This window comes from Glycine soja, chromosome 18 (genome assembly GCF_004193775.1).
Source record: "Glycine soja cultivar W05 chromosome 18, ASM419377v2, whole genome shotgun sequence".
NCBI classification, from domain to species: domain Eukaryota; kingdom Viridiplantae; phylum Streptophyta; class Magnoliopsida; order Fabales; family Fabaceae; genus Glycine; species Glycine soja.
This window is the reverse complement of record NC_041019.1, coordinates 55,720,315-55,960,356: the sequence shown is the minus strand read 5'-3', so window position 1 is coordinate 55,960,356 and position 240,042 is coordinate 55,720,315. Positions and strand designations below refer to the sequence as shown.

General features: G+C 32.1%; 25 protein-coding genes, 3 long non-coding RNA genes and 1 other non-coding gene across 41 annotated transcripts; 13 read left to right on the top strand and 16 right to left on the bottom strand.

The window, feature by feature from the left end:
- Window positions 1–4,821: 4,821 nt before the first annotated feature.
- On the top strand, window positions 4,822–5,513 carry LOC114394589 (protein MEI2-like 4). The gene is made up of 3 exons (XM_028356214.1): window positions 4,822–4,894; window positions 5,019–5,198; window positions 5,359–5,513. The coding sequence occupies exons 1-3, from the start codon at window positions 4,859–4,861 to the stop codon at window positions 5,491–5,493; spliced, it is 351 nt and encodes a 116-aa protein (XP_028212015.1). The 5' UTR covers window positions 4,822–4,858; the 3' UTR covers window positions 5,494–5,513.
- Window positions 5,514–7,426: 1,913 nt separating this feature from the next.
- On the top strand, window positions 7,427–13,436 carry LOC114394587 (probable disease resistance protein At5g63020). 4 transcript variants are annotated; one of them, XM_028356209.1, is made up of 6 exons: window positions 7,428–7,586; window positions 7,691–7,705; window positions 7,812–8,053; window positions 8,633–9,421; window positions 9,751–9,828; window positions 10,525–13,436. In XM_028356209.1, the coding sequence occupies exons 3-6, from the start codon at window positions 7,822–7,824 to the stop codon at window positions 13,194–13,196; spliced, it is 3,771 nt and encodes a 1,256-aa protein (XP_028212010.1). In that variant the 5' UTR covers window positions 7,428–7,586; window positions 7,691–7,705; window positions 7,812–7,821; the 3' UTR covers window positions 13,197–13,436. The 4 variants fall into 4 exon arrangements, with proteins under 4 accessions (XP_028212012.1, XP_028212010.1, XP_028212011.1 ...); XM_028356211.1 differs by having other exon boundaries at window positions 7,427–7,705; window positions 8,636–9,421; XM_028356210.1 differs by lacking the exon at window positions 7,691–7,705.
- A 3,849-nt stretch (window positions 13,437–17,285) lies between these two features.
- On the top strand, window positions 17,286–19,216 carry LOC114397440 (protein MEI2-like 4). Its single transcript, XM_028359476.1, has 5 exons — window positions 17,286–17,314; window positions 17,489–17,573; window positions 17,960–18,034; window positions 18,159–18,338; window positions 18,499–19,216. The coding sequence occupies exons 1-5, from the start codon at window positions 17,286–17,288 to the stop codon at window positions 18,646–18,648; spliced, it is 519 nt and encodes a 172-aa protein (XP_028215277.1). The 3' UTR covers window positions 18,649–19,216.
- A 6,952-nt stretch (window positions 19,217–26,168) lies between these two features.
- On the top strand, window positions 26,169–30,222 carry LOC114395126 (ethylene-responsive transcription factor ERF113-like). The gene is made up of 2 exons (XM_028356834.1): window positions 26,169–26,525; window positions 29,285–30,222. Exons 1-2 carry the CDS (start codon window positions 26,378–26,380, stop codon window positions 29,863–29,865), a joined length of 729 nt encoding a protein of 242 aa, XP_028212635.1. The 5' UTR covers window positions 26,169–26,377; the 3' UTR covers window positions 29,866–30,222.
- Window positions 30,223–32,029: 1,807 nt separating this feature from the next.
- Window positions 32,030–35,131, bottom strand: LOC114395014 (N-alpha-acetyltransferase MAK3-like). The gene is made up of 4 exons (XM_028356704.1): window positions 34,856–35,131; window positions 34,635–34,755; window positions 34,322–34,377; window positions 32,030–32,577 (listed from the first exon to the last, which is right to left on the bottom strand). The coding sequence occupies exons 1-4, from the start codon at window positions 35,042–35,044 to the stop codon at window positions 32,350–32,352; spliced, it is 594 nt and encodes a 197-aa protein (XP_028212505.1). The 5' UTR covers window positions 35,045–35,131; the 3' UTR covers window positions 32,030–32,349.
- Window positions 35,132–36,331: 1,200 nt separating this feature from the next.
- On the top strand, window positions 36,332–38,353 carry LOC114395337 (60S ribosomal protein L30). Its single transcript, XM_028357088.1, has 5 exons — window positions 36,332–36,432; window positions 36,569–36,674; window positions 37,060–37,161; window positions 37,928–37,996; window positions 38,085–38,353. The coding sequence occupies exons 1-5, from the start codon at window positions 36,412–36,414 to the stop codon at window positions 38,123–38,125; spliced, it is 339 nt and encodes a 112-aa protein (XP_028212889.1). The 5' UTR covers window positions 36,332–36,411; the 3' UTR covers window positions 38,126–38,353.
- A 1,875-nt stretch (window positions 38,354–40,228) lies between these two features.
- On the bottom strand, window positions 40,229–42,023 carry LOC114395149 (DNA-directed RNA polymerases I and III subunit RPAC2-like). The gene is made up of 3 exons (XM_028356858.1): window positions 41,820–42,023; window positions 41,289–41,365; window positions 40,229–40,681 (listed from the first exon to the last, which is right to left on the bottom strand). The coding sequence occupies exons 1-3, from the start codon at window positions 42,002–42,004 to the stop codon at window positions 40,536–40,538; spliced, it is 408 nt and encodes a 135-aa protein (XP_028212659.1). The 5' UTR covers window positions 42,005–42,023; the 3' UTR covers window positions 40,229–40,535.
- A 1,488-nt stretch (window positions 42,024–43,511) lies between these two features.
- On the bottom strand, window positions 43,512–48,307 carry LOC114395585. Its single transcript, XM_028357408.1, has 5 exons — window positions 47,695–48,307; window positions 47,560–47,604; window positions 47,160–47,441; window positions 46,891–47,057; window positions 43,512–44,072 (listed from the first exon to the last, which is right to left on the bottom strand). The coding sequence occupies exons 1-5, from the start codon at window positions 47,915–47,917 to the stop codon at window positions 43,875–43,877; spliced, it is 915 nt and encodes a 304-aa protein (XP_028213209.1). The 5' UTR covers window positions 47,918–48,307; the 3' UTR covers window positions 43,512–43,874.
- Window positions 48,308–51,878: 3,571 nt separating this feature from the next.
- Window positions 51,879–59,057, top strand: LOC114395476. The gene is made up of 2 exons (XR_003663025.1): window positions 51,879–52,251; window positions 58,528–59,057. It is a non-coding gene; the product is annotated as an uncharacterized LOC114395476 (long non-coding RNA).
- Window positions 54,681–55,464, bottom strand: LOC114395475. The gene is made up of 2 exons (XR_003663024.1): window positions 55,144–55,464; window positions 54,681–55,019 (listed from the first exon to the last, which is right to left on the bottom strand). It is a non-coding gene; the product is annotated as an uncharacterized LOC114395475 (long non-coding RNA).
- A 515-nt stretch (window positions 59,058–59,572) lies between the features above and the next one.
- LOC114394448 (allene oxide cyclase, chloroplastic-like) lies at window positions 59,573–61,434 on the bottom strand. The gene is made up of 3 exons (XM_028356024.1): window positions 60,932–61,434; window positions 60,687–60,808; window positions 59,573–60,241 (listed from the first exon to the last, which is right to left on the bottom strand). The coding sequence occupies exons 1-3, from the start codon at window positions 61,173–61,175 to the stop codon at window positions 59,840–59,842; spliced, it is 768 nt and encodes a 255-aa protein (XP_028211825.1). The 5' UTR covers window positions 61,176–61,434; the 3' UTR covers window positions 59,573–59,839.
- Window positions 61,435–66,545: 5,111 nt separating this feature from the next.
- LOC114394485 lies at window positions 66,546–67,175 on the top strand. Its single transcript, XM_028356069.1, has one exon. The coding sequence runs from the start codon at window positions 66,552–66,554 to the stop codon at window positions 66,879–66,881; it is 330 nt and encodes a 109-aa protein (XP_028211870.1). The 5' UTR covers window positions 66,546–66,551; the 3' UTR covers window positions 66,882–67,175.
- A 19,409-nt stretch (window positions 67,176–86,584) lies between these two features.
- LOC114395665 (transcription factor CYCLOIDEA-like) lies at window positions 86,585–88,547 on the top strand. The gene is made up of 2 exons (XM_028357496.1): window positions 86,585–88,103; window positions 88,207–88,547. The coding sequence occupies exons 1-2, from the start codon at window positions 87,047–87,049 to the stop codon at window positions 88,260–88,262; spliced, it is 1,113 nt and encodes a 370-aa protein (XP_028213297.1). The 5' UTR covers window positions 86,585–87,046; the 3' UTR covers window positions 88,263–88,547.
- Window positions 88,548–98,830: 10,283 nt separating this feature from the next.
- Window positions 98,831–98,902, bottom strand: TRNAE-UUC. Its single transcript has one exon. It is a non-coding gene; the product is annotated as a tRNA-Glu (tRNA).
- Window positions 98,903–99,805: 903 nt separating this feature from the next.
- On the top strand, window positions 99,806–105,939 carry LOC114396525 (translation initiation factor eIF-2B subunit delta-like). 2 transcript variants are annotated; one of them, XR_003663311.1, is made up of 7 exons: window positions 99,806–100,509; window positions 101,763–101,912; window positions 102,274–102,623; window positions 103,928–104,672; window positions 104,763–104,859; window positions 104,932–105,005; window positions 105,435–105,939. XR_003663311.1 is itself a non-coding variant. In XM_028358542.1 (7 exons), exons 1-7 carry the CDS (start codon window positions 100,059–100,061, stop codon window positions 105,495–105,497), a joined length of 1,911 nt encoding a protein of 636 aa, XP_028214343.1. In that variant the 5' UTR covers window positions 99,810–100,058; the 3' UTR covers window positions 105,498–105,939. The 2 variants fall into 2 exon arrangements, 1 of the variants encoding a protein (XP_028214343.1); XM_028358542.1 differs by having other exon boundaries at window positions 99,810–100,509; window positions 104,951–105,005.
- Window positions 105,940–111,659: 5,720 nt separating this feature from the next.
- Window positions 111,660–118,307, top strand: LOC114396449 (protein CROWDED NUCLEI 1-like). Its single transcript, XM_028358425.1, has 8 exons — window positions 111,660–112,154; window positions 113,536–113,745; window positions 113,919–114,172; window positions 114,264–114,534; window positions 114,625–114,708; window positions 115,046–117,177; window positions 117,295–117,463; window positions 117,694–118,307. Exons 1-8 carry the CDS (start codon window positions 111,948–111,950, stop codon window positions 117,940–117,942), a joined length of 3,576 nt encoding a protein of 1,191 aa, XP_028214226.1. The 5' UTR covers window positions 111,660–111,947; the 3' UTR covers window positions 117,943–118,307.
- Window positions 118,308–120,991: 2,684 nt separating this feature from the next.
- On the bottom strand, window positions 120,992–126,320 carry LOC114397439 (probable disease resistance protein At4g27220). The gene is made up of 3 exons (XM_028359475.1): window positions 126,074–126,320; window positions 123,001–123,717; window positions 120,992–122,901 (listed from the first exon to the last, which is right to left on the bottom strand). The coding sequence occupies exons 1-3, from the start codon at window positions 126,318–126,320 to the stop codon at window positions 120,992–120,994; spliced, it is 2,874 nt and encodes a 957-aa protein (XP_028215276.1).
- A 3,801-nt stretch (window positions 126,321–130,121) lies between these two features.
- LOC114397748 (probable disease resistance protein At4g27220) lies at window positions 130,122–143,940 on the bottom strand. Of its 3 annotated transcripts, none has more exons than XM_028359934.1 (5): window positions 143,890–143,940; window positions 142,601–142,887; window positions 133,545–134,354; window positions 133,055–133,135; window positions 130,122–132,864 (listed from the first exon to the last, which is right to left on the bottom strand). In XM_028359934.1, the coding sequence occupies exons 2-5, from the start codon at window positions 142,875–142,877 to the stop codon at window positions 130,256–130,258; spliced, it is 3,777 nt and encodes a 1,258-aa protein (XP_028215735.1). In that variant the 5' UTR covers window positions 142,878–142,887; window positions 143,890–143,940; the 3' UTR covers window positions 130,122–130,255. The 3 variants fall into 3 exon arrangements, with proteins under 3 accessions (XP_028215735.1, XP_028215736.1, XP_028215737.1); XM_028359935.1 differs by having other exon boundaries at window positions 143,782–143,893; XM_028359936.1 differs by lacking the exon at window positions 143,890–143,940 and adding an exon at window positions 143,086–143,167.
- Window positions 143,941–146,958: 3,018 nt separating this feature from the next.
- On the bottom strand, window positions 146,959–153,999 carry LOC114395680 (proline-rich receptor-like protein kinase PERK8). Its single transcript, XM_028357511.1, has 8 exons — window positions 152,111–153,999; window positions 150,699–151,109; window positions 149,588–149,674; window positions 149,218–149,288; window positions 148,972–149,048; window positions 148,490–148,637; window positions 147,644–147,805; window positions 146,959–147,531 (listed from the first exon to the last, which is right to left on the bottom strand). The coding sequence occupies exons 1-8, from the start codon at window positions 153,147–153,149 to the stop codon at window positions 147,289–147,291; spliced, it is 2,238 nt and encodes a 745-aa protein (XP_028213312.1). The 5' UTR covers window positions 153,150–153,999; the 3' UTR covers window positions 146,959–147,288.
- Window positions 154,000–166,566: 12,567 nt separating this feature from the next.
- LOC114394528 (protein trichome birefringence-like 19) lies at window positions 166,567–169,660 on the bottom strand. The gene is made up of 2 exons (XM_028356134.1): window positions 168,627–169,660; window positions 166,567–167,605 (listed from the first exon to the last, which is right to left on the bottom strand). Exons 1-2 carry the CDS (start codon window positions 169,536–169,538, stop codon window positions 166,829–166,831), a joined length of 1,689 nt encoding a protein of 562 aa, XP_028211935.1. The 5' UTR covers window positions 169,539–169,660; the 3' UTR covers window positions 166,567–166,828.
- Window positions 169,661–175,248: 5,588 nt separating this feature from the next.
- On the bottom strand, window positions 175,249–180,470 carry LOC114396480 (protein trichome birefringence-like 19). The gene is made up of 2 exons (XM_028358482.1): window positions 179,734–180,470; window positions 175,249–176,178 (listed from the first exon to the last, which is right to left on the bottom strand). Exons 1-2 carry the CDS (start codon window positions 180,250–180,252, stop codon window positions 175,372–175,374), a joined length of 1,326 nt encoding a protein of 441 aa, XP_028214283.1. The 5' UTR covers window positions 180,253–180,470; the 3' UTR covers window positions 175,249–175,371.
- Window positions 180,471–187,300: 6,830 nt separating this feature from the next.
- On the top strand, window positions 187,301–188,185 carry LOC114395812. Its single transcript, XR_003663116.1, has 2 exons — window positions 187,301–187,592; window positions 187,678–188,185. It is a non-coding gene; the product is annotated as an uncharacterized LOC114395812 (long non-coding RNA).
- A 9,536-nt stretch (window positions 188,186–197,721) lies between these two features.
- Window positions 197,722–204,364, bottom strand: LOC114397493 (protein FLX-like 2). Its single transcript, XM_028359548.1, has 5 exons — window positions 204,230–204,364; window positions 203,573–204,107; window positions 199,818–199,963; window positions 199,621–199,718; window positions 197,722–198,437 (listed from the first exon to the last, which is right to left on the bottom strand). Exons 2-5 carry the CDS (start codon window positions 204,103–204,105, stop codon window positions 198,000–198,002), a joined length of 1,215 nt encoding a protein of 404 aa, XP_028215349.1. The 5' UTR covers window positions 204,106–204,107; window positions 204,230–204,364; the 3' UTR covers window positions 197,722–197,999.
- Window positions 204,365–206,288: 1,924 nt separating this feature from the next.
- On the bottom strand, window positions 206,289–216,109 carry LOC114394452 (cell division cycle protein 27 homolog B-like). Its single transcript, XM_028356027.1, has 16 exons — window positions 215,880–216,109; window positions 214,782–214,854; window positions 214,475–214,584; window positions 214,137–214,183; window positions 213,067–213,164; window positions 212,457–212,758; window positions 212,046–212,201; window positions 211,009–211,225; window positions 210,179–210,405; window positions 209,959–210,024; window positions 209,098–209,217; window positions 208,227–208,303; window positions 207,641–207,760; window positions 207,327–207,546; window positions 206,924–207,205; window positions 206,289–206,730 (listed from the first exon to the last, which is right to left on the bottom strand). Exons 1-16 carry the CDS (start codon window positions 215,982–215,984, stop codon window positions 206,680–206,682), a joined length of 2,271 nt encoding a protein of 756 aa, XP_028211828.1. The 5' UTR covers window positions 215,985–216,109; the 3' UTR covers window positions 206,289–206,679.
- Window positions 216,110–216,979: 870 nt separating this feature from the next.
- LOC114397580 (probable 2,3-bisphosphoglycerate-independent phosphoglycerate mutase) lies at window positions 216,980–221,661 on the bottom strand. Of its 3 annotated transcripts, XM_028359683.1 has the most exons (7): window positions 221,506–221,648; window positions 221,371–221,408; window positions 220,684–221,087; window positions 219,521–219,666; window positions 218,967–219,243; window positions 218,184–218,456; window positions 216,980–217,709 (listed from the first exon to the last, which is right to left on the bottom strand). In XM_028359683.1, the coding sequence occupies exons 3-7, from the start codon at window positions 220,990–220,992 to the stop codon at window positions 217,224–217,226; spliced, it is 1,491 nt and encodes a 496-aa protein (XP_028215484.1). In that variant the 5' UTR covers window positions 220,993–221,087; window positions 221,371–221,408; window positions 221,506–221,648; the 3' UTR covers window positions 216,980–217,223. The 3 variants fall into 3 exon arrangements, with proteins under 3 accessions (XP_028215484.1, XP_028215483.1, XP_028215482.1); XM_028359682.1 differs by lacking the exon at window positions 221,371–221,408 and having other exon boundaries at window positions 221,506–221,661; XM_028359681.1 differs by lacking the exon at window positions 221,371–221,408 and having other exon boundaries at window positions 221,501–221,648.
- Window positions 221,662–223,535: 1,874 nt separating this feature from the next.
- Window positions 223,536–224,299, bottom strand: LOC114394792 (late embryogenesis abundant protein 1-like). Its single transcript, XM_028356466.1, has 3 exons — window positions 224,154–224,299; window positions 223,971–224,039; window positions 223,536–223,845 (listed from the first exon to the last, which is right to left on the bottom strand). The coding sequence occupies exons 1-3, from the start codon at window positions 224,208–224,210 to the stop codon at window positions 223,771–223,773; spliced, it is 201 nt and encodes a 66-aa protein (XP_028212267.1). The 5' UTR covers window positions 224,211–224,299; the 3' UTR covers window positions 223,536–223,770.
- Window positions 224,300–225,439: 1,140 nt separating this feature from the next.
- LOC114395346 (DNA-directed RNA polymerase III subunit RPC6) lies at window positions 225,440–228,399 on the bottom strand. 2 transcript variants are annotated; one of them, XM_028357104.1, is made up of 2 exons: window positions 228,302–228,399; window positions 225,440–226,695 (listed from the first exon to the last, which is right to left on the bottom strand). In XM_028357104.1, exon 2 carries the CDS (start codon window positions 226,691–226,693, stop codon window positions 225,974–225,976), a length of 720 nt encoding a protein of 239 aa, XP_028212905.1. In that variant the 5' UTR covers window positions 226,694–226,695; window positions 228,302–228,399; the 3' UTR covers window positions 225,440–225,973. The 2 variants fall into 2 exon arrangements, with proteins under 2 accessions (XP_028212905.1, XP_028212906.1); XM_028357105.1 differs by lacking the exon at window positions 228,302–228,399 and adding an exon at window positions 228,104–228,260.
- Window positions 228,400–230,569: 2,170 nt separating this feature from the next.
- LOC114396584 (protein YIF1B-like) lies at window positions 230,570–234,954 on the top strand. 4 transcript variants are annotated; one of them, XM_028358645.1, is made up of 6 exons: window positions 230,571–230,746; window positions 231,639–231,732; window positions 231,820–232,007; window positions 232,571–232,669; window positions 232,780–232,931; window positions 234,265–234,954. In XM_028358645.1, the coding sequence occupies exons 3-6, from the start codon at window positions 231,825–231,827 to the stop codon at window positions 234,650–234,652; spliced, it is 822 nt and encodes a 273-aa protein (XP_028214446.1). In that variant the 5' UTR covers window positions 230,571–230,746; window positions 231,639–231,732; window positions 231,820–231,824; the 3' UTR covers window positions 234,653–234,954. The 4 variants fall into 4 exon arrangements, with proteins under 4 accessions (XP_028214449.1, XP_028214446.1, XP_028214447.1 ...); XM_028358648.1 differs by lacking the exon at window positions 231,639–231,732 and having other exon boundaries at window positions 230,570–230,661; XM_028358646.1 differs by lacking the exon at window positions 231,639–231,732.
- A 1,314-nt stretch (window positions 234,955–236,268) lies between these two features.
- Window positions 236,269–239,461, top strand: LOC114396694 (proline dehydrogenase 2, mitochondrial-like). The gene is made up of 4 exons (XM_028358795.1): window positions 236,269–237,083; window positions 238,054–238,699; window positions 238,937–239,177; window positions 239,276–239,461. The coding sequence occupies exons 1-4, from the start codon at window positions 236,541–236,543 to the stop codon at window positions 239,313–239,315; spliced, it is 1,470 nt and encodes a 489-aa protein (XP_028214596.1). The 5' UTR covers window positions 236,269–236,540; the 3' UTR covers window positions 239,316–239,461.
- Window positions 239,462–240,042: the final 581 nt, after the last annotated feature.

Below are 240,042 nucleotides of genomic sequence, written 5' to 3'. Positions count from 1 at the left end.
TCCATAAAAATCTAATTTAATTGAACTGGACAGGATCATGAATTGATCATCCACTTACACCTGGATTAAATAATATGATTAGTCATTCTTAAAACACAAAAAACATATATTCATCGAACAAATTATAACTTATTTGTTTTGTATAAGGGATATAAGCATAGTACACAACAAAAATGTGTTTTTTTATGTCTATTAACTTTTGCACCTGACGTACATAATAAAAATTGGGCTCCGTTGTGTATTTTATCCATGTAGAAATCAAGATCATTTTATTGAATATGCTTAAGGGGGTTAATTAACAAGTAGTTTTTTCTTAAAATATGATAAAAATAGATCGATACTATTAAATATTATATTGTTTCTTATTTATTAAATAACATTGGTTAACATTCTTGTTATTTTACACTTTGTTCTAAGAAAAAATAATAATAGGAGAGAAAGATAATAAAAGAATTCAATTAAATACACTTCTTCATTGGATTTTTTTAAGGATTTTGTTAGTGAAAAAGATTGATTATTGTTTATTGTACCTTTTTTTTCATCTAAATAAATTCATGTGACCACCATTTCTTAAAAATAAAATTTATATCTTCGATAATAAATTGTTTTTTAACAATAAAAATAACATTTCTCTAACACATAAAAACATCATAATTAAATGAAAAATAAATAAATAAAAGTGTGAATAACATGAAATTTTCTAAAATTTTTTACTATTAAAACAAAATTATGTATATGACACCATAAAAATAAAAATAAAAACTTAAAAAACCCACTTAATTTTTTTTATTAAAGATGTAAAAAAAAAATCCATCCATAATCAAAGTGTAATTCAACCCGTACTCATGGATAAATGAACAAGTGTGGATAATGGTTAATCAGCTGCTCTTTGAACCCGTATTGACGCCGTTATAAACGAAAAAAAAAAAAAAACCATCTCTCCGTCCCTGCTCACCGGGAAACTTACAGTTCCGGCGAGACCTCCCAAATTCCGTTGAAGTTCACAAAGAAGAAAAAGTGAAGGTGAGAGGAGTTAGTAACGTGCAAGGCAGGGAACGATAATAGGGTGTGAGAAGATTTGGATGGAGGATCTTGCACGCCACACAACACATTCGTTTTCTCTCACCTCTTTCCATACTATTTAACTCATTCTCACCCCTTCCATTTCCCACAAGGTCGGTGTCTTCCTTTATGTCACCCCTTTTCAGGAGCAACGGCTCAAGACTCAAGGACTTAAAGGCTTAAATGAAAAGCCTTTTTTATCTAATCATACAATTTCTTTTTTCTTTGTAAATTTATGATATTAATAAAGAGTTTTTGTTCTAATTATTAGTATGAATTAAAAAATTAACTATTATTTATAATATTTTAATTAAAATTTATTTTCAAATATAATTTTACAATAAAATGTTTTTTGAAGCATATCAGTACTAAAACAAATTTTGGGATTTTTTTTTTGTGACTTAAGCTTTTGCTTGGATTGATTGGGTCTTAAGCCACCTCTGCCTTTTCACTCTTCAATCGTGGGTTTTTGTGTTCGCGTGAATTCGTATCTGTTCTCAAGTTTGGATTTTTCACTTTTATGGTTTTAGAACATTCAACACTTCAAGTGATTTTTTATTTTTAATTTTTAAGATGTTCAAGTTGTTTGAAATCCTCTTGATCGTTCAGAATGTTGGTGGATTTGCAATTAATGCCGTGTGTCAATTTGGGACTGTGGGGTTGAAAACTGAGGAGAAATTATTAACATGATGTTGGACTATGTGGTCAGCTCTACACCTGATAAATAACCACAAATTTTCTGTTTATGGAAAGTAGCTAAAAAGGTATTACCCAGAAATTGGTAAGTGTCACACAAAATTTGGTTGTGATCACATCTCTCACTTTAGTAGTACATGATATTTGTCTTAGTTTAATGGGTATTAATTTTTCATAATCTATGGTAACTGTGAGTTTTTAAGTTTATAAAGTTTTATATTTTTCATCGTGTGTGGAACTTGGAAGGTTTATAATTCCTCGTAGCTTTCTTGCTTGAGAGGTAAAATGTTAAATTTTAAGTTGACTGTCATGCTATGCTGTGTTCAACAGATATAAAAAGTTAGGAGATTTTCGTTTTTTGGGATATATACCTGCGTATTCTGGGATTCATCATGCCTTCTGAGACAACGGATTACAAGAGTTTTTCTTCATCGTTGTATTCATCTGAAGATATTTGTTCTTCTAATGAGGTATCTTCTCGTTTCATATTATATATATATTCGATTTTGACCATGGTATTAGGGGTATTTTGGAAATTTAAACAATGTTGGCGGTTTCAGTCCTATTTATTCCTGTTTTCTCTTTCTCTTGGCAGAGCTTATGGCAATTTTAACAATTTATCCAATCAATCATTACTAGAAGAGCTTGGACTTGTCATGTTTGAGTGCTCGTGTTTTGTTTTCTTCAAGCCCGAAAGGCTTTTGCATGATAAGGTGTGTTGAAATTTGAAAACCATTTCTACCCTTGCATCTGACACCATAAGCTTTTAGGTTAATTTGTTATCAATACCTTAAACTAATAACTTATGACATTACAACATGCAAAGTTGGAACGTTCCAACTCATGCCAACCGTAAAAGAGCAAAAAGCAACTCAGAGATGCGTTGATTGTCAACAGAATTAATGGCAAAAGCAAATTTGAGTTTGGTAGTGACTCCTTGCTTGTGGCACAAATTTTATCAGGATAGTCCTTCCAAGAAAGATATGAATCAGGGCAATCTTATGGTCTTTTTGCATGATTCATCTGTCTCACATAATCAACATCACCGTATATTTAATGTATATGGAGAAATCAAAGAGGTGAGTTTGGTTACCAATTTGTTTGTTGCACAAAGATTGATCTGAATAATTTATGTGTGGTTGACTAACTGTCTTGAACTGCAGATTCGTAAAAACCCACATGATCAACATCACAAGTTAATTGAATATTATGATGTTTGAGCTGCAGAGGCAGCTCTCCATTCTTTAAGGTAGAGATGATACTATCAGGAAGAGGCTAAAGGTTGAGCTAAGCCGATCTGAAGACTCAAAACAGAGGTAGGGTATGTTTGCAAATTTCAATGCTAAATTGTGCGTTTGAATGCATAAAATGAGAAGTAAAGATTCGTTGCTTTGGAAGTAACAGTATTTTTGAGCTCATTTTCGTAACCAAGGGGACCTAATGTTTCCTAGAAGAAACCATATGATTAATTCAATTGAGACTCACAAACAACATACCAGAAGCTGCAGACATGAAGGCTTATCAAACTTGGATGACAAGAAACAGTATGAACTTGATATTGACCGCATAAAGAAGGGAGAAGATAACTGAACAACACTAATGATAAAGAACATTCCTAACAAGTAAGTAGCATTGTATATATTAAATTAAATAATAGCCTTTTGTATTTAATTTTTCATTTTTGGTGATGCAAACATTTGTATATTCATTTGGTATAAAAAAATGGTACATTTTGGGTTGTGCTTTTACTTTAAAAGAAATTTTGGAGTTTTCAGCCAATCCTGTTAGCCTAGGATAGATGATTCGTTAAGCCAGTGATGATATGGAAAAAAGTCACACCACAACTTGGAACTCTTGTATGAACTTGAAGCTTAAGCAAATTTACTCTTAGTCTCTTAGTTTGCATTTGGCTTTGCTCTAAAATGTCTTCATTTATGATACTAGCTTTCTGTGGAAACTTCTTTTGGAAGAATCACTTTTAGAAAAATCAATTTTGGTATGTGATCAAAGAAGTTCTTTAGTTTTAGCCTTGTAAAATTTTGGTTAAAGCTGTTTTTGTCAACTTCATTGTTTTCTTATTTTTTTTTTGTTAGACTTGGCAGTAGACAAGCTTCTATTTCCCGCCTTTTCTCAACAATAGTAACATAGATTCTGATGTCATATGAAAATGATTCGATTGTGGTAAAACATATCTTTACTTGAAAGTACTTTGATGTTATATTCACATCATAGTTAAACAAACTTTAGTAGGGCTTGAGATTTGACAAATTGTTTCCTAATTATTTTTTCCCTTTCAGCTGGGGGTTACTGATCAGTTTAGCAGACAACATAAATCTATAATTTTTGTATTGCTATCATTTACTTGCTTTGCCAATGTTGCAATTAGGATGGGATTGGTGAATGGCTGTGAATATAAGTACAAAATTGAACTTGTGATTCTTTTCATTGGTTTTAAGCATATATGAAACCTTTGTCATTTATCGTAAATAGTTTTCGCTGAAAATGAAGAATTCTATTTCAGTTCTACACCTCATTTACATCAATTTTCCTTAAACTTCTCATTTTCCTGGACTGATTTGTTATCTTGCAGGTATACATCCAAGATGCTGTTAGCTGCAATTGATGAGTGCCATAGAGGAACTTATGATTTTGTCTATCTGCCAATTGATTTCAGGGCAAATGCTTTTCTCTTTTTAAATACTTGGAGTTTATGGTCCATTTGTTTTATAGAGAATAACTTTCTAGAAAAATTTTGTTGTACTTTCTCTGTTTTGTGCCACGGTAGAAGGAAAAAACTTAGTTTTTTGCATCTCAGTAAAGGAGGGGGAAATGATTTGCTTCAAGAAATGGAGTGTCATTTTCCTGAACAATTAAGAAAGTTTAAGAAAATGCATAATTTTTTTGTTAAAAATTCTCTCATCTGATTTTTTTTCTGTAGGAAAATATATTTGCTTGCATGAAAATGTCTTCCTTTTATTGAACATTTCCACAATGAAATTTAATTTTACTTTAGTATTCCTTTCTCTCTTTTGCTTAATTATTCACATGGAATCAACATTAATTGCAGAACAATGGCAATGTGGGATATGCATTCATCAACATGATCAATCCTGGCTTGATTATACTATTCTATCAGGTATGCTATACAAAATGATGATGACAATGAAAATGATTGCTGTTACACTTATAATCACATAACATTCACAGACACACGCATACACACTGTACTAATAGACTAACTTATGATGCATTTCTGGCAGGTGTTCAATGGGAAGAAATGGGAGAAATTCAACAGTGAGAAAGTGGCATCACTAGCATATGCTCGCATACAAGGGAAAGCAGCTCTCATTGCTCACTTCCAAAATTCAAGCTTGATGAATGAGGATAAGCACTGCAAGCCTATCCTCTTCAACGCCGATGGCCCTAATGCCAGTGATCAGGTGTAAATTTCCTCTAAAATCCATTTATCAGTTACACTGCTAGTATTCTTGCCTGCTTCAAGCATAATATAGAATCTTGGCAAGCCATTTGAAATTTGCACTTCTCTTTTTACCAAGAGATGAAGCTACAAAATGGGTACTAACTTTGCTAGCAACACAGGTTCCTTTCCCAGTTGGCATTAACATTCGCAACGAAGTTGGAAGAGTGAGAAACAATACTCAGGAGGATAACCTGCAAGGAAGTCTGCCAAATTTTGCAAACTGTAATATTTCACAAACAATTATTTATTTTTAATATAATTTATTTTTCTAATATTTCACAAACAATTATTCTGTCTCCCAAAACATATATTGTACTTTCTTATTAAAGAAAAATATAATAATAATAATAATAATAATAATAATAATAAATATTTTAAGAAAAAGGAATAATAATAATCTATATATATCTGTATTATCAACAAAGGAAATAAAATATTGGTGTGTTCACTTTTTTTCATTTTATTCCTAAAATTACCTTTTCAGAGAAATAAAATCTTGTAACTATTCTCTTCAACTAACCCACACCTTACTCACATCCTAAAAACTACCCAATATTATTTTTAGTTTTCAAAAATTAAAAAAGACATGGACTATCTTTTTCCCCTAATTAATAATATCTCAATTTAGTGCGACATTTTTATTGAATAATTTATTCTTAAATAACTTCTTAAACTTATAAATTTTGAATCTACAGTAACTTCTCATTGCTTTTATATTGTTAGATTTTTTTTATGCTGTCACTTTCTATTTTATTTTATTCATTATTTAATTTTTTTAGAAAGAGATGAAATGCCTCTCTTTTCCCAGTAATAATAATAATTTCTTTTGAAAAAACAATACTACACATAGGTGTAACTTTTTGTATGTAAATACTAAAAATAAAAAATAGACAGGAGAAGACGTAAAACTACCACACGGACTACTAATTTACAAAAACAAAAAAAAGTATATTTGAAAAAATTGTATAATAATTAAATTTAAATTAATTATTTTTAATTTTTAATTTTAATTTATGTAAAAAAATACTAAAAATTCTGTACGAATTAGACTTAATTTACGTCATACTATTTTTTATATAAAAAGTTTGATCCAGTAAAATTTAAATGATATGTTAACATTATTTCGGTCAGGATATTGCTTGTTACACAAGTCAAATTACAAAGTGAATGAGAAGAATAATCTTAACGGAACAGGTAACAGGGAGTGGTTTTTTCCTTATCTGTACACAACATAGGAGTGGCTATTGACTTGTACCCCAATTTTTGCTTTTTGCTCCCCAAAATTTTCAAAATTTTAAAGGAAATTCTGAACGACATAATTTTCTGTCTTCCACTAAAAATAATATAGTTTTTTTTTTCTTTTGATACAAATATTTTTATTTTAAGTTTCTTAATCAATATTTTTAAGAATTTTTTTATCGACAAAGAAAATCATTGATATATATATAAGGAATACCCTATAATTTACCAAAGCCTTTAAATAAACTATGTTCTCACCCAATCTGTCCTCATATAAGGTTACACCATATTTAAGTAAAAACAACTACACAAATATTATGTTTGATGACATGAGGAGGAAATATTCCATCAATTAAAAAGATAAAACTTGATTAGCCAAGTCAGCTTGCTTTCACACAGATAGTGACCCGTTAAAAAGAAATATTATTGACTACTATATTCATAATGTACAGAGGATTAAGTGGCCTTCTATAATAGTTTTCAATATACCACTCATGCATGAATTGCATTTTATAACATTTTTTTTGTATAATATTCTTAGTTAGTTGCATTCATTTGTTTATATTTAATTTATACGGCTTAGATATGTTCATAATTTTTCCTTCCTCTGTTTTGGACTTTGTTATGTATTCTTGTGGCTTTGTTTTCACTGGTTAATAAATTATTCCGTTGGAGGATATGCTATTGCAGTAGGTTTATAAACGGTCATTGTAGTTTAAAAGGAACATTAAGATTAAAAAATAAAAAATAAAAACATCAAACAAGTTCCACTTTAATTTAGTATAGATATAAATATTTTTGTTTGGCAAATCTGATTAGGAAAATTTTTTATTTGAATTTTATGAGTAAAAACAACGTGATTAAAAAATAATAATAACTAAGCCTTGAGCATCTTATGTAATTGACCATCTATTCCCCAAGTTGAGGAAGAGAGGGAGCAAGTTCGAGTAGTGAATTCAATGGTCTTCATTCCACACTAAGCTACCCCACCTCCGTACTCTGAAATTGTGTTTATCTTGCAAAGCCAAAGTCTTTGTAATTTGTAAACAATGTGTTACAGTACGGCGACAGCCTGTATAACAACCACAAGCCATTCCCCAAAGATAAGGTTAAGACCAAGTTCTTATCGCTGAGCTTCCAGATCTAATCTCTCTCTGTTTCTTTGTAGTTCTCAAATTTATTCATAAAACTTTGTGTTTCCACAACTACCAGGGAAGCCATCATTCGGTAATCCCTTTTTGATTCTCTAATTATTTTGAGATTTTCTTTCACTTATTATATATATTTATCTAGTTTAAAGATAGGCCTATATTAAAATTATTGTTGTGTTTAGGGAATAAATCATGAATGGGGCTAGTAGCAGTAAAAGAAAAAGAAAAAGGGGAGGTCGGCCCAAAAGTAATTACTGGAATGAAGTTGAAAAAATAGGTGACATGTGGAAGTGCAACCATTGTGAAGGGGAGTTCCATGGAGGTGCTACAAGAATTAAAGAGCATATCATTGGTGGAGGAAAAAATATTAGAAAATGCCCCCACTATCCTGCTTCCGGTTCAATTACACGGAATCAATTACAAGGTAAGTAATATGCTTAACATTTTTTGAGATAGCAATGAAAGTTGCCACCTTTAATTTTATATAATGCTTTCTTAAACTTTAGATAAATTTCTGTTTTTTTTTTAATTCAAATATTCAATATTTTACATTTTTTTCTTGATTTTGTTGAAGTTTACAAATGGTGACTGCATTTTTTTTTTATGTTTGGATAATCTTAAACCTTAAAGTTTAAATTTATATTTATGAATCTTCTTGGTGTTTAATTTTTATATTTTTATATTTTTATCTAATGTATAACTTCATTTGATTGAAAAGGATAATATAACGATTCTTTAACAGAAGAACACAATACATATAATAGTAGAAGTACCACATAATTATAAAAAAACGATCCTCATAGGGACCTTCAAAATAAGTTAGCATAAAAAAAAGTCAGTTACTAATATTACCAACTAGGTGCACAATCAAGATTCTTTAGGTGCAGTGTTACTTGTGTTAGACAGTAGTTACTTATATTTTATTTCTTTCTTCCCTCGTAACAAAATAAAAAAATCAAGTCTAACATTTTCTTTGATTTCTACTTCAACTTCAATCCCTCAGAAGATGTGGAGCATGATTCTGCTGCATTTAAAAGCAATGACATGGAAAAGGCAATTTGTTATCCAAAGGGGGACCCTGATGCTATTTACATCAGGAAGAGCGATATTGAGCTTTTACAGCCTGAGAAATGCCTTAATGATAATATCATTGACTTTTATATAAAGTATTTGATAAATAATAAACTCCCAAGTGATAAACAGAAGAGGTTTCACTTTTTCAATTGCTTTTTCTTTCCTAAGCTTGTTGATTTAAGCACAGATAATCGTTCAATTGCTTGTGATGGTAAAGCAGCATTTCAGCGTGTAAGCAATTGGACAAGAAAAGTGAACCTTTTTGAAAAGGATTATATCTTCATTCCCATAAACTATAGTCTTCATTGGAGTTTGATTGTCATTTGTCACCCTGCTGAAGTCATGACATGCTACAGAGATGAAGAAACTAAGGGATCTCCCAAAGAAGCTTGCATCTTGCACATGGATTCCCGAAAAGGAATTCATCAAGATCTCCACAATGTTTTCCAAAGTTATCTATGTGAAGAATGGAAAGAGAGGCACAACAATGTGAGGGATGATGCTTCTTCTAAATTTTTAGATCTTCCATTCGTGCCACTTGAGCTGCCTCAGCAACAAAATGCATACGATTGTGGCATCTTTTTGCTCCACTATGTGGAACGTTTTCTGGAAAAAGCTCCAATCAACTTTAACCGTTCCCTGATAACCAACTTCAGTTCTTGGTTCCCTCCACTAGATGCTTCTCTGAAACGATCTCATATACAGAAACTATTAATAGGTATGAATCTGGTTACTTACCAATTAATTCGTTGTGTTCATTTCCTGCTCTTTACACTTGTGTTTTTTATTTCTTAGGTGATATAACGAAGTTTGATTTTTATTTTAAAATTCTCAATTTTATAGTTTGTGCGTGAGAGAGAAAGATTTGCCCTATCAAACTTTCCTTTATTGTTAGCATTTTATAAGTACCCTATCATCTTTAAGATATTAGGTTAGTATTAATAGTATTAGAATGTTACTATTTGACATACTTTTTCTTGATTTTTGAAGTTTGAAAATGGTGACTATATTTTGTTTTGTCTAATATCTCTTGTTGCATTGAAACAGTTGAAGGAGGCAACAAAATGATTGATGGTGATTCAGTTAACTCTCAAAACAATACAAAATTGTCAGCTTCAGCAGGAGGTACGCATTCTAGTTGTCATTCCAATATGTTCTTAAATCTTACCCTCACCAATTCCTTTATGTGCTTTTCCTTCTTTACACGGATGTCCTTATTTATTTATTTATTTAGGTGATACAATATATATATATATATATATATATATATATATATATATATATATATATATATATATATATATTTGTTTTTAATTCTCAATAATCACTTTTATCATTTCAAACAAAGAAAGTTGTTAGTGCTTAACATTCCTTTGAATATTAAACTAAGTTCAATTTTTATTTCTTACCATTAGCGTGACATGAAAAAATAAATTTATTAATTCCAATATATATTGGTGGTATAAAGCACTTCCATATATGATTGGTCACAATTTTTTTTTACTTAGATTCCATCTTCATTGAAAAAAGTTAAAACACATGAAAAATTAATTATTTCAGTTAAATTAATTCCTTTCACTTTTTAAATATATTCTTTATTTGGGTAAAATAATTCCTTTTTGTTATGTGTGAGTTTGAAATTCTTTTAATTTAATATATTTGTAAATAAATTATTTTGACCTAATATATTGTAAATCAATTCAAAAATAGAATTTACTGTCTAAAGACTCATTATTCAACCAAACGAGAGAGTTGTGTTATTCTATAGTGACGGAGCAACAGAAAGGTTAAGAATGTAGCATAACCAAAACAATGAAACAGGTGATGTAGAAGATCATGCTGTGAACGGAGGTAGCAATGGCGATGATGCTTTGACTATAAATAAGTTGCTATCCGATCTAGCAAGGCAAGAAGACTACTTTGATAAAAGCTTACAGTGGCGGGAGTTCCAGGGCAAGAAGCGCAAGAGACAAGATGACAATTGGTTGGATAAACTAAAGGACCTGAAAAAAAGAGCCATTGATGTGAAAAACTCACTGCATCAGTCTGGGTCGACTAATGAATTCCCCAAGCCTTCTGAATTGGGTGATGAGTTTTTTTATTTATCGATAGAGAAGCGTTGGGCGTCGCGAGATAAAAAAGTGGAGAACATGTGGGATCTTCTGGAGGATGAGGAAGTCTTCATTATTGGCATAGATGGAATGGGGGGAGTTGGAAAAACATTCATGGCAACTCATATCAAGAATGAGATTAAAAGAAAGGGGACTTTCAAGGATGTCTTCTGGGTCACTGTTTCCCATGATTTCACCAATTTCAAATTGCAACATGACATTGCAGAAACAATACAGGTTAAGCTTTACGGAGATGAGATGACTAGAGCAACAATTTTGACGTCAGAGTTGGAGAAAAGAGAAAAAGCACTGCTTATTTTGGATGATGTTTGGGAATATATTGATTTGCAAAAGGTGGGGATTCCTCTTAAAGTGAATGGCATTAAATTGATTATCACAACTCGTTTGAAACATGTGTGTCTACAGATGGATTGCCAACCATATAATATAATAACAATATTCCCCTTTGAAGAAGAAGAAGAAGAAGAAGAAGAAGAAGAAGAAGAAGAAGAAGAAGAAGAAGAAGAAGAAGAAGCTTGGGAGTTATTTTTGCTAAAACTTGGACACCGTGGAACACCTGCAAGACTTCCCCCTCATGTACTAGAGATTGCAAGATCTGTTGTAATGAAATGTGATGGTTTACCACTTGGAATCAGTGTGATGGCTCGAACCATGAAAGGGAAAAATGAGATCCATTGGTGGAGACATGCATTGAATAAACTTGACAGATTGGAAATGGGAGAAGAGGTCTTAAGCGTACTAAAACGTAGCTATGACAATTTAATTGAAAAGGACATCCAAAAATGTTTCTTACAGTCTGCACTGTTTCCTAATGCTGATGAAGGGAAATGGGCTATGATGATTGTTGAGAGTGGGTTGTTAAATGGAAAGGGGAGTTTGGAGGAAATATTTGATGAGGCACGTGTCATAGTGGATAAACTCATAAACCATTCTTTGTTGTTAGGTTATTGGAGTTTACGAATGAATGGTCTGTTGAGGAAGATGGCGTGCAATATCTTGAACGAGAATCACACTTACATGATAAAATGTCATGAAAATTTGACAAAGATACCTCAGATGCGGGAATGGACAGCTGATCTGGAGGCAGTTTCTTTGGCGGGTAATGAGATAGAAGAAATAGCAGAGGGCACATCACCTAATTGTCCACGCTTGTCCACCTTCATCTTATCTCGTAATTCCATCAGTCATATTCCCAAGTGTTTTTTCAGACACATGAACGCTCTAACACAACTTGATTTATCATATAATCGTAGATTAACATCTTTGCCAAAGTCGCTGTCTAAGTTGAGGTCTCTTACTTCTTTAGTGCTCCGCCAATGTTCAAAATTGAAAGATATACCTCCACTGGGAGATCTACAAGCATTGTCAAGATTGGACATTTCCGGTTGTAATTCGCTCCTCAGGGTACCGGAAGGCTTGCAAAATCTAAAAAAGTTGCAATGGCTTAGTCTTTCCCGCAAGCTGAATTTATCATTAGTACCGTTATGCGTACTGCCCGGTTTGAGCAATATGCAATATCTGGATCTCCGCGGTTGGTCTGGTATAAAAGTAGAAGATGTAAAAGGGATGACTATGCTTGAATGTTTTGCAGTAAGCTTTCTCGATCAGGATTACTACAACCGTTCTGTGCAAGAAATTCAGGACACTGGTTATGGACCTCAAACCTATTTTATCTATTTTGGAAAATTTAAGGATTACACACTTGGATTTTCTGAGAATCCTATTTATGGTGAATTCAAGCATCGAAGGGTATGTTTTGGAGATTGCGATGGATTACACTATTTACTGCCAAGAGACCTTGCATTATTACTTGTAAGTGGCAATGATCAATGGGAATGCTTATGTGCTCCTCTGTCATCTAATGGTTCTCTATCTTTAAAGCACATTACCATTCGGGACTGCACAAAATTGAAGAGTTTATTCTGTGTATCTTGTCCCTTATGCACTAATATCCAAAACCTCAAATCTTTGACACTTAATAATTTGGATAGTTTAAGTGTCATCTGCAAGGAAGATGTTGCTGGTTTAACACAATCTTTATCTCGGAGGGGGGTGTTTTCTCATCTCAAGGAATTGAGTATCAGTGGATGCCATCAAATAGAGAAGTTGCTGACGCCAGGGTTAGTGCCACAACTTCAAAACCTGAAGTCTATATCGGTATCGAACTGCCAATCAATAAAGGAGATATTTGCAGGAGATAGTTCCCACAACATTGCACTTCCCAATTTAACCAACTTGCAACTATACTGGTTACCAGACTTAAAGACAGTGTGCAAAGGAATTTTACTCATTAACTCTGAGGATATATTGCACATCAACAATTGTCCCAATTATGAAAAACCCAGAATTAGTCGTGTATGATTGATTCTGTTGATTCAGATTATGGTACTTATTTTATGTGGCTTAGTCTTTGTATTCGTAATTCTTGCAAAGAAAAAACAAAATCATAATTTGCTTTTTGAAATAGTATACTGGCTTTTATTGGTACCATTCATAATCGGTTCGGGGAAGAATGTATTTCCGGGCATTGCAATTTCATATGGTGGAGGGAGGTTTGGCAAGTATCCAACAACTCCCTCTCTGGTCTCCACTCTCTGTTAATTTACTCATTTTACCATTACCCATTTATAGGCTAACATTTCCGTTCCATGACTGAGAGCATCTTGGTGCAAGCCTCTGATCTATAAAGTGCTGACTGATACATATAGCTGAAAATTTCCAAACCCAAAGAATTGATACTTGATATCATATACTGCTAGAACTAGGTAAACTTTAATATTATATGTTACAAAAATCTTGATTAGAGTAAATATCCACCAAACACTAGAGGTAACCAGAATTCTAAAAGTAGTATACAAAATAAAACTAAAATACTTAAATCAAATATAATCATAAAACATAAAATTGTGTTCCAATAAATTGAGTTGGGTTTTGGTTAAATTTAAAACTCCAAACCTATCGCCTATCATAATTGGTTTTATTAAATTAAAATCAATCTAATAATTCAATATAATTCATAAAAATCTAATTCAATTTAATTGGACATGTTCATGGATTCATCCACTTACACCTCTAATAAATAATATGATTAGTCATTCTTAAAACACAAAAAACATATATTCATTGAACAATTTATAATTTATTTGTTTTGTATAAGGGATATAAGCATAGTACACAACAAAAATGTGTTTTTTTTATGTCTATTAACTTTTGCACCTGACGTACATAATAAAAATTGGGCTCTATTGTGTATTTTATCCATGTAGCAATCAAGATCATCTTATTGAATATGCTTAAGGGGATTAATTAACAAGTAGTCTTTTCTTAAAATATGATAAAAATATTGTTTCTTATTTATTAAATAACATTGGTTAACATTCTTGTTATTTTACACTTTGTTCTAAGAAAAAATAATAATAGGAGAGAAAGATAATAAAAGAATTCAATTAAATACACTTAAAGCATCTTCATTGGATTTTTTTAAGGATTTTGTTAGTAAAAATACTCTTTATTGTTTATTGTACTTTTTTTTCATCTAAGTAAATTCATGTGATCAACAACGTTTCTTAAAAATAAAATTTATATCTTCGATAATAAATTGTTTTTTAACAATAAAAATAACATTTCTCTAACACATAAAAACATCATAATTAAATGGAAATAAAAAAATAAAAGTGTGAATAACATGAAATTTTCTAAATTTTTTTACTATTAAAAAGATGATTGATACTCCCTTTTTACAATTTCCCACCTTTCCTTATGCCCTACTTTATTCGTTTTCTCTCACCTCTTTCCATACTATTTAACTCATTCTCACCCCTTCCATCTCCTCTTCCATTTCCCACAAGGTCGGTGTCTTCCTTTATGTCACCCCTTTTCAGGAGCAACGGCTCAAGACTCAAGGACTTAAAGGCTTAAATGAAAAGCCTTTTATCTAATCATACAATTTCTTTTTTCTAAATAAATTTATGATACTAATAAAGAGTTGTTGTTCTAATTATTAGTATGAATTAAAAAATTAACTATTATTTATAATATTTTAATTAAAATTTATTTTCAAATATAATTTTACAATAAATGTTTTTTGAAGCATATCGGTACTAAAACAAATTTTGGGATTTTTTTTTTTTGTGACTTAAGCTTCTGCTTGGACTGATTGGGTCTTAAGCCACCTCTGCCTTTTCACTCTTCAATCGTGGGTTTTTGTGTTCGCGTGAATTCGTATCTGTTCTCAAGTTTGGATTTTTGACTTTTATGGTTTTAGAACATTCAACACTTCAAGTGATTTTTTATTTTTAAGATGTTCAAGTTGTTTGAAATCCTCTTGATCGTTCAGAATGTTGGTGGATTTGCAATTAATGCCGTGTGTCAATTTGGGATTGTGGGGTTGAAACGTGCACTGAGAAGAAATTATTAGCATGATGTTGGACTATGTGGTCAGCTCTACACGTTGATAAATAACCACAAATTTTCTGTTTATGGAAAGTAGCTAATAAGGTATTACCCAGAAATTGGTAAGTGTCACACAGAATTTGGTTGTGATCACATCTCTCACTTTAGTAGTACATGATATTTGTCTTAGTTTAATGGGTATTAATTTTTCATAATCTATGGTAATTGTGAGTTTTTAAGTTTATAAAGTTTTATATTTTTCATCCTGTGTGGAACTTGGAAGGAGGTAAAATGTAAAATTTTAAGTTGACTGTCATGCTATGCTGTGTTCAACAGATATAAAAAGTTAGGAGATTTTCGTTTTTTGGGATATATACCTGCGTATTCTGGGATTCATCATGCCTTCTGAGACAATGGATTACAAGAGTTTTTCTTCATCGTTGTATTCATCTGAAGATATTTGTTCTTCTAATGATCGTTTCATATTATATATATATATGTATATTTGATTTTGACCATGGTATTAGGGGTATTTTGGAAATTTAAACAATGTTGGCGGTTTCAGACCTATTTATTCCTGTTTTCTCTTTCTCTTGGCAGAGCTTATGGCAATTTTAACAATTTATCCAATCAATCATTACTAGAAGAGCTTGGACTTGTCATGTTTGAGTGCTCGTGTTTTTTTTTCTTCAAGCCCGAAAGGCTTTTGCATGATAAGGTGTGTTGAAATTTGAAAACCATTTCTACCCTTGCATCTGACACCATAAGCTTTTAGGTTAATTTGTTATCAATACCTTAAACTAATAACTTATGACATTACAACATGCAAAGTTGGAACGTAAAAACCCACATGATCAACATCACAAGTTGATTGAATATTATGATGTTTGAGCTGCAGAGGCAGCTCTCCATTCTTTAAGGTAGAGATGATACTATCAGGAAGAGGCTAAAGGTTGAGCTAAGCCGATCTGAAGACTCAAAACAGAGGTAGGGTATGTTTGCAAATTTCAATGCTAAATTGTGCGTTTGAATGCATAAAATGAGAAGTAAAGATTTGTTGCTTTGGAAGTAACAGTATTTTTTAGCTCATTTTCGTAACCAAGGGGACCTAATGTTTCCTAGAAGAAACCATATGATTAATTCAATTGAGACTCACAAACAACATACCAGAAGCTGCAGACATGAAGGCTTATCAAACTTGGATGACAAGAAACAGTATGAACTTGATATTGACCGCATAAAGAAGGGAGAAGATAACTGAACAACACTAATGATAAAGAACATTCCTAACAAGTAAGTAGCATTGTATATATTAAATTAAATATTAGCCTTTTGTATTTAATTTTTCATTTTTGGTGATGCAAACATTTGTATATTCATTTGGTATAAAAAAATGGTACATTTTGGGTTGTGCTTTTACTTTAAAAGAAATTTTGGAGTTTTCAGCCAATCCTGTTAGCCTAGGATAGATGATTCGTTAAGCCAGTGATGATATGGAAAAAAGTCACACCACAACTTGGAACTCTTGTATGAACTTGAAGCTTAAGCAAATTTACTCTTAGTCTCTTAGTTTGCATTTGGCTTTGCTCTAAAATGTCTTCATTTATGATACTAGCTTTCTGTGGAAACTTCTTTTGGAAGAATCACTTTTAGAAAAATCAATTTTGGTATGTGATCAAAGAAGTTCTTTAGTTTTAGCCTTGTAAAATTTTGGTTGAAGCTGTTTTTGTCAACTTCATTGTTTTCTTATATTTTTTTTGTTAGACTTGGCAGTAGACAAGCTTCTATTTCCCGCCTTTTCTCAACAATAGTAACATAGATTCTGATGTCATATGAAAATGATTCGATTGTGGTAAAACATATCTTTACTTGAAAGTACTTTTATGTTATATTCACATCATAGTTAAACAAACTTTAGTAGGGCTTGAGATTTGACAAATTGTTTCCTAATTATTTTTTCCCTTTCAGCCGGGGGTTACTGATCAGTTTAGCAGACAACATAAATCTATAATTTTTGTATTGCTATCATTTACTTGCTTTGCCAATGTTGCAATTAGGATGGGATTGGTGAATGGCTGTGAATATAAGTACAAAATTGAACTTGTGATTCTTTTCATTGGTTTTAAGCATATATGAAACCTTTGTCATTTATCGTAAATAGTTTTCGCTGAAAATGAAGAATTCTATTTCAGTTCTACACCTCATTTACATCAATTTTCCTTAAACTTCTCATTTTCCTGGACTGATTTGTTATCTTGCAGGTATACATCCAAGATGCTGTTAGCTGCAATTGATGAGTGCCATAGAGGAACTTATGATTTTGTCTATCTGCCAATTGATTTCAGGGCAAATGCTTTTCTCTTTTTAAATACTTGGAGTTTATGGTCCATTTGTTTTATAGAGAATAACTTTCTAGAAAAATTTTGTTGTACTTTCTCTGTTTTGTGCCACGGTAGAAGGAAAAAACTTAGTTTTTTGCATCTCAGTAAAGGAGGGGGAAATGATTTGCTTCAAGAAATGGAGTGTCATTTTCCTGAACAATTAAGAAAGTTTAAGAAAATGCATAATTTTTTTGTTAAAAATTCTCTCATCTGATTTTTTTTCTGTAGGAAAATATCTTTGCTTGCATGAAAATGTCTTCCTTTTATTGAACATTTCCACAATGAAATTTAATTTTACTTTAGTATTCCTTTCTCTCTTTTGCTTAATTATTCACATGGAATCAACATTAATTGCAGAACAATGGCAATGTGGGATATGCATTCATCAACATGATCAATCCTGGCTTGATTATACTATTCTATCAGGTATGCTATACAAAATGATGATGACAATGAAAATGATTGCTGTTAAACTTATAATCACATAACATTCACAGACACACGCATACACACTGTACTAATAGACTAACTTATGATGCATTTCTGGCAGGTGTTCAATGGGAAGAAATGGGAGAAATTCAACAGTGAGAAAGTGGCATCACTAGCATATGCTCGCATACAAGGGAAAGCAGCTCTCATTGCTCACTTACAAAATTCAAGCTTGATGAATGAGGATAAGCACTGCAAGCCTATCCTCTTCAACGCCGATGGCCCTAATGCCAGTGATCAGGTGTAAATTTCCTCTAAAATCCATTTATCAGTTACACTGCTAGTATTCTTGCCTGCTTCAAGCATAATATAGAATCTTGGCAAGCCATTTGAAATTTGCACTTCTCTTTTTACCAAGAGATGAAGCTACAAAATGGGTACTAACTTTGCTAGCAACACAGGTTCCTTTCCCAGTTGGCATTAACATTCGCAACAAAGTTGGAAGAGTGAGAAACAATACTCAGGAGGATAACCTGCAAGGAAATCTGCCAAATTTTGCAAACTGTAAGCTCTCATCTGATGGAGATAGTCATTCATTGGACTCAGACTAAGGAAGCCATCTTTCTCTCTTCTTCCATGTCATTAATTTTAGTGGGTGCTAACCTTTGGAAACCAAATGATCTAGTCACATTAATAAAGCTGCTAATGCTTGGAGCACATAAGTACCAACACTAACCTTAAGACGAGAAATTTTCTAGTTCTTTTGGCTTTGGATGCCAAATCCAAACATGGTTGAAGTTTATGTTTCAAGAGGGGCTGTCAGAAATTTTCATATGCAAGAGTACTATATAAAAAAATTACACATACAGGAGTTTCACATTGGAGAGTGGAGAAGCTTGTAAAAGTGGTTTGAGGGGAACTTATTAGTCTGTATCAATTTTATCCTTTGGTTCCCCTCTTCCTCTCCTTGTTTTTTCTTCAGGCATCTTTTTTTTTTTTTTTTTGTAAATTGTTGATTTTGGAGTCCATCTCATCCCAAACTCATGAAAATTTTGATGAACTGTTTATGTGCTGTGCCAAAGCCGTCTTTGGTTGTTCATCATTGTTAATGTTTGGTGTGCAAGCATACTCTTGTATTCACCTTTTTCCTTGTAAAGATATAACTGGATTTCTAAACCACTACTACATCTCGAGTTATATGCTACTTGAGGAGACTCAATCTAGAAGGTTTCATGTCAAATCTGATTTATCAAAACTGCCAATTTCTGATTTTGACACGCTATTTTTCGCTTGCTTAAAATCAAAATCATGTCGAAAAATCTTTCAAAATTAAAAAGGAAATGAACAAAGTGTTCATTGCTCTCTTTGACCCGAAGATACTAGTGAACCCCAATTACCATAGGCTTAGAATTTATTTTTTTGTGACATATGAGAAAAAAAAAAAACCCAAAGGCATAGAAATAGATTGAATGGGATTAAACTTTACGGCATTTTAATTTGACTTATTTCTCAAGTTTAACCTTCTTATTTATATATGTCCTTTTTTATATAAAAATTGGTTTGGTTGTTTAAAGACTTGAAAACTTACTTAAGAGTTTACTTTATGAATCAACAAACTTATTTCTAAATGAATTAATAAACTTAAATTTATTTATTAAAATTAAGAAATTAAGAAAATTTGAGAAGTTAAGATACCTTTTAAGATATGGATATATAATTATAATATTCTTTTCAAGTGAATGCATATACAGTATGTTGTATTTTTTTCTTTGACTATTGGTCTGTAATTTTATTTTTTAGTTTCAATTTGGTTTTTTAAGTTTAATTTTTTTTACATTGGTCCTAATTACAGTATTTTTGTTAAACCAAATTTGTCAGCCTTTGTCAGATTTTCTTTATTAGCTATGTTAATTTCGGCTTACATGATAAACGCTCTGTCTCACATAACATCTATCACAATTTGTATGTATAACCAAATTGACAAAGTTAATATAAGAATAGTTTAAAAGAAACACTGTAATTAAGGAATTAAAGCGATGAAACTAAAACTAAAAGAAATAAGATGATCAGAGACAAAAATATGTTTTAGTCCTTTTTATTTTAGGTTGAGAAAGAAAGAGCTAAGGAAAACTACATTTAGAGGCTATGACATGCTTCATTAAAAAAATCATATATATGAATATCATTCTTTTTGTCTTCTTATTACATCATCTTACATAAATATATTTGTATTTTTATCTCTCTAAATCTCATTCGATCTCTCACTATAAGAAAAATAGGATTGAGGTATCTACCAATATTTCCTCTTCATATAATTTCTTATCTAATGCTAAAATTGGGTGTCTATCGAGTGAGGAATTGTTGGCAACAGAATCTAATACTTTCTAGGGGGGAAAAAGGAAGAAGAAAGAAAGCAGCAGCTTCTTTTGACATTACCTAGCTTACATATCTAAAATGAGAATAAAGAGTATCAGTCAGACTAGGTTTGAACTAATGGGCCAAACTAGGTTTGAACTGACAAATATTGGCGTATCGCTACAGACAAAATAGCTTCCAAAAAGTTAATTAAATTCTTATTATTATATTTATTTTACTTAATTTATAATAAATAAAATCAAGTCTTTTATCTTAAATTTCGTCTAATAATTATTAAAAATATAATTAAGAAATTTGACATTAATTTATATATGTTGATAGTTTTTTTTAACCAATATATGTTGATCAGTAAAAAATATATAGTAGAAATCAAAAACAAAGAATTGACATTATAAGTACTGTTTCTGAGCATATTTTTTTATTTAATATTGTATGAATTTCTTTTATTTATTGTGAATAAGTACTGTTTCTGAGCATAATTATGCTCAGAAACTCTTAATGTATTCTGGTTAATTATTAAATAAAATTTAGGTAAATTAATTCATTCTGATAATTGGAAATTTATAAGGACTAAATGCTAACAGTCACACACATATATATGTTTTTATTCATTTTACAAAATAACTTAAAACCTACTATTCATTTCTAAATCGAACATAAAACTTCATTTGATACTAAATTATTCAAAATATGTTAAAAAAAATTGTGTAACTAACACTACAAAATACATCCTTGATAAAGGGTGAGAATTTTCAAGCAGGGGGAATGGGTGATCGGTTTGATTAATTAAGTTCGTGACATTTTATTACCTGTATCGATTAATTTTGGATAAAAGGTTTCTTAATTTGGTCTCTCATCCGAACTAAACCATACTAAGATCAGATTGGTTCAAATTAAGTCATTGGAATTATTATTAAAATAAATTAAAAAAAAATTGATTGTAAAGTGTGAATCGAGTGCATGAGCATGACTGTGAAGGATGGAAAAAATTAAATGGGCTCGGCTAAAGCCCTAATCTACAAAGAATAATATATAAAATATTATGTCATTAGGTGGGGGATATTAGTTTGGGTTCTCAAAATTAAAATTTGAGACTCGCTGAAAAAATTAGATTTGTATTTTTTTAAATCGAAATCAAACCAATGATTCAAGTTAATATGAATTTTATTTGTTTGGATTCATGGAAGTTATAGAATTGATTCAGATATGTGATCATCCCTAATTAATCTCAAAGTTCTATGAAAAAATAAAAAATTCCAAATAAAAGAAATGTTATAAAAATGTATTTTTTTAATAATTTTTTTCTAAAACATACTTTAATATTGGTTAAAATTTATCAAAATTACACATGACAATGAAATTTAATTAATAAGAGAATATTTAACAGAGTAATAGAATGTATATTTCTAAACATATGTCTCCTACTCTAATTACAATAGTTAAAAAGAAAATCGTGTAACACTAACAATTTTTCTTTATAATTTTGGTGGTAGTGTGAGATCTTGGAAGCATGCATGTAAGAGTGATGTTGACATATAGTGTATAATTAAGGTGTGAAATGGCACATGAAAGGACGGCCATAGCATGCGAGCTAGCAGCAAACTGGAAGATAAAGGGAAGAACAATCCTGTCGTCAGGCTCACATGCAAATGCATGCGCACATTGCATCATCTATATCTATATAAACTCTTTAGCCTTCTCATGTGTTTAGAATGGGCAATTTCCACTTTTTTTTAATGTATTTTATTTTTATTTTTTTAAAAATTAAATATTTTATTTTATTATTTTTTTCTCTAACTTTTTTTCCTAAAAAATATTGCTAGGGTTCCAATCCGCTACATATCTGTATCCCATGCAACTTTAATTCCCCCCTTTGCTTTGCGGCTCACATATGCAACTTGGATCAATATCAATCAATTATCACTCACGCCGACACCTTTTTTTTTCTTCAAATCTTTTCTTTTTTGTCATCAAACTTGTTTTGCTTTAGTCCTGGATTTCTTATTTGTTTGATGTGACCTTCACAAATTCGTTCATTGAATGTTACCTGAAAAACATGTAATCACCGTCTAATTTTTGTGCGCGCTTACGCTATCTGCTTCCATTATTTTAATTTACTCATAAAGCAAAATATATATATATAGGTTGTGTCTCAACTAAAGTATTAAAGTAAGATCAGCAATCATTATATGGATGGGATACGATTAGGAGTGAAAAGTTCACGTACTGGTTGTTGATGCTGATTGCTCACTGAGGATGTGACCCATTATTAAGCTATAGGGATGTTGGTTCGGTTTAGATCGAAGCTAGTGTTAGAATTAGAAACGAATTGCAACATCATAGTTGGATTTGGATGAAATGAGGTTGAAAACGAATTGCACCATATACAGTTATAAATCCACAACATACTGGATTTTCTAGCTTACTTCTAATAAAAATGATGTTTGTTTAACTTCATTTTCCTTTGGGGTATAAACCCCCCTCCACATACATATTTTAAGGAGAAAATTTAAATAATAGTTTTGTATATTTTTCTAAAAATAAGAGAGGGAGAGAGAGAGGTATGAAATAAAATACAGGTGATAGATAGAGGGAAAAATATTGTATGTATTTTTGTACAAGAATTTGTTATATGAATAATATTTCTTTGTTAAAGTTAAATTTACAAATTTAATGAAAATTTTATTTTTATGAATATTTAAGTGCATGAACAATGATAAATTTGATTTGAAATAAAATTTTATTTCTGTTAAAATTGATTTAAAAGTAATATAATTTATTTTTAAATATTTTCATTGTAGAATCAAGTTATAAATAAAATTTAATATAAATTTTTTAATCCAATGTAAAAGTTACTTAAAATTATTTAACTCAAAATCAATTTTAAAATTTTATACGACTTAAAATCAAACATACGAAAATATGTATTATTAATTTTAAATTCAAACTAATTCTTTAACAGTAAATAAAACACACTAAATCTTCTATAGTTTATTATTTATTTTTCTGTAGAGGTTAGTAATTTCTTTAAGTACTGACACAGTTGACTCTTAGACAAGGCTAGCCAAGTAGGTATCTGTAGGTGGCAAAGCCTCCCCATAAAGCAGCCAAATACTAGCCACATGACACGCAAAACAACTTCATATATGTCAGCCTGTGTCAAGTGATAAGATTCAAACCAGATTTTATTCCAACAAGAAAGGTCCTAGAACGTTCACCACAATTTCCAACCCTAAAATTTGGAACTAACACAATGCTAATGTTGACACACACACATGACAACTACCTACGCCAAAATTTCATCATAAGTTAAACTCTTGTTCTTGTAAACTGACGTATTATTTTGTTAGCTGTAGAAATCACAACGATGCAATGTTGTTTGAGGTGATAGAATTAATTATAATGGTTTTTCCCCTGAATGTTTATTATAATTACATACTCGATCAAAATTTGAACTCACACACATGAGGTTATTAGTAAATATATAATGTCTTTTTTGTTTCGATTTCTTTTTTTTTTGCTTCGGAGAAAATATATAATATCTAACAAGTCATAGGTAGAAATATGATTTAGCTTGATATATAATACAACTGAGGTTTTTTCCCAGCAATAAATATATTTATATGTATAAAATTAACGGACATCAGAAATGCCTAACTGAGATATGATATACGATTATATCAAATAATATTTTGTATTTTACCACATAAGATATGATATATAATTAGATAATAATCTTCATAATTCATTAATCATAAATCAAGCCATTAATATTATAATATTATATAAAGCACTGGTTTTTGTTAAAATATAAAACAAAATTATTTGCACATCTTTTTTTAATAATTTAACTTTTCATGATTGTTTGTTGTTTGATGAAATATTTGTCTTTATAACCAAATAATTTAGCGTTTAGTTGACCCTTTTCATTTTTACTTAAAAAACATTTAATTTATTGCAAGGTAGATAAATTTGTGTATTACATACGTTGTAAGTAAAAATTTCTTGTATAAAGAGACATATTTAAAATATAATACATAAAATTATTCATGAATTTTAATATATATATAGTTGGATTGATAACACATCTTTTTCTTCTTTAAGAAAACCACAATATCTATTATATATATTAACCACATTTCCTCACTTGTACTTATCTCTCTTTTCTGTTTTTTTTTTTCACTTACTATTTGAATGAAAGAAACAGCTGTCACAAAACATGGCTCAGATTGTGTTTAGGATTGATGAAAATGAAATGAATGAATATCGTACATATGTATAAAGATAGGAATTCAATCATGGGATGACGCTGAAAGAAGATTATATTGCATGTGATGATGGAAGGACCAAAGATCATGCGTGAATTCAATCAGGGACGAATGAGGACAATGGTACTATATATGCATGCCTGCTGCGTACAAATTAAAACTTAGGGTGGTGCATGCGTGCCTTTCATCTACGACTCAACTTTGTGGATTAATATTGAAACGAAATTAAACTTATTAATGGAATTATAATGGATATAGACAAGTGAATTGAAATGATCGATTCTTGAAAGTTGAAAGCAAATAATTAAGTCACGCTGCAATATTAGGAGACAAACAATTATCAACATTCAATGCAGTATTATATTCTAGCTGGTTGTATATCCATTGAGAAACCACGCCAGTGTGTGAAGATTGCCTTACCAACCTAAGTTTATGAATGGTGAGCAAACGTCATTGACAAACTTCTAATTATTTAAAGTTTATTAAAATTGGTATATATATATATATATGTAAGGGAGTGTGTCAAGTCTACAGCATGCATATATAAATGGATATGTATGTAAAGATCATATATATCAGCTAGGCATATGGCCAAAATAAACGTCAATGAAAACACTTTATTTATTTTATTTATAAAATAGAAAATTTCACAGCTATCCCAAATACACGAATTATTTCTCAAATTTTGTTTTTCTAAAAAGGTGCTGAAATTTCTCAAAGTTAAGAAAAAACACCCTCAAGGACTAATCCCACACATCAATGAAGGTGTTGAAAAAATTTGTAATTTATTAAAAAGAAAAATAACCTATAATAATTAAAGAGACGTGTCTTTCTTTTAGTCACTTATAATCGTGTCACTGTCATTATTCTTTAAACGTTATGAAGCCACTTGTTCCAAAGACAATTGGTGTGGAAGAATATGGCCAGAGATATGGATTTCGTCTAGCAATTGATGAGATGTGAGAGCTGTAAAGGAATGTGTGAATTATATACATACTACCGTAAAGTGAACATTCCAGTTGTAATTTTCCCTCTTTTTAACTTAAAAATATATAAATTCCTAACTACGGTAAACTTGCACTCATTCCTAATGCCGTTAACATTAAGAGAGGAATAAAAAATTAAACAGGTATTTTAACAAAATCAGAAGACTTTACTACATGCTGATGAGTGTATATGGAACCACTTTAAATAACATTCAAATGAGTCGATCATAGTTAATTATGAAGAAAAAAAATTGAGAGAGGAAAAAAAAAAAGAAAACTTGAATTAATTAATATGTTTGAGTAATTATTAGTTATTAGTGTGAAATATTTATTAATAATTAATTTTTATTAAACAATTTGATTGATACTTTAAGTGAAATTTTTTCTTCTAATCACATTTATTTCATGATAAATTTGAATTTAAAATCTCACTTTATAGAATCCTCCTAACAGCTTAACATTTATTTTTAGCTTGGTTTCTCAGCCCTTAAATTTACATGGTATAAATGGGTTATATACCAGCACTGACATGACCACAACAAGATCACATTTCATAACATAAAGAGTATAGAGCAGCAAACGTAAAAGTGGATCCAAGAAGGCTACATGGCAAGCTTCCACTATCTTCACAAGCATCAGAGGAGAAAGAGGACACAGTAGAAGAGTTTGATGCTTATAATAATTATGCATCTTGGTCTTCAGAAACTGACATGTCTGAAATGGTTTCTGCTCTTGCTCAAGTTATGGGAACTACCAATCGGAACCCATACATGCCACAATCAACCTCCTTTCCTTTCTCAACTTCCGTGGTCAAAGATCAACCTCAACCATACCCATCTCAACCTCCTCCAGATCAAGGTTTGTTAGCTATCTTAATTTATTTTAATTAATTAGCATTTTTTTTCTTCTTTTTGTGTGTTTACCATCTGCTTATCAGAATCCTACTTAATTCAGAATTTGGTTAGAGGTAAATAAAGTCACATACTATCCAATGATTTAATCTTAACTTTGAAATATTAATCATTTATGTCTAATTACTTGGTTATTAATTAGCATGTTTAATTTCCAAAAATTGATAAAAATTTATATGTTATATATAGTGAGAATCCTCATTGTTTAGTTTTCTTAAAAAAACACTTTAATTTGCGTATCTTTAAATTCCAATTAATGGAAATGGTGGATGCGTGATGTCATCATAGAATCAATTTGTTTTCGATCAAAAATTAAAAGTAAAAACATAATCCATTGTTTTTCTGAGTTTGCGATACATTCTTGTTGTATTATGATCTATCCTTCCTTGTTAAAATCAAACAAGTAATACACTCATAAATTTATGAAAATGTCCTAGACTCCAAGCCACAAACAACGATCTATGATCTTTATTGTCAATAAATAAAAGGTAAAATACTTGTTTTTTCAAAGGTACTCAAATTACTCTTTTTTATCCCCAAAAATTACACTGTTTTTCTCTCGTGTATTTTGAAAAATATTATATTTTAATGTAAATAATTTTTTTATAGTATTGAATAATTAGGAATGAGTATTTATATATGACTGCTAGCCAGTATTATTAGCAGCTAATTGTAAATATACATTATTAATTTTAATCTTTTAAGAATATATAATTTTAAATTAACAAAACCTATCGACTTTGAGATTTTATTTCTGCAAAAAATCATTTTGAGATTTTATCAATTAAAATCTCCATCTCATTTTTTAACATTTCAAAGTTAATAATTGAAGTCCAAAATTTCCTATAAATAACATTGAGATTCTCATATATCAAAAAATTAACCTTAAAAATCTTAACTCATTTAAATAAAAAGGAATTAATAAGATATAAGACACATAGTTTCAAGTAAGAAAGAACATATAACACATATTTAATTTGCCTTTTATTTTGATCCCTGCGTCTGTATATAAATATCACGTTATCTAGCTTTTGGACGATCCACATAGTACCGCGTAAATGATGCACAAAAATTATCTCATACGAAATAATTTATACGTTGCTTTATCACTTTCAGGAAATAGAAAAATAAGCTATTTTTAGAAAAGAAATGTTTCAAAAATATTGTAATTAAGTCAAGCTAGTCACTTTTCACTGAAATAAAATATAATTTTTTTTTGTCTCATCACATATCTTGTTTAGAAAAAATCAAAACCAAAGAATGCCAATATTAGTATAAGTCGCATGAGGACAACTAGGTAAATAAAGAAATTCAATGCATGCGTCTGTCTTTATATTCAAGTTGTGGTGAGTCGTGACATTTCTTCTTTCTTCTTATTTATGCATTTCTCATCTTTTGACCAATGCCGAATGAAAAGTAAACATCAAGGGGAGCTAAAACATGAGACTTTCTTCACGTAACAGAATAAAATATAATATAAGTACTTTTCCTATTCCCCAGCTGCATACTCACATATATTTTTCTACATAATACACCATATTTTTTTTTTTTATATTTACATGCATGCTATCCCTAATTTATTTATCTGTTACTCCCATTGCATTATTTACTCCCTCACATTCTCGTTATTACTCTCTTTTTACAGTGGTAAATGCAGTCCAATTAATGTCCTATGATCATTTTTGTACTTTGTATGCATAATGCATGGGGTGTGAATTTGGGAATTATTATTTATAATATATTGGTCTAGAGTTTAATTTCTCATGCGGTGACCATATATATAAAGATAAACGTGTATACTTTTTTTTCTGTTAATTACGTAGATCAGTAGCATAGCGAGGATATATATAAGTAAATGTAAGGTTGTCAAACTCGTTTTATTTATGTAAAATCATGAAATTGTAAGAGTGTATCAGTTAACTCCATGTTTGACGACCGTGGTTTTACGCACTAGGAAAACATAAAATCTGTACCTACATCTTTTTTGGACAAAAAATCTGCACCTACCTAAACTTTGCTAAATCGGTTTTTACATTTTGCATTCGATATGATCTCCTTTATTTTAGTTTGGACAGTAGCACTTTCAGTTCTCTATAGTCAATTACATTATTATAACCACTCGTGTTTTGAAATGTATCCATTTTCTGGATTACATACATATACCCCACATTTATAATTGCATGTTCTGTTCTCAGAGTCAGTCTTGTAGAAATAAATCATAACTAAAAAATTTGACTACAGACCGATAGGATTTGAATTCAAATACCATTTAAACTATTCAAACCTTCCCACTACTAAGGTAATCTTAATAAACTAGCTGTTCTTCTTACCATGACATAAGGAGTTAATATATTTTTAGACACTAGTACTATCTCATATATCATATATTTTGTTATTGTACTTATTTTTAAGATGCTATACCATGATGACTAACAATGGCTTTCAATCTATATTTAGATTATTAAGATAGTCTAACTTAATTAAGTAGAATGTACGAATTATTGTAAATCTGAGTACTTATTTTTTATCCCTGCAAATAAAAAATAAATAATTCTACATTTAGACAAGTACTGTAAAATTTACACATAGAAATAGACTTATATATATATATATATATATATATATATATATATATATATATATATGTAGAAAAGCACATTAAATTGAAAGAACCAATCTCTTATTGATTTGCATGTGTTGGTGTAGAGGTGACAAAGAAGCCACACTACAGAGGAGTGAGGCAGAGACCATGGGGGAAATGGGCAGCAGAAATCCGTGACCCAAAAAAAGCAGCCAGAGTGTGGCTAGGAACCTTTGAAACAGCAGAGGATGCAGCACTTGCATATGACAAAGCAGCACTCAAGTTCAAAGGCACAAAAGCTAAGCTCAATTTCCCTGAAAGAGTTCATCAAGATGTTCCCTTTATGCAACAACACCAACAACGTTCATCAAACAGAAACGTTTTTCCCATCCATGCAACTTCCACCACTAGTAGTGCTACTGGGTCTGTTTCTTCTGTTGATGCTGTTGCTCCTCCTTCGTTGTCCACTCATGATCAACATGGCCACCAAGTTTTCCCAAATCTGTATCAATATGCACAGATTCTTTCAAGTGATGATGCACAGTTACCTTATTTCACATCCCATCTTTTCAATCAACAACAACAACAGCAACAGCAACAACCTTTCAATTCTCAATTCTCTAGCACTTTTTCTTCAACCTCATCCTACTTCTACAACCAGCAACAACAATATGATCAACAAGGACATGATCACTCAAACCACTAGCATGATACTATTAATCTCTGTGATTTCCAACCGTAACATTAAAGTTTTTCAAGTCTTAATTAATTTGTAATCACAGTGTTGTAACTGCAATATTGACAACATGCATGGGCATTAATTAGTCGTCCACAATTTTCCTTTTCTCAAAAGAGTAAGATTTTTGAGGTATGTAACGGTGGCGGCAATTTAGGGGCAAAGCAATTTTAAAGCTTGAATAGCTAGTTAGTATATGCATCTGTCAATTTGTTGTAGAATATTGAGTCAGGGATCAATGTATGTTTCTTTAAGCGTGCACAAGACATGGATCCTACATTTAATTTCCAATTTAATTATGGATATGGATAAACTTTTTGTTGGAAAGTACATCGTGTCATGTTTTTAATTATTAAATTAATTTGTATGCTTTTGAGTTGTTTGATGATGCTTAATTAAAAGTTATTGAATTATAATCATTTTCATTAGATTCTTTACTTTGTATTTATTTTTTAATTTTTAAACATCTAAATTAAAGGAGCGAGAGGTGGAAAAGAAAAAAAGTAGTGAGAATTGATTGAAGTATCTTTTGACCTGTTCCTTTTGCATGCCTCCTTAATCAATTAGTGTTTACGATGAGAACAAGTACAGGAGAGGACATTGAAATAGAAATTTGAAAGGATAAAATTTTCGTCCATTGTTACACCCGTTTTTCGCAAAGCAAATCATGTCGCATGACGCATGCTTCATATAGAAAGTTCCATAGTATATATGGCTTTACGTATTTGGAGTTCCTACGTGCCACCTACCAACAACTTTTTAATCTTTATTTATTATTCGCGTGAGATGTTTTTTTAGTTGTTATGTTATAAAGTGTCAAATATTTATCAATTATATTAATAACTAATCCATAGGATGAGAAAGACTCAACATGTCCACAAATTTAATCTGGACCGAAATTCATTTGGATGAGTTTGAATTTTAAAATTAAACTCGATATGTTTTTCAGGCCAAGTTTGGATTATGCTTATTAAATCCATCCCAACTCGATTTAGTGTACCCAACATCTTTTAGAAATATTCTTTTTTTATATAATTATGTATTAATAATAAACTTTTACTCAATAGATAATATTTTGTATAATACGATATTATATTTAGAATGATATTAAAATATATCTAATTTAAGTTTTATATTTTTTTTATTCTATGATTTAACTATACTTAATATTAATATTGGTATATTATGTTAAAATGTCGGATTGACTGATTTTGTCCCATATATTTTGAATCTTGATCGGATTAGTTCTATTTCACATAAATAATCAATCAAAATTTCAGACCAAATAAGAACATAGATAAATTTATCCCAATTCGTTTATTGCTCACTCCCAATCAAGTGCATCTCACATACCACTTTTGTAGTATGATTTTTGGTTGTAGTCATAAATGATGGTTGTTTAAGGGTAGCATTTTATGGGTTAAAATTATATTGTGAGAACTTGTAGAAACAAAATGGTATCATTGCCATAAAGCCTTAAACATGTTAGACAGCATAAGTAGGCTTTAGGCTTGGCCCTCAAACAAGTTAGATAAGGCGTTAAAATTATACAGTATTGCCATAAAGGCTTTAGGCTTGCCATAAAGGCTTTAAACTTACTTCCCTATATTTTTATTTTTATAATTTCTATTTAATTATAGAAATAACTCTACACAAATACTTACATAATAAATATTTATTCAATACGCACTAGATTATTTAACCAAAGAAATCAGTAAGTTTGGTTGTGTTATGTCACGACTCAATCAACCTACACCATGAGAAAAGAGCCAAAATTAACAAGTTTAAAGTCGCTATGAATCACTTTAAAATGATAGCAATTAAACATTTTAAAAATTATGGTTTGTACTCTAGAGTTCAAGTTCTAGAGTTGTTTATGATTCGCATTACTTCAAAGTCTCGAGAGAAAGAGTGCAGTTTAATATCCTAAAACTACCCATAAAATATTTTAGTGCGTAACAAGGAACTGGTGAACTTAAATTAAAAAGGATGACTTGCTTCTCCAAAGTTGGGAATAAACAGAAAATTCTAGCAAATATGCATTCAGCAAGTGGAGTAGAAATAAAATGGCCACTGAGAACATAATTAACTCATTACTTGGATCTACAAGTCTTGAAGATTGCAGCAAACTTAATTAAGACATCAGGAAATAAATCCTCTCTTACGTTACGTACATAGTATACAAGGTTCAAAATTTATGCTTATTTCTCTCAATAAATATTGAACATGTTGTATTCAAAATTTGAACACGACCTTCTCGTATTGATTCAAGTCATTTGACTTTTCATCCCCAAAAAAAGCTTAACATTGATCCTAAAGCACTTGATGTTTTTTCTATATAGATAGTCATTTCACATAAAGGAGTTATTCTGCAAAAAATTGTACAATAATTGATATGCGTGATTAATACAACAGCAATATGCCCAAGGTGTTTCCTCAAAATACAGAACCAAATCATTCTTTAAATGGTGCATCACCATGATCACTTTGCATGTGGCTCTCGTATTTATCTGCCATCATAGGCAGAGATGGGTGCAACTCTGAGCGGGGAAATAAAAGTTTCAGACGGAAAGCATCAACTCCATTCAAATAGTAGTGAAAGAGCCGCTTGGCCCTAATAAAGCCAAGGCGACCATACAGTGCCAGTGCTCCTTTATTTGTCACTTCCGCTTCTAATGTAACCTATACAAATGAATAACCATTAAGTTTGGTCTCTAAAGCCAAATTCTAAACAATTTAGGCTTAAGCTACCTGCACAAATTTATACTAGTCTTTTCACTAAATGAAATGAATCAAAATCTTTCATGGCACCATGGCAGTAGGATTGATTAGTTACTTCAAAATGAATTAATCTCCTAGCTAGCTGTTAGCACTCAGTAAGGAAAAATATGCCACTCCAAGAGTGCTTTTACCAAACAAAATAGAAGAGAGCAGAAAACAAGAACAAAACTGAAGTTTTGGAGGCAAACAAAAAAGAGGCACAGACACTATCATAATCCAGGTTTAATTAATGAAGATTGTAGAATCAGAAAATGCAGGGCATAGTTTCATAACATGGGCCTGTTCTCACTCCTATATCTGATTCAACTTTAGAAACGGAAGTTAAAACAAACATCTTTCCATTTGCATATAGGTAGAATTTTAGTAAACCTGTACTTTGAATCTTCCTTCTCAACTAAATATTTACACATGTTAAATCAGCAAATAATTTTAGTCTTGTCTTTAAGCCATATACTAGTATTTAAAGAGGTGCATGCTTGCATGGAGAAAACTGCAAGGAGGAAAACGATTTTGATATTCTAATCTACATTCAAATTATGGGCATGTACTGCTCTATATCACAGTGCCCATACCTTGTTTTCTCATGTAAAACAACATCCAAGTCAGCAAAGTTAAACAATAATCACACATAAACTCTTGGTACCAATTTCAATTTCCTATCAGTTTTTACATTTTCTCTATTTGCAATAATATATCATAATGCAACTGATAGATAAATGACATAAAACCAGGCTGACAGTAAGATTGTGAGCCATTGACCTGCGTATACACAAGGAAAGGGAAGAAATGAAAAAATGGGCCTTTAGGTGTGCCAAAGAAGATGAGAAAAAGGGGGCCAGGATGGAATTTGATGAAAGAAGGAAGAGAAGGAGTGGAGAAATCGGTTGGAAGAGGGAAATGCTCAACAGAAAACACAGCTGGCAAAAGGAAATTGGGAGGAGAAAATTGGAGAATCATAGGAGTAATGATGAGGGAATCAATAAGGGAGGGGCTGGAATGTGAGGGGATGAGCATTGTGGGTAGTGAAGGTGGCCTTTGGCCTTAGGAGGAGAGTGCACTATCCTATATGGCATTTTGGGGCTCTGTTCTCTAGTTCATCAGAGATTGATATACACCGTAAGGATCCGTGCTCCATTCCTTTAAGCTGAATATTATCCAGAATTTACGTTTTATATTCACAAGAGTAAAGTTAAAGGTAAAACAAATGAAAAGGAAATGAAGAAAAAGGAGTGATAGACAATGAAATTGGAAAAACTAATTCTCTGCTCCGCAGGTAAAGGAATAAATATGTCAATCATATTAGGGAGTTTACCATTTTCATCCCATCAACCAGGTAGTAATTATTGGATCAGTAGTTCAGTACACCTAAAGCATTTTAACTAAGATGCAATGATCATATAAAAGCACATTAGTCATATGATAAATACATAACAATGATTCCCAAATCCCGGTCCACTGAACTTTTATTGTTTAAGATGAAGCACGGTGAAATTCACATATCCAGTTGTCAGTTTTTCATACCAACCAACAAGGAAACTCAAAGCTTTCTCTGTCTATTTCTCTTGACCTTCACTCCTTCCCACATTCTTAAACTACATAACACTGCAATACAACCACACATGGTTACATAAATACGCATACATACCTCTTCGCAACCTGATTCCATCATCACCTTGATAGACCTAGTAACAAGCTCCGTAGCTGCAGAAAAAAATTAAGGAAAAGCCAAATCCCAAACATTTTTAGCATTTGGCAGCATAGCACCAACCCTTTGTTAGAATATCTAATAATAACATCACAAAACAGGAAATTAACACATAAATTCGTTAAAATTTGGTGCATGATTGAGAAGCTTTTATTCTCAAAAGCCCTTCCAGGAAGTTGACAAAAATAAGTAAAACCAAATACACGCACATTAAAAGTTTAGATACTTCTTTTTTTAAAAATATGGGAATTACCAATGCCTCTTCCTCTGTAGGGCTTGATGACAACCAGCATAGCAATGTAGCCTCTGAAAGTGTTACGGTGTTCCCCCATCTTACATACCACGGTGCCCACGCATTTACCCTTGTGGAACGCCTAAAACCAATAGGGAAATTATAAAAAAAAATCACAAATCTTTAATGAAATATAAGTAGGGAAAACGAGAATTAGATGAAAAAGTGAAGAGATAAGGAACCAGGAATGAAAGCTGAGGCCAGAGATAGACGAAGTAACGGTACGTGAAGATGGAATAAGGTTCGCTGAGTTCTTGGTCCACCAGGTTCATTACGAGAGGGAGGTGATGCTCGCCACCGTAACTAACGTACTCAATCTCAGAAGCATCGAATTCCACATTCTCCATGGTTTCTGCTTCGTCTCTGTCCATTACTCCCTCTCTCTTCTCTTGCGCAGCACCAAGGAAAGCGATGCTAGTTCCTTGGGTAATTCTATTTGGGCCTTACTTCAACACACTGTTTCGATGGAAAAAAAGGAGACGATTGCTATTTGTACATCTTTTTTATTAGTATGGGTGAATGAATACCGCAATTGGTGGTCTTCAAAAGTATGACTGTATGAGTTGTTGTCACTTATCACTTATTCTCCTAGAAGTAACAAATTTAAAATAACTCACTATACTATCACTTTAATATCTAAACTTAATTATTTATTGCCACTTTAATTTTTTAAAAGTAGGTTAACATTATCACTTAAGTCACATATTTTTAATTTTCATAAATAAAATGAGTGATAGATTGTACTTTTAGGAATCCTTTTTTTATAGTTTTATTACATTTGTACAATCAATATAAAGAAAAAAAAATGTATGGTCAAACACTTTTTTTTTGCCAATCATGGTTTTGGTACAAAGTAGTTTCATTAGATAAATACAGTGATTAAATCTTCATTGGTGACAACAAGTGCACTCAATGTGAGTATTTTTCTTCCAATATGATTTATTTCATACTCAATGATCGATCAGGATTCAAACTTGCACCACTTGGTTAAGGAACTCTAGCCACTACCATTTGTGTTAGTTGGTCAAACACTTTTTTGGTCTATGGTATAAAACATTTAATAAATACTGATTTTTTTTTTATAATTGCATATGTTGGCCAAATTTAAAATTAATGTTATGATACTTAAAAAACTATATTTCATGTCTTAATTGCATAATAGAAAAATATCTATTTTATCATTTTTAAGTTTTTTTCATTTGATGAATCATATGTTTATCTTTATAATACATAAAAGTATGATTATTTAAATAATATAAATTGTCAAAATAATATCTATGTGTTAAAATTCAACTAACACAAGGGTTTTTCAAGCTTAACAAGTAATATTAAATTTGAGTCTTACATATACAATTACGTTAAATACTTATAAGAAGAGTTTAGTTTTGTTTTAAATAATAATCCTATTTGACTTCAAATAATTTCTACAAACACAAAAAATAAATAATTTAAACTATAATTTTATGTTAATTTTTTACCTTTGAAAAATAAATAACAATTATTATTTAATAAAAGCAAAACATAACTCATCATGTCAAAGAATAAATATTACTTTTTTAGGATATAGAATAATAATATGAAATTATGAAAACTGATCCTAAGGCCCGGAGGAACAAAAGGGCCCAGCCCAACGTGGGAAACTAAGTGCACTCACTATATCTAACGAAACAAAGACAAAGAAAACTAAACCCTAGTGGCAGTCTTGTCGTCGTCTCTCTTCCGGTTCCTCTTCGCAACAATGGTTGCCGCCAAGAAAACCGTAAGCTCTCTCTTCCTCTTTCTGCAACTAGCATTGTTGATTTGTTCGTGTTTCACTTGGTTTCAGATTTGGGGTTTTCAATTCCAATTCGATTTTAATGTGTTTCTGTTCTGTTTTTCTATTTGAATAAATGCAGAAGAAGACCCATGAGAGCATCAACAACAGGCTTGCTCTTGTCATGAAGAGCGGCAAATACACCCTTGGTTATAAGACCGTTCTCAAATCTCTTAGGAGCTCCAAAGGTATCTCTTTTCTACACTTTGTCATTCTCTCTTGTTTTGGGGGGTGGGGGGCATTGTTTTTATACGCTTGTCTCAGATCCAGAACTGATGAAAAATGGTGCATTGCATTTCATACGGGTAATGGACCCTGGATATTAAATAAGATCAACACGAGAAATTTCCCTCAACAACAGAAAATGTGTTAAAAAAGCATGTTGCTTGTATTATAGTTACAAATGCATTTGATAATGTTAAAGTTCCTTGCAGCCGCTTGCCTAATTTACTGACTAATTTGATCTCTAAGGATGATGTAATTTGTTTTAAATTAATGTGGATGTTTGCCTTTGTTAATATTTTGGTAGTTGTTTGTAATGATGATTTATTGATATTCTTGAATTCTCTGCAGGGAAATTGATTATCATTGCTAACAACTGCCCCCCTTTGAGAAAGTCAGAGATTGAATACTATGCCATGTTGGCAAAGGTTGGAGTTCATCATTACAATGGGAGTAAGTTCTTAATCCGATGCTTTTCTTCCCATCCCCATGTTTTTTTATACTAATTTTAATGTTAATTTGCATTAGATGAGAGGTTGAAAAATCTTCTGTTTTTGATTTGATAGTTTAAGTATCATGCCGTGCTGAACTATTTTGATCTATATGGGGTGGGATGTGGGTCTGCAGACCAAATAATATCTAGGTCGATTTAATCTTGTTGGATTTAACTTGGGATATTGTGTTAATGATACTTGCTTATCTGTTTTGTGTTAACCTGTTGTGGTTTTTATCATGCTTATGTGTGTTGGCTATACGTGAGCTACTTTTTTATGCTGAGCTATTCTGTCAATTCAAGTCAATGTTTGGTTACATCTAAAGGAGTTGTCTATATAAATTTTGGAGTCACTGAGAGAGCTAGGGTCGGCCATATGTTTGAATGTCCTGCATTAAAACCTTAATTGTGGTTTTATTGGACTTGTTTTTGAAGCATCTGGTGATTAATTATCTTCGTTGATGAAATTTATATGATCTGCATTTATAGCAGCCGATGGAAGTTTTTAGCTATAGCTATTTTGATAATACACATATGATATAGGTTGCTGACCATATACATTTTTGGATGTTTTGCTTGTATAAATTATAGCACAAACAACTGGATTGTAATTTTAACTATTGATGATAATTGTTGAATGCTATGATGCCTGGTAGATATTGTCATTTAACACTTTTAAGGTTTCTGTATATTTTTGTCTCATTAACGATATTTTGTTGTTTATAGACAATGTGGATTTGGGCACTGCCTGCGGCAAATATTACAGAGTGTGCTGCCTTAGCATTATTGATCCTGGTATCTGATGCCTCCTTTCCTATTTCAATATTTGAAAGTAGTTTTTTTTTTTGTTTTTCTAATACTGTTTTATATTTGATGTTTACAGGTGATTCGGATATCATTAAGACACTGCCTGGTGAACAGTAAAGTAGTGTTGAAGTTACTTGTTATTTTCTGGTTTTAGTTGATTCGGACTTTGAAAGAATATCTTGTTGAGTTGTAGACTTTGGTGTAAGGTGCAAGGTTTTTGTGTGTTCTAGCTAGCTGAGCATCAAGTAATTTTGACTTTTCAAAGTTTTCATGTTTTATTGTGCCAATTTCTAGAGATGATATAATTATATTATGATCGCGCGTGCTGGTAATGCCTGGGTTATCGACGTTCGCTTGCAAATGGATCTTGACATTGAATTTGCGTGGTAAACCCCATAATTAAGAAACTCTAAATGGGTGGAATTTGTCATAAGACGCGTCCATTATGTATATCAAAACAACTGAAACAAAAATCATTTAGTTTTTTAAACACAATTTATGTGGGTATATTAAACGCAAATTATGTAATATTGGCACAATTTAGTTTTCTATGCATTGAAAAAAAATAAGGGACAACACCATGCTACATAAGAAAAATGTTATTCTGGCAAAAAGAAGGGATGTTTTATTGTTATTTTGCTGAAGCTGCTGTGATGCTTTTTTTTTTTTAATTCTCGGATACTTTTATACTAAATTGTGATTATAATATGACTTATATTCTGTTTTAACAGCCAGTTATTCACTTAATTTCTTTCTCTTTCTAGAACAAAAGGAACTTGTGTATTTTTACTATTTAGAAAACAGATAACATTGGGGTATTTAGAAAGTGTTACCTGGCAGTGTCCTAACAGTAGTGCTACCCACCCCGACATCGTCAGCAACAGTTTTCATTTTCTTATAAAGAAAATAAAACCACAATTAGTTAGATAAAACAAAATTAATTGTATGAAAACTACTTTTGTGAATAGATTCATTAGAACGTTGAAGCCATAAAACGGCAGCACAAATAGTCGGAGGGGAGGGAGGAGAGGAAGAGGCGGCGGCGGGAGCGAATAGCTGGAGTGGACGACGGCGAGGAAGCGGTTGCGCGGGATATCGACTGCGAGGCCAAGGAAGGAGACGTCGGCAAGAAGGTCAGTATCGGAGATGAAGGTTTCAGCGATGCCGGCGTCGGAGACGGCGACGATGATGCGCTTGTGGAGGGATCCGAGGAGGAAGTGCTGCTTGTGTGGGTCCCACGTTAGGGATTCCGGGTGGAGGTTGGGTGATCGGGAATTGATGACGTGGGCGTTGCGAGCGAGAATTGGGCCTGGGCCCAATAACAAGAAAATAGTGGTTACGAGGAAGGGTTGTTTGGCTGATGAGATTAACATTGTGCTTGAAGAATGTGAAGTGACTATGGTGGTAAAATTAGGGTTAGCTTAGGCAGTGCATTGTGGAGGGGAAATCGGAAACATGAAAACCAAATCAAACTAATATAGCATTGATGGGTAGACTAGACACTTGAGTTTGAAACTAAGTTGAGCATATTTAGGGGTTGACTAAGATTTATGTTTGCAACGTCTATAAGAATTGGTGAATGACATGATACTTAATAAGAAAGTCATTCAAATAAAAGAAGCTGGAAAACAATGTTACAAATATAAATTAAAATTAACTATACATTATTTGACAGCACAAACTCAACCACAACACCATTCAAAACCGTTAGTTATACATTCTCTCCTTGAATGTCTTACGTGTGATATTTATATTTTTATATGTACAAAAGAAGGTCCCATGGAATGTAGTTTCACAATAATTTTGTGTCCGCTGTTTAACTAGTTAGAGGATACACTTTTTCACTGTAATTCAAGATTGCTCTTGTTAGAAAGGCTAAAAAGAGTTATTCGAGGGGTAGAAACTTTGAGCGTATTTTACAGACAATTATGTTTTCTTCTTTGAATAGTATGAATGAATGAATAAAGAAAAGAGTTAAACAGTTTATATATAATCTCGGAATCTCCTCATCAATAATTGTTGGTGTCTATAGGTTGGTTATTTTTCTATAGTTTTCTATAGAGCTTTGATAGAATTAGTCATAACCGAGAGTATAACTTGTTCTCATTTTAGCGATCAATTAAGCCATTCATCCACATGTCATCAAGATCGTAATGACTCAATTAAGTACACAAATTCTGTTATTTGATTCTCTTTGTATTACACTATGAGAGCATGCTATAATCTTGAATTTACTACATGATCTATTGTATGTATGAGGTTGTGAAAGTGAAACTTAACAAATGCATCGTAAATTCAAACCAAGACTGAATGAAATTTTAGTGTCTGTTTGGTTCCATGTCCCATGAGCAAAAATGGGTGCAAGTATTATCAGACGTAACGGAAGACCAAACCAGCTACTAGAGTTTTCAGGAATGAAGTTTCCTTTCTAAAAGTAAATTTAAAAACTGATAATGAACACTAGTTTGGCACCTGCCTTTTCCTGCTCATCATATTTCAGTGTATAGCTGCTACGCAGGCAAAATATTTACTCGACATCCATATCCTCATTATTCTTCCTAGCCTTGCTGATTTTAAAATCACTGACTGCCTTATCAAAAGTGCTCCTAACATGCTGGCACATAAGCATCAGATCTTGACATGCATCTTTTAACACCTCGCGTGATGGATCGCCTACAGATGCAGAGAAATCGCACATTCAACAGCAAAATACTAATGCAAATAGACAAATTTAGAGCATAAAAATACAAGAAACGTAATGCAAATACCCATATGGGCATTAATTAATAGTCATGCTATACATGATGTAAAACTTATTTGTGGATGATCTACATCAGTACATCCTACTATGTTTTTTTATTATAGAAGAAAAATAATTTTGTATAATGTTTTTGACTGCTTAATTATTTATAGATGCACTGTCTAAACTCTAAACCTTATAATGTGTTTATATCTGAACTCTGATAAGAAAACTTCTTAGTTCAACAGAGAATGCCATGCAATGATAAGAAAAGTTTTTAGTACCACAATGCTGTGATAGAATAGTTGGCTTACAAAAGTTTGGCTCCTATTAACAACTTCATATCGACCAAAAGTAACAAATAGTAAGTGAAGAAAATATTCGAGATTGTCTAACAAAACACGAATTTCGTAGCTAAGTATACACTACTCTTGTGATTTTAATACAAAAATAGATTCATGAGACTAGATTGTGGAAACAAATTTGCAAATCAAAGTCACAATCACATTATATCCACCACGATGCTGCATAGTTACTTACCTGTTGTCTGGACTCTGATATTAACACGATTATCTGAAGGGTGAGGAATGCTGTAGCCACAAAATGACACTCTTGGGCTGCAAGACAACATCAATACAAAATCCATCAAACTCCATTTAACATAAATGCAAAAATGGATTAATTAATCATGCACAACATAAGGAAACGAAATCAATATCAAGAGGGAGGGGGATCTGTCAATAAAAAAGATAAAGCTGAACTCAATTATGTTGTGGTGAGCATGGATTCCTACTTTGGAGCCAGTGTTGTTGAATAGTGGTTTTTTTGCCAACCTCCCTAGGCAATTTGTGAAGGGAAGCCTGCAATGGCATGTTTATAAGGCGGAATTGATAACACTGTTTGGAGCAGTGTTTCTTATGGCAATTATGGGAAAAGCTAACCTAATTACCTAACCTAAATTGTTTCAAGCACAGAGACTGCAACATTTAGTTTCTCAAAAATGAAAAATCATTTCCTATCATATATACTTATTATGGAAGAATCATATTCCTAGAGAGTTAAAGGACTTACTCTTGATTCAAGGTGAATCTAACAGCGTTTGCAAAAGTATGATCCTCATCTACGAGACTAAATGTTGATTTACTCTGATCAGTGTATGAGCCGTGTTCCATCGCTCCACACCAACGATCAAAGGAATTCGGATGCTGCGGCGGCGAGGAGCTAGAAACTGGAAAGGGAACAGCAAGATATATCATGGACCAAGAAACCGACGTCGTTTTATACAAACAAATTCTAATTCTTCTTCTATTCTTATAAAATTCTCGCGTAATTATTTTACTTTTTACAGCAAGTCATTTCTCTATGTTTATGATGGGTAAATTACAACTTTATATATTATATTATACGTCAACGCAATTATTTTTTGATATCACTTATCATAATCATAATTCTTTTCTCTTGATAATGCACATTGAAATGTATTCCTCCCACCAATCACAGCCTACCACACTTCATACCTTAATTAATTTCATTCCAGCTATTATATCACCTATATGACAATTATAAGAACCAATTAACTCATGTTTAAATTAAAAATCATAAATATAATAAAAATTACGTGAAAAATAAATATTATTATTAAAAAAATCAATTTTATTTTTAGTTTTTTTATTATTCATGAGACTTATTTTATAAAATTTCCACTTTTTATGTTTTTTTTTCTTAATATTAATTGAATTTTATAATTTTTATATAGATAAATTTAATGAGATAAATTTTACATATTAAATCAATAAAAAAAAGTTAGAATCTCAAGTAACATGTGGCTTTTATTGCACACATATTGTTCATAGATGTGTTAATAAATCAGAGAAAAGAAAACATTTTAAAGTTTGAAATGAATGTAGAAATCGAAAAGAAAAAATTGAATTTATTAACTCTTACATTTTCTTTCTTCTTTACTTTTCCTTTATTATCTTTTCAACGCAGTAAATATAAAAATAATCTTTTGAATTTTAAAAACTTCCTTTATACCATACGGGATAAATGTATGGACAACCACGTCAATAATTTTTTGGTGCAAAATGTTCATATAACCCCACCACATATATTTAATATATTTTCATATTTATTTCTTCAAGAGCTATATTCTTTCTCTCACATGTACCATCCTTTGAATACAAATATATAGAAATTTTATATCATGAGAACAATAATCATATACATAAATTCGTATTAAGGAGTCTAATCTCATTAGTTAATAACTAAATTGTGTATAAATTTTTTAATACATATTTTTATTTCTTATGGATAAAAAATTAAATAAATTTGTAGGAATAATTTTCGTATTATCAATTAGGTTTTTAAACTATACTTGGGAAATTTTTTTTTGTTATACATTAAATTAGTATAAATTAAAATATTGGGGGGGGGGGGGGTAATTCCCCCCAGTCACTGCAAAAAAAAAAAAAAAACTTACGTATTGATGAAAATTTTAGCTATGAAAATTGGTTTTTCATCATTAATTCAAGCATCACAAAAAATTAGTTACGAAATTAAAAAATTACATGTAAATTAATTTTTCACTAATATATTTTTTTATGCAGTGAATGTCCATCAGGTGGATCCGTTCTTGTTCAAACTTCGGAAATAATTCTATTTAAAACGTTGTCGAACACTAAATATGGAAAAGCTCTATTTTCATATATCTGCATATAGTATTTTAATTATATTATTCATATTATCATTGATGAAGTTTGCATCAACAAACTAGTAAATATCCAATTGACCTGTAAGACCAAAAGGGATAAGAACCTACGGATTCAAAATGCAGAAACAAGGCATGCACGTGAAGCCCAAGCTGTCAGCCAAATTTCACCACAAGAACACAACATGCCATCACTTATATACCATTTTACATAAAACACAAAAAAATGGACCACGAGAGAGAGAGAGCGACACACACACCATAGTCTATCCCCTTCATAATTGCAATTTGTAATTTGCCATGGCTCTTAACTATTCTATTTTCAGTAAAGCACTGTTAAAATTGCATGTGTGTGTGTGTGTCAAAGAGAATCTCAACCAGCATGCACGTACACCCTTTATCATTTTTTCAGCCTCTCTTTATCTTTTGCTACCTTTGAAGTGAGTGAGAAAGATGTTATTCCTTCTTTGTCTTTCTTTCTCTCTCTCTGCCTTTTTTTTTCTCATCCACGAAAAGCACCCACTTAGTTTGCAAAGTTGCTCCTCTTGCTTCCTCCACACCTTCTTTTCTCTTTCTGTTTCTTTTGTCTCCCATGTTTCCTTATCTTTCTCTTCCACCTGCACATGCATTTGCCACTCTCACATCAATGTCATGCTTTGTATATATGATGTACATGTGCTTCTCAACCCCATTAATCAGTTCGGAATGTTGCTAATTTAGGAAACATTAATCAACATGAGTTCAATCATGTGTCATCTTTTGTGGGAAAATATTCGTTCATGAATTTTTTGACATGAAAGTTACAAACCCAAAGGTTGATTCCAGTTTGTTACATTTGGTAATCTGCTCAGTAAATTGGTATTATCTATATGTTACATATGTATGTAAGCCAATCTTAGATACTGGCTACGGGTGTTGTAGTACAATGCAGATTCGTCCATATTTAAGCATATATATACTTTTATGAACCTTTTCCTAAGATCAAGTGCAGATCATTTAAGCATACACATAAATCAATTGAATTTTAATTTTATGACATTTTTTAAATTTTAATTATAGCTGTAAAAAAAATTATTTAATTGATTTCTTATTTTAATCGAAGGAATTTATTTATTTTAATCTGGAATATAGCTTTTCTTAAGTAGCTATTATTTTAACAAAACACAAAAATCGAAGATAATGTTACACTGCCACTTTTAATTAAGGCCAAACAAATTAGTAAAACTGATTTATAATCAAACCAAGTTTTGATTGACGATACGTCTCGAAGGAAAACACCTAGTTTCAAGTAATCCATTTTTATTTTCAAAATTAATATTCTCAAAGTAATGTTTTTTAAAAAAAATTCCTTCATTTTAATCTTAAAACGAAGAAAATAAAATGAAAGAAAAAAACAATTTAGAATGAGTGGGTCATTTGAGTACGACTTTTCATCTAAAAGAGAATTCGATTCATTTCTTTTCAATTATTCTCTCATCCCTTTTTGAATTTAATTTGTCTTTATTATATATATATATATATATATATATATATATATATATATATATATATATATATATATATATATATCCCCTCTATTTTGAAAACTTCATAAATTTCCATGTCTGTGAAGGTTTACTAAAAAATTACAAAAAAAAAATCATAACAACTGGATCAATTCCTTAATCTTATCAGGTTTCCCCACACCCTAATGTGAAACTATTAATTAAAGTCCCGGTAAGCACAGTGGCAATTATTATGTTTCTCAATTTTATATGTTAGTATTTGCATATACATTAAGAATGGAATTGAATCGGTGCAAACACAGTATATAGTAAACCAATTAGCCAAACCAGATGAATAATATTTCTAAATCAAACCAAATCCACCGTCGGTAATAAATCAACAATTTGATTTAATTGTAAGAACAAAACATCTATATTGAAACAATTATGCTTACATTTAGAACTAATCCTATCTTAATTAATATCAATGTTTTGAAGGTTAAATTAGAATAATGTAAAATGAAAATATTTTTTATTTTTATTTTTTGGTATAGAAAATATTTTTGATTTAATGCACCTGCGCAGTGTAACTACCTAATATGACAATTTTGTTTGGAATTTACGAACCGACAGTTTCTTCTGACACAGAGAGAGGTAGACCAACTTATGGATTGCAAAATTTACATAAATTTAAACTGAAGCAGGATATGTTCCATTTGAATATGTAAAAGACAAAAGATCATTATTTATGATCACTAGCTTACGTATGAAATAATAATTCAATCTCTAACAACTTTGTTGACTATATCATGTTCATGTGTGTGACATCTGCAAAAACTATTAAAATATTGTAGCATACTTAGTACAACAGTTACGGGAACCATTGCATTATCCTTAATTGAAATACGTATCAGCAGTTACCGTTTCCCGTGCAATATTTCCTTAATGCGACTATTCTATGATTTTATTATTTAGTCTACATTCTTTACTCTATTCCTTTGTATGTAATCCTAATGAAGGATTGGTACGTAGCATGACAGTGAGTAGACATTTTGTTTAAGTACCCAAGAAGATAAAATAGTGTACTTGGGATTCCAGAATCTTCAGTGCCTTCGTATGAGACAGAGGGAAGAGCTATATATGTTCAAAAAGAACCACATTGCTGCCATATATGTTTAAATCATTCAAGAAAGGAGAACAAGGTTTGATTGAGGAGTTATGAAAATTTTGACACTTGCATCTGAGATAACACTTTCATGAGTGGAAAATTGATTCCCAAAATCACAGACAAGTGCAACTGTATGAGTAATAGAGAGCAGCCTCCTAGGGGGGGAAAGTAAGTAGGGACCAAAAACAAGAGATACACTTAAAACATGAAATACGGTAGGACAATATAACTATCACTGCCCCACATTTGAAGGTTATAATCTAGACAACAGATTTGATTCTTTAATCTTGGAAACCGCACTATATTGTTCTCTTTCCTTTCCTTTCTATTTGAATAATTTTGAAAAAATTGAAATCAACTGACTTTTGTATCTCATTTTTTAGATACTTCTTTAGATACGTAGATATTTATGCATGTGGATATTAATACATGGTTGTATAAATTTTAAAGTAATTATTATAAAAATCAACAAATTTATTACACATTATAATTATTATGTGATTTTGGATTATATTACAGTGTATGCACAAACAAGGGAAAAACAACCAATTAAGTACAATAAAAGAGGCACAAAACAATCACGATATTCTAAAAAACGGGCAATTTTTTGTGTCCTAGTGTTTTCTCTTCACTTAATGGCATTCATAATTGAGGACCAAAGAAAAGGGAAATATGAATTGAATCTAAAGTGTTTGAGGTCTTAATTAGAACGTATATAATAAGATTCTGAATTTCTGATATACTCATCAAAGGAATATACGGTGAAAAATTTGTGGCACATACCTCTTCCTCGGATTTTGTTTTTGCATTTGAGTTAGGCGAGTCAGAAACTAGAGGTTTTGATCTCTCTGTGATGGATGGAGTTGAAGCAGGGCTGGGACTGGTTGAACTAATATAAGGAGGTGTACTTTGAGTACCAACATCTCTTGTCATTCCCTCTTTCTTCTTTTCTGCATAGAGAGATACAATGTAGAATTGGGAAGTAACTTGAACTGTGTCCTTGCAAGCAAAAAGGAAATAAAGAACATGGCTTGCTAATTAAGTGTGTGAACCTGGATTGGGAAATTGAAGAGCCACTTCTTCTTGTGTGAAAGTTGCTGGCTTTGTTGGAATGTGCTTTGAGGAATAAACTAGAGGAGCAGACATGGCAATTCTGTTTATTGAGTTTCTAAAAGATCTTCCACTAAGAGTTTTTGCAGATAAACACTCCAATGGTACCTCCCCTGAGAGAGGGTTGCATATATACCTTTCTGCTTCGTTCCACTTTGAATTTAAAGCAAAACCATCTGGAGATAAGCATTCCCAACTGTTATAGCTTGACCTTGCTTGCAATGCTGCAATTGACCCCCACCATCATTTAATTGATTCAAAAAATTTAAGCACACACAAAAAAAATCACAAACCATGCTAATTATCAATGCAATGTGCTTCATTATTCACTTGTAGTTGTACCTTTAAGAGCAGTAGTGAAAGAATATGTTGAAGGGTCTATTTCATCTGCAACAAATGAGAGAATTTGAGGTGAAAAAGAAGTTAAGACTTAAAACAATGAACTCCTTTGAATTGGAGTGAGAGAAAAAAATGTACCTTTTAAGAGGTATCCGGGTGAAGAAGCAGTGCTAGAAATGGTTATGTTTGATCTAAATGATCTTGTGTCTTCTCTAAAGCTTCTCATGTAAGATCCTGAGTACCTTCTGGAGTTGGTTCCCTCGCGGCTGATTCGAGCTTTCACTGCCCATTCTCTCAAATTGAACTCTGACTCATCTCTTCTTCTTGAGCTATAAGGAAGTGGCTCAGCTGTTGAGGCCATGAATTCTAGTTAGAAAATAATTCAGCAGAGTGGAATGTTGTTGTAAATGTTGGTTCAAGTCACTCTCACTCCAACTCAAACTAGCACAGGTTTGAAAGTGGGTGCTGCAGGTTCAGACATGACAAAAAAAGAGTGTTCTGAAGTTGAAGCTTTTTGTCTAGGTAAGGTATAGGTAGGTGGAATGTGCCTTTGGTTTGGTATCAATTTCAAGACTAGGCATGCCTAAGTAGTTCTGTGAGGAGTGTTTGTCTCCCTGAGTTTTGCTCTTTCACTTTTTGAATCTCTATGGTGCAACGACATAGCCTCAAATATTATCATTCTATATTTGGTAGTATGTTATTTCTTTTTTTTGGCCTCTGCATTAAATTCATTGGACTCTCTCAGTAACTTGTATTATTCTTTTGACCCCTAATATCCTAGACCAGTAGGTGAGTTTAAATCCTCAAGTGAATCATGGGACACTAACTATTAGTCCCTATTTTTTTATGTGATTATTTGCTGAAGAAAGACAAATTGAAATTTGTCCATCTTTAATTTCCTTTCTAGTTCCATAAAATTAGGATGCTGTAATTAAGGCCAAAATGTCGTGGATATCACAATCCATCCAGCACACAATTCCACATGGAGACAATTTTAAAAGGTTATAAAAAGGAATGGATTTCTCATTTGTAAGACATTTCATGGTGAATTTTCATTTTATTCACATTGCAGAAAACAACACGAAATAATGCATTTGTCCTGTGTCCTTGCATCAACATCACCTTTGAGTGATGATAGCTCCTCATATTTTATGTAGGGGATTGTCACAGCAGCACCTACTTGGCATACCATAATCTAAACTCATGAAGGAAGGATTATTTTGACCAAAGAAAGGAAAGAACAAAACAATACTCTAACTATCATGATGAGACTCATAAAAAGTTAACACCTAATCCATCCTTTTAAGAAGCCAGGTTCAAAGGGCAAATTGAACTTAAAAATATTTAAAACTAGATAAAAGTTAAAACCAAAGAAAGCTAAATAAACCAATAAAAGTATGTGTAAAGTCACGAGACAGGCAATATTTTTTAATTAAACAATTTTAAGCCTAAACTTATATTGCAAGTTGCAACTTCTAATTTTGATTGCCAGAAAAGTTATCCTTTTAGCTTTTCAAATTAATTTTCATATCAAGTGATTGAGCACAAGTAATTAATTAATTGAAATTAAGATTAAATTATTTAGTTAATATTTAAGTTTATAATTCTTGGCCAAAATAATTTTTGGGAAAATTTTATTTACTTTCCGATTAAACTTCGAATAAGTTAAATCTCATTTTTTGCATGGACGGATAGTTAAAAAGAAAATCCCATTTCAAATGGACATTGACGTGGCCTTCACTTTGTTGATGTGGATTTTGCATAACCGCATATCATTTTCATATAAGTTGGTAATTAAGTGCTGCATCACCAAATTATGTCTTGCTCACAAATGTGCAAAGTTCCTCAATTAAGACAACACCGAATTGATGTGTGAACTTAATTGCATCGACTTAAAAAGTTCTTTAATATAGCTAATATTGTATATCAGGCCAGAGGATATAAGATTGTGTAGCGCACTGCAATAAACCCTTCTGTTTACAAGCTTCCTTTTCTACTTTTTGAGTATGAGATTAATTAAAAAAAAACTTCGTACCCCATTGCCCGGAGGCTCTTCGCTATGCGAAGGTATAGGGGAGGGATGTTGTACGCAGCCTTACCCTTGCATATGCAAAGAGGCTGTTTCCGGATTCGAACCCATGATCAACAAGTCACCAAGGCACAACTTTACCGCTGCACCAGGGCTCGCCCTCAGCCTTACCCTTAAGTATGAGATTAATTACTAATTATTAATTATTACTCCATTATTCGTTCCTCTAATATAATTGAAAGAAGAAATATAATTAATTGGTTCTTCTATTTAAGCACCCAAATGTGATTTAGAAAAAAGTTTTCATATACCAATAGGTTGAATTAGGGGAGTGGTCAGAACCTCCATTAGTCATTATCGGATCCACCTTTAATGATCTCGTATTATGTTTAATTTAAATGGTCAAAGTAGGTGTAATTTGGAATGAATTTTCAATTCATTATAATAATTTCCTCTCCTAATAGGGTTGGATGCTTGAAATTGATTATTTGCTCATAGTCAATATATTTGGTTACAATCACACACGAGGACGAGGTTAATAACATGAATGATTAGGTTAGATGAGGATTTAAACTTTTTTTCTTTTTGTCGAGGATATAAACAAGAAAGGTTAAACTCGTTACGACAACTCCTTAATTAATATTATGTTACCCTGAGGTACAAAAGAAAATAACAATTCGTCCGGTACATATATATAAATAAAAAATGATAATACATTGTACCCAAGATCAAGAAAAGAGAATGACCATACATTTAGCAGGCCAACATTTATTGTAATTATGGCAATTCGATTGAGAGAGGCTGGCACTGATAATGCACCAGGCTCAACAAATCACTGATTTCTGTTTGATAGAATACAAGTTTTTTTCCTGATACCCAACCCAATTCAGGAAACTCCTCCATTGAGGTGCAAATGCAATCAGATAAATTATATGCTTTTTCACTAAATAAATAAAAACGCATAGGAAAAAACAAGAAGGAAAGTATGCGGGAATTAAGCTTCTAAATCAAAGACAGAAGAATGCATAATTGAATTAATGCTTTACTCTAACAAAAGTTTCTTTTCTTGGAAATTTGAAGAGATAAATTTGAGGTACGTACATTCTTTAAATTTTAATAACAACTAGCTAGGAAGGCTAAAGATATAGGTTAGTTAATTTTTGCATCTGTCAGTACTGAACATATAGCTATATAATATTGTATAATTTTTTAATAAATACTTATTTTTGTAGTTTGTAGGAAGTTGATGCTTGGATTCTTAAAATACTTATTTAAAACCATGAAGTGAATGAATTAGTGGACTTGTAAAAAAATTGAACTAGTAGTAACCTAGTGAAAGCCCAATGGGGGTGAATGCATATCAGAGTTTGAGTTGAGGATATGGTTTTCCAAAGTAGAGAATGAGGTATACTGCGTAGCATCATAAATAATATCATGAGTTTGCACTGTTGGGTTGTTTGCAGTGTAGGCTGGATGTGGAGATGAAAAGAGTGGTTGTCAGCGCATGCAGTGTTGGAGGGAATGGTGTTGTGTGAGTGAGAATGTCTTTGTGTCCTGGTTCAGCATGTGCATGTCACACATTCTTGTCGTGTCCCTGTGACAATGAGTGAGGTTGGGGCCCTCACATTATGGAAACCAGGACTAGGGTCCCACACTGGACCTCATCATAGCCGTCAGTTTTGTCTGATGTGTATGCAAGGTAGGTATCAAGAAAGAGAGAGGCTCTGTTACCCCCCTCAGCTCTGGGCCCCATTTACTTCATTTATTTTATAAAGTTTTTCTACTTTTCTATTCTAGTTCTGGGAGATATATTTTGTCCCCACTGACTACTTCCCAGTGAAATGTGTCATTGTCTCATCTTAATGCAACTGAACAACACTTTCATAGCCAATGCAAATTTCCAAGGACTCTTTTGGGAAACAATTAACATTTAATTGCACATCAGGTTAGGCCATTCAAGATAATTGGTTTAGTTTGTATATAGATAATTTTGAAAAAATTGATTTGATTAAAATTAATTTGAAAATGATGTAATTTATGTTGGATATTTTTATTATAGAATAAGTCAAAAGTAAAATTAAGTACAAATTTTCTGATTCAACGTAAAATATGCTCAAAAGTTAATTCTAAATTCAGAATAAATTTTAAAATTTTCTATAACATGATATCAAACATTTAAAAATAAATCTGAAACCAATTTCACACCTAGAATTAATTCTTAAAAGTCAAATCAAACCCACACTTAATCTTCACCTCTACATTAATTAGTCTGACTTTAGTATTTTGCACTTTAGAACTGAGGAAAATGTAGTAATACATGTCTAATATGATGATAAAAATGCCTTGAGACATGAAAGTGGGTATATAAAGATGAGGGTTCATTGATAATTCATTTCTCTCCCACAATTTTCTTTCCATTTCCACTCCTCTCCATCCTTTCTGATAAGCATACCCTTAATACTTCAACTGTCTGCTCCTAATTGACCACAATCAAAATCTATACAGCAAACGACTAGAATGAGGAGAATCTACTTGCCTTTTTCCCTTTTTCTATTCCACAAATTCTTTCACAAGTTTCCCGCTTCTGCCTCGGTCAAAGATTTCATACAGCCAGAAAGTGCATAGATTCATCACAACCGTCAAGTCATGTCAATAAAATTTAACAGGTGAGAATTAACGTTCGTTAACATGTAAATATCGTGGATCAATTGATGTAATTGTTCCACTTTAATAAGTGATATTGACTTTGTTGAGTCCTGCACGAGTAGTTACATGAGAAAATTTAATTATCTATGGTGATCTTTTCTAGTTAAAAGAGAATTGTTTCTTATAAAAGATATACTCAGTCTTTGCCCAAGAAGAAAGTAGAGATGCCTTGTCTCAACATCTCTCAAAAATCAAAATAGTAGTATAGTGACTAGAGCGAGGAAAATTACAATTTCAAAGACACTATGTTGCAACAAGGAGAATAATACAGTTTGTCAAGATTGCCGCGGAGTCAAACAAGTTAACGAAAAGCCAACATATTCATATATTTGAAATCATGAAGGCCTATTCTTGCAGGCTGTGATAGACCTTATTCATGTGGTCTTAAGCTTTTGTAAAAGCTGATGAGCTCTACAAATATTTAACCATACCCATCATCATGTCAATTTCACATATAATGACAATATATAGCATTAGTAGGATTATCTATATATTTAACTATACCCATCGAATTAAGTTGTATTGTAGTTGTATATCTCAAATAAAAGAACCCTAAAAATTCTGATCAATTCGATGTTTCACCAACAAGTGTGGCAAAGTGGATGAGGCCACTTCGAGATTCAGCAATAAATAAATTAACAAATAAATCAACTTATATAACAAATCCAATTAAAAACTGAACTTTGAACCGTGTTTGAAGCATTACAATGAGTCGGAGACAAAATAATCGTCTGATTGTGTTTTTTTTTTTTTTTTTGTCGTGATATCTTTCTGAAATGACGTCAAATTATATCATTGATAACTTGATGTTCACGTCCAAGAACCCGTTGTTACCTGTACATATCCCTAGTAGCCATATACATATCTCCAAAATAACTTCAAAAGAGGTGAGTGCAATGCCACACAGGTTAGATCTGAGATGGTAAATGATTTACATATGTTCCTAGAGAATTATGTGTGATTTGAGGGGAAATAAATTTAACCTGATTTTTTATTATAAAAAAAGAGTAACTTACTTTTATCTTTAATATTTTACACAATTTTTATAAGAATCTTGACACGATTTTGTCGAAATACTCCATGGCAATTAATTTTTGCCAATGATATTTTTAGAAAAACACAATCCAAAAAAGTGGGGTGGGGGGAGAGAGAAAAAAAATACAATACAGGAGGCAAAAAGAAATCATGGACCGGTTTTGTTTTGCATCTATTTACAAGAAATCTAAGATCTAATAACAAGCCCAACTATACTTTTTGTGGGCCTCATCTTTTAATCTTCTACGCAAACTTTTTATGCCTCAGTTATTATCGATTACTTTATGTGATATTGGTATTTTTAGTGCCATGTTTGGATATTTTATAAAATTAAATCAAAATAGAAATTTATATGTTTAAAGTTAATATTTACATGTTTAGTTTTGTGTGAAATAATTGATTTTGAGTTAAATAAAAAATTATATTAAATTTTATTAGTAATTTATTTTTAAAATAAAATCATTCACTTCATTTCAAAATTATTTTTTACAAATATAATTTAATTTAAAATCAATTTTACAAACATTCACCCAAATATACACTTATAAGATTTGGCTGACGTGATTTTAACTTATTCATGAATTTTTAACATTAGTTCAACTCAAAAATGAAAATACAGGGACAACCAAAAATCTTTAGGGGTGGATAATTTTTTTTCTTATTTTATAATTATTTAAATATCTATCTTTTAACAAATTATTTAATAAATACTGACTTTTACAAATTAGTTTTACACATGAAATTAAAAATAAAAAAGGAACCTTGGAGTGGCTGTTTTAATTGTTTAAAATTTGGCATTACTTGGAGATGGTTATAACTTGAACCGCTCTCTGACCATGAATTGTATGTGTCTAATCAAATGTATTCAAGTAAATTAGTTAGTTTCCTAAGATTTTAAACGCATGGTAGTTATTTCTAAATACATTGACCGAAAAGTTGTATCCTTTGATTTTGTGTTCAGCTGTTCATGGGGATCCATGCTTGGTAACTTTGTCTGAAAATTATGACATATAAATTCCCAAATGCCCAAGAAGAAAACCAGCTGAGAGGGATTACAAAAGGGGGTGGGTGAGAGTGAAAAAACATAAACTTGTTGCATGGAGAGAGCATATTTTGGTAGAGGGATTTCATGTCATATATTATATGAGCAGTTACACTACTAATATATGCCCTGCCCCCATTAAAACCGTTCATGAAGATAAAGAAATGTAACTCTAGCCATTAATACAAACAAAAACATGTCATATGATATGAGCTATGGCTAACTGTGGGACACTCTGGAATCTAGATATATTCCTTTCTCTTGAAAAACAAACCGGTTCATAGCAGATGAAAACAGGGGAGAAGCAGAGCATGAAAAAGTATTGTAAAAAATTTCACATTTATGCTTTTGAATTAGTAAGTAAAAGCAATCACTCTCTCACATGGCTTTCATATCAAAGGACATTCACCCTCACATAACACCAGCAAACATTTCTAACTTGCTCTTTCAATGATTCCTGCAATGCAATTTCTCTGACCTTCCTAACACAACACAACAACAACAAAAATGAGAATTACACCAAATACTTGTAAGTCAACCAAATGTATGAACTGCAAAAGTTATTCTTTGGTGCCGAGTTTGCTCTTCTTTTTTTGTTTGAGCCAAGCCAGGCAGCAACTTCTGATATACAAAGGAGAATGAAAGCAGTACCTAGTTCAATATGGAGATACAAGTTTGACTTGGTGTTAAAGGGTGAATAATAGATGGAGAGTTTGAATCCCACTTAACAAAAATTAACAATTAACATTTATCCATAAAAACAAAAAAAACAAACCTGTTTCAACCCCAAGTCCTCTGCATTGTTTAATTCACTTCATTTGAGTTTTGTTCTTAGGCTTAAGGAAAGAGGATGTATCAAAACAGTACCAATGTGGGTTCCCGGGTAGACTGGACCATGTTGTGATGAGAATCAATGGCAGTTGTGGATTTATATCCTTCAACACCAGTTAGCCTAATGATATACTATGAGAAGAAGATTGAGGGGAAAAAATGTTTATAATGGGATTTTTTTTTCTTGGTGTCACTGCTGCCATTGATTCTCATCACAACTTGCTGCAGCCAACTAGGGGATTCATGACTTGCCTCAATGAGATGCAACCATTATATTGGCTGGGATTGGTAGATCTGTTACATGCAATATATTATTATTTATTATACATTGATTGATATTTGACTATTGTGGAAAATGCACTCGATGTAGTACACCAAGCTGCGTTGATTGGTAGTACCGTTTTGCTTAACAAAAAACAACACCCACACAACCCGTTGAGGTTGTACTGGCTTCATGTACTGGAATCCTGTACTACATCAAATCAATTGTTCTACTAATCAGTCGCTGCTGAGCTTCAAAAATTAATTTGAAGGGGCTAAAATAATTAGAATAATAATGTATAAATTATTCTAATCAAAATAATAGGTTATCGTCAGAATACTCCTTTTCTTAATAAATTTTTTAATGCTACATATATTGATTAAGGTTTGTCTTTTTTAAAAATGGTTAAACATATTTTTAGTCTCTCTAAATTATATATGAATCAATTTATAACATAAACAAATTAGTAGTTATGAATCAATAAAAACTGAGAATATTAATTCACGAAAATACAAATCAAAATTTTAAAAAAAATATCAACGTTTAGATATGAGAAAGATTTTATGATGGAATACAGACCTAACCATTAATCAAAAAGTGACGAATTATTCATTAGGTGGGATGGTGGAAATAATCAAAAAGCAATCCATTCTTTAAATGTATCGTGACTCGTTTTTAGTCCCTCTTGAAAAAGCTGACTTTTGGTTTTTCATTTTTGAAAATGTGTCATGACAAACCTCTATCATTGACTCTGTTAGTTGCAACCAACAATCATACTAATTTGTGATAACTTTTGAACATCACAAAGTATCCTTAATGTTGAATTATGAATTTATAATCTGTGACGATTTTTAACTATTCCATAGAATACCCCTCACCCTCAACAAGAATCTTCATACACCATGGCTGCAAACTGGGTAGTTTTTACTTTGCTCAATTAAGCTGCTTTGGGAATCTTTGAACCCCCATCGTCTAAATTTAAGAAAAGTATTTGACATCATTCCTTGCCAATTGTTTAGTCACGTATATATTCCTTTATCAGGACTACGCAAAATGAACTGCATTTTTGGAAGAGTTGCACACTTATCTGTCTTATCATTACGTGCAATATGTGTTTGATATTCATTACTTTCAGTAATAACAAATTATTATATACTGTACTACTTTATTTGTTATTTAAATTATACTACTAACTAAAACCCATACAAGATGGCTAACCTAAGATAAGAGAAACATTTGTTATGCCCAATTATTTTACTGTGCTGTCTTTTGGAGATTAGAAATTGGATGGTTTATCAATGTACACAGATAATAAAATCAAAATCTTCAAACACTAAATAGGCTAGTCCTTTCACATTCCTTTTGAAGATAATCAAACAAGAACATGAACTCATTGAAAATCTTGTTTGATCATGCAAAATCTTGAAAATCATATCTGATCATGCAATATGCATCCAAAACATCCAGAAATACAAAATTACAGACAATCATTACAAATTAGTAGTATTAACTAAGCATTTCCCCAAAGACTTAATGCATAAAAAAATGTATAAGGCCCTACTTATCTAATAGAACAAAGCAATCGAGAAGACAAGGAGTTAATACAAATCATTTGTGGACAAGTAACATTGCATCCTTGTTGGAACTGGTACCCAGAACCAAAGAGGGTAGAGAAAGATGAGAGAAGAATAATGATAAATACTGCGATGTTTTATTGACAAAAGCCTAACACAAGAATTCTCAGACATTTCAAGCCGCTGGCCACTACTAATCCTAGTTTCCTCCTTTTCTTCCTGGATACCTAAAACCCTAATTAAAATATCCAACTTATACTTCATTATTTTTCTACCTGTTAGGACCACTATTAATCATCCTATTTTAGTGCCCTACATAACTATTCCAGTTGTCAATGGCAGACAAAATTATATAAAACTACATAATTTTAGTGCCACAGCATGTAGAAACATTCAAAATTTTATTCGACAAGTAAAAAGATTAGTAGAAAGATGTATAGGAGAATTTTAAAGTATTCTTTACAAACTAAATTGTCCAAAATAAGTACATAGAGCACACATATTTTTATTAAGCCGAATATGTCAAATATTTAGAAATCAGCACTAAGATTCAACCCAGCAGGAAGATAATGCTTTAGACTGACTGTTTAAGAAGCACAAACAAATAATCCTGTTTGAAAGAATAAAGTCATGGAAAAGAAGAGACTTTCTCAAATCCCTTTCAAATATAAGATATCCCTTCCAGTCTTAGTTCAACCAATGGGAACTATTCTCTTAATCATTCATAACTCATGTCATGGCATATAGCAACCATTTTTAATTTCTCTCCATAGTAACTATGAAGAAAGCAAGGCATTGTATATATCTAACCCTGGTGTGAATAACATAAAACAAACTGAGCAACGAGAGCTTGAACACATAGTACAAAGGATCATTGCCTCAAGCAAGAAACTGCCATAGTCAAACTCATTCATTAAAAAAAAAAAGGACTACTAGCCAATGAAATGATAAGTCAAAAATAGAGTTTCTAGTTTGATACTCTAAGACAAACTAATGAAACGTCCCTAAACAGACAAACCCAAAACTTAGCAAGAACAGACAAACCCTAAACAGACAAATTTGACATTTAATTGCTTGTTGAAGTAAACAAATAATATATAATCAAAACCTTCCAAAATACATGAACAGGTTAGCTCTTTTGGTTACCTCCGGGTACCATTAAACGAGTAAAAACATCCAGTTTCGTTAGAAGTTTGACAACAAGTACTTTGTAAACAAGGCACTTACAATATTGCAAGCTATGATTTGCTGTATAAAAAAAAGCATTTAAGACATGGTACATTATAAAATTACAGCATACAAGAATCAAATTCGAATTAATCCTGTTTGTTTGTTGCTTTATTGTTTTCTTTGTTCTAAAAAACATAAACTAATAATGGTTACACTAAATTCAAATGTAATAGAGTTAAAGGGCCTCCAAAACAAAGATAAGAGATTAAATAGATTAATTATATTTAATTTCAGGGACATTTTATTACTTTTTTATTTTCAGGATGGGTTATGCACGGTCAGATTGGATGCTGAATCCAATTGCCTGTTTGGGGGAGGGGACGTGGAGTGTTGTTTGGAACAACAGATGATGAAGCTTTTTAAGGTGGTTCCCAAGATGGTATGATTTGTGATTTTATGCAGATGTTGGGCAACATATAGCAGAAAACGACAATTCTCTGCTGTCATGGCTGAAGGTATTTATCAATTTATGTATGCTGGTTTATGGAATATATATGAAGCAAATCAGCTCTTGAGAAATGATGAAGCATATAGGACAATCTGATATATGCACTTGTTGTGGCTTAAGTTTTCAAGTCTAATAAAAAATAAAGGTTTGCGATGGAATATTGGATACATGCTAGGAAGGCATTTATGCTTCTCTATTTGTATTTGGTCTATTACATTTGTTTTTATGTTAGCTTGTTGTGTTACAGGGTGGGGATTGTGGCAGAAATTTGCTACTGTCATCGTTTTTGTATTTCTGTGATAGGGTACATCTGGTACTCTATTTTAATAATATTTTGCTTTTAATTTTTTTTTTTAACTAACCATTACAATTTCAAAGAGTAAATTTTTAATTTTCTCCCAAATTGAGATTCAATAGCGAACTCCACAATGGTCAGAACAACGAACCCATTTCTTTAATTGGACAAATTAAAAAAATAAACTGATATATTCAAGGTCTGTTGATATCAAATTTTATTTTGAATTCTTAATAATTTTTTTATTATTTTGAGTTATCATATATTTAAATTTTTATTTTAATTATTTGTCGTAATTAAACCATGATGTAACATTATTATAACAGTTAATAATATTAAAAATATCAATTTATTAGATGATACATGTCTACTGACTCACAAAAATAACAACCCTGGATTAAAATATTTGCTCTCTACATCAATCTCATAAAATAACTAACTTTTTTAATAATTAAAAAGTATGCGACAACGTACAACTAATCAAACTTAAAAATGAAAAGTTAATATGATGATATCCATAAAAAAACCAACCATAGGCGTCGGCTTAAAAGGCACGTGTTTATAAAATATACAACAAATGATATTATTATATAATTATACAAACACAACCACAATTCGAAAATATAATGAAATGATGGCAAACATAATTATACTTCCTTTCCTTATTCATTATATTTGCTTAAACACCACTAACTGAATAATGTCAAGCTTTTCGTTAAATAGAAACTCCACCACTACAAAACCCATCATAGTCCCCACTTGTTATTATTATTCAGTAACTTAAATCATACTACTACAAAGGCCAAAGCAAATACAAAAAAAGTTGATGAATTAGTCGGTGAAGCCAGCAATGGTAGCATTGGGCTCAAGGGCCTTAGCAGCAGGGGAAGGTTCAACAGATGGAATTGGCTCAACAGTCTTGACAAGAAGCTCCTGAGGCAAATCCTTGATACCCTTTAGATAAAATGTGTACAAAATCTTGAAAGGATACACAATCTGACGCAGCTTCACTTGACCTTTAACACCCTCAAATATGCCAGACCCACCAGTCACAGCCAAATATGTGTCCTCATAGGTCAGGTAAGGTCCCTGCACTGCTATGTGACCATAGTCTCCAAAGTAGAAGCTGAAGATTGCTTCATACCTGTCCCCTTTCTTTTCAGCTTTGTTTTGGATCAAAATACAGATACCAGATGTTATCCCAATGCGCTTTTGCAAATCTCCAGTGTACAACTGCATAGTATCAAACCAACAATTACATGGAAAATTGAACATTTGCAACTACATCATTCGAATCATAACAATTTAACAACAGCAAATATGTACCCTTTACAGCTAATAAAGTTAAGGTTTGAACATAATACAAAACAACAAATAATTCAACATAACGTAAAATTCAGAATATTATAATTTTAAAGTAAAATTACCATAACAAAAGTAAATGCGTTCAAATGCAGCAAAACATTGAAGGATAAAACATATGTACAGTTTTTCTGAGGATTTTATTGTTGTTATCTAATTAGAATTGAAGTTACACTTTATTAATTTGCATAATGAAACTTTGCGTTAAAGTTCAATATAGATTATCTAGTTAAATTTCCAATATTCATTGGAGATCAACAATAGAAATACTTATGAAATTATATCTAAATTTTGTCCAAGAACGGAAGAAAGTTACCTTGTTGCTAAAGGGGACTAAATCACCAAGGGAATTGACACTTTTATAGCTCAATCGAAGATAAACGGGGCTTCCACGGTCACGCTCGTTGATCTCATACACACTTAGTTCTTGGACTTTTTCTACAAATTAATGAAGCAAAAAAATAAAACAAAAGGGTCAACGCAAGATCAAGCCAAACCCACTTTCATTCAGCCAAAAGAAAAAAGTGAAGCAAAAAAAAATTGAAAATTGGGTATGTCTACCTGAGTCAACAGGCTCAGCCTGGCTTCTACAAGTGAAAGATTTCTTGGGAACTGAAGACAAGCAAAAGTGTGGCAAAGTGGAGTTCAGCTTGAGATTTTTGGTGAGAGAGTGGTTTGGTGAGGTGAAGGGTAAGAAAGGTTTGGTAGGTGAAGGTGTGAAGAATGATGTTGGTTTGGTACTGACAGGCTTCACAAAGGAAGAAAAAGGGATGGTTTTCAAAGCATGGCTTGAGTAGGCTGCCATTGTTGCTGATCAATGTGTGCTAACTCTCACTAGGTTTTCTTAGATGACAAAACAAGAGGTTATGTTATGTGGGATGTGTTGAAGGCAAAGGTGATATATATATCATATGGGAAAGACAAATGGAGATTACTGGGTTAACGAGTGGACGGTGGAAGAGAGGTGTGAATCACATGGTGAGAAATGTGACAATGGGAAAGACACACGTTTGAGAAGGTCAAATGTTCAATAATGGCTAGAGGGATAGTGGACGGTCTCAAGAATAGTGCCTCATTTTCTTTTGTTGGAAATCAGAGTGACACTTGGTTTTGGAAGGGGAAATTATAATTTAAGGTACTAAAATTAATTAGTTAATGTGTTCATGAACAGAACCTTTTTATGTAGGCCTATGAGCTTGTGTTCTACAATATACTAGTATTTTATTTTATTTTGTTTCTTTTACTTTTGTCCAGATTTTTATTCTCTGTTTTAATCATGTTCTGTTCTATTGCAATTTAGAATTGGACAATGCATGCTGCATGCGTCAGCTTTGCATCAACTAGTGTGGAGCACATTTTGAAGAATGGGCATGAAGGAATAAAACAGTACTTTTTGAGGAAGATGGTTATGTCTAGCGTGAGTGGCGTTGTACAGGGAAAATCCCACTTGAATTAAGGACTTGACCTGAGAAGGATGTTGGAGGATTATTACTCTTCTCATTCTTCTAGACTTCTACTTATTTTTCTTATTTGTATTTTTATTCATTTTTTCGTGTGTATTTTTTATTACAATAGTTTTAGATAGACTTCCACTGTGTCAAAGTTTCTTGGTGCAACTTATTAAAAAAAGAAAAAAGTTTTCTTCGTGCCAATATGCCTTTGTTACTTACGTTTCTATCGTCGTTGAGTACAACAAATAATGAAAGTAAGCTTATTCGAATTTACTTTGCTATTCATTAATATAAGTTATATTTAAGTGTTTCCCTTAAGCTTAAGATATTAACTGACTTTAGATTGCTAACTCGTTAGCAAGTATGAGTCATCCGCAACCACATAAAGAAACTTGATATCATACTTTAACTCAAAACTTTAAGACTCAAGTTTATGGGTCTTCTCATCTATATGGTGTTTAACTTTTTTACTTTTACTCAATGTTGTGAGACTTCACCTTACAATTACAATTGTAGATCATCAAAGTTTTTTTTTTTTTCTATATTCTTTTACGAATGGACCAATAACTTGTAATTGTAGCCGTGTTTCTTGCAAATACAACTGAAATGTAAACGAACGAGGACTATGCAACCCAAGAATCAAATATGAATGAGTACCCATTAGCTACTTAGAACGAGTCCATCACTGGCATATATAGGATCTACTTGTTACTTCACAAAATTGGTATGCTCTATGCACTAGTTAAGGAAGATACATGAGAACGAAAAAATGGGCATCTCGTGCTGGACCTAATCAAATAGCGCCAAGTTCCAATTAAACTAAAAAGGGTAGGGCATTGCTACGTGAACCCAGCAAAATTACTGGTACACCCAATAATTTTACGATTTTCCCGTTTTATCCTTCCGTAAAAGGGATATGGATCAGCTAATCCATAAGCCTCATACGGATTAGCTAATCCACAAACTTCATATGAATTATGTAATTCATATGAGTCATATTGATTACGTGATCCGTATGAATCATACGAATTACGTAATTCGTATGAGTTAAACTCATACAGATTATGTGATTCGTGAGTGTTTTTTTTTTTAAATTTGTAAATTAATTTTTTTAATAGTAAATATTTTTTTATTTATAAAAAATATATAGATTAAATAATTCATATTAGTTATATCAAAATTAATTGTCACAAAAATTATTATTTAAATTTACATGTATATTAAATATACATTATAAATTTTTAGTGTTATATATAACAATATTATTTATTTTATAACATAATTGAGCTATTAGCTCAATTAATTAGAGTATTGTGTTAATAACTTAAAAGTTATAGGTTTGACTTCTATTTGAACCATTAATTTTAAATTAATTTATAAAATATATTTTTGAATAAAAACAAAAAAAAAAACTTATGGATTGGGCCTCAAACGGATGGGTTTATCCGTATCCCTTTATAAAAGAGTAAAATAGAAAAATTGTGAAATTACTGGGTGTACAGCAATTTGGCTGGTGCACTAGCAATGCCCGAAAGGGAAGTTCAAATAGATTGACCCAATATCCACTACAAAAACTTGGTCTAACAGTATCTCTCTTTCCCTTTGGGCTTTTTTCTTGTCAGCTAATTGAGACCATCTTTGGGTCATAAGGTAACTGCGTTAATATTCTACATACTCTAAAATGAATTTACGAATTCATTAATTTTATTATTAATGTAGATAATTTCCCATGTTATATATGACACTCGGTATAAATAAACTACGAATTTGAACCTAGACAGTTGTAGAAAGTAGAAACATCAATAGAAATGTCATATCGGTGAACGTAGAATTGCAACCAATGATATCACTTGGATTGGCGAATTTTAAATTTTTAATGAATATAAAAGTTTTTATAGGCTACTTGCAGTAACCTCTCTAGATATTAATACTAATTAAATTTATATCTTTCTAGTCGAAAAGTTACATCTATTTTCTCTTATTTATATAATTTTCTCAAACTATCATGTTATTTGTTTAAAAAATCATAGATACATCAGAATCAAAAAAATTATAGATACATTTCTTATTTGAATTTAAAGATTATACACACAATATCCTTAAAATACTAAAATAAGTAAGGAAATTCTATTTTTGTAGTCAAGGAAATGGTATAAGTGTAATTATTATTAATTTCAAAAGAAAACATGTAATTATCCCATTTTTATAAGAATGCTCTCTTAAGTCAAATTTAAAAGCATTTTTTTGCAAATATTTCATAGAAAATGAATATGATATGATATGACACAATACAATGTATATTGAAATTAAAAAAAATAAAGAAATCAAATGAGATGTTATATATAAAAAAGTAAAAAAACCTAACTCCGAGTTCCATATGTTGTTGTGTTGAATGGCTAAATGCTATTAAGATTCTTAATCTTAATCAAAGGTATGAGAAGGATTCACCGTAATAACAGATAATTCAGTAAGCTCTCCAAAGCCATATTTAAATCAAATTGCTAGCTAGCATTCTTTTTGTACATTGTCTTGTATGTAATCAAGGAAACCAAGTACACTGAACCTTACCAATGAGATATATGGTTATATGTGCATAATCTTTGATTAAACCAAGAAATTTACAAGATCAGCTATTCATTTGTTTTTATTATTTTACCTAGAAAAGAATTTCGGAATGTTAATGGACAATTAGGATTTTATAGAAACATGAAGTGGACAAGAGAGTTACAAATTTGTGAACGCCAAGCAAAAAATCAAGGTTTTGTCTACAGTATCAAAGGCAGTAACCATGCCCACTCACGAGCATTTCACGTGTTGGCATGTCTTCTTAGTGCGTTACAGCTTTGCGTTTTGGTCCATTAAGATATTCTTAGACGAAAGCCCGAAAGGAACATGCTTCAGACAAAGGCCTTCTAGACATATTTAAAGTTCCCATGTCCCTTATGGTTAGACCCTTCTTCCCACACCTTGGGGTAGAGCTAACACAGTATATGGATCAATTCTTCAGCATGAAAATCACATTTTAAAATCACGTCCATGCTCGTGAATACATACCAACCTTACATTACAATTTTCAACATCTTCTTTTTCTTTGGTTTCTTCTATTTTTCAATGATTTTGTATCCTTAACTTTTTTTAACGTGACCGAGGATAAATAAATATAAAAGATCCAAGTTTTCATAAGGATAAACTATCTTATTATGCCTTTAAATTTCTTTACTCTTTTCCCCCTAAAAGGATAAGCTGTTTTAAACATGAACTTATTTTTTATCGTATATAAAGAGGAAAAAAAGATCATTAAATTTGACATTTTGCATCTTGCATGTCATCAGGTAAGAGAAGTTCATGAGTTGAAGGAAAATATAGTGTTCCGATGATGCCACGGCTTAAGGGCCTAATGGAGCACGACCAAACTTTTCTTTATGTTTCCAAAGAGAAAAGAAATAAAATAAAATAGATAAGCGGCAGCTGCAATTCTAAGTGATATGGGTGAAGCACAAGACACAACATGTGGGATTATGATTGTTGTTAAATTAAGACGAAACCCTAAAATGTAGCAATTGCTAGGGTTTGAAGAAGTCTCTCGGATTAATTTCAGATTCAGCTAGCAGTATTAATTTTCTAGCTTTTATTACATACATTTTTCGGCTTCAAACTTATAGGCTAAGGCACGGAAGAAAGAAAGAAAAAAGTGTAGTACACGGTAGTGGATAAAAATATAAATAAAAATAAAGGAGTCATTAAATATCTTTGATTTTTTACTACATTTGTGGACTAACTTACAGAGACAGTGAGAGAATCTTGCTCATTGCCACACGATTAAGCACATTAGGCCATAACTCGTGGAGCCACAGCCATTTTACATTTATACTCTAATGTCCTTCAAGATAACCTTCTCTGACACACCCTTGTCTTTATATCCCAAATTTGAAATCACATGCCTAACTTTGACTATTAGCCTGCCATTACAGTTTTCGGAGGATCTAGTGTAAGATATATAGAAGAACTGAAGAAGGAGGCACATCTGTTAGTTTTGAACGAACAGGAACATGGGTAAATACCAAATTAAATTAGCTCTAGACCATTACTATAGGGTACAACCATGATTTTAAATTACAGTCTACAATTGCATTAATTAGGATAAGTAAAAAAACCTATTTATTATAAATAATTGCATAAAAATATGATCACAATTACAGTTATAATTGTATTGCGGTGACTAAAAATACTTTAACCCATAATATTAATGTTGTATAACTATTTTTTTAAAATCATGTGTACATGCAACATATTTTACCCGTGTTAAAAAAAAAAAACTATAAGCTCAAACGTAGAAATAATAAAGGTCACAAATCATTATAAACTTAATTATAAGTTAGAATGTATTCAAATAAGTTAGAAGTTCTTTCAAATGATTCATTGATTAAATTTTGAAGAGGGAAATTTCACACGGATATAGGTGTCACAAATAATTGGAGAATATAGTCAAAACGACATGACAAGCAAACTTCATTGTTTCTAGGCCTAATTATGAGGTTCTTATTATTATCGCGAAACCATGGAATGGAAAGCTCAAAAATCTAAGATAACATTGGCTTTTTACTTAGCATCACCTAAACATTACTATTATTTGTTAATTTTGCTTAATTCAATGGCCGACCACTTATCTTGGTGGTTGATGCCACATAAATGTTGGTGCAGAGAGAGAGAGAGAGAGAGAGAATGGGAGCATGAAATCTGAATTGGGGGGTCCTATAGACATTTTCTTTAGGAACCTTGGACCACACATTTCGCTCTATAAGAAGCCCTTTGGAGCCCCATTTGTATCATTGCTTCAAGGGTTTCAAGTTTCAACACACACACTGTCTCTGTACACTACAAAGTGTAAGTTGTTAACAAAGAAAGGAAGGAGCATAGACTCAAAGATGAGCAAAGATTCCATGAGAGGTTCAAAGAAGAAAGTTTTATGCAGAAGGCTTGGAGGGTGCCTCAAAGAGCAAAAAGGAAGACTATACATAATCAGAAGATGTGTAGTCATGCTTCTCTGTTGGCATGACTAGAATCATTCTCAACAACAAGCATTGTTTAACGTTCTTCTTTGCGGCTCATCATATCGTGGATCAGCACACTCTAGAGTCCTCAAAGCCATAGCCAAGGATCAAAGTTCAAGCACGCAGAAAAAAGGATAAATATTTTGTTAGCTCTTTATTATTATTATTCACTAGGTAAATAGCAGAGCAAGTAACGTTAGAGACAATTTTCCTTCATATCATGCCTAAAAAATGTATGTTCTCTACGTGCAAAAAGCTAATTGGTGAAAGTATTGAATCAAAATTTTCAGTTTCTATTCTGCACTTGGTATAGATCGATTTGTTTCTTTTGATTCTGAATCAAGCTAGAACTGATCTTTAATTAGTTTGAAAAAATTAATTATAATTGGCATATTTTGTTTATTTTGTATGATTTGGTACGCTACAAAAACCATTGAGAATAAGCTAATGATAATAAGGTGTTTCTACAGTTTTTAGTAAGTTTCAAGGTTTTCATCTTGTAGTGATTAAAAAAAGAACACTAAATAATTGAAGGTTTTCTCGATTAGATGGAGGAGAATGTTGCCTTTAAAGGTCAAGGTAAAAAGTTAAAAATGAAAAGCGAGGATGCATAAGACCTATATTTATATACCTACAAAAGAAGGACACAAATGGGTGCTTATGAGCTCATGAGTGTGTTGTGTCTTTTACGTAGGCTCTATTTGTTGAGGTCTTGTCAACTCAAAGTTACATTATATTGCATTGTGAAGAAGAGTTTGTGCATCACATGTGGTTGCGCCCGATGATATGACCCTTATTTCCATTTTTCTCATGGTTGCTTTAGGCATGATTTGTTTTTTTACCGTTTTATCCACTTCTTGATTTGTCTCCTCTGAGTCACTATTTCATAAGACTTTCTCATTGCATTTTTTTTTTCTTTCAAATTCCTTCTGAATAGTTTTGTTTCGGTAGGTTCTTCTAATGGTATGTTTGGACTGACGGTTAGGTGAATCAAGCAAATTCGATTTTAAAAATACGGTGTCTTTGAAATTACTTATAGATGTTTCAAAAAATTCATGTATTCTATATGATTTTGTTGAATTCATCACGATTTTGGTAATATTCAAACACACACTAGATGTTGTTACTGTAAGTGTTTGAACACGACCAAACAGTAAACAAAATGTACATTCTATGCGTAACAATACTAACTTCTGCATTAACATGGCAAAAAAGATGCTATTCCAGACACACTAACTGTTATTTCCACACTTTTTACCAGTGCAAATTTTGTCTTCCTTACCGCTGCATCATTTACTTGTAGGCTCTATTGTTAATCTCTTTTGGATCCCTTGACAACAATAATTGAGACAATCGTGAGAACTTAAGAAATGTATAGTATGAATTATTCCTAAGGACCAGCTGCTATATATGTGTGTGTGAAAATTTAGAGAAAGAAACGGATATGAACTAAGCTCTAATATTAATATTCCTATTTGACACTATTCAAACATAGAGAACGTTTGTGTCTGTGGCATGAGAAAAAAAAAATAGTCGTTAACTACGTAGTTCAAACTTTGGGAGCCTAAGCAATCAATTTATCAAAGTATTACTGTGTTATGGTGTGTTTAAAGGGTTATGTTACTCGCCTATATATACACACTGTTTTTACTTTCATTTATAGTGATGGGTTTGTATAAGATCTATCATATTTTTCTACTCCCATTAGAATTAGAAAAGAAGACCACCTACTCACAAGAATAGGTGGCAAAACTAGGTATCCATCCCAATACAGGTCCCGAGTTATAATGAGCTGGACCAAAAAGTCTATATTTAATTTAGGCTTAAAAAATTGAAGTCCAAGTCATTTCTGCAAAATTTTTAATATATTTTTTGTGCTCACAAAATTAAAATGCGTCATTTCTTGACTTATATGTGAGTTCGAATATTTACATTAGTTATGATATAAATATGATGTTTTTTATATCAATTATATTTACATCAATATATATATAATCGATATAAAATGTGATATTTTTTACATCAATTATACATTTAACTAATGTAAAAAACAATGCACGTAATTTCATATATATGCTTGATAGATATTGAGCTGAACTCGCAGTTTAGTGGCAGCGTTTTTCCTTCGTCTTTTTTTCCATTAATTGGCTTTCCCTGAGACCAATTTTGCTTCGGTAGGAGTTCTTGACTACAGATACAAAATATTCTTTTTTTATATAATAAAATAATTATTAATATGATATATTATTTATTGATATAAATTTTTAATGCCTATATTAATAGATTTAGTTTTATTAAAAATAATTATACTATCGAGAGTTGTAGTATCAATTTTTTTAATATATATTAAAAATATCTTTCACCCTCAAAATTCTTGTTGAATGTGCAAAACATGGAATCAGTGAGCTCCTAGGTCGATATTGTATTCTTTCTTTATGCCACTTTGAAAACTTTCCATTTAACTAATTAAGCTCGATTATATAAGAAATTTAAAACTTCTTTTTCTATTCTTTTAGACTCATAGCGAATAAACTATATGAAGTGACTGATTCATAGAATTTCTACGTAGTATACTATAGATTTCCATCGAATGTTTGGATCTAATGGAGTATTTACCAACATGGTTAGCTCTTCAGATTTCAGACATTTTATATATTTGCTGTTAGTGGCCGAAAGGGTAATGACAGAATATCTTCAGCATTTGAGGTTCATTCTTTTTGTGCACCGTTGTGCGGACTTGGTGTCTCTTTTCTGAATAGATGTTTCTGTATGAATATACTTGTTCTCTAAGTCTAGTCAGATTATGTATATATGTTGCATGTCCATCAATTCCTGTCCAAATAAAATAAATAAATGCAACATATGCAATGTGACTTTTTTGGTTATGAATTGTATAGTTGAAAAATAATCATATTTTTTAAATCTGTGATTTAAGATTTTGATTATGAAATTTATATATATCAAAAATATTTATCGTAAAAAATCAATTTTTAAATGAATTTTCATAACCTGAGAAATTAATGTATAGTGTAAGTGGTATTAAGTTGAGAGAACTAAAGATCATTAGTTCTCCAATAAAAATTAATTATCAACAATATTAATGAATATACTTTTTACCATTGTCACAATAAAAAAATAGAAAAAATAAATTTAACGTGAGAGTTTTTTTTATCATCGTGTCTTTTTTTTATACATTAGATAGTTAGAGCTTAATAATGTTAATGTGTATTTGAGAATTATTTTTTTATCCGAATGTGTATTTGAAAATAGATCATTTTACGAAAATAACTATTTTTTTATTTTTAAAATATTTATAAAATGATTACCCGAAAAACTTTATGTTTGAGGTCACGTAAATGTGAATATAAATGTTGTTAGCATCAAGTAATATTTTTCCCAACCACAACAACATTATTGGTATAAAAAAAAAGAATTTTTGGCAACAACAATGAACGTTATTGGCATTCATTAGTACTTTTTCTAGCAAAAACAAATAGGTCGACAAAGAAAAATACTTTTTTCAGTGGCAACAACAACATTGCCATAGAAAAGCAACTTTTTGTAGCAACAATGAACATTATTAGCATTAAATAGTATTTTTTACAGCCATAATAAACATTATTGTTGATAATAAACATTATTGTTAATGAGGTACTTTCTGCTATATAATAGAAAAACACTTTTTGTAGCACAAATTTTGTCATGATATAAGTATATTTTTTCCCTATAAAATTGACCTTGTTAACAAAAGAAAATCTTATTCTAATGACAATCAAATGTCACTGTGAAATATCTATCTTTACTAATAATTTAATTGTCAATATATATATAATTCATAAAAGATATTTACATATACTTTTAACGTATTTCTATTTTGTTTATAAAAAATAATTTTAAGATCACTTTTAAAAAAATAATAATAATTTTACTTCATTTTTAAAAATAATTAATTCATAATCAATAAATCAAAAATTAATTATTGTAAACAATTTAAAACAAATACGTATCCTTATTAATCATTTTGATATTGTGATAATTTTGGCTTGTCTTTTCACAAGCACTCCAATCTTGTCTATAGTCTCCGGCTCTATGCCAAAATAAACGATGATATATAAATATTTATGTTTTTAAATACCTAACAAACACATATCTTGTTTTATGTCAAATCATATTATTTATATTAGAATTGCAGGAATGGAAAAACCGCATACATCAATACGTAAAAAATGCTCTCTTTCTCAGTAGATGTTTATGAGCAAATTGAGTGTTGATGAATAATTTTCTATAATAAAAAAAACTCCCGTTCTTCCAACTTCTTTTTTATCAGCATTCTTCCAACTTTATTAAGCATGTAATGCGACAAGACTCTAGAGGGGGAGCAAAGAATTCATATAGATATAGCATCAAAGTTCAAACACAATTCTCTTGCAGTCATCCTCTTATAAATAGATTAATTATTTTTCTAAAATTCCTATATGCATTAAATATATATATATTGTTTGAATTGGTCAATCATTTAAAAGATTTCCTAAATGAATTATGTTATTCAAATTCTTAAATATTTTTTCTTAAATTATTAAATTTTTTAATTAATTTAAAATAATTTTAAAAAATAATTGACGGAATTACATATATTTTATTAGTTATAACTAAAAAGTAGAGTTTGCATGCATCTAATTTATTCTTTGAAATAAACAACTCGTGTACTCTCCCTTTCCCAAAAGGACCATTACACACCTAACACTGCATACACTTTCTTTCCAAAAAAAATTCAATACACCTAATACTATACTGACATTTATTGAATTTGTTGTTAAAATATCGGTGTAAGACAGTGTGTAGTATCAGAGATGGTCAGATTTCAAACAGTATTAAATTTCTCTCACTCTTTGCTTTATTTTATATACTCTTTGAAGAAAAAATATTTTTTTAAAAAATAATTACTAGTATATGTACATCTACAATTTAATAAATTATATATTTTTAATTATAATTAATTATTCATATTAAAAATAAAATTAAAAATTAAAAATACTATATCTGTAAAAGAGAAAGAAAAATCTTGAACTGATTTAGGGCGCAATGAACAGAGGGACCTCATGATTCAGTTAACTGGTGGCAAAAAGTTTCATTAGTCAAAGTGACAGCTTTATGATGCACACATGCACCCCAAATCCACATGCTTACTCACCCCAATTTTTTTTTTCTCTTGTATCTTTTCATCTCTTCTTATATATGTAGATTAACCAAAGTATCCATCAATAATTTTCCTTCTAATTTATCACGCACTGGGCAGACTCAGTTATATATGCTGTTATGGTTTGATGGTATTTAAAGATCTTCTAATTATTATGATTTTTGTCTTACTTTTGGTCACTAGCCAAACAATGTCTTAATTAATTAATTAATCTATACTATAATATTATTGTTAGATTTCATCTTAAAATCAATTGGCATTAAGTGAAGTTATCCAACAGATATATAAGCTGCACTCCAAGGGTTGAGGTAGCCTATGTGAGACTTAGATATTTCTCAATACACCTCTTTCACGCCCAACACTTATTGGGCTTGATACCATCTTAGAAGGTGAGTTTGAGTCTAACTCAACTTCAAAAACTAGTTCAAGGGGTGAGAGTTATCTCTCACTTATAAGGTTATATTGTTAGCCGATGTGGAACTTGAATTATTTCCAACACACCCCCTCACGCCAAGTACTTCTTGGACTTGATGCTTGAACAACAAATGGTGGGTGCTTGTCATCACAAGCGAGAGCTAGCGAAAGCGTGATCAGAACTTGTTCTGATACCATCTTAGAATGGATAATGTGAGAGCCCTAACGCCTTCCTTTGACTTTTGCACACAGGCCCTAGCACCTTCAGTCCCTTTCTTTTTCTTCTCCATCACCATGTCTCACTCAAACTCTATCTTTCACACTGTTCTTGCTGTCTCCAACATCAAGAATCATGTCCCAATCATTCTTGAGATGGAAAATGTTCAATACGTGACATGGGCTGAACTTTTCAAACCCCTGTGAGCCTTTTAGCTCGTTGTCTCTCTCAAATATATTCTCTTACTTTATCTCTCTCAAATCACTTCCCTTACCTTACCTTCCCTCCATCTCTTATTTCTTCTTCTTCTCACCGTCATGACAGACAATAAGAGTTCTTTACATTCGTCTCTTGCGGTTTTCAATATAAGGAACCATATCTCCATCACTCTTGAAATAGAAAATGTCTGTCGAAGAGCTGTCTCGTCGTTCAACTTGTTTTGGGTCTCACAAATGCATATCAAGGTGTAGGGACGTTAATTTAGTAGATTGATCATCAACCTCCGTTTTATTAAGCTCAGTCGATGCTCACACTTGAGGAAGCCGGATCCCAATACTCCCCCTTCACACCTAGCACTTGTTCGGGAAGCAAAGACGAGGTCTCATATCAGAGTCTGCTCTGATATCATGTTAGATTTCATCTTAAAATCAATTGACATTAAGAGAAGTTGCCTAACAAATATATAAGCTGCACTCTAAAGATTGAAATAGTCGATGCAAGACTTTGGTATTTCCCAATATTATAATATAATTAAAAATCGAAAATACAATTTGATCACACTGATTTTAACTTATGTAACATTTTATTAAGCAGAAACCGAATACAGCGACAGTTAATCACTAGTAAACTATCAAATTATCATATAGCTTAACTTTTCTTGTATGTGTGCCGTTTTTAAATTAAACCGTATTAATTGTTTCAAAGAGAAATATTTGCTCGTCCAAGTGTTTAAAATAATTTTATATTTCTTATTTAATACATGTATCATCCTTTTTTTTAAAATGAATTCTTATTCATATAAGGGTTTACTTATACTTTTAATAAAAATTGAACTAAAAATGAGTATGGAATAAAGTATTTTTAGTTAAGTAAAAAAGAAGAAGAAGAAAGATAATCATCATCATTGCTTACCAGATGGCAGTGACCTTTATACATGGCTCGCTTCCATGTTGTCTCTCATCGTTCCATCATCAAAAGTCAATATCTTCACCTCAAAAGTTGTATGAAAGAGATTTGCAGTTTGGCTAGTGACGAAAAGTAAGACAAAATCATAATAATTAGAAGATCTTTAAATACCATCAAACCATAACAGCATATATAACAGAGTCTGGGCAGTGCGTGATAAATGTTACTACAAATGTGTTGTTAGTATCAAGCAATATTTTTTTCCAACGACAACAACATTATTGGTGTAAAAAGATAATTTTTCATGGCAACAATGAACTTATTGGCATTCATTAGTACCTTTTCTAGCAATAGCAAATACGTCGACATAGAAAAATACTTTTTTTCAGTAGCAATAATAATATTGACATAGAAGAGCAACTTTTTGCAGCAATAATGAGCATTATTAACATTAAATAGTACTTTTCACAGCACTAATAAACATTATTTTTAATAAGTGGTACTTTCCCCATGAAGATGAACATCACTAGAATAGAAAAACACATTTTTAAGCACAAATTTTGTCATGATATAAGTAATATAAAAAATAATTTTAAGATCACTTTTTTTTTGAAAAAATAATTTTACTTTATTTTAAAAATAATTAGTTCATATTCAATAAATCAACAATTAATAATTGTAAACAATTTGAAGCAAATACATATCCTTATTAATCATTTTGATATTGTGATAATTTTGGCTTGTCTTTTCACAAGCACTACTGCAATATTGTCTATATTAAATACCTAACAAACACACATCTTGCTTTATGTCAAATCATATTATTTATAGTAGAATTGCAGGAATGGAAAAACCGTATACATCAATACGAAAAAAATGCTCTTTCTCAGTGGATGTTTATGAGCATATTGAGTGTTGATGAATAATTTTCTATAATAAAAAAAAACTCCCGTTCTTCCAACTTCTTTTTTATCAGCATTCTTCCAACTTTATTAAACACGTAATGCGACAAGGCTCCAGAGGGAAAGCAAAGAATTCATATAAATACAACATCAAAGTTCAAACACAACTCTCTTGCACTCGTGCAGTCTAGTGCAGTGTGTGTAGTATCAGAGATGGGTCAGATTTCGAACAGTATTATATTTCTCTCACTCTTTGCTTTATTTTATATACTCTTTGAAGAAAAAATAATTTTAAAAAAATTATTACTAGCATATTTGCATCTACAATTTAATAAATTATATATTTTTAATTATATTTATTTGTTCATATTAAAAATAAACTTAATTTTTTTTTTTAAAAAATACTATATCTGTAAAAAAAGAGAGAAAAATCTGGATCTGATTTAGGGCCCAGTGTGAACAGAGGGGACCTCATGATTCAGTTAACTGGTGGAAAAAAGTTTGATTGGTCAAAGTGGTAGCTTTATGATGCACACATACACCCCAAATCCACATGCTTACTCACATCTCCACATTGACCCTGTGGTCCCTTTCATCATACCACACCCATTACTCTCTGTTTTGATTCTTTCACAATACAAAAAGGATGCGCCCACTACTTAAAGATGTAGGCCCCATCTCCAACCCATTTCATTTCTCTAAAATAAAATCATGGACTCATGAATGCCTTATCAAAATAACTTTTTGTGCATAGGATAAAACAGGGAGAGTAAAAAAATCATCAAGACATAGTAACTACCAGCATGTAACATAAAATGATAGAACACAATCATCTTGTCGTACAAGATTAGCTGCACCTAATATAATTGAAATGGTTTTAATTAAGGATGTTGGTTAACAAACGACTCAAAGTATATTGAATTGGCTTTTCATTGCTAATTACTATACTCTCTTCCTCTCACACGTTTAGGTATTAACCATTAACTGAGTTTAATGAAAAAAATGAGAAATTGATGATAAGAGAAGATCGAGTAGAAGAAAAATGATATCAAGAAGTTTCTATTATTTTCTTTGCCAATGTTTAAAAAACACTTGTTAACATTCTTGTAATTTTAAATCCTACCATCCTTTTTTTTAATTCTCTCAATTATTAACTAAAAACATATTGAATGTTTTTAATATTTTAAAATATGAAATATATTTATCTTTTATTTAATATTTTATTCATAGAATATTAAGTGAAATATTTAGGTGATATTATAAAATATAAGACTCCTTATACTTGCATGAAAACTAATTGTAAACGATTAATTGTACCCAAAATGATAGCTATTCTTTTACATTTGTATTTGGGTAAATAACTTAACTAAATACTTATTCATTAAATTTTAATTACATGAGAGCTTAATAAAGAGGGAAAAAATGAACCAAAGGAACAAAGGCAATGAAAAAAAAAAAAAAAAGAGCCTAATAGTTGTCGTTATTCATCGGTTAAAATAGGGTCTTAAAAGACAAATAAATGGTCAACATCAATGGAGGTTAGTTGTCAAGAGATAGCTCCCTCTTGAAAGAAAAATGGAACTCAAGTGAAGGCCCAATAACCCTTTGCCTACCAACCTCCGCATGTCTCTTCTATGCGTGCAAGTTCACTGATTTGTATAAACAAGTACAATCTATGATATAATTATTTAGTATTTTATTTATATATATATATATATATATATATATATTAAAATTGACCATTTTTATATAAAAATGAGCACTCTTTAATCACATATTTATAGTTGTTCAATTTTGACAAAATAAACAATCAAAAAACAATATCATTCATAGTTAATGTAACTCATAGCAAAGTAATTTGATCTCCCTTACGCACACAAATGAAATTACTAAACTGAGATCACTTGGTTATTAAAAAATCCAAGAGTTGTGGACAATATTTGGTTATGAAATTACATACACACGCATACTTGTTCTAATTGGTACACTTCTACTCCCAAATGGGAGAATTCAATTAATGCAGAACATTTACACGTCCTACAGCTGGAGTTCCAAAGTATTCTTTTAATAGTATGCATTGCATTCCACAATATTGCCTAGAGGAACCTACCTAACTACTATATATAGTTGTGACTCACTCATAGCCAAGTACTACGAATAAGCCAGTACGTAACTATTGCTACTCTATTGGGTCTAATACGAACTTGAGTATGTATATCAAAATATTTTGTAAGTATTTCCTATCATTTTTTCGAATGGAATCTTATCACCATCCAAGTTAAGACACAACATTACTTTGATTTTTCTTAAATACTCATATTATTATTCAGTGAACACGTAGTTATTATCCAAAATATACAACTAGCTGCTCATTTTAGTACATGCCATATATGAAATCAACAACTATTTCGACTTCGCCGTTTCAAACTGCTCCACTTTTGTTGGTACATTGGGCCAAGGCCACTATTAGTTTTTACTATTTACATACCCCCTAGCCTCTCACCTTGGGCCTATGGCTATGCTGGGACATACTTTGTCTTTTTGGTCAAGAGGCTTGGCACTTGAGTCATTTACTCATGATAATCCACGGAACTTTCAGATGATAGATTGATAGCATGGTAATGCTATTAGCCCTCCCATTTCCTCTTTCTAACCCCATTTTTTTCTGCGCTTTTGTGAAATTTATATTCTATCCCTCCCCATCCCCTCTTTCTATTCTACCCCTCTTTTTAACAAGCCCAATTTCTGGACCCTTTCCCATAACGCGATAAATTCACATTCACAAACTCTAAAATAATGGGTATATATGTACCTGGACACCCCACCCCACAAAGCGGCCCAAATAATAAGGTATGTACCTTGATTTAATACATATATACATAAATCCCTTTTAATTTAAGCCTAGTTAATAAAAAGAAATAGTGTAGGAACCAAATAAAAATTGAATGATTAAATTACACTTGGATAAAAAATTTATAAATGATGGTGGTGTTTAAGTGTTCAAAAGCAGACGGAGCTTTTATTAAGCTTCAGTATCGAAAATTAAGGACCCTACCGCGCGTGCACGGGCGCACCATCGGTGGAGGCGTGGGGCTTCTAAAGTAATTGTGTCTCCAATCTGCATGCATTAGGCATATTTTAGATATTACTTCTATAGAGTTTCTATTTTTACGGTGTTTAGGGTAATTTCAAAGATTTTGATACGTTTAGTTTTTTAATCAGTCAAATTATATATGGTATTTTTTATTAGTAATCTTCTTTTGTTTTTCAAACTATTACTTAATTATTATTTTTAAAATTGAAACTTTTTTAAATTGGAAAATATGTTTAAAGATGATTTTAGAAATCTGAACCCTAAAATCTTTTTAATTACTTTCAACACTTTTATAAAAAATTTTGGGATTTATGATTTAAAAATTTCTTATTATTGTTTCTTGAACATATGTTTTATAAAAAAATTTGAAAATAATTAAAATATTTTTTGATTCAGACTTCCAAAGTTATTTTTAATCATATTTTTCTAATTTAAAAAATTTATAATTTAAAAATTTTTAAAATAATAATCAAGAACTAATTTGAGAAAAAAATAATTAACAAGATCACATATAATTTAATTAGATAAAAAATTAACAATATCCAAACTCCAAATTGTTGGGGGCTATAGAAACTCTTATTACTACTATCATGACTGAGAATGTTTCTTTGTGGACAATATTTAAGAGCACACCATTCTTAAAATAATGAATTCAAGAGGAAATTATACCGATTTATTTTGGTGTTAGTGTTAACTACTTTATATCTTTCTCATTTTAAAAAATATTTTTTCTCTGTTTTTTAGTATTTTCTAGGAGACTTTATGTATAGTGTAAATAAAAAAAATAAAAGAAATAGTATTAACTAAATAAAATAGTATAATTATTCTTAAATTTAATTTTGTTCTACGCTTTTTATTTGAAATTAAGAAATTGTGAACTATTTTGTTTTTTCATCGTTATTATCACTATTAAGTCATAGTCATTGTTATTGATATTGTGAAGGGTACATTATGTTTACATTTTCTAAAGTTTAGTAAAATTATACTTTTAATATCTGTTTTTCTTATCCTATATAGATTTCCTCTCAATTTGCATTGTAAATAACAACGTATATCCTTTGTTAATGTAAAACTCCCCTTCATTTTTTATGTCTTTACATGTGTTGAAAGAGGTTGTTTTAGTGTTGAAAAGGAGTAAAATATCAAATAGTCTCTCCAGACTTCAATATAAACAAAATTATTTTTTGCTCTACTTAAAAAGTTAGTTAGCATTTTCTAGTTTTATATTAATCACATTAAATCTTTTTACTAAAGTTATTAGAAATAAAATCTCAATTAAAAGATACTTTTGGAATTATATTATTAAATAAAGTGAAAATAATTAAATTTTATTTATATTTAAATCTGTAAAACTTTTTTTTGTTTCTTATAATTAAGTAGTAAGAAATATAATTTATTAAATTTAAATAGATTGGATATTATTTATTAAATGGCTAACTATTAGCTATTATTTGTTATTGCATCATTTAATTATCATAATCAACTTTAAAAGAACTAATAACGGTTTTCTTAGGAGGTGATTTGATTAACGAGAGAAAATTACAGCATAATTTTTTTTAAAAATAACATAAATTTCATTTTTTTTTTCTTTATACTTTAATTTAAATATATTTTTAATTTTTTTTTTCACAATCAAACACACTTAGTGAAAGATGGTATATTTTAGCCACCACCAGGTAATGTTTCTGTTAGTCCCTTTTCATCTGACTATCTGCAGGGAGTAACGCAATGTCATGATCATGACCGCCACTGTAACTTGGAGTTGAAGGCCATTGATCTGCTGTCATCTGATAATCATTGCTCTTTACATGGAAGAAATTATGTGGTTGATCAATTTTAGATCACTCATTTTTTTATAATTAATTAACATATTCTGTGTTGGTGGGCCTTCAATGCTCTGATAATTTTTGTCCCAGAGATATCATTAAATGCTTTTCGGAACAGTTCTATTTTTTATTGTAATGATTTTTATATTTATCTTAATTATAATTCTTTTCATCATCCCATTTATTATATTGTAATGCTTTGATCTCTTACAAGGTGTTTATACATGTTATGGACTCTTTAGATCTTATCAAGTGATCTACGGCCCACAATAATAATACAACGCACTGTATCATCAGTTGACTAATACTATACAGTAATAATATACAAATTATTCTTTGTTTTAAATATTTCATTAATATCTTTTCTTAATTTTTTTAATTATATCAAATTTTTTAATCTCTTTTTTTCTCCTAATGTTAGATAGCACATATTAATTAGTGTCATCCATCAAACATTTTCCACTACTAGATAAGAGATTTTATACTTACAAATATGAAGCTAAACTCATTATACATATTTTTAATACTCTTTTAACTTTGACATCGAAATTGATGTGCAAGTGTTTACCATTCTCTCCGCATCTACCATGTTCAAAAATAAAACTGAAGAATATATATATATAGAATGTAATGATAAGACCCCATTAAATGAAAATTTGATGCGAGTCTATAACCTGGTAATTAATTATGCAGGTAAGGCAAGCCAGCTAGCATGAATGCGATGAAACAACTACCTGACACTAGCCAAAAGTTCCAACGTACCAAACTGTCTCCAGATAATGAGAAATGCTTTTTCACTGCACATGAATACTTGTCTGGTGGGGGCATGCATGGCAGTGGCAACAACAAAGAGATCGATTAGCAGAAGTTTGGGTTATGGGACCGCTCATAGAACCAAATTAATAATCTTAGCCATAGCCACATGACATGAAACGCACATAAAACCGTGCTTCTTTGGCTTCTGCTCTGCATATTCTAAGCTAGAAATTAAGAACTTCTTTCTTTCCCGTTAACACTGTCTACCACTTGTTCTCTTCGTTGCACTCCCAAGGACCAAAAGGTACCAGTCGCTTTCAACCAATGTCTCCATAGATCAGTCATGAATGACTTGTGGGACAACTTTCATTTGGCTTGGTTAGGATTATAATTAATACACATACTTTTCTTACGTCTATAAACATGCCTTTAAAATATACTAAGATATTTAAAGTGTGTATATATCAAATGTCAATAATTAATTACTTTGTCAAACTTGATATATACGTTGTCGTATTATATTGTTTATATATAATTTGTAACATTTTAAAAATTATATGAGTATCCTTCAAAAAAAAAATTATGAGTAACTATAGCTAGCGGCGTTATTTCAAAATTTCAATACCAAATTGAATATGTTTCATCATAACAAATACTCACGATCCAAAAAGTCCAAATTGTAGTAAGTCTAGTTCTTATCTTTTCCGTATTTGCATATCTTTTAGGAGGCTGTTGGCTTTCCTTGTTAAATTCAAAAGGTAATCAACTTAAAACAAATATTCTAAAATTTTCCAATCAATAAGCATTCATAATTTTTTTAGTGGGCATTCATGATTTAAGATATATTATTATTTTCTTTAATCTTAATGAATTAATTAATTAAATATTATAAATAAAACAAATAAAATATTTATTATATGTACATAAACCTAAAGTTAATGTATACATATATGTTATATTTAGTAATTTATACTTATACCTCCTGAATTTTTTTTTCTGGTTACATATAATACTCCTCCTTTTATTATTCCTACACAAATTCTTTTAATTTTTTGAAAAATAATACACTAACACTTTTTATATATTACACTAATTAATCCCTTAATTGTTTGAAAATTAAGAATTTCACTGTGTATCCTCATAACAAAGGTTGTTGTAAACATTTAAAAAAAAAAGGAAGATTATGTGAATTCTCATAAAATCTTAAGGAGTGCCAGTATAATTTGTCATAGATATAAGATGAGGTTCCCGGGGGATAAGGGAAAGGTGATTACCTCATATCACTAGAAGTGAGAGATCTAGAACCAAACACATACAACTTGGTGAGCTTGCCACATAAACCTAAAACATTTGCCACCAAAGAAATGCAAAAGCCACTAAAGTGTCATCATAGAGATTTTACACTACCATCTCCACGACCTCAAGCAAGGACCACCTACAATGAGCATTAAATGATGCCCAATCCAAGTCAACTTTTTTAAGGTGAAAATGAAATCAACTCAATAAGGTTATGTTGAGTTTGAGGATGAGGGAACTGACATAGACAAGGAGGTAGCTCAACACTGAGAGGAAAAGGTACCTTAGCATAAGGAAGAAGTACTTGAGTAAGATGAAAAACTACCCCAGCATGACAATGAAGCACCTTAGCAGGGCAAGGATAAATATAACCTAAACTCACTCAACCTTTTACGGGGCCAAGGGGCCAAAGCCACCTCGACTCGCCTCATTGTCCAACCTAAGGAAAACACAAAATGATCATCTAAATTTCCACACAATACACTTTGCTAACCATAGGTGGGTGAGTTTTGTTAAAGCTTGTGAGTAAAACCATAATTCGAAGAATGCCATCTACCAAATGAAAAGAAAGCAATGTGTCTAAGAATGGGGTATAGTGGTCATGTTAACAAACCTCATGAGCGGTACTTTTACTTATCCTTTTATAATTTATTATATATGTACATAGATTCTATTATAATTTGAATCAATGAAGTTTAGTATAATAGAAAAAGTCTTTTACAAAGTGATGGATTATGGTTTGAAGTAGAGATATTTCTATTTCTTGTTCAATTGTGTATCCAATAAGATTATATAGAATATACTTGTACAAAAGGACAAAGGTTCAGTTGGAATATAAAATTTTAAGAAAATATAAACATTCAATCATGACAAGTTTAATTGTTAAGCAATAAAATGGCAAGTATCATCTCAAAAGCAATTTGACAAGTATTAATACTGATAATTTAAACCATTTGAATTTTGGAATTACCAACAATAATATAATTGCAATTTACACAAATCATGGTTGCCATTATTGCTACAGAAATAACGGCTGAAAAAGGGTGGGGTCGTCTTTGGTTATAAGGTATGCTTATTCAAACTTTCAAATGTTCAAATTATCAAATATGGTTTTAAGGTGCCTTCAGAATCACTGGTTAAATTGTACAAGTTAGTGTCATTCGGTGCACTGAACGGTGGTTACATTTGGTGAAATTGATCCCCACGAGCTTTTGATAGATATGAGCTCTTTAGGTACAGGGAAGGACTCTCATATAGGTTCAAATGGTTTTGCTTTCTCCAATTTAATTTAGTCCCCAAGTGTTTGTTCCTTCTTTGCTTATTAATACATTTTGGGTGTGTCTCTTTTGATTTTAGGAGTTGGAGCGCCAAGATATATAGTTGGGATTCCTTTCCCTAATATCATGCCTTAGCATACTTTTTTGATAAAAAAAAGTTTTTTTGATAATGAAATTAATAATTTAATCAAATTCTTATTAAATAAATGTTTTAATAATTAAAAAATCCAATGTTGTAGTGAGACATTAGTGATTTAACTGTCAACTTTTTTTTATTAACCGTCAATGTCCTGAAATTGACGTGCAGTTAAATCAAATTCTTAATTTTTTAAAAAATAGAGAAATTAAATGTTATTTAAAAAAAAAAAGCGACAAAAGTTTCAAATTCAGTAAAATACATAAAAGAAATTAAATGTTTAGTCTACAGAAATTTAAGTGATCACAAAACATTATATGAAGATTTATAAAGGTTTAGAAATAACGAAAAAAGAGGTTAAGGTCATACTTCATTTGCTTCTCCCGTTATGCAATCAATTTAAATTTATTTTAAGTTCTTTATTTTTATTTAATGGTCCAATATGATTTTCTCTTTTAGTTAAGATATTTTTTTGTAACTTTTTTTTAGTTGAGATCTTATTGTTTAATACTTTTTTTATCAGTTAATGGTTAAGTATATAGTTAATCCACTGTAATTAACAAATTTAAATCACTTATAATGTAACCTAAATTGAAAGAGAAAAATTGAAGCGGGGCCCTTCCGGACGCTACCGACAATGAAATTGAGTATATTTTCAACGTCATTCAGCCCTAGAAAGAGAGAATACTTATTGAGGGTCGCATCTAATTAGGTTCAATGATCCGATTTGTATTACGTCGAGTTGTTATCAGGGACCCAACCAGTTTATGTATTTTTTAAGGAGCAGTGCTTATTCATCCTTTTTATTTCAGTGTAGAAATTTTGAGAAGAATAAATTAAAAATTAGATAACACAAAAAACTTTATTTTTCGTTTTTTTTTTCTCTTTTCTTTTTCTCCCACTTTTTACCATCTGCCTAACGTAATAGTGTCAAAGCTAAAAGCTGAAAAAGGCCTCACTGCTGAGCATTACATATCAGCTAGAGGGCGCGTTTTGGTTTTCTTGGTTAATAAATAGTAGTACCACTCGAATAGAGAGAAATTTGTTTAAGGAACGATTTTGTTTTACCTTTTTTATGTTGCTTTCTTATTTTACTTTCTATTAGTTAGACATGACAACAATTCAAGATAAATTTAGGGTCAGGTTTTGGAGAAATAAAGATAAAAATTTTATACTTGAAAACAAGTTTACTCAATGCACTAATTTTATGTAACTCAAATAATTTTAAATGATTTAAAATAATTTGATTTAAATTGTTAATACTTTATAAATTTTTAAATCCTTCCATATAGACTGGTGGTTGAAAACTTAGAAGTGGAAGAATATTAAGAAATATTTTAATGGTTGATTATCACAAAGTTATTTTAATAAATTAATAATGATCATGTATTATATGAGAATGATATTTTTATGTGAAAATAAAAATGATTATTCTTATCTGTTAAATTAAAATAAAAGTTTAAAATTAAAATATATCACCATTGTTACAATCATTACCACCATAATCATGGTCAAGATCATTCTAGCCTCCACCACCAAAAGAAATAAATGCCACTTATAGTTACTATTATGACGTGTAGTCTTAAATTGCAATGTTATTCAGACTATTACAATTCAGAAACAGTTGCATGAAAAAAAAATTTAACTACAATTTCGAGCTTGTAAAAACAAACAAAGATTTCAAGACGTTTATATAGAAACAAAATATTGTAGTAAAACACTTTTTCAAAATTAGTTATGCTAAATTTCAAATGTGCTATAGAATATATCAATTACTTTTTTCCGGGACATTCCTAAAATAAAATAGCTTACATTATTCGTGTCACTTTTCTCTAAAAAAAATATATAATATATTATTCTCTCTATTTTTCTCCATCATAAATATATCAACCATTTTATCTTCTTTTATTTGTTCTACGAAAAATTAATATATACAAATATAATTTTTTTTAATTACATCTTGGAAGTAAATGAACCATGGCGCGTGCGTGCGTGTGAACTGTAAAGCATGCAGCATGTATATGTGTTTGTTAACCTGAAACCATGCGATAGCTGCATGCCTTTAACAGTGAAGAGTGAAACACTGAAGTGAATAATGGTGAAAATGCGATTACTAGTTTACTAAAAATGGTAGGGAAAAGAATGAGGTCAAGAGACAGCTTACTTTAATTAGGTAGTTGGGGTTTTAGTGCAATATTGGAATCAAAGCCTTAATTAAACCTTTGCTTTTGTATCCGCTCAAACATATTTATATTAATTTATGCCATTTACTAATGCACAGTGGTGATTTCATGTTGGGATACAAAAGTACCACCATGTGTATTTCCTTTCTCTTTGGTGTTGATGAAGGACAAAATCAAAATAAGTAGCTTAGCAAAGACAAAAGGCCATCATCATTTGATTCATTTCTTATTGTGACTACTATTTCACTAGTAAAAAATATTCGTAATTTGTGTCGAGTGCAGAGAAGGAAGAAGTAACCCCCACCCCACTGTGCAGCAAAGCAATGTATGCGTGTCAGACATTGAAAGAGCTTTCTAGCTAGATTGAAAATGACAGTAGGTGATACTACGACCCAGTCAAAAGAACACAAATTTTTACAATTAGCGACTTTCTTTCATTAATTAACAATGATTTTCAACACATTTGACGTTGATTAAGGCAAAATTGTACAAGTACCGATTAAGTACTAGTTGTAGGACTCGTGAAATGCACAGAAATGTAAAGAGTTAATACATGACTATTGTGTTAAGCTATATATTGAATAAAATTTAATTGCAACCTTTTTGAAAACATATTATCTTTTGCAATCTGTGACTCAGCTGTAATGTTTATTTGTATATTTGTAAAAGTATAATATTTTTTTGACATCTATACCTGCATCTCCTCCAAGTAAAAAAATAAATAAATAAAAATAACAAAACTGTTAAAAAAAGATATAATAAAAGTAAAGGAAAAAATAAAATAAAAAACTTTTAGTTTGATAATAATATTTTATATCTATTTTTATTATTAAGAAAGAGATAGGAAAAAAAATACTAGTATAACAGAAAAACACAAATAAGTGTTACAAAAAGTGTTATATAATATAGAGTTTAAACTCTATGCATGGTAGTGTCATGGCTCATGATTGTTTACGTAAATCTACTTTTAAATTAATTTAGACTATATTTGAATTTTTATTTAAAATGCGGTGTATGAATTATAAGAAAAATTTAATGATTCGCAAATTTAATTTTACTCAAAGAAGAATCTAGATGTTTTTATAAATATCATTTTACCCCCAAAATTCTATTTATAAAAATAAAACAAATGCATTTAATCTCATTTCTTCAAAAGTCTCTGCAAATCAAGTTTAACCCTAAACCCAACGCATCACACCCATACAATACGTATACACATATATTAACGGGCTCAAAAGCTTAATGATTTGACTCTTGCTTACGTTGCTTTTACATAATGAGGCACACAATCCACCAATTATGTGTCTTATCCTATGTGTTACTGTTACTCATACATACGTATACTCTTTCTCTCTCTCCAGTCCCCACCCCTGTGAGCATGGTCCTGCACCGGCACACACACCCTGATAAATAAATATATATAGAGCTGTATTCCCAGTCTAATGGAAACTGTGCAAAGCAAACCAAAGTTCCATCATTGGCCTAAACCCATCATCACTTCCTCAAACCCTTTTCTTTTCCCTCCTCGTATGTGTTCTAGTATATGTTAAATTTAGAAAAATAGTTAATTTCCCTTGCAAAGAAATTTTTTTTATATATATATATATAAAAGTGTATTCCTAGAGCTAAGGAAGCAAACTAGGAAGATAGATAAGATACCCTCTTCCTGCGTTTGGTGTGGTCCTCATTATTCCACAGAACCTGTCTAGGGTTTCTGTCCATTGGAAATTGCAAAATCTGCATATGTAAACATGTTCCCTTCCACTAATTACACCTCCTCAGGCTCTTACCCTCGTTTCCCTTCATCTTCTTCTTCCACTTCACCCTATCCTTCTTTTACTCTCCTTCATCCTGAAAATTCTTCTTCCAGCAACAACACCTTTCTTCATGATCCACTTGCTCTTACCTACATACCCTCTCATTACCATGCTCCAATCCCAGAAACACTAGCCAATTGGGCAGTTGCAGATTGTGCAATACTGAATCAGGATCTAGGTGGTGCCCTTTATGGCATCACCAAGAAACCAATGAAGAAAGCAACTAAGAAAGACAGGCACAGCAAGATTCATACTTCTCAGGGTTTGAGGGACAGAAGGGTTAGGCTTTCCATTGAGATCGCACGCAAGTTCTTTGATCTTCAAGATATGTTAGGGTTTGACAAAGCCAGCAACACCCTTGACTGGCTCTTCACAAAGTCCAAGAAGGCAATTAAGGAGCTTACTCGAAGCAAGCACAGTGTTGAAAGCTTCGAGTTCTCCTCATCTTCTGAGGGTGAAGTAGTTTCTACTATCCAGCAACAAGACCTACAACAACAACATGGGATAAATTTGGAAAATGGGAAGTTGAAAGAACCTGCAGCTTATTGTGTTAAAGCAAAGATGAAGGAATCAAGGGAAAAAGCAAGGGCAAGAGCAAGGGAAAAGACTAGTAGCAAGGTATTGTGCAACACAAGTGGCGAAGGGAAGGTGCAAGAGTTGAAGAAAAAGTGCCCTGCAACTGAAAACCCTCAAATCCTGAACCAGTTAAGGTCAACCCTTCAACCTCCTCATCCTCAAAATGTGGGTGGAGAAGTGCCAAGAGATGATGACTTCAACGTTATTGAGGAATCCATTGTCATCAGAAGAAAGTTGAAACACACTTTGATGTCTTCCAATATTCATCATCAAAACGCTGTGATCCCTAAGGAAGCAAGTGTAAACAACAGTGACTACCACTCCTTCCCCAATTTGTCTCCAAATTGGGAAGCTAATAATGGTGCCAATGGACGCTCCACCTTTTGTGCAATAGCCAGCATGAATCTGTCTACAGGTAAGTGTTTCTTTTTCATGAACAAGTAGCTGAATTTTTTTTTTCTCTTGAAATCGCTTTGTGATATCTTTGTGATACTTACAATCCCATGTATTGATTTTAGGGCTTCAAATTTTTGGAAAATCTTGGGAGGAGTGCACCAATCCTCATCCAAGCTAATATGTTAGCTTTCAGTATTATCCGATGATTGTCTCTAGTGTTTTGCTAAGAAACATCATGGTCATGGAGGCATCTTTCTGTGTTTTTCTACCTGTAACTTTTTCTGTCCTATATTTCCTTTCTACAATGTACTGATTTTTTGTTGTTGCTCTATATCAGCCAAGAAGGGCATGTGACAGTTGGCAAAAAAGGATGCTTCGTGTATAATTTCTGACCAATATTTTAAGTGTGGCTGATATTATAAGGGTCAAATATATTTATCAGGAACCGTCCTTTCTTTTGCTAGCTGATTTCAATTTTTATATAATTAGTTTTTGATCAATATATATTGATTAATAATTGTTGAAAACCTTTAAATTAGCTAGCTATATCCTTTGGTCATTGTAAGAGAAGGATGTGCAGAAGAAAATTCAAGATATTTTAGCTTTGATTGAAGTACAGAACTATACATGTTAGGCATACATCTGCTAATCTTCCTGTAAGAAAGTTTCCGTTTTCAAAATTTTTAGACAATAAATTCATATAAAGCTATTCATAATTTCATATATATAGTATAACACTGAAATATACATGAAACACACATGGAAGAATGTAAATTGTCCACCTTAAATTTTCACAACAGATACAAGAAAAATCGCACTGGAATGTCGTCCAAACCTAGAGTTATTAATTTGTACAATGTAAGCTGCTTTTTTTATATTTCTTTAATTTTGTACAAGATGCTTTTTGCTTAATTCAAACACACTCTTTTGTTCTAACAGGTTCAAGTTAAGAACCTCTGATAATTCTTTTTGTTTCCCTATTGTAAATTTATTCATCTTAATCATTGTCAATTTATATAATATCTAAAGGCTAGCTTGGTGGTATAAGATAATTTGCTAAATGCATACACCAGTTAAAGCAATAGAGAAACTTCAACCCTAATATAATTCTTGAGCCTTGCTAACAAGTATCATAAGTATATTTATTAAGAATCCTTTAATACGCTCTATCAAATGTTTTCAATTACTTAGAAAACAAGTATTAAATGATTTTGATATTCTTAACATAATTTAGTTATTCCTCTAAAAAAAATATAATTTAGTTGTTTTTATTATTATTTTTATTTCCACCGCTGTCTTACATGTGAATCATCTTAAATCCATGCAATTTATAAGTCTTCATTTTATTGGCACACTTTCACTAAAAATTAAGAATATTTGTTTTTTATTAGAATTCTAAGATATCTATTGTGAGAGAAAATCGACAACAATATGTATTTCTTGATGGCCACATTGAGCAGGGTTAAGGATGATCTTATAACTATTTGTTTAAGTTTGCATTCGTTTTCATCTTTGCAGCTTATGTAAGACTTGGCTGCATCAAGTACATAATTATTGTAACATCTCTTTCTCACAGAGTGAACTGAATTTATGAACCACTATGATATATTGTCAGCTACATATTTTGTATTCTAACCAAATAATAATTATATAGGTTAGCACTTCGGAGTCCATGCGCTCAAGACTTAACGATGACTTTGTCAGAACGTTTTTAAACATTATGGATCGATATCCAGCGGTGGACAAAATAAATATCCAATCTGATTAACTACACTACACCCTTGACTGGCTGTTCACTTATAAGTACAAGAAAAAAATTAAGGAGTTAACTCAAGATGCAAGTATTCAATCTTTATTTTGTTCACTTTCTTATTACAACAGCAGCAATTCTGTCTACTTTCTTTTTCTTATTTAACTTCTCTTCCAATCATTAATAATAGGATGATAACTTCAAGAACTGAAATGTACTTAGATTGCTTTAGCAGATTACTGATGCGGTACTGATTATAGGCATTTGTATTTCATGTAACAAAGACAATTTAATGTCTGACAGGTCAGATAGACTACTTTTTATAATGCTGATTTTCTACCTACTGGCAGAAACTGGTTCATGTTTTAATTTTCTTATATAAAGAAATTTTAACCATCCCACTAATTGAATCTGGATCACATTCAAGAACTCTCAATATGGACTTTAACATTTCATTGTTAAGTACTTGGCCAAGCGTAACCAACTAAATTGTGGGGTTGATACAATAAGTTGCATAAATTCTTTGGTCTTTACATAGAAATTTCTAGCCATCTATCTGGTTTTTGTAGATCTAAGTAAAATAATTAAATCAGTGGAAGCCTTATCAAGTGGAAGCCTTATCGATAAATTTATCTACACCAATCTCCCCTGCATGGTAGTTGTAGTACTGAGATGCCATTTAATGGAAACTGCATAGTTCTAACAAGCAAAACCACTCTCCAATCAAGATCTCCTGTAATTTAATTAGAATAGTTTGCGTTTGATGGACAAATTAGGGCGTCCAATGAGCTCACAGGAAGCGTTCAAAGGGATGCCTATAACTTTTCTAGCCTCATACAAAGGTATTCTTTAAATTATTTATTTATTTACGGCAAAGGTATATTCAGAAATAAGACTAAGAACACAGAAAGTGGATGGTTTCTGTAAGGAAATTATAAGAGAAAAAAAATGTCTACACTTGAGAGTCAAACATGTTCTCTAGATATATCACAGCTACAAAGGTCTAATAAAATATTTTAGACAACCCTAAAAAGCCATAGAAGTTTCACTAGGTGGAAAATAGGTAGGATAGAATCTAGTATAAAGATTTTTTACATAGGTAGAACTCATGTCAATGTATATTCGTTTTTTGTAACTCAGAATTTTAGGCCAGTACACTTCAAAACTAGATCTGAAATTTTACTGAAATCCAAGAGAAAAGAAAATATATATAAAGGTTTATAGTGGACACTGCTCAAAACAGGAAATTTGCTTCAATAGTTAAAGTCTCAAAAGTGACTTATTAATATTTTTAGCACCACATCTATTTTCACTTTATCAATACACTTTATACAAGAGTGTATACAGCCCTGCTAGAAATTAAGAACAAGATAAATAAATAAATAAATAAATATATATATATATATATATATATATATATATATATATATATATAAGGAAAAGTTATAGAGATAAAAAGGAGTGTAGTGTGTAAAATAATTAGAATGCAAAAAGGAGTGTACTCTTACATAATCTTGAGGCATCCATTTTACTATTTTTTTGTTACTGATTTACGGTCATCATACTTGCACACTGGTGCTTATGTACTTATTTTTCACATTATCTCATAAATCATTGAATAACACTCTTGGGGTCTAATAAAGAACCCACATTTTTTATAATAAAAGAGAAATTTGACTATTATTAGAGTAGTACCGAAAGAAGACAAGCAAGGTATTTTCTTGGCGAATGGCAAGATATTATTGTCACCGAAAATCATTAGATTACTATTGCTGGCTCCTCACGTAAGTAAAATACTATCCTACCTAACCACCACCATCATCCAAATACAAAATGCACAGTTTGATTGTACTTTTACAATATAAAATCACACGCACACACAGAGGGGGAACGATAAACAGCAAATATAAAACCTATCACACGGGTAAAAACAAGGTCTTAATTAACTAATTAACCTATATTGTAATATTATAATATAATTAAAAATCGAAAGTACAATTTGATCACACTGATTTTAACTTATGTAACTTTATTAAGCAGGAAACCGAAGACAGCGACAGTTAATCACTAGTAAAAGCATACAACTTTACCAAAGTAACTCCTCTGCACAACTATCAAATTATCAAATAGCTTGTTCCAACTTTTCTTCCATGTATGTGTGCCATTTTGAAATTTAACCGTATTAATTGTTTCAAAGAGAAATATTTGCTCGTCCAAGTGTTTAAAATAATTTTATATTTCTTATTTAATACATGTATCATCCTTTTTTTAAAATGGATTCTTATTCATATAAGTGTTTACTTATAATTTTAATAAAAAATGAACTAAAAATGAGTACGGAATAAAGTATTTTTAGTTAAAGATAATCATCATTGCTTACCAGATGGCAGTGACCTTTATACATGGCTCGCTTCCATGTTGTCTCCTCGTTCTATCATCAAAAAGTCAATATCTTCACCTCAAAAGTTGTAAGAGAGAGATTTGCAGTTTGGCTAATGACGAAAAGTAAGACAAAATCATAGTAATTAGAAGATCATTAAATACCATCAAACCATAACAGCATATATAACAGAATCTGCGCAGTGCGTGATAAATTAGAAGGAAAATTATTGATGGATACTTTGGGTTAATCTGCATATATAAGAAGAGATGAAAAGCTAGAAGAGAAAAAAAAATTACAGATGTAAATATAATATAATGAGAAGAAATTATGGTGAGAACGAAATGAAAAATACACCGTGTTGATCTGCACATATAATTATCTAAATTTAAAATATAAGGTTGAGCAATACACACAACCATATATATATAATCATTCAAATATATAAATGATTTCTAAATTTGTAATATTTATTTTTCAGATTAAGATATTCTTCATTTCTTTATTTTTGAATGATGATAAAGTGTGTATTGGTTTAACAAGTGATATTGACTATTAAATTAAGTTTTGAATATACAATTATATTAAATATTCAAAAATAAAATTTTATTATTTAAAATAATATTATTTGGCTCGACAAGATTAACAGAGCACCATTGATTCTGATGAAAGAAATGATTATTATAATTTTAATTAATTTGATATGACACATAATTAGGTGTTGTTAAATAAATAAATTAATTGTTTTTTTATGAATTGGAAAACTTGAATACATTATATGTACAAGGAAATTACTTGAGGTTATAGGCTAGAACTACGTAGAGATGTACATGTGGGTTTTTAAAAATAAAAAATAAAAATGACAATGCACTTGTCAATTTCGTTGTGAAAGTGCTTTCTTCTTTATTTTAATACCCCAGCCAGGTTTTAAGAAACAACTTGAAAGGGTTTCATCAATCTTTCACATCATACAACTTGAAAGGGTTTCAACTTGAAATCAACAAAGAGTAAAGACTCGTACAGAAAGGGAGGGTGGGGTGGGGGGGATAACAATCCTCTTGTAATTTTGGATCCTTTATCATACACATCATACTGAAAATGAATGTTTTCAACTTCATCGATTAACACTTCATACATTATAAACAAAGAAACGAACATGAATTTTTCATCAAATCCCCAAATTGATGAAAATACCCTGGTAAACCCACATCCATAAGTAGAAAATGAGGCAAAATAAACAATGCAACATGATTGAACAACCAGTATGTAGTACATGATCTAACTATAGCCTCAACGATTAAGTCTTCACAGTCTCACACAAAACAAAGTAAAAAATAAAGTTCTTGAACAGCAATATACACATTGAAACATAGATCAGCTGGTACAATTTACCAAAGAAAAACAAATTAAGCGAAAAAGAAGTTAAAATGTACGTATGTAGTAGTTTACCTACAAGAAGAACTTGTTGAACAGAAGCAGCATATATAATATTCAGCATGGAAGCAGCTGGTACAGTACGTATAAATATCCTCAAGAGAAACTCCTGGAAAGAACAGTTGAAAAGTAGAACAGTGGCAATAACCTCGAGAGAGTGAGAGTTAGATAAAGATCTAATTAAGCCTCAGCACTAGTGAGAGATAAAACAAAGAGGGTACTAACAGTAGCAGGTATATAGCAAAAGAGGTTAGGTTACTTACTAATTGCAGAAGTGTTCGATTACAGCATGTTTTGGTACTCTCTTCTGCATGCTCCTTAAATACCATTACTAACTTAGGTTCTGGCACACCCTATATCATATACCGGAAAAAAAAAGTGACTGTTGTTAAAGAGAGTAATGGATATAACTAGGTGATGATTTATGGAAATTTTTACATAAACATAAAAAAACAATTATATATACAAATACATATATTTTCCTATTATTTACACAAATATCCAATTTTATTATCTACAGTATAAATTTGAGTTAAGAAAACCTAAATTTACACTATGATATTTAAAAAAATTACAAACCAATGTTGAGAATTTGAGTCCCTCAATCCAAATTCTCAGCATGTTTCTTTTTAAAAAAAATATTTTTTTAACAAATAAAAAATAATATAAATAAAAGAAATTAATTCAAAATAATAAAATTAAAAAATATATAAAAAAAATTCATAACATATTCAAGTGTTTTAAGTTTATAATTTATTTAAGTACATACATGATAATTAAAAAATTATATCACAATTTAATCTGATTATATTTATATCAAGAATCCAACGAAACAAAAATATAAACTTAAGAAATTCCACAACATCTTTACAATCATAGTAGGAAAAAAAATTGATTTTAACCAATAAAATAAAAATTCAATTGTATTAATTTTATAAGTTATTTAGGTACCATTGTGACAATTAAAAATTGTATGATAATTTAAACAAATATAAATATTAATTTATATCAAATAATAATTTTTTTATATTACACATTTTAATAAAAATCTTTAAAAATGACATAAAATAAAAATAAAATATTTTTATTATGTGCAAATATACATTTTAAAATATTGCTTAGAATTAATTTATCCTTATTTATCTTCTCTAATTTTATTATTTTGAATTAATTTTTTTTATTTATATTATTTTTTATTTTTTAAAATATTATTTTTTCTAAAAAAAACAAGTTGAGAATTTGGATTGGGAGAATATGAATTATCAACGTTGGTTTGCAATTTTCTTTTTCAAAATAATAGTGTAAATTCAGATTTTCTCAACTCTAATTTATACTATATATGAATAGTAAAATTATATGTTTATATAAATAATAGGACAATATGTATGTTTGTATATATAATTGTTGTTTTGTATGTTTCTCTAAAAATTTAATGATTTATAATGTAGTTTTTGCAATTTATTATTATTATTATTATTATTATTATTATTTTGCTTATATTATGATATTGATACAAATATTTGTCATTGATTATTAATATTCATAAGAGAAGGTGAGTGCACATAATAAACTGACTAATTTTCTTTCAACACTTATTTTATACTCAAGATCATGATTCAAATCTTAAAAAACTTATTTAAAAAACATTGGTCATTATCACTATTTATATTAACTAGTGTGGGCCTTTTGCAATTTATTATTACTAATTCAGAAAAATATATTTATAGATATCATCATTCATAATGATGATCAGTGCATGGCATGAAGATACCCCGGTACTGAACTTGTACGTATGTCTCTCTTTCTGTCTGGGCCGTATGTAACAGCAATAAAATATAAATTAATTTGCTGCAAAGTTGTTCTGATGAACACAGCTATGGCAAAACCCATTAATATTATATTGGGGTGAAAATCATCTTCTTAGATATTACTCTGACTAAGGTTCTTCATCAGAAATTTGGAAATTGGTACGTTTACATATATGCAGCACTGTCTCATTGGTTTGTGTAAGCTAGACGTAGTTCATGACCCATCCCTATCTTCGGCTATTTTTCTGGGTCTCATGTGAATTAGGAGAATGTGAAGATCACTAGCTCAGCTAACGTACCCCACCTTATATAATTATCACTCTTTACCTAATCCAGCTTACCTACCTACACACCTTGGTTAACTTTTACCTAGTGAGTACGGAGTTATTATTGTCACTCTTTTTTTACTCGAATTATTACTTGGTAAATATGCATTCCAGAATCACCTTTACACACAAATTTCCCTTGTTTACCATGTTTATCAATGGATTTTCAATCCACATAACTTTCGTATGTGATTGCTAATATTGAGATTTCGAAATCACTTGTATACAATTGTAAGTATTTGTTTTTGGCTTGAAATGTGCTATAATTCGAATCCTTAAATTATACGAACGTGACTAGAAAATTAAAAAAAGTGCATGATATTCATAAATCCCATTTTTGGTGTAGAGGTAGAAGGACTTATATATCTCTCTTCCTTTCAATTGTAAGAATTTGATATACAAGTAACTTTGACCAAAAACAAGAACCTAGCTGCTAGCCACCGTGCATATCCTTTATTTAATTTAATATGGACACCATTTTGTACATTAATTAACAGCAATTATATACTACATAGTAGCTTATTCTTCTTTGACTGTCAGAGAGACAATTTTGACCAAACCCTTGCATACGTTTTGCCGGTTTTGGTGTGCAATACAACCCTTTCATACGTTTATTAAATTTAGAAGCATTAACCCTAGCTGTCTATATTGGCCATGATGAAAATCTCCTTTAAGATTTACTATTAGGGAAGCCAAAATTAATTTAACCAAAACGACTCGTCTTTTTAACGGTTTTGCATTGGACTCTATATATTAAGAAGAACGCAGCAAAGCCATTGGACCATTCGTTACAATCATGACTGAGATTCTAGTTTGCAGCCAATACACCAGCACAATTTTACAGAGTGAAGTATATATGAATATGAGATCTAATCTTTTTTACGACAATTAATATTAGTTTTTTTTTTTTTGGATTTTTGCTGTCAACTAGAAAAAAAAGTATAAAATATTATTTTACTAACTTAATTATTATTAAACACGCCACTAGTCAAAATTAATAAATTTTAATTTTACTAAAGAACAATGATATACCTACATAAATAAGGAAGAAGATAAGAAAAACATAGGAAGAAAAAAAAATAGAGAAAAAAGTAATGAATGTGATAGGTGATATAATAGAAAAAAGAAGAGAACTGTAGAGAAAAAAAAGAAGGTGAAAGTGTAATGAAAAAGAAAGTGAATGAATGAGATCATGAGATTTTTTTTTTCAAGAAAACATGAATTGTCATGCAATTGTTGGGATAAGAATGCAGGAATTTCTGTTTGCACTCCTTTTCTCTCCATGTACATCCCTTTTTTTTGCAATCTGAAAAATAATTTATGAAATATACAAAAATAATTTCAATTTTTTTCCTTAATATGTTAAAAAAAAGTGGATGGTGTAAAGCGGAGGAAAAAAAATAGAATCACCCTAAATATGCTGTTGGTAAGGTCCAGTAGGCCGCATACGCACTAGAGCCTCAATCCAGAGAGGGCATCCTAGTAATCCTGGCCTTTGACAAGTAATATAAGGTCAAAGTCAAATCCAACTATGAAACGGTGGACAAAAGTGAAAATGACATAATTTTTTGGCATAATATAAGTAAAAAAAATGCAACAAATTAAACCAACTAACAACTTCATTAAAAAGTACTACTATAATATAATTATTAATCAGTCTAAAAATATAATTATTAAAAAAATTAAATAAATAAATATCTCTTAACTTATAAAATAATGTATAGCATATATATATATATATATATATATATATATATATATATATATATATATATATTTATGAGCTAAAAATATTATTTTGGTGAAGTTTAAGCTTTTAATTTGTGTTGATGGATTAGTCTTGTGTTTTCTTCTATGGAAGATCATTACACAAAAATTTGCTTGAGAAATAAAATGGTCTTCATCTACACAGTATGATAATGGACTTTAGTCAACTAATTAAAGACCTTCAAATAATACATTTTTGTGTAGTCTTCCATGGTAAAAAATACAAGATTAGATAATGGTCCTATCACATATTAATGATTAGAACATATTCAAATCTTATCTAATTTTTTTGAAGTTTATTATCTAAACTTCATTATTTTGAAGGGACCTATCGGTTTGATCGAGAATTAGTCACATGTCATATTTAACATTTCTTAAAAATAAATGTGTCGTTTATATTTGTTAAAAATTATTGAGCCGAGCAAAAATTGATAAAAAAAACTCAATGAATTAACGGGTTTAACCATTTTCATTTAAAAAAAATTAAAAAGAAATTCAAAACAACACTTTTTAGTTTTTTTAAAGAAATATTATAAATTATGACATTTAAAGTGAAGTTTACTTTTTATTATTATCAATTTTTGCATATTATGTTATGTTTGTCTCAATATAACATTTCCAATCAAACCATTCTGGATTTAATTCCAATCACTTTGAGCTTTAAATAAGTGTTTTCACCTATTCAATCATCCGGTCCTCGGAATATTACTAAAACTCGAAAGCCCATTCTTTTTCCTAACAAATGCACCACTATAGAACCTTTCCAAGGTACGCACCACTGTGCAAAATCCTCTTGAGATAAGGTATGACACAACAGGAATCATGTGCCTTTTGTTTGGAAGATACATAATCTTCAACCTCTTTATACCAATAATTTTTTGGTAGTTCTTTCACACCCTTAAATAATTTTTCTTCAAAAAGAAAGAGCATTCTTTTAAAATTTTACATTTTCTCTATCATAAACAATGCCATAGGTCAATAACACTTTATTCACTGGTTGAACCAAAGTAATTACCTGCTACAGGAATTGTAATTTCGACCTGTAAAATGTGAAAGTAAGAAAATAATTTCTTCTCTTATATAATTTGACATTACTGCATGGCTCCGAATTCATATTATTACAATCCATTATTTTCCCAATGACACTTCGTTTATTTGAATAAGCCAGTACGTGATGTGAAGGTGTAATTCTGCTATGAATTTATTCAAATGTCCTCTTTTGGGATCTCAAAAGACAAAAACTATTACAATGGATTGAAAATACAAAATTAAAAAATAGAATTCCGATGCCGGGAATCGAACCCGGGTCTCCTGGGTGAAAGCCAGATATCCTAACCGCTGGACGACATCGGATTTGTTAATATTACTTACATGACTTACGTTTGTATAGTATAAATTAGTATTTAACTTATCTCTTCTATTTTTTATATTTTTATAGCAAAATAAATCCTTCAATGACCGAATTAAAACCAACTAAAACTTTTAAAACATGTTCTATCTATCTTTTAAATTATTTTTATAGGATAAAAAATGTTACTTTGATCAATTAAATATCACTGATACAAAATATCACATTAATTATGTTTTTTTTGTCTAAAACCAACAAAAATTACGCCTGATGTGTATAAATATATATTTTATCAGTTAAATTTTCATATAAAGTATTAATTTAATCAATTAATTTTTTTTCTAATCCACATATATCTTCTACAGAGAACAATATGTATTTTTTTTTTTGTGTTAACCAAAAGTATCCAGAGTGTTTTATTTGACATTCAACTCATTATTTTCTTTTTACAAGATCAATTTATTTTAGTATAAAATGATATCTCTAATTATGATTCTAGCCATTATAATTTATTTTCAATTATAGATTTAATTATTATCTTTTTGCAATTGAGAAATGTAAGAAACTTTTATTTGACTTTTAACTAATTTTTCTTTCCTAAAATTGATAAATTTTGGAATGAAATGGTATCTTTCACAGGCAATTTAATTATTTATTTCTAAATAAACTTCTTCTAATACCAACAACTCAACTCATCTAACATGTTTATAAGATTACTTTACTTTAATTAGAGATTTGGAATTCTGAGTGTGCAGATAAACTTCCCCTAATAACAGAAAACAAATTTGAGTGTTACAGTGTCTGTTACCTCCATTTGGCATTTGCTTTTTTCGAAAAGAAAAATAAAGATAACAAACTAACCCATATTAGACTGGATGAGTGAGACTCCAGAGTCCAGCGTGATACCCAAGTTGGAAAAACGACAAACAATTTCCTATTTTTTCTTCTTTTATTTTTTTTTCTTATAGTTTCTTGCCTGCTTCAACTTTCCTTTCCAACATCAAATCTCGCTCAAAAAAAATTTCCGAGAAAACAAAAGAAAAGAAACCCTTCCTTCCGTTGTTTTTTTTTTTTTTTTCTTTTTTCTTTTTTCTTGCCACCCCAACATGATACCCTCCGAACATTATTAGACCCAAACAAGACCTAACCACTTTTTCGGTCATGGATGCGCGTCGTGCTCCACGCGCCGTCATTGACCCTAAGGTCCGTAGGGTCGGGTTCTTCGCTCCACCCGAACCCGACCCGATCTCATTCGAAGTCTCTCCCTCCGCCAACTCCCTCTCGCCGGTAATGATCCCTCCGCCGCGGCATTCGTCGGAGAATCTCGGCCTCCACACTCGTCCCGCCGCGACTTCCCCTTCCGCCCAAGAATCCTTTGCAGCCGGGAGCTATTCCAGCTCGTCGGACTTCTTCCCCGCTCCGATGTCGCCGGCTACGTCGCCTTACTCGAGCAGGATCGTCGGCGGCGATGGAGACTTCTTCGCCGGCGGGAAGGCGGCGTCTTCGTTTCCTCGCGGCGGGTTTGACTTGACGGCGACGATGGCGAGTAGCGTTCCAGCGAGCGAATTAACCACGGTTTCGGTGGTGAATGCTGCTTCCCTTTCGATTGGCGGTGAGGTTTTGCTTCTTTTGCATGGTTCCGTTATTTGAATTGGTGGATATGCTTTGAATTGGAAGTTTGGAACTTCATTTGTGAAAGTAAAAATGAAATTGCAACTTAAGAGCGTTGGTGGATTGATTGAGGTTTATGTCAGCTTCTTTAATTCTAGATTTAACTTTTGATAGGTTCTTCAGTGCAACTCAGCTCTACAGTGCTTATCAGTAGCAAGAAAATTTTACAGTATAGTGTAGCTTACGCCTCATCGGATAGGCCTTTAAGTCCAATTTTGTTTAGAGTTATCATTTGATATTTTCAGTTCGTGCTTGACTTCAATGATGCATCACAAAAATGTTGTTTGATTCAATAATGTTACAATTTTGTTTAATATGACCACATTTTTTATTGCTAGTTTATTTGGCGAAAACAATTCTTGACTAGGCTTTACTTAGTTCTCGGCCAAACTCCGGATTAGTGACCGTCCCTTTCCCCGATGAACCAAAGGATTAAAAGACAAAAAAAAGTCTTCTAGATAAAAAGAAAAAAAAAAGAGCAACAAACAAGGTTTTAATACAAGTATAATTCAATATCAATGAATAACATAACTTAGATAAGTAAAAATACGCAAAGGGAAATAACAATAATTGGGTATGTGGTAGATGCCTATTTGTTGCTATCTAAATCTAAAATGGTTCACAAACAAAACTAATTAAAGCTTTTGTAGTGAAATTGGATCTAAGTCATGTCCAAGTGAAACCCAAAATAAAAGGGTAAAGTATAATGTGACATTCATGTAAGCAAACTATAGCTATAGTAGTACCTGATGTTTTGTATGTCCTGTCCCTGTGGCTACTTTCCAGGAGTGGCCAACACTTAGTGACTCAAATTATGTTTAAGAAAATATTCTCAAAGTCCACCTATTTCTGTGCCATGCTATTATTAGTTTTCTGGTTTTTGATACTCTATGCTCACTAGAAAAGATACAGTTGTTTATAAAAAAAGTTGCTTGTGTTTTTCTTTCATCTGCTATATTGTCCAGTCGGAACATATGAGGAATAATTGACATATCATTCTGACTTACTTGCTGTCAATGTATTATTGTATTATTTGTGGATGTCATCATAAGATGCTCCCTCTGGTTGTGGTCATCTTTTATTTTCTTCCTTGTATGATTTTTTTGAAGGAATCTTGGACAATCAAAACTTATGATTAGGCATGGTTTGGTTTGGTATTTAAGTATTTTCTCTACCATTTTCTCCCCCCATTAGAAAGAAAGAAAGCTGACAAAGGAGGAGGATCAGCAGTGGAAGTGAAAGACCAAGTTCTGAATACTAAACAGCAGAAGAAAGAGAAGACTTCAAAGGCTGAAAGACGAGCTCTTCAAGAAGCTCAACGAGCTGCTAAGGCTGCTGCAAAAGGTGTGTATTAGCATTTAACATATACTTGTTTGAATGGGATTAGTGCAATGTTGATCTTGATTATTTAAGGCATAAAAAACTCTTCAGCTAGAACTCTTGAAAATTTTAAGTTTCTTTGCAAACTCAAAAAGTTAATTGAAACTTGTACTTATTATTTTGCATTTCCCATTGAAATGTTACCCTTCTATTATGTTGGTCCTTGAACCTAGTTTCTTCTTCAGACCCATTGTATAAGAACTAAAACGTTTTTTAGCAAGCCTGAATTGGGAATTTATGATGATATTTCGCTACTCTTCTTTTCTAATCTATTCACTGTGACTGACACCGCTAATTAGTTTGTGCTTTTATAATGTGTTGTTAGCTGAAGGAAACAAGGCATCTGGAACTCTGGCTTCAGTAAATGTAAAACCAGCTAAAGCTGCAAAGCCCCCACAGAAAGTTGATAATGCTTCGGTTGCAGCCTCTGAGAAGAAAGGGGGTGATCGTCCACCAGAAAAAGATAGAAAGAAAGATGTTCCTCAACCACGTCTGCAATATGATGATAAGAGCAGAGTGGAGAAAGCCAAACGGCGTGCTGTGGTAAAACAAACTGAAGCTAAGAACAGAGTTGAACTGTTCAGACATTTGCCCCAGTATGAACATGGGAGTCAACTCCCAGATCTTGAGGCAAAGTTTTTCCAGCTGGGTCCTGTGCATCCTGCTGTTTATAAGGTGGCTATGTTATTCCACTGTTTAATCTTGTTACAATTCATCTTTCTTGTGTGCTCAGGTTGGGATCTATCATTTCATAATATATGTGATGTTCTTATGGCATTCTCATAGCTCAACAATTAGATAATACCACATGATAAATGGTGTTCCTTGCCCTATATGAAGTTGAAACTTGAAAACAGAAGGACTCAGCACCAAATTAATTTAATTAAACAGTGTTTAATACAGACTAGAGTGAAAAGGTGCCAAAAAATTCAGCATATGAGAGGTCATTTATTGTATTCAGTTGCAACACTTTCCATATTTAAATTATTAAATGGAAATGGGTGCTTTATGCCTAGCCTTGTGTACTATATTAAATTATAATAGTTTCATTTAGTACAATTTCAGCACTTAAGTCTCTTCTAACGTTTCAATTTCTTGCTTCAGTTTTCAACCTTTCATCAATAAAAATTCATTGCTGAAATTTTAATGCATCACATCCACTGCTAGGGTAAATTCTACACTATCTCCAAGCATTTAGTTATTTCACTTGCGGTTAAAGTTTCAAACAGTCATTTACATAGTATCACATGGTTCGCAGGAGTCTAAACATTTTAAAGTTGACAGTTGATAAAAATAAATAAATCCTACTTTAATCTGTGTGGTTTACAATGATGGCGGCACAATCTCTACCACATTGGTTATATTTTGGACTGTTTCCAACACTACATTACTGCCTTCATTTCTTTGGTGTTGATTTTGACAAGAGGGAGTCAAGTGGAAGGGAGGAAGGGGAAGTTAAATACAAACCCAGTACTACTTGATTTAGTGTAATTGTATGTTTGAAGCAAAACTAAAGGTTAAAGCAATTATCTATTCCATGTTTCATATTACAACAAATGGTGAAAATATGTTCTCTTCTGGTTGCAATGCTTGTTTACTAGGATGGCTAGACAAGATGAAGAATATGAAATAACATGAGTTACAGTCCTTAAATTTGTTCCACTCCTTACAAGGCTCAAAATGATTTCATGCCTCTTTTATTATTATTGCACTGCTTTGTCTTGCCCATTATTCTACTTGAAAGTTAAGAAGTTCATCTTAAATGACATCTAAATTGAAAACAAATTGTATCTAGGAACCTATTGTATGCATGGAGATACTATGAGCTGAATCATGAATTTATCACTAAAATTTATTTATGGTGTTGCATTGGATACTGGATAGGTTAGTCAATAAGACCTGGTTCAATTTGTTTTTGAAAATTTGGCCCTTTTATATGTATTTTCCTTAACCATTGTAATCTTTATGTTGATTATCAGGTTGGTTTGCAGTATCTGTCTGGAGATATATCTGGTGGCAATGCTCGTTGTATTGCTATGCTTCAAGCATTTCAAGAGGCCATTGAAGACTACAGGGTTCCATCCGAGAAGACTCTTGTGAGAGACTTAACAGCAAAAATAAGTAGTTATGTTTCTTTTCTCATCGAGTGTCGACCACTTTCTATCAGCATGGGCAATGCAATTAGATTTCTCAAAAGTCGAATTGCCAAGCTACCTTTGACGCTGTCTGAGTCAGAATCAAAAACCTCTCTTCAATCAGATATTGAGCGTTTTATATATGAGAAAATTATACTTGCCAACAAGGTGATAGTCAAGCATGCTGTTACAAAAATAAGAGATGGTGATGTTCTTCTTACTTATGGGTCTTCATCGGCGGTTGAAATGATACTGTTACATGCACACGGGTTAGGGAAACAGTTTCGAGTTGTAGTGGTAGACTCTCGTCCAAAACTTAGAGGGAAACTTTTGCTTCGTAGGCTAGTGGAGAAAGGTCTTAGCTGTACATACATTCATATAAATGCTGTTTCCTACATAATGAATGAAGTTACTCGAGTCTTTCTGGGTGCTTCATCAGTGTTGTCTAATGGAACAGTTTATTCAGGAGTTGGTACTGCTTGTGTTGCAATGGTTGCCCATGCATTCCATGTCCCTGTTTTAGTATGTTGTGAGGCTTATAAATTTCATGAAAGGGTACAGCATGATTCCATATGCTCAAATGAACTTGGTATGTAAACAATGACAGCTGACGAGTATTGTACCGAGCTCTTGCCTTATGTCTGGAAAAAAGGTTGATGCTTCTCTGATTTTCTTACAGGTGATCCAGATGTCATTTCTACGGTTCAGAGTAGAGAGGATGTCAACCACTTGGAAGCTTGGGCCAATACTGAAAATCTGCAACTTCTAAACCTGATGTGAGGCATTTTTATTTACATAACACAACGCCAATTTGCCAAAATTGTCATTTCCTTACTCTGACCCTGCAGTTCTCTATATTGATGCCAGCTATGATGCTACACCTTCAGATTACGTTTCCATGATAATCACAGATTATGGCATGGTAAGTGCTGGAATTTAAAGATTTATTTAGTTGCTGGTAGTAGATACCTAAAGTGTGCTTTATACCGGGCACCCCTATGTTAGATTGTTAGTATGGATTCTGTCTCACTATTTTTGGTAGAATGACATAATCTGGACTAAGATAACAACAGTTTAGACTCTAAGAAAACCAAAAGGGTAAAATAAAATAAAAATAATCCTAAATATTAAAACAAGAAATAATAGATGAAAGAGGTACATAAAAATAGTGGACGACAAGAATCTAAACTAGGTTAATCCTCATAACAATAAAGCCCTCTATCTGTGGTAAAATAATGTATTGTTTGTAGTCTTAAAGGAGCATTTTTCTTTATACTTTTAACATTTAGTCACAATTGTTACTATTATACTATTACTAAATATAAAAGATTTAACAATTTAATCTTGGCAGGTCCCACCCACAAGTGTACCGGTAATTGTAAGGGAATATAGCAGAGAACAGGTGTGGATATGAATGCTTCAAATGTGGATCATCTCAATTTTGTGTGCATGCAGCGAATCCCTATTTTAGCAATAATTTTTTTCAAAGTTTGGGATGATGCATCTTTCTGTATCATTTTCTTGTCCTGGAATAATGTAACGGCCCTCTTGTTCTTTTCGAAATTTTGATCGCTTGTCTGGATTCACCTGTCGCAGTGAAGAGTGTGGATTGTCGCCTCTCCAGACAGATTTTGGCCATGCATTCTCTGTAACAGTTTTTTTTTTCTTTTTCTTTTTTGTTCTAGTGGTCTTCAAATTTTGGATAGTTGTTCGGTCAGTTTTGGTGGTTATTATTCTATACCCAGTTTTTTATATCTTTGATTATAAAAACCATCACCATCACCACGAGTTACTGGTGAAATTGTCACTGAATAATTTTGTTTCATGTGAATGCTTTAAGTGGGATACGTAGAAAAGGATTGCATGAAAACGTTAGCCAAAGCTGTGACTTCAACTAAATCTGAAATTTGTATTAAACTCATTGCCATGGTATATGGTTAGGATGGATGTTGTTTATTGCAATTCCATATTAGCTTGCGGGGATGCAAGCATACGTGGTATAATCACATCATCGTAATTTCTAGCTATACCTACAGCCATAAATATGCCTGAAATTATTAGCTATACCTACGGCCACAAAGTGCTTAAATTATCCTGTGGGAAAGTTACGTCGAAAATGAAATGATTGTTATCGACTCATCAGAAAAGACTGCGAGGCCACCTCTTAAATTCATTACCCATGTGAGAACGAGATGCGCAACTCCATGTCCAATCACTCACTGTCACAATGGTTGGAGTCGCTATTTTTCTCCATCTAGGACTAGGAGTCTCTGTAATAAAATGGTTAAAGTTATGACAACTGTACTGGGTTTAATTGGTAAGTGTCCAGTTTTGTACAAGTTGTTGATGGTTGATGTAGCATCAGGTTGGATACTCGTGGCACTGCCTTGATTTTGGAACGCACTGGTCTGTTTTTTTTTTATTAAATAATAATATCAAAACAAGTGTTAGAACTTAGAACAAAGAGTGCCCTTAATTCATGAGTGCTCTAGAAGTATAAGTTAAAGAGTATAACGCATGTCAATAATAAATTATTGATTTTTTTAATTATTTAGAGAAATATTAAATATTTTTAAGTTCTTAAGATATTAGCAAAATGTAAATTTAAGTACATTATTATTTTATAGATTTTCAAATTTATTTCGCATATGTTTTTTTATTAATTAAATTAGCATGCAATTTTTTCCCAAACAACATTTTGTTGGGATTTATTTATCTTGATGAGACACTTGTTAGTTATCTCCTTTAAAAGTTTCTATTTGTTGGCAAACTAATAAAGGCTGCTCAAATTATTTTGATGTAGGTTTAGGAGTGGAGAAAGGGAAGGGAATGAAAGGGAGGAGAATATTTTTTTTCTTTGCTTGATTAAACAATGAAGATGATAACTTCAATTTCTTATATGGGAACTGAACCACTTGTTGGTTTGAAACACAAATGTCAACCACCAAGTCTTCATTTTGAAGCTAGTAGAGGAGGAAAAAAATTCTTTTAAGATTATGAAACTAGATCCAAATGTTTATATGTAGCTACTTATATACTATAAGCACTAGATGTATTTCTGATAATATAATTATTATTTAGATAAAAAAAATTCCCCTGTAATTTTGACAATTCCAAGAAAGAATTTTTATTTGAAATTAAAGGGAAAGAAAATAAATGATTTTCTCCCTTGTGTTTTTTTCCTTGTCCTTAATAATAAAAAAATCACTTAAATAATGAATAATTAATAAGAGTAATTTTCCCCGGGTTTTTTCCCCATTGGTTTCCCTCATTTTCCGCATCCAAAATAATACATAATACATACAATACATTTGAATTACTAGAAGGGAAAAGTTAAATAAAAGGTGCGAGTTTATCTTTCTTGTACTTCATCTATAAGTAAGCATCTATTCCTTTCACTTTTATTGGTTTAGTCTATTTTCAAAGTTTTAGAAGCGGTGACATTAAAAGAAAAACAAAAGTTTTAGAAATGGTGTTCATCGTAAATATCTAGAAACAATTGTCTTATAATTTTATACTTTTGGTATCTTATTAGTTAAATATTTGTTTGAATACTTTATTTAAAAATCACAATTATTTTTATAACTTTAACCAAATACCTTTAACTTTTAATTTAAGTACATAATATGATAAAAAAATAAAATGAAATTTCCCTTTATTTAAACATATTTTACACTATCATTATAAAAAAAATTTACTTAACAACAATTCTCCATTTAAAAGTTAGTTCAATAGTTTTGTTTGTACATCATACATTTTTAAAAAAAAAATACTTAACGTGGGAAAGTCATTTAATATGTTAATGTATTTTTTTTTCATATTATTTGTCTATTAGATAATATATATTTCTTAATAAAATTATTAACTGCGCAAGTTATTATAATAAAACGATATTCATTAACAAAAGTGAGAATCTTATGAAAAGAATTAAAGTATAATTATAAATTCATTTCATTATTTAGAGAAGATACCAGAAAATCAAAGTATTATTAAAAAAATTAATGTTTTCTTAAATGAAAGATATTTTAAGGAGTAATAGTATATCCTTTTATAGCTGTACCAAAAAAGAAATCCTTTTATAAATCCTCCTACCAATTTTCCTATTGTCTCATAAAGAAAACAGTAGAAAATAAAAAGTACAAATAGTAATATTTAATGTCCTAAAAATACAAAACACATTCAATATTTACTGCATAAGAAAGTAAGAGATTGATAGGAACATGTAGTAAGAGAATTTAAAATTATTACTGTTATCTTTAAGAAGACATAATATGAAATGAAATGAGTAATAAATGCATTAATTGTCGAACATATGTCAACTGAACAATAAAAAAAAGACCAGCTAACATTTACTGTCACCGAAATTAATTCTATACGTAAATACAGTTGAAGTATATTTGTGCATTTCCGATTAGGTAAAATTAATACTCCTACATGAACAGTCAATTTCATAATTCCAGGTATACTTATAATCATAATTGAATTAATCCATCCATATGTTTTAATTTGTTTTGAAATATTTGTCATTTTTATTGAGAGTTTAATTTAATTGGTTGAATAAAAATGTATAAATTATTATAAAACTTTTAGTACTTGTTTTCGAATTATATGATAAAAATTTACCATTTTTATAAAAAAAAGTTGTCAGTACAATATTCTTACCTTCTTAATTTTATAATTTTCAACAATTTTTAATAAATACTCATTTTGCCACAAAACTATTAAATTTTTAGCTTTTCTTTTCCTTCTAAAACTATATTTTAGGGAGTATTTTAGATAGTGTGTTAAAAACAGCATTTTGGGTATTATTTGGCAAGCACTTTATTTCAATTTTTTTAATATTATATCCATTTATTGATATTTCTTTAAATGTATTGGCAATAACTATATTTTAACTCTTTCAACGAATATATTTTTGTAAAAAAACATTTTATAACTACAACTTATGCATTTATATATATATATATATATATATATATATATATATATATAATAGTATTATTATTAGTTAATCCTTGACATAAAGATAATCAGAAGGTAGTTCTTTTACAACGTTGTTATAACAGAAAGCCACGAATGCATTTATTTCAGAATAATGATACTTCAAATGACGTGAAATGATTACATAGAAGAAAGGGATAGCATAAGAAAAATAAAGTACACAGTGTAATGAGTGATAATATACCATAATATAAAAGAAAGAGAGAAATGATAAAAAAAAAGGAAGAGTGTAATAAAATATATAAAAAGAAAGAGATAAAAGATAAAAGAAAAACAAAACCACAGTTTTATGATTTTAAATCTGAATCGAACGAGTTAGTATAGATAACATAAATATAAGTATATGTATTAACTGGAACATAAGTTTAATAATTAATTATGATAATTTAATGATAAGTTTATTTAATAAGAAATTTTAGGTCTTTCTTTAATTTTTGAGTGTAGCATATTTTTATTTTGTATTTTTATTAAATTTTATATTTTTTTAAGCTATAATTAATTTTGATTCAATTGATTTAAGTGAATCGATATGTTAGTTTAACTATAAAATCAATCGTGTCAACATATCACACTAGATTAATTACATAATTACATGATCAATCTGATGAACAACTTCATTTTGTTAGAATCTGAATTTTAAAACTATGACCAAAATTATTATTCATTTATTTTTGCATAAAAATCTGGAGTGAATGGGTAAGCTTCTTGGTAGCACAAGCTTTACATTGTCATTTTTATGTGAACTATTCCATACTCTATGCTACAACCGCTCCCAAAAGACAAACGGTGCCTTCCTAGTAAGTGTCAACATGACATATCCTTGATGTTGCTCACCTTCCTTAGATTTTGTAGCCTTTTTTACTTTTCTATTTTCTCTTCCAATATCAACCCCAAAGTGGCAACACTAACCAGTGCCAAAAAAAGAGTGAGATTAATAGTAGTAGTGTAGTACCACATTAATCCAAAATCAAATCTTTTTGTAATTTGGTCAAAGACACATTACTATCATTAAGTGGTTTAAGAGTATACTAATTAAATAGTTAAGTCGAGTACATCATTATCCATTAAAGAGTGTACTTACCCATTCTCTTTCATGTGTAGTTTTCCTCGTGCATTGGCCAAAGTTCCTTATTTATTGATGGCTTCCGTTTCCCAAAGTCCCCCCCTTCTTTTTGTTGCATATGTTTTACAAACCACCAAACGACATAGTAACATAAAAGAGACATCGTTTTTTGTTCATAAAGTTTTTTTAAGATAGTCGAAGTAGAAAAGTAAACAGTTGTTGTAATGTTGTTCACTCTAGCACAATGATTAAGTGTGTTGCAAGCCAAATGGAACAAAAACCATGCTTATCTCAAAACCCCAATTGGCCAACTCTCTTTTCCTACTTAACAGCTCTTGCACACCGCGGCATTCCCAAGCGCATCTTCTCTTAAACTCAAATAACCTTTCATTTTACCAAAACACCCCCACACCCAATTCTCTTCCCTATATTCTATAATACAATTCTTTGTTAATTAAAATTCATTATAAACTGTTATTTTTATTCCTTTATACAGGTGTAAATAAACGAATCCATTTTTTCCCCTAATTATAAAAAACATGAATTCATCTTTAGAGTAATTATTGATTTTCTTCCATATTCTTGATTCATGGTGAAATTTGTTAATAAAACATTTATTCACTCCTCATGTAAAAATAGATGTATATATTGATTTATCAACACTATACAAGTAATATCATTAAACATACCACTATTGCATATTTAACTCTGAGTATTTATGAAATACAATTTAAATTTGTGATATTATTAATTTACTTAATTATTTTTGTTGATCTTAATGCATTGGTAATTTATTTTTTATATAAAGGATGGAAGAATATAAGGTTATAAGTAAAATTTATGAAATGAACGGTAAGACTTAATATAAAATTTTTAAATTTTTAATAAATTTTACTCAATAAAAAAGTTACGTATAATTTTGAGGAGTATTAAAAATTCTAACATGTTTATTTTAATACTCTTTCTACTATTAATTAAAACATATTAAAATTACATATTTTAATGGGCTCTGATACTTATTTAATGTATCTTTTTATAATTTTTAATAATTTTAACTAATAATAGAGAGTATGCTAAAAAAATTAGATTGAAAAGAGTATTGATGCATTTCTTAGTATTTTTAAGTAATATATATACTATTATCCAATTAAAATTAAAATTTTACCTTAACAATTTGTGCAATTTTTTTAATACATATCTTTACTACACATGTTATCAACGTAAAACCTCAATTTTAATTAAAAACCTAAATCATCATTAAATAAAGTGTTTCTTACTAATATTCTTCTTTCCATTATATTTTGTTACTCTACCAACCATGGGCAATACCGTCACGCCGAGAAAAATACACGAGAACCCACGTTTCGAACCAAAAAGCCATCGGTTCAATCCCGATATTACCCTTCTCAATGAGGCGCGACAATAACAAAGGAAAGGGTACTTACGTACATTCCACCACGCTCCCGACATTATTAAAACCATTAAAATAAAAACAAGGAACGTGAGCGATCCGCGCAAAAAGCACAAAAGAAGAGAGAGACAGAGAGAAAGAGAACCGTTTGAGAATTTTAGAGACGTTATCGGATTTCAAATCCACAATTCGCCGGAATTTGGGAACCGCGGTTGCGTCCGGAGCCTCGGTTAGTAGTTAGTTAGGGTTTCTTTTTTCTCTTTCTTCTCTTCCATTCGGTTTCAAATTTTCGCGATTAGCGATGGAGGAACGAGGCTGAGGCCGAATTTCAAGGTTCTGGTTTTCGTCGTCGCTGTGGAGTGAAGAATTCTGTGCTGCTGCTGGTGGTGATGTTTACGCCGCAGAGGGTTTGGTCGGGCTGGTCCCTGACTCCGAACAGGAGCGGGGTTCGGGGCGGAACCGGGTCGGGTTCCGATTTGGGTCCGAATTCGGGAGATGGAGCGAGCACGAAGGGAAAAGGTGTCGCGCTTGTTGAGAATGGTGGGAACTTGGATCGCGAAGTTTTGGTTGAGAGGGTTTCCAGCCTCGAGAAAGAGGTTGGTTAGTTAATTATTTTAGTTTTTTTTGGTTTTAATTTTAAGCGATTCGTTGTCGTTTTGCTGTTATACTGTGACGTAGGCGTGTGGATTAATTTAATTTTTTTTTTGTGGTGTTTCAAGTTTTGATAGCTTTTGGTTTTGATTTGAATTTCTTGGGTTTGTAGTACTACGGTGGAAATTGAGCTATTGCTACGGAAGTGTTTTTTCTAAAAGGATTTTGAATTATGGGATATATTCTGGGTTGGTCATTTGTTAAATTTGGGAAATATCTTCTTTTTTTTTTGGTTTTTGTATATTTGGTTTGGGCACTGAAAATTGAAGCTTGATTCTGGGGTGGTATAGCTTGTTATGTTTTGTTTCACAGGATGAGGTTTGAAGATAGTAATTACTGGGGATTTAGTTTCCGCTTTTTAATTCCGTCCTCTCCCTTTCTAGTCTTGTGATGATTCACATCAGAAGTTGGCGGTAAAGCTAAATGTGGTATTTTGTCTTTGGATCTGGCTGTTTTTTTAGATTGAGGACTGCTAGAATTTTCAACAATTAAATTTCAAATTTACGTTTAATTTGGACTATTTGAACTGGCTCATTTGGATTCTCTCAAATGCTTGACCCCAACCTAGACTCTTGAAGTGTCTATTTACTATGAATTCAATGAGATTGGGGATTTCGTTGTATTATAATTTATTTTGTTCTTGGCTTTGTCGTATCATCATTTTTATTGTTCTGTCATGGAAGGAAGGGAATATTTGGCATTATTGTAAATAATTTTATTTTTGATAGAGTATCTGGAGACTTTCATGATTGAGAATTAATGTGTTTGTTTGTGTGAATATGGCTGTAAAAGTAAATAGAAAAGAGATGCATTTCAATCTTCATGTTCTATTTTATTGAAGTTTATAATTGAGCAGCAATATTGTATGCATTGTTTATGTTGACCTATCATTAAAACTAGGGTCAGACTTGTAGGTTAGGTATAAACAGTAAGTTTTAGCTTATATGTTGTTTGAGTCAGTGCACTTTTATTTCAAAAGAAATTATCTCACAATTTTGGTAGTTCCAGGTGTTATTCTTTCATTTTCATTCACCCAGGGTTCTCCATTTCTCTAAATTTTTTACTGTGATGAATACTGATTGGCTTTAGGATGACTACGGGATGTTAAGAGGGATCTTAAAATGAAAATAAAATATATAGAAGGGGAGCTTAGTGAATAAGGACAATCATATGCTACTTATCTTTCTTTTCATTAATATTGGGCTTTTTACCAATGAAACACAGGAGGACACTAGATAAGCAAGTTTTCTTGTCCAACTTTAACAGTTTTATTATTTTTCCAATTATATTTTGTGGTTTGACCTGATTATAAGTTTTGTGGGCCAGCTTTATGAGTACCAATTCAATATGGGACTGCTCTTGATTGAGAAAAAAGAGTGGAATTCTAAGTATACTGAACTAAGTCAAGATTTAGTAGAAGTGAAGGATGCTCTAGATCGAGAAAAAGCTGCTCATTTAATTGCTCTATCCGAGGCAGAGAAGCGAGAAGAGAATCTGAGGAAGGCCTTGGGTGTTGAGAAAGAGTGTGTGCTTGATGTAAGTTTTTTGACATACTTGTTTACATATGAATCGACTTCTTCCTTAAATAAAAATGCACGACTCTTGTATGAATTCTTATTTATGGACAGTTTATTTCTGTATACTTCTATTGTCTTAACATTGAAATATGGTTATTTCTTACTGATACTTGGAAATTTATGCATCAACAGCTTGAGAAGGCTCTGCGAGAAATGCGGTCAGAGCATGCCAAAATTAAATTTACAGCGGACTCAAAGTTGGCTGAAGCAAATGCTTTAGTAGCTAGCATCGAAGAGAAGTCTTTAGAAGTAGAAGCCAAATTACGTTCTGCTGATGCCAAATTTGCAGAAATCAGCAGAAAGAGTTCAGAGTTTGATAGGAAATCACTAGACCTTGAGTCTCAAGAATCTGCACTTCGAAGGGATCGATTATCCTTCATTGCAGAGTACTCTTCTTTGTCTTTTTAGTTTAAATATCTTCTGTTCTCTTTTTAATTTAAATATTTCTTGTGGCTAATTAATTCTGATTTGTGGCAGGCAAGAAGCACATGAGAGTACATTGTCTAAGCAGAGAGAGGACTTGCGGGAATGGGAAAAGAAACTACAGGAGGGTGAAGAGAGGCTGGCCAAGGGTCAAAGAATTATCAACGAAAGAGAGCAAAGGGCTAATGAGAATGACAGACTATGCAGACAGAAAGAAAAGGACCTTGAAGAGGCACAGAAGAAGATTGATGCAACTAATGTAACACTGAGAAATAAAGAAGATGATGTGAACAATAGGTTTGCGAATATTACTCTAAAAGAGAAGGTACATTTTTGTTTGTGTTTGCAATATTGCTTATCTTTATTTTTGTTTATCTGGTGTAATGTATTAATTGGTCCATATCCTCTTATACAGGAATATGATTCTCTGAGAATAAACTTGGATATCAAAGAGAAGGAGTTATCTGCATGGGAGGAAAAGCTCAATGCTAGAGAAAAAGTATGTTCTTATACCTATTTCTTTCCTTATTATTTATTCTTGGAAATTTTGAAGATGGTGGTCAATGGTCCTATTTAATTTGCTGAATTTTATTGATTTATTTTTTTCCATTACTGTTTAGCAACTTGGTCCTATGTAAGTTGCTGAAATTTTATTCAATGGTCAATGGTCCTATGTAAGTTGCTGGAATTTTGTTGAATTCTTGGAATATTGGTATTAAATTTTCAGACTGATTATAAAATGAGTGTGTTGTGAGCATTTTTGTTATTGAATGGTATGTGCCCATACTCTTCTCCATTTTCTTTCTTCTGCTGAATTCAGATTGGACACTTTGCAGGTTGAGATGCAGAAACTTCTTGATGAACAAAATACTATTCTTGATGTGAAGAAGCAGGAGTTTGAGGTGGAATTGGATGAGAAAAGAAAATCCTTTGAAGATGGATTGAAGAATAAATTGGTGGAAGTGGAAAAGAAGGAGGCTGAAATCACTCACATGGAGGAGAAAGTTGTGAAACGGGAACAAGCCTTGGGAAAGAAAGCAGAGAAGCTTAAAGAGAAAGAAATAGAGTATGAACAAAAAGTCAAAGCTTTGAAGGAAAAGGAGAAGTTAATTAAATCTGAGGAAAAAAGTTTGGAAACTGAGAAAAGGAAAATAGAAAGTGAGAGAGAGGAATTGCTCACACATAAGGCTGAAGTTGAGAAAATAAGAGCTAACAATGAAGAAGAGTTGTTGAGGATAAATGAAGAGATTGATCGACTTAAAGTGACTGAGGAGGAGAGGTCTGAATATCTGCGCTTGCAGTCTCAATTGAAGCATGAAGTTGATCAGTACAGACACCAGAAAGAGCTACTTCTGAAGGAAGCTGAAGACTTAAGGCAACAGAAAGAGACTTTTGAAAGAGAATGGGATGAGCTAGATCTGAAGAGAACAGATGTTGAGAAAGAGCTGAAAAGTGTGGTTCAACAGAAAGAAGAACTATTAAAACTACAACAATATGAAGAAGAAAAGTTAAAGAATGAGAAGCAGGACACACAGGCGTATGTGCAAAGGGAGTTAGAAACTCTTAAGTTGGCTAAAGAGTCATTTGCTGCAGAAATGGAGTTGGAGAAGTCAAGCCTAGCTGAAAAAGCTCTAAGTGAGAGAAACCAAATGCTTCTGGATTTTGAGCTGCAGAAAAAGGAACTTGAAGCTGATATGCATAATCAGTTAGAGCAGAAGGAAAAAGATTTGATAGAGAGAAAGAAGTTATTTGAGGAAAAAAGAGAGAGTGAATTAAACAATATTAACTTCTTGAGAGAAGTAGCTAATAGAGAAATGGATGAAATGAAGCTTCAAAGAAGCAAGTCAGAGAAGGAGAAACAAGAAGCTGATGAGAATAAAAAGCATCTTGAAAGGCAAAGGATGGAAATGCAAGAGGACATAGATGTACTTGTTGACCTCAACAGGAAGCTGAAAAATCAGCGGGAAGAATTTATTGTGGAAAGACGACGCTTTATTGAGTTTGTTGAGAAACTTCGGAGTTGCCAGAACTGTGGGGAAATGATCTCTGAATTTGTGCTTTCTGATTTACAATCCTCTGTTGACATTGAGAACTTAGAAGTGCCTTCTCATCCAAAATTAGCAGCTGATATTGTACAGGGAGTTTCTAACGAAAATTTAGCTTCTTCAAGGCAAAATACTGGAGTGTCTCCTGCAACTGATCCTAAGTCACCTGTTTCTGGTGGCACTGTCTCTTGGCTACGTAAATGCACCTCTAAGATTTTTAAAATCTCCCCAATTAGGAAGATTGAATCTGAAGATTCTGGTACTTTAAGAGATGTTGTGACTTTGTCTGTTGAGAAAACTAATGTGGAAGATTCACCAGGAAGAATTCCTGATGCTGAAAATGAAGCAGAGTTGTCATTTGCTGTTGTAAATGATTCTTTTGATGTTCAGAGGGTACAATCTGGCAATGATATCGTCGAGGTTGAAGCTGACCATGAACCTTCAGTTGAAAACCTGAACAATGTTGACAGTAAGGCACCAGAAGATTTGCAGGCTCCTGATTCAAAGGTTGGGCAGCAGAAATCCCGCAAGGGAGGGGGAAGACCCAGAGTAAAGCGTACGCACACTGTGAAAGCTGTCATCAAAGAGGCCAGGGGTATACTTGGGGAATCTGCTGAAGCATTACCTGGGGAATCTGTGGATGATCATGAGAATGAGTTTCCAAATGGAAATGCTGAGGATTCTGCCAATGTGAATTCTGAAAGTCAGAAACCATCCAATAGAAGAATACCAGCGAATGTCAGGAAGCGAAACCGGGTTCAAACATCATCTCAAATGACTGTAAGTGGGCATGGTGGCGATGCCAGTGAAGGACATTCTGATAGTCTAATTCCAGGACAGCGCAAGAGAAGGCGACAGAAGGCTGCTGCTCCCCCCGCACAAACTGCTGGTGAATCAAGATATAATTTGAGACGACCCAAAATGTTAGTACTCTGATTTAGAACCATAATTTCCATTTTATTATTGAATATGATAGCTGCTAAATGTTTTTTTTTTGCTATTTGTGCACTTACTCATGGATGTGCACTGAATTTTTATAGTGGAGCAACAACTTCATCTGTTAGAGCTATGTCTGGTGGTGGCAAAGAAAGTCAGGGAGAGGTTGATCGTGTAAAAGATACAGGAGAGGGGATTGTTGACTCAAAAACTTCTCATTCACATTCGGTGGGCATTACTAATGAGAATGGTGGAAGCATACATCTTGAGCAGGTAAGCTTGGTGTAGCTTTTAAATAATGCAGATAGTTTAAGTTCTATACCTTGCCCCTTATAAAACCCCTCTGTGTATGTGTTTCTTATGAATCACTGAGTTATTGAAAATTGGTATTTTGATAGTAGGATCCGGATCTTGACAAGTTTTGAATTTCAGTTTAATGATTTTTCCCCTCCTGGTGATCGGTATGAAGCTAATCTTAAATCGCTTGTCATTATTTGTTTCAGTCTCTGAAAGGTGCGGAGACAAGGGACGGTTATGGTGGTGATACCATCGGGACCTTTGTCAACAATATGGCCTTGAGTGAGGAGGTGAACGGAACAGCAGATGATGTGGAGGAGAATGATGCTGAGTATAGGAGTGAATCCCATGGGGAAGATGCTGCTGGTGGAGTTGAGAATGAGGATGACGAAGATTACCTGCAACCCGGTGAAGCTTCAATAGGGAAGAAGCTTTGGAATTTTTTTACAACATAACACCACAAGCTTCTTGATAATGAAGCTGTGTCTTGACCTCATCAACTTTAGGGATGATGTCGGAAGTTTATCTTGTATTAACAATTGGAAGTAGATCTCTAAATTATAACCACGAGGGGTAGTACTTAGGAGAGGTGATTGAATTTCTCTAGTTTTTTTTTTCTTGTACGTTTTCATGGATGTTTGGATGGAACCTCTGGTATTTGTTGATAGTTTTAGGCATTCTCGATAGTGTAGCTAAAGTTTAGATATTGGATTTTAGCTACCTCCCCTTGGAAATTGATTGAATCCAAATGTTTGTATCTCTTCTGCTAAATGTGATTGTTTGAATTTAATGAGGGTGCTTGTGTATCCCGTTGTGTGAACTACTACGGGTGGCAATTTGGGTTTGCGAGTTGAGCGTGTCAAGGAGTGGGTAATTCCAACTGAGCACACTAATTATTTTAAGAAAATATATAATTGTCCTTCATAAAATTTGGATTATCATGGCTTTTGATGCTCATATATAGTTATAACATAATACAGAGTTACGCAGATTCATGATACAAAATTACAAATGGTGCGGCTGACATTGATTAGAGAAGTGCTAGGTAACACAAGTAAGGCCTGTAACTTTATTATTTCTTTTGTATATGACTGAGTTCTTGTAACTGAAATTTTCTTTTTTCATAATTGAGTGCAACAGTTGAGGACACGCCAATATTCGTCGCCGGCTTTGCAAACCTCTCATTGGAGATTATAGGATTTTTTGTTCATGTTTGTTCTAATCAGAACTTCTTTGCATTGGAAAACAATGGTCGCATTGATTGGAATTGGAGCTCACCACAAAAACAACAAATGCATTGTTAGTTGTTACGGCTGGGCTACGGTGCATGAAGGTCATGGGAAGATGCACTAAGTAGAAAGGGTGTAGATAGCACTATTAGCAGATGAATGAGAGAAAAGAAAGAATTTATGGAAAGAAAAGCTGACAAATTAGAGCAGAACCAAGGATTACAAAAGGGTGCACTAAACTAAATTTATACATGTCTTTTCCAATTAACTCTAAGTGGATGCTTTATTAGGTGAAAGTACCCCTTGCTATGACTCTTCCCCAAGTGTACTAAACTAAATTATGTACAAAAGGTTCTCTTAAATTTATACGTGTCATACTTGTTTGTGTTTCAAAAAGAGAAGATAAAGCTTAATTTGTTATTGTGTACGTAGCAGGCACAGTTGCCCTTGAATTAGGTACTCAGGGTTGAAACATTTCAACATTTATAGACTTGTTCGGTACAGTGGTATATGGAATTAGCAGTATTTGCAATTCTGTAGTGGCCCAAGACTTAGTAAGACGGGTTGGATGTTATTGTGTCATTGTCAAACGAGATACACTCAGGAAAATTGATTGAATGCCTCTCAAAGAATTTCAGAAAATAAGATTTCTTACAAAATGCAGGATTTTTGTAATGTAGTTTGATGCAGGGTGTATTGTTGTTGCTGTTATAAAGGTACCAGAGGTACCGAAAGAAAGTAAAAGAAAGAAACCCCTGGTTATGCACTATTTATCGCCTATATGCAGCAATAAAAAAAACTAACCAGAGATAGTGAGCCATGCAAAAAGACCAAGGCATGTGCTCGAGAAGCTACAAAAAAGCACCGCACCAATGTGTAGCATCCCCACATGATCTAAAGACTATAAAATTTATGTCCCCAACCCACCTTCTAATTTCTCTTTGAAACTGTCTATAACTATACTTATCTATCACCCAGTGTTTGCAGTTACAAATAGAAATATACAATATATGAAAGGGAAAAAGCAAGTACTACATGCAGCAATTTAAGTTGCATTTCCACGTACCCACCTAGTGCTCCCAACAAGCATAGTTCTGGCTGAGCTTGCCACGTGAAGAAAATAATATCTTGTATTAACCTTTGAAGATCAAATTCCTCCTGCCTAAAAATACAAGTATTTCTCATCTTCCAAATATTCCACACTATTGCCCCCCCAACAGAGTTCTAAGATCAAATTCCAATGCATAAAGCGGATTCTGGAAAAACAGAACACTCACTCAGCCACACCTGGTTGGAACAAGTACAGTGAAAGAGAACATGTTCCATTGTCTCTTCGTGAGGGTGGCAAAAAGGACATACAGTGAGTTTAGTTGTAACCCCCCTTCTTTGCAAGTTCTGTCTTGTTGGAAGCCTTTGATGTAAGCAGCTGGACCTTCGGCGGAACATGCATCCTCCAAATATTAGAAAAGCTTGACGTAGGTTTGCTTTCATCTTGATAAGCAAGTTTAATTAACTGAATAACAGTCAGTATTTTCATGTAACCAAAGCCATCCATCCTCACGGTTATTTTGCAACACCAGTACCACCTGATCATGTTTTCCTTGTAATTCCACTCTCAAAGTTTCCTCCCATGCAAATAATGATCTCCTCCACCCCAAGCACCACTTCCAAATACCATTGTCTCCTGTAACTACACTACTAATGCAGGGCGTATTGTGAAACTAATCTTAAACTCGTTTGATCCTATGTTTAGTAGTGAATAATGTGCAGAGCTAGGATAGGGAAAAATTCACTTATGTGATTATTCATGTCCCATTGGTAAATATCTCTCCGGTGATTATTTCTCTCGATTCCAGAGCACACCTCCTGCTGTCAAACATGATACACTGAAAGAAAGGTATAGAATCATCATGTCTTTTTCCCCATCTAATATTCAAGAAAGGTAGTTATACTGCAAGATTTTATTTTATAATTTAATATATCTTCCAAAATGAGTCAATGTTTTGATAATTGAATATATATTCCAAAATAAGATTCTTCTGTTGCTATGATGGAGATGTTCATTATGTCCAACGACAAATGCTAATGTGAAGGATAAAGAAATGACAGAGCATATATAAACCTTTTCAAATTCATTCTTCCCCAAACCCATTATGATTGGTAGTGTGGTACAAATAAAAGTCTGTATACTTTTTCAAAAGGTAAATTATAATTTTATTTTGTGTGTACAAGAAGTATGAAATTAAATAAGCCACATGATTAGTACCAGAATCAATCATACACGACGTATTCTATGGAGCTCTTCTATATTGGGACAGTCACGGATTTTCAATATATTCTCAGATGCACAGACTAAAATTCCTTTGCACACGGTCTTCAATTGTGGTAGAAACCCCAATTGCAAAGTGTGCAACTTGGGAAGTGTAATGGTGAAACTATCATCATCATCACCACCGCTGTAACTCACTGCAAATATCTCCTTCATTGACTTGCAGTTCCATACAGTTATAAACTTCAGGTTTCGAAGTTGTGGCACTAACCCTGGTGTCAGCAACGTCTCTATTGCATGGCATTCTCTGATATAAAATTTCTGGAGTTGAGAAAACACCCCGCTCAAAGACAAAGATTGTGTTAAATCAACAATATGCTCCTTGCAGATGGCAGTTAAACTTTCCAAGAAATCAAGGTGCAAAGACTTGAGGCTTTGGATATTAGTGCATAAGGAACAACATAAACAGAACAAGCTCTTCAAATTTGTGCATTTATGAATGTAAGTATTCTCCAATGAAAGAGAACCATTAGATGACAGAGCAGCACATAAGCATTCCCATTGATTATTGTCATGTACAGATAATTCCGCAAGGTCTGTTGGCAGTAAATAGGGTAATTCATCACAATCTCCAAACCATACCCTTCGACGCTTGAATTCAAGATAAATAGAATCCTCACAAAAACCAGGCGTGGCAGTCTTAAATTTTCCAAAATAGATAATATAGGTTTGAGGTCCATAACCAGTGTCCTGAATTTCTTGCACATAACGGTTGTAGTTATCCTGATCGAGAAAGCTTCCTGCAAAACATTCAAGCATAGTCATCCCTTTTACATCTTCTACTTTTATACCTGACCAACCGCGGAGATCCAGATATTGCATATTGCTCAAACCGGCTAGTACACGTCCTGCTATCAATTTCACCGTTGAATTCTCATTCTGCAACAGATCAAGCCATTTCAAGTTTATTAGATTTTGCAAGCCTTCCGGTACTCGGAGGATCGAATCACATCCTGAAATGTCCAATCTTGACAATGCTTGTAGATCTCCCAGTGGAGGTATATATTCCAATTGACGACATTCACGGAGCACTAAAGAAGTAAGAGACCTCAACTTAGACAGCGACTTTGGCAAAGATGTTAACCCATAATTTTCAGATAGATCAAGTAGTGTTAGAGCATTCATGTGTCTGAAAAAACACTTGGGAATATGACGGATAAAATTATGAGATAAAATCAAGGTGGACAAGCGTGGACAATGAGGTGATGTGCCCTCTGGGATTTCTTCTATCTCGTTACCTGCCAAAGAAACTACCTCTAAATCAACTGTCCATTCCTGCATGAGAGGTAAATCACTCAACATTTCATGACATTTTACCATGTAAGTGTGACTCTGGTTCATGATATGGCACGCCATGTTCCTCACCAGACCATGCATTCGTAAAACCTCAATTTCATCGAACAATAAACAATGGTCCAGGAGTTTATCCACTATGACATGCCCCTCATCAAATATTTCCTCCAAACTCCTCTTTCCATTTAACAACCCACTCTGGACAAGCATCATAACCAACTCCTCTTGTCTAATGCTAGGTAACAGTGCACAGAATAAGAAACAGTTTTGCATGACCTTTTCAATTAAATTGTCATAGCTACGTTTTAGTACGGTTAGGACTTCTTCCTTCATCTCTTCTCCCATTTCTGATTTCTCAAGATTATTCAATGCATGTCTCCACCGACGGATGTCATTTTCCCCTTTCATGGTCCGAGCCATCACACTGATTCCAAGTGGTAAACCATTGCATTTCATCACAACAGATCTTGCAATCTCAAGTAGATGAGGGGGAAGTGTTGCAGGCGTTCCACGGTGCCCAAGTTTTAGCAAAAATAACTCCCAAGCTTCTTCTTCTTCTTCTTCTTCTTCTTCAAAGGGGAATATTTTTATTATAGTATTTGGTAGGCAATCCATCTGTAGACACACATGTCTCAAACGAGTTGTGATAATCAATTTAATGCCATTCACTTTAAGAGGAATCCCCACCTTTTGCAGATCAATATATTTCCAAACATCATCCAAAATAATTACTGTTTTTTCTCTTGTCTCCAAAGCCAATGACAAAATTGTTGCTCTAGTTCTCTCATCATCTCTGTTAAGTTTAACCCCTATTGTTTCCGCAATGTCATGTTGCAACTTGAAAATGCTGAAATCATGGGAAACATTGATCCAGAAGACATGCTTGAAAGTTCCCTTTCTATTAATCTCATTCTCCATGTAAGTTGCTAGGAATGTTTTCCCCACTCCGCCCATTCCATGTATGCCAATAACAAAAACTTGGTCATCCTTTAGAAATTTCCACATCCTCTTTATGTTTTTCTCAAAATATTTACCAACAAATTCATTTGAGAACACCAGAGGCTTCTGTTCCTTATGACTTTGCACTTCTTCAATCAGTTGCCTTATTTCCAATCCATAAAGATCAGTCAACCCAAACTGTAGTTCTTGTAAGTCATTAATGACAATAGCTCTCCTTTTCAGTTCTTGTACTTTATTTAACCAAATATCAACTTGCCTCTTGCGCTTCCTGCCCCGAGACTCCAGCCATTGTAATTGTTCCGTAACTTCTCCTTCCTCGCAAGTTAGATCAGAAACCAATTGATTTAAGTTACTAATCTCACTTTCCAGAACACTATTAACATCGTTGCTTCCATTCACAACGTACATCGATGCCCAACCTGTTTAACACCATTCATATTTCATCAGGATCTATTGGTGTTAACCATAAAACAACACAACTCTTAATATTTGATGCACATATTGGTATATGATAACGGCTAAATAATTGTATTTTGATAATAGAAAATAAGGTAAAATTGTCTTTAAAAATAATTATTTAGCAGTTATTTGCGCTTAAATATTAAAGAATTGATGTTTTGTTGAATTTTGGCTACAGATATAAAAACTGGAGGTGTAACAAGCAAAAAGGCCAGAAAAATTGAAGAAAAGAAGAAAATCTGAAGCAGGCCCAGTCCAATACGCGCGCGTCACGCGCTAAGCCCATGATCTAACAGAAGCACGCGCTAAGCCTGCCACACGCGCGCTAAGCGCGCGATCTACACGCGCTGAGCGAGGGGGTGTCGCGCTGAGCGCGCCTACGAAGGCCCAAAGCCCACTTCAGCAGCTATAAATAGAGAGCCAGTCCAAGGGACAGAAAGACCACCACAGAACCCCCTCTCCTAGGGGTTTCATTTATTCTTACTTTCTTTCACCCCTCCTCTCATTATAAAGCCCTCATGACCATGAGTGGCTAATACCCCTAGCTAGGGCCTGGCAGGCCTAAAAAGCCAATGATGTATGGAGAATTTCAAGAGTTATCAATAAAAAGAGGAATTCCCTCCAGGTTCTTTATTTATTTACCGTTCTTTCTTTTTACATCCTGTATCTCTGAACTTGCTTTCTATTAGGGTTTAGTCCACTCGGGAGAGGGTAAAACCTAATTAGGGGTAATGAATGAATACTTGAATCTGTTTTAAGGGTTATGCCACTCGGGAGAGGGTAACGCTTAAGAGAACACTAAAAGGAGGAAATTATCGGGTTATCTTTTAGAGGGTTTTTCTTCCAGTATCTTTTATCTGCTTTTCTTTCTTGCTTATTCTGCATCTCGGACTTTGTTTCCTGTTAGTCTTTAGGCCACTCGGGAGAGGGTAAAGCCTAATTAGGGATAAGGAATGAATGCGTGAATCGGTTTTAAGGGTTAGGCCACTCGGGAGAGGGTAACGCTTAATAGAACAATTAAAGAAAGAAATTATTGGGTTAGCATGACTTAATGCCTCAATACCCTTGCTTTAGCAAAACATCTCGAATGTAATCTTAAAGCATCTTAGTTATTGAGTCTTCGCAAAGGGCATTTGGAAGATAGGTAATTAAGGTAGGCTTGTCATCATGAGGCATCAGGGGCAAGTAGATGGATAGATGTGGGACAGAATTAGTTCACTGGTATTGATAACAGACAAATCCAGAATCCATATATCTAGGCTAATTAGACTTGTCAGGTTTTAGCGATTTTAATATATAGATTTTAGTCCTTATTTTCATTGTCGGTTTTACTTAGAAGTAGTTATTCCTTATTTTACTGTTGGGTTTTAGGAGTAAGTATTTAGATTTAGTAGATTTAGATCTTATTTATTTGAATTTCTTAGAAGTAGTTATCTTTATCGCAATTTAAATATTTTATCATATCTTATCTTTAAATTTTTTATCTTATCTTATCTATTATCTTTATCTTCTATTTTGATCTTTCAATCTTTTATCTTCGAATTTTATCTTTAAATATCTTATCTTTTCTTTTATCTTCTAATTTTATCTTTAAATATCTTATCTTTTCTTTACCTTATCTTCTATCTTCTATTTTAAATTCTTATCTCTTGCTTTTAAATTGGGTTTGCATTAATCTAAGTACAAACAAAGTACTTGTGGATTCGACACTCGGACTTCCGAGAACTTTACTACTTGTAACGATTTGGTACACTTGCCAACGAGTTAACAGTATAATGACGGCAGTGAGGCAATTCTGCACGCATTATTCCCATCCTACTAATATTAAATATTCGATGCCAATGAACCCACCTAATAGTTTCAGAAATGAAATTGTAATCAAATTAAGTAAAAGTAATATTTGGGTATACAAGGTTGGTTCAATGGCCGGAAAAGGATGAAGGGAGAAGAGAAGGGGAAGAGGTCATGAGTTTGAATCTTCTGATTGATGCTTTTAACAAAACTAACAAACTAATATTTGTCGATAAAAAAAGTAAAATTGTTTAAATTTTCAGTACATATTAAATTGCAGCCTTACAGGTTGAGTGCATCCAAGTAAATTAATGAAATGAAATCAGTATTAGTAATATTAGTGAGAATCAATTCACGGGCACAAACAACCACCTTGAGCATCAGGACAACAAGTAGGGAAAGAAGTACAGATACAAATTAATCACAATTTCTAAACTTTGAAAAAAAATCAGCAATAGAGGGTAAAGCTATGTAAGACTAGTTTTTTTTTTTCTTCTTCCAGTGAGAGTGACAAAGTAGTTGTACCTTGTAATGGAGTCATAGCATTTATAGCTTCTTGCGAATGATTTGAACCGTATATGATATTGTTCTGAACATGATCATGATCAATGGAGGAGCATATACGAACGCCTTTTCCTTTTATTCGGTCCACATGTGCTTTAATTCTTGAAACACCTCCTTTAAACATGAGTCCACACTGCTTGCACTTCAATGAACCGTTTTCTTCTTTGGTAACTTGATTCCAGTAGTGCTCATCCTTAGGCCTACCCATGATTATTATATTTCCTGAACTGAACACAGACAATGAAATTTAAACAATATTTATGCACATAGTACACTATGTGTGAGTGTGACTCTATTAATCATGCAGTATATTTTTTCCTACAGAGAGATTATATATATATATATATATATATATATATTAGGAACAGGAGAGACCATGTCTTTTGTGCTCCTTTTAATAAGATAGGATATGGTTAACACTTAACCGTTAACACTTCAGAAAGAAAGTACACCTATGCGTATAACTGTAGCTTAATAATCATTAAAAGTATTTAGCAAAAAATAACAATAATTTGAATAATTTGCAAAACGCGTAAACATGGCTATTGTATGTATAAGTCTTCACTGCATAAGACAGTGTTCATGAGATGAATTAAGCAAGTTCAGAAGTTGAACTCATATTTTAATCAGAAAATTTCGATTAGAGATCGACAATTAAAAAAAATTAAATATACAAATACGAGAGTGGTTTGAAATTAGAGAAGTAAGTAAGGTGGTGTATAAATTGCACAATCAAATTAGAGAAGATAAAAAAGTATTGAAAATATCTAATTGAGAGGCTGAGAAAAGTAAAAATCTTATTCTCAAACTGTGTGTTCTAATTTACAATACTCAAATATCTTTCATCTTCTTGGATAGTTGATGTGGGTAAGTGTAATGTTGAAAACTAAGTCAAAATATATTAGCATAAGAAAAGATTACAGAAAATATTAAAAAAAAGAAGAAAAAACACAGAAACAACGATTATAATCAAATATGATATTGATTTAGATTTTCTATTTTATTTTAAAAAATGTAAGAAAAAACAAGGTGACCCGCAACTAAGAAAAAGTTGACATGTGAAGTTAAATGAATGACGTCAAAATCATCAAAGTCTTAACAGGCCATACACATTATGAATAATGTTTTTGTTCATATTAATTGGGGTTTATATATCTTCAAAGAGGAGAGATTAAAACAGAGGAGAGGAGAGAAAAGAAAAACGATAAATAATCCTAAAAATCAGATTATGATTGAATGCCTTTTTATGGTGCATAACCATTAAAATAATAATATATTACTACGTGATATGATGTAAAATTTAATAATTCTTCGCGGCTCACCTCAAGCACTGCAAAAAAGCACCGGCTACACGCCCTGCTTTCCCTGCAAACAAACACTTTATCTCATTTCAAACTAAGCACAAGAGACGAAAAACTGACAGAAAATTAGAGAGGAAAAAATAAAATTTAAGTGTCCTAATTAAGTTCTAGCACGGATGAACACTAGAGCCCAAAAATTGAGAAAAGCAAGTAATTCTGACCTTGAATCTATGTGTCACAGCACGTTGCTACCTTTTATATATAGACCCTTTGAGCCAATCATTTGCTGCTTTGGAGAATATTCTTCAATCTCACTTTGCAAAGTGCCATTGTCGCTTCTATATGGAAGAGATCAAGGAAAAGGTAGTCACACTAGCCATGGAGGAGATATTTTCACTAGGTTTTATTCAAGGGAGTTGAATTTATATTTTTGTAATGGAGTTAGTCTGTTTGAATGCACTGAAGACTGAAGACTAGGTTGTGACATGCAATATAGATATTGGCAATCCAATGCATGCATCAGTTCCACCTATCATGGAGTCATAATTAAACACCCTTTGATGTGTCAGAACAGTTGTGGAATATCAAACCAAAGGTTTTACTTTGACTGTGAGTGAGGTCATATTTTGCCATATAAAAGGCCAAGTCTAAGAACTTTGAATAATCACACTATTGACGGTAACAAATCAAGCTATTGAAAATTATTGTGCAAGAAAAGGTTTGTGTATGTAATTCTCCAATTCCAAGTCATCAGGCATTGTGTGGGAACCGAACTTGCCAAACTTCATTTGATATTTTTGTTTATTCTAGTTCCATGTTCCCACCTCACCACAATATAACAAATTTAGCAATCACAGTAAAAAATTATTATTCATCTTAGTATTGAGGATTAAAAGTTGTTACTCAAAGAAAATCATACCAAGCTAAGTCATCCAAAAGGATTGATTCCTACTAAGAATTTAGCTGAATTCTTTAACAATTAATATTGCTAATGGTTATGCTTGGATTTTATAATACGGCTTTGTTGCTGAATGCATTTTGGCTGTTTTGCTCAGCATCTGTAAATTCAAAATGCATCAACCAAAGTGGAACCAAGGAAGGGGAACACCCCGTTTCCTACTAAGCAAATTATATCATAAGGGAAAAGGCTAATTAAATGGCTTCAAATATAGTAACTGACGCTGTACTTGAGGCTGCTAACACTCGTCTTAAATGCTAACACGCAATGAGTGATTTGCATGCAGTATTAGAGTTATATATACTAGCTTCATGTGTGATTTGTAGTTTTCTCAGATGATAAACTGTTACATGGGAAATCATAATTATTCATTTCCTGGAGGCTGGATTAGTATGACTTGAGAAATTGTACGTGGTTTGCACTTTGCAGATTTCAAATACAGAACTCTACTGTTTGAACACCTTTGTAATATGCAGCTGACTTGCAAGATCTTTAACTTTTTTTTTCATACTATAAAATTATAAATTATTTCAATAGTTTTTTAAAAATATTTAAATAAAGGCAAATTTCAAAATTATAGGGGCTAAATCTTGGTCTAAAATAGACAATGTTATTGCCAAATAATAAAAACTATAGGGGTTAAATATTGTTGCTAAAAGAAAATTAGATCAAGATAAATTTTCATAAAAGATTAATCCCTTCTAGGAATTTAATTAGCAAATTCCTTAACACTGCAGCTGTCTAGGAATGAAAATTTTCTCAAAACTTACGATTCAATCTTTTAAGTAACAAAGGAATGAATGCCTCTCAAAGAAATAATAAGTGTAAGCCTTCAAAAGTTGTTTTCCCACAAAAGGCAGGAGTTTTCTAATATAGCTTGATGAATGGTATAGGGAAACTAGTCTAAAACTCGTTTGATCCTATGTATAGTAGAGAATAATGTGCGGAGCTAGGGTGAATTGGCTTTAATTAACTTTATTTTTAATTGATGGAATTTTACCCCTCTTGTCAAACATGATACAACATTTTGATGAACACTGGCACAGCCATAAAAATAGATTAGAGAGCTATAGGATCATCAAGTCTTTTTTCCTATCTAATATTAAAGAAAGGTAGTTATACTGCAAGGTTTTATTTTGTATACTACGTTTGGAATTCTGGTTACCTCTAGTTTTTGGTGAATATTTACTCTAACCAAGATTTTTGTAACTTATATTATTAAAGTTTACCTAGTTCTAGCTGCATATGATATCAAGTATGAAGTATCAATTCTTGGTTTTGGAAATTTTCAGCTATATGTATCAGTCAGCAGCGCTTTATAGATCAGAGGCTAGCACCTAGATGCTCTCAATCACGGAACGGAAATGTTAGCCTATAAATAGGTAATGGTAAAATGAGTAAATTAACGAGAGAATGGGTCAATGTTATGATAATTAAAATATATATTTTGTAGTAGGCAATGAAAGATCTATAGTATTATTTCTGCTGTTATGATGGAGATGCTGAGTTTTGTGCATCAACAAATGCTAATATTGTTGTCGAATAAGAGCAGTGGAGACCGGAGAGGGAGGTGTTGGATACTTGTCAAACCTTCCTCCACTATATGAAGTATTCCCAACGTGTCAACCATGCATGAATTTTTCAAAAGGCTGCATAACACTTTGGTTGATCAAATATATTAATATTAATTTCTTTTTTTATTTTTCATTTCAAAGAATGGTCATCTATTTGTCAAGACAACATTTTTTTAATCCGAAATTGCAATGCCCAGAAATACATTCTTCCCCGAACCGATTATGAATTTGTTTTGTCTTTACAAGAATTATGAATACAAAGACTAAGCGACATAAAATAAGTACCATAAAATAAGTACCATAATCTGAATCAACAGAATCCATCATAACGACCAATTCTGGGTGTTTCATAATTGGGACAATCGTAGATTTCCAATATATCCTCAGAGTTACAGAGTAAAATTCCTTTGCACACTGTCTTTAATTCTGTTAATCGGCTTAGTTGCAATTTGGTTAACTTGGGAAGTGCAATGTTGTCGGAACTATCTCCTGCAAATATCTCCTTTATTGATTCGCAGTCCGATACCGATATAGACTCCAGGTTTTGAAGTTGTGGCACTAACCCTGGCGTCAGCAACTTCTCTATCTGATGGCATCCATCGATACTCAATTCCTTGAGATGAGAAAACACCCCCCTCCGAGATAAAGATTGTGTTAAACCAGCAACATCTTCCTTGCAGATGACACTTAAACTATCCAAATTATTAAGTTTCAAAGATTTGAGGTTTTGGATATTAGTGCATAAGGAACAAGATACACAGAATAAACTCTTCAATTTCGTGCACTTTTGAATGTGAATGCCCTTTAAAGATAGAGAACCATTAGATGACAGAGCAGCACATAAGCATTCCCATTGATGATTGCCAATTACAAGTAATTCCGCAAGGTCTCTTGGCAGTAAATAGGGTAATTCATCGCAATCTCCAAAACATACCCTTCCACGCTTGAATTCAAGATAAATAGGATTCTCAAAAAAACCAAGTGTGTAATTATTAATTCCAAAATAGATAAAATAGGTTTGAGGTCCATAACCACTGTTCTGAATTTCTTGCACATAACGGTTGTAGTAATCCTGATCGAGAAAGCTTCCTGCAAACCATTCAAGCTTAGTCATCCCTTTTACATCTTCTACTATTATACCTGACCAACCCCGGAGATCCAGATATTGCATATTGCTCAAACCGGGCAGTACGCATCCCGGTACTAATGATAAATTCAGATTGCGGGAAAGATTAAGGCATTGCAACTTTTTTAGATTTTGCAAGCCTTCCGGTACTCTGAGGATCAAATCACAATCTGAAATGTCCAATCTTGACAATGCTTGTAGATCTCCCAGTGGAGGTATATCTTTCAAATTTGAACATCCACGGAGCACTAAAGAAGTAAGAGACCTCAACTTAGACAGCGACTTTGGCAAGGATGTTAATCTATGATTATATGATAAATCAAGTAGTGTTAGAGCATTCATGTGTCTGAAAAAACACTTGGGAATATGACTGATGTAATTTTCAGATAAGATGAATGTGGACAAGCGTGGACAATTAGGTGATGTGCCCTCTGCTATTTCTTCTATCTCATTACGCGCCAAAGAAACTGCCTCCAGATCAGCTGTCCATTCCCGCATCTGAGGTATCTTTCTCAAATTTTCATCACATTTTACCATCATGTTACCGATATGGTACGCCATCTTCCTCACCAGACCATTCATTCGTAAACACCCATGAATCAACAACAATAAAGAATGGTTTATGAGTTTATCCACTATGACACGTGCCTCATCAAATATTTCCTCCAAACTCCCCTTTCCATTTAACACCCCACTCTTAACAAGCTTCATAACCCATCGCTCTTTGCTAATATCATTACGAAACAGTGCAGACTGTAAGAAACATTTTTGGATTTCCTTTTCAATTAAATTGTCATAGCTACGTTTTAGTACGCTTAAGACCTCTTCTCCCATTTCCAATCTGTCAAGTTTATTCAATGCATGTCTCCACCAATGGATCTCATTTTTCCCTTTCATGGTTCGAGCCATCACACTGATTCCAAGTGGTAAACCATAACATTTCATTACAACAGATCTTGCATGCTCTAGTACTTCACAAGAAAGTCTTGCAGGTGTTCCGCGGTGTCCAAGTTTTAGCAAAAATAACTCCCAAGCTTTTTCATCAGAGAGAGGGTGCATTGTTATGATATTACGTGGTTGGCAATCCATCTGTAGACACACATGTTTCAAACGAGTTGTGATAATCAATTTAATGCCATTAACTTTAAGAGGAATCCCCACCTTTTGCAGATCAATATATTCCCAAACATCATCCAAAATAAGCAGTGTTTTTTCTCTTTTCTCCAACTCTGACGTCAAAATTGTTGCTCTGGTCATCTCATCTCCGTAAAGCTTAACCTGTATTGTTTCTGCAATGTCATGTTGCAATTTGAAAGTGGTGAAATCATGGGAAACAGTGACCCAGAAGACATCCTTGAAAGTCCCCTTTCTTTTAATCTCATTCTTGATATGAGTTGCCATGAATGTTTTTCCAACTCCCCCCATTCCATCTATGCCAATAATGAAGACTTCCTCATCCTCCAGAAGATCCCACATCTTCTTCACATTTTCATCTCGCAACGCCCAACGCTTCTCTCTCAATAAATAAATAAACTTAGCATTCAATTCAGAAGGCTTGGGCAATTCATTAGTCGACCCAGACTGATGCAGTGAGTTTTTCACATCAATAGCTCTTTTTTTAAGGTCCTTTAGTTTATCCAACCAATCGTCATCTTGTCTCTTGCGCTTATTGCCCTGGAACTCCCGCCAATGTAACCAGTCTTCTTCCCTTGTTAGTTTGGATAACAACTGATTTATAGTCAAAGCATCGTCACCATTGCTACCTCCGTTCACAGTATGATCTTCTACATCACCTGTTTTATTGTTTTGGTTATGCTACATTCTTAAATTTTTCTGTTTGTAGAATAACATAACTCTCTCGTGTGTTTTAATAATGAGTCTTTAGACAGAAAATTCTATTTTGTGTGAAGAAGAAAAAGAGCATAATGGAATTGGTGAGGGTAAGATTTAAGAACATATTGGAATGGCAACTAGAATGCGCACCTCCTAATAAAGCTGACAATTGTGTATTGTTTTGAGGGTTAACTGAACCACCAACAATCATTTTGTTGTCTCCTTCAACCGCTTCAATGCAACAAAAGATATAGACAAAACAAAATATAGTCACCATTTTCAAATTTCAACAAAAATCAAGAAAAAACATGTCAAATAGTAACATACTAATACTATTAATACTAACTTAATATCTTAAAGATGATAGGGTACTTATAATAATGAAATATGTCAAATAGTAACATACTAATACTATTAATACTAACTTAATATCTTAAAGATGATAGGGTACTTATAATAATGCTAACAATTAAGGAAAGTTTGATAGGGCAAATCGTTCTCTCTCACACACAAACTATAAAATTGAGGATTTTAAAATAAAAATCAAACTTTGTTATATCACCTAAGAAATAAAAAAATACAAGTGTAAAGAGCAGGAAATGAACACAACTAATTAATTGGTAAGTAAACAGATTCATACCTATTAATAGTTTCTGTATATGAGATCGTTTCAGAGAAGCATCTGGTAGAGGGAACCAATAACTGAACTTGCTTATCAGGGAACGGTTAAAGTTGATTGGAGCTTGTTCCAGAAAACGTTCCAGATAGTGGAGCAAAAAGATGCCACAATCGTATGCATTTTGTTGCTGAGGCAGCTCAAGTGGCAGGAATGGAAGATCTAAAAATATAGAAGAAACATCATCCCTCACATTGTTGTGCCTCTCTTTCCATTCTTCACATAGATAACTTTGGAAAACATTGTGGAGATCTTGATGAATTCCTTTTCGGGAATCCATGTGCAAGATGCAAGCTTCTTTGGGAGATCCCTTAGTTTCTTCATCTCTGTAGCATGTCATGACTTCAGCAGGGTGACAAATGACAATCAAACTCCAGTGAAGACTATAGTTTATGGGAATGAAGATATAATCCTTTTTAAAAAGGTTCACTTTTCTTGTCCAATTGCTTACACGCTGAAATGCTGCTTTACCATCACAAGCAATTGATCGATTATCTGTGCTTAAATCAACAAGCTTAGGAAAGAAAAAGCAATTGAAAAAGTGAAACCTGTCCTGTTTATCAGTTGGGAGTTTATTTTTCAAATAATTGATATAAAAGTCAATGATATTATCATTAAGGCATTTCTCAGGCTGTAAAAGCTCAATATCGCTCTTTCTGATACAAACAGCATCAGGGTCCCCCTTTGGATAAAAAAACGCCTTTTCTATGTCATTGCTTTCAAATGAAGCCGGATCATGCTCCAGTATCTGGTCTCCCAAATTATATTCATCTTCTGAGGGATTGAAGTTGATGTAGAAGTCAAAGAAAATGTTAGACTTGATTTTTATTTTTTTTAGGAAAGAAAGAAATAAAACATAAGGAACTATTGCCTAACATAAGTAACACCTAAAAAAATCTTGAATTTAGGCATCTTGTTATAAAATAACTTTTAAATAAATTACTATGAATGCTATTTTTTTTTAAAATATGAATATTATATTAAACCTTAAAACAAACATACATTGTATAAATATGATAGATTTGAATATTATAAAACATGATCTCTAAATTTCCACCTTGATCTTAGGCTTTAAATAATAATAATTTTATTTTCATAAATTATATATAGGTATTATGTAACATTCTATTTTTTTAAAAAATAAATTAAAAAGTTTATTTAAAAATAAATAGAGTTTTATAGAAATAATGAGATTTTTATAATTAATTAAATAAGAATAAATAATTTTATTAATTAAAATAATGGGTTGAATGAAAATAAAAAAAATTATTTATTCATTTGATAGGGAGTAAAATAGAATTCTTGTTTATAAAATAATAATAAAAAGGTTAAATAATAGGCTAAAAATACCCTAATTATAAATAACATATTAGGTCCCTCTTCTTTTTCCTTTCAAATTCATTTTCACTCCCCCCCTCTCCCAAAATTCTCTCTTGCATCTGAACATGTTGCAGTACAATTATGATCTCATACTTGTTAACCATTGAATTATCGTCAAATTTTAACACCTAATTCTGAACTCATATTTTCACATCCTCACCGTTGGAATTTTTGAAATAATACATGTGGTGAGAGAAATTTTTCTCCCACGCAACTTTCATTTTTTCGCATACACCCAAACATGTCCTAATAAAACTATGATCTTGGATGCTTCAACCATTGGATCGTTGTTAAATTTGATCACTAGTTTTTAAATTCAATATCTCACATCTTCACGGTTGGAATTTCAAAAATAATGTATGTGAAGAAAGAAATTCCCATCACACACAGACAGTGCAATAAAGGCACTAATCCCTTCTCCTTCTCTCTAGTATTTAGAAATCCTAGTAGAACAACCAAAGGAAAAACTTGGAGAATATTAGGAAACTGTTATCACTGCTAGAGTACACACATGAGCTCTCTTAGAGGTAAGGAATGAGTTAATCACAATTAGGGTTAGAATGAACCTGTGTAAGGATCCTTAGATGATTAAATTTGGGTTTGTTTTGAGATGCTTATTGAATTATATTTCTTCCTTTACTATTATAATTATGATCTCCTTGTGTTTGACGGACCAATTGATGTATAAATACGAATTGGTTGATAAAATTGAGTGTTCTTAATATTGTCATGTTTTTGGCCTATGATTTTAATTCCTTGATTTTAATATGATTATGTGAAATTATTTGAGGGGTTTTACTCTCCATGTCGTGAGAAGAATTTTTGTATAAATTGTTTGTATTTTGGATAAAATTTACTAGATTAACATGATAAATTGTTATTTGAGATCATGAAATTGTGATGAATTGTGAGATACATGTGTATTAAAATATTGTATGTATTGAGTTGAGTTATGAATTGTGCAATCACACAATTGTAAGATCATTTAAAGGCGATGAATTTTTACGCGACGAGTATTGTAATAGGATCCACTGTGGGAATCCGACGAGCTAAATCACTTTGAGGAACATGTTAAAATGATTTTGAAAATAATTGAGTAATTGTGTGTATTGCATAATTCATAAGTAAAGTCTATGTTTGTGCCATGTATATATTAATATTGTGTGATGTGTATATGATTCATGAGGTGTAATAACATGTTGCTTTGAGATTATACCATTGTGATTGAGATTGAGTGTATGTGATAAATTGAGTATGTATTGAATTGTAATATACATGTATATTGAGATGTTGTGTGTATTGAGGTATGAAATATGAACTATACAATCACATGATTGTAAGACCCTTTAAGGGTGATGAGTTAATGCACAACGAGTATTATGATGAGAACCATTCTGGGAACCCAATAAGTTTAATCACAAGCGCGACGAGATAAAATTATTTTGAAAATAATTGAGGATTCATGTGTTTTATAAAGTTTATAGATAGAGTTTGCGTGCTAAAATATTTTCTGGGTTGGACCTGAACCAGGAGAGGGAAGCCCTGGCAGACTCTACAGAGTCTAGACCTTGAGGGTAAATACACTCGATTTAAGTGCTCTTTTAAGTTTGTACCGATCTCACATGATTGGAGCATTATCACAAAACAACGTAACCTTGACTAGTCTCCTATGATTTTACCTAATGAGAGTGGTGTAACTTACCAATGTATGATCTGTCTTGTCATGTACTCTTAGGCGTTCGACGAGGTTTTTGACTGACCTGGTACCATATTGCATATAAGATTGAGTCTTAGTATCTGCTGTATAACATCTGTGTAATGACTATTGTGACACGTTACATGATGGTGAGTAATGAATCATGAGTGTGGGACATTGTGTTGTACTTGAAGTGTATTGCTCTGAACACGTGATTAATGTGAATGTGTGGGATGTGGTTGTGTGATTAAATCTTTGGGACAAATGATGTTGCGGAATAAGTGGTAAGATGATGCAAATTGTGCTAAGTTGGCATTGTTATACTTATATTAGATATATGTGATTTTGTTTATCTCAATTTGTCCAGGAATGTGATAACTCACTCCATGAGTGTTATTTGTATTTGAATCTTGTGATGATCTCGAATCTTGTGTTTATGAGAGTAGATGATTAGGTGGATGACTTTAAAGAACATCCTGCTGGACGATGTTTGATACAACGTTATGATAAGATATGATATTGAGACATGAGTTTCTATATTAACTGCATAAAGTTTTGGATAATTTTCTTTTAAGCCGAGATGATTTTATTATTTATTTGGACAAGTTCCATTATGATATTAGAAAAATAAATGTGAGTCTTTTACCCTTTTAAAATGCTTTTATTTAAATTATTCTAAAAATTTTAATTAATTTTATATTTTTTTCTTTTATTATTAGTACATATATCTGAGAAATAAAGGATGTCACATATTACATCATTATTATTGAAAAAAAATTATAATAAATAAATTTATTAATGTATACATGTTTATTTTTAATATTATTGTGTTAACAAGTTATAATTAAATATTACCTTAAATATATTAATGGTGTAGCTTATTAATCTATTAATATTATAAAATAAGTATTTGTATGTTAATATATATATATATATATATATATATATATATATATATATATATATATATATATATTATTTTGTCATATATATTTCGTATGTTCACTTCGATAATAACTATAAAATCTTAACCCTTCATTTTCAGATAGTTTTCAGACGCTTTGTTTTTCATTTTCTCAGTTCGCAACTAGTAAAGAATACGAGACAAATACTGCAATGATATTTTTGCAGCTTTGTTTGTATCTCTAAATTGGTTCCTCATCAGGATCGATAACAATTCAACATTCCAATGTATCTCATATTAGGGTAAGATAATTAAATTATATAAGGGTCAGATTATTAAATTTAAATCATATAATTAAACATAATTAAAATACTATGTAAATTTTTTAATTTAAATCTTGATCCTTCGTATATATGATTACACAGTTGAGACTTGATATTTTTTCATCAAAGACACAATTAACTTATTATAACTAGTAATCCTGGGAAATCCATTCATCAATAGCTAGAAAACATACAACTATACATGCATGCACATACTGACATACATATATACAGTTAACACAAGTGCCATTATTATGTTTAATACATAATTACCTATGACAAAAGTATGCCTTTTTAACACTAGCCTTTTTGGTAAGTCTCTTAATTTGTGTTTGCCTGAGTGATTTACTGGCTACATATGCACTCACAGAGGTAACCTTTTGTTCAATGGAAACTAAACTTGATAGATATTGATAGTTGTTTGCTTTCTTTAGTTAAGTAACAGGTAGTGAAGCTACATATGCACTCACAGACTTACAAATCAAAAACCCAAAAAATTTAAATGATGCCATCATTTGAGAGTTTTTTATGGTGTTTAAGATTATTTTGTTTCCTTAAGTAGCAAGCACATATAAATCCTGCTCACACTTTGGATTCAGCAATTGAATTTTATTCATTCAATTTATATATAAATATATAAAATATGTACAATTTGGATTTGGAAATTCATTTGATGGAAATTATTTATCTTTTGCTAGTAAAAGAAATTCTATTTCATGAAATAGAATTTTCAGGCCAGATGTAGTAACATTCTGGCTTTTTCAAACTATTTTCAGGCCAGATGTTTCTGAGCTGGAGTTGAAGTTTTACGAAGAATCAAAAATATTGTTGAATCTTCAACAAAAAGTTGATGACTTGGCATGCATCCAAGGTTTACTGAACTTCTCAACCCACTTCTTCTCTTTGATAGTTATATGTTATGATATCTATAGCTGGAAATAATCAGAAGCTTGAATTTTTATTTCTCTTACTTTTTCTTTCCAACGATTTACTAAATAACGACATGAACTAAATTTCTATTTGACACTGCATTATGTTTTGGTTTCCTCTGCAGATCTCTGCAAGTTGAGCACTAGTTCAATTGTCAGGCATTTGTTTTTGAGAACTACTATTTTGTAAATATTGTTGTCCAATTGTCATCTCATATTCACTGTCTCATGTTTTAAAGGTTCCTTTTTTCATTGTTTGCTATACAAATCTTTAAACAAAATGAAAACAAGGTGACATTTTTGTAACTATTTGTGAAATAGGAAATTCAAACAGTTTTCTCAAACCAAGCAAGCCTTTAAATTTTCATTTCTTGTTTTCTTGAGTCTCAGTTCCGATTCTTGCCATGTTTCTTGACATTGTGTGTTATTTTTCCGTTTGTGTCTTTTAATATCTTATTTTCTAAATCTTGATTATTATTTTTAAATGAACGAGACTTTGATGTCAACACATTTCTGAGTAATATTATTTTACTTATTTTGATACTGTTGCTACCATATCCTGTTTGTAGCATGCTTACAATCCAGATGAGGAGTATATTGAGGTGGAATCCCAATTGCGAGCACATCTGGAATCTTTCCTAGAACCAGCTAGAACATTCAATTTGATTTACACCAAGGTTTGATCATGCTTTGCTTGCTCTAATTTGTTCTGATGCCATCAGAGTCTGGGCTGATTTTACTGTCTGACTAGTATGCCTCAGAAATAAAGAAAGGACATATAAATAGAATGCTTATAACTATATGACTAAAATCGTTAATTTTCTTAGTCCTAGCTGATTTTGATAGATTTTGCTGATTATTAAAAATTAGTGCTATATTGCTTAACTACTAACTAGTCTTCTGGAAATGGGGTTGTAGAATGTTTTTTTAGGTTTTAGTTAATTTAGTATTATATATTTATTTTTATTGTTAATTATTAATCTATTTAAGTTACTTTTTAAATAATTATGCATAATCATTATTTATCCTTATGATGTTTAATTATATAATATTAAATTAACTAAAACCATAATATATAGTAAAAAATATAGTAAAAAAATTATATGTACTCATCATAATTAGTTGACAATAATAATTTTTAATTTTTCAACTATGATTATGATTTTAGTTTATTTCATATTATATAATTATGAACTAGTTTCGAATTATACGTACTTATCATATCTTGAATTAATTTTCTAATTAAGTTACATTTAAAATATTTATTAATAATATGTACTTATCAAATTGTTAATTAATTTTTTAATTATATGTACTTATCATATTTTGAACTTTTGGCAAGGACAAACAAGGAGATGACACTTGAGGAAAAGATGTTGCGGCGAGAATCATGATTGCGTAGTCAAGAGATGTGGATGGAACCGAGCACCATGTTGACGATATTCAAGTTGATCATTGACTCTTGATTATTATTTTTGTTTGATTATGTCATGTTAGTTATGAATTTGAACTATATTAAACTTTCACATTGTATTTTATTAAACTTTGAATTTGTACTTTGTTATTAGATGTATTTAAAGATTATGAATGTTCACTTTTATGAATAAGTTTGATTATATAGTTTAATTAAAAATTAATTATTAAACATGTTAAAATCTAATAAATGAAAAAATAAAAATAATGTCATATTTTCTTTGAACAATTGAGTTGTTTTCTAATTTATTTTAATTTAAAAATTAATTATTAAACTAGACCAAAAATATTTAAAATACATTTTAAACTAAAATTAGCGACCGAATTAGCAATCGAAATTATAATTATTTTTTAAAACTTTATTATTATTAGCCACCGAATTAGCGACCAACCTTTATTTTAATTTATTTTATAATTAAAATTTAATTTTTTACTAGCAACCGAATTAATAACCACATCCTATTTTAATTTATTTTATATTTAAAATTTAATTACTTGTTAGCGACCGAATTAGCTACCCCAATTTTTGGTTGTTGATTTGGTCCAAGCAAAATAGCAACCAAATATCTAGCGACTGAATTATGTATGCTTGCAACCCATTATTTCAGTGGCGAAATAACAATCGAATAGAAATTCGGTCGCTGAGAGTTTAGCGACTTGGATTTTTGCAACGTACATGATTCGGTCGCTATTTCGGTTTAGCAACCAAATTTAGAGATTTAGTGACCAAATCTGCCGGTCGCTAAATCATGCTTTTTTTGTAGTGTATGCATGCTTGTTGCCATATTTCATTAAAATAAATTCATTTAATATTAATTTTACCAATTATTTTAATTCTACACTATTAATTTTAATTTTTCAATAAATATTTAATCTTTTAAAACAATATATAATTTTAAAGTTAGCTAAAAGAACTCAAAAATAAGATTCCCCAAATAGATAATTTTTTCCTTTAATATAAACTAAGAAAAAAAAATTACTACTCATGTTCCTAAGCATAATTAAGATTCTCTTAACTACGATAAATGTTAAATAATCTCTTTAGGCCACTAGTTAAAGAAATAGTTAAAGAAATAAATGTAAAAAGTTTTCTATTGAGATGTGTAAAAATCATTTAGTTGAAAATTTTAATGAGCTCACATATTTTTCGATAAAACCTTTTTGTTTTTAATTTCTTAACCTAGGGCAATCGTTAGCAAACTTCTTAATAAAGATATTTAATTTAGCTAATAATATTAAACTTAACAATTAATATCATTCATCCAAAATTATTCTAAAAATTATTGACACTCAATATCTCACTTTTTATTCTTAATTACTCTAAAATTTATTTTTTCAAAAAGACTCCAGCCATTTTAATTGCCCCTTGATTTTGTCTTCTTCCCTGAATTTGTGTACCTGATCTTTATTTTTGTTTTATTTTAGTATCGGCAAAAATTATTTAAAAAAGACATCTATTGTAAAAATGACATAATTGTCTAATCAATAATTTTAAAATGATCTATATTGGATGATGTGACTGTTTATTAATTACATCACTAGTTAACAGTTTATTGATAATAAATAATTAAATTGAATATAAAAATATGTAAAGTATTAAAAATAAAAAGAAATGATTTAAAAGCAAGATTAAAATCACCTGTATTAACAAAACTATGTATGTTGTATCACCTGCATATAAAAAAATTGCCTACCTAATACATTAAAAAGTAAAGCAGGTGTTTAAAGAATGAAAAGAACACACTAGAATAGTAACTAGAATGTGTTCCTCCTAATAAAGTTGTTGATTATGTACTGTTAATTGAACCATCAACAATCTATCACTCCCCTAGAATCGTAGTAGGTAATATTAGTAACTGACTTCTTCTTATGCTAGCTTATTTTGAAAGTCCTTGTGAGGATTGTTTTGTTGTCATTATGTGGTACTTAATTCTCATACCTCTTTTTATTATATATATTATATTATCTTTTTCTGTTAAAAATAATTGCTTTATTGTCCTTTTCAATCAAATGAAATTATACATTACATAAAAATGAAAATTTAAACACTATATAAATAAGAAGATTTATAAACATAAACTTAAACTTCAAGGTTTAAGATTTTCCAACATCCAAGGCAACAAGAGATATAGATAACAAAAAATGCAGTCACCATTTATAAACTTTAACAAAATCAAGAAAAAATGTAAAATATTGAACATTTAAATAGAATAAAAAGATGTCAAAATTTATCTTTGAAGTTTAAGAAAGCATGATATAAAAAGTAAAGTGGCAACTGCCATTGCTATCTCAAAAATGTTAAGCATATTACTTACCTTGTAATTGATTCAATGTATTTAGAGCTTCTTGTGGACTGGTGGGACCAGAAGCAATAATGTTGTGACCTCCTACGTTGCCACTGTATTTGGGGCATTTTCTAATATTGTTTCCTTTGCCTGTGATATGCTCTTCAATTCTTGTAGCACCTCCACCAAACTTCTCTTTACAATGGTTGCACTTCCACATATCTTTTCCTATTTGTTCAGCTTCATTCCAGTATTTACTTCTCGGGCGACCCCCCCTTTTCCTTTTACTACTACTAGTCTGATCCATGGTTTATTTCCTAAAACACAAAGTAAGTTTAATATGTGTTTATCTTTAAAACTTGAAAGTATAGGTTATTAAAATAGACGGTTGATGTTTCTATTTTTTTAAATTCATAATTTTGATATGCTTTCAAAAAGTGACATGTTAAAATTACGAACAGAAACTTATCCAAAAAAATCATTGCACAAAATCTTTCTGATAAAAATTTACCCACCTAACTATGTTTTGGTTGCTTCCAAAGTTTAATTCACAGCCAAAGTAAGGAAATCAAATTTGCTGTAAAATCCTGAATCACATTAAACCTTCAACCATTAATAATAATGGAAGAAAAAAATAGTTATTGAAAAAACAATTTACTGTCAAAAAAGTTTTATTGAATTGATTGAGTAGAATATGTGAATTATTATAAATTAATATTGTCTTTTGATCCTTACAAATAAAAAACTATTTTCCTATCTTGAATTCCTGAGTGAAGAAAAAAATGACAACGGAACATAATGATTAAATGATGAAATATTACTATTTTTACTCTTATTTTTATCTATACAAGTATTTATTACATTTAAATTTAATGCACACAATTTAAATAAATTAATTCACAAACATCAATGTTTAAATTAAATTTTTAAAAATTAAAAACTTTTTTTACAGGAAAAACTAAAAAAATTAGAAAACAAGATTAGGAGTTAATTAGATTAAGTTACATCTAAACAGTTAAAAGTGTTTAAGCAACCATTCACAACACCCATTAATCTTGATTTCCAAGCTACCGAATATCCACAATTATCAAATGCAAAACTAGATAAATAAAGTAAAAATATATATAATAAGTGAAAGAAAATCTAAGGATAAACATTTGGTAGAGTGAATCATGAATCAAATTTCATTACAAAACCAAAAAGGGAATTACCGAATGATGCCTTTCCTTGTAGTTGTAAAAACAGAAAGTTTTGTGAATAAATTTGAGGAGTGATTTGAGAACTAAAAAGAAACAGAGAGATTAGGTCTGGAAGCTCACCTCGTCTTTAAGTCTTAAGTCTTAACCTTACCTTTGGGGAATGGCTTGTCGCTCTTATACAGGCTGCTGCCGTACAGTAACACGTTATTTACAAATTACAATGACTTTGACTTTGCAAGATACACGGTTTCTTCCAAATTTGGGATTCCATTTAATTTGGTTATATTGCTGTTGGGCAAATGCTAAGGAATGTTATAAGACCATGCATATTTTATTTCATGTAGTGGGATTCCTTTTGCTATCAGGTTATTTAATATTTGGGTAGTTGTTTTTACTCAAATAAAATATGATGTAACCTTATACGGGCGGATTGGAGAGAACATAGTTTATTTAAAGGCTTTTGTAAACTATAGGCTAGGTGTTCCTTATATATATATATTGCTATCAGGTTATTTAATATTTTGGTAGTTGCTTTTACTCAAATAAAACATGATGCAACCTTATACGGGGACGAGACGGATTGGATGAAGACATAGTTTATTTAAAGGCTTTTGTAAACTACAGGCTAGGGTATTCCTTTTATATAATGATTTTCTTTGCCAATAAACAAATGCTAAAAGTATTGCTTAAGAAACTTAAAATAAAAATATTTTTATTAAGAGATGAAAAATTATACTATTTTTCTTGGGAGATAAAAAATTATGTTGCCTATAAGTTTTTTTTTTTTTACAATCTCTTATAATTTACATCATAAATATTTTTTAATTCTTTAACCAATAAATACCTAAGGACAATAGTCAGCAACACCGATCTAGTAAGTATAGTAATTATTTGTGGGGTACAAACTACATAGTGTGGTTTGAGACTTTTTTTTTTTGTTTTTTCGATTCGAAAGCATAATATGTAATTTTGTTAAATGTAGATATTATAGTTGTTTTAATTTGACCCATCGGATTATGGTAATAAAATCATAAAATTGTGGGGGTACAAATTAAAGTTTGTTGTGGGTCTTTTTTCTTTATTTTATTCGAAAACAAAATCTGTAATTTTGTTATATAGTTATAGATATTATAGGTTATTTAATTAGACTCGGTGTTTTTTTTTTTTGGAAAATACATTTATGATATATCATTCAGAATCAAAGATGGAATACAAGAAGGGAACAAGGTAAAAGACATAGTTACAAGTATAAAATGGTCAAAGCCCTAATAAAAAAAATGCGCTACATTTTGCTAGAAGAACATGCAAGCAAGATATGCCAGTAGAAACATGATTGGTGTAGTCAACAACCATCTTACAATGCCTTTCGAAAATAACCTTTTGATAAGCCAAGTGAGATACCCATTGAATATTGCTTGCAATAAAGCCATGCTCTCCGCTTCAGCTGGTGATGGAATGCCTTTGAACAAATGTTTTTGCCTTCAGAACATGCTCGTCTCGGATGCATATGCCAACACCAAAACAGTTTTCTTCTTTAGATATAGCCGCGTCCATACGTTGCATTTCATGTAATCACAGCTTTCTGGTGGCAACTTCAGGAAAATGCCACAATATGTCCTGATGTTAAGTTTTATGTAATGATTTGATTATTAAGTTATAATATTTAAGGAATAATTTGATATTAAATATATTTTCAGATGATTAATTTGATATTAATTTATAATGTTTAAATATTAATTTGACAATAACAGGTTATAACTGTTACATATTTTACATTTAGAGACTAATTAATTATAAATTTTATCGTTGAAAGTTACCATTTATCCTTATTTCTATAATATTTGTATATCTTTATTATTTTTCAGAAAGTATAAATGGTGTATATAGTTAACGCTTTACTAAAAGAATTATTCGGAAAATGAAAAACTAAGAGAATCATTGCTTCATAGAATTAGTCGATTATTTATTTTATAAAAGCATGTTAGTTCTTTTTTGATTTTTTACTTCTCATTTTTTAATATTTTTTTTTGTTTTTTATTTGGTTTCATTGCACTTCAAGTCGTTGTATAGTCTCAATATGTAATTTTGGTCCTTTTTTGAAGAAAAAAAATGCCTATTTAATCCTCTAGTTATAAAATTAATCAATTTTGATCATGCTGTCATGCTATTATTGACCATTAATTTATCAAGAAAATATAGCTTAATTAATTGAGTAAAATATGTGAATTATTATAAATTATAAATTGATCATTAATTTTAAATCTTAACTTTAACACATCAAATTGACTATAATGTAACATTTTGATACTAATATGCACTGTTTACATATTGACGTAGAGATCTTATGTGACAGGATATGTGGTTTAGAAAATGATAAAAATGTTTAGATTTTCAAATAATAAAAGATTGACTTTACTTTTTGAGCAACTTCATTTCTTTTTTTTTGTTTTACTCTTTTAAGTAACTTGACCTCTTATATATATATATATATATAAGCTTTTTTTATAAAAGAAAAGAGTAAAATGTCATGCACTCAAATTTGTCAAGGAAAGATAGTTTAATTTTTAAGTTAAAAGGAATAGCAAGGGAAGAGAGTGTTATTTATTCTTTCCATTTTGTATTGCTTCGACAAACCCCTATAATAAAATGAAAAAATGTTTTTATTATATACTGTGAACAATGAAAAATATGTAGTTCAAGGGTATTTTTGAAAGAAAAACAAATACATACAAGCATGGAGGCTAACAAAGCCCTCATTATTTCCACCAAACTATGGTTAAATGGGTCTATTACTAGTTGATAGGTCCATTAAGACCACTCCTATGGGCTATTGCTTCCTATACTCTCTTTTTTGCATCTGTACTCCATAGTCCATAGCCCATAATCCACAGGAAGGTGAAAAGATTTGAATGGATAAAATTGCCCCCACAACCTTAGCCCCTCCTCTTCCTTATGTGCCGCTCAATCAACCCTCATTCTCCTTTTCTTCCACCTCCCTCCTTTGTCAATTTGTTGGAGAAGATCATCAGAAACTTGGAGAATACTACTTCCAATTTGACGTGGGTCTAACACATTGCAGAATTTGAACCAAACAAGCACATATATCACAATGAATTAGAAACAAAGTAAAAAGAAATGAAAACAAAGTGAATTGAAATACAAATTTTGAATTAAAATTGGATGTAAAAGTGTGAAACTCTTGTTATTTCATTGTTCATTTCTCTCTTTTTTACTCTCTTTCCCTACAAACAAAAACAATATAGAAGCATAAATTGTGATTTTAAGGGCAGTGTTGAATTCAGATCGATCATGGTATTATACATGAATAAATAAATACATTGCGTTATGTAACAAATAGCCCAATTTACAAAGAATACAAAGGGCCATAGCAAGCAAAATCATGTTAGGAAAATGAGAACAAAAATAGTAAAAATGAGATTTACACCACAGGAAATGCATTGACAGGTGGGTGCTGTGTGCATGCAATCCCTTAAAGAAAGAGTGAGTGAGTCATGTCACTCAAACGTTCCCATGCCCAGTTTTATTTTGGGAGAAGACAGTTGTTGGGTCGTGATCTCTACTCCTCCAGCTACTCTGAGACTCATTGAAGAAACTGGAACTATCTTGGCTCCCAAAAGCCATCCTCCTAAACATTCTGATTTGTGCAGATTGCTGCGCCGAATCAAACACCGAACTCTGTCCCGGTTTCATTCCGTTATTGAGATCCGTAAACTCATCCAAGGAATCTAAAGCTCTCACCACCTGGGAAGGAAGCAGCAATGTGCAAAGTATGCACAGTTATCATCTTCAAAATCACAACAAATATGTATGACCTGCATGGCATGGCATGCTCAAGTTCATAGAATAAAATTACCTGACTCATGCGTGGTCTCTTCACCGATGAGTGGCGTACACAGGCTGCGGCAGCCTCGATCATCCGAAACATTTCATTTCTATCGTAGTTCTTCCCCAGTCTTGGATCCACCAAAATTTCAAAGTCCTCATTGTCAAGTGCTTCCGTCAACAGAGGTCGAGCCTGGAAATAAGTTTGATAATTATGAAAATGAGCAATTTAAATTAATGTGCTTCGGATTCCATTCCCTTGTCTTGTTTCTTTTATATTACAACTAAGAAGATGCATGTGATGTGATTTAGTACTATTATGTGAACAAATAAAGGCAAGTACAAGTTCATCGTATAATTGATCACAAATATATATATCCTTCAGCAGTTCAACATTGGAAATTTTGGTAAAAAACCATTAATAGAATTCTATCTCTAGGAAACATGTGTGCCACTTCCTTGTCTTCCTCTTTATTTTTATTTTTTTCCATTTGGTCTAACCGTCAACTTCTTCAATTCGGTAAATTCACTTGCACGTTCCAGCTCCTAGGTTATCTATTATGAATGTCTCACAGCTCAAAGAAAACAAGGAAAAAAATTGTGATGTTTGGAATGCTGTGTCTAAATTTTCAATTCTATGTTTCCACTGATAATTGTAAAAACGTTACTTTGTTTTTTTATTTTATAATTTATTTCCAGTTTTCAAAAATTTAAAATGATGAAAACAAGATTTGTTGTTTTATAATATCTAAACCTACGAAGCCGTGTCAAATAATAATATAGGAATCCTTCACTGAACTACTACTACTACTACTAATAATAATAATAATAATCATAATCAAACAAATGTTAAGCGAAATATGCGAGTGCGACTCACCCATTCAACCAGGCTCTCATCACCAATTGGTTGAGATGCATCTACAGGCTTCCGACCTGTAATTAGCTCCAAAAGCACAACCCCAAAAGAATATACATCAGACTTTTCAGTAAGTTTTCCACTTGTCGCATATTCTGGTGCCATGTACCTGGCAATTCAGACCATTATTCCCATTAGGTATACTTAGAATAGGAACAGTTCATACTTGAGTGTTATCAATATCCAAAAGACTCTCAGCTTCATGTGAATCAAAAATGCCTTAAAACAAGGCATATTAGATCAAAGATCAATAAATAATATCCAAACAAGATACAACATGAGAGGGGAAAAATTAAGATGAAAAGGTTTCAATTTGATTTACATTTATTCAGATAATCAATACAGATAGTCTGAACACAGTAAAATTTAAGGGCTAATAATAGGATTCCGTTAATAAACACTAAATTATGTGACTCAAGCTACATTATAGACAAAGAACCTACCCAAAGGTTCCCATTACACGTGTAGTTACATGTGTATTTGAATCTAATGCCAATTTTGCAAGCCCAAAGTCCGAAACCTGACGACCAGATCATACCAAAAAAAATGAAGTCACAATCAAAAAAATAATTGAAGATGCCAATGAGCACAAGTTGGCCTTTAAGCATGAATCAATTTACTAAACAGACTTCATCAAAAATTTCAAAATGTATTCTGCATCAGAGGTACAGATTATAAGAGTAGCTTACTTGAGCTTCATAGTTGAGATCAAGTAGGATGTTTGATGACTTAATATCTCGATGAATAATGCGTGGATGACCTGATAAATTAATTAACAAGAAATAAGAAGATAAGCTGTGTAATATGCTATAAAACCCAAAAAGATAAAGTGTAAAAGCATGTGAATGTGCAATAAAAAATAATGCAACCATGTCTGCTGTTAGCATCTTAATTATGGTTGCAAAATTTCTACAGATCCCAGTGTACTTAGTTTAAAGAAAAATATATATTTTAAAAGAACGTCTCCAAGCATAAAAGGAACATGTAGTGCCATGGAAACACCTTGTCTTCTGTGGATAATTATATACATGAGAATACTATGAAAAAGAAGAAACTTACAGTCTTCATGCAAGTAAGCTATTCCACGAGCTGCACCAGCAGCAACCTTGACTCTGGTAGGCCAATCTAGAACTGGTCTATTTTCACCTGCAAAAATTTAAATTTACTGGTCACATTTTAAGATTAAATTTTAGATGAACTATTAAGTCCTTAAACCTAAAACATGGATTTATAACAATGATGGGAACTTACTGAGCAACCTACTTGGATTTAAACTCAGGAGCAACAACAATGGTGATAATGATGAATTCACAGAAAAACAATAAATCATGTGTTTCTATTACCATAGTGAATACTAATAAAATTATATAATCCATAATTTTTAAATATTCTTGAAGTTCATCACTGAAATATTAAAATTAAAATTTTAAAAAAGGAGGGTTCAAATCATTCGTGATCACACAAATAAATGAACTTTATTAATGATACTTCCATGATTTATCAAAAGGAGATATCAAACATATCTCCATAAAGCATGGAAACACCCTTTTGATGCCATGTACGTGTGTTGGACACCTGTTTGCTTGACACAACCTTAGTACAACACATTAATGAGTAATGACACATCCAACAAGTATGTGTCCATTTTATTTTGGCTTTGCAAGGTGGGGTGCAGCATAGTCGCATAGACATGACATGGATATATAAAAAGAAATAAGCATAGCTCTGTTATAAACTTTTAAGCAATTTTAAAAAATAAAAAATGAATATAAGGCAGGGGTGCTACTGTCAAACTAGTAAACTGCTTTGATTGAGCATGTAATTGTACATGGCTAGAACTACTTGGACGAGAGTTCATTCAGAAAATATTTTAAAAAATGTCAACAGAAATTATGCTCCATGTTTTCTGGAAGGGGGTTATAAAATAACAAATATCGGTACATGTGACATACATCAAGATTTTGTAAACGGTGAAGTTTATATATAAAATTATGATCAGACCTCATCTTCTACACCCCTCTCTAAAAAGGGATGTCAAACACTCATTTTCCTTTTAGAAATTGGTAGGTCCCTGTGTCAGTGTATATGTTTTATAGCTTGTGTTGTAAATTTGTGATGAATTAATTATTGTTGTCTATTCAAATTATTTAATCAGAGATATGTATCTAACCGTGGAGATGGTAATGAAGAGTATCGTTGGGAACATAGTCATATACAAGCAATCTCTGATGCTCGGATATACAGTAACCAACTAAAGAAACCAGATGACGATGATGTACACGGCTAATAATCTCAACTTCTGCCCTGAATTCGCGTTCCCCTTGCCCACCACCAATTTTGAGCTGTTTCACAGCTACTTCTCTTCCATCTATCAGCAAACCTTTATAAACACAGCCAAATCCACCTTCTCCCAACAAATTTTGTGCTGAAAACCCATTTGTAGCTTGAATAAGTTCTTCATATGTGAACCATGATCTTGAACTACTTACACCACCAGGCTCTGATGGAGAATATACAAAATCACTACCAGAGCCACTACCTAAAAAGTTGGCCGGAGACTGCGGCCTCAAGAATAAGGTACCTAGAAGAGAATATCAATGTTCAAAAGGATTATTCTAGTGTCCATTTACACATAAATTGTAGCTGAATTTATAAAGCTACTATAAACAAATGCCTGTGGTATAGTGCCATGTCATTTAAACATAAAGAAACTATCATTCCAAATTCTTTTAGAACAAAACAAAGTCTAACAAGAATTGTCCAGCTTAATTATTTTACTCGGCCAAAATTTGTCACAAATAATGTAGAAACCAAAGTTGCCACCAAGAACGCAACATAGATTTTTTTGTGAGGTGTTACAAGGACAGCATGGAGGTTTAAATGAATAAAAAGCTGTACAAACTACCCAAAGCTGTCACCACTAACTAACCCAATTCTAGTGTCTTGCAACAGAGATTGAGGGTTCAACAAAGGCATATTATTAATGAAAATAAATAGATCAGTAATTGCATTGATTTGATTTAAGCTGGCAATAAAGCAAAATGGAACAAAATAACAAAATGCAGAGTAAAAATGACTTCTAGACCAGTTCTAGGCCATGAAGATCAGAGAAGCATTTACATCTTTTATAGGCAACTACAAACACCATAAACTAAAACCACCCCTTTCAAGTATCAGATTAATTGTATTTACCCAGAGATAGCAAGCAATAATGTAATGCCCAACAATTATGGATATAGAGACATGCAAAATCAAATAAATGAACCCCATCTTAAAGGAAGAGAAATTGGTATTAGGTGGTAATGGAGATTGATACATTGACAATGGACTTCTGGTTTGGAGTCTTTAATGAATAATTTAAGACCTAGAATTGCAGGACTTCTGATGCATTATTGAAGTATCCAGGAAACAGAATCCATTATATCTGAGAGTATCTAATTCAAGTTTAAGCACTACTGGGAAATTCTTTTGATATTTATCTCAGTAACAAATTTTCAAGGTTAACAACAAACAACATTGAAGAACCAACAAGATAATACATTCCTAATGTAGTAGTTGGTAGTACATAACACGATGAAATACCTGAATTGTGGGATGAGGTAAATGGAGAAGGAGCAGCATAACTACCTCTTGATCCTGTTCCCTTCTTCTTTTTCTTCTGTGCAAACCACACAGCCATAACAAGAAGGCTGAGGACAATAAAACCAACTACAATTCCAATAGCCACAGATCCTCCAGTGCTCAACCCTCCAGAATGTGAAGGTGTGTTGTTTGAAGACATACTGTTAGTACCATCATTAGTAGGTCTAGCAGTGGGTTTCTCAGTTGGAAGAGAGGGTAGCGACACCTTCGGACCCCCCACCACTGTTTTATTAGTTGGGGGATCAGGCAAAGAAGCTGGAGGTGAAGATCCTGAAGGGTCTGAAGGAGGAGTTGAAGGCAATGTGGATGGAGGGGGAACATCAGAGGAAGGAGGTTTAGGAGGAGTTTCAGAAACTGATGGAGGAGATGCATGTGAAGGAGTAGTTTTTGGTGGATTTTCTTTCTCTGGAGGAGTTCTAGTGGTTGGTGGCCTTGGAAAATTGGCCGGAGGAGGAGGAGATGGCGAAATCGGTCGAGAGGGAGGTGGAATTGTTGTGGGAGGTGATTGAGGAGGAGGGGAACCGGCTGGTGGAGATGGTGGAGACAAATTTGGAAGGGAAGGTGGAGTTTCAGCTGGAGGAGGGGATGTGGTAGCTGGTGGTGAGGGGGGAGATGTTGTAACTGGTGGGGTTGGAGATGCAGGTGGCAATGGTGGTGGAGAATCAGGTGGTGATGGAGGGGGCAAAGTTGGTGGTGGTGTAGATGATGGTGGAGGAGACAGTGATATGGAAGGAGGAGGGGTTAATGGCACTGCCTGAGGAGGAGAAGGAGGTGGAGCAGAAGGGTCAGAAGGAGATGAAGGAGCAGGGGAATTGGGTGTTTGTGTTTGTGTTTGATTAGGCTGAGAAGAACTGGGAGGTGATGGTGGGGTGGAAGTGTTTGTTGGAGAAGATGAAGAAGGAGGTGGTGATAAAATAGCACCAAGTGCTGGAGGCACTGCAACAGGGGAAGCATTTGGGGAAGGGTTTGCTGAAGCCATCACTGCACAAATCTTCCCTCAAGAACAAAATGTACTAGTTAAAGTTAAACAATTCCGTCACCACTACTTTGATGATGATACTTTCCAAAACCACTCACTAAAACTCTCCAATTTCCGATCTTTTCCCAGAATCAAATTTCATCACAACACCCCATATCAAGCATCAACTTAAGATTTCAGATCAACCATTCCACTGGCAATGCTCAAATTTCTTCAGAGAAAAAAAAAAACAACAACACAACGACCAAGACAACCCAATTTCTTGAAAATAAAAAATAATAAAAAAAACTTAACTTTGGCAAAGTGCAAAAAGTCAATACCCACAAACTACTTTCAAGAAAAGCTAATGCTTTTGTAGGGTACAACACCTGACAAAAAGCAAATTCAGTGGGGGAAAAGAAACCCAGCTTATGAAACAAAACCTTTTTGCAAATCAAGGAGCATCTAATCTTCAAGCATTATTATGGCCCAGATTTGTCACTGCTCTAACACACTGGCGTTGCCAAAATGCAGCTTGCAACATACCCAGATCTCCGAAACTCACTAATGACCTAAAAATGCAACCTTCAGCAATATCGGCCAAGAGGGTCCTTGCATGTACAAAAGAAAGGAAGGTTCAGAACTCTACAGGAAAAAGCTCATTTTGCGGAATATGACAATAGTGGCACACACAGCACAGCACACCCCACAATATGCGCAAAGGAGAACGTGGAGACGACTTTCAGAATAGGCACCGTTTCACTCTCTCTCTATGTCAGTCCTTCTTCACTCACATGCATTGCCAAAGAAAAAAGGTCGTGTCCCAATTGAAAATTGGGACAAACAATCATTCAACCGTATATGATTTTGTTTTGTTTTTATTTTTTACTTTTTTTGAATTGGAGGGACGAAAGTGGTTCTGATGTCTTGCTTTTATCGCTTTGTCACTTTATTTTTGTGTCGAGAAGAAATCCCATCCCACTAACACACCCAAGTACATTCATACATAATTATTAAACTCATAATAAAATATGTTAAAAAAAAGTATCTTATTAGTATTTTTTCTCATTAATCATCTAAAAAAAGTATTTTTTTTGTCATTGAATAGTTAATATGCTGACATGAAGAGTATTAATTTTTTAATGCACTCAGTTTCTAATATTAATTAACAATGCTTAGAAATTAAAAAAATAACGGTTGTGATTCATTAAATAAAAAATAAAACTTAAAAACTTGTTATTTCTAATAATCAAAAGATCAATAAATTCGAGTGTGTTAGAACCTTTTTATAAAGTTTCTTTTTACCGTCGTGGTTTCCTTTTTTGGGTGGAATTTCACGTTTAACAGTTGTAAGTTCCTGTTTACAGTGTTAAGATTCTTTACTATTTTGGTGAGATACTTTGTGACATTCTATTCTTCTTATCGCTTCAATTTTTTCACTTTGTTGGCTCTAAAATAATAAAGAGTATCTCAAAAAGTTTTTGTATATAATCACAAAAAAAATAATAAATAAATTCATTTTTAATTATAAATTTCTTTATTTCATTATAGTTGTAACCTTATCATTTATAATTTACCCCCAAAAAATCCGTTGGGTGAAAGAATATTTTTTTGGCATTTTAATTCATTTTTCAAAAGTAGTTTTTTGTTTTAAATTATAATAAGGTGAGTACATCCTCATCCCCCCCAACACAACCAAATAAAATTTCGGGAATTAGTTAATTAAAGTTAATTAGAATAAGCAGTAGTCTACTCTACAATAAAAAATGATTATTACAAAAATGATTTTATTATAGTTGGAGAGTAGTGGCATAGAATGTTGCACTGATTGGCTATGATTGTGAGTTATGGTTGGCATTAAATATAAAGTCTAGTAAGTGAAGAAGCAAAGCAAGAGCATTAGTTGGAATTAATAGTCAAGAGGTTGATTCTAACTTCAATTTTATTCTATTATTGTATTCTTTTCTTGCATGTCATTCTTGCCATTGTCACAATTTCTACCAAAATCCATCACACGCACTGCAAGAAGGGAAATAGTTCTCAAAATCACAATTGCAATGACATGAAGTTGTCCAATCAGTGATGTTTATAGGCACATAATTCTTCAAAGCTAAGTTTACAGTTTGTTGAGCTAAAATATTTTAAATAGATGGCTTGCTTGGTGACCCATTAAAAATATGGCTAATAGCAGTGGCTTACTTGCTCTCTTTGCCAACTTTTCAATATGCAAAGAAAAAAAAAACAAAGAAAGAAAACTATTAATAACGTGTTTCGGTGTTTGATTTTCGTCAATAAGAATGACTAAACACGTAAATGAAAAAGTAATAGTTAATTAACTTTAGCGAATTTACACGAAGTTCTTTTTTAAGGAAAAATTAAACTAAATGCAAATTGACACTATTAACTATTAAGTAGTATGAACATCAGAACATCTTCATTTTAACCAGGAAAGAAATTATGCATGAACAATCCAATGATTTTTATCCCCTAAATATCGTTACATCATGGAAAAGTGGTGATACGGTTTTTTTTCAAAGGGATTAAAATATGGTGCTGATTTTATAAAATAGATCATGCTTGTTTTTTTTCTTAATCACTCGTTTCAATATTTGTACAATTTTCATCCTATGACTAGCAAAATCATCCCTAAGTGCGTAAACTAATCGATGGATGTTTTGTTTAACTTAATTAGAAGTCTTGAATTTCAAATTTTAGTTCATTAAAGTGTAGTTTGCAACATCCTCTTTTATTTGCTAATAATGTTATTGATTTGAGTTTAAATAATAGTATTGTAATTATATTTGTGCCAAATTAATGTAATTAAAAAGAGCCATAGAAATTAGCTTAGAAAACTATGAAAATTTAAATAAATTAAAGAATTGTGCATAAATTGAAATAAATTTTTGTAAAGCTTTAAAAATTTAATATGAAGTTTAATAAAAAGATTAGGTGAAGGTTAAATTAATTAATTAAACGAGTTTATCTCAAAAAAATTAATTAAATGTGTGAAAATTTTAATTAGTTCATTAGATTAAGTTATTAAATAAGTACGTTTATAGATAATTAGATTTTTGAGTTAGTAAGATAATTAGTTGGATTATTAGTCTTATTTTTCTTGTGGACCAAAAACACACACCCAGTCCAATTTGGGTAACACAGCTGCTAGCTTAACACGTTTTTCTTTTTAGCTTACTAAATACTCCACCCAATATAAGTTAATCCCTTTAAAAATGATCCATCGGATCAGGAGAGAGGAAGCGTCTCCACCATTGGATTAAAATTAGATTATTAATCTTCTCCCTCATTTTAACGTCACGCAGAATTGGTATCCAGAAGGTGAAAACATTAGAGAATTGAGTTTTTTTTTTTTAAAAAAAAAAAACAGATAATTTGAGAGACAAGCGTGAGGCAAAGAGAGAGAACTTGTGAAGAGTTTAGGAAAAGAAAAAACTAAAGAAGAAAAAAAAATGAAAGATGCATAGCATCAGAGAAAAAGAGCAACGAGATTGAGAGAAAACAACTGGGGACTTTTTCTCTTTTTGGTACTTTGAGCCGCTGAGTCCATTGGTCCAATGTAAGATTTTCTTTAAGAATATGGAACATTCAATTTGGGCCAACACATTTTGCGCTTCAGAAACACACACATTTATGTATGTTTATACATGCGAAATTCAAAATTAAATATTAAAAAATTTTCCCCATACATTTATCAATTTATCACCATACAAAAATTATATAATTTTTTTATACATAGAAATTAGAAATTAAAGATAGGAGTTATAACAAATTGCGTACATTATCTAGTTAGCCGAACTAGAAACTCTTAATAAAAAATTATATAATTTAAATACTTGTACTATTATTTTTTATTTAATAGAAGTATAAATATATATAAATCAATAGACATGTGTGACTAATTACATAACAACAAAAGCTTTATTCCTGAATCACATAATACCATTTGAATTAGTTAAAATCAAATCCTTCAAAATATTCTTTACTACAAGATCCTTTTCAATAATTTTCTCTAATATTTTCTCTTGTTGTCTCTATCCCTTTTCACATAACTAAAAACAATTTAATTCGCTTTCTTTTTTCATCTACGAGTCTTGTATATGTCAAAAACCACTTTAATTTATTTTTGTCATTTTTTTCTTTATGGACATCACATTAATGTCTCTCCATATACATCAGTTATGTACATTGTTTAGGGTATAATTGTTGGGAACAACTACTCTATTACTACTGCTAAGAAACTAATACTACTGCTTAGAAACTAAGAAGGAAAATTAATTGAGATAATTGTTTTGATGCTTTATTCATTTCACTACTTGATATGTTTATACTAATTGCTCTAACATAATTGGAAATGGTTATAACATAATTATCTTGTTTAACTAACTAGTGAAATGTTGTAACTAACTAAAGTGGAGGGTCTGCAACCACTTAGTGTCTGTTGTTGTTGATATTAACTTCTATGTTGTGGTCTGGGTTCTCTGCTGAATTGCTATCAACATTGCTATCATTACCCACTGCTCGAAATACAACCTTGTCCTCAAGGTTGGACAATAAAAACAAGCAAAAACAGGGGTGAGTTTAGGAAACAAAAGGTACGTAAGGGGAGTGGCTTTGTTTGTGGGCTAGTATGGGCCCAATAGATAATGTCATTGCCCCTATCAGGATTACATCAGCACAAGCTTGCAATGCCTCCATGAACTCCTTGGTCCCGAAACGTGCAATGGTACCCTAGTTGTTCACCAAATTTGCTTTGGTCATTTCAATGTCACGGTCAATAATGGAAAGAGTCTTGTTGGTTTTGTCGGGCACAAGACAGATGAAGAACTATGGTTAAGCATCAAGCTTGCTCTTGTCAGAATGATCCTCCATAATTTTTACTGCAACAACGGTATAATCTCCCTGTGGCGGTGGCTTCGGAGGTGGTGGTTGATATGGCGGCGGGCGTCGACGCCGGTGAGGAACAGAACAAAGCTAAGTCGTAGTAGTGGAGAGAATCCAAATCCAACGCGGATGAATTTGGTGTGGCAGCATCCCCGAGCACGATGATGTTGTTTCATAGAGGATCTTGCGGTAACAGTCAAGGGAGGCGGAGTTGACGTGGGTGCTGTTGTTGGTGGTGGTTGTGCGTTTATTGGGAATGAGTTGGGAGGATCATCTTCTTTACTGGGCATTGGCATGTGGGGCTTGCTGTTGGCGAGTAGGTGGACGGTGGAGGAAGGGCTTGTGTTTTGGTGTTCCAACATTGCCGTTGACACTGCAAAATCCATGGAAGGTGGAGTCGGCATGGTCTGCACAGTTTGCAGAGCTGGGGTACCACACAAGGCTAGTAAGCGGATTCGGGTACTCTTAAAATCAATCCTAAGGGATTGAGTTGGATGTACATAAAGAGAAGGTAGGTGCTGAGATGGAAGGGATGACTCCTGCAAGGGTGGTTGCGGGTGGATGGTTGTGTGAAGAGGTTGCAACCAAAAGAGGTGGTCTGGAAGGTGGTGTGTTATGGCATGGCCGGAGTAAAGGTAGAGGCAACCATGGGAGGCAGCCATGGACGATAGGTCGGACCAATTGTTAGAGACAAGAGAAAGAAGATAACTGCCTTGGTTCGAGGTCAAGGTCCCTCCTGAACTAAGCTAAGCTTTTACTCGAAATGTTTCTATGCTTTTATTCATGCATTCAATATCCTATATATACACTACCTTTATAATAGCTTTTAACAAATCAGTAACTAACTTTACAACCCTAATATGATAGTGCATGCATCTTCTTCCCACTTTTATGAATACTCTATAATGGTGCTTGATTTGAGTATTTTTAATTTTCATTTTTCAAAAAAAATAAAAAATTAGAATAAAAATATATTTATTTAAAATTTAGAAAATATTTTATCTAAGAATATTTTTAAGAATAAACCCAAAACTAAAAATAACAAAGTAATGCATGTTTTTTTATTGTCTTTTCTTAAAACATGAAAACTCGATAATACTTTTGAGTATTTTCTTCTCAAATATATATTTTCTAAATTTTAAAAATTTAAAAATAAAAATTATTTTCAAAAAATAAAACAAAACATAAACCCTCAAACCAACCAAGTGCAACCATTATTTTCATTTACACTTATTCTTATATTTTTCTCACAACTCATAGTATAATTTGACATATAATAACACTACACTTGGATACAATTCTAGAACAATAAAACGAGTAATATTTTTAGACACCCGAAAAATACAAATATTCACACTCCTTATTTCTTGACATCTCTTTCTTCCTCTCCTATAGTGAAACAGTTACATTTATCACTTCTCCATCTTTTATGGTTTTATTTCTTTTAATCTTGGATTGCAGATTGATTGATTGATTCCGGATCCTCTCCAGAAACATTGAGATGTCCAAGAAACACTATCATTATTTAAAGTAAAAACAAAAGTAAACAAGAAACATAGAACCTAACAAGAGAGAAAAAAAACACAAGTAGAGCCACATAATAACCCCGAAGATGAGGTAACCTTCACCGACTCAACTCAAAGGTTGTGTCCCCCAAAGGAGCGAAAAGCCCTTAACACCATAGCCACCAAAACAACAACGAATCCGCACACAAATAACAACGCTGCAGTAACGAGAAACAAAACCGTACCAGTTGGAATCCATATAGGGCTTGTCACGATCATCAACAGAGGCATTGAAAGGATGAAAACAGTGATGATTATGCCCGCAAGAAGAAGGAGCATGACGAGGCCTAGTGTTACAAAACGACGTAGCAAGTTCCACAAAGGTGTGATCATTAGGCCAAGTAACTGTGCTGGGGTGGGGGAATCTCGAAGCTTTCCAAGAAACGACGTCGCAAGAGATAAAACATAGTCCAAGAGGGAAAGTAGTAGGGTTGCGTTTAGTGCATTCCCTAGGGCATTTTTAAAAAGTTTTTCTGGGCTGTTCATAACATCAACGGCATTAGAAGGGTTTGAGATGGTACTTGAAGCGTTTTGGAGTAGTTTTTTTGAGGAGGTTGGTTTGGATTTATTGGCCGCATTTAAGAGAGTTTTTGATGATGAGGTAATATTACCAGGGATGTTGGAAGTGTTTGAGGGGATGATGGTGTTGGGAATGTTACCAGTGATCTTGGAAGTGATGATCTTTGAAGCAATTTGAAGTGGGTTTGGGATGAGGATGTTGGCCACGTCTTCGATAGTGTTGGAAATTCCTGACACTGTGTCTGAGATGATATCAGAAGTGTTTGAGGTGATTGTTTTGGTAACATCAGAAGCAATTTGGAGAGGGTTTGAGGAGGAAGCAGCAGCACCTGAGAGTGACTTGTTTGATGAGGAGATGATGTTGGAGACTTCTGAGATGGTGTCAGCAGTGTCTGAGAGAGCGTTCGAGACGATATCAGAGGTGTTCGAGGCGACGGTTTTGGTAACATCTGAGATAATTCGGAGTGGATTTAAGGGGTTGATTAATTTGGAAGAACCTGGGAGTGAGTCGGTGACGTCTGAGACGATGTTGGAAGTGTCTGAGAGTGTGTTTGTGACGATATCAGAAGTGTTTGAAGTTATGGTGTTGGTGATATCTGAGACGGTATCGGTGATCTTGGAAGCAATTTGGAGTGGGTTTGAGGAGTTTATTTTAGAAGCATCAGGAAGTGAGTTTGAGATGATCTTGGAAGCATCTGAAAGTGTGTCTGAGGGATTGATCTTAGGTGCACCTGAGAGTGGGTTTGAAGAGATAATCTCTGAAGCATCTGAAAGTGAGTCTAAGGGGTTGATGCTGGATGCACCTGAGAGTGGATCTGAGATGTTATTGGAGACATCTGAGACGATATTGGAGACGTCTGAGAGAGTGTTTGAGACTATATCAGAAGTGTTTGAAGTGATGGTTTTGGCAACATCTGAGACAGTGTCAGTGATCTTTGAAGCAACTTGGAGTGGGTTTGAGGAGTTGATTATGGAAGCATCTGGGAGTACTGAGTCTGGGGAGATGATCTTGGAAGCATCAGAAAGTGGGTTTGAGGAGATGATCTTAGAAGCATCAGAAAGTGATTCTGAGGGATTGATTATGTTGGAAGCACCTGAGAGTGGGTCTGAGATGATGTTTGCAGTATCAGAAAGAGTGTTTGAGATGATATCAGAAGTGTTTGAGGTGATGGTTTTGGTAACATCTGAGACGATGTTAGTAGTAGCACCTAGTAGAGTGTTTGTTGGAGAAAGAATATTATTGCCAATGGTGGGTGTAGTGTTGATTACTGGAATGGAGGGTTGAACTGCACTGGTGACACCTTTTGTGAGGTTCTTCAACATCTTCGCGAAGTAGTGTTACTGATGAATGATGAGAAATGAAAGAAGTACGTTGAACTACGAAGAAAACTGAATATGGTAGATGCTAGCTATAGCTGGTAAGAATGGAGGCTTTTTGTTATATTATATATACATATACATATTTGAAATATAAATTAAATCACTGAAGCATATAGTGTGGTGGGGACTTGAAATTGGAGGACCACCACCGGAGAATTAGCGTAATGCCCTAGCCAGTATCATATGTCTAATATGAGGTTATATATGCTTTAGAGAAATTCTATTTGCATGATATTTAGTTAGTATAATATTTTTCTATAAAGTATGTAACGTAATAGAAATAAATAATAAAAAGTATTCTAAAATGTGTTTATAATAATAATATATATCACTGTATCCTTTTCACCATTATGATGTACTGCTATATGGTAGTATAAAAATATTCTAAACGAAAGGATGTTTTTTTACTGCAAACGAAAGGATTAAAAGGCAGATATCATGCACCCACAGGTATCACTAAGGAGGGTTGGAGGCATTATCTTTATTTTAAAACTGAGTAAAATTAATTTTAAATAGTACTAAAACATAATTAAAATGTATATTTAAAAATAATCTCAATTTTAAATTTTATGTTGAAACTTTTTTACGTTGAGCTGAATCGACTCTAAAATGTTTTTCAGGACACTTTAAGGTTTTGAAATTATATTTTCTATAAAAAAATTTAATTAATAGACCAACTTCTTAACGCAAAAGAAAAAAAAAAACAAAGCATGTCAAGTTAAATATTAATATTCAAAGGTATCCTACACTTGATCTTAGCAAAAGGCCGAGAAAGGTATCCACTATGAAAATTTATCGTACAAAAATCTGACCCACGTGCATATAAACACATAATTAAAATGAAGAATTTAGTACAAAAATCTGGCCCACGTGTATATAAACACATAATTAAAATGAAGAATTTAGTACAAAAATCTGATCCACGTATTGTCCAACGTCAATATAAAAAATAGCCATTACAGATTTTTTTTTTTTTTTTTGGTTAAGGGGAATTTGATTTATTAAAGGGATAAATTGTTTTCTAATTTTTGTTGCATTCTAGAACCATCCATATTTAAATACTACATTAGTCATCTAATTAATTTAGGTCATATGTACAATCATTACAATTTGGTAAAACTCTTCATTCAATTTTTTAATAGTTATTTTCTCACAAGTATTCGCATTTAAGGCACAAAACCATTAATTAGTTAATCTACCTGTTTGTAGTATTTGATTTGTTTTGGTTCCTAAAAATATTCATCTATACAGATTAGCATTAGAGATAAAATTTTCTATAAATTAATAACTTGACAAAATAAACTTATTAGTAAGTATTTTTTTCCCAAGGAACTTATTAATAGTTGACACACTTTAAACAATCAGTTTAAATATATACACAAATGTGCACTTTCATTCAAATTTAATATTAAATTTATAAATTATAAAATTATGATTTACTAAAAAATTATACACCGTCTAAAAAATTATACACCGTTTAACGAAAATTTATAACAATCACTATTATTTCTTCCATACTCGTGCTATGCATGGGAAGTGGGGGGGACCATAGTTCTACTTGAAGAAACTGGAAATGGCATTAGTATATACAAAATACTCTTGGGGTAACTATGAGTATGACTATTGGGTAGTACTAGGGTCGTGTGATGTATTTGTCTCTCGTAATTGTCATTAATGACTCTGGAATCATATCAAATCAAATTCACTTTTATATTATAAATTTATATATATATATATATATATATATATATATATATATATATATATATATATATATATATATAATATTTAGAGTCTCTACATGTGTTTTTATTGACTAAAAAGGATAATGAAAATAAAATTGCTAATAATGTCATTAGTGACAAATTTTATTTGGTCGCTAAGTTTTTATTTATTTTTTATTCTCTTAATTATATATATTTTAATATTTCTTTTATATTTAAAGCGTTGTCTTCGTAATTAATCAAAATAATTCTCTCAGCCGCGCCATATCAAAGCATGCATTCTTAACAGTGTTACTTTTTTTTTAATTGTTATTTGTTAGAGAAGATAAAAATCCTCCCCAAATAATTAATGTATATGCATATTTATGTCTTCAACTTGAAATATTTAATCCCCAAACATGTATGTTTTGTAAAAATGACATAGTTATTATTATAAAATTTAGTTTATGAAAAGGATATTGTTTAGTTTTTTAGTCTAGAACTAGAACGATCGATATTTAAATATTACATAAGTCATTTAATTAATAATTTTGGTCATATTGATAAAATGATTACATTGTGGCATCTTCACTCAAGTATTAAGAATTTAATGTAGTTCAGTTGATAACATATGTAAAATTTGGGAAAAATAATTAACTTTAATTTTGATTTTCATAAAATACAAAAAAGAATGTTAAATGTGATTAAATCTCAATTATTAATGTTATTGTTAATAAAAAAAGTCAAATACTAAAAAAATAACAATTTTTTTATCAAATAGTACTTTTAGTACCTTAAAGAATTTGGATATGACACTCGTGGAATGCATGGGGAAGTAATATTGGAACCATGCATAAAGAAGATTAAAAGTAGATTTTGATCCAATAAACTGTCATGAACTAATGATGAGTTTCCAGTCAGAACCGTGCTTTTTTAATCGGATATGATTCGGCCGTAAGAACAGTGTGTATTAATATTCAAAGGTAAGTAATATAAAAATTAATTAAAATATTAAAATGTATTTTGTACAAATAAAAATATCGACCGTTTGGATTATGCAACGAGAAAATAAAAAATAACACAATTTGGTTTAAGGAAGGTATAATTTGTGTGTGTGTGTGTGTGTTTTTAAGTCTACAACCATCTATCATCATGTGTCAAAGATAGATATAATGATGTGTTAGACATGGACAAATAATTCAGAATTGGGATCATGCATGACAAATGATTATTCCAATGTATTTCAAGGTGATTTTTTTTTTTTATGAGCAAGTCAAATATGAATATATATACTGTGCCCCGGATACCGAAACCCATACACAAGAGTAAAAATAAGACAATCCCAGTAATAAACCCTTGTATCTGGTTCGTATTTATGCAGTAGTGTGGTGCATAAATATATGATAACCAGCTTCTTTACAAAAGTCAATTTTGGTTAGTCTATATATATATATATATATATATATATATATATATATATATATATATATATATAACGAAAATTGAGTGAGTTTTTCAAACCTTTGAGAGGATCCAACAAAGTGTTTGTGATTGTAGTGAGTGGAGACCAGACATTAAAAGTGTTAGAGATGATCTTGGAAACGTCGTGGAATCGTTTTGAGGATATCAGCAGTGTCTGAAGCGATGGTTTTAGAAACATCTGAGACAGTGTCAAAGATTATCTTAGAAGCATCTTGAAGTGGGTGGCTTGATGAGGAGATGATTTTGGAAGTTTCTGAAAGAGTGTTTGAGGAGACGGTTTTAGAAACATCCGAGACAGTGCCAGAGATGACCTTAGAAACATCTTGAAGTAGGTTTGAGGAGATGAGTTTGGAAGGATCAGAGAGTGAGTCTGGGGAGATGATCTTTGACACCTCTGAGATGGGGTCAGAAGTTTCTGAGAGAGTGTTTGAGGTGACGGTTTTGGTAACACCTGAGATAGTCTCAGAAACAATATTAGTAGCACCTAGTAGAGTGTTTGTTGGAGAAAGAATGTTGCCAATGGTGGGTGCAGTGTTGGGAACTGCAATGGTGACACCTTTTGTGAGAAATCGATCGATGAAGTTGAACTATGAGGAAACAGATGATGGAAGATGATATATATGCAAGGGGAAGCTGGAGTTGGTAAGAAATATAGGTTTTATTATGTACGTTTTATATACATATTTGAAATGTAAAATATTAAATCGTTGGACGCTGGGCCATATAGTGAAGTAAACAAAGACAAAATAAATTATAAAAAAGGTATATTCTAACATGTACATCTGTATACGAATAATATCATCATTCTTTCTATCTTTTCTCCATTGTAATTATGTAGTACACATGCAAATATATATTTAAATTAACATGTGCTACATAAAGGAAAACTGATTCTAAACGTTTTCCAAGACATTTTAATTTAAGGTTTTGATACAGTTATAGTATGTTAAAAGTCTCCCGTCACATTTAAGAGTTCATGTAAAAAATAGTTTATAAACATATTCTTCCGAGTGCATGTATCAGCTGGCTTGGGAGTTTTGTTTTTTTCTCACCATTAATTTGGCATTTGTCCTATTCGTTTTATACATGTGCTCTCATTTAGTTTTAATTTTTTATAATAATTTCTTTAAAATAAATAAGTTGACACACCTTCAAGAATCAATTTATATAAACGTGCACTTTCATCAAATTTTAATATTAACTTTATAAAATATCATAAAATTATATGTTCTCACTAAAAGAATAATTACTGTTTAGCGGAGATTTATATATTCTGTAACGACAAGTTTGCTATTGTTAAACGGGTTGATAGCTATCATGAGAGTTTGTTTTAAACAACACTCGGCCATGTACCATCCAGGTAAACGGATCAACATTTTTCTTCATAGTGATTCTTCATTTCGAATGAAAAATACTTGTGATTTATAATAATACAAAAATCTGATTCAATAGAGAATACTCATTATTTATAAAATAAATTCATACTTTCTCATTCCAAAATAAGTGATATTTAAATTTTTAATGTATTATTAATTATTTTTTCACTAATATCTCTAATAAGTTTCATTTTAGTTTTTTTAATATAATATTAAGATTAAGATTAATTTTATAAAACTATTATTCTTTTTAGTTTATTTTTTAAATTTTTTTATGTATGAAATAACTTAGGAAAATACTTATTTTGTAATAGAAGAAGTAAAAAAAAACATAACAATTTTAGGAAAATACTTCCATAAACTAACTTTCGGAAAGAGTGATTTTGGAAGAAAAAAAACAAGGAGGTACATTAATGAAAGAGCGAGGTAGAAGTATCAATTGCCAATGTCTTATGCCAGTTGGCCCAGCCCACATTCAAACCTGAAAGACAGCCATGTCTTACTTGCAAAGGAGTTTGGGCCTTAACACTTTCCAATTTGATAACGAAGATATAACAATGTGCAACTAGTACAATAAGATATATATGTATCCATGGTCACACATGGACCACCAAAAAACATTATTATACATGTACCCACAAATTGCTTTGCATTTTCATTAAAGAATCAACAGTCAAATATTGTAGCTAACTACATTATTATACTATGCCCATTGCAGCCCAAAGAAAATCATATGTCTATGGCAAATCTGTGATGTCTTAGACAAAACTCTGTAACTATGAAACAAAAGATTTCTTACTATGCATTTTCAACATATGGAATAAGAACTCATTCCATGTGTCAATAGGGCCAGGCAAGCACCAATGAACACAATCACTATGTGTAACATTTTGGTTCACTGCATGCCAGACATGGTTATTAGGATGTCCATCAGGCCTCCTTAACATGATTTCAGTTGTGTCCATCATCAAAAACTTCAAACCCCTCTTCCTTGCAACCTTTCTTGCTGTTCTAAACTCCTCCACTTGAGTCTTATATGTCTCAAAAATATACCCATCAAACCTCATTTGTTCCTTGCTATAAGGCCTTGTCCTCTCACAACTCCCTCCTTTATTCCACTCAGCATTCTCAAAGTGAGCAGGGGAAAATGTTCTCAAAAATGTCACCCCCCTGTACCCTTCGAGACTTGCTATGGTTCTCAATGCAGTTCTGAATGCTTTTCTGTATCCATAATAGTAACTAAGGTCTTTGATTTTTCTTCGTTCACACTTGTGGCACCCTACAATTTGTCCTTTTTCATAATACAATGCTGGCCGAAAGAACCATTGGCCAGCTGAGATAATGACAAAATCGAAGGTTTCAACCTCACTAGTCCACGACTCATCTGCCTTATCTAGATACAGTTTCGTGAGGCTGTTGTCAATATCGCTGGTTCTCACCAAAAATGGGGACCAGAGTGTCACAACCGTAAAATTGTAATCTGCATAGAACCACCTTCGGAAATATATGGGATCTGTGGCATATCTCTTGGTAATGTCCTCAGGATGAGCAACCTGAAGAGTAAATCATGGAATCATGTTATTTTTTTTTAGGATTGTGACTTTTCTTCTTATTGGAGATGATGCATGCATGTTTGTGTAATGTAATATGTACGGAACTCGTCCACAAAATGTTACTTCATAATAGCAAGTGAAAGAGAGTAAAAGTGGGACTTTTTTGTTCAACTTTGCCCCAGGGAGACACGAAGCCACTCTCTGGCTTTTATTCCTCAGAAAGGAATTAGTGTACTAGTACTTTTCTTGTTAGTTAGGAAGTAGTTTTCATGCACTACATAACAAAATAAAAAAGTAAACGTTAAAAGTAAGATAATTGGGATTGGAGAAGTTAGTCTCAAGTTGGATGAGTGGCAAGGAACTTACATGATTTGACGAGGGTAGATTTCAACTTGGGGTGAATCTGGCTGTCTCGGTTGCAAGTCAAAGACGATTATTTCAAAACACTAACATTCCTTTTAGAATTGACATATCTTAATAAATATTTTTTAACATATAAAATTATACTTTTATCATACAATTAAAGAATAAGATTAACTGTAATTGTGCCACGGTACTTAATAGATTTAAATTAACTTAATTGCTACCGTCATAAAAAATATATTTTGTGCATGATTTAAAAATAAAATAAAAACTATTTTATTTAAAAAGTCATTCTAGTGTATGATTTATAAAATTTTGAACTCTTTTACTAAGTAGTTTTTATGGTGTGTTTTTTTAATGGTATCAAAACCCTTCCTCGTGAAAATTTTATCAACAATTAAGCTTCATGAGTGGTGATGACAACATTGCAATATTTGCCAATGAACTAAACTTGAGTCTCACATCAAAAGTACGCAAATTTCATGTAGAATTAATAGGATTAATTTTGAACTCTAAAGTTACTATACCATGCTTGTAATTTTTTTAAGTGAAATATTTGAGTGTAAATAATGAGTATGATAGAAAAATCCAACATGAATTTCAGCTTTGAATAGAGGAAATAAGAACTGGTGCAATTGAATGATTAGTGATTACTTACATGACTTAGGAGGCACAACAAAGAATTCATTTGATTTCTTCCCACCGAGTCTCCAACAAAGGCCATGGACTTTCCTCTGACAAGCTCTAAGAAAAGGGTTGCATCAAAGAGTGGAAGCTCGCATTCATCGGGTTTCCACCTCCATTTCAGGAACTCTCTGTCGGGTCTCCCAAACTTCATGCAGTTTTGCTGGTCTATCATCAAATCGCAAGTCTCATTATCGTAGTAAGGTCCTTTACTGTACGGAATCCACTCTCCAGAGAAGATGTTGCATCGTTTCATTTGTGTGATGTTAAAATTCAAACTTTTTTTCGATTCATCGGAATATAAAGGTTTTGGTGAACTGGGTTCCGAAGACTCACCGGAATCCTTAAAATCCAAACTTTGTTTTGATTCATTGGAAAAGAAAAATTCAGGTGAACTGGGTTCTAAAGGCTGGACATGTTTCGATTCATTGGAATAGAAAAGTTTAGGTGAATTGTATTCTGAAGGCTCTGGAGAACCATTAATATCCAAACTCTGTTTTGAATCATTATAAAAGAAAAGTTTAGGTGAAGAACTATTAAAATCTAAACTTTTTTGGGAATCATTGGGAAAGAAAAGTTCAGGTAAAGTGGATTTTGAGAGTTCATTGGAACTGTTAAAATCCAAACTGTTTTTTGAATCATTGGAAAAGAAAAAAATAGGTGAATTGGATTGTGAAGGCTCACGAGGTTCGTTAAAATCCAAACTACTTGTGGTGGTGATGGTGGCATACATCTCAGGAGTGGAAAAATGAAACATTTTAGTAAGAGAAAATGGTAAAAAGATGATGAGCACAGTGAATGGAAGAAGAATAACAACACTCTTGAGAATATTTCCTGACGCCAACTTCCCATGCCCATTGGGAAGTCGTACGGAGGGGAGTTTCATGGTTGAGATGAAATCTGCAGCAGAAGGTTTGCTAGAACCGGCTTATTATATACATATACTTTCATGTTCATGTGTGGTAGGTGTAAAAGATAAAAACCTAGTTGAGTCGGCAACTAAATGCGCTCTATAGTGGCTTGGCATGCAATTGGCATATTGATATCATGGATTCATGATATGTCACAGTTTTGGGTATAGAGTAATCATTACAAATAATGATGTACCACGTGTTAAAAATAAATAAATAAATCTTTGTTTTCTTTGTTAAGTTAGCTAGGGATGAATATAAAACTTTTTAATTAATTTAGGATAAATTTGTAAAAAAAATTTAAAAATATAATTAATATAAAAAAATATTGTAAATGCAATTAAAAAAAATTTGATATAATAAATATAGTAGATATAAAAATATATCTAATATAGTAAATATTAAAAATAAAATTAATACAATAAATATAATAGATATAAAAAAAAATATTTAACATAGTAAATATTAAAAATATAATTATTATAATGAATATAGTAAATTTACATCATATTATAAGTTAAATACTTTGAATGAAAATTTTATCGTTTATAATGATCCTATCTAATTAAGGATATTTGTGGTCTATAAAAAAAAAATAGTATATGTAACATCCCATTATAAGCTAAAATGTTTTCTGGGTTGGACCTAAATCAGGAGAGAGAGACTCTGACGGACTCTTTGGAGTGTAGGCCTTGGGGGTCACCCAGTTTGAGTGCTCCTTTAAGCCTATGTTGATTCCATATGGTTGGAGTATTATGGCAAAACAGGGTGACCTTGACTGGTCTCCCTATGATTTTACCTAGTAAGAGTGACCTGACTTGCTAGTGTGTAGTTTGTCTTATCATGTACTCCTAAGTGTCCGACGAGGTTTTTCACTAACATGATACCACATTGCATATAGGATTGAGTCTTAGTATATATGTTGCATAACGCCTGTGTATTGATCGATATGGATTGATTTAGTGATATTGTGTTTTGATCATTGAGTACGTGAATGTCGTGAAAATGAATGAGACGTGTGTGGTGTTGTGATGTGATGTTGTGCGACGAAATGGTGAAATAACGTGAGATATGCTTAAGTAAGTTGTATTTTGTTTATATGATATTTATACCTTTATGTTGTCTGGTTTTTCTCTATTAGTTAGGAATGTGATAACTCACTTTTTGTGTGTTATCTGTGTTTGAATCCTGTTATGATCTCGAACTTTGTGTTGGTGGGAGCAGATGATTAAGTGAATGACTATGAAGAACCTTATAAGAGAGGACACGATAACACAATACTTTGATAGGATGTGACATTAGAGTATAGGTTTCTATATTAATTGCATGAAATCTTGGATGACCTTGTTTTGAGTCGAGATGATTTATTATTTATTTAGACAAGTTTTATTATGATGTTAGAAAGATGAATGTGAGCCTCTTACCCTGTTGAAAGACTTGTATTTAAATGCATTTTCAAAACTTTTAATTAATTTTGATTTCTTACTTCTTTAATTATTATTAGTACATATATGTGAGGGGTAGAGAGCGTCACAGTAAATATTTATTAATATCCAATATATTAATTTATAATAAGTATATACTATTTATATTTATTATTATTAATTAATGTATAATAATAATATTAAATATTAATAAATTAATATATATATATATATATATATTAATAAATTAACAAATATTAATAGGTCAAGCAACCTATTTAAGACTTACATTTTAGCTAGCATAATGCATAGCCTAACCTCATGACCTATTTATTAAAAAAAGGCCAGAGTTAGGCTTTTTTTAAAAAAAATTAAGTAAAAATTTCAAGCTTCATGTTTTAAAAATAAAAGCCTAGTAGGCTTGATAGGCCGAATTTTACATCATTCTTTTTCTTTTTTTTTGTATTCTTTCAAATGTTTCATATGGGTTGAATTTTTGCATAATATATTTTTGAAAAAGGATAATAAACTTTAAATGTAAATTTCAGATTGAAAATTAATCTCATAACTTATCTACATGATTGAAACTTGTAAAGATATATTAAGATCTCATTGAAGAATCAAATGTCCAATATAATTATGGTGATTAAAAAATGGAATAATAATTAAAAGAAATATTTATTTTCATTTTTATGCCTCTTGTTGATTAATACCCTGAATTATGGATTCTGATAAAAGTCTTTAAGATCTGAGTTAGTTTTTCATGCATTGTTGATTGATAACTTGAGTGATTGGCTCGTGTGTGTGTGAAACCATAACATTTGATCTTTTTGTAACGGGCAAAATATTTTGTATAAGTAAAATGGTGTGGTTCTACCATATGAACAACTGATTTTTTTTTAAGCATCAGCTGAAAGATTTCTTATGTGACAAAATACCCCAAATTAATCAATAATTTTTTCGTAAAAAATCCAAATCTATCCTAAATTAGTCAAAAAGCCAATGAATGTATAGTTTTTTTTATATATATAATCTGATATAATCCTATCACTTCTTTTTGCTTCTAGTAGTTCTGCTTAAAATGGTCCAATGTTAGCTTCTGCACATTTATTTTATGTGCATTTACAAGCTTAATGATACTTTTATTGATGTCTAATGGAGGGCATGTTTGGGTAAACTGTTTAATTAAACATTTATTTAATAAGTTTTTTATTATATGAATAAGGGTTCAAGTCATAAATTTGATCATAAAATTTATTGAAACAAACTAAAAGAATCTTTACCTATCTATCTATGTGACGTTTTAATGTGAATTTTTTTATATTAACATGTTAATAAAAGGTGTCAAAACGCAGAACAATGAACTCAAGTTCCCACTTCGCATGCATGTGCTAAACGTTAGTAGTTTCTTTTGCAGCAGTCTTTGTCGTGGTAGGAGCCAGTTAATTCCGTTCTCTTGAAGCAAAAAAGAAATAAGCATAAAGCAATCATCTTGAAAAGCCTGTGGCACTTGGCACCACCAATGAAAATACTAAACAGGATAGGTGATGGATTAAGGTGCGTGGGTGCGAAATTTTCGACATTCATTATTATTAAAAAATTTATTAACACATATATAAACAAAATAAATCGTAAAATACTTTATCGTGGATGTATTGATATGTAATAAATAATATATAAATATAATAATTGGACCACATAAAAAATTAATAATTAGAAAATATATACTAGTATTAATTAAGAAAAATAATTGTTTTTGCAATAGTTAAAAGTATGTGAGCCTCCCTCTTGCAATCACAGGTCAATTTATGTAGTTTTAGTTTCCATATGCCATTAGTATGGAATGGGTGAAGATGCGAAGTGGGTGCTTTAAGTCGAGAGAGCTTTTATTTATTTATTTATTTATTTTTTTATGCAATTGTTGAGAAAGCTATTCATATTTAATGATATGATTATTTCAAAAAAAAGTATGAACAAAAAAAGGTGTGTGGAAAAAATATAATTCATTTTTAACTTATTAAGTGGCATCAAGTTATTTAATTTGGAAACTACTTGATTTTGGAATAGAATTTTATTGAGGGGTCATAATGCAAAATTTGAATTTAATTGATAGTTAATTTTGATTAAGAATAATTAAAATTTATCTATTTTACTGTTGTTCTTAATGAAATAATGAAGAATTTAATATCATTGTAATTTTTACTAGCAGGATTTAAAAAAAGAAAATTTAAAGTATTTTAAAAGAAAATTGATGCAAAAACTTAAAGAAAAAGTTGAAGATTAAGATAGCTGATTTAGCGCGCACAGACCCAACGCGTCTCCTCTACTTTTGGTGCATGACTTATTTTATAAAATTTTTTACAACTTAGAATGATAAGTTATGATATGAATAATTACATGTTGGTAATTAAAAAACATATAGGATATAAAAAAAAAAACCAAAAAATAATATCGGCTTTTAAAAAAATTAATGTTGTTGTTTACTTATAACATTGGTTTTTCTAAAAACCAATATTGGTGAGAAAAAAATAACATATGTTTTTTTTATAAAAAGTGATATTGTTTTTTTGGTAAAACAACATCGATTTTTAAACAATCAATGTTAACGTTAATATTTTAATGTTGATAATTTTAACATTGATTAATAACTAATGTTAAAAGTCTTTAATAATTGATATAAAAAACTTATTTTTTTTAGTAGTAAGACATAAAATAGTATGAAGTGTAAAATTAGTTTAATTTAAAACCAATTTTAAAACAAATTCATTTTAAAAATAGCCTTTCAAATTGATTTTGTAAGAAAATAATTTTCAAACTGATTTAAGTTATGAAATAAGCATTGCTACACTCACAACTAATTTGAGTACAACTGAGAGCAGGTCCAAATATAAATAATGACTTTGCCTTATTGTTAATTATTATAAACAAAACTTTATAGAAAGAGGTTCATGATCCAAGTTGAGAAGAAGGTGGTGGGCTTGCCAGCATGGGAATATACAAGTCAAGCGAAAATCCAAAACGCCACCTAAGTGGTCCTCGATCGTGTCCAATATAGATAATTGTAGAACAAAATTTTGAATTTATTTATATATCTTTATTTCACCAAAATTCCAAAACACCAACATTAACCTGATCTAATTTATCTCACCAAATATTTAAAATTAATGTTGATGAATATATTTTAAATTATATAAACCTGAAAAATCTAAAAAGTCAAACTTATATATAAAGGTCATTTTAAGCAAGGTCAAAAAAATGAAGGCCTTTGGTAGACTAATAAAAAGCTTAAGACAAGATATTATAAAACATAAACTAGCAAAACCTAGCTTAATTAACCTATTTTCACTCATACCTGGAAAAGCAAAATTTAAGCTTGCTACGCATTTCCCTAGAGTGACATTCTTTTCATATTTGTACCTGTCTACTAGAAACAATAAGATGATAAAGATGTAGCAAATATAAAATATTTTGCTTTTATACGTATTTTTTGTTGCATTTCAAAGGGTTCAATCGATGACATAAAAGACAGTACAAGTGAATGCACGTTTTTGTTAAGGGGTCTTTTTCTGTATTATCAAGATCACGATAAGAAACCATCAAGCAAAGCTTGAATTTTAGCCACTTGGTTTGCTTTTGGTTGTATTAGCCTCCAAAAATTGGCACTATCAATAGTAATCGGTTGATTGCACCACTACCAGTCGATTTATGGTCCCCGTATTATTAATATTAGACTTCATACTAAAATAGTTATTTGACAAAATATATATAGACATATAAAATAAGAGGGTTATTAAATTTTTAATCTTTCAACCTTTTCATATTATAACTTTTGGTCCCTCAAAATATTTTTAATTAGTAACTTTTAGCCCTTCATTCGTTTTCTTCATCATTTTTAGTTTTTCTAAAAAAATTGTCTCTCATTTATTTTTATTTTTTTAAAAGTAATCTCAAATATAAAATAAACAAGAAACTAAAAATTGACAAAATAATAACTAATTTTGAGTAATAAAAATAAATAAGAGATTAAAAATAGAAAAAAATTAAAAGGACTAAAATTATTGACATAAAATTAAGGAAAGAATAAAAGTTCTAATTTTGAGAGACTAAAAATTGAAATTTAAAAAAGTTGAAGAATTAAAAACTTAATGTCTCTAACAAAAATTAATCATTATTATCGCTGAAGACTAAAACAAACATAAATAATAATAAAAAATAGACGTCTTTGTACCAACAAAATATATCAATGACATAAAAAAAATTATAAGCAGGGGTGAAACGAATTTGATCTCAATTAAAAAAAGATTTACAATGCACGCAAGGAAGTTTACAATTACAAGCAAGATTACGTAAAAAATTGATAAATGTATGCAATCAATTTCATTTGTCAATTTGAATGCAAATGAAGCCTCTCTTCAGCTGATCTCACACCCTCCATCTTCAACATTCCTAGTAAGAAATCGCTCCATGTGTCTATAGGCCCAGGTAAGCACCAATGCACACAATCATTGTACAGTGTCACATTTTCATTAGGCCAATGCCCATATCTACTTGGATGACCATCTGGTCTCAACAATGATGCTTGTGTGATATCAAATAGCCTATATTTCAAACCCTTCTTTCTGGCTTCTTTCTCCGCAATTTTGAACTCCTCCAATTGAATCATATAAAACTCCAAATTGAGGCCCTCTAATTGTGTCTCAGTGCTCTTAAATGGCTTAGTTCTAATGCAATTCCCACCCTCATTCCACAACCCATTCTCAAAATGAGATGGAGCAAATGTCCTAAGAAACACTGTCCCTTTGAAGTTCTCTAATCTATTGATGGCTCTAAATGCAGTCCTAAAAGCCTTTCTGTAGCCATAGTACATGGTTAAGTCAGGAACATTTTCTAAGAGGCAATAGTGGCATCCAACAATTTTTTGTTTCTCATAGAACACCATTGACCTTGTAAACCAATGTCCTCCATTGAGAATGACATGGTCAAAATCTTCAATTTGGGTTATCCATTTCTCATCTGGCTCATCAAGGTAAAGGTTGCAAAGGCCTGTTGGGCCTGGACCCTTTGCATCTGCTTCTTTGGATTTCACTAAGTGAGTTGTCCAAAAAGCAGCCATGGTGAAGTTGTAACTTGGGTACTTCCACCGCATAAAGTAGTCATCTCTTTTGTATGATACATCTATGGGCCATTCCACCTGAGAAGTTTAAAAAAAAAAATTGATTGGTGAATGCAACTTTGCTAAACAAATAAAAGTAAGGAGCAAGAATGGTCAGTGAGGTTGTTCATCAAATAAAGCATCATTTGGTACCAAACAAACTACATATGTTGTTTGTTTGAAATGTGAATTCTTGTTATTGTACAATAATTTGAGGAGATACAATATTTAACTGATATTTTTTTCGTTGGCTAACAACAACAACAATAATGTATCAAAATTTTTTATTAGCTTAAATTATATACGCTGTCTGCAAAAGAATTTTCAAACTTGAACAACTATTCAGATGCATTTAATTAAGAGTAACTAATGCTACTTTTACATAAGCTTCTCACTATAATTTTGCAACAACAAAAAAAGAGAAATATGAGATAAAATAAATAATATAATGTAGATGAACAAAAAATATACTATAAGTCGTTGCAAACTTATATGCAGTCGAGCAACAGGTCACTTCTAAAAGTTAAGTTTCAAAATCATATTCCTTTATGTGAGGAGTCCTCTCTTTCAGCCATCTTCGTACTACTATATGTACTACTTTTAAACTCCTAAACACTGTCCAAATTCTCAAATTATTCTATGTGTAACATCACTTTTAGAACCATTCCTTTTGGCCACCTTTATTATATATCTTAAGTCATGTTTTTCTAGATCTGTTCCCAGTGAAAAGATGGAAACCCTGCATGTTACAAACTCGGAGGATCCAGCTCATAGCTACATTGTTTACATGTGAACTTTTCCGCAAAAGACACACAAATGGATAGCTAATCTCATTAATAATGCATTACGCTAATGCCAATAATACATTATGACACATTCACTTTTGTATTTGGAGTAAATAAAATAATTGAGTGGTCCCATACGGTTCCTCATCTTGATTCCCTTCAAACACTAACTAATAAGAAATTTTGTCCATGCATATATGGATTTGGTTGGGCAAGCTTTAATTTGGCATTAATTTCATATTCAACCAATTAACGACTTAGTCCAATGCGAAGTCATAATATTATCAAGAGTATTTGACGTGCACAAAAGCATTTCTAGTTTTTCTTCTTTCAGAATACGTGACCTCTCAACCAGATCTATTATTTTGGTTGAGCTTCAACAATTATTGAACTCTCCAGCCAGACCACCTTTTGTTCCCTCTCTTTTTCTTATAGATAAAGTTTGATGTTACAACGTCCTTAAACCTATAATGGCAAATCTAACTGCTTGATTTTGTTAATTACCTTTGTTCTTCTGCACAAGACCCTCAATAATTTACATAACTTTAAATTATATATGCTAAAAGCTATGTAAATTTCATTCTCTTAATTTCTATCTAATTAACTAATGCATATCTACTTAAAAATATTTTTATAGAGAAATAAAGCAATTATTGTCAAAAACAATTTAGAAGGAATATTGTAAAAAGGGATGAAGACAAACTCAAAAGTGTTTTATAAAAACAACCAAACGTAGTATAATAATTTTACTATTCAAACAACCACTTTCCTAATAGCCCTACGCATATTGGTTGGAATGTCAAAAGACAATCTGACATAAAACAACAAGAAGCTGGGGCACCGAGTGTTTTCTTTTCCCCTGTGTCATTCAGGAGAAATGCTAGCTACTACTAATTACTTACCCTTTAACACGTTCTTTACATGTTAGGTACATATTATGTGTGCCATACTAAATTATTTCGAGTTTTTTATATTCTTTATTTAGTTTCTTTCATAAATTTCTCTTAATAATTAAGTTTTGACACCATCTTAATGTGAAAGCTCAATTCTCAACCATTTCTACTTTCTAGCTAGTTTGGCAGGACTTGGAACAATTATTGCAAACGGAAGTGCAAGTTGACATAGACTCTTCATAATATTCGTATAATCCAAAGCGGAGGCCAACAGAAAGAAAAATACTACTACCACCAACAGAAACTAAGTTATGTCAGAGTAGCTTCGTGCATAGGCTAATTTTGGGAGTACAACTGAGTATAGTCGAGAAATCAAAGTTTGGTATAGTAATTTTTTCGATACGAGAATTTCTTTTTTTAAATCTCGTTTTGAATTTTGGACTAATTTAAGTCTAGTTAGGTAGGTATACTTGAAGGGTCAAGAATTAGACAGACACCTTTTTTTATTTCAATATAGAATACTGGATCTCTTCTTTAGAGAAACGAAGTACTATCACTGAAGTGATAAACTTAGATGATTTTGGTGAAGGAATTTACCATCACTAATTTAAGGGTAGACACTTTCTTAATTTTATGTGGTAGAAACAGACGTGGAGGACAAGGTGCGGTGAATGTGATTGGCACATTTTCCCGAGAAAAAGATTCGATTTCCTCGGCATGCATGCATGTTACTTCCATTTGATCATTTACCTAATCCTTGAATTAGTTGAATATCATAATGGACTTAGGTGAACTAACCAGCTACAAGTAAAATGACAAGGCACATGTATTTATATTTTTCCTTGATAAAAATTTGTTCAATAAAAAAGAGATAAGAACAAAAAAAAAAGAAGAGGTATTTGATAAGATGATTGATGTGATGAAAAAATCATGATATTATAAAGTGTTATAAAATATTATTGTATGGATAACAACTCATCGTTATAAGAGTTGGGATAAAGACACTTGGGGTAAACCCAATATGTACTGATTAAGTGTATTACATAGCTTTAAAAAATAATAACGTTTAATTATCGGTGAAACTTAACAATATATATGCTGAAGATAAAGTTAAGATAGTGATTTATCGGTAATTTTGGCTAAAACCTTATTGACGTCTAATCTTCACGAGTCTACAGTCATTAGAAGAATAGTAATTATGTCTCTGTCCAAAGATTTGAAATCCCATCTACTCTACACTTCAAATTTAAAAATTTAAAAAGTTGCAAATCTTAGATTTCCATAAGTGTATTATTAATTAATTATTAAGATATTTAATATTTATGGCTCTGAATTTCAGGTAAAGTTTAGTCTTGTCATGTGATCAGATCCTAAACTAATTTTAAAGTTTATCCTAAAGTTTACAAGTTTAGTTTTTTCTTTTTAAGTATTATTTTGTCTGGTAGATGAAAAAATAATAATCTCTCAAACTAGATCAAGCGCTCAAATGAGATTCCTTCCAACAATATTATTTTAGTTCTTATTTTTAATTATTTATATAAGTTAATTAGAAAACACCGAGATAAAAATAATTCAGATTTTTAAAATTATAAATGAAAAAAATTCAAATTAAAAGATCCTTATTTAAAATAATTAAAAAAAAACCTAGCTAGCTGGTATATTATATATATATATATATATATATATATATATATATATATATATATATATATATATCAACGGATCAAAAATTGACTTCAGAGTACTCCTACCATAAGATTAAAAAAATACTAATTATGAAACAATAAAGCAAATATATTTTATAGTCGATTCAAAATGTTAAGAGAGAAAAAAGTAAAAAAAGAAAAAGTAGTTAAAGATATATAGAACCATGATGATCTAATTTTCATCGAAGTAGTAAGGCTGAAGAGAGTTACCCTTGATAAGAGGCAAATCATGGACTGCATTTGATTTCTGCCAACTGAGTCTCCAACAAATGCCATGGATTTTCCCCTCATTATCTCAAGAAACTGGAAGGGGTTGAACACAGGAAGGTCACATCCATTTGGCTTCCACTTCCACTTCATGAACTCAGAGTCTGTTCTACCATACTTCATGCAGTTTTGGTGCTCATGAATAGCCCAGCATGTTTTGTTTGTGTAGTATGGAGCCTTTGGGTTTGGGACCCATTCCCCAGTGAAAATGTCACACTTCTTTATGGAAGTTGAAGGCAAGCTTGCTGACTCATTCAGATCATCAAATGCTGATGATGGTTTCTTGGATAATTGCTTATTGCTCTTCAAAGATGATGATGAAGAAGAGTATCTAAACAAAGGGTAGGAAAGTGGTGTGACAGTGAATAACAGTACGGCAAACACTGCAAGCAAAGTCACTTTTGGGATCATTTGTTTTGGGGTGCTTTTACCAAAGAGAAGCTCTATAACTTGGAACTTCATTTTGGAAGGAGCTGAGGGAGAAAGAAGAAAGGGGTAGGGAGGAAATGGAGGAGTTTTGCTTATATAAATATCTTGTGTGTGTAAATTAACTTTAGAGAAACTTTTTCTTGTTATTATTTATTTGCATTATGATTGCAAGGACTTAAGGAAGTTTCTCCATACTCAAGGACTTTCTAAACTGGATGGCTCTCCTAGCTATAGCTAGTTACACTTAATTAAATATCCCTTAGGTTAATTTTTTTTTTCCACACATGCACGAGATGTGTTTTGAAAATTAATTTTGGATTTTCGCTTGTCCTTGATGTATCCATCACCCCCATGCTTTTTGCGCCATGCTATAAAATATTAGGAATTGTCTTTTTCTGTGTCCTATTATAATTTATAAACTTAATTACGCAAATACTCCATATATATAGTAATTAATTTATCAAAACTGATGCTCTTTCTTTTTTATTAAAGCATACGGGACAGGCTGCTTATTTCTATAACAACGTATATTAGACGTCTTGAAATGTCTTAAAGTACGTAAGTAAGCAATTAATTAATTAAGTGAGCAGGTAAATGATAGTCATTATAATATGTTAAATCAAGTGTTGACTTATGCTAGTACGCACTGAGTTTTGCTTTTATTTTGTTAATATAAAACTGAAATCTATATTTAAGACAAAGACTAGTCATATTTTCAATCCTCGCGAATTAAGGAGTAACGGGTAGAAAACAAGAGAAGAGAATTAAAAAAAAAAAAAAGAATTAAAGAATGTGTAACAAGTTAAGCAATAAACAATGTTAAGAATATTAAAATTACTACTCCTAAAAATAAATTAAATATAAAAGAAAAAGAGTTTAACTTTTATACGCGATATAAAATATTATCAATTAATTACAGTACACGTCAACTTTAAACCAAACTACATCTAGATATGTGATCATTCATCCAATATCATCTTTTCATCTGGGACTAAGTGTTGTTTGATTGTAGATATATATGAGAGATATGAAAAGAAGTTTTTAAAATTATGTATGAATCCCACACTATTTTTTTTCTATTTTAATTCAAATATTTTTTTTTCAATTTTTTTATTTTATTTTTCTCTTCTACACAACCAAACTTACTAACCCTAAGTGTAAATATTTGGGTTCTCTATTCAAGGGTAAATTAAATTAGGCAATTTATTTCTTAATTGATTCAATTCAAGACCTTCAGACCCCAGGTTGTCATTGAAAACTGTCAATATTCAGAAATACAATCACTCTTGCACGCCAGAGTTTTAGATCCAGATCTCTATATATTTTTGGTATAATAATTCTGAATTTTCTTATACCATCGTTTTATTGATTCTCATTGAGTATAGTTTATGTTTTTAAGATATTAAATATTTTTTTATTCTAGTTTTTTTATAAAATAAGAGAAGGATTTCATTACTAGAAATATATGATTTTCTTGCAGAAAAAAATTCTGCAAGAGTTTTCCAAATATATGACTATTTTTTGTGAATTAAAATATGAAGAATTTTTTCCTAGGAATTTCTTTTATTTTTTGCAGATTATCTTGTGAAATTAATTTTGCATGAAATATTTAATATTATTGTAATTAATCGTGATAAAGGTTGTACATAAGTATTCCGTGAATTTTCTTAGAGATTTTCCTCCTAACTTTTTCCCGGATAAGTTCCGCACAAGCAAAAACTAGAAAATCTAGTCAAGGATTTCAACATTAAAAAAAAATGTCAACATTCTGTATCATCATTTTGTTAAAAAAAAGTTATTTAAAAAATATTTTTAGATTGATTTCTTGTATAACCAATTTAAAAAACAACTTATACGCAATTGTTTACTCTGTACAAAAATATCACCACTATACGTAATATCACATCAATTTTCTAATAATCATTTTTCTAAGTAATAAGCATGCTATAACATCATTTTAAGGTAAGAGATCCTAACTAAGTTGACAGTCCAGACTCTATCAATCACCTGCATCACACCAGAAGTATAAATTAAGTACAGTAATTATAAATTACTTATGTAAAGAGCATTTTTACACAAAAACGAATTCTCCTTGAAATAAGTTTTAATACAATTTTATAGTACAAGCTGGAGTTTAATTATTGGTATGTTTATAATATCTTTTCCATTGAATTTTGTTGGTCGACTTGTTTGAAATTACTACTAACTCATGTGAGGTACTCATTGATTATATTGAGAAATTCCTATCCCGAGATTACCTAGCCTTGAAAAAATGCTACTAACTTATTAATGGAAGTTGACATGAATTGCAACGGCTTCTTATATGAGTCTAGTTCTAGAATAATTTCATAACAAATACTAGTACGGGTCAATTAGACAACTAACATCATCAATGGATTTGTAAGAGAGGAAATGGCTAAGAAATAGATCGATCTCGTTGATCTTTGTTCTGCAATCATAGAATATCGAGGACACACGTACGAATCACAAGTCATGATCAAGACTAGCATATAAATTTAGGCCTTATATAGATGATAGAAATTGAGTCTTATTAAAATTAAATGTATTGCTTTTTATTGTTTGACATGGTAGAAACAATTTTAAACTCATGAATCTTATAAATAGATGTTCAATTCATGTTTTTTAATAGCCACTACTTTTTTAGTTGAGACATATAATTGTTAAACATGATCACATAAATGAATGTATTTACGAATCTTATCACAGTACTTTCCGGTTTCAGGTTTATAAGGAGGGAAACAAGAGCCATGGGTACATTAGGTAAAAGATTGACCAATATTAATGCTGAGACCATTCGACTTCAATTCCAATTATTAGTATTATGTTACTGCTAGCTAGTAGTAATGTTCGGTCTTGTGTACTAGACTTCTAGCTGTGTACCTGACATTTCTAGTATATATATGTCATTTTTTTTTCATTCTTTTTTTATTATTATTACTTACATTAAACAATTTCTAATTTAAATATTAAATTTTGATAAATCATATCAAATCAATATACAAAAAACAATATATCTAGCTAGGTTCAAATTATATATTTCTATAATTGTTTCTTTATTGCAAAAGTTTTATCTCTTATTGTATTTTCTTTCTTCTTAATTAAAATATGAGATTTCATCATCTACAATGGAGTACGTGGATTAACATTAGTAAAATATATAGTTTGGTAGACCTAATTAAACGCCTTTTCATGGTATAGTGCCTCACTGCCTCTAGTTTGTGAATTGCGAGGTTACCTTTAATTTTCCTATCCATTTAATTTCATTAATGAGTCATTGCTCATTGGTCTTGTATCTCTTTCTCCTTTTTCTTTCTATTGTTTTCTGTGAAATAAAGTGGGGACTAATACATTAATAAGCGATTTGATATTTAATTAATCGAACAAGAACCTAACGAAAAGACAATTCGCGAGCTTATGAGCAGAATTCAATCGTAGAATTGTTTGATTTGTCATCTGCTTTTATTTTTATTTATTAAAAAATAGAAATATAATTAAGTAAAAAAATTGAAAAGATTTTCAACAAAAGATTCTGAAAATAGAGCTGAAAACAAAAGAAGAGACGTATTTTGTGTTTTCTTAATGACTTGAAAACAGAAACGATTAAAAAATATATATGGTGGCAAATTCTTGTTTTCTTTATGCTTTTTCTTTTATTATGTTTGACTGCTTTGTGAGGTTTTTTTCAGTAGAACAAGTTCAATAGAGAAGAAAGATGAGACTAATCGATACACGAAAATGAATACACAACAACCTTCAATAGTGCAATTCAGTGTCCTCTGTAACTGCCTTTGACGCCCACTCATCTTGAAGCTATGTGTTCATATCAATGGTGTCCAAGTCGTGTCTTTGTGCCAAACAATAGAGCGTGTTTGGATGGCGGGCAAAGTTGCTACCGCATGAAATATGAACCTCAACATAAAAATAAGGAAAATGTTTTCTAAAAATCTATAAATCACGGACACTTCAGTTCCTTGTCGTGTCCGATGTCCGACACGCATTCGTGTCGGTGTTCAACACCGACACAACACCTGTACTACGTTCTATATTTTAAACATTACAAGTGTTCACGTGTTCGTGTTCGTGTCCGTGTTGTGTTCAATGTCCGTGTCAGTGTCGATACTTCATAACTAAAAACAAAGGTTGAATGCAAATGTAGGTTGGAACCTGCAATCCAAACATGCACTACTTAGATGGCAATAACAGCACTTCGGAGACAGTGTAGGAAACAAGATTTGGATGGAACTGGACACGTGTATTTGGGTACTGGGACTAATCAGAAGATGAGACGTACACAACATTCAAACAAACTATACTACCTACGAAGACCAACGTAACGTAGGCAAGTTACAATTGAGTGCATGCACTTACCCTTAAATAAATCCACGTTTACATAGTTTTAAAAATTAAAATCCATTTAACAATTAACAAATTAAAAGGTTTACGGATTTTTAGTTAAAGATGTTTGTTTTAAGAATGAGAGCAAACTTTTACGAATTCTTTCCAATGAATACATTAGAAGTATAAGTACAAAAGGTCAAATTTATCATTTGACATATTATTAAAGTATTGGTAGGATTAACTAAATTTTTATTGCCTAAACTTTTATAAATTCAATTTTTAGTTTCTAAACTTTTATTTGATTGACTAAAGTTTTTTAATTTTTTTCATTTAGATTTTTAGTCCTTAAACTTTAGTTTGATTATTAATATTCCTCAATTTTTTTCTCTTAAGATTTTTAGTTTCAAAACCTTTCAAAAATTCATTTTTTAGTTCTTGAAATCTCATTATTTGAAAAAAATAATTTAATAACTAAAAACTTAGTTAATTCGTATAGGTACTTAAAAAGTTTACCTTCGGCCTTAGACTTTTCGTTTTTTTTTTAATCCCCTTAAATATAATATATATATATATATATATATATATATATATATATATATTTAATTTCTCCTAAGCAATAATTGAGAAGGAACGTGGTACTGAAGCTAATAATGAGAGAAATTTGAGCTTTACACCTAAATTAAGATGTAATATTTTTTGTTGCCATTCCCGGATTGAGATGTTGGTCAAGTCCAATAATTCAGGCCCGCCCGCCCAACCCAATCGTTAAAAGGATGCCTTTTACGTTGTCTCACATCTTACGAGAATGATTGTAACTCACCCTTTTATCATGATCCTTTACTTTATTTTATTTGATTTAGGTATGAAAATGTAAACAAAAGATAGTGAAAAAATGAAAGAAAAAAATGATATGATATGATATTTTAGGTTATTGGATTGCGTAAGATCTGGAAAGAAAAAAAATATAAACATGTATATAAATTTGCATAAATATTTGGAATAAAAAATATGTATAATAAATAAAGGTATTTTTGTCTTTCTACTCATTTAACTTTATCTTATTCTCTTTCTCTTAAAATTGAGAAGAAAAAAATATTTGAGTGGGTTCTACCATTTTTCTTCTCCCCTTGTTTTCTTGCATGTCAAATGAAAAAATCTTTTCAATAAATGTATATTCCTCCCAATTCTTTCCTTTTTGCTAGTTTTCTTGCCTTTCCAAATGGAGTTCTGTTAGATATAGAGAAAGGAAAATGTTAACTAATGTTGTAAGAACATTGGTTAAAAAATTAAAAGTAAAAAAACATATTAGAAAATGCAATAGTGCATTTTTATGATTCCTAATGCAATTCTAACCTGATTTGCAATGAAATTTTCATTTGTATTCCTTAACAAGTGTCCTTAAGAGTTAAGACAATAGTTAGTAAGATGTTTGCAGAATTATTTGTATTGATTGAGCTAAAAATCCATTGGATCTAAAGATTAAAACAACATGCACAATCTTAAACTATTCAATTATGATCTAACAGTCTATATTTTAATTTTCATTTCTTACCATAACAATTAACAAAACTTAACTTATTTGATAGTCTGCGTAATATATCATGTAAGTGACTGCACGTCAATAAGTCATCGTTATTTGTTATTATTCAAAATGGATTAACGACATATAAAATATTGAATTCAACACTTTAAAAATAAAATAATGGCTAGCCACAAATCACACTGAATTTTATATCTTATTTATAATTATGGAAAATCGTGGTTATACAATTAAGAGTTTAATTTATATATTCTATTAGTGTAAATTTTTTTTTGTATAAATATTTATTTTATCATCACGTCAATATGTCATCTTAATGAATAAAATAAAATATTCAAATTTTGTTATATGTGTGTAAAAATGTTTCACGTTGATAATATTATAAATAAAACTCTAAAAATAATCAATATTTGATTTGATAAAGCTATTACTTTAAAAAAAATTAATTCATTATTAATGTAAAAGTTTGACTATTAATTCATCATTTGATTTGATAAGTAATAGATTTTGTGTGTGTGTGTGCATAAATGTTCTCGATCGATAATCAGATGCAATTCTTTTCAAACTAGGTTTTAACATTTCTAAAGAAGTCTTCACCGTGCACATGGTGAGCCATACTTAAAACTCAACTCTTCAATAAATGTGTTAAGTTTTGTTGATAAAAGTTATACTCTATTAAAGAAAAAATGTATTAACGATTATTTAGTTTTCAAATTATTTTTCCATAAATTAAGTGAGAGACTAATCTTAAAGATACAGTAGAACACAAATGTGCTTTATTTATTTGTTTATATATATATATATATAATAGTTGAACTCTAAAATTAAGAACTTCACAACAACTTAGTTTATTAAAAGATTCGGCTCAATGATAAGTGAGATTTAAAATAAATTTTAACAAAAATATTTTTACTTTATTCTTAGGTTTAAAACCAGGTGTTCAAAGAATTGGAATTCCTTTCTACACTATTTGAGAGTTTAACCTCTTGCATAATGATTTGAAATATTCAAATTCCTTTGACAATTTAATTATACAATAGAAATAAAACAAAACAAATATAAAAGAGATTAATCATCTACCCATTCGAGAGAAGGCCTTTGTTTTCAATTAAATTATGTATTCTATCTTATTTCCAAATAAATACTTGAATGAAATTATTACAAAGAACTTGGATCCATATATTATATATCTTCATTGCTACATGCGTGGTTCGCCTTGCGTGATCTTAATGCTTACCATTCCACACCCATTCACACATTCACAACCACCCACCCCTTCAATTCATTCATTCCCTCGTCCTTACTTGTTTCCTTTCCCCACCCTCTAACATACACACATATACTATTTAACCATCATATATAGACCCCTTTATTCTTCTTTCTACAACAAGTATATTTTTTTTTTCATTTTTTGTGCATTCTCTACCAAGGGGAGTGGAAAGTGTTCTGTTGCCAAACAAAACAAAGCCACAAGGTTTGTTTCTCTTCCTCACCCTCATGTTTTTCACTTGTATTTTCTTTAACTTTTTCTTCTTTTTTTGTTCTTGTGCACTGCTTAGTGTTTTTAGCTTTCAACGTTTAATTTGAGCGAATTAATAAGCCAAAATGGTGATGCTGGGTTTGGGAAGGCTTGTAGTGACTCTAAAATCCAAAATAAGGTCTTTGAAACTGAAGAAACCTTACGATAAGATGGAGAAGAGTGACAGCATGAGAGTGGAGATAAGAAGCAGGAAGACCAGAAAGCTTATTGAAGAGACCCTCAAAATTGCTGATTCACCTAAGTCCAAAACCTTCAACTTATGATGGTATACATATGCTACCTTATGTTTAATTGTATGTATTGGTAAAACCCTTCAATAATAAAGGTTCTGCTCTTCATACATATGTTGCTTAAATTTCAATGAGGTAATTAGCTTTATCCTTTTTAACTTTTAGGCTCTTAGCCTTTCCATCAATCTTATGCACCCACCACATACCAAGTCAGTGCTAATTATGTTGTGCATAATATAAATCTAGAACTTTGTTGTTATCTTAGATTGGTATGAAGCATGCAAAGACTTTGCAGAATTAGTATGAGTTTGTTTTTTGAGGCCATTTGCTTAGATAAAAATGGAAGAAAAAAAAAACAGCAGCAAAATGGAAAGAAAAAAAGTAAAACTTGGGGGGAAAATATCTCTGTTTATACTGTGGATAGTAGTTTTTCACTGAAGCTTCTTTCGTTTTCAAATTTATTGCGTATTAACATCAGGTCTGGTTTTGGGTGGACCATCCTAAATATAGAAGAGTGCAGGGCATTTATGTCACTTTCACCTGCTTCTTTTCTATTGGTTCTACTGAATAGGAGAAATTTTAATATTTTGAAGATAAACAAAGAAAAAATAGTCTATCGTTTTAGGTTATAATCTAATTACAAATTCTTATGTTTAAGTGCATTTGTGGTTCAATGTTTTGAATAGTAGAAATCCAATCTGAAGCAAACATCCACAGCTTTTGAGTTTTCACATGAATTTGATTTGAAAATTGGAAAATATACGAATGTTCATTAGATGAAAATTCGAACAAATGAAAAATTTATTGACTTTTTTTTAATAATTTATGTAAAAATTATACATAGCATGAATTCTGATTAATTGATAGTATAACTTTTTTAAAGTAATAATACGTATAAATAAATTATACTCAATAAATAACGTAACATATATGTGCAAGAAGGATTTCATTTCTCTAAAACGAGAGAATGCACCTTAAAGAACAAAATACAATTACAGTTGTTGATTAAAAAAAATAATTGATAATTGTGATAAAATCAAATATACATAATAAATAAAATTAGTTAAAATCGATATTTTTTTATTAATGGGTGTGCACTTTTTAAATTTAATGGCTAAGAATTGGCTTTCTTAATACTATCGACATTAGATAACATTTGACCCGAGGAATGAATAATTGAATATTAGTTAACTGAAGTTTTTTGTTTCAAGATAAATATTAAAAAAAAATTATTGTATCAATGAATTAACTTTATATTCAGTAATATTTGAAAATAATTAATTATTTTAAAAAAAATCATTTAAGTAGTTAATTAAAAAAATAAGAGTTTTGATATACAACGTAAAGAAAAATTAATATACTATAAACTAATCAGAAATTATGTTTTATGACCTTTAAAATAATCATTTTTGATAAACTGAACATACTTAATTATAAGAGGCGTCCTTCTGTTGTTAACTATACACGCATAATACACCTGAGAAACAAAATTAATATATAGAATTCTTGAATAGTGTTTAAAGAATATATGTTATACAAGAGTTATATATATATATATATATATATATATATATATATATATATATATATATAAGTTCATTATGAATCAGATCAATGCCTTGCATGAAGTCGATTTCCAACATGTTTTATCTGATTTACAAGTAGTTTATTTTATTTATTTTCAAGAGATTGTAGAGTATGCTTTTGAAATGTAATTGATTTTAAGGGTAAAATGTTAAAGTTAATACAAAAAAATCATTTCAAACAAATCTTCATATACGGATAAATAATATAATTTATTCACATCGATCTATGTATAACATGGGGTTATTGCGTAGGTTTTCTTAATCAATTTTTTGAGTACAAAAAAGAAGGATAAGCTGAATGAGGGCAGAATCCTCTGATCTAGCTAAGGTCCAACAATAGATAACTATATATATAAGAGATAACTCATCAAACTGAACCACCATTTCCCCAACAACGGAAAACTATATATAATGTTACAAAGCTAATTCTAGGGTTACTCTAATTTACCTAATCAAAGCAATAAAAAAAGATAAATGAAAAATAATATAAATTTCATTCTTTACTCATTGATTGATTTTCGCATAAAAAAATATATTTATATATCCTAATTGATGCTAATAAATAAATACTATCTATCCATGTGTCAACATCTTATTATTTATAATAAAAATAATAATATATCAACTATATCTTATATAATCTTTTAACCATTTAATTTTAAAAGCATATTTAGATCTTCCTAGACTCATCCTAATATATATGCTCCCGATATATAGTTTTAAACTTATAGTGTAGTAAGGTACCAAACAAAATTGAGAAATTCCAATTGTTCATAATCATGGCAAGGATGAAAAATTGATAAGGAGAAACTACCCGTCAACACTCAGCTTTTAAGGTCAACAACAAAGTGAGAATGAAGATTGAGTACTGTGGGACTGCGTTAAACCATGCATTTGCAAGACAGCAAAATACTCCTTTAATTTCCACTTGCAAAGAGTTTAATTTTTGAAATATTAATATTGTAATTGTGCATATTATGAATGAATAATCAAGTAAAACTACTATATGTTAGATTTTCAATCAATTTTATTGAAAAATTAGTTGAATAATCAAGTGTCACATAGAAAAATAATGTATATATAAACAATTTTTCATAGTATCAAATAAATTAAACTTTATCATTTAAAGGACATCAGCCCGGAGCATGCATTAATTTTAAAAGATTATTAGAGAATATGTCACACTTAAAGGCATAAAAAGTGTACTTATTAAGTAACATAACTACAGAGCACATGTATAACTGAAATAGGGTCGTTTTATTTAACTAATGGTCTTAATTTTGAGTCTTGGACATCTGCAAAAAAAGTGTATTAAATTTGTAAATTAAAACTCTTTTAATAACTAGTTGACAACGTGTACTTATTAAGTGTACTTATTAAGTAACATAACCACACATCTTTTGCATTTTCTTATACCACTCCACAACTCTTTTTATTTTTTCTCCACCCTATAGTGTATCACATTGATTATTTACAATTAACACCCAACAAACAAGTGGATCACTTGATGTAGAATTATTCTAACTTAATATGTGTTAAATACTTAGAGGGAATATGGGGGCCATGAGATCACATGGGATGGAATTTGGATCATGATATATAGCAACAGACATTTAAAGCAAAACAATCAGCAAAGAGACAGAAAAACGCCAAATCAGGAACCAGCAGAAAGCAAGGAAACAATGGAAACTCATTTACATTGTGAATGTTCTCTTGGGAAAGTGGGGGCCATGAGACTCAACCAACATGTTCTCTTAGTTGGAATTTGGATCATGATATATAGCACAGCTCATGAAACAACATCCAATGTGATGTAACTAAAATGGATATATGCTCACTGATACAGACCCGAATGTTGTTGGGCTAAATGAGCCCTTGATCCAAGAAGAGGATGGTAAGAAGAGGTGGGGCAGGGTGTATGTGAGGAAGAAACCTAGAATGGGTGACGTGGCACACTAGGAGGGGTAGGTGGGTTAGAAGAGAGAGAAGAAGGGAATATTGTTTGTTTATAGAATCAGGGAGGAGGGATTGTATGGGGGACATGCGGATATTGTTATTTTGGGAGAAGAGCCTTCACGGTTGCTTCTTAGGAGCTTAGCTCTGGGCAGTAGGAATTTCCTTTCCTCCTGTATTTCATATTTCAATTAAACAGGATTAGTGTTGTCCTCATTTCATTTGCTTGTCTTTCTTTACCCGTATTTTAATCTCTATCATTGGTCCGACCTGCCGGATATTCGAAAATGCCCCCGAGGAAGAACAATGCTCCGGGAGAACCAGTGGCTGAGGAGAGTGATGATGCGAAGGTGGAGTTTGTCGCTGGTGAGGTCACGAAGCTCAAAGCCATTGTGGAGGAGCTGGTGGTTCAGTCGTTACAGAACCAGAGCCATATGGAAGCCTTACGAAAGGAGTCAGCCGAATCGATTGAGAAGGTACGTAAGGAAGCTGCTGAAAATCAGTCCAAATTAATCACGCTCCTGTCGAGTTTTTCGAAAGGAGGTGAGGAAGAAGGCGAGGGACAAGGATCAGTGAAGAAAAAGACACCAAGTTCTGGAGGGGTAAAATCTGGAGGAAATCCGAGCTTGAAGCAGCTTGACGGAGATGATTTGGTGGAATTTCGTCAGTCAATGAAAAAAATTGAGTTACCCTCATTTTATGGTGAGGACCCAGCGGGCTGGATTGCGAGGGCGGAGATCTATTTCACAGTACAAGAAACTCGCGAGGCAGTTCGTGTGAGTTTAGCCCAACTCTGCATGGAAGGAGGAACCATACATTTTTTCCATTCTTTGTTGAATGAGTATGAGGAGTTGAGTTGGGAAGATTTGAAGAGAGAGCTGTTGGAAAGGTATGGTGGAAGAGGAGAAGGCAGTGTGTATGATCAATTGGCTTCGCTGAAACAAATTGGGAGTATGGAGGATTATATCCGAAGCTTTGAGTGTCTAATTGCCCAGGTACCTAGGATGCAAGATGAACAGTATTTCTCGTACTTTACGCATGGGTTGAAGGACGAAATCCGTAATCGTATGCGAAGTTTGCATGTGGCAAATCCTCTGACTAGGGGGCGAATGATGAACCTGGCGAGAGCCATTGATGTGGAACTTTCTGGTAGAAGCAGAGTCTGGCAGGGAAGAGGTGAGGCACGTGGGGATGGCAGGACCCAGATTGGTGCCCGACCCATTTCAAGTATTGTGGGTCGAATAGGCCCACGTCAGAATAATGGAAGTTGGGGAGTAAATGGGCCAGGCCCAAATGACAAAAAAGATGGAGGTGAGAAGAGCAATAATAGACCTAGGGATAGAGGGACACACCACCTCTCCTATCAGGATCTATTGGATCGTAAGCAGAGAGGATTGTGTTTTAAGTGTGGAGGTTCATACGGGCCGCTCCATCAGTGCCCCGTCAAACAGCTTCGGGTCGTGATGCTAAATGAGGAGATCCAAGTTGAATGCGACGACATTGAAGAGGAGCATGAGGACGATGATGCATTGGAGGCGGGCGAGATAGAGGGCGCTTGTACGACGTTAAGTCTCTGTTCGATGGCAACGGGAGGTGATGCTCCACCGAGAACGATGAAGTTGCGGGGTAAAATAGGTGAGATACCTTTGCTGTTTCTGGTTGACAGTGGGGCAACTCACAATTTTGTTTCTCGAAAATTGGTTGAGGCTCTGGGATGGCAGTGGGACGAGACAAAACATATGAGGATTTTGATGGGAGATGGGCACAAATCTGTCACTCAAGGGGTGTGTCGTGGCCTCAAGGTGCAGTTTGACAAAGGGGAATTTGTGATTGATGCGTTCCTCTTTGATTTGGAGGACATGGATATGATATTGGGCATGTCGTGGTTGTCCACGTTAGGAGAAACAACTGTGGATTGGAAGAAACAGATTATGAAGATTAACACTGAACAGGGAGAAACAGTGTTAAAGGGGGTCCCTCGTGAAGAATCTTTATTGGTGTCAGTTTGTGGGGTGTTGGAGGAAAAGAGGAAGGGTGAATTGGATGATTGGAGTCCTGAACAGAGAAGTGTGTTGGAGGAGTTGTTGAATAAATTCAAGGAGGTTTTTGAAGAGCCTAAGGGGTTACCTCCGGTACGTTCAAAGGAACATAGGATCAACCTTAAACCAGGGCAGGAGCCTATTAATGTGAGGCCATACAGATATGCTTATCATCAGAAGAATGAGATTGAGAGACAAGTGAAGGAATTGATGGAGGCTGGTCATGTGAGGCATAGTCAGAGTGCATATTCCAGCCCTGTAATTTTAGTAAAGAAGAAACAAAACAAGTGGCGTATGTGTGTAGACTATAGAGCATTGAACAAGGTCACCATACCGGACAAATTCCCTATTCTTGTGATAGAAGAACTTTTGGATGAATTGCATGGGGCACGATTCTTCTCAAAATTGGATTTACGTTCGGGATACCATCAAGTTAGGATGAGAGAGGAGGACATTCCTAAAACAACTTTTAGGACACATGATGGCCATTACGAGTATCTTGTAATGCCTTTTGGATTAATGAATGCACCATCTACCTTTCAAGCACTCATGAATGAAGTATTTAGAACGTTACTGAGACGGGGTGTATTAGTATTTTTTGATGATATCCTTGTGTATAGTGGCAACTGGGAGGAACATTTGAAGTTGTTGGAAAATGTGTTGAATGTGTTGAGGACTCATAGTTTATTTGCCAACAGAGAGAAATGCTCATTTGGAAAGGAGAAGGTAGAGTATTTGGGACATATAATTTCAAGCCAAGGAGTGGCAGTTGATCCAGCTAAGGTGAGTAGTGTGTTAGATTGGCCTGTTCCAAAGAATGTAAGAGGTGTTCGAGGATTCTTGGGACTTACGGGGTATTATCGAAAATTTATTAAGGACTATGGGAAAATAGCTAAACCCCTTACTGAGTTGACAAAGAAGGATGGATTTGGGTGGAATACCAAAGCTCAAGAAGCTTTTGAGGCGCTTAAGAGGAAAATCACAACAGCTCCAGTATTGCAATTGCCAAATTTTGATGAGGAGTTTTCCTTGGAGTGTGATGCATCCGGGACAGGAATTGGGGCTATTTTAATGCAACGCAAGAAACCTGTGGCTTATTACAGCAGGGCGTTAAGTTCCCGTAATCTAACAAAATCTGCATATGAAAAAGAATTGATGGCAGTAGCTCTTGCAATACAGCACTGGAGGCCTTATCTCCTGGGGCGAAAATTCACAGTTTTTTCAGATCAAAAGAGCCTCAAACAATTATTGCAGCAACGTATCACGACTGGAGGGCAGCAGAATTGGGTGGCCAAGCTTCTGGGCTATAATTTTGAAATCATTTACAAGCCGGGAAAGGAGAATAGTGGAGCTGATGCTTTATCTCGGAGCAGATATGAAATAGAGTTAAATAATATGGTTTATTTCCCAGTTTGGTTGGATTGGCAACAGTTAAATGAAGAGATACATGCAGATGCGAAATTGAGGAAATTGATTGAAGAGGTGAAGAAGAATAAGGGAGAAAGAGTAAAGGCTGGATATGCTTATAAACAAGGGGTGCTTTACTATAAAAACCGTTTGGTGATTCCTGAAAATTCAGATTGGATTTCTAAATTTTTGGAGGAATTCCATGCTACGCCTCAAGGTGGACACTCAGGCTTCTATCGTACTTATAGAAGAATTGCTGCCAATCTATATTGGAGGGGAATGAAGGGGGATGTACAGCAGTATGTTCAGGCTTGCGACACATGCCAGAGGCAGAAATATGTCACCTCAGCTCCCAGTGGTCTACTGCAGCCTTTACCAATTCCAGAGAGGGTTTGGGAAGATATCAGTATCGATTTTATTACTGGTTTACCGAGATCAAGAGGGTTTGAAGCGATCTTGGTGGTAGTAGACCGATTGACAAAATACTGTCATTTTGTGCCCCTTAAACACCCTTATACAGCCAGGACTCTTGCGGAAATATTTGTGAAAGAGGTAGTGCGACTTCATGGGGTTCCTAACTCCGTTGTGAGTGATCGTGACCCCTTATTTATGAGTCTGTTTTGGAAAGAATTTTTTAAAATGCAGGGGACAAAGCTTCAAATGAGCACAGCCTACCACCCCCAATCGGATGGTCAGACCGAAGTTACCAACAGGTGCCTTGAAACTTATTTACGTTGCTTTATCACGGATCAACCTAAAACCTGGGTGTTGTGGATGCCTTGGGCTGAGTATTGGTTCAATACAACCTACCATGGGTCCACGGGAATGAGTCCTTTTGAAGCTGTATATGGGAGACAGCCACCTAAGATTGTTCAAGTAGTACAAGGGGAAGTGAAAATGGAAGCTGTCCAGAAGGATCTTTTGGAGAGGGATGAAGTTCTGAGACAGTTGAAGACCCATTTGCTTCGAGCTCAGGATAGGATGAGAGTTCAGGCTAACAAGCATCGTAGGGAGAGGAATTTCGAGGTAGGGGACTTGGTCTTTCTGAAATTGAAGCAGAATAGGCAACATTCTGTTATGAGCAGGGTCAGTCCTAAGTTGAGTGCTAAATATTATGGACCCTTTGAGGTTGTGGAGAGGATTGGGGAAGTGGCCTATCGCTTAAATTTGCCACCATCTTCAAAGATTCACCCAGTTTTTCATGTGTCCCTATTGAAAAAGGCAGTTGGGAAATACAAGGTTGAAGAGGTCCTTCCTACGGGGCTGGAGGATGATAGAGCAGAATTAATGATCCCTGAGTTGATCTTGGCTGCAAGAAGCAACACAAAAAGAGGGGAAACCAAGAAGCAAGTGCTGGTTCAGTGGAAGGGGAAATTGGCAGAAGAAGCTACTTGGGAGGATGAGGTTACAATTAGGAGCCAATTTCCAGAATTTAGCCTTGGGGACAAGGCTCTATTTCAAGAAGGGAGTATTGATACAGACCCGAATGTTGTTGGGCTAAATGAGCCCTTGATCCAAGAAGAGGATGGTAAGAAGAGGTGGGGCAGGGTGTATGTGAGGAAGAAACCTAGAATGGGTGACGTGGCACACTAGGAGGGGTAGGTGGGTTAGAAGAGAAAGAAGAAGGGAATATTGTTTGTTTATAGAATCAGGGAGGAGGGATTGTATGGGGGACATGCAGATATTGTTATTTTGGGAGAAGAGCCTTCACGGTTGCTTCTTAGGAGCTTAGCTCTGGGCAGTAGGAATTTCCTTTCCTCCTGTATTTCATATTTCAATTAAACAGGATTAGTGTTGTCCTCATTTCATTTGCTTGTCTTTCTTTACCCGTATTTTAATCTCTATCACTCACACAGGAATTCACACTGCTCCAACCTCAATTCATTGTGATGACATACTGCACAAAGCGATTAATAGCAGTCAGACTCAAAACTATTAACAAAAATATACGACAAACAAAAGCAAATACATCAAATAGGAAGATTCAAACAATTAATGAACATTTGGTTACTCCTTGTTGTACCTTGAAAAGGTAAGGCCTTGAAAAAATATAGGAATATGCATGTAACTAGATTGAAAGAGAAATTAGATTTGAAACAAGATTAAGAAAAAAAGAAGAGAAAATTAAGTTATCCCAAATAAAAGTACTCTAATTAATTGGTAGGGGTAGATTGTACCTGTTTTGTTACCAAACTCATGTACAGCAATTATACACAGTGAGAATGTATTTTTCACTATGGACGATGATGCATTTAATAAATATTTTCATTATCGACGATGCATTTAATAAAGTGGGTAGATTAAACTTGGACAAACTATTTGAACTTACAAACAGACTCAACCCAAGAGCATGGCCCTTCTAATTAGTAAATCTTCCTTATCAGCCTATCTCCAATGCTCAAGATAAGCCATATTTTGAATTATTGATACTAATGTATAAATGCATTACAATAAAAAAAAAAGAGAGATTTTTTATAAATGCATCATCTCACATTTGCATAGAATATTTTCTTCAACTCAATTTTTAAAAATTTTTTATAAAAAAAGTTCTTTGGAACAAAAATTAAACATATAGTATCCAACTTTGTGGATATCGAGCTATTTATTCACATATAAAATCCATATTAAACTTTCAACGGCTCAATTGCATTGCAATTGTCGGTATTGCAATCATGTAAGTCAAAAATCTTGAATGACACAAGTATCTCACACTGTACAATTTCTTTATAGAAAAATTAGCTAAAATCTAATTTAAAAGGTAAAGCCATGAAAATTCACAAACACGCAAAAAAAAAATTAGGAATACGCATGTAACTAGATTGAAAGAGAAATTAGATTTGAAACAAGGTTAAAAAAAAAAGAGAGAGAAAATTAAGTTATCCCAAATAAAAGTACTCAATTAATCGGTAGGGGTAGATTGTACCCTGTTTTACCAAACTCATGTACAACAATCATACGCAGTGAGAATGTATTTTTCATTATCGACTATGCATTTAATAAACATTTCTTTCCCTCGTCCACTATGCACATTAAATTATGGTAGGACAACCAGAAGTTTCAACCATTCAGATTTGAATGATTTGATTTGTGATTGCCATCAATGGCTTCTCTCAAGACTCAAGGTCATCATCTCCTAGCAGGGTTTACACCGCGAGCAGGTTCATATCCACCTCCACTACGAGCAGGCGGTGTTGTGGATCCATAAGGCATATTGTTCATTGGCCGAGCATGTCCATGAGGACCAGCAACCCCTCTTGACTGTGCATCATAGCCAGCAGCTCTAGGTGCATCATAAGCAGGTGCTCTCTGCATATCATACCCCGAACCTCTCTTGGAATCATAAGCAGATCCTCTAAATGCATTGGAACCAGTCAACCTCTGAGTGTCATAAGTAGCACCCCTTTGTGCATCATAAGTGGAACCTGTAGATGCACCATAGCCAGGCCCTATGGGAGCATCATAACCAGTTCCTGCAGGAGCTGGACCAGGTTGACCTCCGGCAGTAGTAATTGTAGTAGCGTTGCCGCCGCCACTGCCAGCAGCTGCTGGGAGGGGACCTCGTCCCTGTCAAACAAAATTTATAATGGAACATTATATACAATCCAAAAGGAAGATAAAGTAAAGTGGGTAGATTAAACTTGGACAAACTATTTGAACTTATAAACAGACTCAACCCAAGAGCACGGCCCTTCTAATTAGTAAATCTTCCTTATCAGCGTATCTCCAGTGCTCATGTTTTGAATTATTGATACTAATGTATAAATGCCATGATACACAACACAGACATTTCAGATCGGTATTGGAACCTGAATTTTTGTTTGGTTTTAGCTACTCTGGTAACTATAATTATCCCCAATTGAGGGAACAAATGCAATTACCCTTCATCACAAATATGGATATATACATGATTATGAGCTATAATCTTTTTCTTTTAATAACTGATTGTCAAATAGAATTTCAGGATTTTGAATATATCACATTTTGATGTAAGTTAATATCAATTTGAAATTTTAGTTGAGGCACTAATCTAACATGTTGCTTGAAAACCAATTATTAGTGCCAAAGCTATATGCAAATTAAAATATTTCATTTATTACATTATATGTTGCAGTGTTTTTAGAGGAGCAGATGTAAGAATATAACAATTGAACACAAAGCATCTATTATTACCACTGAATCATTCCAATCTTCTCTGCACATAAGTAATACTTCTAATTGTTATCATGCAAAGCATCTAGCAGACATGACAATGAGCATGATAATCCTATAAATTTTGAAATTCTTTATCATGGTAACCAAAACTGCTGTTTATGTTAAATTGGTACCATCAGAACGGTGATCATAAAAGATTCATAAGTAACAATATCATAGACAAATCAGATTAAAGTTTCTGAATACAGCTTTCTCCATATTTTAGGAGACATAAATAAACTACTGCTAGGCATTTAGTTGTTCAAAAATTCATCAGGCAGATAGTATAATAATCCTAGCAACACATCATTACTTATTGATACCAGAGGCAGATAGTCGTCAATTACAATATGCAAGCATTATATTTATATGTATTTTCTATATTTACAAATAAAGAATTTATAAAAATAATACAAATATGCAGAAAACATCCAGAGGTTAATTTTTATTAAACAAATTCGGAAATTAATGATTAATAATATTAGACAATGAACTAGAATGCTGCACTCCCTCCCACGAGAATCCCAAAACAACATAACACAGAGGCATCACACACCTGCATAACAGAATAACCATCTTCATATGCATTTTGTCCCACAGGAAGACCAGAAGCCTCATTCTCATTAGTTCCAGAGGTGCCACCATATGGCCCACCTAAATTTTATTACCATTGATCAATCCACAAATCATGAAAAATTGAGGACCAAGGGCTCTATTCTAAAACAGAAAACAGGTATGAAAGGAGATACATACTACTTCTCCGATCTACATTAGCAGTGTTTGTGAGCTCTGCTCGAAGTTTTTCCACTTCCCTACTCATGGAAACATAGTTCTTTTCCATCACCTGAAGTGACTCAAGGTGATCATTGTATAAGTTTTTTTCATAGTCAAAAGTGGCCCTGCATGACCAGAACAAAAGATTGTCAGGGGCACTTAACATGGTAGTCTGACACTATGCCACTATGTTTTAAGGAGAGAAAGCGAGAGCAGCAATCAATGGGTTGGGTTCATGATTTGCTTGAATGAATTATGGGTAAAAATAGGCGGATTGAAAGTTCACAAAGTGAATCTAAGTTAAGAATCAACTGGAAGTGATAAATGGGTCTAAAGGGTCACAGTAGGGTCACATTTGCAGCTGTTGGGATGCCAGATGGAAAGGCATTGGAATGAAAAATTCACCCATAAACCAAAATGGGAACCTATAGCTGCAAGACCTGTTTTCGACTTGTATGCCTACCAAATGCTGACCACCCTAGCTGAACCATGCCTGCCTAAAAAGGGAAGTATAGGTAGGTGCCTTAGTATCTCTTTGACTGAGTAAATGCCCTGGCTAGTAGATTGCTTGGCAAATCCATGATGTTCCTATTAAAGAGACTCCCATGAGTTTGAATCGAAAAGCCAAGGAAATGATCTCAAGATTCAAATTGCCAAAGGAAATTCTTCAAACACTCATTACAGTTCAAAACAAAACAAACGACCATTGGCCACAATGCACAATATACAGATTCCAACTACGGAAGTCTAGCAAGCATATTTTATATTCAAGAAATTAGGATTTTCAGTTAAACAGTTTCTAGGATAAATTCAAGCTAAAGAAATGTAAGATATTAAAATAAATTTTTAATGAAATCCAAAGTAATGAGGGTGAGCCCTGAAGCAGAAGTAAAGTTGTGTCTTGGTGACCTGGTCATGTCTTTGAATCCAGAAACAGTCTCTTTGCATATGCAAGGGTAAGGCCAGATACAATTGACCCTCTCCCATACCTTCACATAGTGAGGAGCCTTCAAGCATTGGGGTACGTTAGTTTTCTTTTTAATGAAATCCAATTCCAAAGTAATCAGTTATGAGAAATAGATATATTTTAAAGAAAAGAGTTTATTGTAGAGATGGAAATTACAATTAGGGAGACTAAGGGTAGAACTTTAGTAACTGATTAAGTTAGATAAAACAGAACACAAAAATGGAAGCCCAGTGCAAAAGCCTCCACTGTCATACGGTCATATGGTCATATGGACAAATGAAATGAAAACATAAGGGAGTTCAAAACCAAGAAATTAGGTACCAACCTAGGGTTTGATTGTACTGCACAACCAAGATTGATGGCGGATGGATAATATGGCATATATATAAGGAAAAAAGTATTACACTCTACTAGAATAAAGAATAAATATTAACCCTGTAGAACTGAGTGATGCAGAGGAGAACCCACTTCTAAAAGGTGAGCTAATGTAAACTATAAAGGGACTTCTTTAAACAAGAATTTTTATTATTAATCCCAGCTGATGTGCAATTCACAGACATTCATCAAATCAGTTAGATTGGAAAGAACACTCACACCAATAATAAACAAACCATGCTCCAAATTAGAGGGACAAACGCAACATTAATTAAAAAAAGTATACATAATACAATAAGGGAGCACATGTTCTAAGCTTGAGAAGCTCAATGCAGTACAATTTATGGATAAAGAAAACTAGAAGAGAAAACGATTCTGACTCTGTCATGGGTACAACTAGAAGGATGACAATAAAGGAACACTGAAAGATACTGTTGAAACTGTGCCTACAATAGCTGCATACGTGGATGCTTTAGCTAATTTTTAAAATTTAAAATTGTCTGTTGCTTAGGATATATTCTTTAGGAGTTATGATTCTGTTTTTATCATATTAGAAATTGTTTTAGTCATGCCTAAAAATAAGGGATTTCCTGTTTTGTATATTTGGCTCTATTTCTATTTAAAGAGCAAATGAATAACAGTTATGCATCCTTCGAAAATATATATGCTCTTCTCTATCTTTTTATCTAATCTTCAACAGATACAAACACTATAAGATTACCTTATAAAGACAACAGAAATGAAAACAATAACAACAATAAACAAGCTCATTGGACCAAATAAGCTCTCAAGCTCTTTTGAAGAAGCCTTATTAGAGTAGACTTACTCTGTTAAGAGTTTTTCATTCACTGTACAGCTGTAGTAATAGCTATCTGGATTTGTGCCAGCTGTGTTAACAGCTGTCAGTTAGTTGTGTGTTAGTTAGAGACTAGTGAAGGCTTAAACAGTCTAGTATAAATAATCCTTAGTAACACCGCATGAGAGTGACAAATACAATTTTCTCCTTACACAATCAAATCCAATTCTCTCTGTCTTCTAATGGTATCAGAGATCAGTTCAAACACTAGGCCGTGTTCATGGCTTCCACCAATGGCAATTCTTCTTCTCTAATAGGAGGTCTACAAACCTATAACATATTACTAGCATTAATCCTATATTCTTATCATGCACCACCGTTCAAGCAAAAGACCGGATCCTTAAAACCTGAAATTCCTTAATGTGGTACAAACTACAAATACTGTCTCTAGATGAATACACAATATCATTTTCAGAAAACATGTTATAAAAGACCCAAGCCTCCATCCACCTTAGGCCTAATTCCTACAATGAATCTCCCAACTAAGCATGCAGCCAGATGCAAAGCTTGGCATAAAAATCTTTCTTGCTCCAGTAAGGAATGATTAAGAATAAAATAATCTCTGTATAATAGTAATGGATTTTGAAAGAATTTGATAGGAGCCAAAGCTTCACTCATAAGTGAGGTACCACCACTCTTGCATGTGGCCTCTTTTCTTTTCTCCCATTCCAAACCAAGGAAAACCCCTCAGATATGAAAGAGATGTTTCTATCCCAGTAAACGAAGACAAAACAACATTTTGAAGAAAGGAGAGCATTTATAACATTTTGTTATTGATTAAGTGACAGAACCTGTATAGTCCATTAGTTCAATATACCATCACCTGTCTTCCAAATTGGTTCACCAATATTCATCTTCTCCAATAATCCAAATTTCTCCATTCTCTACTCTTCTAAGGAACAAATTCTTCACAATATTTTCCAGCAAATAAGTTACATACAAGTAAGGTCCAGATTTGCAAGTTCACTTCTCCAAACATAAGTTATCAGCTTATATCCCTCATTAGCCATTAGATATTGACAAATGTTAAGGAATGGATACAACTACCTCTAAACTTGCCAAGCCACATCTCCACAAAATCCCACCCTTCATCCCTTCTTATAAAGCCTCTAAAACAAAGCCACAAAAGCCACACATGAATTTATCGGGCATAATTACATCCCACAGAGACAGCTAGCATTCCAAATCACCTAGTAGGCTAGTCCAGATACCATAACAGAGGAAGCAATGTCTTTAGTTTAGAGACAACAACTTCTTACATTCATCATCACAACATTTTCCCTAAGACAATCAATTGCTCAGTACTACACATTTAACCCTATATGATATTCCTGTCTGAGGCATTCAAAATCTCAAACTACTTAGTCCACAGGAAGCAATGTCTTTAGAGAAAACAACATTTAATCAATGGTCTCATATAGGCAGTCCATTTTACATCATAATCGCAACAATTTCCCTAAGATAAATCCATTCCATTACGCGTTATGCAGTACTATGCATTTAAATTTTAACCCCAAACAAGAGGCAGAAGAATACCTGCAATGCTGATACTCCTGTCTGAGGCATTCAAACTCAGAGATAAGAGCAGGAATCTGAACAGCATCAGCATGGACCCTCTGAAGCTCCTGAGTCAAGTGCTGCGCTTTGGAAACAAGTTCATCCCTCGACACAACAAGGTTCTGTGCCTCCCCACGCACCTGCTGCAGCTCCATCTTCACGCTCTCCGAGCCCTGCGCCTCGCTTTCCATCTTCGCGATCTTCTCCATCTGCGCACGAATCTGCTGCTCCCGCTCCCCCTTCAGCGCCACCACGTGCCCGTGAAGCATCTGCATCTCATGCTGCGCCGCCGCCAGCTCCTGCCGCAGCACACTGTGCGTCGCGGCCAGGCGCTGGTTCTCTGTCGACAGGCGCTGCATCTCCGCGTGCTGCGACGCCAGCTTCTGCTCCATCACCTGAGGCGGAGGGAGAAAATCAAACGGCACCACGAGCGGGTGCGGCATTGCGGCGGGGTGCTGCGGGTGCGGCCGCCGCAGGTGAGGGGGCGGCGGCATGCGGCCTTTGCTCCCCATTGCTGAAGAGAATGGAGTGATCGTGAAATTAGGGCACAGAGGGAATCGAATTTGAAAGGAGAAATACGAAATTTAGGTAATAAAGAATTGGACAAAGGAAGGAGAATAATGAGGAAACAAGTACCGTGAAATTTAGGATAGAAAGAGATCGTGAATGTGAATCCAGGAGGGTTTCGAAATGAAGGAACTGCAAAAACCCTAACCCGATGATGAAATTAAGCAGGTTGGTCACATGCAGCCTGCAATGTATAGTTGCAAATTTGTTAATATACTTTCGTCCAATGCCTAAAACATTGACAAATTCAAATTCTAGTATTCATTAGTAAAAAAAGTGGAATAAATTAAATTCATTCATTAATCATTTGATGATAGAAATTAGGTGACACATTAATTTCTCAGCATTTTATACATGTATTCAATATATTCATGATTAAACATAATATTACAATAAACATTAAAAAAAATAAAAATAAAATAATTATAAATTAAAACAAATATAATAATAAATATATTGATCAATAAGCATAATATATTTATTGTTCTAAAATTTTTAATGTTTATTAATTAATATTATACTTATTATTAAATTTCAGAATAACAGACACATTATATTTATTAATCATATTTATTGTTATATTTGTTTTAACTTATATTTATTTTTATTTTTTAAAAAAATTATTTTAATATTATACTTGCAACGATTGAAAAAAGGAAGATAAAGATTAACTTAATGTAGAAAGCACTTGTAGATTCATCCCTGAATGAATCACATAAACTCTTTCATTAACAAAAATAAACGAAAGTTAGGTTAAATCAATTCGGATTACGAGTTAGGTCTTCTAAACCTAAGACCCAACCCATCTTGACTTGCTAACAAATAAACTAAATATGTTATTATTATCATTTCCTTTATCAAAATATAATTAAACATGTGCACACCTACCTCACCTAAAACGTAATTTTCTCTTCATGCTTCATTGTCATCTTTTGTCGTCTACACCACATTGACATTGTTGTCATCATAATAGGTCATAATGGTAGTGCCCCGCCATCAAAGCTTCACCATGGTATCTAGTTGTCTTCTAGGTCAACAAATCTTTCATCAATATAAAAGTACATACAAATTTTATTTTCTTCCGTGTTTTCTTTTGATAGATCTTTTGTCTCTTCATTGATATTGTCAAAGTTCTCATTGTGTGTCTCTCTTCCTAGATCGACAAATCTCAAGCTGAATTAAAAATAGACCATGAAAGATGTTACATTTTGCCTAATATGATTTTTCCCCCCTAATCCCCCCCCCCCAAATTTTGTTAAGTAAACTTCAAACCAAGATTATTAAACTCAAGAGTTTATGTAAATTCGTGCGAGTTTCATAGACTTAACTCGTAAACTCATGAGAATTCACTTCATATAAAAATAATAATAAAATATATATAAATAACATATCAATTAAATATTTCAACAATATAATAAAACAAAATAATAAATCATGAGTTTCACAATACTTAAATAACCAAGTCTAGTAATATATCACTACTAGATAATAACTTGCAAATGTTATAGTAGTAGTAGATCATTCTCATCAAGGATTTCATGTTATTAGAGAAAGAGTTTGATGTTATTAGAGGTGGAAATTTTTCGATTCAGAAACAACACATTAAATGAAGGTATGTTGAACACTAAACATACAGAAAATAACCTAAAATGACCCTTGTTTTAGTCTAATTTTTTTAACTTACTGACTAAGTGGTAAACTCGAAAGTTTACCGAATTTACTTAGAATTTATTGAGTCTATCCAGAGTCTACTAAAAAAGAAATCTATACACGAGTCAACTCATAAAGAATAACTAAACTCGTAAACTAATAAGAATTAACGAGTTAACTTAAGAATTTGATGATCATGCTTGAGACCCAACTCAATTTGATCTAAATTTAACCAAGTCGTGTCAATTCAAATAGAAATTACACTAAATACTAAAGAAAACCCAAACTAACCTAAGTCAATTTATTTTACCCAATTCAATTCCTACTTGTCTCTAAATCCAACTTTTGTTCACACCTAGTAAAATGTATATTGTCTGACATGTGAATGAGTGAGTCAATTAATGCTAGATTATTCTCACTCATAACCTTTATCTGGGTCCCAACAAAAAACGCACATCCTTACAATTTATCAATAATCTTATTTATTAAGTTATAATTATCTTATTTATAAAATAATTAAAAATATGAAAGTGTGTTGAGACTGAAGCTGTGATTTATCAACAAATGAATGGATTAACTAATGATACACGTAGATTTTGTTAACACAACTATTCGTATAGGTATAGGAACTTCTTGGCACCTTTGTTACATCATGTCCTCCTATTAGTATGTGAATCTCCTACAAAACTCTGGTCACTTGAAAGAGAGATCCGTCGCTTAGATGGCTGCATCAATAAATACTCCTCAAGCAGTTGTGCTGCTTCAATGAACAATTTTGCCGAAAGCACAAGCAGAGCCAAGTCCCTGTTATCAGGGTTTAAATGCGGGTAATTTACACCAAGTTAGCACTTTGCACTTCATACATCTAGCTACAAGTTGTCTTCCATCTCATCTGGTACATGCAATTTCTCAATGGCAGCCTGTTAAAGATGAAGTTTCAAGTTGAATTAGTAAATGTGACAAGTTCCAACACTTAGTAGCCAACAGTTTATGAAATACAAAAGTAACTGAACTTTCACCCAACCAATCAGAAAGCATAAGGATAAGCAACTGTAAATTGTGAAACTTGTTGACCATTTTAGAGCAAAACGATTGCTGTTAGAAGCCAATCACCTTGATAGCAGCAGCATCTGTTGCAGATGGTTTCAAATCTAAAGAAATACCATAATGAAGCATCGCTCTCTCATGCATGTTACGCCTTTTATAGATCCTGCCCATCAAAGCATAGACACTACTTTCACAAGGAGCATACTCTTTAAGCTCCTCTAGGACTTCCAATGCCTCGTCAAACTTTTCCAAGCTCATGAGTATATTTGCCTTCTGATACATTGGAAGGGGATTTTTCTTATCTGCTAAAATAGCCTTCTCCATTACCATCAGTGCTTCCTCGCTTCTCTGTCAAGCATATAGCAAGTGTAACATAATTTCAGAATTCTCGAGATACAAAATACAAGCCAAAGACAAATGTAGTTGATATTTGTATGTACAACTACAATTAGTGTAACAAGAGACTAACCTTTAAAGCATGCAAAGCTGTACCAAGGTATGACATTATAACAGATGAGCGTGGATTGATATGGAAAGCCATCCGAAAATGATGTTCAGAGAACTCAAACTTTTCTTGGCGAAGATATACCATTCCAAGTCCATACCAAGCATTATAATGCCTTGCATCAACGGTGAGCGCACTCTGGTAGCATTTGATTCCATTCTCAAAATCTTCTAGTGCAACATACCTGTAAGTAGCAATGAATTAGAAGACCATAAAAAGTTGCAGAAGGTGACATACAGACACTCATGTATGTAATATAAACAAAAAGACTCCCATACTCATGTCCACAAAGGGTGTGTGCATATGCAAATCTGGGATTCAGTTGAACAGCTCGTTGAAAATTCTTCAGTGCAGTTTCATGATCCTTTTGCAGGCTATAGCAATTACCCATGGCACACCTGCCAGAGCATTCGACCACAATTATAAACCCAGATAAAATGATAATAATCAGAATAGAACAGCCAAATAGCAGGTAATGTTAATGATATAAATATACTTCATGAAAAGTTTTTGAAAAAAGATAGCTCATGTAAGGAAAAATAGTGATATACACAAATGGGCCAGATATGGAAGACTTTGTATCTCAAATGGAAGTAGTTAAGAATATAGACACAAATGTTATCATATAGATGTCTGGAATGTGGCATCAGCCAACAACAAATGCACTTGCAAACATACAACACAGTTTTGGCTCACACACATGCATACATGCCTGCAGAAAGCCATGCAGTTTGAACCACTCTGATAAAGTAATTATGGACAATAGCAAGTAGAAATAACTTTTAAGGGAAACAATTTTAAAACAGAAAACATAAAAATCAGTACATTGAATAATCAAAAAGAAGTTCAATATAATAAGCCTACCAAGATTGAGGAGCTAAGCGATCAGTTGATACCAGTTCCTGAGCCAGGTAACTTAACTTCATATCTTCCTTTAAGTGCTGCACCAGAGATAAGTTAGTCTTTTGGTCAAGCATTAAGCATGCAGATATGTATTCAGCAATTAGACATGAAATAGAAGCAGGAAGCTAAAGAAAGACAATAAAGTAAAATAGCTCTAGAAGGCTATGCCGCACATCAATTTTCATGGTGCTTTTGTAATTCGTAGATGAGTGCCATAAAACAAGGAATTCATTTATATAAATAGCCTACAACATCAGAGAAGCCTTAGCCTCGAACATTCTCAGGAGTAATTTTACTGGTTAGGCTGTCATTAACTATAATACTTTCCCCCAAAAGGTCCATCAGACTAATAAGTGAAATCAACTCTCTCTTTGGATTTAATCCTCAGTTCCCTTGTATCATAAATATTCCATCATTGATAACGGCATGATTTTTCTACCAAGAGGCTTTACTAATAGAACCAACCACAAATCTGAGCCAAAGGCAACAGAGGAAAAAAAAGTTACATGCTCTGTTCATGCTAGAAACTTAGTATATCAAGAAAAAATTTCATTTTATAATTATTATTGTACCTTGGTATATTTTGATATCTTGGATGATCTCTTAAGAGTAATTTTCATATATATTTTCTTATTTAATTAGGATTAGGATTATTTGTATATTGTGTTTTGTAACACGTTTTTACACACCACTACTATCCCAGAGTTTGTTCTATCTTTTCATTCCTCTCCACCTGAATCCCTCCAAGTTCATCAATTCAAAGAACTTCTATTATTGCCTATACAATACATGATATATTAATAGAAACTGATGAAATATAATATAAACTTACATAAAGGACTGTTGAGTATACATCCATTCCTTCCAAACTGTAAGGTGTAATCTGATGAGCAAGGCCAAAGGCCTGCTCAGCTTCTAAGTAATCAACCAATTCAAAGTACACTTTTCCAACCTGCTTAAAACATCCAAGCATCATATTACAAAAAGTCAGTGATATGCATCATAAAGAATTTCTAGATCAATAACCACCAAGAATGCTGATAGTACTACACTAGTACTTGAAAGTATCAAATATAAATTAAACATACTCTGGGTGTTTGAGCTTTGTATTTATCAATAAATCCAATTTCACTATTTATCAGTATTCCTATTCTCTTTTACTCCTTTTCCAACTAGACCCCAAATTTTAACATTATTTGACAATCTTGAAAATATCAAACAGTTCAAGTGCCATGCAGAACTATGCCAATAAAGAAATTGATTGAAACAAGATGATGATGGCCATGCACAATGAAAGGAAGACGAAGATAATGAACAAGAGAGAATAATTTCAGTCAAAAGTTTCACTCTAATATTTGAAAACTATTTTGATTAATACTCTACAAGACGATAGAAAAGTCAAAAGTTTCACTCTAATATTTGAAAACTATTTTGATTAATACTCTACAAGACGATAGAAAAAGATCACAATCTCAACAACGGAAGATGAGAAATTCTAGGAAACTAGAAATAAAAGCTAATACATCAGGTAGGGAACTGAAGAAAGTAACTCCATCAAGGAAAAATCTTTCTTTTCTAGGTACAGCCAACAAAACATTGCAATATAGCATCATAAATCTGAATGTACTATAATGCAAAATTAATACACAGCCTATGAAAGACCAGAAATTGCAAGCTGAGCAACCAAAATTACCTGGGAAAGAACCCAGCCAGTACTGTAATGCTTATGTGGAAGTTTCATATAGGTATCCAGTGCATCCTGTTTCAAAAATAAACAAATATTAGAAAACTAAATGCAATTAAGGGCAAAGGTATCTTGTTCATTTCATTATTTCTTTCTTTGTATAAACAATAATAATGAATAGGTAAATACAAATTATGCTTTTTCCCAAGAAATGATAATTAATTAATACCTGGCACCTATACAAGTAGGCAAGTCTACAACCTTCACCAAAAATTCTAAGAAGGGTCAGTATTTCTGAAGCACCAGATATGACTTTTGAACCACTCACTATTTGTCCACCAATTGGAAAATTTGCTGCTTTTTGCTCATAAGATTTAGCTTCCATGGTAGGAGAAGAACTAGAAGTTGTTGATGTGACATTTAAGCGAGAATCATCTAGAACATCATTATGAATCCCTGAAGACAAAAAGGAGGACTCATTAAGTATTAGCTGTTCAAAAATATATCATATTAGAAATTTGGAATTAATATTATCATGCTAGATCCTAGAACTTAGGAGTCTTGTTATGTTAGTAGAGCTAGTATAACTTGTAAGTACAATATCAGTACTAGATTAGTAGAATAAATAGCATGAGGTTACTATTTAATAATAGATATAACATATCAAAATTGAATGTTAGTATCAATATCAATCATTTAATTATCCATACTCTATACTTATACAAACTCAGTAATTATCGATTATTATAGAATATAAACTATTTATCTAGTATCTCCAATATATTCAGTGTAGCCACCATCCCGCTATAGCATTTTTGGGGTAAGCCATTCTGAAATGCTATCTAGGATTGATAGCTTTGCTTCTTATAATCATTTTGAAAGGGCAATAGCATAGAAGATAATTGCAGAAACAAATACAAAATCATTAGCTGGGTTGCATTTCTGCACGAGAGAATTAACTACCACAGCATCAAAACAATCATCTTTACAAAGTATAACATTACAAAAGACACAAGAATACAGTAAAATAGTGATATGCTATATATAGAAACCCATCACCTTCATCAGCATTTTCATTGGCCCATGACTGCCCTTTACGAACTGCCATGGAACGAAATGCCATAGTGCTAAGCTTTGACCCTCCAAGATACTTAGATGAGTTATTAGTTCCATTTCCAGATACAACTGTTGCATTAGCATTTGCATTTACACTTGCATCACTCGAGAGTCTTGAACTACGTCGAGAACCAGAATCGGAAAACAATCTTCCAGAAATCTGAAGCAATTAAACAAAAGTACAAGAAACAGTACGAAGTGAAAAAACAAGAATAAAATGCAATCTATAAAACTCAAGCATCCAACTGAGAGTATCAATCATAAGATTTTATTTCCTGAAAGCAAAATAAACTAATCCAAAGTCCAAACACAAGCTAAAAGTCTACAACCACATAAATGAGAACCAATGGTAAAAAGAAATCAAAAGATAAATTAAAATGCAGTTTAATAAAACTCATGAGTCATGACTAAATAAAACAATTGTGATGTCAACTAAAGTTTCAATAATTAAGCTTGGCTTTCTTATGATGAAGGGCACTCCGTAGTCTGTACTAAATGCTTGGAGGGAAGACTGTAAGTTTACTCATCGTTAACAAAATTTTTACTCTAACATATCAGTACCAATACTGCCCAAACAGAAGAAAAAGAGTATCCAACATTGTCATGGTACATTACATTAAGCTACTCAATCAAATCAATTTCTATACAACAACAGCCTAGCCTTGCCCCACTGAGTCATTGTATAATTTTTTTTTTCTTTTTTGCTTACAAAAAGTTTAGGTGAGTTGTGTCTCAGGGGCTCACCAAGGTCAGAGCATACCTCAAGGCTCAACAAGTGCTTATAGAGGTACTCAAAGTTCGCCCACCAACAAGGTCCTTACATTAGGTGAGTCATTGTATAATATAAAGCCTTTAGACTCTTAAAAAGACAATTTTCAGATCAATGCTTAAAGACATTAAATGCCAAGCTAGGAGCTCAGTTTATTTGGTGATGCACAGGAAGTAGACAGCATAAGTCTTATAGCAATAAGGTCCCCAACCTTCCGTAACTTTCCTTCATCCACGAACTTTCTTCGAGGGGCTTGAATGGTAGAGTTCACTGTTGACTTAGGAGAACTGTCAGCATTAAGTGAGCTCAGATTTTGGCCATTAGGCTGCACATTCCTACACAAAGGGGGTGGAGCAACACCTGACAACTACAGAAGAGGGGAACAAAAAATATCAAATGTTGTAAAGAAAATTGGGCAAGAAATACATATTCAATAAACCAAGCAACTTGCATTCATATTTATGGAATAATAGCACACTTTTGACTAATGTTTCTGATTCTGAACGTAGCAAACTATTTTCAAAAATCAAAATTACAGAAATTATGACTCGAATAGTTAAGCTTATCCAAAATATTTAATAAACATTAATGTGTACATGATATGAAAATTAGATGCAATTACCTGTGCTGCCATTGGAGATGGTGTGTTATAAAATGATATGTTAGACAGACCACTATTATTTGGTTGAGCAGTTCCTCCCAAAATAGATGCCCCATGATGATTTCCGGGAAAATCCTTCATGCCCTGCATGAGCTTCAGTTGCCTAGGACTTGTGTCTTCTGAGACAGAGTGTCTAGTGTCAACTATATTACAATCCTCAGCTGATGAATGCAACTTAGGAGAGGTCGTGCAATGTAGGTATTGCTTTTGTATACAAAGAGCAGCTGCTTCACCAAAAACTGCAGTTGCATCTTCAGCAGCACCTAAATATTCAGGAAACAGTATAGTGATAATTGATGAGGATAAGTCACACAAAGGTGAAACTTGACACATAACATCAATAAATGTTTAAATGAATATATTGCCAAATCTCAAGAGTCAAAAAAGCAAAGGGAATATAATCAATTTCTAAAGCATCAAGATCCAAGGCCACTTTTTCAAGTTTTCAGTCCATCAGCCAAACAGAATGCTTAAATGATAACTGATTTTGTTATTCTGATATCATACATTGTCTATTTAAAGGAGGGTGGCAAGCTTGCCCAGTGAGCAAGTTGAATATCATAATACAAACCTAATATGCACAACTCCTCATATGCAGCCCACATTAGAGGATCCATTGATAGTGCCTGCTTAAAATTATGTATGGCACTTTTCCTTCTGTCAGTGTATCTGAAAAAGAGAATAACAACCAAAGAGAATTTAGAAAGGTGGATTTATCAAATGTGGCAAGCTTGCATGACATCCACACATACATACATATATACATAAATGTGTACTCACACACACACACAAATATATGGAATTGACTCCAGTTACAGTATCCAATGTCTTTTCAATGATTCAATTGTTGAATTACAACTATCTATCATTTTGATTTTTCATGTCAACCTTAGAAAAACTAGAACATCAATAAGAATGTAATCGAACAGATCATATTTTCATATATTTTGAATGTACAAAACTACAAATCATATATTATTAAAAGGAGTATAAAACAGTTTCTGATTTATGTAAAATTTAGTGGGTATGATCTACATGATTAAAATTTTCAATCCAAAAATGGATTTTCTGATTAAGTCCTTCCAACAAAAAGTTATTTGATTATTTCTATTCAAGAAAAGTCAGATTACAAATAATCCATTTTTTCATAGAAGTGTACAAAAAAGTCCTTAACATAATCAATACAACCACTGTTTTAAAGAGATGCTATTGAACTGGTAGCAAAAGACAATTGTCTAAATCAAACCTTACTTTTTAAAGAGAACCGTCAACAGAATAACTCATGCAGTGAATAGTTAAGTGTCTATTGAACTTTGAGGTGGGAAAAAAAAGCTTCATAACAGGAATTTTGTGGTTAGAACACTTTACTACAATTAATTAACATTTCTTCCCATCATTATGTAATGTAACTATAACTCCTTTTAGCATCTTGGGACTTGTAGCTTTTGCATATGCCACAACGAGGCAAGAACGTGAATATAAATTTCTAATCATGTCTGCTTTGATGTTTATATCATATGTATGCATATGATCTGATGATCTGATCTAGCCAGGATCAGATCATTCCCTTTCAAACAATATTATAAGCAAATTTCAGATAAACCAATTAACCCTTGACGGTAAGTAAGGCTGATTAGCAACCTGTAAATCAGCCCTAACAGATAATGACCAGCTGCACCATTTGGAACCTACATAGAGAAGAAAGCAACAAAACTTAAGTAGTCATTCCACTTCTCCGAGCAAATGTATTGACAAGTTATAATAAAGAACAACTTAATGCAGAGCATCATGCTAGAACTAAGTCATACAAGAATAATGCATTCAACAATAGTAAATTTGAGAAAGAATACACAAAAATAAGAAAGATAAAAACATAAACCAATGATTTGAGACAAAAATGCTAGGGTCACCTAGAGACCATTAAAAAAGTTTGGAAAATCATTCTTAATTTAAAATATATTTTGAATTACACTTTGTACCTCTACACTAGGCTCATTAACAGGACACAGTGCTGCTTCAGCTTCACTAAGAAGATCCATCTGAAAGCATGATATCGCAAACAAGTATCGAGATTGAGCCATTTGCGCTCCTTCAAGCATTAAAGACAAAAAGAACAAGATACATAATGAGAGGCACAGCAATGAGATAATAGCAAACAAAGGAAAGAAAACATTGTCTATTCAAAAGAAATTCAGGAAGAAGATGAGGTATGGTGCTATTTAAAACTAACAGGATTGGAAATGTGATTCCAAACTGATTGGTACATAAATATTGAAAGAAACTTACCCTTTAAGATATGATATGCACAATAAGCTTGATTATTCTGCAAGTAACATCCAGCCAACAATTGGAGATTTGTCTGTATAATATCCAAGAAAAATAGTCATCAAACAATACTATGAAGAGTGTAAAGATATCCTTCAGAAAGTGATGTTCAATATATAGCTAAAGAAAGGACCACTAATGAACAAGAAGAACCAACTAACAAGGATAAAAAAATGAGAAGAATACACATCAATTCAAAAATATTGAGCCAACAACAACAACAAAGCCTTATCCCACTAGGTGAGGTCAACTACATGGATCACACCACGCCATTCGGAACAGGTTAAAACAAAGTATCAGAAATATTGTTTAGCCTAAAAATATTGAGCCAACATCTATAATAAATTAGAAGAACAGACAAAGTCTAGACTTCACACTTACACACATAAACATAAATATAAAATATAAATAAACATAATAAATTACAAGAACCAAGACCAAACTTCATATTGACATTTTTTATTTAATTGATTTCTGCTTCAAACTTGTTGTATGGTACAAGCAATTTAAGGTACAAGTCTCATCATAAAGCAGCACAAAAATATCTTCCAACTCTTTGCAAAAACAACTACACCTCGTAGTAAATAGTCCTCACTCACATGAAAAGAAACATTTTCACTGTTACCACGCAGTGCACACACGCAACTTCAAACCTTGGAAGAGGGAAAACCATCACGTATAAATCCACTACTCTTACAAAACTAACAAAGAGCCAAAAATAAACTTGGACCTTCAAATTACCATCAGGAACCCAATTTAATCGTACTACTACACCATGAACTACGAAAGAGGGAGAAATCTGAGAAGTCCAGATAAAACAAGAAGCTAAAAGAGGAAATTGAATCCAAATCCAAATCCTCTAAAAAAAATTCAACTACCACTACATAAACTTGGAAATGGACTTAAATCAAATAAAATAGTAGGTGAAGCCGAGAGCAACCGATCTCGGAGCTCACGACGGTGCAGTTTGCGGAGCTTATAACGGAGGGAGAGAATCTTCCATTTCTATTTCCATTTTCTGGAAGTTTCAGAGGAATCAAATTGAAGGAAATTGAATACCTCGGTGGGGAACTCGGCGCAGAGACGCTGGCAGAGGAAGATGGCGTTGGCGTGCATGAAATGCCGAAGACTCTTCTGCACACAATCCACGAGTATCGCTTCCATGGCTGCTACTTTCGAATTCGATTTCAGAAAAGAAGAAGAAGAAAACTAAGGGGAAAATTGAAAAAGAGAGGATTTTGGTTTCGGTTTCGGTTCCGGTTTAAAAATCAAATCAAATCAAATGAAAATACGACATGAGTGTGGTGGCACGTGCCTTGTCTCCGATTTCAAAATAGGTCACGTGATGTTGTTGGTCATGTCATGCGATGCATCTCAATTCTCAAATGTTCCGTTGCAATTTCCATATATATAAATTAACGGCCATAAATATAATCAGAGAAATTGAATATAAGGAAATAAACTGATAAACGGAATAATATTGTTGTTTGCGTGTTAATACAAAACACATAAACGTAGTAATAAAAATTGGTTTGGGTAGAGTTACTTAAAAATATAAATTTGATCAAGTATAAAATAAAATAATAATAATAAAATAGACTTCGTTCATCACTTATAACATTTTGATAAGATAAAAAAGATTCAACATCATCATGGATGATACCTTTGGAGTAGATTTACATTTATTAAGGTCAATTTGAATGATGTCACAATTTTTATTATTGATCAATTTTTTTATATGGGAATGATGATAGAAGATTGGAAGTGGAAAGAATGGGAAATCTCCATATTAAATGTACTTATTTACAGGCTTATATGGGAAACATGAATGATGCCATCATTCAAATGCATAAATCTTTTGAGATAATATTAATAAAGAAAATTTAATAACCAAAAACTAATACATTTAATTTCACAAAAACTCTTTTTTTGGTTTTTTTTTTGTCTTGCATAATCAAAGTAACTCCTTGTACCACTCATGTCTTACGTTTGTGCCTGTCTTTTAAGTATGACGCTTGGGGAGTTGTAAATAGTTTGATTGAGGACGAGAAAACCTCTAATCCTTGAACCCAATATAATGATTTCTTTTTTCTTTATAAGATAATATAATGATTTCTAAAGAACACATTCATTAAATAGGCATAATCACTTCTTTCATGTCAAGCCACACATAATAGAATGAATTTTTTGAATTCATATCAAGCTTTAGGACTCTCCTACGAGAGTGCAAAAACAACAGAGAAAAATTTATTTAAGTTGAGTTTACATTGTTATTTTCAGAACAAGGCTTCTTATTCTACAAATAGTACAGAAAATCAAAATTTGATTTTTGTACCTTGAAATCACTTGATTTCAGAGTGAGAAAAGAAAAATATTAACTGCCATAACACTCCCTCTTCCTAGCTAAGCAGTTCCCGCATCTAAGTTAAGGAATTTCTTTACAATTCCCATCATTTCTCCCCCAGGGAAACGCCCCAGACATCCCTTTGCAGCTGCCACTTCATTTAGCTCATAAACCGAATCACCACTATAAGCTTGACAACATTTGTCTCTTCTCTCTTCTGTTTCCAAATCATCAAGCAAGTCTTCACCCGACTTAACACTCGGAATAGGAAATGGGTCAAGAGAAGTTTTGGAAATGGTGGATTCCCCAATTGCACCAACAAAGTCTTTCAACCGGCAAATTGTGAACGGGACCGATTCAAAGCTATGATCTCCATATTCTACTGGAGTAGAGTGATCTCCTGTGACACAAAGGAAAAACTGAAACTTTCCTGTTGATTCTGCCTCCCAGAGAAGCCTTGCCAACTGCCCCAAGGCTTTATCTACAGCTTCTAATGCTTTGACCTTGAGGATGCTCGCCTTGTCATGGCCAGCATCATCTATTGCCTGCAAAACCATATAAGGTCTCATCAGAATTAAATAATCCAAAAATTTATAAATAATTATAGCCTAGAAGGCAAGAACAGGATAAGGAGATATGAAGGAGCAGCATTCTAAGTAAAAGATGGAAGAATTAACTCTAATATTGTATTGCAGTGTGTCGTATTCTAAGTCTAGGAATGCTTAATTTTTGTATGTCCATTTTAATTTTCCTGGATTCAATATCATCGTTTGACTGTTTTATTCTTCCATTCTTCAAGAGGAGCATGCAACAGCAGCACTAAACAGGAGGCATTTGTTTGAAATATGCATCATATCCTTTACATTAGGCCAGAGATTCATTTACAATTTAACATTTCTCAATTTCTGTATTGCAACCAAAAGATGGTAGAAAACTGTCCATCTAAAAATGGGATTCTGGAACAGCTAGGAGGCAAATAGTAAAGCAGATAACGAAACCAAAAGTCATAAAATTATGACCTTAATATGAAGAAATCCAAAGTCATAGCCATCTGACCGGCCTGCTTTAAGCTCATCCTCTCCAGGAACAAAAACTCTGGGACAGGACTGTAAAGGAGCTGAGAGTGCCTTAGCTATTGCTGATGCTTTTGATGTTAGTAAAGTTCGATAGTCCCCAGTTGCTCCAGGAGCATCTAGAATATCAATACCAAGTGATAAGCCCAGGCCAGCAATTATTTTCGTTGGAGCTACCATGCATGGCCGCAAACCATGTCTATTTATAAATGGTGTAACCTGTAATATACAGTTTATAAAGATAAATGCATTCAGCTAATACATGGACAAACATTGGCATTTATAACCCTGACTGCAGTTCATCATATTATAGTTTATTCTTATTGGCTCAGACAGAGCATATAATTAACAGACCAACTGCCATTTAACTTTTTATCCAAGTATTTAGGGAGTCTTTAGAGAGAGCTGAAGTTACAGAAAAACCACTATTGTGGCCAAATTCAAAACCTCACAGTCGCCTCCTTTTGAAAGTCAACAATATTAAAAAATAAAAAAGCAACATACTGTGATACTAAAAAGATAGGAAACTCAACTGCAAAAGATACAAGTTTATATTATTTTATTTCTAATGATTCTTAAATGATTGCTATATATTTGATGTGTTTTCCTTTTAAGTAGCAGAATACATAAATGGGTTAAGAAGTATCAAAGTTTGGTTTTTCCTTTAAGCATCACTTCACTGCTTGAAACATAAATGTATCAATTAAGAAATAAACTGAAAGAACAGACCTCAATTCGAATGCCACAGCCTCTTAAAAGGACTACATTTGCTATGTTCTTCCCTTCTGCAGCACGTTTAGCATTCACAGGATGAGAAACCAAAATTTTTGTTATTTCCTTGGACAGCTCGTTAACAACAGCAGCAGTGTTCCTTGCTTCATGAGAATCATCTAAAGCTTCTGCTTTCAAAAGTAAGCGGTTGTCCTTTAATGGGTCTGTTCCTGATATATTTCCACTCAGATTTGGTCCTTTAACAACCACTCCACATCTATGTTCTGTTGCATACCTAATAAAAAAATAGCCAAAACGTATGAAGTACTTCTAATTCTTTTGGTAGAGAAGAATTGTTAATATACTCTGCATAAATCTTGAGTTCCCAAACTAGTAAATTTTTTTAGTAGTCAATTTTACTTGAGTGCTGAATTTCAAAATTTTGGAATGAAATCTTTAAGCCAGATAGAGCTCAACAATTAACCCTTAAAAACTTAACATTACCCATAATAAGCAGTTACCTACATTAACGATTAACCCTTAAATGTTATAGCAACCTTAGGCATCTTCACCTGACTCTGACTTCATATTGAGGGAAAGATGGCAGCTTCATTCCATCCAGGGCAGCACAAAGTAGGGGACCTTCTTCTTCAAAGTGCCTGTCGGCTCTCCTACTGGTGACTATTCCAGTTTTCTCATCAAGAGTTGCGAAGTTTGACTGCAGGAAATCATTTTATTGAGTGATTAACATTAACTATGCAGACCTAACTTTGAGATATACCCCTTGTAGAAAAGGTTAGGAAGTAATAAGTTAAATATAACATAGATAGAAAGCACAATCTATGTAACAAATTTATCTGTAATGTTAGTCACTAGGTCAGAATACGGATGCCACCCAGTCACAGAGTTGTATTGGCAGAGCATTGCAATAAAGCTGCAAAAGTCCAGACTATTCAAGTCTCCCCTAGAATAATTTTGGAAAGACAAGAAGCACCACTATGTACCAAAAAGACTAGCTTTTGAAGTAGCATTATCAATATGAAAAGTTAGGCTTCCTATCTATCCTAAGAATTTAGAGGATTGTGCACACCATCATATTCCAAAAGAAACCATGATTAAATTTTCAATTAAAAAAGAAACCACAACATCAAACAGTCCCCTACATAAATTACAGAGAAAAGACATAAAACCCAAATTGAATGAAGGAATGAGTGAACGGTGATTGAATGATAAATACATGTGCCAAAAGTGACTATCTTTAAGTCCAAAATTTGAGATCAACAGAAAGAGCTAATCACCTTCTGGCAGAAATCTGAAATATCTGATCAATTTTCTTTCCACTTGTTTTTCTTTTTCTACAACAGAGAGCAGTTGACAAACTAAATGGCTTAAATCTTAGAATTGAGCATGGAATCCTTTACACAACTTATGAAATGAGGAGTTGTGATCATTGTGATCTTAAGTCATCACATCCACGAAAGCAAGGAAAGAAGACAACAAACATGTCAATAGGGCTTAGTATATGCTAAAAATCTTTCTATACTATACCAAGTACCAACATTTGAGAAAAATATCTATGCAGGTTCAATCTCAAATTTGCATCAACTGAAACAAACCAATACCCTAAACCATCTAGGAAGGGGATGATTCTGTAGCATGCATTAATTACTTGATAAAAAAGTATAAAAGCTCCAAACAAAAGTAAGCTTTGAAAAAACAAAAATTCTTAACCAACCTTAAAAGCAATATCACCAGGTGACATGGCCAATCCTGCCCCCATGGATTCAAATGCTCCTCGGCCACGATAATAAACTCTAGGATCATAACCCAACAAGGAAAGATGAGCAGTGTCACTTCCACAAGCTAAGCCAACCTCAACAGGGTCCATTAGTCCATTAACTCCAGCAGATGCTATGGCATCCAAGTTGGGCAGTTTTGCAGCCTGAAGAGGAGTCTTGTATCCAAGCCTTGGCAGTGACACATCAGCCAACCCATCAATCAGCACAAATGCCACTCTTTTCTTTGGCACCTGTGTACTACTCATTCTGCTGCTTTTTTCCTTGCTTCCCGCAGGTTATAAATGGTAGGGTTAAAAAGCGAATAACAAATCACTCTAATGATGTCTTCACTACCAAATCCCTGCATGCATAATAAGTATCATACACACAAACATTTTATCTTTCAGCAATTTGGCTTCACGGCTTATATAGACACAACCAATAACATTCAACCATGATTTTTTTTTCTTTCAAAAGGGGAAAAAAAACTATGAAATCTGCTATTGAAATTTAAAAAACAGGAATAAAATCCAAGCCAAAAATAAAAAAAAAATAAACCCATCAACAAAAATCGGAACTTTGTTTCAGTTTTGTGTTCAATATTCAAATTGGAAACTTGGGTGCAATCACAATTTGTTTCAAACCTTAACATGTGCAATTGCATCGATCTCCCATTTTTGAACTTAGCGTAGTGAACATGCACAGAAATGAATTTGCAACAAAATTAATAAGGAAGAGGAACATGGAAAATAATATTTAAAATAAAAATGTAACCTTACAAAGTAGATGAATGAATATCAGCGATCCAGAGAGAAGAATCTGCAAATGACAGGGGACGAAGATGGAGGAATGAAGACAGACAACGCAATTTAATCAGTTTCAGAGGCTCGCTTTATTCTTCAACCTTTATTCTCTTCATGAAAATATGAAATCATAGTATAAATCAGAATTTTATCTTTTTATTCCTTGGTGAAATATTTCTATACACTAACCATGATGGCAAAATAAACTATAAGCAAAACGTTTAATAATTGATATATTATATAATTAAAATTTAAAGCCCGTAATGTAATGATATTTATATTTTTAATTAATTAAAATTTATTTTAAATATACCATTCAAGAAATCATTACAAAAATTAATTGTTTTTGTCAATAATAAGTTTTAATTATAAAATAATATATCATTAAATAATGGTATAAAAATTATTTATTAGTGTACTTAAATTAAATGTTAATTAGCATCATTTTATTTTTTAATTATTACATTAAAATTCATATTCAAAGATAATTTTTAATTAACTAACCCCTCTAGCCGTAAAAAATTAGAATACATCAAACTCTTTGATAATGGATTAATAAAACATGCTTACTGTATTATTTAAGGATTCAATGTAGTGTGCATAATCATTGTGTTTAATGGGGTGTTTTAGCCCTCTGCTTTCAGAAGAAAAAAAACATTTTTAAAAATAATTTCTCTCTTTTTCTTTCAAAAGAGAGAAAGGACTCCTTTTAAAATTGCTTTATGTATAAATAATAATAATATAGTTATAGTCAAATTAATTTAAAATATATTATCGTTTTAACTTACCAAAATATAAAACTCAAAAAAATGTACTAATTTTAGAGATAATTGTCATTATAAAATTAACGGATAAATAATTGAAAAACTTTAAATATATCAATAATTCATTTTATATAATAAATTTAACCATCTTATTTAGAATGGAATATATCTATAAATATTTTTTTGGATGATAATATATTTTTTATTGTGTTAACTAAGTTTTTAGATATTATTATATCTAATGATCAGTTATCATTTAAGAATATGATTGACTATTCTTGTAAACAAACTCAATCACACATTGTAAGATTGACTTCATAATTCTCACATTTTTTTATAGTTGTGATTAAATTTTTTCTTATTTATAGATTAAAATTGTCATTCAGCCTAATAACTGGTTTGTTTTTTATTTAGATCTTTTTTCATAATATGATTACAAACTAAGTTATTTATTTAATTTTGATAATAGATTTCTAATTTAAGTGTTGTAATATTTAATAATATTTTTGAACAATTTATTATATTATTTATTATTTTATATAAGGATAGAAATATCTCTATATTAAAATGCTATTTTATTTCTTAAACTTTTTCTATCTAATCAAATTTATTTTTAAGGGAAGACTTACTTATGTATAAAAATAAATGTTTTTAAAATTCTTTTTCACTCTTATTTTCTTTTAAAAAAAGTCATACAATGTCAATATAAATATTTTTATATTATCAACCAATTAAAAATTACTTTAAATATGAATTTTATAATAATTATTATAGAAACCAATAATCTCAATTTATATTTGAATACGGTGTCAGTATTTTTCTGTAAAAAAAAAAACAGCGTCAGTTTTTTAATTAAATTCATTTTCTTATTATTGGCAACAATGGAGTCTCAAATATATATATATATATATATATATATATATATATATATAAGCCTTATCTCGGACCATTGTAAACTTTTTTTATATAACTCAATGAACTATAGCACATGTTGGCAACAACATTTATTATATTAAGGGATTTTTCTTTGCGAACGATGTGTGTTGTTGTCATTCCAGGTTCAATCCATGAGCTATTAACTTATTCATCACATATATTACCATTTAAATTTCTTATGACCCAACACTTTGCAACCAAATAATTTCTGACATATGTTTGGGATAAAATCTGCAATCTCCTCTTAATAGCATTGGAGTATAGTTATATAGGATCAACTTTGGAGGGAAAAAAACGAGAAAGAAATTTCATGGAAACGTGTAATTTTTATTGATAATGTGAAAATAGATTTTCAATAACATATACTACTAGTAACAAACAAGGCCCTCAAGTGGCTGGTACACAACCAGTCACATTAATCCGTCTGATGAAAAGGGAAAAAATGCCAAAAGCAAAAGCATATCAATGCATAAATAAAGCCCAAAAACCAAAAATTGAAAGACATAAATAGCCACTTTGAGGGATATCCAGTCAACTAGATTCATTTGTTAGCCCCAACTGCATTCTTGGCAGCATCAGCAGCCCCTTGTGCCTTTTGCTGCATTTGCTGGCCAGTCTACAACAGCAAAACAGTTTTCATCAATCAGCAAAGTTCTCCATAATTTTGAGCTTAATTATTGTTCTATGGAATCTAAGTCAACATAGCATAGCTAAATTTTGTTCAAATAAATATGATCTAACCTCTTGGCAGGATTCTTTGACATTTTGAGCAGCATTGCCTGCACTGTTCATCATGTTGCTTGCCTTCTCCTAAATCAGTAATAACATTATTTCTAGCTATTATGCCACTATAATTGAGGATAATGTGCAAAAAATTAAAGGGCATGAATATATTAAAGACAGTGTATAAGTGCTACAACTCACCCGAGCTTGTCCCATGGCTTGGCCAGCTTGATGGCTCGCATTCTGGGATTGATCCATTTTTAGTTTCCTTGTTTTGGTCTTGAAAAGGCAGAAGACAGTTTAGCAAGCACTACTTAATGTGAAATGTAAGTATGTAACTCTTCATTGAAGGGTGCATATATATAGTGGACCAAATTAATCAGCTGGGTGACACATGTAATGATATGCACCATTTATGTGAGAGGATTTTGGGCTTAAGACCTGGCACTTCTGTTACTATTTGCTTGTGAAATTGACTGTTAAACCACTACTAGTTAGAAGCCTAAAACTTAGGCTAATTGGAATGGATCCATCCTGCTAAAAATAGAAAGCACCTAACTGTTTATCCAAAGGTATTAAAAAGGAAAAGAGTGTATCTCCTTAAGATATGCCAGTTAACTAGTACATAAACTTCATTCTTAATTAGGTTTAATTAGGACTTGAAGAACAAAGTTTAAGCCCGTCTTATCCTATGCTAAAATGAAATTTAATCAAGAAAATAGAAAAATATTAACCATTTAATTAGCTGAAGAAACTTTGTTAAAACATTTAAGAATTAAATTGCCTCAAATCAAAATCTTTTAGGTGCAACTCTAGGAAGTTTTTATTCAAGTGAGAGAAAAAATCTCCGTATTTTTATTTATTTTCTTTACTCTCTCTCTCTCTAGTTAAAATGTGAGAGTTTTTGCTGTTCAATGGTCAAGTTAATTGAAGAAATAGGCCATGCATGAAGAGGCATCAAGCAGGGGAGATATCAGCTTGCTTGATAGTTGATATGCCTACTCTCAACACTGGATCCAGAGCAGGAACTAGCAATTTCCAGTCTCAAAATTGCTGGATCTTGATTCTTGAATCATTTCGTTTACTGTTTGGTTTAATTTATTTAAGCAAAATAATAATACTTTTATTAACTTTTAGAGAGAACTTTTGAAAGCAAGTAATTGATTCTTCCAAAATATTCTCATTGGTCTCGAATATAAATAATAAAAGTCTTTTATTTTTTCCCCTTAAATATAAGCAAATCTCAATTACATATATCTTATTTAATGAGACTTTCTTCAAAATAATCTTCATTTAATAAGATCAAAAGACTTTTTATATTTGGTATCAAGTTACAAGGTTAATTTAGAAAAAAATATTTTTTTTATTGAAAATGACACAATTTAATCAACTTAGTCAATTCTGTTAATAAGTGTGAAGTACGTATTTTTTTTTTTCTTGTAATCAAGACCGGAGGAAGCAATCTCAATCAAGCTTGTATTTGGATATAGGAACAAAACTAAGTACTTTTACTACATGTACTGCCCTCTACATGTACTGCCCTCTTGCAGGCAGGGATTCAATGATATGATTACAGCATATATCTATATCCCACATTAAAACTCTAATAATTGGTCAAGGTACTACAAGGAATATCCAGTGACATTCACTCTCATGGCAACGAGAACAAGTTCAACAAAAGATTATGTACAAGTACTACAATATATTCTAAAGCAACACGAATCTACAGAGACAACATACGTCTTTAATCTGTCTGATGGTCAGAATGAGTAACTTTTCATTTTTCATTCCTTTCGTCTTTTTCACGGATTCATAAAATTCTAGTCTAGTAAAGATGGATTTCTCTAATAAGGATGAACACCAACCGGCAATACTGACTAGAGAGTTCCAACCAGTGCACTTGATTTTAATACAGGAGCTTTGATACATGAGTTTACAATACAAACACAACAGCTGCAAGCTGAGAGTGAACACTTGGAGGGTCGTATCAAACCTATGATTTTTTTTTAATCCAGAATCCTTCAGAAGTCCAACCATTTCTGATAATATACACAAGTTCTTGGAGAGATAATGCCATCTGGTGTACAGAAGTTTATTCGTGGACAAACTCCACATGGAATGGAAGCCATGGCACCAGGTTTCTGTTCCCCTCTATTGCCACCTTTGCTTTTGCATCTGTAACAAATTCTTCCAACAGGAACAGATGAAAAATCCCCAAATCCAGTGCTCTTCACCTCTACAATCTCATCATCCAAAACCAAAGTTCGCAAAATCTCATCAATTTGCTGTGTTGTGACTTCAACATTGAAGACACCACTCTTTCTGCTCCACTCCATAACTCCATCACGTGTGGCAACTTTCTGCCTGAAAATGTACTTCAAGCACACGTCCTTTACAAGGTTTATGAAATCTGTATCAAGTCTCCCTTGATTATACCAAACCCCACCAGTGATTTCCTTAGAAGGTTCAAACTCTGCTGCCATGTAGTGCTTTCTCCCTTTGTTTTGAATGTTAACAACCTCCTTTATCAGATTCTTGGATTGAAGCAACTTCAGGGACTTTTTTACTATGCTGTCAGGCAGGTTTGTTTCTCGTTTCATGTCTCCTGTCCAGATTCCCATGTCTTTCTTGCTATGGATGAGATTATACAATACCCTTTCACCATCTGTCAAAGACCCCGTCACTAAAGCCAGGTCTTGTCGTTTCCGTTTAAGTGAAGAAGATCCTTGCAAATGACTCATTCCTTACAAGAGAAAATTGCCAAGCATGATGTCAGTAACTATATTACTCAAATGGTTCATCGAAAAATGAAAGTAGTTAACATTTTGAAATGAATAATACTTTTCAGAAGATCAAATTATAAATTAAAATGTTGCATGAATTATGACAGAGGATGTTAAAATGCTGATCCATCTAAATTTTTTAACATAACAGTTAAAGACTTGAGATTTGATGAGTTGCTTGAGTAAGAAAGCACTCAGTAAATTTCATACACACACGCACACACACATATCAGAGTCAACTACATTTAAGAAGAGTAAATAAAAATGCAATTCCATAAATATAAGCACTACTCGTGATCTGAAAAACCATGAAGCTAGACTTTTAAAGCAGCACTTCCCAATCGATGATCAGTTTCCAACAATAATAAAAAGTTAATAAGCACTGCAGGAAAATCAATATATAATTTGTAACCAAAATGACATCTCTTAAAATTAGGGTTTGAGCCTAACTCAACTCCACAAACTAGCTCTTGAGGTGAAGATTACCACTCACTTATATATACTATTTTAAACATATCACTAGTTGATATAGGATCTCCAACACCCCCTCGTGTAGAGGACTGGACCTCTCAACTCAAACATGAAGTTTGCAAAACTATACATGTGAGGGTGATCCAATAATGGTCAAATAAGGAGTGGCCCGATATGATAGGTTTTGATACCATCTTATAATTTGAGTTTTAGCCTAAGTCAACATCTCAACCCCAAAAGTTAGCTTTTAAAGTGAAGGTTCTCCCCCTCTTATACACACTATTTTGGTCATATCACTAGATAGTATAGGATCTCTAACAACATAGGTCACTATTACAACTCCAAGCAGCAGAATAAATTCCTGATAAGGCATCTGTCAAGTAGTTTTTTTTCCAGGCAATACTAAAAGAGATATTTTGACTAGAATCCTTTAACTAAAATCCCCAATGCCCATGAATCATGATTGAATAACAAAGAAATGTTTGCCTCTTATAACTATGAAGCTACAATTTGGCTGGACTAATCACACTCATGATGTGTCATAATATAGGATCATCCTAAGAACTTTACACCTCCCACATCCTTTAACTTGAAATGAAGACCTCATATTGTGAATGAAAATAGTCCAATGCAACCCAAGACATTAAATTAAAGAAAATTTAGCAGAAAGTAGTTATATAAGGGGGGGAAAATATTGCATTTGACCAACTACAATTCATATAGAGCAGTATAAAAAAATAATACATAAAACATGAAAAGCTAAGAGTGGATAGTTGATTGGCTCAATTGGGAATGTGGAAAGAGTCCAGTGATTTGAGAGTGTTAGGCAAAAAAAAATGTTTGCTACTTATTCCAACCATCTAATCTACCAAAACACAAACAAGAATGAAGATAAACCTGAAAAATTGAGGAATTCAGCAAAGTGGGGCTTCCCCCTGGGGCTCTTGCAACTCAAGAAACCACAGAAAACACATTAAAAAAGCAGCGATTATATGAAGCAGTTTATGACGCTCTTTTAGAAATTCATCAACAAGAAGCAAGTAGTACACAAAAAATAGTGAAAATATGGTTGGCTAAGGTGGTTTCTTTCATTACCTGCTTTGACGAGCGAGGTCACTTCTCTGCATCAACGGAAAGTGAAAATGCAGAAAATGATATTCAAGTTTATCTATATTGTATGAACTAAGTTTTTAGTTATAAACCTTTACAAAATTTGGTTGTTAGTTTCTGAATAAAAGTTTGTTTTTCAACTTTATTTTGTTAAGAATTTTAATCTTAGAATAAAAATTTGATCGATTAAAGTTTTTAAATTTTTTTTAAACATTTATAAGGTTAGAATCTCATTATTTTTATTTATTTAATAAAATTTCAGGAATTAAAAATTAAATTTGTAAAAAATTTAAAAACTTTGAACGAACAAATTTTTTTAGTACTAAAATTTTTAACAAAATAAAGTTAAGATTCTTGACTGATTAAACTTTTATTTAAAGACTAAAAATTGAATTTTAAAAATATTTAATACTAAATACTTAGTTAACACTTATATTTATTTATTGTAACTGTATAACGTATTTTACTAATATAATAATTCGTGTTCTGCCCTATATAATTTATATTTTAAAATTTTATATATACGTATATATCAGTTTATATGCATATAAATATTTAAAAGATATATTAACATAGTTAGAATATTAATGTATATATTATATTATTTTGATTAATAAATATTTTTCTAAAATTATTATCATTATGAATATATTTGTATTTGTATATAACTTATATTTAGGTTTAGAAAATTTTAAAAATATATTACATTTTATAATTATTATTATTTTAAAAAAATATTTTTCATTGTAGAGAAAAAAATAACTATGAATAAATAATATAAAATAATTATTACTTTTCTATGTTCGTGTCCCTTGCACCATTACTTTAAACAAGGTCATTAAATATGAATATCATGACTTTTCGAAAGCCTAAAAAGAAATCCTTGATCGTATACGCTCCAACCCTCCTCTTGATCATTGCGGTAAGGGTCCCTTTATTTTTTGTTTTCTCTTGTTCTTCATTCTTTTAGATTTTTGTTTCTTCAATGTTGGTTTGAGAATATTTATGATTGTTTCTAACTTTAACCTAATTTCAATAAATTCATGTTTAGTCTTTGACTTTTTTCTCTCTTACACTTACTAAACTTGTCCATTCTTATTTCTATTTTTAACATATTTTAATTTAGATTATAATGATACTTAAAATTTTTTAGAAGAAAAAGAGAACTTGATTGATAATTTTCATATGAACGAATATGATTCAGAATCTAGAAATATAAAAATTTGGCATTCACCAATTTTGCAGCATATTTTAATTGGATTAGCCTACTATTATACTTGCTATGGTGATATGTTTTAATGCTAGATCACATGTTATTTTTTTTATTAATTACCTAATACAATGTTGATGGTAGTTTTATCTTTATAGTTAATTAATTATTGTAATGGTTCATTTGCAAATTGTATTGAATATGTTTTCCATATTAATACCATTGAAGCAAATGTTTAATGTTTGGTTTAATTTTGTTACACCTTTAGATATCTTATTTATTTGCATAAGATAATTACTTATTTATTGGTATTGGTTGTTATTACCTCTTACAAATTAGCTGCAAATTTTAGCAAAACATTCATGATTGATAGGATATTTTTCTATTAACTTAGATTTGTAATTTTTTATTTGATTTTTAAGGAGTAATATATCACACATGCCATTCTTTTACTTGTGGATCTACATAATAATTATATTACTTGAAAATGATGTATATCTCTTGAGACAATTTTTAATTTATGGTTTAATTATTATACATCTTTGAATATCTTATTTCTATTTACCTTTGAAATGATAATTTCTTTACTTTTTTTCCTTCATCTCGGTCTCTCTTTCTCTCTCAATTTTTTTTAATAAAAAAAGTAAATAAAATCAATACTATTAAACAATGTACAATAAACAGTCCAATTTAATTTGATTGTTATGGTAAGTCCTAAATTTAGTATATTTTATATTTATTTTTTATCAACTCCTTTGATGAAAATGACATTTTGACAACTTGAAGTAAGCATTTAGCAAACAAAAGAGTGTGAAATATATTACACTTTGTCTTTAATGTTTTTATAATATACTCTTTAACCTCAAAATTACTGTTATTTAAGATTAATGTACATAAATTAAAAAAAATCATTAGTGTAAAAATATTATTACCTCTATTAGTTTTTTAAATTTATGAAAAATTTCAATTCATGTTGTTTGTTAATATTTATTTATTTATTTATACAAAATAAGAAAAGATAGTAAGTAGTATTTTGGGCAAGAAGTTGGAGAAGGGTGCAGCAAAACGGTGCGAATAGAGAAAGGGAACAAAGACTTTGAATTTGATTGCAGTTGAGTTAGCTTTCACTTTCAGTGTGAGATCTTCGTCTCTTCTCTTGCTTCCTTCTTCAATTCATCTCCGAACCGCGTTTCTATTTTTGACTCTCTCTCTCTACTCAGGTTCCTTCTTTCTTAACTTTCTTCTATTTTTTTTTTCTTCCTTCTCCTCATTTCAATCATAGATCGCTTTTTTTTTTTCTTTTCTTTTTTTCTGCGCGCCTTTGTTTGCTTTAAAGCTTAGAAATTTTGGCTCCGTTACACCTCTTTGCTATTGGGTTGTTCCCTGATTTGCGCGCATCTCCAATATCTCACTGCTTTTTCTATTTGGTTTTCTTCAACCCTATGTTATCATGAAAATAAAAACGAACCTCTCTTTCTTCTCCGTGTGTTCTTCTCATTGTTGATGATTGCTTAGCGTACTGGTTTAAGTAATTTTTTTTTTCAAACGGGTATCAATAATCCCCATTTTCTCTACCTTGTTTATGTTTGAATGTTTTAGTGAAGCAATTAGAAGTTCGTGTTGTTCTTTCTTAACCCCCGTGAAGAATTGACTAAATAAAGTGAATGATTTTTTTTTTTTTTATCGTTATTACCTTTTTAAGCATCGCTATTTATTTGCATGATGCAAGCTAGGGTGAGACAGGGTTTATATAGCATCAACAAAATTGGGAACTTGGTAGGGTTGGGACTGGGAGGAGTAAGGTCACCCCCGTGGAATTAGTGCATTGTCATCTTTACATGTCAACTGAAATGAATCTTGGTATCACTTTGGCTGATTATGTTTTAGTTGGATGATTCCTTCATGTGATGAGAGCTTTATTTATCTCAATTTTGTTGATTTCTCTGCCTATTTAAGTTGTTTCTGATTACACCATAGTGAATCAAGTGGTTATATCTCGTACTCTTTAGGCGGCTCTGGTTATGTAGTGGAGTTTAACTTCAATCCCCACATTCCCATTTTTACTTTCCCCTTAAGTCCAATCATGGTTTTAAATTGCGGTTGCAATCGCAGTTTCGTCATACTGTGGGAAATTTTGGACAAGGCTGATGCAACCACAATTGCGGTCGCAGAGTCTAAAAACCTTGATGTTGTGGCCGAAATCATGGTTGTAGTATTTTTTTTAAAATCCCCCGAGAACCTAGAAAACGTTATTTCTGAGTTCTGATTGATTATACGTCTTTTTATGTGGCAGTAAGAATGTATACTAATATTGGTATGCCACCGGGGGTACCTCAGCATCATCCTCAACCTCCAACGAGCTCACAACCTAATCTGTTCGGGAATGCATTCAATTCTGCTGGTTCAGGACTCATTCGAGGTGGATTGGGTGCGTATGGAGAAAAAATATTAGGATCAAGCTCCGAGTATGTCCAAAGCAATGTATGTATCATTCTATAATTTTTTTTTATTGGATCATTTAATTTAACGTGCAAATTCTTAGCTGATAATATTAGATCTTTTTCTGTTTCTCTTTTTCTTTTTTGTATTGTTATTTTTTTTTACATTGTCTTACTTGTGATGTTTAAATTGTGTGTGGAAAACTGCTTATTATGAGAAAGCTTATAACCTCTTCAGTCCCATGTTTCTAAGCTGTTTGGTATATCATTTGAACAATGCTGATCTATTGATTATCAGAAACTATTGTACCATACAACTTAGCATTTTAATATTTGGTGTTCTCATTTAATTTTTTTCTTAGAAAATTTGAAATGTTCTGTAGTTCACTTTTGAATCTATTTCATATATGGCTTATACGTTCCCTTCAATAATGCTAATGTCAATAAGGTCAGGTTCCACTGATTTTGGAGGGGAAAACCCATACAGCTGAAAGATAATCTTAAATTGCTTTCATTATCTTGTTTAACTTCATTATAGATATTATCCCTAGGTGTCAATTCAATTTTTTCCTTTATTATAAAATAACTTTATCTTTTCAACAACAGATAAGCCGGTATTTCTCTGATCCCCAATACTACTTTCAAGTGAATGACCACTATGTTAAGAACAAATTAAAGGTTGTGTTGTTCCCATTCTTGCACCGGGTAAGCAACAATAATGTCACCCTTTTTCACATTTTTCTAGTTGAATTTTTTCATTTCATTATCTTATTGTATCTTCTTGCTTTCCCTTGTCTTTTTATTCTCGTGTTCAGGGTCATTGGACTAGGATTACTGAACCAGTGGGAGGTAGGCTCTCTTATAAACCACCAATTTACGACATAAATGCACCTGACTTGTACATTCCATTAATGGCATTTGGTACCTATGTTGTTCTTGCTGGCATCTCATTGGGTCTTCATGGAATGTAAGTTTATTATTTCCTTAATCTTAATTCTACAGTGTAGTACTGAGGTTATTATAGTTATTTTCCTCAAATTTAAAGTTTGTATAAAAATATTCCCCTTTTCTGTACAGTTTTTTTATTACTTTTTCTTTTGGGGATCAGTAAGTTGCATTGCATATCAGGGAACTTTTCAGCTTACCTTATATTTTTTTTTCTTATATTGGATGCATCCTAGATTTCCATACTTTCTCATCATGATTGGTACTTACCATAAATTTTTAGCTGAATAAATTTCCTTTTCATGATAAAACATGTTATTGAGAGTGGCTTTTGCAAAAGTGACTTAAGGATCGGGAAAATGCTATTTGTAGTAACTAAGTTACTGTCCTTGATCTGGAGAAATTGCAAAGGAATAGATAAAGCTATTTTCCTCTTTCTAATTTGTCAGCATGATAAGAACCTTGGGAGAAACACATCACAAAAGTTAGTTGATGTAGTTGGAAAGCCTAAGGCCTTAAAATCCTCACACTAGAATCCCATACTTTCAATGTGAAACTCAAGTCCCATGCCTTGCAATTAGATCCTAATATCCCAACCATGCTCTACATCCCTAATGCCCATGCAGGTTGGCTGTGCACTAGTCCTAGGTGAACACTGCAATCTAACGTCACCAACCATGCCATTTGTTTGCAATTGAGAGACCTGGTGAAAAGATTTGATATCAATTGATAAGAACCTTTGGGGAACCATGTCACAAAAGCTAGTTATTGTAGCTGGACTGCTGGAGAGCCCAAGGCCATATAATAAACCCATACTTATCAATGAAATCCCATACTTTCAATGTGAGACTATCCCATTCTTTGCAATTTGATCCTAACACAGTGCTTTGCTATGATGTTTATTTGCTCTGTGATGAAGAGTTGTAAATCATTTGTAAAAAGGATTTGTGCTTCTCTGTGTGGTGGACTGGTGGTGGCAAGGCAAATACAAATGGTTATTTACCTTGTGCTATAAAAAACATGCTACTGTATATATTAACAAAGTTGAACAATGGCACCTCCCTTTTTGTATGGGTGTTTATAATGAGTCTTCTTTTAAAAAAATTCAATTATTTTTTTCTTGTGTTTACAACTAAAATATATGAAACCTAATTGGAAGTCAGACAAGTAATGATCTTATACGTTAGAAGATTGCTAGTTTCATTTTCATGATTGTTATTTTGATAATTCCATAGCTTAACTTTGGGAAGTTTCACTAAGAATTGAGTTTGATTTATAGTTCTCATTTTTGTTCCATCTCCACATGCATTCTAGTTTGTCATATTTCTTATGCATGCTGTATTTGTTGTGGGCAGGTTTAGTCCTGAAGCTTTGAACTGGTTGTTTATTAAGGGATTGGTTGGTTGGTTTATGCAAACAGCACTGCTTAAAGTCACCTTACTTTCATTGGGCAGTGGGGAAGCACCTCTATTGGACATTATAGCGAACGCCGGGTACACTTTTGCTGGCTTGTGTTTGGCTGTTTGTGGAAGAATGATATGGAGTTACTCCTACTACTTTCTGATGCTGTGGACCTGCATATGTATGGCAGTGTTCTTGGTTAAAACGATGAAGAGAGTTCTTTTTGCGGAAGTCAGGAGTTATGATTCAAGCAAACACCACTATCTCTTGCTCTTCATTGCTTTGGCTCAGTTCCCATTGTTCACATGGCTTGGAAACATTACTGTCAATTGGCTAATATAGAGTGACAGCATTTACACTGTACTTAAAAGCACTTGGTGATTTTTTTTGGTTGTTAACTTTGGAAAGTAGTTATACATGGGCTTTTTCTCTCTCACAGATTGCTTTTATGTGTTGGATATTGAGATGAATAACTATAGGCCTTCTCGCTCTCCAGATATATTATTTTTTAGTACTTTATTTGCATGAACCCAAAGATGTAGATTAGGAAAATATTTCTTTTACAGAATGATTATCCAATTGTAATCGAACTCTAAGATTAAGATTATGGATGGTGTCACTGATGATGAAGGAATATTGTGCAACTGTGATTGAAATTTATCCTTTATGTTTTTAAAGTTTTATTTTGATCATTTCTTTTAATTTTTGTTAAAAACGTAAATGTTCGACAATAGCATATAATGCACAACAAACACTAAAAAATTTCCAGATCAAACCCAAATGAAATTTCATGTGACACTCCACCTCTCTTATTCACACTCCTCCCCTTTCTCGATGTCAACAACAATAACAGGACGCTCTAGCTGTGGGTTGTGTCTCCGCTGTCAATGCCGCTCCTCATAACTCCGACCACCACGGTAACTCCAACCGCCACCATGAGCTCAAGCGAAAGCCGAAGATTACCTCTTGTTCTTGATATATTAATAGAATGCTTTTATTGATTTATTAAAGCGTAATTAATTATTTAGAATTTAAGTTAATACTGAATGTTACAATATCATTACGGTAGGTATTATAAAATATTGATAATAAAAAACTTAACAAATATAAAATGATTGGGTTTAATAAAATTTTAAAAAGAATTTTACTCTTATTTATTTTATGAAAAGTCTTTGGTTTTTTTATGGCTTATCAGTGTTGATTGCTATGGGCATCTCTTGTTTCCATTAACACATGATAGAGAAAAAAAAAAACCACACACATAAATATAACATTACAATAAATACTTTAAAAAAAACACAAGCATAATAATAAACAGCCCTCAAATTTATAAAAGATACATCTATATAAAAAGTGTATCTATATAAAAAGTAGAAAGGCAAGTGTTGCTATTCCTAAGCTGGAATTTAGTGACCCTAGCCGAAAAGTAAAGAAATCATATGTAAGCATGGTGCTTGATAAAGTTTTTATACATATTGAGCACCCTAATTAAGTAGGAAGAAATGAATTAATTAAAGCAACAAAACATTCTATCAATTCAAATATAAATATCGGTCATAAAAAAGGAAGGGATGATGAACTAAGTTTAAACTAAAGCACTGATATATATATATATATATATATATATATATATATATATATATATATATATATATATATATATATATATATATATATATATATATATATCATAACATCCTAATTTTTTTTAGCTATTAGATTGATTTGTTAGATAACCATATTTGACATACACAATTAATTTACACTTAACACAGTAGCCAGGTGTTAAATGATGCGAGACAAGAGATCACATATCTCAGCATCTTTTACCATAATCTCATGACACAAAGCAATTAATGATCCGAAACATGACTAAGATTAACACGTAAGTAAGGTGTGTCTCAGTTCGATCCGAATGTGTCTTAGATATGATGCTTTGGTTTGTTGTGATAAGTTGCTGAACTCTCGCTCAGCTCATGAGACTAAGAAAAAAAAAATACACAACTAACATGACCTATTATCAAGGAACCAAGACAAAGATCATGCACCACGTTAATTAGTTACTTCAATCCCATCATCATCATGACTATGAATATCACGTGCACCCTACGTGGTGATCACGCCTATAAAAACCCCTTCTCCAGAGAGAGGAAAACCAAACCAAGGGAGAAACCAACCAACAATTCTAACACCGCCGCCACCACCAACAACGTACCTCTTACGTTGTTACATGGCCACTCGTGTTATCCCACCAAGAATCCTAAGGAACCTTCGCTACAACACCGCCACAAAGCCCCTCAACTCCTCCCACCCTCCTCTCTCCCCGTCTCTCTCTCCTTCTCTCTGCATCCCAGCTCCCCCGCCGATCTCCGCCGTGCTTCCTCCCTCCGACGACCTCAGCTTCCGCGACGTCGAAAAGCTCTTCTCCTCCGTCCCCACCACCACCCTCCTCCGCTCCACCGCCGTGCTCCACGCCACTGCCCTCGAGCCCATGGTTGACTTCGGCACGTGGCTCATGCGATCCAACCTCATGCAAGTGCCTGGCCTCAGTGACCTCATCCTCGCCACCGTCCGCAACACCTTCTTTGACCACTTCTGCGCCGGCGAGGACGCCACCACCACCGCCGACAGCGTCCGCCACCTCAACAAGGCCGGCCTCCGCGGCATGCTCGTCTACGGCGTCGAAGACGCCAACAACAACGACGCGTGCCACCGCAACTTCAAGGGCTTTCTTCACACCATCGACGTCAGCAGATCGCTTCCCCCTTCTTCGGTAACCCCTTCCTCATCCTTCTTCCCCTTTACTTTTCTAAATCAAAATTCCTTCTCAGAAAGAATATATAAAAAATAAAATGTTATCACATGTGTATGATCTTAACCAATTTCCACTTGACATGTTAAAACTCTGCAATGCTTGCATGATCTCAATAAATCTTCACATGACATGTAGCAGAATCTTTATATTAATAAATGTTATGTTAAAGACTCTGTTAATTGTATGTCCGAGTGGAGAATGATTGAGATCATAAACATTTGGTGATTTCAGATCATAAAATAAGCACATCCACAGTTTTTATTGCACCATTCTTATACAATAGATTGTTTAACAAAGTGTTTGGTGTGCATGTGCATAAGAACAATGTTTTTTTTTTCTTCTTCTGTTGTCTGTTTTTTTGTTTGTTTGTTCTTGGGTTTTTGCATGTAACAGACGGCAAAGAATGGTGCGAGCTTTCATTGGGGACCTACCTTAATGGCATTGTTGAAATGAGAAAACAAAAACGCTGGCTTGGATTAGATGCAATCTATCATTGGGGACCCACCTTTGCTTTGGAGCTAGCCAGCCCTGTGGCCACGTACATGGAATAGGAATGAAAAATCTAGTACTACCATTAAATGATGTCACTAGCTAGCTAGCTAGGGAGGGACAAAGATTGGTCATTTCATTGGTGTCACGGTTGCACGGTGCTTGAAATGGGGTAGGGTGGACCCGTGGAGTGTTGTTTTTTTTCTCCAACACCAGCTTGCAAGGACTTGACTACTACTACTACTGCTACTACTAGAACCATCGTGATTCCCTTGTGGATTTCCTTTTGGTACTACCGCACTAGCTAGTAAACCACGCAAATTCCGTGGCTGCTTGTGCTTTTTTTCCTTTTCTTTTCATGTGGGAGAGTGGTTGTTATTTTGAGTGGCAATGATGATGGCAACTAATGGTTCCAAATGAATTTGTTTTGATGTTACAGGTGAGCTTTGTGATCGTGAAAATCACTGCAATATGTCCCATGAGCCTGCTTGAAAGAATGAGTGACCTGCTTAGATGGCAGCACAAGGACCCTTCTTTCAGTTTGCCATGGAAGCAAGATTGCTTCCCCATATTCTCCGAGTCAAGCCCTTTGTACCACACAAGCAAGAGACCCGAGCCCCTCACCCGAGAGGAAGAGAGTGACCTTCAACTTGCCATGCAAAGATTCCTTGAGCTTTGTCAAAAGTGTGTGCAAGCCAACATTCCTTTGCTGGTTGATGCAGAACACACTTCTGTTCAGCCTGCTATTGACTACTTCACATACTCCTCTGCCATCTTGCACAACAAAGGTGATAACCCCATTGTGTTTGGGACCATTCAGACCTATCTCAAGGATGCCAAGGAGAGACTGGTGCTGGCAGCAGAGGCTGCAGACAACATGGGAATCCCAATGGGGTTCAAACTTGTGAGGGGTGCTTATATGTCAAGTGAAACAAAATTGGCTGAGTCTTTGGGGTATTCGTCCCCAATTCACAACACCATTGAGGACACTCACAAGTGCTTCAATGACTGCTCTTCTTTCATGCTTGAGAAGGTTGCTAATGGCCCTGGTGGAGTTGTTCTTGCAACTCATAATGTTGAGTCAGGTACATACATCCATCCTTGTACATGTTGAGTTTATGATTTTAGAGTTAATTCGTGAATGCATGAAAGGATGTTAGTATTCATTTTCTCATGTGATGAATTATGAAAGGATGTATGTTTTTATTAATCGTTAGATTATTATTAGCAGGAGGGATCGAATCCACGGCCATTTCTTCCTTTCTTTCTTATTAATCATCAGACCAATCTTATATCTTTGTGTTTGATGTTTGTGTGATTAGGGAAACTGGCTGCTGCAAAAGCACATGAACTAGGGATTGGAAAGGTGAACCACAAGCTTGAATTTGCACAGCTTCATGGAATGTCAGAGGCACTTTCCTTTGGATTGAGCAATGCAGGGTTTCAGGTGAGCAAGTATATGCCATTTGGACCTGTGGAGACTGTTATGCCATATCTTTTGAGAAGGGCTGAGGAGAATAGAGGAATGTTGGCTGCCTCGGGCTTTGACAGGCAACTGATGAGGTAAACTAAACCAAAAACAAACATTTTAATTATTTTAACTACTTTTCATTGTGGCATCATGCACATGATGTTGATGTTTTGTTCTTCTGTGTGTGCAGGAAGGAGTTGGGAAGGAGACTAAAAGCTGCTTTCTTTTAATTTTTTTTATGGGACGAGTTAATGAGATGTAATAATGTCTTTTAGGCAACACTAGGCAATTTTTTGTACAAAATTAGAGTATCCTGTGATCTCTTTGAATGGTGCATTCAAATCAATGAAATGTGTCCGTTGTTTTAACTCTTACATATTCCCCTTGTGTAGGAAGAGTGCAGTTAACTTCTTTTTTTCCCTTAAAAAAAATTATACAGTAAATAGATAATTTCAAGTGAATTTCACTAGAAAATTATAAATACATAAAAATAAGATAGCAGCTAAAACATGGATTCATAGTTATCATCAGCCATCGCTATAGCCAATTGTCCAAGTTGCAGATTCAATTTGTATACTAATCTTATCATTTTCAAATCAATTTTGTCCAGTTCATTTAAAAAAGTGCTGATGAGATAAATAAGATAATTACTAGTTCCATTTGCTAGGAAGAGTCCAAACGTGCTTTTCTTCATCACAGAAGTCATGACAATAATTATGTGGTAGCTAATAGCTATAGACCAGCATTTAACACAACTGGGCAAGTATCAAATTCAATTCACACCAATTTGAACACCAATTTTCGGGTTGGAAAGGCCAAAAGTGCGGCAATTCCTAACATGGAAAGTGACCCGAGCCGAAAAGCAATCAAAATTATACACACATATTAATTATTAATTCCAAGGATAAAATTTAAAATTGAATTCAAAGTTAAAGATTCCATCCCAACTATTACTTA

Excerpts from the sequence above, each read along its gene's own strand:
- LOC114394589 (XM_028356214.1), top strand. The coding sequence starts at position 4,859 with ATGATCAATCCTGGCTTGATTATACTATTCTATCAG. Across the intron at positions 4,895-5,018 it reads TGATTATACTATTCTATCAG|GTGTTCAATGGGAAGAAATG; the intron begins GTATGCTATACA and ends CATTTCTGGCAG. Across the intron at positions 5,199-5,358 it reads GCCCTAATGCCAGTGATCAG|GTTCCTTTCCCAGTTGGCAT; the intron begins GTGTAAATTTCC and ends CTAGCAACACAG.
- LOC114394587 (XM_028356210.1), top strand. The coding sequence starts at position 7,822 with ATGAATGGGGCTAGTAGCAGTAAAAGAAAAAGAAAAAGGGGAGGTCGG. Across the intron at positions 8,054-8,632 it reads TACACGGAATCAATTACAAG|AAGATGTGGAGCATGATTCT; the intron begins GTAAGTAATATG and ends TCAATCCCTCAG. Across the intron at positions 9,422-9,750 it reads TATACAGAAACTATTAATAG|TTGAAGGAGGCAACAAAATG; the intron begins GTATGAATCTGG and ends GCATTGAAACAG.
- LOC114397440 (XM_028359476.1), top strand. The coding sequence starts at position 17,286 with ATGGGATTGGTGAATGGCTGTGAATATAA. Across the intron at positions 17,315-17,488 it reads GTGAATGGCTGTGAATATAA|GTATACATCCAAGATGCTGT; the intron begins GTACAAAATTGA and ends GTTATCTTGCAG. Across the intron at positions 18,339-18,498 it reads GCCCTAATGCCAGTGATCAG|GTTCCTTTCCCAGTTGGCAT; the intron begins GTGTAAATTTCC and ends CTAGCAACACAG.
- LOC114395126 (XM_028356834.1), top strand. The coding sequence starts at position 26,378 with ATGTCTGAAATGGTTTCTGCTCTTGCTCAAGTTATGGGAACTACCAAT. Across the intron at positions 26,526-29,284 it reads TCAACCTCCTCCAGATCAAG|AGGTGACAAAGAAGCCACAC; the intron begins GTTTGTTAGCTA and ends GTGTTGGTGTAG.
- LOC114395014 (XM_028356704.1), bottom strand. The coding sequence starts at position 35,044 with ATGGACAGAGACGAAGCAGAAACCATGGAGAATGTGGAATTCGATGCT. Across the intron at positions 34,378-34,634 it reads CTACAGAGGAAGAGGCATTG|CTACGGAGCTTGTTACTAGG; the intron begins GTAATTCCCATA and ends TTTTTTCTGCAG. Across the intron at positions 32,578-34,321 it reads TGGAATCAGGTTGCGAAGAG|GTTACATTAGAAGCGGAAGT; the intron begins GTATGTATGCGT and ends TCATTTGTATAG.
- LOC114395337 (XM_028357088.1), top strand. The coding sequence starts at position 36,412 with ATGGTTGCCGCCAAGAAAACC. Across the intron at positions 36,433-36,568 it reads TGGTTGCCGCCAAGAAAACC|AAGAAGACCCATGAGAGCAT; the intron begins GTAAGCTCTCTC and ends GAATAAATGCAG. Across the intron at positions 36,675-37,059 it reads ATCTCTTAGGAGCTCCAAAG|GGAAATTGATTATCATTGCT; the intron begins GTATCTCTTTTC and ends AATTCTCTGCAG.
- LOC114395149 (XM_028356858.1), bottom strand. The coding sequence starts at position 42,004 with ATGATATATCTTGCTGTTCCCTTTCCAGTTTCTAGCTCCTCGCCGCCG. Across the intron at positions 41,366-41,819 it reads AGATTCACCTTGAATCAAGA|CCCAAGAGTGTCATTTTGTG; the intron begins GTAAGTCCTTTA and ends GTTGTCTTGCAG. Across the intron at positions 40,682-41,288 it reads TATCAGAGTCCAGACAACAG|GCGATCCATCACGCGAGGTG; the intron begins GTAAGTAACTAT and ends CTGCATCTGTAG.
- LOC114395585 (XM_028357408.1), bottom strand. The coding sequence starts at position 47,917 with ATGGCCTCAACAGCTGAGCCACTTCCTTATAGCTCAAGAAGAAGAGAT. Across the intron at positions 47,442-47,559 it reads TTTCACTACTGCTCTTAAAG|CATTGCAAGCAAGGTCAAGC; the intron begins GTACAACTACAA and ends GGTCAATTGCAG. Across the intron at positions 44,073-46,890 it reads AAACAAAATCCGAGGAAGAG|GTGGAAGAGAAAGATAAGGA; the intron begins GTATGTGCCACA and ends ATGCATGTGCAG.
- LOC114394448 (XM_028356024.1), bottom strand. The coding sequence starts at position 61,175 with ATGGCAGCCTACTCAAGCCATGCTTTGAAAACCATCCCTTTTTCTTCC. Across the intron at positions 60,809-60,931 it reads GGCTGAGCCTGTTGACTCAG|AAAAAGTCCAAGAACTAAGT; the intron begins GTAGACATACCC and ends ATTAATTTGTAG. Across the intron at positions 60,242-60,686 it reads TAGTCCCCTTTAGCAACAAG|TTGTACACTGGAGATTTGCA; the intron begins GTAACTTTCTTC and ends GATACTATGCAG.
- LOC114394485 (XM_028356069.1), top strand. The coding sequence starts at position 66,552 with ATGAAATCTGAATTGGGGGGTCCTATAGACATTTTCTTTAGGAACCTT.
- LOC114395665 (XM_028357496.1), top strand. The coding sequence starts at position 87,047 with ATGTTCCCTTCCACTAATTACACCTCCTCAGGCTCTTACCCTCGTTTC. Across the intron at positions 88,104-88,206 it reads CAGCATGAATCTGTCTACAG|GGCTTCAAATTTTTGGAAAA; the intron begins GTAAGTGTTTCT and ends TATTGATTTTAG.
- LOC114396525 (XM_028358542.1), top strand. The coding sequence starts at position 100,059 with ATGGATGCGCGTCGTGCTCCACGCGCCGTCATTGACCCTAAGGTCCGT. Across the intron at positions 100,510-101,762 it reads TGCTTCCCTTTCGATTGGCG|AAAGAAAGAAAGCTGACAAA; the intron begins GTGAGGTTTTGC and ends TCCCCCCATTAG. Across the intron at positions 105,006-105,434 it reads TAATCACAGATTATGGCATG|GTCCCACCCACAAGTGTACC; the intron begins GTAAGTGCTGGA and ends TAATCTTGGCAG.
- LOC114396449 (XM_028358425.1), top strand. The coding sequence starts at position 111,948 with ATGTTTACGCCGCAGAGGGTTTGGTCGGGCTGGTCCCTGACTCCGAAC. Across the intron at positions 114,535-114,624 it reads ATATTACTCTAAAAGAGAAG|GAATATGATTCTCTGAGAAT; the intron begins GTACATTTTTGT and ends CCTCTTATACAG. Across the intron at positions 114,709-115,045 it reads AGCTCAATGCTAGAGAAAAA|GTTGAGATGCAGAAACTTCT; the intron begins GTATGTTCTTAT and ends GACACTTTGCAG.
- LOC114397439 (XM_028359475.1), bottom strand. The coding sequence starts at position 126,320 with ATGGGTAGGCCTAAGGATGAGCACTACTGGAATCAAGTTACCAAAGAA. Across the intron at positions 123,718-126,073 it reads TGCTATGACTCCATTACAAG|GTTGGGCATCGATGTACGTT; the intron begins GTACAACTACTT and ends GGTGTTAAACAG. Across the intron at positions 122,902-123,000 it reads GATTCCTCTTAAAGTGAATG|AAGAAGAAGAAGAAGAAGCT; the intron begins GCATTAAATTGA and ends TTGAAGAAGAAG.
- LOC114397748 (XM_028359934.1), bottom strand. The coding sequence starts at position 142,877 with ATGGATCAGACTAGTAGTAGTAAAAGGAAAAGGGGGGGTCGCCCGAGA. Across the intron at positions 134,355-142,600 it reads TACATTGAATCAATTACAAG|AAGATGAATATAATTTGGGA; the intron begins GTAAGTAATATG and ends TCAATCCCTCAG. Across the intron at positions 133,136-133,544 it reads TATACAGAAACTATTAATAG|CGGTTGAAGGAGACAACAAA; the intron begins GTATGAATCTGT and ends GTTGCATTGAAG.
- LOC114395680 (XM_028357511.1), bottom strand. The coding sequence starts at position 153,149 with ATGGCTTCAGCAAACCCTTCCCCAAATGCTTCCCCTGTTGCAGTGCCT. Across the intron at positions 149,289-149,587 it reads AGCTTACTTGCATGAAGACT|GTCATCCACGCATTATTCAT; the intron begins GTAAGTTTCTTC and ends TTAATTTATCAG. Across the intron at positions 147,806-148,489 it reads ATGAGAGCCTGGTTGAATGG|GCTCGACCTCTGTTGACGGA; the intron begins GTGAGTCGCACT and ends ACTTATTTCCAG.
- LOC114394528 (XM_028356134.1), bottom strand. The coding sequence starts at position 169,538 with ATGAAACTCCCCTCCGTACGACTTCCCAATGGGCATGGGAAGTTGGCG. Across the intron at positions 167,606-168,626 it reads TGTTGTGCCTCCTAAGTCAT|GTTGCTCATCCTGAGGACAT; the intron begins GTAAGTAATCAC and ends TTTACTCTTCAG.
- LOC114396480 (XM_028358482.1), bottom strand. The coding sequence starts at position 180,252 with ATGAAGTTCCAAGTTATAGAGCTTCTCTTTGGTAAAAGCACCCCAAAA. Across the intron at positions 176,179-179,733 it reads TGATTTGCCTCTTATCAAGG|GTGGAATGGCCCATAGATGT; the intron begins GTAACTCTCTTC and ends TAAACTTCTCAG.
- LOC114397493 (XM_028359548.1), bottom strand. The coding sequence starts at position 204,105 with ATGGGGAGCAAAGGCCGCATGCCGCCGCCCCCTCACCTGCGGCGGCCG. Across the intron at positions 199,964-203,572 it reads CAGGAGTATCAGCATTGCAG|GGCCACTTTTGACTATGAAA; the intron begins GTATTCTTCTGC and ends CTGGTCATGCAG. Across the intron at positions 198,438-199,620 it reads ATGGTTATTCTGTTATGCAG|GGACGAGGTCCCCTCCCAGC; the intron begins GTGTGTGATGCC and ends TTTGTTTGACAG.
- LOC114394452 (XM_028356027.1), bottom strand. The coding sequence starts at position 215,984 with ATGGAAGCGATACTCGTGGATTGTGTGCAGAAGAGTCTTCGGCATTTC. Across the intron at positions 214,585-214,781 it reads TGCATATCATATCTTAAAGG|GAGCGCAAATGGCTCAATCT; the intron begins GTAAGTTTCTTT and ends TAATGCTTGAAG. Across the intron at positions 207,761-208,226 it reads CGCTTAGCTCCTCAATCTTG|GTGTGCCATGGGTAATTGCT; the intron begins GTAGGCTTATTA and ends ATGCTCTGGCAG.
- LOC114397580 (XM_028359682.1), bottom strand. The coding sequence starts at position 220,992 with ATGAGTAGTACACAGGTGCCAAAGAAAAGAGTGGCATTTGTGCTGATT. Across the intron at positions 219,667-220,683 it reads CTGGTGATATTGCTTTTAAG|TCAAACTTCGCAACTCTTGA; the intron begins GTTGGTTAAGAA and ends GATTTCCTGCAG. Across the intron at positions 219,244-219,520 it reads CAATATGAAGTCAGAGTCAG|GTATGCAACAGAACATAGAT; the intron begins GTGAAGATGCCT and ends TTTTTTTATTAG.
- LOC114394792 (XM_028356466.1), bottom strand. The coding sequence starts at position 224,210 with ATGGATCAATCCCAGAATGCGAGCCATCAAGCTGGCCAAGCCATGGGA. Across the intron at positions 224,040-224,153 it reads AAGCCATGGGACAAGCTCGG|GAGAAGGCAAGCAACATGAT; the intron begins GTGAGTTGTAGC and ends TTACTGATTTAG. Across the intron at positions 223,846-223,970 it reads TCAAAGAATCCTGCCAAGAG|ACTGGCCAGCAAATGCAGCA; the intron begins GTTAGATCATAT and ends TTGCTGTTGTAG.
- LOC114395346 (XM_028357104.1), bottom strand. The coding sequence starts at position 226,693 with ATGAGTCATTTGCAAGGATCTTCTTCACTTAAACGGAAACGACAAGAC.
- LOC114396584 (XM_028358648.1), top strand. The coding sequence starts at position 231,825 with ATGTATACTAATATTGGTATGCCACCGGGGGTACCTCAGCATCATCCT. Across the intron at positions 232,670-232,779 it reads TGTTCCCATTCTTGCACCGG|GGTCATTGGACTAGGATTAC; the intron begins GTAAGCAACAAT and ends TCTCGTGTTCAG. Across the intron at positions 232,932-234,264 it reads TCATTGGGTCTTCATGGAAT|GTTTAGTCCTGAAGCTTTGA; the intron begins GTAAGTTTATTA and ends TGTTGTGGGCAG.
- LOC114396694 (XM_028358795.1), top strand. The coding sequence starts at position 236,541 with ATGGCCACTCGTGTTATCCCACCAAGAATCCTAAGGAACCTTCGCTAC. Across the intron at positions 237,084-238,053 it reads GATCGCTTCCCCCTTCTTCG|GTGAGCTTTGTGATCGTGAA; the intron begins GTAACCCCTTCC and ends TTGATGTTACAG. Across the intron at positions 239,178-239,275 it reads TTTGACAGGCAACTGATGAG|GAAGGAGTTGGGAAGGAGAC; the intron begins GTAAACTAAACC and ends CTGTGTGTGCAG.